At 39.5% G+C, this 288,358-nt stretch overlaps 2 protein-coding genes across 4 annotated transcripts; both read left to right on the top strand.

Moving 5' to 3' along the window:
* The first annotated feature begins 53,798 nt into the window (after positions 1-53,798).
* Positions 53,799-209,240, top strand: LOC149237588 (mediator of RNA polymerase II transcription subunit 25-like). Of its 3 annotated transcripts, XM_089366845.1 has the most exons (10): positions 53,799-54,037; positions 54,383-54,521; positions 72,201-72,307; positions 99,031-99,084; positions 126,759-126,787; positions 183,249-183,308; positions 183,417-183,485; positions 183,584-183,668; positions 208,519-208,608; positions 208,692-209,240. In XM_089366845.1, exons 3-10 carry the CDS (start codon positions 72,287-72,289, stop codon positions 208,908-208,910), a joined length of 627 nt encoding a protein of 208 aa, XP_089222971.1. In that variant the 5' UTR covers positions 53,799-54,037; positions 54,383-54,521; positions 72,201-72,286; the 3' UTR covers positions 208,911-209,240. The 3 variants fall into 3 exon arrangements, with proteins under 3 accessions (XP_089222971.1, XP_089222969.1, XP_089222970.1); XM_089366843.1 differs by lacking the exon at positions 54,383-54,521 and having other exon boundaries at positions 53,804-54,037; XM_089366844.1 differs by lacking the exons at positions 54,383-54,521; positions 183,249-183,308 and having other exon boundaries at positions 53,808-54,037.
* LOC149237589 (uncharacterized) lies at positions 197,086-198,622 on the top strand. The gene is made up of 2 exons (XM_089366842.1): positions 197,086-197,688; positions 197,813-198,622. The coding sequence occupies exons 1-2, from the start codon at positions 197,561-197,563 to the stop codon at positions 198,297-198,299; spliced, it is 615 nt and encodes a 204-aa protein (XP_089222968.1). The 5' UTR covers positions 197,086-197,560; the 3' UTR covers positions 198,300-198,622.
* Positions 209,241-288,358: the final 79,118 nt, after the last annotated feature.

The raw sequence follows: 288,358 nt of genomic DNA on the forward strand, positions 1-288,358 counted from the left end.
GATGCTTCATCATTGAGAATTGGTAATGTGTGTTGCCTTTCGTGCTGTTGTGGTTTGTTCCAATTCTCTAGGCTGGGATTGGTGTGCGCTTGTGTGGACTACAACATATGTCTATACCCATCAGGAAAGGTGGGTGCGCAAGTCGTTCCACCCCATCTGATTGGCTTTCATTCAAATCTGGGGTTTTCCAAAACATAGGTGCATCAACCTTCTGCATCCACACCAGTCTTCAAAATTTCCTTGATGTGCACCCCACCATCGTGCGGGTGTTGCATGCAGTGCCCACTTCAGCGCATCGAATCGTTGCTGCTCTGGTACTGCACTTTCGAATTTGCTCAGAAATTCATCCACCGCTGACAATCCATCATATGTCGGCAGCTCCCTTGCCTCTGTTGTTATGCAATGTAATGACCTATTCATCATGTTAGAGTTTAGTGTTGTGACTTCATGTAGCCGATTCTACCATCACTCTATCTCTTCATCTGAATCCAAAGTGCAGGAGCTTTTGCGCTCCCATGAAATCCTTCCATTTGCAGTTGGATTCACCCAATCCTCTCCTTGTGCAGTTATCTTGTAGATACAGTCGAGATCGTCATCACTATCGTCATCGCGCACTAGTTTAGTGTATCGCGCTCCTTCGGCTAGATCCAGCGGTACTACTACGCGCAGTGACTTTTTCTCAAAGATCATTTTGCGCTTATTCAAATTTATGACTCCATTCATATCGGTCGCCCAGTCTATCCCTAGTAGCATGGGATAGGGATTGATGTCATTAACAATATCTATCACTTCAAAATCTGCCTACGTGCTCATGCCTTCAATATCGACTGTCACCCCTTGCAATCTTCCCATGAGCAAAATCTTCTATTGTTTTGCCATTCGTAACTGAATAGGGGACCACTGTAACACGGGTTTTCCCATGCATTCCCATGTTTGCTTTGATAGTACATTCACGTCGGAACCTCGGTCCAAGATTATCTGATCCATTTTATACTCGCCTATTTGCATAGTCAACCTCATCTCCCTTCTTGTGCGCAATGCATGCTTTCCCAGTTTTCGAACCACGCACGGTTCTCCTGACCCCGCGCACCTAGTGATAAGTTCCTGTAGCCCTTTGATTGCCTTGTTGTTGCTTAGCAGTTTCATGCATGTCTCCAGAAAGGTAGTGAGCATGGAAGGATCCATACCTGGTTCTAGTTGATCCTTACTACCTGAAGTGGAGGCCTCCGTTAAGCTCTTCTTAGCTTCCATGAATGTCTCCTTCGCACGTTTTAAATCAAACTTGGGTTCCTTTGTAGAAGCCTTGCAAACCCACACGCTTTCTTTTGGATGCTTCCCTTTATCATCTCCCATTGTCACACCGCTCCTGAGCATCATGTTTACATTTGGGTCTTCTTCGCGCAGTTCAGACCTCATCATTTGTAAATTCTGGGTCGAAGGGGGCTGGAGTACCCCCTTTTCGTGCATTTTCGCTATCAACGAAGGGAAATGTTCTACCTCATGATCAAATTGACTATAGTACCAACATGATATCCTAGTCGGGTTCGTACAATCATGGGCATAATGCCCTGGCCCTCCGCAATTGTAACAGATTATTTGTCCGCGACCCCTTCCTGGCCCCATTCCACCTCGACCCCAATTGCGCCCCTGAAACCCAGCTGTACCATCCCTGCATTTGGGTCGAGGGCTCATGTTTCGGCCTGCAACTTGTAGGTACGATTCCGATCGATTATTAGTTCATAGCTTCAGCAGGTGCGTTCGTCATGGCCTACCAACCTACAGAAATTACAAAACAATTGCTGGGACATCTGCATATACTTCTGCAACAAATGACAATTATCCACGGTATGTTTTCCTCCTATCTGGTAGATCACACACCATAATGCAGATGCCATGCTTGGCCCCGCCTGTGCCTTCGGTCTTAATGGCATTGTCCCTCCTCCTGCCAAGTAGTTCGCGAACATTGGACAATGATCTTTGTCATGGCCCTGGCCTTTACATTTTGTGCACCATACTTCCTCGCGTGCCTCTGGCCGAGGTGCCCTATCTTGTTTCAAACTTTGCATTTCTAGACACAGATTTTGTAATTTCACGTGGATCTATTGGAATCCCAATCCAGGGTCTTGTATAGGGATCTCATGCAACCTCATTGCCATCTACAACACTTCGGCTTGGGTGGAAAGTTTTTGCTGTGATAGTGTCGTCCTTAACTGTGGCGTAAGTGAGGCCACAAACCATGCGTGATGTTATGCATCTGTTAACATCATATTGGCTTCACGGATTTTACTCTTCAGCGTTTGGTCCAGATCCCAGGGGGTATCACCTGAGAGCATCGCAATCTCTTTAAACTCAATGATTGATTGTGTCTCTGACTTTGTCCTACTAAATTCCCTGTTCAACGCAGTCTAGATCTCTACAATTCCTATGTCCAGGTGGTCATTAGAATGCTTGATATACCACGCTAATGCGCGATCTTACAGCAAGCTCACCAGCGTAGCCTTTTTAATATTATCATCCACGACGCCCTGTGCTTCCCATACTGCTCTTACCACGAACCAAAATTGGTCTGGCTCTTCATTTCCTACTCCTCTGAACACCAACAGTTTTATTGCACTTGCCATACTGAACTGTGGAGGTGGAGTGGTTGGAGATGGAGGTGAGGGGGGTGAAGCAGGTGGTGGTGTGGGTGGACGTGGTATATGTAGAATTTGTTGCCTTATCAAACTAACCGCGCTTCTCGGAGAAACCTTCGCGAGCTCATCCTCGCTCTCTCGCGAGGGTGAAATTAAGGGACTGTTTTCTAATTATTCACTATTTCTGCTTCTGTAGATCTTTCCACTCCGCGTAGTCCCAAACATTAATTTATTCACATAACCCGCTTTTCACACAATAGCATCTTAATCCAAGTGTTCAAATATTTAACGTACTTACCTCATGGTCCCTTGAGAAAACGTCGCTCTGCCTCACTGTAGCTGATGGCCGTTTCTACTGCAAACTTAGTGATAAATCCTCCTATTATCCGGTCGAGCCAGTGGTCCACAGCTCACGCTATCTTATCTTCTGAGGTTTCTAGTCTGCGCACTAGTTTCAGAGTCCACACTATTGGTTTGTCAAGCCTACACCTTCCCTGGTTGTCTACTAACTTTGTGATCCACTCATACAGCTTAGATGGAAAAGATGCAAAGAAAATTTCGTGGATTTTAGTGTACAAGTAGCGATCCAACCACTGCTCCTTAGATACTCGCGAATTTCTATTTTCTTGTGCCTCGAACTTGTGAATCTTCTTGTCCAACCTCTCTTCAATTTATTTCTTTGTAGGGTTTCAGTGGCACGACATCAGACATCCTTTATGCAAATCCTGGTCTCGGAAACGAAACCATTTGTTGGCTTAGTGGGGCCTGACCCAGGTTCAGAGGTGATTTAGCCAAGCAAATCCCGGTACTACTGCCCCTTTCGAGAATAGTCTGCAGAGCGCAGACTGAGGTCTCACCCGAAGTAGTATGGGAGGGTGCTAGAACTAGGTTTCCACACCCTGGGGATGTCTGGTGGGCTTCTAAAGGTCCGTAGTCTGACCTGTCACTACGCACACTTGTGATCCCTTTGCGACCTACGGTGCGGCCTCTGCGCAACCCTACTCGAGGTGCGACCTGTATAATACCCAAGATCCTTGTTAATTAACCGATTACTTAACTTGTGTGTGTAAGATTTATGGTGATTAAAACATATTCATCAATCATAACATTGCACGCAATACATAAATAAATACAACCATAAAGAAGATAATGCACAGCAAATACACAGGAATATGAACCAACTTCTCTTTTATTAATCTTCAATCTTGCTTACAAAATTGACACCGCCCTATGCACTCAGCTACAGGGGTCCGCGCACTCAACTACAGACTCTACTAGGCCTCTGCGCACTCAACTGTAGAGCCTCTTCCTACTACTACAACCTAAGACACTTAGAACTCTACTCTAAGCTCGGACCATTCCTTCGCTTTTCATCTATTCCTCACTCCCTAACTAACTTTACAACTTAGAGCCTCGCTCTATTTGTACAATCCCATGGTCCGCGGACCATGGGTAGGTCGAATGTACATATTTTACAATACAATGTTTAGGGCAGACAACCCTATGACTCAATTGTACACTTCACACTCCACACCCGCAATTCGTGGAGTTTTACAACATATTTGACCAAAACTTGGCCTTTGAGCCCCAAAAACCTGTTGTGGGGGGATTCCATGCCCAACAATAGTCTCCAGGCATACTACAGGAAACCCTGTAGTACCCTATATTGTAACAACAATAGTCTCCAGGCATACTACAGGAAACCCTGTAGCAGCCTATATTGTAACAACAACAATCTATAGTCTCCTCCTTTAGAATCCTTGCATAGGAAGAGTATCAGCACCCCTGCAAGCACTATGGCACCTATCCAAAGCTCAACATCAACAAAAGAGGCCAGCACCTGCACATCACAACAAAGAAGGCAACCTATCAGCAAGATAAAATCAACAAAACAAGAGAAAAAGAGACGATGTACTTGAATTAGAAGCAGCATAGTAGAGCCACCCTCTAGCATGCATCAACAAACAAGAGGAAGTCACACATATGGCACCTCATTCACACTCTCTCCTAAGTATGAATATGATAAAAATTGTAGGAATATGAAGAAGTTGGTTTTATAAGCTGAAGGTGGCCAGTTAACTTGGCCACCCTAAGTCTGAAAACAAAAAGTTAAGTTCTAGTCTGCTGGACATGTAGCAAGGTCACATCAAAGGAAATGAATAAGAAAGGTGGTCAAGTTAAGTTTTACAGGAGTGGGTGATGATTATGAGAAAGGGTTGCATGATAACTAATAGTGGGCCAACTGTCCAAAAGCAGAAATTACGTACCTAGCCAGCCAGCACATCGCTTAAAGGAATCGACCATAAATGGAAACATTCCCCAACTTTCATGCAATACATCGTTCATTTCAAGATTCTGAGAGCTGGGACCACCCGAAGCAGCCATCAAAGAATAAATCAAGTCTTCACCATCCTACAGTGAGCACCTAAAGGAAACGATGGAAAACTATAGGAAACAGTGGGAATTTTAAAAAATTCTACGAGGGGGTGCCTAGGGCCTAGCTATTCAAGTGTTCTCCTCAAGCAAGGAATTACAGTGAAAGGTAGGTAGCCCATATCCTCTATGTTTTCATTTGTAAAGAGGAAAGGAAAAGAAATTGTAATTTTTTCTAGTAATTACAGTGTTCATAGAGATAGACAGAATTGTGTGAAGGAATTGTGTGGATATAAAGGGAGAATTGTAGTCATCACCCTCCTTAAATCTAAACCCTCATTCACTTGGTAAATCTATTAAGATAAAGCCACCAAAATACATACAATTAGATTGACAAAGAGAGAAGATGACAGAAGGTTTCAACAGAAGGGATCTCACAAGAACATCTAGAATACAACTCTATCCCCTACGGTAGAGATATTTAGAAGGCATCAATGGTTGGGATTCTTCAAGATACTTAGAGGATATGATGATGATGTAGCTCAAGAATTTTCAATGTCACTCACACCTCAAGCTAGAGTTAGTGCCACTGCTATAGTGAGAGGATTGTCAGTAACAATTACCCCTGAAAGCATTAGCAGAATCACTACACTTCCTCTAGGTTTACAATGGAGAAAAGAGGATAAATCTAGTAGCACTTATGCCAAGAAGAACTTTTTCTTGGAAGATGAGGAACCAATTGAGGACAAAAATGGGATTAGAAGGGAGAGAATTCCATATCCTTGGGATGAAGTAAGCTATCACATTCTCAAGTATATTTCTTGTGAGGGAAGGCTTAGTATAGTCTATGGTTACCAATTTAGACTCCTCCATGAGCTGAGATTTGGAGAAGAGTTACCTCTTAATAGAAGAATTAGTGTTCCCTACTTCTTGTTGCAATCAATAATAGACATGAGAATCAAGGTACAAGAAGGAAAGCATCAGTAGCTGGCACATCATGGACTAATCAAGCTCATACTAGAAGATTCTCTAAGCCAATTAAGAGTCCCTATTCTATGGTCCACATTTGGAGACATGGATAGAGAGGATGTAATTGAAGCAATTGAGTATGAAAGAGACCCAACCTCTAGTGGTGAGGAAGAGGAAGAAGAACTGGAATAAGAAAAGGAAGAAGAAGGAAGAAGATCCTGAAGAAGAGGAAGAAGAACCTGAAGAAGGAGAAGAGGAACATGAAGAAGAAAAGGATGAGCCAGAGGAATAAGAGGGGGTAGAGATAAATGAAACAAAGGAGATAATAATAGTGGGGAATAAGGAAAAAAGGATGAGACAAGCCTTGAAATACATAGAAAGGAAGGTGTTGGGAACGGGTCCCCTGGGGGTCAATTTTGGGTTAAAAATCCAAGTTTTGGGGTAGATGGCCTGAAGTTTGTATAAAGATATGTAAAGTCTACACATTTTGTGGTCATGCAGTGCGTAGATATCAAGAGTCAAAAATGGTTTTCTGCCCTTAGTCTAGATAGGCTTTGTCAGTTTTAGAGATCTGCCCTTGGCCCGTGGACCATGGGATTGTGTAAAAGGGAGGTCTTAGAGGAGTCCAAGAAGGAAGTTAGTGAAGTAGAAGTACGTGATGAGTCTGTAAAGTGCTAAGAGCGAGAGTCTTAGCATAGGAATAGGCTTTGAAGCTGAGTGCACAGAGGCCTAGGATCGAAGTCCGCAGCTGAGTGCACGAACCCCTGGAGCTATGTGCGCAGGGTAGATGGAGTCTGTATTGAGAGTCCGAATCATCAATAAAGAGAAGTATTTTGAAATTACTGTGTATTTTTCCTCTGTAGATCGCATGTGATTATGTTATGTTAAATTATGGGTTTATGTTATAATGCTAATTTGATGTGCGAATGTATAGGTTTATATATGTTATTTGAATGCAAATAATGATATATGTCTATGCGAAGATAATCTTAACTGCATAGTAAATTTGGTGAACACTTGAGATAATTCAGGAAATTATACAATAACACAGTAGCAAAGGCGTGTGAGTACCTGATCCACCAAGTAGGGTTACGTGAAGGACATTTGTACACCTTCGTGAGGGTTCTAAGAGATGGAAGAGAAAATACATCGATAAACCCTAAAAGCTTATTGATTTGTGTGAAGGAAGGGTTTTAAGGTATAAAACTGACATCATGACCCTCTTAGTGTACGAAAATTAGTTCTTGCATCCCCCATACTGCTTCGGGTGAGACTTCCATCCGCGCTCTGCGGACTTATCCTGAAAGGGCCAGTAGTGTAGGGATTTGCTTGGCTGATTAATGCTGAACCTAGGTCAGGGCCCATCAAGCCAACAAATGGTTCTAGTGCCAGGACTGGGATCTACATATGGAGATGTGTGATGTCTCATCATTGGAATCCAACTAAAAAAGAGATCGAAGACTGGTTGGTTAGAAAGATCCACGAATTCATGGCGCAAGAGAACAGGAATCTGTAATTGATGAAAGAATAGTGGTGAGACAAATAGTTGTACATAGAAATACATGAAATATTCTTCTGTTCCTTCCCAATTGAGTTATACGAGTGGATTGAGAAGTTGGCAGACGGCTAAGGGAGGTGGAGGCTTGACAAATTGATTGTCTGGACCTCAGGGTTAGTGCGGAAATTGGAAGCCTCTAAAGATAAGATCACACGTGTTTTTGAACATTGGCTCGATCACATCATAGGAGGGTTTGTGACAGAGTTTGTGGTCGATACTTCTATCAATACAATGAAGCAGAGCACTGCTTCTTCAAAGGACTGCGAGGTAAGTATTTGAAATCACTAAATACTTGGATTAAGATTCTCTTATGTGAAAAGCAGGTCATGCAGTTACCTTGATGTTTGGAGCTACACAAAGTGGAATGTCTTTGCGGACAAAGGGAGAAAAGGTCCTCAGTATAGCCCACTGATTGAGCCTCCTTTGAGTGACGATAAAGGAGCAATGCAGTCTTCTCCACTGAGCGTTATTTAGCTGATAAGACAAGGGTTCCCGTAAATACCTACACTGCCTCCATCCTCATCCCATCCATCCACACCACCTCCATCCTCACCTCTACCACTCACTCCATTGCCCACACCACCACCATCTCCACCACTGTTAAATATGGCGAACTCCGTAAAACTACCTGTATTCAAGGGAGTAGGAAATGAAGATCCAGACTAGTTTTGGTTCGTCGCGAAGGCTTTATGGGAAGCTGAGGGTATCACGAATGACCAAATAAAGAAAGCCACATTGGTTAGTGCTTTTCTAGACCGCACACTAACGTGGTACATTAAGTACAATACTGATAACCCAACGTCCGCGTTGGCAGATATCCAGACTACGCTGAATAGAGAATTTAGTAGACCTAAGTCTCAAGTGCAATCAATTGTGGGATTCAAGGAGATCATGATGAAGCCTGGGGAGACACCCTGGGATTTGGATCAAAGATTGAAGTGTACAATCCGTGAAGCCAACATGAACCTAACTGATGGGCAGCACCACGAATGGTTCATGGCCTTGCTCCTGCCCCACCTAAGGGTTGCGCTATCACAACAAAATATTGGGACCCAGGTAGAAGCTTTGGAAATCAGGATGAGACACCAATGCAAGATGCTAATCTGGGGGTTTAGCAGATTCATGCACAGTTGTAGAACCTTTGCCTCGAAATGTAGAGTCTGAAGAAATACATAACAACTCAGCCGGAGGCACGCGAAGAAGTCTGGTGTCTAAAATGCAAAGGTCAGGGGCATGACAAGGATCACTATCTCGTCTTTGTGAACTATGTTGCAATAGGGGGACCAATGCCTCTAAGGCTGAAGGCTGCGGCAAGGCCAAGTACAAGGCCTGCGCTATGGTGTGCCATATGCCAAGTAGCTGGGAAACATGTGACAGACAACTTCCATTTGTTGTTGAAATTCATACAAACACCACAACAACTCTTCTGTGATTTCTGTTAATCAATAAGCCATGATGAGCGCAATTTCCGTAGTTACGAATTAATGATGGACAAGACACCTGCATATAGGGTGCAAGCAGAAACAGAGCTTCCAGACCAAGGCATTGGGGGAGCGCGAGGTGAGTATCAGGGGCGCAGCTAAGGCCGAGGTGGAGGGGGGCCTAGTAGAGGCCAAGGGCAGCTGATTTGTTACAATTGTGGAGGACCATGACACTATGCGTGAGATTGCCCAAATTTGACGCGACTGTCATGCCGCTAATATACATAGTTTGACCATGCAACTCAGGATTGCCCTATATTGTTTGCTAATATTCGCAAAAAGGGGGTGCAGCCGATGCATAACCTCCAGATGATGAGGGCTGAGACTTGTGAGGAAGACCCTAAGAGAAACATTATGCTACAGAGCAGAATGATGACTAGGGAGGATAAAGGGAAGAAGCCTGCAGAGAGTGAATGGGTCCGCAAAGCACCAGAAAAGGAGACTTGGTTTGATTTGGAGCGTGCAAAAGAAACATTAATGGAAGAAAAGAAAAGCTTTGTTGAGGCCTCTACGTCCGAAATTCAGGAGAAATGAGTTGAAGAAATGGACCCATCCATGATTACCACGTTCTTAGAGACTTGCATGAAATTGCTCTGCGATAGTAAGGCTATGAAGGGACTGCAAGAACTAATCAAGCGGTGCACTGGCAAGGAAAACGCTACTCGTGAACCATACATAGTCAGAAAGATTGGTAAGCATAAGGCAAGGATTGGACATGAGATGAGACTCATCATGTAGATAGGGGAATATGAAATGGACCAAGTTATCTTAGATCTGGGGTCTGATGCGAATGTTTTGCCAAAATAAACATGGGAAAGAATGGGGAGACCTACAGGTCAGTGATCTTTGATCCAGTTAAGGATGGAAAATCAGCAAAAAATCATCCCAGTAGGGAGGATGCATGGTAACAGTCGACATTGAAGGCATGAGTGCACTGGTAGATTTTGAAGTAATAGAGATTTTGGATGATAACAATCCCTACCTTGTGCTCCTTGGGATCGATTGGGCCACTGACATGAATGGGGTAATCAACCTGAAGAACCAAAATATGATATTTAAAAATAAATCGCTTCGCATAATGGTACCACTAGATCCTGCAGAAGGACCGAACAATATAGAACCGGTCCGCGATTATAAAAGTGATGACAATTTAGACCAGATTTACAAGATAACGATGCGAGACCAGGATTAGGTAAATCTGAAAGCAGACGGACGTATTTCATGGGACCGCAAGAGCTCCTACACATCAGATTTGGATGAAGAACTAAAGCACTGGCAGAACTGGCTGCATGAAGTATCTACGTTGCGTTGTAATATGATGACCAAGTCATTGCGCTGTGTATCATCATAGGTAAGGAATCTACCTCACTATGATGGGCTAACTGACTTTTATCACTTTTTGGATGCATTTGAAAGAGAAGGGTCAAAGAAGCATCACTTCCAAGCCTTGGATTGGGCATTGCGTGCTACGCTCGCAAGATGGTAGGGTATGCACAAGGATAATTTCGGTGATTGGTGCAAATATAGGAGGATGATGAGAATACGTTTTGGACAACCGAAAGTACGAATGACAAACAAGTATGATGGAAGGGATGATCCACATGATCACCTAGCCAAATGGACTAAGGCTTATGGAGCGAAGCCCCAACCTAAATGGGTGCATCTATTTTGTCATACCGTGGATGTCATACTAATGAATTGGTACATGGAAACAGAGCTATTCCATGGCACTAGAGAATGGGACATCTTGCACCAGGGGTTTATAATGATGTTCAACTTTGAGGATGGGTTTGATTGTATTGATGTGGTGCTACAAGAGGTTAAAGTAGTGATCTTTAGGATACCGCAGGATCCTTTGGACCTGATTCAACCTGATTGGACTACCCAGCTGAGCCATGCGCTAGAATGCTATAACGTGACCGCTGAAGAAGAAGATAAGGATCCTAGAAAGATTAATATTCTAGAAACCGAGGGTCACCACGAGGTTGAAGGACCGCAGATAGAGGATCCAGACATAACCACGCCGCTGAAAACTAGATAGGTCAACATTGGCACAGAGGCGGAGCCGAAATTTGTGAAGATTGGGGACTATTGGGATGACATGATAGTAGATAAGGTCACTGAGCTCCTCCACAAATATCAATATTTGTTCCCTAGGAAATTTTCTTATATGAAGGGAATAATAGGAGACCAGGGTGTCATGAAGAACACCCTAAAACTAGACATGAAACCTATGAAGCAAAGACCTTACCGCCTTAATTCGAAGTATAAGGAAAGGGCCTGCACTGAGTTAGATAAGATGCTCACAACATGTATTGTTGAACTAGTGGAAGAATCTAACTGGGTAAGCCTAATAGTCATTCAGGAAAAGAAACAGAAAGAAGAAATAAGGATATGCGTAGATCTCTAGAAATTGAATGACGTTTGTGTGCATGAACCTTTCCCTACCCCGTTCACTCACGAGGTCCTAGATAATGTAGGTGGCCAAGAAGAATACTCTTTCACTGATGGGTTCTCTGGGTACCATTGTTGGCTTGAGGGGCCTTACCCAGGTTCGAAGTTAATTAACCAAACAAATCCTTACACTATTGGCCCTTTCGGCATCAACCCATGGAGCGTGGACTGAAGTCTCAGCTGAAGCAGTATGGGGGGATGCTGGAACCAAGTTTCTGCACCCTTGAGATGTTTGAGGTGTTGATTTAGTCCAACTGTGCTTACCTTCACACAGGTCACTTCGCACAATGTCTTAACCTTCAATACCTTTTCGATCTGTTATAATCGCCTTTCGTACAACCCTAACCAGGGGTTGAGATACTTTCGTGTTGCTAAGGCATCGTCCTGTGCTATTTCCCCAAATTACACCACGTATCTTACTTATCCTCTTAAATATCTTAGTTAACTTTGCATAAATAGATATTCTATCTTGCATTCAATTATTCAACACATTCATACATATTCGCGCATCATATAAGCATTAAAAGTTCAATGTATATTCAATGTAACAGATGCATAAAACATGAAATAAATATGTAGAATGTATATAAAACTTCTCTCTATTAATGCTCCAACTATTACAAACTCGACTCGCCCTGTGCACTTAGCTGCAGGGGTCCGCGCATTGTGACATAGGCAAGTTCCCTTTGCGGACAGAGGTAACCCCTCTAGCCCTAGAGTGGGTTTAGTCACTATAAAGACAATACCAAAGAAAATTTCCTTAGAAAGATGGTGTTATGAAGGCCTACCTTCAGTTCATCGTTCGATGAAGCCCTCGCTGTGTTGCTCCAGCTCTTGTTATTCTAGTCACTTATACCTAAAAATAACATGTAGAGAAACACCACAAATGCAATAGAAAACGACCAAACAATCTACTTGAAGAGTCAGGGAACCTCAAGTTATCGACATACAATTAAACATATGATATAAGAAACAATCTATTGATTTGTATTAATATAAATCAAAGTAAAAATTACAACCAAGCCTTGACATTGTAAGTCTCCTCGAAGGGTCCCGTTGGCATGTCTCCATAAGCATTCACTTATGAACTGTCTCCCAAGGGAACAAATGACTCTCTCTTTAGTTCAAAATATTGATGCTAGAAATTTCTCAAACCAACTCTACTCAAACATCTCTCAACCCAAAATGAATGTGAGGCTACTTCCACACCCCAATAACACTCTCTACCTCTACTTCTTTCTTAGAAACCTGAAGCTACCAAATTACATCTAGCTATCATCAAGTTACATCCAAGCTAGCTAATCTCATTCATGGAGGAGACATTTATAGGAGGGAGAGGTTCCATAAGGGATGGGAGGAAGATTTTATCTCTTAGGGAGGTCGTACAAAAGGTGGAACAACTATCCCAAAGGAGAGAGGCGAGCTCATCTGACCCAACAACTAGCCCTAAGACCGCCCATGAAGAAGTTTCATCTTGAAGCTTCGACGAGTTGTTAAAAAACTTTCCAAAAGTAGATCGTTGTGGGTGAAACAAAGGGACAGAGTAATGACTTAGCTAGGGCTAGTGCAAACTTGACCATCATCACAGGTGGGGCAACTATTGATTCACGATGACCTAGAAACCTAGGTAAAAAAGGGTCTACTTCAGGGATAATGAACTGAGACATTCTTCCTGAGATTACAAGGAAGGTATTGACACATAATTGGCAACATGACACATAATATATGTAGGTAATATGGACCGGTAGTATCCAGTATTAGGGAATGTGGGGTTGGTGACAAATTACTGTGTAACACACACTCAGCTGCAGACTACTAGGCAACTGCGCACTCAGCTACCGAGCCTTCTCCTACTCTATGACCCAAAACTAGACTTTACACTTCAGATATGACTCAACTCTTCATCCTTATCATTATTCTTCCTCGATCTTCTTATTTATTAGCTAGTTAGAGCCTCGCTCTATTTATACAATCCCATGATTCGTGGACCATAGGTAGATCTCTACAGTCGACATTACATTACAAGATTGAGGGCAGACCACCCTATGACTCTTTTATAAACTACGTGCTCCACCCCAACAAAATGCAGAGTCTTTACATCGGGGTTACAACTTTTGACTAAAATCTGGGCTCTAAGACCCAAAACTTCCATTGGGGGATCCTCCGGCCAATAGACCCCCAACACAAACATTGTGACTCGCCCTCGAGTCACTTTGTTAGTGCAGAGATCTTTACGCGAAGACCTCCCAACTTTATTTGGATCGTTGCAAGATCGGCAGTGCAACGGAACCATTTGTTGGCTTGAGGGGGCCTGAACCAGGTTCGAAGTTAATTATCCAAACAAATCCCTACACTATTGAACCTTTCGACATCAGCCCATGAAGCGCAGACTGAAGTCTCACCCGAAGCAGTATGGGGGGATGCTACAACCATTTTTCCGCACCCTTGAGATGTCTAAGGTGCCAATTTAGTCCAACTGTGCCTACCTTTGTGCAGGTCACTTCACGCACTATCCTGACATTCAATACCTTCATGATCTGTTATAATCACCTTTCGCGCAGCCCTAACTAGGGGTTGAGATGCTTTTGCGCTGCTAAGGCAGCGTCCTGCACTATTTCCCTAAATTACACTCCGTATCTTACTTATCTTCTTAAATATCTTAGTTAACTTTGTGTAAATAGATATTCTATTTTGCATTCACTTATTCAACACATTCATACATATTTGCACATCACATAAGCATTAAAAGTGCAATGTATATTCAATGTAACAGATGCATAAAACAGGAAATAAATACGTAGAGTGGATATAAAACTTCTCTTTATTAGTGCTCCAACTATTACAGACTCGACTCACCCTACGCACTTAGTTGCAGGGGTCTGCGCACTCAGCTGCTGACTACTAGTCCTCTGTGCACTCAGCTTCAAAGCCTTTTCCTACCCTACGACCCAAAAATAGACATTAAACTTCAGATATGACTCAACTCTTCATACTTATCATTATTCTTCCTTGATATTCTTATTTATTAGCTACTTAGAGCCTCGCTCTGTTTATATAATCCCATGGTCTATAGACAATAGGCAAATCTCTATAGCCGACATTACATTGCAAGATTGAGGGTGAACAACCCTATGACTCTTTTACAAACTATGCGCTCTGCGCCCACAAAATGTGGAGTCTTTACATTGGGGTTACAACTTTTGACAAAAATTTGGGCTCTAAGCCCCAAAACTTCCCTTGGGGGATCCCACGCCCAACAGGTCCCCAACACAAACATCATGACTTGCCCTCAAGTAACTCTCTCGATGTGGAGATCTTTGCACGAAGACCTTCCAACTCGGCATGGATTGCTGCAAGATCAACAGCGCACTGAGTGACTACCTACTATACTTCCTGGATGCATTGTTCAGAGATCGCTGTAGCTGAACTACTTCCCTGATCTTGTTCCTATGTTCCTTGCATCTTCATGAGATTTCCTTCAATAGAGGCAGTAATGATGTACGCTCATCAATCCATGGTTGTAGCCGTGCCTTCAAAACTGTTTCCTTATGTCGAGCAGCATCCACCTGCTCCTTGAGTGCTTTCACTTGCTGCATTTGCGCGAGCCTCTATGTAAGGGAAACCATCTGCATGGTCCCTTTTACTTCATCATATTTCTCTTGTAGCCCATGCACCTTGGTTGCTAGGCACTATATGTTTGATTCCTCCTGTAGAGTGGCGAGAACCTCGAACGACTCCTCGAACATCTTTGTGCAGTATTTTACTCCAATATTGACCTCCGCTATTGCCACTGTAATCATGTTGGCATGGTGTTCCTTAACCTCTGGCAGAGTTGAAGGCTGCACCTTCAATTTGAGTTCAGCTATCTGAAGGTTTAGCTCCAACTGAACCTTAGCCATCTCTTCCTTTTCCTCGCACACCCCTGCTGCTAGTTTTGGGATGCACGCCTCCACTAGTTCCTCTACTTGGATGGCTAGCTCCGGGACCATCTGGCAGGGTTCCTTGACCACCTACATTAGTTGTTAGTTCTGTGCCACTACCTCATCGCGCTGCAGGCTCAACTGTTCAATGTTGATGTGCTACTCGCTCATGACCTAGAGCGCACGACCCTCCCTAGCTCACAGTTTTGTAGTAACTCTGTCCTGCAAAACGTAGAGCATCTCCTGAGGGAGTGCAACCACATTTATCCCAATCCCCTTTAGCCCACTTACCATAGGCCTGTTGGCCTCATTTTCTGTAACGAGTGCTCCCTCTGGCAACACTATAGTGTTGGTCATTTTGGTGTGCAACATTTCCTCAGCCGCAGACGTGCCTACTGCGAGGCTGGTTGACACAGTGCCAGCCTGTGGAGTGTGCACCTGCATCTCTTGTATCTATGCCCGGAGGTCCCCCAACACCATCTGGTTTTCCTCCGCTGTGACGTCCCTCACCGTCTCCTAAATTTCATGCAGATCCCCCTTAGTGAGGGTGATCGGGTCGAAAGAAGTTTTCGAAGCCTTCAACTTCTTTCGCGGCCCTACCTGCTAGACTCTTGGTCATTGTCATTTCAGCTATGTGGATGTTGTCTATGGGTCCATGCTACCTTGGTCTATATCTATTTCTTGTTCATGCGAAGGCGACTTCTGGCCTTCGCACTCCACCTCTTTTGCCTTCTACTGCTCTTTTGCTGCCTTCACAACGTCACGCACCTCTTGGGCCTTGGCTGTCGCTGCTTCGTTCCTTCGCTTCTCTACGAACTGCGCCATATGTAGTTTTGCCTCATCCTTTTTCCTCTACGCAATGGACTTCTCGGCTTCCACAGTGGAGTTGGCGAGAGCATGCCACTCCGGTGACCATGACTCAAGGATGATGAATATGACATCGTCCGTCGCTAGATAAGGGAGCTCGTCCCAAGTCTTTGCGGGGTCCTTCCTCGCCCTGATGTACACGTGGTGGAAATCTTCTTTTAACTTTGTGAAGCTCTACAGACTGTTATAGACCGTGGGTGATAACCATGGCTTGCGATTAATCCCCATTCTGATGTTCATCTCCATGAACACCCAAAATATCTTACTGTCCCTAATTCTCTGCGCATCTCTAGTTTCCCATAGCGAAGCGTACTTTGCTGCATCCGGAAGGTCCTTCGCAATTGTCAGGAACCGGCTATCCTCAGGCAATTCCCATGCCACCAGCACGATGGAAAACAACAACTAGGCATAATTAAAAGTCTTCCCTTGCTCTTGTGCCTCTTGGCAATTCTCAAGGAACTCTCTGCACAAGTAGTCCACCCAATTAAACATGACCCCTTCTACGCATTGCATGACAAGTGCAACCACTGGTGTAAGCACCTGATTCATGCAACACTCCCTCATAACCTTTCCAGCCAATATCTGTGTCACAACTTTAACCACAACGTTGTTTATAGTGGAAATCACGTATCCTCTCTTCTTCTTCTCCAGCTTGAACTTCTTCTTCATGGCCTCCGCGATGGCCAAATCATCACTTTTACCCTTCGAGATGTTCGTTGGGTCCTCCCCTTTGCAAGGGATCCGGGTAATTCTGTGAATTAAGTGGTCCGTGATGGGGATGGGCTCCTCCAGCCACAAGCACCCATCATGCACCAGGCAGAGCAGCTGCTTGATGACGAATAATAGTCACTAAGGTGTGATGGTAATGCGGCACCCAGAGAAAGTTTAACAATCTTGCCTTTTCTACACCTCTCAACCACTTACACAGTGCCAACTCTATAACTCCCATCAGCACGTCTTTCTTCTATCAGATTAGTTGCGCGGTTGCCAAATGTGGGAACTTCTCATTTACGAGATCCTAGTCTTCAAATGTAAGCATAGGCACTCACCCCAAGTGTGCTCCATCGAAAATGATGTCGTCTGGGAGAAGCGGAGTCTACAGAGAGATTTTGTTCTTGTCTAGATCTTTGGGCACCCTTGCTTTTCCCTTCCGTGGAGGAACATATGCGGGCAGCCTGGTGAGAGGGTCCGCACTTTGGGTTTCTACCTCCATCTCTTCTACATCATCCTCCTCCTCTACCAGGATTTATTCAAATTATTCCTCCTCATCGGCTTCCAAATTGATCGCCTTCCCATTTTCTTCCATGGTAAGCCTAGTCCTTAACAAATTCGTAGGGGACATGCGCACCAGTACCATAGGCTACTTGTCTTTCTTGGGTCTCAGTGTGCGTGGCGATTTAGGGATTTTTGCGACTATCCCGACACTTTTTGGGGTTTCTCCTACCATCATGGCCTGCGCAGCCTCCTCAGTGGTCATTGCTCCGGTATCCATGGCTTCCTCAGGTGTGGCCATAGTGTTATTCCACAATTCTCTCAATGGTTCGGGTAAGTTCTCAAACAACGAATTCGCCTTCAACAGATCGAACAAATCTAGGTTCATGAATGTTTGGGTGTGCAACAACTCAGTTCTCAAATTGCCAAGTGTTGTTTGTTGGGAAACCCCTTGTAATTTATAGCGCCTTTTGAATTTGAATTCGACCATTCCCCCCATATTCGGTCCATTAATACTCACTTGGCAATAGATTTTCAAGAATCTAGCCCATAAAGTTTGCCTTAAATGCCTGCCACCCACTCCATTTGATCTCAAACCAAGCATCAGATCGTGAATAGTGACTATAACAGTAATTTTCTAGCCAACCTGCGTGGCAGTGCAGCTACCCTCGTGTTGTCGTGGACCTTGCGACACTTCACTACTGCGCGTAGTCCTAACATTACGCAGTTCCTGGGCATAGTAGTTTATAGTCCCACGCCTCCTTTCGGCTGCCTGGAGCGCTAATAATGTGCTTTTGTCAGCTAGTCAGATGGTTGAACCACCTATGTACGCTTTCAAACGACTGCCATTGACTTTTCCTAGGAAGAGTTCTCCATTTAACTTTACCAACTGTACCGCGCCACCATTTGTGATCTCCTTAATAACATATGGTCCCAACCAATGCATTCTGAGCTTCCCTAGGAATTTATCGAACTTACTATCATACAACAACACCAAATCATTCGCCTTGAAGGTGCGCAACTTAATATGTCAATCGTGCCAAGCCTTTTCGCATTGCTTTTGGACCTGCTAGTGAAATCCAGCCAAAAATCGTTCTTCTTCGAGCTCCTCCAACTGTGCGAGCCTCTCCTCCAAGGCTTCGCGGTTCATCATACCTGTGAGCACCGCTATGCGCAGACTAGGGATGATGTATTCCATAGGCATTACAGCTTCCACTCCATAGACAAGCCTAAAAGGTGTTTGTCCTGTCAGTTTTTTGCATGTCATCCTGTAAGCCCATAATATTGTGGGTACACACAAGTCCCAATCACTTCATTGCGCATTGCATACCTTGTTCGGCACGTTTGATACCTTGTTGAATGCTTCCGTGTGGATAACCTTCTGTGAGATTATTCTTCCTATGTAATGTCTCCCCAACATTAAGAGCCATTTGCACATTTGTCCCCCCAACACATGTTTATTGATCATACCTTTCAGTGCAAAGTTCATGTGCATCCGCATAGGTTGTTTTCAATATGCTTATGTCCACATGGATAGACTCATGCGCGAATCATCCCGTCCATTGTATTGGCCTATCAACCATACCCTAGGCTTCCCAAATTATGTGCACAGCATTCTCCTACATTCACGCCGGACGTCAAAGCTCCCTTTGTATGTACCCCACCACCTCATGGGCGTAGCGTGCAATACCCAATCCAAGGCCTCGAAGCATTGCTTTTACGGCACCTCCCTTTCAAATTTATTCAAGAAGGTATCTACCTCACTTAGACAATCATAAGTAGGTAGGTCTCTTACTTCTGTCGATACACAGTGCAATGACCTTGTCATCATATTACAATTTAGTGTAGTTACCTCATGTAACTGATTCTTCCATCGCTCTATCTCCTCATCCAAATCTGAAGTACAAGAGCTTTTGCGCTCCCATGCAATTCGCCCATCCATGGTGGGATTCACCCAGTCCTGGTTCCACACTGTTATCTTATAAATGTAGTCCAAATCATCATCACTTTCATAGTCGCGCACTGCCTTCGTATAGCGTGATCCTTCAGCAGGGTCTAGGGGTATAATTACACATAGTGACTTCTTTTCAAAAATCATTTTCCACTCTTTCAGATTAATCACCTCGTTCATGTTAGTGGCCTAATCAATTCCAAAGAGTGCAGGGTAGGGACTATTGTCATCAACAATCTCTATCACTTCAAAGTCTGATAGCGCCCTCACTCCCTCAATGTCCACGGTTATTCCCTGCAATCGCCCCATGGGTATTATTTTATGTTGGTTCGACATTCACAGTTGAATAGGAGATCACTATAGCGTAGGTCTCCCCATTCACTGCCATGTCTGCTTCAGCAGAACATTTGCATCCAATCCTAAATCCAAGGTGACTTTATCCATCTCATATTCTCCAATCTGCGCATTAAGTCTCATCTCTCTTCCCATTCTTGTCTTATGTTTTCCGATCTTCTGGACTACACGTGGTTCTCCTAGCGCAGTCCCAGCACATCTGTTAATGAGTTCCTGTAACCCTTTTACCACCTTACTGTCACATAGTAACTTCATACATGTTTCCAAGAACGTTGTGAGCAAGGATGGGTCCATCTCCAGCTCCACTCTATCTTTTCTTCCTGAAGTGGAGGCATCAGTGAAGCTCTTCTTAACTTCCATGAAGGTTTCCTAAGTGCGCTCCAAATCAATCTGTACTTCTTTCACTGGAGCTTTGTGAACCCAAGTACCATCTTCCAGTTGTTTTCCTTTGTCATCTACCATCACGATTCCAATTCGGAGCACAATGTTTACATTCGAATCTTCCTTGCGTGGCTCAGACCTCATCATCTACAGGTCCTGAGTCGGGGGAGGTGGTAGCACTCCTTTTTCACGTATCCTAGCTATCAGTGTAGGACAATCCTCTATCTCATGATCAAACAAGTTGCAATACAAACACGATAGGTGCGTTGGATTTATGCAATCGGGGCATAATGTCCTGGCCCTCTGTAATTGTAGCATATCAACTATCCGTGACCTCTTCCAGGTCATCCTCCACCTTGGCCTCGTCTGCACCCCTGAAATCCTATTGGCACCATTCCTATATTCTGGTCAAGGGGCTGTGTTTTGGCCTGAACTCTATAGGCGGGATTTCTATCCATCATTAGCTCATAGCTTCTACAAATGCGCTCATCGTGTCCCGCAGACCTACAAAAGTTGCAGAACAACTATTGCAAATTTTGTGTGTACTTCTGTAACAAGTGACAGTTGTCCGTGGCATGTTTTCCAACTATTTGACAAATCACACACCACAAAGCAGGCACCGCTCTAGGTCCTGCTTGTGCTTCTGGCCTTAATGGCATCAGCCCTCCTCCTGTGAGGTAATTTGCAAAAACTGGGCAGTGATCCTTATCATGACCCTAACCTTTTAATTTTACGCACCATACCTCTTCCTACACTTCTGGTTGAGCTGTCCTGTCCTGTTTCAAACTCTGCATCTCAAGGCATAAATTCTTCAGCTGCGCGTGGATCTGTTGAACTCCCAAGTTAGGATCCTACATCGGGGTCTCATGCAGCCTCATCGTAATCTCTAAGGCCTCTTCCTAAGTCATTAATTTCTTCTGTGATAGCGCACTTCTTAGATGTGGCATTAGCAATGCTACAAACCATTCAGGATGTTGTCCATTTGTCAGATTCATATTAGCTTCGCGAATTGTACATTTCAGCCTCTGATCTAGCTCCTAAGGAGCCTCACCTAGTGGCATTGTGATCTCGTTGAATCCAATGATCGACTATGCTTTAGACTTTGGTCTGCTAAATTCTATGTTTAGCGTTGCTTGGATATCCGTGATTCCCGCATTTGGATTATCATTAGAATGCTTAATATACCAGGTTAGCACGTGATCTTGTGGGGCGCTAACTAGTGTCACTTTCTTTATATTGTCATTTGTAACTCCTTGCGCTTCCCATACATCCCTTACCATGAACTAGAATTGGTCTGAATCCTCATTTCCCAAACCCTTGAACACAGGAAAATTCATTGTGCTTTCCATATTGAATTGCGGTGGTGGTGGAGGTGGTATAGATGAAGATGGAGGTGATGGCGGTGAAGCTGGTGGCAGTGTGGGTGGGGGTGGTATTCATGGAATTCTTTGCCTTGTTAGATGGATCACACTTCCCGGCGAGACATTCATGAGCTCTTTCTCGTCCCCTCGTGGAGGTGAAATCAAGGGGCTAGTTTCGGGTCCCTTACTTCCTTTGTTCCTGTAAGCTTTTCCACTTTGCGTAGCCCTAAACATCAAGGTAACTGCATAACCCTCTTTTTGTACAATAGAATTTTAATCCAAGTATTCAAAGACTTTACGTACTTACCTCACGGTCCCTTGAGAAAGCATCGCTCTGCCTCGCTATAGCTGATTGAGGTGTCGACCACGAACTCAGTAATGAATCCTCCTATAATTCAATCAAGCCAATGATCAATGGCATGTGTGATCTTATCCTCTGTTGCTTCCCACATTCACACTAACTCTGGGGTCCACACAATATGATTGTCGAGTTTGCACCTTCCTTGGCTATCTGCTAGCTTCGCAATCCACTCATACAGCTCAGTAGGGAAAGACACAAAGAAGATTTCATTGAACTCTATGTATACATAGCAGTCTAACCACTCTTCTTTTGTCAATCACGGATTCTTATTCTCATGTGCTACTAAGTCGTGAATTATTTTGTCCAACCAGCCTTCAATTTCCTTCTTAGTTGGATTCCAATGATACGACATCATACATCTCTATGCAGATTCCAGTCCCAGCAACATAAACATTTGTTGGCTTGAGGGGTCCTGACCCAGGTTCAGAGTTAATTAGCTAAAAAAATCCCTACACTACTGGCCCTTTCGGCATCAGCCCGTGGAGTGCACGCTGAAGTCTCACTCGAAGCAGTATGGGGGGATGCTAGAACCAAGTTTCCACACCCTTGAGATGTCTGAGGTGTCGATTTAGTCCAATTGTGCCTACCTTCGCGCAGGTCACTTCGTGCACTATCCTGACCTTCAATACCTTCATGATCTGTTATAATCGTCTTTCGCGCAGCCCTAACCAGGGGCTAAGATGCTTTCGCATTGCTATGGCAGCGTCCTATGCTATTTCCCCAAATTACACCACGTATCTTACTTATCTTCTTAAAGATATTAGTTAACTTCACGTAAACAAATATTCTATCTTGCATTCACTTATTCAACACATTCATACATATTCACGCATCATATAATCATTAAAAGTGAAATGTATATTCAATGTAAGAGATACATAAAACAGGAAATAAATAAGCATAATGGATATAAAAATTCTCTTTATTAATGCTCTGTTGATGCCTCTAAAATCTTAGCACCAACATTGGGGATAACCACTCGGTCCGAACCTTAGTGCAACTCCTTTTCTGTTTGGTGTGGTGGCTCCGACTGGATATTATGGGACCAATTTCCAATATAATGAATGGTTTGATGGATGATTGTTTTATAATGTATAATAAGGATGATAATTGCTTTAACCTATAACTCAAAAATATACAAATATAATTATCTAACTCGGGTAATGTATTAACAATGTGATTTCTAATTATTTCTAACAGACAAGCAATCATATAGATGAATTACTTATCGATAGAAAGATGCATTCATAGATAATGATTACTTTGTTTAAGAAATTAAACAAAGTAATTATAAATAAAACATATCGCATTCATAATAATGTATATTGATGACATATATATTTGAAGTATAACAATTCTAAATCTTCAGAAATGACATGATAAAGAATTATTTTGAAGAGCATACATACATCAACAATAGCAACTTTTAAAAGGAATGCTTCATCACATAAGGAAACAAGACAAAAGAACAGTGATAGAAATACCACATGCATTTGAGTCTTTCCAATGCAAATAACACTCCAATTCCACTTTCTTATTTGAGATAACTTCCAGGAGATACAAAAGTGCAGGTCTTGAAAAAGTTTCTTCACAAAAATGTAGAACCTTGATCCACTACTGATAAAAAATATATTCAGAAGTACAAAAGTGTAACTTCTCAAGTCAAGTTTTTATGCAAATTGAGGACCCTTTCTTAAAAGACATGAAAGGGTTTAAATAATAAAATAAAAACTAACTGTCAATGAAAATCACTTTGAGCTATTGAAACTGCAAACATGAAAATCTGGGATTTGGTTTATGAAAATAATAGTGTGATAGCCTTTTAACTAATTCATTGTATCTACTTCTTCTCTTGTACTTGTAGCTGACAAATTGAGAGCATTTGCTGAATTTCCGGAGGATGACTCAGCCTGGAATGTAGTTGAGTTGTGTACATAGCATCTGAAAGTTTGGGAACCATGAGATTGACAGCATTGGCAAGGCATTTGGTGGCCATTTGCTGGCTATGTGGCTTGACTAGGAAAAACCAAAATGCATTCCAAGTCAAGTTTTGCACTTTTCCGATTTGTTCTTCTCTGTTGCCCAGATCATGTCTCCATTAATCTTCTAGCATTTTTGATTTCGGGAGCTTTCCTGGAGAGAAATCGGAGATCAAGTTAGTTCAATATAAGCTATCATTTACCAACTCGATCACATTGTTCATTGTATCCCTAGCTCTAGAAGTAGCTCTTTCGGCTTTTATTAACTGTGATTCCCACTCCAAAAACAAGATTTCTTTGTGTGATTCTTGGATTTTTGGTAGATTAGCAGCCATGCCTTCTTCTGAACTTTGCCAAGAGAGAAATTTTGTTACCTTATCATCTGCGTTTTCAAATTCTAGCCTGGTGTCAACTGCCTATTCAATGAGTGATGCAGTGATAGTGCACAATGGGTCAACCAATGATATTTTATGGCAAAGGATATTTAGTTGCTGAGATAAGGCTTTGGTCACTTCCAGGGCTTCTTTCTTGAATTCACCAATCTTCGAATAACCTTTGAATTTCTCTACCTGTAATTGCAGTTGTGCAACTTGTTCTTCTTTAGCCTTCTTTTCCTGCTGAATTGCCACTTGAAGCTTGCTGAGTTCTTGAGACAACTTTTGTTGTTTCTGGAGAGCCTGCTGATCAATCTTTTGTTTCTCCAGATTTAATTGTTCTTTTAGTTGCTCATTCTGTTGTTTTTGCTCTGCTAGCTATTGCTCAAGCTGTCCAATCTTCTGCTATTCCATTGTTGTTTTCTCTTCAAGTTGGGTGATCCTTAGATCCTTTTCCTTGATCAGTTGGCTAACTTCGGAAGCCTTGTCCATTGTAGCAACTGTATAAGCACCTGCATATTGAGATAACTTGGTTAAATCCTCAAAAGGATTGACTTGTAAGTCTTTCCATACCACATTCATCAGTTCAACATGAGGAGTTGAGAATGGTCCCTTATCAATTTTTCTCTTTTTCCTCTATCTTTTGACCATATCCCTATGCTTTGGACTGTAAAATACATCCAGGGGTGGTATTTCCTCTACATTCAATACAATCTCTTCAAAAGGGTTTTCTGGAATTATTTCAATATCATGCTGAGTGTTAGTTGTGCCGACTGCCCCTTCAATTGGAATATTAGTAACAACAGGCTCCTATGTTGTGGGCAATTTTGGCATAATGATGTTTTGGGAGTCATTCTGGTTCTTGATCATTTGATCAAACTGCTCCCATTCCTTGCTTAAGTTGGAATTAATATGCACATCGGTATCTAGGAGCTCACTGGTCTTTTCATTTGTCTACTCATTTTGGGACTTTTCTCCTTTTCAGGACTCTTCTCAGTAGTTTTTTCTTCACTGTGGCCTTCTTGCTGCACCATAGGGGTAGTGTTCAATAAATCCAGAGGCAGTGTTTGTAACCTCTGTGTCCTGAACTGCATAAACTTATCTATCCCCCCTACTCCTAATTTGATCTTTGCTAGGTGAAAATGACTCATCCGAAGAGAACAAGTCATCATAGTCATCTTTCTCATGTTCAAATTTGGCAAGTTTCACATGAGTGGTAAAGTTGTAAGCCACTGCTTTTCGATCATACTGTTTCTTAGGAAGGACTGCTAACTTCAGAATTTTTATCTTCTCTGCTTCTTTCTCTGCATGTTTGAAATCATGCAGTGAGTAAGCACCACATCGGAGGGGAAATGAAGGCCACATTTGTTTCTTGGACTCTTTGAGGTTCCTGGACATTCTCGTTTATGTTATCTGGTAAGCTATTTCTTTGGCCAATAGCTTATTAGGAATGTACAAGGGGAGAACATCTGGATCTGTGGTGGTGCCAGAAAGTGTTACATAGGTGAACTTTTCTTCACCGAACCAACTGTCGATTGATGTTAGGTCAATGTTGGCCTCATCAGATAACCGAGGAGCAGGTTTGTTGAATATGGCCTGATGGACAGGTAAAACAAAACCATGGAAAATTCTATATATATGATCTTTATAATGGGCCTTCCACAAATACTTATGATAAATGTGAATAGGAGTTGGGTCTTGAGGAGTCCATTTCCAACCTAGAATGGGGTAGTCAAAATTGAAACAGATGGTATCCATGATGTAGGCGCTCATATAGAATAGTGGTAGTATCGGGGTAGTTACAAACCTATTTCTTCTATAATCAAGGATTTGGTTGGCCATTTTATCTGATAAAATGGTTTCCCAATCCATGATATAAGAGTTAATTGTTGCTTCCATTAAAGGCACCATTTCTATGGAAAACCTAGCTGAATCAGAGAATCCAAAGAGTCTACATATCATAGCACCAACATAGTAATAGGGAGATGCTAGGGAGTCTACGGAGTACATACTAGAGGATTCATTCTTACACTTGTTTGGGAAATGTCTCCATTGCTTGATAGGGTCCGACTCTACATCGTTCTCCTTGGCGAAAGCTTCCAAAAATGCATTGTTGTAATGTTTCTGGGGGTCCAGCAAATGACAGAGAGATGGATGTAGATAGTGATAGAGTAAGAGGGAGGGAAGAGAGAGAGAGAGAGGGAGGGAGAGAGGTGGGGGAGAAAGGGAGAGAGAGGAAGGAAGAGAGAGGGAGGGAGAGAGGTGGGGGAGAAAGGGAGAGAGAGGAAGGAAGAGAGAGAGAAGGAGAGGGGGAGGTAAGAATAAAGACATAGTGAGAGAAAGGTGGAGAGAGAGAAAGGGAGTGATAAGGAGATGGAGGGAGAGGGAGAGAGGAGAGGAGGGAAGAGATATATAACGGGAGAGAGAGGGAGAGAAGGGAAAGAGGGAGGGAGAAATTTATAGCTATTGAGAAAAAGTGTCTATGTTTTTGGGGTGATATAGATAGACAAAGGAGAGATAGAGGGAGATAGAGATATAGATTGAAGGTGAAGAGAGGGAAGAAGAGAAATATAGAGGGAAGGAGGGATGAAAGGAGAGATAGATAGACATGAAGAGAGAGAGTGTGTGTATTTAGGGGGGTGAGATAGAGAGGAAAAGAAGGAGAGATGCAGGGAGATATAGATATAGATGGAGGGGGGAGAGAGGGACAAAGGTTTATTGCACTCGATGCATTGATTTTAGTGGTTATGGTGATTTCTAGTCCTATTGGATTGCTTGCACTAGATGCATTGGTTTTAGTGTAGATGTTGATTTCTACTTATATTTGATTGCTTGCACTAGATGCATGGATTTTGGCATAGATGTTAATTACTATTCTTATCTGATTGCTTGCACTAGATGCATTGACTTCAATGTAAATGCTTTCTAATTCTATTTGATTGAATGCACTAAATGCAGTGATTTTAGCGTAAATGTTGATTTCTATTTATATTTGATTGCTTGCACTAGATGCATTGATTTTAGTGTAGATTTTGATTTCTAATCCTATTTGATTACTTGCATTAGATAGATTGATTTTAGTGTAGATGTTTTCTAATCCTGTTTGATTGCTTGCATTAGATGCATTGATTACAATGTAGATGTTGATTTCTAATTTGATGTAATTGAATGTTAATTTAGCCTATTAATATGGGAGAGAAAGAGAGACAAGGTATGATGTTTACTACAATAGTTCGAGTTAAGGATTTGAATGGTTTATGATTTCAACTTCCCATTTTATATAATCGATATGAAAAGATGGAAAAACTAAGAGGGGTGACAATAATAATAGTAGAAGAAATTAGTTTGATAATGATCACAATGAAGACTATTTGTAATTTTCTACATTCTTATCACTCACATTTTCTATCATTCAACACTATTACATTGTCGATTTGCATTCAACATTTGTATTCCATTATTTTTCATTATTAAAGTTATTAACAATATCATCATCTCAACAAACTAAGGTAAATAAGAAAATTTAAAATTAAAACTACTCTTCAAGATATATATAATAATACATACAGGGACATTATTAAGAATTAATTAGCTGTCAAAAGCTGTGATACCTAAAATGAAACGAAATAGTTGTGCAATATCAATCCTCCTGCAAACTATTGACAAGATTGTCTCCCTTCTTCGTCACTAACTAATTACTAACAAACAATTACATACACATACGTAAATATAACACAACAATTGTAACATTTGCAAACATTACCAACCAAATACAAACACATATACACAAACCACTCAAACCATCCAAGTACAGATGTACAAACCATTCAAGGAAAGCAACATAGACTAAATTAAAGAAGAGAACGATATGGTCATGTCAAGCAAAGAAAACATAACGTAAATTTCAAAGTATGAAGTTGATCTAAAAAATATACATAATAATGATAATCTAAAAATGTGACATTGTTTCCCTCAACTGGAACTAGCCTAGATCCATCTAACTATATATCTATCATGTGCCAAGAGGGATCACATCCCTCAAGGTGCAAACCTTTCCTCAAATTCTACACTCCAAAAAGAAGATTTTCACCTTAAGGGATTTGATCCCTCTCGATGCATGATAGATCAGGAGTTAGATGGATCTAAGTTGGTATAATCATATGTTTCTTCTAAGATGCACAATGATTTTTTTTATTTTTTTTTTGTGGTTGTGGCAGTGCTTCAATTTGGTCCTGGAATACTAATATTATTGGTTCTGCATTTTTTTTTAGGATTACAATGCTTTTCTTTGAGAATTTTATTTTATTAAATGAGTGATTTTGGATATTTTTCATGTAATACGTGAGTCATTTTATAATTCTTAAGAAGTGTAGTAAGCGTTTTGAGTGGTTTCACACTTACCACAATTTATTTTGGTCTTACTACTTTTGCTAACGCAACCATGTAAATTAAATGGCTAGTAAATGCCTAGGCATCATTCCATAATAAGAATCAGAACACTTACTTTATCATACATCTAAAGTTGTTAAGGTTATAAGAATTAACTAAATTGTAAGTTTATTTAAAACAATCATTATTATTAAGATAAAAATAATTAACATATAAGTTAAACTTATATACATTTAAAAAAAACATGTAGCAAAATTCTTAACCATGGAGATTCACCTCTAGTATTATTATGGCTATTCCTAACCTGTAAATAGGCTTTGTTAAAATGCCATTGGCCAATACCATGGCTTATCAATACCACATACCCAAAAAACCATAGCTTGTTCATATGACACTTGTTCAGATGACATTATTGTTTAATTAATGAATTTAATTAACAGGAAAAAAAACATAACTACTTTGGAAATAAATCTCAGTGTTTGATTTGTGTATACTATTAAGAATATTCTATAGTAATATATGAAGGTTAAATTTCTACTAGTTTAAAATTCTAGAAGCCTTATTTCAAAATAGACATGTCTATATGCATAATTAGATTATAAAACTCAACATCTCAACAATAATTTCTATAAAGTTTTATAATAAAAAAAATTGGTAAGTTGGCAACAGTGAGGTTACATCATGGTCATGTCCAAGAATAACACTCGAATAGGACAAAGAATTGAATCAGTGACTTAACATCAAGGAATGCCTTAACAATGCACCCAATCATCGTCTATCCAAGACACTATGAACATAAAGTTTTAGAATATTATTCTCTTATTTATTTCTAATTTGTTTTTTGAGGAAAAAATCACAATTTTCATTAATAGATTATGAAAATTACATTCTGCATATGCACTATAGTGCATTAAAAAACGGGTTGATAAAATTAACCAAAAAATATCAAAGGAATAGGCCTCTAAAGAGAGCCCTTTCTGTGTTTATAAAGTAATGTCTATCAACATTTATAAGCCTACATCATAAAATAACAAAAATATATACAATATCCTCCTAGTCACTTGGGAATTTTTTCTCAAAGAGAAAACAAATGTAAAAAATGATCAACCTAGTAATATGTTCATCTATAGGTCCTCTATAAAAGGCCTATGATAATACTCATAAGTGGTTTCGTTTAGCTGCTTTAGGATCTTCTAAGTGCTTAGATTCTTTTCAACACCTATTTTAGAGAGAGTGTCTACATTGGAGTCCCTTTCCCAATAAACATGGCAACATGAAATTTGATCAAAAGCAATATTTAATTGTAAAATCTCTTGGGTAGCCATTTTTAACTTGGCTACAACTCTTTATTATGATGTAAAAGAAATATTTATATTTCAATCCAAAAAATATATTTTATATGCTTTAAAAGTCAAACTAATATATGAATACATGTTTATGTTATGAACCACGCAATTATATATTATTTCTCGACTAATATATGAATACATTGTTCATAACACAGACACTAATATATGAATACATGACTCCCACGTATTCATATATCAATTTACTTCTAATTCAGAGAAATTTGAGGTTTAAAATAGGCTTCCTAAGTAAACCAATAAAATAAGAGTTTAAAATAGGCTTCCTAAGTAAACCAATAAAATAAGAGTTATGAATTTTCAAAAGGAAAGAAAGAAAACTAATTGTTTTCATTGTATTTTTTACTTATCTTTTTACATATTTACTCACATTCTCATTGGATCTATAATTAAATTCCACGTATAACAAGTACCCACTATGCATACTTTTGATAGACATGTGGTGGGATAAATTGACAATACATGAAAAAATGTGTTTCTTGGGAAAAAAAAATGTATTTTTATGTATTGCCAGTTTATCTCACTATGGGTCTATGAAAAGTCTTTAGAATGGGTACACATCAGACGTGGAATTTAATTATGCACCCAATGGGTGCATACTCTTGAAATTTGAATAAATATATAAGGAGATCAGTTGAAAATATGCCTAAAGAAATCATTTTCTTCCTTTCCCTTAAAAAACATTTATTCTCAAGGTTGACAACATCATATTGAATCCTATTGGTTTTTTTTTAACTAATTTTGATATATATGTTTTGTTTTAGGACCCATATATTGATATGTGCTTTAAACTATATGAAAAAGTGGGAACCATGTATTTATATATTAGTTAAACTAATATATGAATACATGACTCCCATGTATATATGAATACATGGGAATCGTTTTAACTCATATATGAATACAAGATTCATAACATTGATACATATTCATATATTAGTTTGAATTTGTGATATAATTTTATGTTATGAATTATGTATTTGTTTTTTATTAGCCACACTTTACATTTATAAATTCAAAAACTAAATATATGGTTATGATCCAAATTGGATCATTATATTATTTGTCATCTATCTCAATGCTTTTAGAGTAGAAAAAATTAGAGGATTCAACTTGTAGGGTCATTTTAATGGTGGGTCCCAATTTGGAGAATTGGTGTCTAAAACATTCTTGAGTCATTTTAAGGTATCATATGACATTTTTTGGGGTCAAAACTTCCCTACTTTAATGTGGATTTAGGGACATTGATTTGTATTGAGAGACCTTTCCAATGGTGTAAGAATCATGTCAATCAAAGTTCATATGCAAAAGTTATGTCTTCCATAAGTTAACATGCCATGTTGACCATAGAAGTACAAAAGGATGTCACGTAAACCTCCATTAGTCATGTAAATGAGGCTATCCACATATGGATTTTCAAGAAGACTCTAGAAGGTCCAAAACCATATTTTTAATTAAATGTTGAGGGAGTCAAACCTTACCTCTGGTGGGATAGCAAGCTATGACGTTAAATATTGAGCCACAAGAAGGAGTAGGGATTCCATTCCATGTTATTGTATTTTGTTCCATAGTTGACTAGAGCAATTGAAAATGGGAAGTTAGAGAGAACAATAGAAGGGGTTACAATTTTCTAGTAGCCTTATAAACCGTATTTAGCATATTACTCCATAGAGAGTACTTCTTCCTTTATACTTGCAAATTTCCATATAGAGAGAGCAACCTCACCTTCTAGTTGGGTTTTCTCTGATAAGGGCTTCCCATGGTAAAAATTGTGTCTATTGTGGATGGTACATGTAAGCATTTTTTTTTCGTTATTTATTTCTCACATTTCAGCTATTTTATTCATTTAAGCATAAAATCAATTAGTAAATAATATGAGCTCTAAAGGAAAATTAAATTTCATAGTATAGATTATAGTTATTTTATCAGATCTATTGTGATGAATTATTTTAGTGGAATGTCCTTGATAATTTATAGAGCAGTTCATAATATGGATTATATTAAAAAAAAAAAAAAACATATTATTTATTATATGAATATTACTCTTTTTCCGTGGAAAATTTTCACATTTTCACTATCAAAAATTGAAAGAAATTACCTTCCTTAGGTGCCCAAGGCACTTTATAAGAGTTAATTTTTTATTGTCTATATCTTTATAAAAAATCTTAACCTTCATAATTCTATGAGTTATATCCACACCAAATCTCCAAGTATTTGTACCCTTAGAAGAACATAATTTGAGCTAATATATCAAAGTTACTAATATTGAAATCCATAGTCCAAAATCCTATTTTTATAATCATCTATGTAATGAAAATTTAACCCATTCATCTACTCAAAAAAATCTAAAAGTTTAGACAAATGTCATAGAAAATCAACTTTGGACATGTACTTCTCAGTAGTACCCTCTCGAAAGTATGTATATACCATAATGCCAAATTGGAGAACACTTTCTTTGAATAGTCGATCAACTAGTGGGTTTAACTCCAATATGATATGACAAATCCAAAAATTGTTAAAAGTACCTGTTATTTCTTTGAGGCATGATCCAATTTTCTAAAAATCTACATTACTCAGGGTGATAGATTATTGCATCCAATTTATAGTAAGCATTGAGTCATCATAGACTTGAATATCCTTGACAACCTCATCCTAAGCCAATTTCAATATGAAATGTAAAGCTAGGAGCTCAACCAAGTTGTTTGTGCCTTTCACACAATTAGCTTTGAATGTGATATAATGGTCATTTGAAAAATATAAAACACTTCCTGATCTCACAAGTTTGCTCCTCACCTTAGTAGGTGTTATAAAATAAGCTTCGCCAATAAGATTTATCCATCTACATGAATATTACTTTATGAGTATTGCATTTCTAATTAAAAATAATTCACATGTCTAAAAGTGTTTTTTTTTAGTCATATTAATAGAGATTATTTTTATTAACTTTATTTCTAAACATGTTTTTAATTTAACTTAACCACAATGACATAGAGTGTAGTGTAAGAAGTGAGTTGTAAATATACCTTTCGGTCACGTGGATAGCTTATAATTTTTTACTATATCTCTATGGATGTCCATTTTAGATCTCAAAATTTTCCCTAATAAAGCTATATTCAAATTTTAACACATTTTATATGCTCTATAATGTTGAAATAAATATAAATTATGTAATAAATAATAAAATAGTGTAAACATTAAATAAATAGTCGCTCTCCAATGTTAAATGTTTAACGATATATTAGAATGCATATTATACTTACCTCACTATGAATCAATCATGTGTAGCTTAGGTGGCTGCGAGAAATGTTGTTATCCTTTCTGCTCGAGTTCAACTCTCGCATGCAACATGTTGAGCTCATAAAGAGTATATCCTTGTAATGGCTTCTAGCCTTGTTGCCCAAGAATCCCTTGATGACTGAAACATGTTAAAACATAGATTTCGAATGTTATTAATTTATTATTAATGTTTTAGGATTTTATCTAATTAATATATAATTACTAGTTTGAAATTTCTCATATCTTATGAATTTACAAAACTAAATCTATACGTGACTTTTTTCCACAATGAAATCAATTAGTAGATTAGATATGAAATGAGGTTACCCAAAAATTAAGAGGATTTATACATATGTACATGACAACATCTAAAAAATTAAATCAGCGTAAATCAATCTTAAACCTAAATATCTAATAAATAAATAAATAAAAGCAAACAAACAAACAAACTACTATAATATGTTGATGTTTTTACTCTAAATCTCAAAATATGAAAAATCTTTATATTTATATTTTACTTTTTGGATAGATATTTTGTATTGTGTGAAAATAAGAAGTAAATATTATGTCATAAAGTTCTGGGTTGGTGTGTCACTGGGAAAATTGAACTAGACCTAGAATCTCAACCTTTTCAAAAGAACAATAGACATATTTCTTCTAGTTGATATAAAAACTAAAAACTGGGCCACACAGGTCAATTATAGACTAAGAGATAGATACAAAGAGCGTGCAGGAATACTATAGAAAGAGACTAGTTAAGGAGATTTGCCTTGCTTAGCAATTGGTATAGCATTATTGCTTGAGGGGGAGAGTCTTCAAAGGATTTCCATGAGGAGGAGATCTACGAAGCTGATGAGATGCATCCCTGATTGGCTAACTTATCTGCAATTTTATTTCTAGTTCTTTTGATGTGAATAAGGATGATCACCATAATGGAAGGAAAGAGGGAGGCTACTAGTATGAGTAGGTTTTCAAGTCTCCGACTACAAAGATATTTTGTTGATCTAGGTTCCATGTAGGATCTCGTGGACCATGTTTATGTTAATTTTGAGGGCTAGATTGTTCTCTATCGTAGATTATTGCATTTATATAAAATTTCAATATTTTTACATTACATTCACCCTATAACATCATATCATCGTTAGCACTTATGTAGAGAGAACAATAACATCAACAATGCAGTAGAATAGTAAATAACAATAGAAGAAAAGTGTGCACAATAGAGACACTAAGATTTAGGTCAAAGACCAAGACAAAACCCCAGAAGGGGGAAAACCCAGCCAAATTATTCCTCTATTAGATATTCATCAAATGTTTAACTGAGATACATTGTACAAATGAGAATGAGATACATCAATCACATCAAGCCTCCTAGGGCCAACCCAAGTTATTTCACAACTACGTTTGTGAACTGAACGATTTGATCTCTGATAATCAAACAAGTCCAAGAGAGTTGTTATCATATCACTACCTCAAGTGGCATCATCCATGTCAATGTAATAAGTGTTAAAAATATCACGAGTCTTTGTCATCAAGGAGCATATCATCATTACTATCATGTATCATAAGAGCAAGGGCACTTGCATCATAAGAGCATGGTCATTGCCATCATATATCTCACTGTCATCATATATCATAGTAGCAAGGTCACTATCATCATGAGAGCATGGTCACTGTCATAATATATCTCACTACCATGTCTAGCTCACTGTCATATCTAGATCACTGCCATTTCTAGGTCACTGTCATATCAAAATCATTATTACAAGAACTAGTAGCTCTTCCATGTATTATGTCCAATCATCATAAATATTACTGTTGTGTATAACTGTCACAAGAGTAAGGCTATCAATGTCATCAAGATATATCATTGAAGGTCATTATGCTATCATAGGTCATTGTCATGATGTATCATAAATACATATTCCAGTCACTAGAATCTCCATTATCACAAAGATTATAAACCCATCGTAAGACATTCACATCATAGGGTTCTTCTCATCATAGATATCACAACCTCTACATCACAAAGATTAAATATTATGCGTCACATGTATCATAGCCTCCACGTCACATAGATTGCATCCTTCACATCATAGGGTTTTAGACTTCACATTACATAGGTTTGTGAATTGCACATCACATATATTATATATTTCCTATTACAGAGGATATGCATTACAACATTGTATACTTTTATCAACACAAATATAAGAATACAAGCCACGCACCATAAAAGAATGAAAGCCAACCATAGTAAATACTATACGAGCCATAGATAAATATGTGTGCCATACTTGATACATTGTGAAACACAATGATTAAACTTACAAAGACCGTGGTCACCTTTTCATTATAAGGATTGATATTGCATCACAAAGATCATAGTCTTCTTTACAGAAAAATGTGAGCCAATATCATAGAGGAATGTGAGCTACAAAGTACAGAGAAATGCGAGCTACAAACCACAAAAGATCCAATCACAGAGATGTGAATTACAGATAATACTAATGTGAGCCTCCATAGAGATTCACCATAGTAAGTATGCGGACCAATGAGCCATTATAACGAACCACTGAGATAACAAGAAATGTGAGCCACTGAGCCACAAAAGACTTGCATCGAATTACCTATTTCAAATGAAGGAACGTTGATAGGTATTTATAGTTGTTTCCACTTATCAAGGGTCATGACCCTTAGGCAGGTCAACATGTTTCCGACTTAAACTTTGGAGGGAAAAACATAAATTTGAATTTGCTCACCATAATATTTAAATATATTTCTTAATGATTGCTTACTCAAGTTGTGCCACATTAATAACAATTTTTTCCTTTTTCCAAATTAATTCTTTTTTGGGGGGCAATATAGATTTTCCTTGGGGCAATAGTGTTTCTCATGGGAAATTTGTCCCATAGATGCCTAAATTTCAATAGTTTATAACAGGTTGAGAATATCCCTCCAACATAAGTTTGGTGTAGCTTTGAGTTTGGGAAATCAATAGTCCCTCTTCCAGAGCTTTCAATTTTGTTGTGTTGTTACTGTTATATCCCATAAAACTTGAATAAATGTAGATATGGGATCCCAAATGATCCCTAAATATACCTCCATATCCTTCCTTGCCTCAATTACCTTTTGAAACACCATCAAAATTGAGCTTTAGAAAATTAGGGGGAGGAGGCTGGTGAGCTCCAGTATTGTAGCAATAATGCTACAACTCCTGGGGCTTCCTGTCTCTTAATTTTATCAACCCGGTAGTTCGTACAAACTTGGAAGCGACGGTGTTGTATGCACAAGTACTAGCTCTTGCCGCAGCTGTCACTTGGTCAGCTGGCACAAGTCCGCTAGGGCTCAAGCCAACTTCTATAGGCTCTCAGAAGAAGCTTGTTAAATGATGGACGAAAGCTAGCTCAAAGAAGACTAATCTACTTGGCAAAACTGAACTGAAAGCAAATCAAAACATGGAAACCCTAGGAAACCCTAATTTAACTAGTCTAACCTCTATGATGCAAAGAATGTGAAGGAAACTTCTACCAATGATGCCATTACTTCTAATAAGTGAAAATGCATGAATCTAATCTACTTGCATCTTGAAGGACATGTTTTTGTATTTTTTCTTTAAGTGGTTGGACTTATTGTGATGATGCTTTTAATTAGGGTTTGGTTGTGCAGGAGCGGTTGGAATGGGAGGAAAGCATGGGCAAGGTCAGAATGGCTATGGGAGGTCCCAATAGATCCTTAGCATCAGTCCACAGAGGTTCTTCACGTTCAGAAGCTCAGCAACCGAGTGAATGGCCTCCTACAGGATGTCTGCAGGGGATTCTACAGGAAACTCACGGGTTTCTACAGGAAGGCTGTGCAATTCTACAGGATGATTGGCCGTGGAGGTTTTGGGAGATGATGGAGTGTTGGAGTGGTGTGGGAGGCTAAGTGAGATGGAGATGGACCTGATGATGGCTCAGGAGCTGGAAAATCAGATGAAGGAAGAGTGTATGCAATGGTTTGATGATTGGAAGGATGGAACCAACGAAAGTTGAAGGAGATGGAGCTATGTGGGAAATGAGAGAGTTGGAGGGTACATGAGTGAGACAGAGGTTAAATAGAACTTGAGGAGATGATGAAGGTGCCCTGCATATTGTTTACAACTGAACCAACAAGGACATGCAAGAAAACAAAGATCTAGTTATGAAACCTATGACCTAGTTACTTTACTCTAATCTGACCTAACAGCAAAGGAAATGAACAGAAGTTTATTTGCAGTGAAATCATGTGAAACAATTATGAAACTAAGTGATTATAAACCTAAACATGCATCCAAACTGATATCAAGTTCTGCAAATGAGATTCAAACACTAATGATTGCATGGTGAAGCAAAGAAAGTGTTTTTGTTGGCAGCAAGGTTACATTGGTCCCAGCTCATGATTCCACTGAAGGGGAGGTGAGATCCAAAGTACTTGGTAGCCTTTTTCTGAATATATTCCCTGTGATTAACCTATCAAGCAAATCTGAACATTAAAAACCTTTTCTAATCATCAAAAGCAACCTAAACAATCAACACAATATTTAAATCCAAATAGAAGATTTTATTATGAGAATGCAGCAAAGACACATAAATATAAACAAGGGAGGTACTGGGCGCTTGAGATGGGCCCAACCCCAAGAACTACAGCCTCCCAAGAGAGATTTAGAGCTGGTGCAAAGCTGGATCCATCTTTATTAATCAAGAAATGAAAAGTTACATCAAAACTGTCCACAAGGAGAGCTTGAGAATGAGCTGAAAGCAAAGCTAATCCATGGCCTAGAAATCGAACTACAAGCTAGCTAACTAATGGCTAAAACAAAATGACTAACTAGCTACCAAAAATGACTACCAACTAGCTAACCAAAATGAGGCCCCAAGCCTTCTTATTTATACAATTTTGAGGACCCAACAGTCCTCCTAAAAGTTAGGGACTTGGCTGCCCAAGACTTGTAGTTAACAGCAGTCCAACTTGACTTGCTTGGCTGCCCTTGAGCTGATTGATTCGGTGGCCCTTGAACTCCGAGCTGATGGTGGAGAATTCGAGGTAAGGGCCCATAAATGAGGGGGACACCTTCCTACAAATCCTCTAGCTTGTTCTCCCACGAATTTGGCTGCCAAGTGCTCATTAAGACCTTCAAATTTGTCTCCAAGTTGACCAACAAGGCTACACAAAGCACCCATTAGACTTGTTGGCATAATGACTAACCAAATTCACTCTATTAACATAAAAATAATCAAAAACATGCAATAAACAAATGAGAATGGTGGATTAAGCCAAATTAGGAAGTTGAATGAGCCCAAATAATTGTACATTGTTGGGGCTCATCATCACCCCCCTACTGAAAGTGTTGCTCATCCTCTGAGCAACCAAATCTCTCCCCTTGTCTTTGATGGCCCTGGTGGCTTCCTTGGCTAGCATCTCGGCCGATTTCTCCTTTGGCTTCCCGCTTTCCAAACTTTCCTGTAGAAACTGTTCTGTCTTCCTGTAGAAACAGACTCTGTCTTCCTGTAGAAACAGACTCTGTATTCCTGTAGAAATCGTTTCAACTGTTTTGGTCTGCTTGGTTGGGGGTTCCTTCTCCTTGAACTGTGTTGTGGCAGCCTTCATCTTCTCCTCCTTTCTGCTCTTCTCCCTCACGGCCTGCTGCTTTTCCTGTTGAATTCTCAGCCTTGTTATGAGTGTGCAAGTACATGCAATCATATGGAAGAAATGGTGGCCTTGGCATTTCCTAAAACCTGCAACGTGAGGGCACTCGTATGTTTTGCACCAAGGAAGTTGGTTAAATTCACAAAATAAGCCATGGTCATGTTTCCAAGCAACAGGAATATGATAAAGGTGTTTTCTATGGCTTTTTTCAATAGCAATCGCTACTACATTACCTTCCACAAAAAGAGTAATAGGAAGCAATAACAGCGCAGCAATTGGTGCCATGCACATGAGCAAATTCATAGAGTGAAGCTTCTCTGCCTCAGAGGTAAGCAGGAGCCCCTGAACAACTGATTTCAATGCTCTGGCAGCCGTTGATCCTAGGCAAACCAAAAAGCCAAAAAGGTGGAATAATGGCTCACTGTTGCTTGCAATAACAATGCCAAATACCACAGGCACCAAGGCCATATAAACCACAGAAGACTCCCTCTTACATGTTTTTATAAATGCAAAATATTGCTGTGAAGAAGGGAGTTGTTGCCCCAATAGCTTGATTGAAGGAGACTGACAAATAGCGTAGAGAAATATTGCCACAAACAACCGAGAAGGAGGAAATGAAGCTCAGTGCCAATATCTCAAGAAACTGTCTCCTGAAGATGATGAACTGCATTGGTACAATCTCTAACCATGAAATTGCCAGAAAACCATAGAATGAATAGGCACACATGTGCAACATTGTGAGGAATATTGGGTATCTGCATCCAAAAAACTAAGTAGGCATTTGTTAAGCAATAGCACACCAATATTGGAAGAGTACCAAGCTGCAATAACGAGAGCTGTTGTAATAGTCTGGGACGCAGGAAATGCACCATATTGTCCTTCTCCTGTTCTCGATTTAGACATCTCCAAACTAGCTTGGATCTGTGACATAATCCCTTTACAATCCTGGATCATTTGCATAAAATTCTGATATGATACCTTACTCTGTTTTAACAATTATGTTCATGCATGCAAAAGACCCTAACCACGTTTTTTCTTCTATTCTCTTTTTTTTTTCTCTTTGGCCGAAAGAGATCTGAAGGACATTAAGAATTCTTCAGCTATCTGGTTATGAGAGGAAGAGTTTGCTTCTACAGAGAGAGGACAGAGACCAAGTTTTCTTCTCAGGGCAAATTCAGATATGAAAATTTTAAAAGTTACATCCATAGGCTGGCTCTCACAGCTGCATATGCCTTCTTTATAAGAGAATTTTAGACCAGAAACGTGGAGAGATGCAAAAAACTGAGAAATTCCATGCAACACACAATCACACTGCTATTTTTGACTTACAGGCAAACTGGTCTCTAATTCTCCTGCTCCGTATAGTCAATTCACCACCTTTCAAAATATATATCATGCGTGGAAGAGTGCTTCCGAGCCTACCCTTCTCGGAACTCCAAATCTGATGAGGGAAAGCTCAGGTTCCTTTGTTCCAAAACGCTGTGTCATACTTCCTGTAGAAGACCCACCCGTTTCCTGTAGAACGTGATTGCATAGGTGGGTTAAGAAAATGTGGCCGAGAAAGCTTGGTGGAGGATGACAAGTTAATAGATGGTGCAGACTTCAGTTGACGATGTGGCAAGTGCAGATGAACAACAGCCTTTGAATTTCAGCTGAGCGCTCAGATTACATGCGTGATTTTTGGGGTGAGGTGGCACATACGTGTGCTAGCCCATGCAATTGTTGTGCCATCATGAACTGTAGTTGTCGACTGTGTGTTCTCTGCCTGTGATCTCATCCACCCGTTGCACTGGAGTTTAAACAACCAACACTGTCCGTTTTTTCCTTCACGTGCATGGCTGAGCGCACGTGTCTCATTCACCCACCAAGTGCTGTTGAACTAGATGTGGGTGGCTAGTTAGCTGGCCACCGATTTTTTCAATCCTAACCATCTCATTCATTCATGCAATGTTCAGATTAGATTCATGCAAACAGAGGAATCGGTTTTGTCACGTACCTGCAAGTCGTGCGTGGTTGCTTTGCTGCATGCCTGTGTTGATCTTCATTTGCTGCATGCATGTGTTAATGTAGTTGCATGGTGGCTTGATTGATGATTCATGGTTGTTTTTTTCTTGTGCAGGCATCCTCTGGCCGGATCCAAGCTCCAGACAATTGTTTCCACGTTCAAATCTACACGTCCAAGCTATTGTTGCTGCATCTTCACTGAACCAGAACTTGTTTTTGACATTTCTCCCAAACGCCAAAGCGGACCGAGCTGAAACTTGTTGAGCATGTTTCTATCATCATTATGCATCTCCCATAGCAAATTCGTGATCAATGGATGCACAGATTTCGAGAAAAATGGAAAATGGCTGAAGATTTCAGAGGTCGATTTCTCGGAAACCATGCATCGGAATCGGCTGAAACTGCTTGGGTAGGCTACTATCATCCATGTGCATCTCCCCATGAAACAGGTTTTGAAACGGATGCACGGTTATGGAGAAAATGCAAAAATGGCTGATGGTGATGGAGGCTGATTTCTTGGAAACCGTGCATCGGAATTGCATGAAACTGCTCAGGCATGTTTCCATCAACCTTGTACAATTCCCCATGAAACGGTTTGTCAAATGGATGCATGGTTTTCAAGTTATGGCAAAAACAAATTCTGCTCTATGTGTTTTTGCTTCAAGGCACTTTGCATTTTGGTTGCATGGTATGACAAAATGAATTTTGGCTGTGATGCAGGTATGGAGATGATGGAGGAGGAGTTGGAAGATTGCATGAGGGCTTCTGAACCCTTGAGGAAGCTAGCATGTTCGCCAAACCACTTTTTGAAATGTATGCCTAGTTTCCCACAATTTCTACAGGAAGTTCCTGTAGAAGCACAATGAGAAGCAAATGAGGTGGACAAATGATGGATAAAGGCAAGGGATGGACACACAAGTGCTTGCAGGCCTGACCAATAGACTCCCACCATCAGGTTCACTTTTGAAATTGGATTTGGCTCGTCCCAAGGTTCTACAGGATGTTTCCTGTAGAAAAACAGAGCTTTCCTGTAGAAGACACAGTTTGGAGGAAAGAAGCTTAATGACATGAAAAAAATGATGGAAAATGGGTGAGGAATGGAAACATGGATGTGGGTAGGCCTCATGGACATATTCCAAGCCTTCAGGTCCTCCTCGGAGATCAATTTGGCTTTTTTGTAAGCTTCCTGTAGAAGATACGAAACTTCCTGTAGAAGGCACAAAAACTCCTTTGTCTTTGATTTGAGTGCTCCTCCTGTCATGAAACGTCCCTCTTGCAACCTGCATTTAGCCAATGGAGATTAGTTTTATTTTTCTTTTTCTTTTTCTCTTTTTTTTTTGAACAACAACTAGGGCGCCTCATGGAGGTTTTCACCCTAATTGCCTGCCCTGGGCGCCTCCAAGGAAGGTTTTCACCCAGGGATCTTATTCCATTTCTCTTTTTTTTTCAACCCATTGACCGCCTCATGGAGGTTTTCAATCAATGAGCCAATCTAAGGCGCCTCCGAGGAGGTTTTCACCTTAGATTTCTATTTTCCTCTTTTTTTCATTTTTTTTTTCTTTTTTTCTCTTTTTTTTTTTTTTTTTTTTTTTTTTGTTTTCCTACCCTACCCTACTTGAAAAACAAAATCATTTTTAAGTATAAGAATACTTCCAATGGAGCCATGTGCACATCGAGATTAGAGAAAAAATGATGTGAAGGCTCGAAATGCATGCTTTGACAACGATCCAGATTTCAGAGACAAGATGATCTGACTTTGAATGGATCAAACATAGATGAGGAAGAGAGTACTGCTGCAACTTAGTGACTGTTTGGAACCATGTCTCAATATAGCTTTGATATCCTTGGTTCTTTTGCTGATCTGGATCATTCTTCATGTCACCTTCTAACATGACTTTCTCATCTTCCTCTTTTTGCTGATCTTTCTCTTGAATACATGGAAGATCTGATGGTAACCATGAAGGAACTCTCTCGATCTCTGATTCTGATCCCTTCTCTTCATCAAGTGCAGCCCATGGTTCTTTGATCTCCTCTTTGGAATCTTCTTTTGCTTTTGGTCCTTCAATGTTGTCAATAGATTCTCTCTTTTGCAACACTCTTCCTGAGCTCTGGTGAAGATCATTGGGCTCAAGAGGAGTTGTTTGGATATGTTGTGCCTAAGATTTGCAATGGGGTTGAGCTACTCCATTGCATGGCTTTGGAAATGGTACGGGTAGTTGAGTGGAGGTGTGAAATTGAGATGGAGATGGATGGCATTGTGATTGGGTAGGCATTTGGGGTTGCTTTGGTGGAGGAGGAGGTGATGGTTGTGGATGAGTAGGTGGTGGAGGAAAATGAGCGGGATGAGAGTTGTACTGGGGCCTCCACTCCTGATAAGGTGCATTCCACTGAGGCTGTGGCTGAGCATAAGAGTGAAATGAATGAGCAACTGGTTGGGCATAATATGGATCTGTGAAGGAACAAGGAGGATATGACCAAGGAGGAGGTGTAGACCAGAAAGGATGAGCAGGGGGATCCCAAGAAGGCATGAAAGTGGCTTGATAAGGGTCATAATAGGTCTCGGGTATCCCTTGCATCTCCTGCTGGTAAGATCTAGGTCCATGTGGCCTCCTTTGGTTCATATAATAGAGTGATTCAGTGGCTCCCTTGGCTCTTTGATATGCAGCTTTGATTCTGGGCAAGGAAGGGCACTGATCTGTAGGATGGTATTCTTCACATACAAAACACACTTCTAGGGAGTGCATTGGACATTCGTTCCTGGGATGCTTTTTAAGGCACCTAGGACAAAAAATGACCAAAGCCCTCTTGGCTTCTTCTTGCTTCTTTTGGATCCGCAAGGTATCCAGTTGCATGGCAAGAAACTGCCTCATATCTCTCTTGAAATCTTTGATCTGATTTTCAAATTCATCCTTGGACAAGATGTTGCTCTCAACATTTCTGCTTGTAGCCATTTGCTTCAGAGGAATGTTTCTTCTTCTTCTCCCCTAGAGGTTCTTCAGATATGTCTTGATGTCCACCCAGGGGTCCTTTCATCACAGCCATCGAAGGAGAACGTTGGCTGTGTGAAGCAGTGGGGGTGTTGTGCAATCATTTTTCTAACTTATCTCTACTCCTACAAGGCATGAAATAGATTGAACGGCAACTAACTATCTTGCGAAATTGAAATGAAAGCAGGAAAGGACTACTCTATTTTGCTCAAATGAAATTGCAAGAATGAAATGCTAGTCTACGCTTGCGGAATTGAAATGCTAATCTACGCTTGCAGAAAGGAAATTGCGGAATTGAAAGGCTATTCTAGGAAAGCAGGAAATGCTAATCTATGAAAGCAGGAAATACTAATCTATGAAAGCAGGAAATGCTAATCTAGGAAAGCAAGAAAGGCTAATCTACTTTTGCATAAATGAAATTGCATAATGGAAATGAAATAAACTACTTAGAAGAAGGTTGTAGTAGAAAATAGAAGAATAGCAACAATCACCAATACTCTGCCGCTTCCCCGGCAACGGCGCCAAAAAGATGGTGAGCTCCAGTATTGTAGCAATAATGCTACAACTCCTGGGGCTTCCTGTCTCTTAATTTTATCAACCCGGTAGTTCGTACAAACTTGGAAGCGACGGTGCTGTATGCACAAGTACTAGCTCTTGTCGCAGCTGTCACTTGGTCAGCTGGCACAAGTCCGCTAGGGCTCAAGCCAACTTCTATAGGCTCTCAGAAGAAGCTTGTTAAATGATGGACGAAAGCTAGCTCAAAGAAGACTAATCTACTTGGCAAAACTGAACTGAAAGCAAATCAAAACATGGAAACCCTAGGAAACCCTAATTGAACTAGTCTAACCTCTATGATGCAAAGAATGTGAAGGAAACTTCTACCAATGATGCCATTACTTCTAATAAGTGAAAATGCATGAGTCTAATCTACTTGCATCTTGAAGGACATGTTTTTGTATTTTTTCTTTAAGTGGTTGGACTTATTGTGATGATGCTTTTAATTAGGGTTTGGTTGTGCAGGAGCGGTTGGAATGGGAGGAAAGCATGGGCAAGGTCAGAATGGCTATGGGAGGTCCCAATGGATCCTTAGCATCAGTCCACAGAGGTTCTTCACGTTCAGAAGCTCAGCAACCGAGTGAATGGCCTCCTACAGGATGTCTGCAGGGGATTCTACAGGAAGGCTGTGCAATTCTACAGGATGATTGGCCATGGAGGTTTTGGGAGATGATGGAGTGTTGGAGTGGTGTGGGAGGCTAAGTGAGATGGAGATGGACCTGATGATGGCTCAGGAGCTGGAAAATCAGATGAAGGAAGAGTGTATGCAATGGTTTGATGATTGGAAGGATGGAACCAACGAAAGTTGAAGGAGATGGAGCTATGTGGGAAATGAGAGAGTTGGAGGGTACATGAGTGAGACAGAGGTTAAATAAAACTTGACGAGATGATGAAGGTGCCCAGCATATTGTTTACAACTGAACCAACAAGGACATGCAAGAAAACAAAGATCTAGTTATGAAACCTATGACCTAGTTACTTTACTCTAATCTGACCTAACAGCAAAGGAAATGAACAGAAGTTTATTTGCAATGAAATCATGTGAAACAATTATGAAACTAAGTGATTATAAACCTAAACATGTATCCAAACTGATATCAAGTTCTGCAAATGAGATTCAAACACTAATGATTGCATGGTGAAGCAAAGAAAGTGTTTTTGTTGGCAGCAAGGTTACATTGGTCCCAGCTCATGATTCCACTGAAGGGGAGGTGAGATCCAAAGTACTTGGTAGCCTTTTTCTGAATATATTCCCTGTGATTAACCTATCAAGCAAATCTGAACATTAAAAACCTTTTCTAATCATCAAAAGCAACCCAAACAATCAACACAATATTTAAATCCAAGTAGAAGATTTTATTATGAGAATGCAGCAAAGACACATAAATATAAACAAGGGAGGTACTGGGCGCTTGAGATGGGCCCAACCCCAAGAACTACAGCCTCCCAAGAGAGATTTAGAGCTGGTGCAAAGCTGGATCCATCTTTATTAATCAAGAAATGAAAAGTTACATCAAAACTGTCCACAAGGAGAGCTTGAGAATGAGCTGAAAGCAAAGCTAATCCATGGCCTAGAAATCGAACTACAAGCTAGCTAACTAATGGCTAAAACAAAATGACTAACTAGCTACCAAAAATGACTACCAACTAGCTAACCAAAATGAGGCCCCAAGCCTTCTTATTTATACAATTTTGAGGACCCATCAGTCCTCCTAAAAGTTAGGGACTTGGCTGCCCAAGACTTGTAGTTAACAGCAGTCCAACTTGACTTGCTTGGCTGCCCTTGAGCTGATTGATTCGGTGGCCCTTGAACTTCGAGCTGATGGTGGAGAATTCGAGGTAAGGGCCCATAAATGAGGGGGACACCTTCCTACAAATCCTCTAGCTTGTTCTCCCACGAATTTGGTTGCCAAGTGCTCATTAAGACCTTCAAATTTGTCTCCAAGTTGACCAACAAGGCTACACAAAGCACCCATTAGACTTGTTGGCATAATGACTATCCAAATTCACTCTATTAACATAAAAATAATCAAAAACATGCAATAAACAAATGAGAATGGTGGATTAAGCCAAATTAGGAAGTTGAATGAGCCCAAATAATTGTACATTGTTGGGGCTCATCAGAGGCCTGCAGGAGAAGGGAATAAGCATTGTAGCAGGGTGAATAAAGAGGGAAATTATGACTCTTAGAGTAAGGAACCAACTTTGAAGCAATGGGGCTTCCTCTCCCGAGACTTACTGGTCTTGATCTGACTACGACTGCATGGCAATTGATTCATTTAAATTCTTTTGAACAATGGTCCAAAGAGAGTTGTGAGGGAGTGAGTGATTCTTGAATATGCAATGATTCCTCTCTTTCCAAATAACCCAAAGGAGTAGGCCTGGAAGGAGAATCCATATGTGGTTCAAGATAGAATAATTGAAAGCTTGAGCCCTCTAATTGTTAATGGTGTGAGGGATATTGGATGGATCACGGTCTAATCTCTTCATGCTAGCTTATAGATCACTACATAGATGATTGGAATGGGGGAAACTATTGAAGAGGTGCTCCACATTTTTAGCTTCTTCAAGGTACAAAAAACAACAAGATGGGCCCTCATACTTGTGTTTCTAAATGTCGCCTTAGGTTAGGTTTTCCCTTGAACTAGGATCTATAGGTAGATGGAAACTTTCAGCCATAGATTTATTTACTAGATGCAACTCCAAATGGAATCTTTTGGCAATTCTTTGAAACCCGCTTCTAGACTATAGGCATCATAGATGGAAAAGGAACTTCTTGGTCCATAATCCCATCATAATTTATAAGCTAAGTTGGATACCAGGATGAGTATTTATTGAAGCTTCCACCAAGTTTTTGACCAAGTCTCCTCCTTGCGCTTAGGGTTCCATTTCCTCAGAATTAACCATTGTCTCCATCTTTGTTCCATGTTAGAGACATCCCAATAGTCTTTGACTTTGATAAGTACTTGGGAAGTCATGTGGAGGTGCAAAGCCCTTAAGTCATTTTGGTCTTGGAATTTTCAGAGTTGTTGCCATGAGTCTTACCAACACAGGATTGTCTATCCATCACAAATTTCCTAGAAGAAATATTGTTGTATCAAATGCATCCATGTTTTGCAAGATTCCAAATGGAGGAGCTTTCTTGGGAGAAGGGAATTATCATGAGTACCCTTGTAGAAATTTGCTTTGCATATTTTCTCATCCATATACATTTCCAAAAGGCTTTACCTCCTTGGAGCTAATGCCACTAAAATCTAGCTTCCATAAATGTAGCTAAATTTGAAGGATCTCTTAGCCCCAAACTTGCCTTCAGTTTGGGTCTACAGATCTTATCCCAAGTTACAAGTGCCCATTTTTTTTCCAATTTTTATCCTCCCCATGGGAAAGACCACTGCAGAGTCTTTATTGAGTTAAGGATGGAGGAGGGAGTCATCAGATCATAGCATAAATATATGGACAAACCCTGTAGAATTGACTTGAGGAGGACTACTCTTCCCATCAAGTTTAGTGATCAGAAGGTTAGGCTAGTTAACTTACTATTGAATTCACTAATGAGATCCGCCTATAAACAAAGTTTGAGGGAAATATGCACAAATGGTGCTCCCAAGTATTTTGCTCCTAATTTGTTGATTTGGAAACCAAGTGTCTTTGCAATATTTTTTTCACAACCAAAAAAATATTAAAGAAAAAAATATGAGATTTAACTCTATTTATTTCCATACTTGAGGCAAGAGAGAAGCCCTCCAAAATTTGAGGAAATCCTTTGTCTTATCGAATGGTTGGAACATCAATGCCCAAGGTATCATCCACAAATTGCTGGTGCAATAGAGGGAGATCACCACCAAATAAATGTATTCCTTTGATATTTTTCTCCTCAATTACCGCTTTGTATGCTTGACCAATACCCTCTACTGCTATAATAAAGAAAAAAGGCGACATTCGATCTCCTTGGCGGATACAATAAGAGGCTGAAAAGGGTGCACTAGGGAATTCGTTTAGCAAAATAGAGAAGAAGGTTAAAGACATAAGGCTCTTGATCCAACATATTTGGTTAGGGTTGAAGTCAAAGGCACAAAGAATGTTGAAGAGATAACTCCAATTGAGTTTATCAAATGCCTTAGAGAGATCAAGTTTTAGAAGCATGTTAGGTTTCTTGGAGGATTTTAAAGAGTGAATGGTTTCATATGTAGCCACTATACCATCCATAATTCGATGCCCCTCCATATAACCGATTTGTTCCATTGAAATGAGCTCAAGCAGGATGGGTTTGAGGTGATTGGCTATTATTTTGGTGATCACTTTGTAGATTACATTACATAGAGCAATGGGATGAAAAGCCACTAAGGTCCTCAATTTTGTGCTTTTTGGGAACTAAAGTGAAGAAGGTAGCATCAAGAGCTTTCCTGGTGGTTTTTGATCTCCTTGATTCCTTCACTACTTGCGAAATATCATTTTTTATAGTTGACTAATAGCCTTGAAAAAAGTTAGCAGTGAAGCTGCCTGGTTTAGGGGCCTTGTTCGAGGGGATATATTTTACGACCTCTTAAACTTATTCAATAGAGATCTCTCTTAAGAGAGCATTGTTATGCTCTTTGGTAGCCAAAGGTGGAAAGTGTTGAACTATTTTGTGTATAACCTTCCAGTGGTATGGCTTGGGGTTAGATAGTAGCTATTTATAATATTGAACCAACACATTAGCCATGTCCTCGTGACCTTGAACCTTGAAAGCTACCTAGTTTTTTAAGGAAGAAATATCACTGTGGTGCTAATGCTAACGCATCAAATTGTGGAAGAAAGCATTTTTTTTGCTCTCCTTCCTTTAGCCATATATGTAATGCCTCCTCCCATATTTACCCACTTTAATCGACCTGTTGAGGTAAACATGAGATGAGGGCTACTATGACATGATTCAACCTCCTAGATAAACTTAAGGAAATGGAGTCAACAAAACAAGACCTTATTGACTTCCCTCAGGTGCTACAAGACCACCGGGAGCTAACTAACCACTCCAGGTGCCCAACCCCTGAGTTAACTTTCTTTTTCAATGAACTGGAACCCGAGTCGCTCCCATGACAAGGCCTCCATGTGACTGGACCCCTCCAATCGCTCTCACAAGCTTGCTTCCTAGTGACTGCAATCTTTTTCACTCAGTTCTGTGCCAGGGACCCCGAGATCTGAGCCACTTTTTCAAGGCTAGGATCCAAATCTCTGCCCAAAACATAATGAAACTCCCAGAAATGATAAATAACATAGAGACAAAGCCTCTAACACAAAACCTAAACAAGGACTTGACCTAGTCAGTCTAACCATGATAGTCATTTCGTCAAACACATTGAAAACATGAGATATACATGTCATGAATGCATATATGAACATAGGGAATTGAAACTTATTTGAGGTTTACGAAGAAGGACTAATGCCTTCTTACAATAGTTGCAATAACATATATTATGTCATGCATTAATTAACCATTCATTTAGCAATCAAACATGATAAGAGCCATAAATTGAATCTGTCATAGAACCATGCTTATAACCAGATAAATAACAATGATAGAACAACCATTAAAGCTGCATAATAGCAAATATAAATACTCATGAAATACAAGAGGAACTTAGCTCTTATTGGCATATGCAAAAGCCAACCAAGTCAGGGACTTCCACGCACCACCCGACCATAGATTGGGCTAAACCAAATCTTTCTTTCAACTAATTACCCCCATGCCATATTCCAAACATCAATGTGGGATCTCATGGGATAAACCAATCCATAAACAACCAAGGGAATCCATAGGTTAAATCACCTCCACCCTCACACTACCGTGATCTCACCTAAACCAGTCCCAAGATCACAAAACCAAACTGATCTTGGATGCCTCATAATTCCTTCACCATCCCATGAGGAATTTTCATCTCTCCACCCACCTATTAAGGGATTCTCGAAGAAAATCATCTCCACCCCCAACCCTTGGTATTTTCATGAGACCACCTCATCCAGATCCAAAACATCCCGGCAATCCAAAGCTCAACCAAGAGTGAATCCCATCACACCATGGCTATCCAGAAATGGAAAAGCAAGGTGAAAACCACTGTCGAAACCTGACAAAATCCATGCCAATGATAACAAATGAACCAAATACACACATGCATATACCATGCATAACAAAACTAGCTAGGAAATCATACATGCAACTTGTTACCTGCAAATATTCCTGTTGAAGCTACCTGATCCAACCTTTCCTTGCTTGATACTTGCTTTTCTTTGCTTTCCTATGCTTTCCTTGTCCTTCCTTTGCTTGCTTGCCTTTTCCTATTGGTGCTCTTCTCCCCTCTGAGACTAATTCCAATACAAAACTAGCTAAAGGCCCCAAACTGATGCTTTGATGTCTTTTTATTATTGATGCCTCTAATTACTTCATTTTCCCTCTATTTTCCTTCAATTTCCTCCTCACATGCAACCTATGACCTTTCACCTTCATTTTCTCCTATTTTCCTTTATTTTCATAAATACCAATAAATTGCCACTTTGCTTTTCCAAAGCCTCTGCCAATTTCCTTAGCCATAACAAACAACAAGTGATGCCCATCATGATATTTTGCCCAACATTTAGCTTGGAATACGTGTCCCATGACCTTGGTCTTATTTTGCCTTTGTTAAATTTATTACATGAACTTTTAACCCAAGGTTGTTACAATATAATTCTATAATTTTGTTGCCAAAGTATTTCTTCCCATTTCGTTCTCTCTTCAAGCAGAGTGAGAGTACATTCTTACTCCTTTATGAGGTCCTCTAATCTTCCCCGGGGAATGGCTTCCTATTGGATACGCTCCATTTGGGCTTCCAAGTTTTATTTGTCTCGTGATGTTCCCAAAATTTTCCTTATTCCAAGTTTTGAGTTGATATTTAATGTGCTTCAGCTTCATTTGTAGGCTTAACATGGCTCATCCTTCCAAGTTGGCTAGTTTGTCCCACCAATCCTTGATGATGGATTGGAAGTCAAGATGTTGAAGCTAGAACGCTCTAGGTGAAAAAGCCTATTTATGGGGCAAGACTTGATTTCGATGTCTAATTTGATAAGCTAGTGATCCAAGCCATGGCTAGGGAGGATGGAAGCCTCCATGAAAATGTCCCTAGACATGATATTTTTATATATGAGATACCTATCCAGCTTTGAAGTTATTTGCAGGGAGCCACCTTTGCGGTTGTTCCAATTACAAGTGTCATTGGTGGTGCTGAGGTTGACCAAAGGAGAAGAAGCCGTGACATCTTGAAAGAGGATGTATTTCGATTCTAGCTTTCTAACACCACCATTTTTTTATTCTAAATATTTTATCAAATTGAAATCCACCCAAGATCCAAGATGTTAGGGAGATGAGAAGACTAAGTTGCTTAATGGAGTTAATAAAATGTGGCTTATCTTTGGGCAACAAAGGGTTGTAGATGTTTGAAAGAAAACAAGTTTATGACGATCCTATGAGTTGAAATAGTATAGTGAGAATTTATAAAGAAGAGAACATGTTAAGGATGGATGCCTATGATAGCAAGACCTCTAGATTGACCTTAGGCATCAAGAGCTATTTTTTGGCATCCTCAACTCCTTTTGTCTGTCAACTTGCAATCATAGGAAGTTTTATTTCCTAAATTATTAATAAGGTTGGAGGTTCTGTGAACCACCTGTCTTTGAGAAGCCTTTGCTCACCCTTGCAATTGAGGCCTCTAATATTCGAAGAGTTTATCTTCACGGGGGAGATGAGTTGGCGGAGCGATAAACCTCTGAGATCAACTTTATTCTACTTGATTTGGCAATAATGTTTCCTAGTTCATCTTGAATTTGTTGATTACTTTTTACAACATTTTTTTTCTCATTCCTGTGTTGCTCTGTAGTCTCTTTCATAGGCTGGACATAAACCCCTAAAGGATTGGAACTGGCCTATCCCATTAATGCCTTTTGGGTTTGTTTCCTTGATTTGAAAATGGCTTAGCTTAGTATTTTGACTTGATGCTCTGGGAGTGAGTTTGGGTCTTTATCTTTCCATGTTTGGGAGGTCAAGAGAAACCAAATCCATTTCTTTGGTGCCATCATTCTTGTGCAGCAACTTAAAATCTTTCCTTGAGGGTTCATGAGGATTTGAATTAAGGGGTTCTGAGGAGGTAATAAGAAAAACCTTCTAGAATTCTCTGGGGTTGTTAGTATCAGACATGCCTATCTTTGAGGGGGAGGGGTTTAGAGGAGTGGTTGGGGATTCGATATTTGCAAGTGGTTCAAAGTTATTGCTGGTAACAAGAGTTTTGCAAAAGTGTATCTAAGGGAGTGGCGACTTGGGTCCATGACGACAATTAATAGATTTAGAGAAGCCATCATGATCTGCAACTTGACCTTGATCTTGAGTGGCCTCAGGAACTAGCATGGGGCAATTTCTATAGAGATGCCTATATTCGTGACATATACAACAATGGAACATAATGTCTTCACCCCAAAATTTTATAGAAAAGGAGTACATGTAGATCCAAACTGGGGGCTACTATAAAATCCTTTTTGTTTGGAACAAATTTCTTCGCCCAAGATCTAAGATATAATCCTGTAGAGTTGAAGAAGTATGTACCATTTTCAAAAACCCTCATGTGATCTTCCATATTGGCAAAGATAATGGTGAAAAAACCTTTTGCCCCAACTTCATTTTGATCTGTCCCTTTGGCTTGCGCTTGTGCTAAATCCAGTAGGTGAGGGATTTTTATGTGGGCCAACTCCCCGAGAATTTTCCGATTAAAACATGAACTCTCATGTATTGAATGTACTCCCAAATTTGATTGGAATGCACCTCAAACTTTGGATCTATTGCTGCTTTTGGAAGGCAACTCCCTGGAGGTCTTCGACTAGTTGAAGCTTGCCTTAAGGATCTTTGTTGCTGATTTGAGCTTGGAATTTTTACAATATCATCAAGGTGAAGATTAGCTAATTGACTAAGACGATGGTTCCTTAAAGTAACTTTGTTATAGGAAGGATCCCTCCTATAGTGTTGGGGACAAAAATTGCAAAGATAACATGAGTGGCAAAAAAGCCAATCATAAAGTAAAATAAAGTTTTTTCCATTTCACTTAATCTTATAATTACTGTAAACTATTTTATTTAATTTTAATAAATAAAAATAAATTATTAATCATCATATATATATATATTTAATTCTTTACTCCAAAGGAAAGTTTTTTTTTTTTTTAAATTCTTTACTCCCACGAAAAAGAAGAATAAGAAAAAGAAAAGAACAACAAAAACCAACCATTTAAAAATTATTTCTATTAAATGTTTTATTTCTTACGTAATCCATCACGAACCTCACCTGCCGAGGATCCCATCTCCCCTATAATTGAATCATTGAAAACCCCATCTTCCCTCTTAAGCTGCCCCAGGGATCGGGTCAAACCATATTCCTCTTGAAGACCGGCCGAGGATCGAACAAGAACTCTTCTTCGGATCGCCACGGAACAGGCACCTGAGGTGAGGAACGGGCACATCGGGACAGGATTCATCGATAAGGGATGGACGGGAAGCGAGGGCACGAGTGTACTTCCGGTAACTTGGTTTCTTTGGATTGAATTTTCCGTTTTGATCCTATTCTTGTAATTGATAGGCACGGAAACGACCATTTAGGGCCAAATATCTCCTTTCAGGTAAGCTTTCGCTCATCGGATGAGTTCCAGCGCTCCGGGACAGGCTTTCGAGTAAGCCCTGACCGACCTGGTTCTCACCTTGATGGATCGAAATCCTTGCCTATTGTCTAAACCTGAAAACCTCTTCATGCTACAAATATGAAAAGGGGTTTCCATACGCATAGTTGTATCCTCGTTTTCTCGTAAGTTTTCTTAGCAGAGGCAGAGCTATTCTCCTCAGAGACGATTCTGTTACTACGTATTACAGTTTCGATTACAGAGGTGAGGATGACAACTGTGCAAGTAGGTTCAAATGATCGACAATTGGTGTTAGTTATCGAAGGAACCGCAGCTCTCGGCCCATCCTGGCCTCTCCTACGATCCGAATACATCGACAAAATCTTGAGGTAACTTAATTTTGCGACCTTCACTTTTTCTGTCGTTCGTCTAGGGTTTTCAAATTTCATTTTATCATGGCAGAGAATTATGATTCACATTTTAACTGCTACCTCATTTCATTTTATCTAAACCTGATTCCTAGTCAGTTGCTACCTCTTCGTCACTGACACTGACCTTGTATCCAAGATCCCCTTGGATACACCCATAAGTTGTCTCAACAACTTGTATGACTTCCCCTGTCTGATGACAAGCACTACAACTTCATCTAAGGTCTCTCCCTCTGAAGATAGAAGCACCTATCCATCTTAGAACAAAACTCTGTATCCATCATTCTCCAAGGCTGATACTGAGAGGACATATACCATCAGCCTTAGAACAAACATCTCTGTCACCTCCATAAATCCTTCTCACTCTAGTCGAAATCTAACACATCCAACCTCCTTCACTGCATGCATGGTATTAGTCCCACTAAACACATTGCAGTCTGAGCTTGTCTCTGAAACACTGTGGAACACTGACCTCATCCCTGTCATGTGACTGGATGGTCAGTTGTCCACTAGCCATAACCCACTGTTCTCATGCACAACAGTACTACTATCAGAAACACAGGAAACTAGAGAAAATTCTTTCTAAATTTCTCTGTAAAGTCATGAATCTTAGTTGATGTTGATGTAACCACTTGATCCTACTCCTTGTATAGACACTAGCTCACATATTGACCAATGTTGTGACGTGCAAAGCACTTTGCTTTGCTCATGTCCCCAACAGAAGCAGATCCCCCACTTCCCTTGACTTTACTCTTGCCCTTTGTAGCAAGAGAAAAATTCTCGTCATCCCCACCATCATGTTGGCCTGCAGTTTTGGAATGTCTCCTTGTCTCTTCCTGTATGAAATCATCCCACAATCTATTCCAATTGGGCAGATTCTACCGTGCAACAATCCCATTAACAAAGAAATCCCATTTTGGAGGAAAGCCACTCAAGGATGATTTGGCCAACCCTTCACTTTCAATAATTCCCCCCACGATTGCCAAATCATCTCTAATTTGAGTTGTTTTGATTAGGTATGATGCAACTGTGTCAATTTCAGACATCCTGATGTTTCTCAGTTTGTCTTTCAACGCCATCTTTTTGTTTTGGTTTCTATTCTGGTATAACTTGGTTAAGGATGCCCACATCTCAAAGGCATACTTTTTCCCCATCACATGAGGTATAATATGGTATTTAATGGAGTCCAGGATTATTCTCTTGGCTATCACATTTTTCTTATTAAACTTAGCCAATTGGGTAGGATCTCTAGGAATTGGGACGACCTTCTCCACGATGTCCTGCAACTCTTGCTTCTCAAATAATATAACAATCCACTCCTTCCATGGGCTAAGATTTCATGCCCCATCCAACCTGTCCTCCTAACGCAACCTAGTAGTCATCCTTGTCAAACTCACGAACAATTAAATATCTCGTTGCACTCAATCTCCACTACATTCCCCGGATTGTGACCTCATGCGATTAGTGTCTTAATGCTATTGCACAGCCTGGTTGTTGTTTGACGACAATCTTACCGCCTCTTCTCTATCAACCTGCAACACTCCTTCTTGATGTTCACGCGGTTGATCTATCTTGCCTCTCTGTCTACCTCGACCTAGCCTTGACTCTTCTGTCCCTGTGCAAGCTTGAGTTTGTTCGTGCCCACCACATTAACAGTTGTAGGGCTACACTAGCTCTGGCGACTACAACTCTTTTCTCCTGATGTTCGGCTCGCATGTGGCACTAGCTCTAGTGGCTTAACTGCAGTCCCAAGTTGTTTTGTCTTCCTACTGTTGTGCCAATTGTGTTGGTTGGTCGGCCCGACAGGCCAGGAGTTGCACTTGCATCCACAAACGATGATGACATGACCTGTGACGTGTTCAACCTGATCACGTGTTCGCCCTCTACCTCGACCAATGTCCTTTGTGGGCGGCTGAATTGCTATGCGGCGTCAATATCCTTTGTCGAGTGCCAGATACAGTCACTGCCCTATTCGTTTGTGTTTGGTGTCGTTTCCTTTTTGTTTCACCCAAGGATGCATCTCACCTATTCTTAGCCTCGATCGTCGTGTTGGTGCCATTGCTGCAACTTGTCGATCGGTTGCCCTGGCGGCCACTGGTTAGCTCGACTGTCGGCCACCACTTTTGGACCAACCATTGTCTGCCCCCTTTTTTTTTTAAATTAAAAAAAAGATTGTGCCTAATCAAAAGATTATCTCGTTTGAAATAAAAAAGATTTCGTCGCCTTAATACAAATTTCTTATTTGTATGATCCCAACTGACATGGCTCCCGATGATTCGACATGAACTCGACACATGTAATTACAAGATTGATTCAGAGTTGAGGCTTTGATGCCATGTTAAAATTTACCCAACCCAACATCTAGTATTCAATTTAAAACAATTATTAACTAAATGAATACACAACCAGATTCCTAACATAAAAAATATAGCTGTAGCAAAAATTTGATTTGAATCACATACACAAACTATTTTATGCCCAATCAACAGTTCTTCGTTAATAAATTAATCACATAACTTACTTGGGCTCTCATCCTCGGATAATGGCCCAACTAAGAAAATACAGATTACAAAAACTGATCTCTAGCCCCTTTGCACTCTCTTGGACCCAACGTGCTCTCCGAGGAGCCTTTTTCAATCTTGTGTTATCGTTCTGTGTTCTCCTCAACACTTGGGTTCAATTTATAACTTCCTTAAGCTAAGATTGACAACTAAAATTAGCTCATCAAGTTAATTGTACATAAGTAACTTAACTTTAATTAACTTTCCTATCTTTAGCTTTTGTTACTGTAACTCAAATGCAATTCATAAATTTAGCTTGCTTTACATGCACATCTCATGCATGTCACATGTAAGACATCCGCATGCGTGCAAGTCACTTGCACACTCGACATGTCACATGCAAGTTCCTAAAGAGGCAAAACAAGGTTCTTCTAGTCAAGACACATGGCTAGAAGACCTTTAGCAGGTGCAAAAGTACTTGCGTTCCCGAGCTACAAACTTCAAGAAATGGAAGCATAACTTATATGGTTGGAAAGCTTATTCCGAGACCTTTCCACTGGTATAAGGCGCTCCCTCTAACTCCTTGTGGTTGAGGAGAAATGATTTTTCATATATTCACTATACATTCTGGTAGTTGCACAAGCCAGTGCAGCCAATGGACAAGTCGACACAGTCTAGACCTTGAATGCACTATAAATAGACACGAGAAGGAGCATTTAAAGTCATTCACTCAAGCCAGTTCAGATCTATTTAGGGAAGTGATGAAAAGGAGGAGATTTTGTTGAATTTTAGTAGTTGCTTTGATGTTTAGGTCAACACTTAAAGGAAAATAAAAAAAGGAGGGAATTGAAAATTTAAATTTGAATTTATTTTACCTTCAAAAGTAAGGTTAGCTCCAACTATTCAAGTCGGCCCAACCCAAGAGACACACCTTTTGGGGTACCCCTAAACTACTATATATATGCACTCGACCTCCTCATTTGAAGTGGAATTCAGATCATCACATCATCCAATCTTCTGTTCACACGTGTGAAGGAAGGCAAAAGTCTTTTGAGGTGAAGTCGAGCTTGTGGATATCTATTTTACCAGGTTTGACCAAAATTTCTAAAGCCTTCTGAGGTAGGTTGACCAAATTTCTGTGAAGCTTTAGGAGGCTGGAATTCGACCTGTTCGTGTGCAGTTTGAACACAGGTTGACTAAAATTATTCTTGGCAGTTGGGCTAAAATTATTCTAGGCAATTTGGCCAGGTTTGACTTGCGTTAGATTTGTGATCCAGTTTGACCGAGTTTAACTTGTAAAATCAGATTGTAAATTTGTTGAATTGATCAATTTATCCTAAGAAAGGATTGATGGGTTTTTCCCTAGTTAGGGTTTTCCTTGGGTAAAATTTTGTGGCTCGTGTTTGGTTGTCTATTCATGATCCTATTGTCATTATTGCATTATAGTTGAGATTTTCTATATATAATTTCTTAATGATGAATGTGACATAAGATGAATTAATTAAGATATCACTGGAACGTAATTATCATATTAGAAGATCTTGAGAAATCGACAGTTTTGAGGTTCATACTTGTTAAAATTGGCAACTAGGGCCAAACTCCATGTGGGTCATCTTATATATGGTAGTTGATATTTTTCTTGGACCCGTCTCATCGAGAGGTGTAGGATTGATCTAAAAATCAACCGATTTTGATAAGTATTCATGGAGTTATGAATTTATTTGTGTTAATAGACAATTCGTCAAGGTTGGCCAACAACCAAATAAACCCCACATGTGCTCAACGTTTTAGTATAAAAGGAGATGACTTGAGAGTCATTTTACACACACACTTCACTCTTGATTTCTCTCCACTTGTTCTGGGTTTTAGTGGAAGAGAAATCTAAGAGAGGAAGCCCTAAAACACAGAAGGTAAAGGAGCCCTAGTATGAAGCCCTAGATGCAGTCTCTACAAGCCCTAACGCAGTCCTAAGGAGGATGCCCTAACACAGTCCTAAGAAGGAGGATCTACGCAACTATGGAGGAGGTCTTAGTAGCCCTAGCCGCAGTCCTAGCAAGCCCTAGCCTATGACAACTCTACGCATCCATTTGTGGAGGAAGAGAGCTCGTTGAAGGAGGATAATTCCCTGTGGTAGCCACAACAAGAAGAGGCAGGGACAACGTGTAAAAGGAGGATTGTTTTGGGTCTATTCCAAGGGTCCGAAGTGCTGGAGAAGGGGCCGAGTTCCCTTGCTGGAAGAGCCGCAACCATAGGACAGTTTTGAGGGCACTTTGGAGGGGTGCAAATCCATGGAAAGGCAGCCGCAACCCTACACAGTCTTGTTGTAGGGTGCCGCAGTAAATTACAGGTAGGCCGAAGGGTAGACAAGGGCTAGGGTAGCCCAGAATTGAAGCAGCCACCCTCGGCCCCTCAAAGAAGGGAAACCACATTTCTTGGGAGTGTTTTTGGGCACAAAAAGAAGGTTGGTTAAGGACTGTTGTGTGCCCTAACCAGGCCTAGTTTGTTGTAACCAAACAAACCTCAAAACTGTGAGCTAGTACATGCTTATTGGAGCAACGTTTGTATGGTGTGTTGACAGCTAGATACATGGGACAGCAAGGTTGAAGAAATTTCAACCCCCACTCCAGTTATCAATTTTCCTTATCACTCCATGCATTTAATTTTAAATCCAAGCATGATAAAAATTCTAAAATCTGGAAATGACAATAATTTTTTGAAAACACAAATTTAGAGATTTCGCAACTGCTGAAATTGCAAAAATAAAACATAGCAAAATTATGACAGCGACACACAGAAAATAACACAGTGATTTTTGGTCAATGTGACCTTGGAAAAACCCTCTACAACTCTTGGGGAAAACCAGTTTGAGAGCTCTTTTTTATTTCTGAAAATGCTTTTACAGAGAAACTGAAATACACAGTAAAAATTCCAGCAACCACAAATTACAACTTATCTCGATTTTCATGCTTGAACTCCACCTCGAAAATCGTGCCAATCAGCAAACAGCCAAAACATAATTTTTTACAGCAATAAAACAACATTAAATGTTGTACGACCAGCCTCGAAAAATGTGCCCAAAACTTGCTGTCCCTCTTCCTCGATTTCTATGCCTTTCTCCTGTTGTACGGTTTTTCCTTGGGATGTGTGCCAATAAATGCTGCTGCCCAGATTTGCTGAAATGTCTTTTTAATGCTCTTCTTCACTTCCTCATTGCTTAGAAATTTTCTCCTTGCTCTCTCTTCTCTTTCTCTCAAATGCTCATGAAAGAATGAATTGATCTTTTCCTCTTCTCTTCTCCTTTTATTCTCTAAATGACCTTTTGGGTTACCCTAAGATCTAATGGCTGAGATTCATTTAGATCTAGGGATGAGAATAAATGTGCATTTAATTCTCACTTTCTATTTTTTAACTCACCCACTTAAATAAAGACCCACTTAGCCTTTTATTTCCATAGTCACTTTTTTACTTTCTAATTCTTAATTGAATTTAATAAAGTCACCTTTAAATTAGAATGTAACTTTACCACTTATAAAGTCACTTTTAAATTAGAATGTAACTTTACCACTTATAAAGTCACTTTTAAATTAAATTTACTTTACCACTTATAAAGTCACTTTAGGAGAAAAGTACAAATAAATTTGGACACTTTTCCCTAGGCCAAAGATCGAAGCCTTAAGGAACCACTTGTTCTCTGGTACCCAAATTTTAACACTCCCTCTTACCAAGGAAAGTGTTCCTCACCACTCCCATCTTGTCTCTGAAGTAGACATGCTTGCCCCGTGGTAAGGCTTTGGTGAAAATGTCCGCTACCTGCTCATTTGTGGAAATGTACTCAAGCTTGACAACTCCCTTTTGGACATAGTCTCTAATGAAGTGATATTTGATCTCAATATGCTTTGACCTGTCATAAAAAACTGGATTCTCCGTTAGTTTTATGCAACTCTGATTATCACAATAAATCACTGAAGGTCTCAATGCCTGACCAAATAGACCAAACAACATCTTGCGAAGCTATATGGCCCTCACAACTAGCCAAACTAGCAGCCATATACTCTGCTTCCGTTGAGCTCAATGCAACTGACTGTTGTTTCCGGCTGATCCACGACACAACTGCTGAACCCAACCCAAAACAACACCTAGAAGTACTCTTCCTATCTGAAGCACAACCTGTCCAGTTTGAATCCGTGTACCCTGCCAGTCTCACTCCATCACCCTGTCTATAATCCAGACCAAAATCCACAGTCCCCTGCAAGTAACAAATAATGTGTTTTGTAGCCACCTAGTGCACTCTCCTGGGCTCACACATGAACTGACTCATAGTGTTAATTGCAAAACATATATCTGGTCGAGTGTTGACCAAATACATCAAACAACCAATCAATTGTCTATATAGAGTAGGATCCACCAACTCAGAATCAGAAGCGTGAAGCTTCTTCCAGTTAGTGATCATAGGTGTAGACATGGGTTTGTAGTCCTCCATGTGAAATCTGCTAAGAATATCCACAATGTACTTCCCTTGTCCCAGGAAGAAATGCCCCTCCTCTTGCCACACCTCCAATCCCAGAAAATAATGCATCAAGCTGATATTCTTCATCTCAAACTCTGAAGCAAAATCTCTCTTGCAGCCCTCAATGAGTCTCTCTGCACCAGTGATGATCAAGTCATCAACATACAACACCAAAATGAGAGGCTCTTCACCCACCACAATGAAGTATAGGTTCGGATCAGCCTCACTCTTTGTGAAACCCAACTGCTGCAAGTATGTATCAATCCTAGAGTACTAAGCTCTAGGAGCTTGCTTCAGGCCATAGAGTGCCTTTTTCAATCTGCATACATGGGACTCCTTCCCATGCACCTCAAAGCCTTGCGGCTGCTCAATATAAACCTCCTCCTGAATGAAGCCATTGAGAAATGCGGTCTTCACATCCATCTGGTGGATCTTCCAACCCATCTCTGCTGCAATCGATATAATGGAGCGAATAGATGTATACCGAGCTACAGGAGTGAAGGTCTCCTCATAGTCAACTCCCTCTACCTGTGAGAACCCTCTCGCCACAAATCGAGCCTTGAACTTCTCAATGCTGCCATCTGCAGCATGCTTTATCTTGTAGATCCATCTGGAAGTAACAACTGATTTACCTTCAGGCCTCGGCACTACCTCCCAAACATCATTCTTCATAATAGAAGAATACTCCTCCATCATGGCCTCTCTCCAGACCTGCTCGCTGGCGGCCTCCTCATAACTAGAAGGCTCAGAGTCAACAATGCTTGTTACCAATTTCATGTAACTACAGAACCGCTTAGGTGGTTTACTCTCTCTAACATGTCTCTTTGGCCCAGCAATTGATGTGGCCTCGCGCAAGGTATCTTGAAGCCACTTGGGCTTCCTCTTCCCTGAGCATACTTCTCCCACTGGAGTGAAAGAATCCCCATCATCATCAGAAGCCTGAACTCTTGAAGGCCTGCCCACTGACCTCATGCTTGAATCTGTGCCTGTAGATGCTAAAATACCGTGCGAATTGTCTGTTAATGGAGTACCCTGTGAACTGCTCTGTGGATTGCCCTGCATGCTGCCGGAAGAACCACCCACCTGGCTCTGAGAGCCACTGCTCATTGATGGACCTAACACTGTAATCGATGTACCTCTTGATCCCTGACCACTAGATTCTTGTGACTGACTCAGCTGCTTCTGAGGGTCTGGTGACTCTGGATACTCTAACTCCCGTGACCTCGTGAAAGCTCTCTCCTCCTCAAACTTGACATCCCGCTTTACAACCACTTTCCTCTATGCAAGAATATAAATCCGATAAGCTTTCGAGGTCTCGCTATAACCCACAAAGATGCCCTTGTCTGCAGTGGGCTCTAGCGTGTTCCTGTTCTCCTTGGGGACATAGGAATATGCAAGGCACCCAAAGATACGAAAGTGCCCAACATCAGGCTTCTTCCCAGAAAAAGCCTCCTCTGGAGTCACATTCCCCAAGGCACGATGTGGACTCCTGTTTTGCAAGTACACAATAGTGTTGCAGGCCTCTGCCCACAAAAATAAAGGTAACCCTTGATCATGAAGCATGGCTTTGGCAGCCCCTGCAATGGATCTGTTCTTCCTTTTTGCAACCCCATTCTGTTGGGGGTTGTAAGGAACTGTGAACTCCCTTCTAATGCTTGCTTCAGCACAAAAATCAACAAACTCACCAAGGGTATACTTCCCTCCATTGTCGCACCTAAGGACCTTGATTTTCCTATCTGTCTGGGTCTCCACAAGAGCTTTGAACTCTTGAAACCGCTTGAAGACCTCAGTCTTGGTCTTCAAGAAATAAATCCAGGTCTTCTTGGAGTGGTCATCAATGAATAAAATATAGTACTCATAGCCACTCAAGGATACATGAGACATTTGACCACTCACATCGGTATTTATCAAGTCAAGGATCCCAGTGGCTCTGTTATCACTGCTGGGAAAAAGGGATCTGGAAAACTTCCCCATAGCACATCCTCTGCATACATCAATGTGATCAGAATTGAAATCTGGCACACCAGTGGTGTTCTACCGCAATGTACTCAAGGCCCCTTGATACATGTGCCCCATCCTGCGGTGCCAAATCTCACACAACTCTGAACTGCTAGATTTGCTGTCGGTCTTGTCTCGGGTGCTGCTACTCAATGCCATCAGGGGTTGGAATGAGAACTTGTACACCTTGGCATGGCGCACACCAATCTCTCTAGTTGAAGAAGCTGGAGTTCCCCTAGGATATATAAGCACCTACCCTTACCTGAACAACACATCATACCCTCTATCCTCAAGTGTTGAGACGGATATCAGGTTCATCATTTCAGGCACATATAGAACATCTGACACTTTCAAAGGAGGTTTGGGTCCCTTATCAAATGTTAATGTCCCCACACCGACTGCTCTAACACTGCTGTCATCACCAAGTACTACCTCCATATCAGTATCACCCTCTGAAAGCTCTGAGAAGTACTCTCTGACTCCTGTCATGTGGTGGGAAGCACCACTGTCAACATGCCAAATGCTAGAAGATGCTCTGCTAGTAGCGAGGAATGCTCACTCCCTCTGAACCTGTATGGCAGGCGATCCTGCTCTAGTGGCCTCACAAGCTATGAACCCAAACTCCCGATCAAATCTCTCTGAGAAGCTCTCTATGTCTGCAGAAGCTGCCATGGGTTTGTCTTTCCCTTTCTTGTTCTTCTTCTTCGGACACACAACAACATATTCCTAACTTTTGACAATTCCAACATTTGACTTTGGAATAGTCCTTCTCCTTGTTTTGCTGCTTGCCTTTACCTTTGCCTTTGCCTCCATTGTTGGAAGCTTGCTTCTTTGCTTTGCTTTTCTTGCCTCTTGCTAACAATGCCACATTGTCATCCTTCTCCACCTGTTTGGCTGCCCCAAGATGGTTCTTTCTGATCTCATTATGAATGCAATCATCCCACAACCTCTTCCAATCGGGAAGGTTTTCCCGTGCAACAATGCCATCCACAAAATTCTCCCAAGTCTTGGGAAGATCATTCAAAGTAATTCCCACCAACTCAGTGGGTGCAATGATCTCACTTACGGCTGCGAAATCATCTCTCACTAAAGTGATCTTTGTGAGGTATGTTGTAGCACTGTTAGTCTTAGCCATTTTAATGGCCTTCAGTTTCTCCTTTAGGACCATTTTTCTGTTTTCATTTGAGCTCTAGTAAACACTGGTCAAGGCTGTCCACATCTCATGTGCAGAAGTCTTTCCTCTCACATGAGGAATGACGTGGTCTTTGATTCCTTCCAGAATCAATCCTTTTGCCTTAGCATTCTTTTTGTTAAACTCTTCTAACTGTACAGGGTCAGTAGGTACTACTACTACGTTATGTGTGGTATTTACCATAATGCCCCAGACTACTGCTTCCTCAAAGATGCTCTGGATTCTCTCCTTCCATGCACTGTAGTTGTTCTGCCCATCCAACTTGTTTTCAACTTTCAAACCCAAAGACATGTTTCACTGCCCTACCAAACTGAAATTTTCAAATCTGTGGTAAACGTTTCTGTTTTTTGTGTAAAAGTCAGCGTGCTGTAATTTTCACTTTGCTGTCCCAAACTGCACTTTTTAGCCAACCAAGCTCTGATACCATGAAGAAATTTGAACCCCCACTCCGGTTATTAGTTTTCCTTATCACTCCATGCATTTAGTTTTAAATCCAAGCATGATAAAAATTCTAAAATCTGGAAGTGACAATAATTTTCTGAAAACACAAATTTAGAGATTTCACAACTGTTGAAATTGCAGAAATAAAACACAGCAAAATTATGACAGCCACACACAGAAAATAACATAGTGATTTTTGGTCAATGTGATTTGGAAAAACCCCCTACAACTCTTGGGGAAAACCAGTTTGAGAGCTCTTCTTTATTTCTGAAAATGTTATAGAGAAATTGAAATACACAGTAAAAATTCTAGCAACCACAAATTACAACTCATCTCGTTTTTTGTGCTTGAACTCCACCTCGAAAATCGTGCCAATCAGCAAACAACCAAAACAGAATTTTTTACAGCAATAAAACAACATTAAATGCTGTACGACCAGCCTCGAAAAATGTGCCCAGAACTTGCTGTCCCTCTTCCTTGATTTCTGTGCCTTTCTCTTGTGGTATGGTTTTTCCTCCGGAGGCGTGCCAATAAATGCTGCTACCCAGATTTGCTAAAATGTTTTCTTGCTACTTTCCTTCACTTCCTCACTGCTCAGAAATTTTCTCCTTACTCTTTCTTCTCTTTCTCTCAAATGCTCATGAAAGAATAAATTGATCTTTTCCTCTTCTCTTCTCCTTTTATTCTCTAAATGACTTTTTGGGTTACCCTAAGATCTAATGGCTGAGATTCATTTAGATCTAGGGATGAGAATAAATGTGCATTTAATTCTCACTTTCTATTTTTTAACTCACTCACTTAAATAAAAACCCACTCAACCTTTTATTTCCATAGTCACTTTTTCACTTTCTAATTCTTCATTGAGTCTAATAAAGTCACCTTTAAATTAAAATGTAACTTTACCACTTATAAAGTCACTTTTAAATTAGAATGTAACTTTACCACTTATATAGTCACTTTTAAATTAAATTGACTTTACCACTTATAAAGTCACTTTAGGAGGAAAGTACAAATAAATTTAGACACTTTTCCCTAGGCCAAAGATCAATCCCTTAGGGAACCACTTGTCTTTTGGTACCCAAATTTTAACAAAGGTCACTTGGTGGAGCATAGCAAATAGGACAACAAGCAATGGCATGGTACAACAAGGCTACAATAGGACAACAGCAAGCATGGTGCTGCAAACTCATTAGGACAGCAACAAGGTACAACATGCCAAATAGGACAGCTAGGCAAGTGTGCTTAGTACAACATGGTAAATGAGACAGCTAGGCAATGGTGCTTGGTGCAGCAAGCAAATGGGACAACAATGCGATGATGTTTGTTGGAGCATAGAAAATGGGACAAAAGTATGCCAAACATGGAATGGCAATGTCACTAACAGTGGGACAACAACAATGGCACATGGAACAGTTGTGGTAGCATGGTGCAACAATGGCACATGGGACAACAGTGGCATCATAAGGTGCAACAGTGTGATGTGTGTAGCATGGTCATGAGGTCCCGCATAGTGATGATGGGTGCAACATGGTGCAACACGGTGATGTGCAACGTGATGACGAGATGCAACACAATGATAGGTGAAGGAGTCACCTTGGAGAATCAGTTGAAGCAGCATGTCTTCAACTGAGTTCAGCCATCTCATGTATCATCTTCTTAGAGATGATCTATGTTCTTATTTAGATAATCAAAGTGTTGACTTTTGTTGTATATGTACTATCTCTCTCTCTTTGCTGAACTATTGAAGAGCATATAAGAAGAATTGATCAAGGGTTTCCCCACATTGGAGTTTGTCCTTGGCTCGCGCCACATCTTGTGTCCTCTTGTCTTGGCTTGTCTTCTGCGATTTATGTTTATGTTCTATCTGCAGTTTACTTTAATGCTGATGTGATTGCTAATCTGGAAAATTTATTGAGCTAACTGTGAAAATTGAAATAAATTGCTCTAAGCATAGAACATACCTAAAATTAACAATACCTTATGAAGCAAAGATGAAGAGGTGATTTGGAGAGACTTTCTAGGATGGGTTTTTGGCACATTTTTGAAGTGTTATGGCTTATTTTGGAAGGGTTGTTGGCTTATTGTGGAAGGATTTTGGCACGCATTTTGAAGTCTTCTAGTCCTAGTTAGAAGGTTGATTGCAAACTTGTTCTTGAGGGCCGGATTCTATTCCCTTTGAAGGTCAAATTTCAGTACTGAAGTGCTAGTACAAAGAAGGCTGAGCTCAAGCCTGTTTTGAGGGCTAAATCTTAGTGTGTTTAAAGGCAAGTTTCAAGGCCTTTTTTTAGAGATCTAACACTGTTTTCTATTGAGGAGGCCAAACCTTGTGGAGGAGGGAGACCTCTAGAAGCCGAGTTCTGATTGCTTGAGGGTTGAGTTTAGGTGTATTAAAGTCCAAGTTTCAATCCCGGTCTGGGGTTTGTTGACGTCGAGTTCTGCTGATAAGGACGTTGAGTTCAAGGATTTTTTAGTGAGGGGAATTCTGTTGGTAAGAAGGTCATGGTTGGGAAATCGAGTGCTTGTGTGAAGGACATAGCAGTAGCTGCCAGGAGGGAAAACTTTCTTCGACTAATATTGACTCTTCTACAAGCTTTGGTGCTGATAAATCAGGGAGTTGGTGCTTCCTTTCAGTTGGTAATCAATGAATGAATTGAATCGATTTTCATGAGCAAAATGAAGCTCAATAAGTAATACAAAGATATTTACAAAAATAGAAACATCAAGTTTCTATTAGAAAATAGAAACAACCAGTTTCTTCTAAGAAACTGCTAAAAAGATAAAAATAGAAACAGCTAATAAGAATGAGCATTAAACACTAAATAGCATTATTCTAATACCCTTCCTTAATGCTCAATCTATTTACAACACCGATAGACTCTCTGAATTTTACAAACTTATCAGGACCAAGAGGCTTAGTGAAGATGTCGGCGGGCTGCTCCGTTGTGGGAACATATCGCAACTGAACGGATATGTCTTCAACAAGCTGGTGAATGTAGTGACAATGGGTTTCTACATGCTTTGTTCGTTCATGAAAGACTGGATTCTTGGCAAGTTTGAGCACTCCCTGATTATCACAAAACAAGGGAGTAGGACCTGTCTGGAAAACATGCATATCCGCAAGCATACGCCGAAGCCAAACTGCCTCACAAGATGCCTTAACTGCTCCCCGATACTTTGCTTTTGTTGAGGAGAGAGCCACTGCCTGCTGCTTCTTACTAGTCCAGGTGACAGCACCGGATCCTAGATTAAACACATACCCAGCTGTAGATTTACGATCATCAACCGAACTAGCCCAGTCAGAATCTGTGTAACCACTGAGTATAGGATCGGAACTTTGAGTGTACAAAAGTCCATAATCAGGAGTGCCACGCACATAACGCAACACACGCTTCGCTGCTATCCAATGATCAGCCTTAGGAGCTGACATGAAGCGGGAAATGTAGCTCACTGCAAAACTGATGTCAGGTCTAGTGGCAGTAAGGTAGATGAGGTTGCCCACTAATTGCTTGAATAAAGTTTCATCCACAAGGGGTGAGGATGACTGAGCTGAAAGTTTGAGCCCTGGTTCCATAGGAGTCGTGGCAGGTTTGCAATCCTGCATTCTGAATCTGTCCACAAGATTTCTGGCATACTTGGACTGAGAGAGAAAGATGTTGTTCTTAGTCTGCCAGACTTCAACCCCCAAACAATGATGAAGAAGTCCTAAATCTATCATATCAAAGGTGTTGCACAAATCCTGTTTGATCCCATGGATCAAATGTGTTGAATTGCCAGTAATGATAAGGTCATCCACATAGACAGCTACAAATAGAATATCATCACCAGTATGCTTGATATACATGTTTGCATCAGATGGACTCCGCTGAAAACCATGATCTGTGAGGTACTAATCAATTTTCATGTACCAAGCCCGAAGAGCTTGTTTCAGACCATAGAATGCTTTGATTAATCTACAGACTTTCTGTTCTTGACCTGCAACCTTGAATCCTGGAGGCTACATCATGTAGACTTCTTCCTGTAAGTCACCATTCAGAAAAGCACTCTTTACATCCATGTGATGGACTTTCCAATTGAACTGAGCTGCAAAGGCAAGGACAAGTCGTATGGTACTCATCTTGGCTGTAGGAGCAAAGGTCTCCTCATAGTCAATGCCTTCCTTCTGTGAGAACCCTCAAGCAACAAGGCGAGCTTTATACTTGTCTAGGGTTCCGTTTGCTTTGTATTTCACTTTATACACCAATTTGCAGCTAATGGGCTTTTTCCTTGCAGGAAGATCAGAAAGGGTCCAAGTCTGATTCTTCTGAAGACTCTGGAATTCAGCGTCCATAGCTTGTTCCCACTCAGGTGTACCCTTAGCCTCTGAATAGGTTTGAGGCTCAAAAATACTGTGCAGATTAGCCATAAGAGCAAAATTTACTGTAGACTGTTGTTTGCTCTTATGTCTAGAAGTTCTACCTTCAAGAAGCTCATTATCTCAGAGATCACCAATGGTTTTATCCCACCATTTAGGTTGGAGAGTAGAGGAACCAATATCAGGAGGAGATGGAGAAAGCTCAGGAACAATAGGAGCAGCAAGAGGAGGGTTATTTTTCGGAGGAAGCTCAGGTAGTGCATTATCAAATACTGATGCTGTATCATCCCTCCCATCAGGTGGACCTATCAGAAGAAGAACACTGTGAGGCTAATCCTCAGAACACTGCTCAGAAGGAGGGGACTAAAAGAATCATTTGTCTTCATCAAATACTACATCACGATTGAAGCTAAGACAACCGGTGGCTATATCGATCAACTTATAGGCCTTGTGATGATCACTGTACCCTGTCATCATGAGTTTCTGGCTTTTGGAATCCAACTTATAGCGCTTAGCAGCTGGAATCCAAACATATGCAACTGAGCCAAATACATTGAGATGACTGATCTTAGGCTTACGGTCAGACCAAACCTCTTCGGGAGTCTTGGGGTGACGCAGTGAAGGCTAAAGGGTCTCTGGGGTGTCAGAATTTCTCCTAGCTGAGCAGGAAAACTATCTCAGGTGTTTTCTTGAAGATTTCTCTATGTACTGCAAAATCATTCCTTGTAAAGAGATTGTTGCTGAAGAATAATAAATAAACCCTCATCTGCTGCACTGGTTTTCCAGCATTGGGTTTTTTTCGGGGACAATTGTCCAAAAATAACTATGTTGATCTGATTGATCCTTGTGCTTGTATATCACTATTATTTTTTCTCTATGCTATTATGTGATAATTGCAGTAGAATTTATTTTAATGTTTACTGAAGGGTTTTGTAAACAACTTATTGTGAGAAATAAGTAGGAGAAATAAATTGGTTAATGCAGTAGAATTTCGTGTTAGAAATTTTCACAAGATAGTAATTGTAAATTGTATATTGTATAAAGAATTGATGTAGGATGATACAAATGAGAATGAGGGTCCTGTATATATAGCCAGGTAAGTACCCTTTCACTAACGGTTATGTCCTTAGGGACATACCTTTTCATTAATTGCTAACTAATTAATCATTAATCTTATTTGTTGTCTTTTACATTATTTGTGTTTATTTTTATATAAATTTAGTTTGTTACATTGCCTTCCCCTTCAAAAAGCTTTGTCCTCAAAGCTTACTGATGAAGGATCGGTTCTCTTCTGTTGATCGACATATCTTCTTATTTATGAGCTTTCATCTTTGTTGATACAAGACGATATGATGTTTTGAGCGATAGACAAAATTGTTGTATTGAAAACGGATCAAACCATCCTAGATTAATCTTTTGGGAAATCTTCTGACCCTTGGAACTGTGTGGTGAATAGTTATCGTATGACTGGATTGATCTCACTTCAGTATTCTTCGGAACATAAGTTTGTTGTTTATGTTCTGTGTGATATAGACTTGTAGATTGATTAAGGTGTCTATTCTTGTGATTCAGATGTAGATAAGGAATTTTTCTTGTTTGAACTTCCTTTAACGTTTTTATGGCAGTTTCCTAATTTCCATCAGGCATTGTTGTTGTTGACTTAACTACTGAATCCTTATTTGGGGTGTCCTTTGTTTGAACAACAACCTCTGAGTATGTTTTTTCTTCAATAGGGTTTGGATTTGCCTGAACTGCGAGATTAGTGGTATTGATGTTTGTTTCTTCAGTTTGGACTGCTACATATGGAGAATTTGATGCTTCCTTTGCGACAAGTTCTTTGAATCTATTCGTCAATGATTTCTTTTTGTTCTTAAATTTTTTAATTTGTTTGAGCAGATCTTGATTATGATTTTTGAGACGTAAGCATTCTTCATTCTCTGAGTCAACTTTATTTTTTCCTTCACGCTTCTTGTTTTTTAAACACTTGATTTGTTCTACTAATGATTGGTTAAGGCTCTTTAAACGTAAATTTTCTTCTTCTTGTTTTAATAAATGCTCCTTGCGTTCCTTCTTTGATGCTTTAGCTTTCTTGACTTGTTCGAGTAGTTTTTCTTGGTGATCTTTGAGGCACGAAATTTCTGTCTTTGCTGCAGATGACTTCTTGAAGCTCTTTTTGCTTCTTTGATATGGTTTTTTCGTTATCTTGAAACATAAAGTCTGAGATATCCTTAAGGTCTTTTAATGAAGATTTTATTGATTTTGATTTACTTGTTATGTCTCGAAACATGACCATATTCCCTTTATAAGGAAACATCAAAACTTGTTTCTCTATGTTTAACATGAATGTACCCAAATCCTTAAACCAGGGTTGACCGAGTATGATGTCTGTCTTTTTATCCGTCCTTACAACATGAAATCGAGATATGTACTCATAATGACCTATTGTCACTTGTAGATCACTAATTTTATACTCTTTTTGGTCAAAAATATTTTTCTTTACACCAATGCTTAGATTTGGAATTGATAGTTGATTTGCCAAGTTGATGTTGATATGATTTTTATCGTTGCTTGCGCTGATAGCGACATTTTCTTCTCGTCCTTGGATACTTCCTTTTAATGTAATTACTCCGTGATCTGTTTGGTTTACCAGGACTAGGAGCAGGTAACTGTGCTTCAGGTAATCTTCAGCTGCCACCAACTACCACTGTTGCTCAGCAGCCAGCAGCAACTCAGGCAATGTACACAAAAGTGTGGGATGTAAGGCACTGTTCAATCTCAAAATTTTACCAGCTTAAAGTTCTGTACTTTTAAGTTTTAGGTCCTCTGATTTTAGTTACCTTGATACTTCACATGCACATCATTAGCATAAAGACTGTAGTTACCATAATTCCAGAAAGTTTAAGATAAGGATCCTAATTTTTAGCAGACCAGCGTGGATGTTCAGGGAAGATTTTTTTTTTAGCATTAATGCTGAAATTTAAATGTTTCCAGAATTGGTGTTTTATGCCATAAAAATTACATGTTTCATTGTGCATATGTTTTATCCTTTAGGTTTATAATGCTAGTGATGCAATAATCAAAGATTCTAGTAATACAGAAATTGGCTTGACCAATATGACTTTGGTCTGAACATTGATGTACACTTGTAAAGTACTGAAGTTCTAGATCTCTTGTTGAAGTTAGGGTACAAAAAAGCATGAAAGCAGGTCCTTTGTATGTATACGTACGCATTAGAAGAAAGATTACCAGGGTCCAGGGGTGCTCTTGGGTTTGAAAATTTTCATTACATCATTTTAAACGAGCAGGTTGACAAGCTTTGTGGTGGTGAAAAATTGACATGTAGAAAAAATATCTGACATACAAGAAATATTTCCAGGGTCCAGGGGTGCTATTGGGTTTGAAAATTTTGTTACATCATTTTAAATGAGCAGGTTGACTAGCTTTGTGGTGGTGAAAAATTGACATGTAGAAAATAAAAAATTATTTGACAGCATATAGAATGTCAAGATACAAACTTAAGTACAAATTATTCGATATTGAAAAAATTAATCAGTAAAAATCCTGTCAATTGAGCACAGAAGCTTCAGTCATTCATCAAGATTCAGTATTCAATAATAATCCAAAATCAATCACACACACACGCACCTGAATGCAAAGTTCCAAATTAAATTCAAAGAAATACATTGTTGATAGTGCATGTCTGTAGTTCGGACTTAGGATCCCTTGACACATTGATCAAACAAAAACTGTGGAAATTGCTGTCAATAATCTCAAATAAAAGGCTTTAGGTGCTTTTTGGTGCCAACTTTCAAGTTCTTACTCACTGATAGGGATCTCTAACTGGATGTATGTAATAGATGCCAATACTGTAACTAGCACAGACATATAAATTAAATGGCTGGTAAATGCTTATAGGCATCAAAATACTTATCTCGTGATACATCCCACATTGCAAAGATTAAAAAAAATCATAAAAACTAGCCAAATTCAACTTTATTTAAATTATTATTACCATTAAAAATTAATATATGAAGTAAATATATATGCATCTAAAAAAACATGTAACAGGATTTTTAACCATGCACATTCACCCTAAACCATGGAGATTCTTAACATGTAAATAGGCTTTGTTGCAATACCATGGGCCAATACGATGGCTTATCCATACCTCATGCCCAGAAATTTGACCACCATAACTCATTTCACAGTCAAAATGTTTTATAAATATTTTATAACATTTTTTTATTAGATTGAAAAGTAAAAAGGGCAGAACTACCTTTGAGATAAATCTCAACCCTCTATCTTGACTACTATTAAAAATATTCCATGAATATTCTTTAGAGGTTAAATGGCTACCATCCATCTATTAATTATTGATAATTAATTTAAAATTCTGGAAGTCCAATTTCAAAATAGACATGCCTATCAGCGTAATTAATATATTAACAATGTTATTTAGTATTATATCTCTTTGACGGGTTACAACCTCTCCACCAAGTATATATGTAAGTTGTACATTTCATATGGTAAATCATCACTCATATCTTACCTTTTATGTATTCATTGTATTAATTGTGTTGTGCATATATATGTTGAGATGACATAATACTTTGTGGATACAAGTAGTGGGCTTGTTCCAAGTGGTATGGGAGCAACTTTTTTGATTCATCTTTTTCTATTGCTCTATCCCTCTTTGCACATTATATTCTATCAGTGTTAACATTATTCACTTTCCTTTAATTTTTTGATTCCTCTCTTATTCATTTTCAGGGTTGTTTTCTTCCTCCAAATGTTTTGCAATCTAGGGTATATTGTCCTTGGGCAGGATAGATACTGATATCTCATACTTTGTTCTTCCAATGATGTTTCTTCGCATGCCCTTTCCAGGTGTAGGCCATGGTTCGTTCTTTGAGGCTACTTTTTACTCTAGTACATTGGCATTTCTTTAGAGTGTCTCCTTCAATTAAGATATTCTTTTGATGCACCCATTCATTTGTTCCTCACTAAAGAAAACATTAACAAGCCTATTAGGGATGATAACCGTTGGACGTACACTTAGAGGAGTGGGATCTTCTTTGCTAAGGTTATTGGCTCGTAGATAGCCATTTAGGAGCACTTTATGCAACTGTAGGATGATCTCATTGTTTCTCCAAACTACATTCGATGCTATTGGCTACACACCCTCATGATGTTACCTGGTTAGTTGTGGGTTTGCTCTCACCATCTATGGATTGAGGAAAACCACCACATCCCACCATAAGAGAGGATTTGTTAGCTGTGCTATCTCTAGGGGATCGAGTTTGATGAGCACTTTGCCTATAGATGTCCCATATACTATAAGATTTAGGGGAGATTGCATTGGTTATTCTAAGACATAAGGGGTTCCCTTGTGATTTTTTTTCACTACTGCAATTAGAGATGCTCACCCTCATACAAATGAGAGTGGGTGTATAAATACCCAATTCAATACAGGGTCGGTTATCACTAGAAATGAATATTACACCCCTATTTTGAACATCACTGCTTAATCTTAATGTGAAGACACTATACCATAGGATTCATGTCCCTCCTTAATGTTGAATAGGGGCTACATAGGGAAGACATTACATATTACCCCACTTATACAACATATCTTCCACGACAATACGTTTCTACCCCAAATCAACAAGTGATACTTATGATTGTGTTGTCAGTGCCACTTGAGGCAGAGATCTATGGTCTCTACAGTGATTGACTTATGAGGATCATGTATGATCCAGGTTTGGCCCTAGGTGGCCTAATGTGTTGTAAGACTTATGTCTCATGATATTTGTACTTTGTATCTCAACTGAACATTTGATGAATATCTATGAAGAAGTTGGTTGGGTTTTCCCCCTTGTGGGGTTTTGCCTTGGTCTCTGACCTAAATCTTGGTGTCTCTATGGTGTATGATTTTCTTTTGTTGTTCCTTATTGTTCGACTGCATTGTTGATGTTATTGTTCTCTCCACATAATTGCTAATGATGGTACGATGTTATGGGGTGAATGTAATGTGAAAATGTTAATAATAAAGAATTTTACAAATGCAATTAGTTACAACAGAGAACAATCTAGCCCTAAAAATTAACAAACAAATTATCGGGGAGAAGAGTGTAGGAGTAGAAACCAGAAGAAGGAAAAAAGCACAAACATTGGTGCATGGGCATCTATCTCTGTTGTCCACAATTGAACCAAGTAACTTTGAGGAAGTTAGAATTGATGAACATTGGATCAAGGACATGGAAGAACTAAATTAGATTGAGAAGTAAGAGAAATGGGAACTTGTTCCGAGACCCAAGAACAAAAATGTTATTGGTATAAAATGGGTTTTCAAAACCAAAGTAAATGAAGATGGAAAATTGACCAGAAACAAAGCAAGGCTAGTGTGCAAAGGATATGTCCAAGTTGAAGGGATAGACTTTGAAGAAACTTTTGCTCCAATAGCCAGAATGGAAGCAATCATAATGCTCTTGGCCTATGCATGCTCCAAAAGAATCAAAGTGTATTAGATGGATGTAAAATCAACCTTTCTTAATGGGGAGCTAGAAGAATAAGTCTACATAGAACAACCAGAAGGATTCCTATTATCAAAAGATGAAGACTATGTTTGTAGATTGAAGAAAGCCTTGTATGGACTTAAGCAAGCCCCTAGAGCTTGGTACTTAAAACTGGACAAATATTTGCAACAACAAGGATTCAGAAGGGGAAATGCAAACAATGTTCTCTACACAATGGAAGAACAAGACAATATGATCATCATTGAAGTATATGTTGATGACATCATCTTTGGAAGTGATGATGATAGATCAAGTCAAAACTTTGCAAAAGATATGCAAAATGAATTTGAAATGTCTTTCCTTGGGGAGTTGGCTTTCCTTTTGGGACTCCAGATATCTTAGCTAGGTGGAGGCATTGACATTTCTCAAACCAAGTACATCAAAGAAATGTCGAAGAAGTTCAAATTGGAAGACTGGAAACATGTTAGCACTCTTATGGTCATGAGATGGAAGTTGAGCAAAGAAGATGAATCCAAAAAAGTGGATCAAAGACTATGTAGATCATTGATTGGTAGCCTACTCTATGTGACAATTTCAAGACTAGATGTAATGTAATTGGACAAGTTGCAAGATTTCAAGTAGCATCGAAGGAAACTCATGTTCTAGTAGTGAAAAGGATCTTCAGATATCTCAAAGGAACAATGAATTTTGAGTTGTGGTATTTGAAAGGAAGGGAATTGACACTAGAACATTACACAGATTCAGATTGGGCAAGAAGTATAGATGACAAAAGAAGTACAAGTGGAGAAGCCTTCTACTTGGGAGACTGTTTAGTATTCTGGTTGAGCAAGAAGCAATCTTTAGTATCCTTGTCTATAACATAAACAAAATAAATTGCAGCAACAAGAAGTTGTTTGCAAGTCCTCTCGATGAAGCAAACCTTGCAAGACATACAAGTAAAATATGATGAGCCTATTTCGATACTTTGTGACAACACCAGTGCAATAAACATCTCCAAGAAAGTCACAAGGAAGATTATCAAGCTAGAGTATGTTGAGACGAAGGAACAAATTGCAAACATCTTCACCAAACCACTTCCCAGAGAGACATTTGAGTATTTCAGACTTAAACTGGGAGTAATTTTTGCTCCAAATTGATTTGCATGATCTTTAGCAAAGTAAGACAATGGGAGAGATAGTGTTAGGGGCAGTTACCCTTTGCCATCTTTAGCAAAGTAAGACAATGGGAGAGACAGTGTCAGGGGCAGTTACCCTTTGCCAATGATGTCAAAGGGGGAGAGAAAGATCAAGAAACACAAGGACAAGGGGAGTATGATGGTTGCCATCAATGGCAAAGGGTGATATTGTTGAAAGAAGTTGTCATTGATGTCAAATCTTGTCTAAATGAAATAAAAAGTTAAATATTCAAATAACATATTTTGAAATATTGTTTTTGGATTTCCCATTTGGGTACCTTATATTTGAATGCATTTCTACTCAATTTACCTAGTTGAAATGGTGTTAGAATTTACCAAACCCAACACCCAGTGTTCAATTCCAATTAATTATTAATTGAAGGAATATAGGACTAGATTCTAACACAAAAAAGATAGTGGATTCAAAAATTCGATTTGAATCACATACACATAAATGGATTTTAGCCCAATCAATAGTTCTTCATTAATAAATTAATCAAAGAACATACTTGGGCTCCCATCTGGGGGTAATGGCCTGACTAAGAAAATACATATTACAAAAATTGATTTCAAGCCCCTCTGCACTCTTTCGGACCCAATACATGTTCACTGAGAAGCCTCTCTCAATCTTGTGCTGTTGTTGTGTCTTCTCCTCAACGCTTAGGCTCAATTTATAACTTTCCTAAGTTAACTTTGATGACCAAAATTAGCTCGTCAAGTTAACTGAAGATAAGTGACATAACTTTAGTTAATTTTCCTATCTTTAGTTTTTGTTATTTTAACTCAAGTACAAGTCATAAATTTAGCTTGCTTTACATGCACATCTCATTCATGTCACATGCAACACTTCCGCATGCGTGCAACTCACTTGCACACTCTGCATGTCAAATGTAAGCTCCTAAACAGGCAAAACAAGGTTCTTCTGGTCAAGGCACATGGCTATAAGACCTTCAGATGGTACATAAGTACCTACACGAGCTAGAAACTCCAACACTCCTTTGTGAGGGAGGTACTTCTGGAAGAACCTCCTCCACCTGGATCTATCTCTAAGCCCATCTCACTATTTTTAGCTGCTCCCTCTGATTTTGAAACCTATCATGCCGCCTGACTTGAAACCTGAGTTGAGAAATTGCCACATCCAACTATGTTTTGAGGATCCTTCTCCTTAGCATCCATCAATGTCATATCATACCGAGTCTCATGGCCATACCTAAAGAATCACTCTTCCTAGTCAGCTGCTACCTCTTTGTCACTGACACTGACCTTGTATCCAAGATCCCCTTGGATACACCCATACGCTGTCTCAACAACTTGTATGACTTCCCCTGTCTGATGACAAGCACTACAACTGCATCTAAGGTCTCTCCCTCTGAAGATAGAAGCACCTATCCATCTCAGAACAAAACTCTGTATCCATCATTCTCCAAGGTTGATACTGAGAGGATATATACCATCAGCCTTAGAACAAACATCTCTGTCACCTCCATAAATCCTTCTGACTCTAGCCGAAATCTAACACATCCAACCTCCTTCACTGCATGAATGGTACTAGTCCCACTAAACACATTGCAGTCTGAGCTTGTCTCTGAAACACTGACCTCATCCCTGTCATGTGACTGGATGTTCAATTGTCCACTAGCCATAACCCACTGTCCTCATGCACAACAATACTACTATTAGAAACACAGGAAACTAGAGAAAATTCTTTCTAAATTTCTCTGTAAAGTCATGAATCTTAGTTGATGTTGATGTAACCACTTGATCCTCCTCCTTGTATAGACATTAGCTCACATATTGACCAATGTTGTGACATGCAAAGCACTTTGCTTTGCTCATGTCCTTCACAGAAGTAGATCCCCCACTTCCCTTGACTTTACTCTTGCCCTTTTGTAGCAAGAGAAAAATTCTCATCATCCCCACCATCATGTTGGCCTGCAGTTTTGGAATGTCTCCTTGTCTCTTCCTGTATGAAATCATCCCACAATCTATTCCAATTGGGCAGATTCTACCATGCAACAATCCCATTAACAAAGAGATCCCATTTCGGAGGAAAGCCACTCAAGGATGATTTGGCCAACCCTTCACTTTCAATAATTCCCCCCACTACTGCCAAATCATCTCTAATCTTAGTTGTTTTGATTAGGTATGATGCAACTGTGTCAATTTCAGACATCCCGATGTTTCTCAGTTTGTCTTTCAACGCCATCTTTTTGTTTTGGTTTCTATTCTGGTATAACTTGGTTAAGGATGCCCACATCTCAAAGGCATACTTCTTCCCCATCACATGAGGTATAATATGGTATTTAATGGAGTCCAGGATTATTCTCTTGGCTATCACATTTTTCTTATTAAACTTAGCCAATTGGGTAGGATCTCTAGGAATTGGGACGACCTTCTCCACGATGTCCTGCAACTCTTGCTTCTCAGCAATAGAATTTTTTACAGCAATAAAACAACATTAAATGTTGTACGACTAGCCTCGAAAAATGTGCCCAAAACTTGCTGCCCCTCTTCCTCGATGTCTGTGCCTTTCTCCTGCTGTACAGTTTTCCTTGGGATGCGTGGCAATAAATGCTGCTGCCTAGATTTGTTGAAATGTCTTCTTACTGCTCTCCTTCACTTTCTCATTGCTCAAAAAGTTTCTCCTTGCTCTCTCTTCTCTTTCTCTCAAATGCTCATGAAAGAATGAATTGATCTTTTCCTCTTCTCTTCTCCTTTTATTCTCTAAATGACCTTTTGGGTTACCCTAAGATCTAATGGCTGAGATTCATTTAGATCTAGGGATGAGAATAAATGTGCATATAATTCTCACTTCCTATTTTTTAACTCACCCACTTAAATAAAGACCCACTTAGCCTTTTATTTCCATAGTCACTTTTTTTACTTTCTAATTCTTCATTGAATTTAATAAAGTCACCTTTAAATGAGAATGTAACTTTACCACTTATAAAGTCACTTCTAAATTAGGATGTACTACTTATAAAGTCACTTTTAAATTAGAATGTAACTTTACCACTTATAAAGTCACTTTTAAATTAAATTGACTTTACCACTTATAAAGTCACTTTAGGAGAAAAGTACAAATAAATTTGGACACTTTTCCCTAGGCCAAAGATCAAAGCCTTAAGGAACCACTTGTTCTCTGGTACCCAAATTTTAACACTCCCTCTTACCGAGGAAAGTGTTCCTCACCACTCCCATCTTGTCTCTGAAGTAGACATGCTTGCCCCGTGGTAAGGCTTTGGTGAAAATGTCCGCTACTTGCTCATTTGTGGAAATGTACTCAAGCTTGACAGCGCCCTTTTGGACATAGTCTCTAATGAAGTGATACTTGATCTCAATATGCTTTGACCTGTCATGAAAAACTGGATTCTCCGTGAGTTTTATGCAACTCTGATTATCACAATAAATTACTGAAGGTCTCAATGCCTGACCAAATAGACCAAACAACATCTTGCGAAGCCATATGGCCTCACAACTAGTCAAACTAGCAACCATATACTCTACCTCAGCTGAGCTCAATGCAATTGACTATTGTTTCCGGCTGATCCACGACACAACTGCTGAACCCAACCCAAAACAACACGGGGAAGTACTCTTCCTATTTGAAGCACAACCTGCCCAATCTGAATTCGTGTACCCTGCCAGTGTCACTCCATCATCCTGTCTATAATCTAGACCAAAATCCATAGTCCCCTGCAAGTAACAAAGAATGTGTTTTGTAGCCACCTAGTGCACTCTCCTGGGCTCACACATGAATTGACTCATAGTGTTAACTGCAAAACATATATCTGGTCGATTGTTGACCAAATACATCAAACAACCAATAATCCCATGATTATTGGTGATGGAGCATGAAGCTTCTTCCAGTTAGTGATCATAGATGTAGACATGGGTTTGCAGTTCTCCATGTGAAATCTGCTAAGAATATCCACAATGTACTTCCCTTGTCCTAGGAAGAAATGCCCCTCCTCCTGCCACACCTCCAATCCCAGAAAATAATGCATCAAGCTGATATCCTTCATCTCAAACTCTGAAGCAAGATCTCTCTTGCAGCCCTTAATGAGTCTCTCTGCACCAGTGATGATCAAGTCATCAACATACAACACCAGAATGAGAGGCTCCTCACCCACCACAATGAAGTATAGGTTCGGATCAGCCTCACTCTTTGTGAAACCCAACTGCTGCAAGTATGTATCAATCCTAGAGTACTAAGCTCTAGGAGCTTGCTTCAGGCCATAGAGTGCCTTTTTCAATCTGCATACATGGGACTCCTTCCCATGCACCTCAAAGCCCTGCGGCTGCTCAATATAAACCTATCCCTGAATGAAGCCATTGAGAAATGCGGTCTTCACATCTATCTGGTGGATCTTCCAACCCATCTCTGTTGTAATCGATATAATTGAGCGAATAGATGTATACCGAGCTACAGGAGCGAAGGTCTCCTCATAGTCAACTCCCTCTATCTGTGAGAACCCTCTCGCCACAAATCGAGCCTTGAACTTCTCAATGCTGCCATCTGCAGCATGCTTTATCTTGTAGAGCTATCTGGAAGTAACAACTGATTTACCTTCAGGCCTCAGTACTACCTCCCAAACATCGTTCTTCATAATAGAAGAGTACTCGTCCATCATGGCCTCTCTCCAAACCTGCTGGCTGGCTGCCTCCTCATAACTAGAAGGCTCAGAGTCAACAATGCTTGTTACCAATTCCATGTAACTATAGAATCGCTTAGGTGGTTTACTCTCTCTAACATGTCTCTTTGGCCCAGCAACTGATGTTGCCTCGTGCAAGGTATCTTGAAGCCACTTGGGCTTCCTCTTCCCTGAGCATACTTCTCCCACTGGAGTGAAAGAATCCCCATCATCATCAGAAGCTTGAACTCTTGAAGGCCTGCCAACTGACCTCATGCTTGAATCTGTGCCTGTAGATGTTGAAGTACCATGCGAACTGTCCATTAATGGAGTACCCTGTGAACTGCTCTGTGGACTGCCCTGCATGCTGCCGAAAGAACCACCCACCTGACTCTGAGAGCCACTGCTCATTGATGGACCTAACACTGTAATTGATGTACCTCTTGATCCCTGACCACTAGATCCCTGTGACTGACTCATCTGCTCCCATAGTTGCGGGGGAGCCCCCCCCCCAATCGCTCCCGCTCCCAATCCGCGCTCCGGGCGGGAGCGACTCGGGAGCGGGTCGGGAGCGCGCTCCCGAAAAAGGAGCGATTTCGGGAGCGCGCTCCCTAAAAAAAATTTCGCTCCCTGCCTTTTCGGGAGCGTTTTTGGGAGCGTTTTGGCTTTTTTGCATTTTTTTTTTGTAGTAATGTTCGAAATGCAATTTTTTTTGAAAGAAACAAATAGTTTTTGGGTGGGGCAGCTTAATGATCAAGTATAGGCCCTAGTATTGATATGCTATTCATGGTAATGTTAAATTCTTAAAGTAAAAGTGACATTTTCTTTAATTTTCATTTTCATCATTTTACTTAAATTTTTAACATTACCATGAAATGACTCAGGATGTTTGAGAGTTGTTTCGTCCTCATTGGATTTCATATGGAGAAAGTAGAATTTTAGATTTCATTCAAAATCCAGCAGACTTATCAGTTTTTCAGGATTTCAGGATTGGGGGATTGCAATGTTTCCATTGAATTTTGTCATGTATTAGGGTATGGAACTCGTATTTAATCAAGAGTACCAATCCCTCTATGTACCTTGATGTTAGTGACATTGGTTGTCGAACTCCTCTATCATGACCCTTCTAAAAATGTACGCATCACTCAAACAAAATCTTGACTTGACATGCTATGCTTTTTCTATCTTATGTTAATGCTTAGAGGGTGATATTAATGACAAAGATCCCTATACAGATACAAAGGTAATGACAAAGATACCTCTGGATATTAATGCTTGGAGGGTGATATTAATGACAAAGATCCTGATTTTGCAACAAGACTAAAAAATTAGACATTTCTCGTGGTGGCAAGAGGCCCAAGCATAAGAAATAGATAATAGATTTACTTCTCTTTTCTAGTTTCTAGTAGCTTTTATAACTATTGACTCTTTCATATTTATTATGATATTTTTTTAAACAATATATGACAATTTAAGTTTGAAGTTGGCAATTATAACTCATTAGTAATGAATTATGAATATGATGCTTCATGAAAGTTGAAAGTTGTTTCATTTCATTTCATTTTATAACATTTCATTTCATGTTAGATATTATTTGTTGTAATGGTTACACTTAGCTTACAAGTACAAATTTGGTGATCAATGATGATAAATGTTATATATTGAATTTTGAAAGCTTGAAACTTTAAGATTGATGAATCATGAGACTCAATATGTTGTATGTTACTATGTTACTAACTTGCGGACGTGGTTGATGAAGATTATAACTTCTAGATGATTGTTGTTATATGGTTCAATCTATGCTTTTTTATGTTTTTTATATCTAATTCATCATTCTACATGTTTTTGTTGACATATATGTATCAAAAATTAAAAAATATAAAAAATATATATATTTTTAAAAAATCGCTCTGGGATTCGCTCCCAAACCTGGAGCTTCTGAAAATGGTCGCTCCCGCTCCCGTTTTCGCTCCTGCTCCCCGCTCCCGCTCCCGCTCCCAAGTAACATGGTACTGCTCCTGAGGGTCTGGTGACCCTGGATACTCTAACTCCCGTGACCTCTTGAAAGCTCTCTCCTCCTCGAACTTCACATCTCGCTTGACAAACACTTTTCTCTATGCAGAAATATAAATCCGATAAGCTTTCAAGGTCTCGCTATAACCCACAAAGATGCCCTTGTCTGCAGTGGGCTCTAGCTTGGTCCTGTTCTCCTTGGGGACATAGGAATATGTAAGGCACCCAAAGATACGAAAGTGCCCAACATCAGGCTTCTTCCCAGAAAAAGCCTCCTCTGGAGTCACATTCCCCAAGGCACGATGTGGACTCCTGTTCTGCAAGTACACAACAGTGTTGCAGGTCTCTGCCCACAAAAATAAAGGTAATCCCTGATCATGAAGCATGGCTTTGGTAGCCCCTGCAATGGATTTGTTCTTCCTTTCTGCAATCCCATTCTGTTGGGGGTTGTAAGGAACTGTGAACTCCCTTCTAATTCCTGCCTTAGCACAAAAATCAACAAACTCACGAAGGGTATACTCCCCTCCATTGTTCGACTTGAGGACCTTGATCTTCCTACCTGTCTGGGTCTCCACAAGAGCTTTGAACTCTTGAAACCGCTTGAAGACCTCAGTCTTGGTCTTCAAGAAATAAATCCAGGTCTTTCTGGAGTGGTCATCAATGAATAAAACATAGTACTCATAGCCACTCAAGGATACATGAGACATCCGACCACTCACATCGGTATGTATCAAGTCAAGGATCTCGGTCGCTTTGCTATCACTGCTGGGAAAAAGGGATCTGGAAAACTTCCCCATAGCACATCCTCTGCATACATCAGTGTGATTAGAATTGAAATCTGGCACACTAGTGGTGATCTATCGCAATGTACTCAAGGCCCCATGATAGATGTGCCCCATTCTGCGGTGCCAAATCTTACAAAACTCAGAACTGCTAGATCTGCTGTCAGTCTTGTCTCGGGTGCTGCTACTCAATGCCATCAGGGGTTGGAATGAGAACTTGTACACCTTGGCATGGCGCACACCAATCTCTCTAGCTGAAGAAGTTGGAGTTTCCCTAGGATATATAAGCACCTGCCCTTACCTGAACAACACATCATACCCTCTATCCTCAAGTGCTGAGACAAATATTAGGTTCTTCATTCCAGGCACATATAGAACATCTGACATATTCAAGGGAGGTTTGGGTCCCTTATCAAATGTTAATGTCCCCACACCGACTGCTCTAACAATGCTGTCATCACCAAGTACTACCTCCATATCAGTATCACCCTCTGAAGTCTCTGAGAAGTACTCTCTGACTCCTGTCATGTGGTGGGAAGTGCCACTGTCAACATACCAAATGCTAGAAGATGCTCTGCTAGTAGCGGGGAATGCACACTCCCTCTGAACCTGTATGGTAGGCGATCCTGCTCTAGTGGCCTCACAAGCTATGAACCCAAACTCCCGATCTAATCTCTTTGAGAAGCTCTTTATGTTTACAGAAGCTGCCATGGGTTTGTCTTTCCCTTTCTTGTTCTTCTTCTTTGAATGCACAACAGCATAGTGTCCCTTTGACTTTGGAATAGTCCTTCTCCTTGTTTTGCTGCTTGCCTTTACCTTTGCCTTTGCCTCCACTGTTGGATGTTTGCTTCTTTGCTCTGCCCTTCTTGCCTCTTGCTAACAATGCCACATTGTCATCCTCCTCCACCTGTTTGGCTGCCCCAAGATGGTTCTTTCTGATCTCATTATGAATGCAATCATCCCACAACCTCTCCCAATCGGGAAGGTTTTCCCGTGCAACAATGCCGTCCAAAAAATTCTCCCAAGTCTTGGGAAGACTATTCAGAGCAATTCTTACCAACTCAGTGGGTGCAATGATCTCACCTACGGCTGCCAACTCATCTCTCACTAAAGTGATCTTTGTGAGGTATGTTGTAGCACTGTCAGTGTTAGTCATTTTAATGGCCTTCAGTTTCTCTTTTAGGACCATTTTTCTGTTTTCATTTGAGCTCTAGTAAAGACTGGTCAAGGCTGTCCACATCTCATGTGCATAAGTCTTTCCTCTCACATGAGGAATGACATGGTCTTTGATTCCTTCCAGAATCAATCTTTTTGCCTTAGCATTCTTTTTGTTAAACTCTTCCAACTGTACAGGGTCAGTAGGTACTACTACTGTGTTCTGTGTGTTATTTACCATAATGCCCCAGACTACTGCTTCCTCCAAGATGCTCTGGATTCTCTCCTTCCATGCACTATAGTTGTTCTGCCCATCCAACTTGTTTTCAACTCTCAAACCCAAAGACATGTTTCATTGTCCTACCAAACTGAAATTTTCAAATCTGTGGTAAAGGTTTCTGTTTTTTGTGTAAAAATCAGCGTGCTGTAATTTTCACTTTGCTGTCCCAAACTGCGCTTTTCAGCCAACCAAGCTCTGATACCATGAATAAATTTCAACCCCCACTCCAGTTATCAGTTTTCCTTATCACTCCATGCATTTAGTTTTAAATCCAAGCATGATAAAAATTCTAAAATCTGGAAGTGACAATAATTTTCTAAAAACACAAATTTAGAGATTTCACAACTGCTGAAATTGCAGAAATAAAACACAAAAAAATAATGACAGCCACACACAGAAAATAACATAGTGATTTTTGGTCAATGTGACTTGGAAAAACCCCTTACAACTCTTGGGGAAAACCAGTTTGAGAGCTCTTCTTTATTTCTGAAAATGTTATAGAGAAATTGAAATACACAGTAAAAATTCCAGCAACCACAAATTACAACTTATCTTGATTTTCGTGCTTGAACTCCACCTCGAAAATCGTGCCAATCAGCAACCAACCAAAACAGAAATTTTTACAGCAATAAAACAACATTAAATGCTGTACGACTAGCCTCGAAAAATGTGCCCAGAACTTGTTGTCCCTCTTCCTCGATTTTTGTGCCTTTCTTCTGCGGTATGGTTTTTCCTTGGGATGTGTGCCAATAAATGCTGCTGCCCAGATTTGCTGAAATGTCTTCTTGCTACTTTCTTTCACTTCCTCACTTCTCAGAAATTTTCTGCTTGCTCTCTCTTCTCTTTCTCTCAAATGCTCATGAAAGAATGAATTGATCTTTTCCTCTTCTCTTCTCCTTTTATTCTCTAAATGATTTTTGGGTTACCCTAAGATCTAATGGCTGAGATTCATTTAGATCTAGGGATGAGAATAAATGTGCATTTAATTTTCACTTTTTATTTTTTTAACTCACCCACTTTAGTAAAGACCCACTCAGTTTTTTATTTCCATAGTCACTTTTTCACTTTCTAATTCTTCATTGAATTTAATAAAGTCACCTTTAAATTAGAATGTAACTTTACCACTTATAAAGTCACTTTTAAATTAGAATGTAACTTTACCACTTATATAGTCACTTTTAAATTAAATTGACTTTACCACTTATAAAGTCACTTTAGGAGAAAAGTACAAATAAATTTGGACACTTTTCCCTAGGCCAAAGATAAAACCCTTAGGGAACCACTTGTCTTTTGGTACCCAAATTTTAACAAAGGTCACTTGGTGGAGCATAGCAAATAGGACAACAAGCAATGACATGGTACAACAAGGCTACAATGGGACAACAGCAAGCATGGTGCTGCAAACTCATTAGGACAGCAGCAAGGTACAACATGCCAAATAGGACAGCTAGGCAAGTGTGCTTAGTACAACATGGTAAATGGGATAGCTAGGCAATGGTGCTTGGTGCAACAAGCAAATGGGACGGCAATGCTATGATGTTTGTTGGAGCATAGCAAATGGGACAACAGTATGCCAAACATGGAATGGCAATGTCACTAACAGTGGGACAACAACAATGGTACATGGAACAGTTGTGGTAGCATGGTGCAACAATGGCACATGGGACAACAGTGGCAGCATAAGGTGCAACAGTATGATGTGTGCAGCATGGTCATGAGGTCCAGCATAGTGATGATGGGTGCAACATGGTGCAGCACGGTGAGGTGCAGCATGATGACGAGATGCAGCACAATGATAGGTGAAGGAGTCGCCTTGGAGAATCAGTTGAAGCAGCATGTCTTCAACTGAGTTCAACCATCTCATGTATCATCTTCTTAGAGATGATCTATGCTCTTATTTAGATAAGTCAAAGTGTTGACTTCTATTGTATATGTGCTATCTCTCTTTCTTTGCTGAACTATTGAAGAGCATATAAGAAGAACTGATCAAGGGTTTCCCCACATTGGGGTTTGTCTTTGGCTCGTGCCACATCTTGTGTCCTCTTGTCTTGGCTTGTCTTCTGCGATTTATGTTTATGTTCTATTTGCAGTTTACTTTAATGCTAATGTGATTGCTAATCTGGAAAAGTTATTGAGCTAACTGTGAAAATTGAAATAAATTGCTCTAAGCATAGAACATACCTAAAATTAACATTACCTTATGAACCAAAGATGAAGAGGTGATTTGGAGAGACTTTCTTGGATGGATTTTTGGCACATTTTTGAAGTGTTATGGCTTATTTTGGAAGGGTTGTTGGCTTATTGTGGAAGGATTTTGGCATGCATTTTGAAGTCTTCTAGTCCTAGTTAGAAGGTTGATTGCAAACTTGTTCTTGAGGGCCGGATTCTATCCCCTTTGAAGGTCAAATTTCAGTACTGAAGTGCTAGTACAAAGAAGGCTGAGCTCAAGCCTGTTTTGAGGGCTAAATCTTAGTGTGTTTAATGGCAAGTTTCAAAGCCTTTTTTAGAGATCTAACACTGTTTTCTATTGAGGAGGCCAAACCCTGTGGAGGAGGGAGAGTTCTAGAAGTCGAGTTCTGATTGCTTGAGGGTTGAGTTTAGGTGTATTAAAGTCCAAGTTTCAGTCCCGGTCTGGGGTGTGTCGAGGCCGAGTTCTGCTGATAAGGACGTTGAGTTCAAAGATTTTTTAGTGAGGGGAGTTCTGTTGGTAAGAAGGTCATGGTTGGGAAATCGAGTGCTTGTGTGAAGGACAGAGCAATAGCTGCCAGGAGGGAAAACTTTCTTTGACTAATATTGACTCTTCTACAAGCTTTGGTGCCGATAAATGAGGGAGTTGGTGCTTCCTTTCAGTTGGTGCTACTAAACCAGGGAGTCGCTGGTTCCTTTTAGTTGGTTTTGATAAACCAGAGAGTTGGTACTTCCTTTCAGTTGGTGCTGATAAAGTTGAATGTACACTTTATATATTAAGAAAAGTATTCCATAAAAACCTTTGTGTTCTGTGTATTTATATGCTTTGCTTTATACCTGTGGATGCATTTACAATTTTTTGAAGTTAAAAGTTGTTAATACTGATTCAAGACCCTTATTAGTATTGTTGAATATTCGAACAATGTGTCTTGGTGAAAATAGTAGGCCAATAATAACCTGCTCTTAAGATGTTATGAGTGGTTTTTATTGTATCAAAATGCCTGCCACAAAATCCTGAGTAGAATTATGAGATCAAATTGCTTTTTCATAGACCAAAGGATTCTCCCATTCAGGTTTTTCCAAACAAGTCCATCTAGAGTGAAGTAGAACTTCATGGCTTTCAACCTTAGTGCCCTCTTTTGTGATCCACTAGATTGGGTGGGGTAGTTAAAATTTTCAATTAGTAAACTTTGTGAGAATACCAATTGCCATTTTCCCATTCATTCAAGATAGCATGAACTTGATCATTTTCTGTTGGTTTAAAGGGTTTCTCATTACTTTTGGTTGACAGTTATGCCAATCCATGTCCTTTGACAATTTTCTTTGGTTTGATATCTAGGTCATATTCTTGAATTTTAGAGATCCTTGTCCGTCTTGATCGTAAACAGTCTTGTTGGGTTGGGACATCTCTGATAGTGGGATAGGGAACATAGGCCATCATCCTTATTATATCCTACATAGGATTTGAAGTGCTTAAGAAATTTGACAAGGAATAAGCCTGGTTTTTAGTAATTGCATATCTCAACTCAACCTCACGTAGGGATCGACCAACACTGTGGCAGTCATGATTTTTTCCTTGATTTCTTACTCTTTTCATGCCATACAAAGGAAACATTCCTTTTCAATAAAAGTCCTCACGGGATTGACTATTTCAGCAAATTTTGGGACAAACTTTCTTACGAAATTAATTTTTCCAAAGAATGACCTTGGAGCTTTCTTGTCCTTTCGAAGATGAATAGATTTGATAGATTCGATCCTTTTAGGGTCTATGCAGAATCCAGATGCCCTCTTTAGACACTATATGCCACAAAAGTTTTCCTTGTTCCTGTTGAGAAATCCACTAGGGCAGCATTAGGAAAACCTATTTTTGATTTCTCTGACTTGACATTTACTTGTGATATTATATTTTTCCTTTTGTTGATTATATTCATGTTCTTATCATCAAATAAATTCCAAAATACAAAATGAACACCAGATATAGGCACTTAGCCATGGCAAAACCCCTAGGTAAGGGAAAACCCAGTCAAGAACTCCTCCTTCAATAGTTTATAATGAGACAACCAAGACACTCTAGACCAAGGCATAAAATCCTGTCACCAAGTCAGCTCCTTTTTCATTAAGACAACATGATTCTGTTTCTTCAAAATTTTTGCTCTGTGTTTGTATTTCTGAAAGTGATCTCGGCCCTTGTAGTTGTATTAGGAACAGAGTCTTCTATTTACCATGGATCCTTTTCTGTGTTCATTCCTTCTTATGACAGAGAGCTTCTTTATATCCCTTCGTACTTTCTTTTTACTATGTGAATTGCAGAGATGCTTTCTTCTTGCCATATGAATTGCAGAGATACTTCTTTTGCTATATGAATTGCAGAGATACTTCCTTTACAATACGAATTTCAGATATACTTCCTGTGCTATACAAATTTCAGAGGCACTTTGCTATACGAATTTCAGAGACTTCCTTTGCTATACGAATTTCAGAGACCCTTTTCTATACGAATTTCAGAGACTTTCTTCACCAATTAGGTAGAGTATTGCTATTTATAGTAATTTGAGCGTCCAATAGAAAGCCAACATGTAAACTGATGAGGAGGCCGACATAATTAGACCGAGGTTGACTTGAGAGGACTGACTTGGTGAAGGATAGACAAAAAATAAATTTTCTTTCTTGACTGAAGGAGGCTAAGAAGGGTCTCTTATACAAATGATTTTTGACTTTGACTCATCAGAAGTCCTAGAGCATTCAAAGGGTGCTATGACCTATTGACTATTAACCCAAGCATGAAACCCATGCTTTAATAAGTCAATTTAATAATAATAAAAATTTCTTTTGACAACTATATATTACATCATGACTTCAAGTACAATACCGAACCTAGTTACATTCTTCAATAGTTCCACCCTAAAAATAGAATTCTTAGGATTCAATGAGATCCCATATTTCCTAAATTAATCAAAAATCATCCAGAAATGCTGAATGTGGTCACTTCTTCCTTTAGATACCCGGTCATGTCATCCTAGTGTATTTCTTCTATTTTCCCAATTAAATATCTTAATGCATAATCCATGGCTCTTTGAAAGGTAGACCTATCATTCTAAAGACCAAAAGGCATCCTTAAACACTTGCATATTTTCAAGGGAGTAGTGAAGGAAGTTTTCAATTGGTCTTCTTATTTGACTAGGAATATGTCTTTTCTGTGGTGACCCCAGTGGGGTATATATAGTGGTCTGTGTGTAGGTACGCCGACTTGTATTCATGACTAGACATGTCACTTTCACTGAGCCGACATGACTGTTCTTCAATATACATTTTGAGGCCGACTTAATTGTTTTCTTCATTTCTCTGCTGGTAAACTTCTTCGTGCTTGTCTTGGAGGGCTGTTCTTGACTAGTATACATTTTACATATATGCTCAAGAAGAGCTTTTTACACGACTTTGATTCTTTGACTTTCCAAGACCTATGGAATGAGCAAGAAACTCATTTGAATAATTTACAAAATGATATTTCTTTTTCTTGACAAGTACAAAGATCAAAATTATATTTACAAATACCAAACCTAGTTACACTTTTCTTCAACAGATCATAGTTGCACTAGTGACTCTTTGTAATAGATTTTCGATGTTAAGTAAAGGGTAGTTATCCTTTAGGAAAGATTGGTTTAAATCCTTGAAACCAAGACAGTCTAATATCACCGGTCTTTTTATGAACAGTGAAGGGGTTAGATAGTCAGGATAAATGCCTAATAGGAGCTATGTTTTTAGCTTCCAACATCTTTTGTAGCTCCTTTTGGACAATGGGGGCTAATGTTGGATTGATATCTCAAAGCTTTTTCCCTACTGGCTGAACTTCTTCTTTCAAAGGGGTGGTTTGCTGAATATCTTCGGTGTAGGCTTTATGATCTTGGTAATCCTAGGCAAGGACATCTTTGTCTTCATGGAATAGTTTTTTGAATTCAGCTCTTTATTCCTTGGTAGTGTTCTTTTCAACCTTAATAAACTGAGGATTTGACTTAGACCTAATGTTTATCTGTATAATTTGTTGGGTTTTGTTTGTCATCTGCTCTTACCTATATCCATTATTTCTATTAAAGGATTTTTCAAGGAGTATAACTTCTTTAGGAAATGCTTTCTCAAGAATATTTATTGAACTTGGATCCTTATTTTCAAATTCCTTTGGATTTTATATGAAATGAAGGATTTGGGAGTCATCATCAAGAACTTTCGAATGATCAATGTTATCTAGGATAAGTGGTGTAAAAGTCACCTCCAAGGTGTAATGCCCTAGCAAATATATAGAAACACTTGGAGGTTGCAAGGTAGCAACAACCAAAACTATGGAATCAACTATAGAGTTTTTATCCGTAGGTACAACTTCTATGGCAAAGGCATAAAAAAACTTAATAGTTTTGCATATAACAATCCTATATCTTTGAAGCTTTTCATTTTTGGTATTGCGAATATTTTTAATTTGTGCTACAATTAAATAAAGATGCCCAATGACCTTTAGCAATCTTTTTTTTTTTGTTATTGGTTTTTATGTAGAGCAATATCTAATCCCAATGGGAGTGCTTGATATTCTTTAATGTCATTGGTACAATCAAACTCAAGTCTAAAAGAAAATAAATGGTATTGCTCAGAGGGTGATATTAGAACAATCCCACCACTAGAACATCAAAATTCATGACCTAAGCTTTGTCCAGATTTTCTTTAGAGGGACAAGTGGTTGCTAGAGCTCGCTAGTTTCCAAGTTCTGAATCTTCACATTCCTTTTCACTAGATATGGTACAATGATTTTCAACTTGAGGCCACATGATTGGCTTCCTAAGTATTAGGTCAAATGAACTTTGTCCTATTGGGGCCTCGACATAAGATAAATCCATTTGAATTGTGCCACTTGTTACCCACCAAAAGTGGGTAATCCCCAGGAGAACTTTTTTCTCCTCATTTCATAGCCAACTAGGCAGAAGTCTCATGAGTTTTCCAGCAATTGCTCTAGTTAGATCTCTCTCCCATTTGCAATTATTCTTGAAGAAAAGTGGGTCATCTATTGTTAGGTATTCTCACCATTCCTGCAATTATGTGCTTTCATTTAATGTTATGGGCATATTGATATGGATCATGGGGCAGATTGGATGTTTGTCTGATCTCGATTTTATCCTTGTTCCCACACTTTGCTTGCGGGGTTAGTCTTTGACTCTAGTCTGGTGGGACCTCCTATGAGGGTTTAGGGATTAGGAAGGGCTTTACTGTGAAGGCAATGAATGATATAGCGTGTCCGAGGTAATCCACACTAACCACTTTCCATCTCTCTCGATTATTAATCTTCATTCTTCATGTTGGTAGTCATTAGTCATTGGGATTGTCACCCTATATCCACGTCCTTGAGTCAGGGCTTGGGAACTTGGCCCTGGAGCTTGATGCAACTAAAAGAAAGTTAAAGCCATATAAAGCCACACTGAAAGAAAATTTAAAATTCAAAAGATGGGTGGGATAAAGATTGGTGCATGGGAAAAATCCTAGCATGAGCTCTACCCCCTCACTAGGCATCATCCAATACTTCAAGTATTTAATGTTTCATCTCAAATGAAGGAACTCTTGAATGTCCCAACCTCGATGAGCGAAAAACTTCTACATCTTAAAGGGGTATTGGTAAAGCATAAAGCGAGTGTGGGCTCCTAAGTTATGCACTTACATAAAGGCAAATCATAAAAGTAAAAGGAACACAAGAGGGGTGGAAAAACCAAGTTGAGGAAAGGGGTATCTCATGCCACCATGATGGCTCCCTCATTACATCATTACACTCAGGATATTGGACCCCGATTAGCTAGTCCCATGTCTATGGCATGGTTGCACCTTCCTTGACATCTCTTCCACTCCATGGCCACCATCATGACACACACCTATGGATTGATGGGCTAACCTGGGAAATGTCACTTCTCTTAAGGGTTGGAAGCATCTAATAAAGTTGTTGAGCCAATCATCCCTAATGTAAGTGAGGTAAATTGTTTACAAATCTTGATCTAGTTAGACATTTGAAGGTGAGTTTTGTGTGAGATATTTGTATGCCCCTAACTTTAGATATGGTCCACTATGATGCTTCAATGGTTTCATGTCCCTAATGAGGTTGATCTCTCTTGATCTTAAGAGTTTTTGTTGAGGTGGTTTCGCATTGTAGTAGAGATCCCTTGAGGGATAGTTCGACTCTTCTAAAGCACCTTCCAGGGGGTACTTCGCCACATTCTGAGAGATTTACTAATCTTGTGGCCGAAACGTTTTCCATCTAGAGATGAGCTTTAGGCTTTGAGCAATGTTCGCATGATATTGCACCTCCTGATTGTTGAAAAGTCTAACTAGGTTCGGTCTTCATAATGACATGTAATTGTGACTTTTGTAAATGATGTAATGAAGAAAATAAAATTATTTTTGTAAGCCTTGCTTCATGGGTTTCATGAGCAAGTGATTTTATTTTAGATGGCTCCCATTGAGAGCCTTAGGATTTGTCATTAAAAGTCAAAGAGTCAATGTCATGTATGAAGAGCCCTTCTTGGGCATGTGTCAAATGTATATGAGTCATTAGCATTGTCAAATAGCCCTCCAACAATAAGCACAAGTCCTCCTCATCATGTCGGCTTCAAAAAGGAGTAACAAACTCATGTTGGCTCACAGTTTGAAGACACAACACTTCATAAGTTCATGTCGGCTTAATATGACGGACAGACCACTATAAATAGGCACCTCGACCTATTCCACAAAACAGAATTTCGGTCACATGTCTCTGAGTTTTTCGGATGGGTAGCACAAAAGACAGGTTCGGATGAAAAGGACAACGAAGAGGTGAAGAAGGCTAATCTCAGTCAACAAAAATTTGGATCCTTTTCTGAGTTCTGATTGATACATCACAGTGACAAAGAAGAACAACAAGTTCGGATTACAGTGACAAAGGTGAAACTCTGTCTCGGTACAGCAAGGAGTAATTTCAGAGAAGACTATAGTAATCACAGTTCGGTATAAGTACAAGAAGGGTCTCTCTCTGTTTTGGTGTAATTGCAGAGATCATATTTCAAAGAAGCTTGGCAAGATTTCTGTGATATCACAGTGACATCCTCACTGTCTTGGTGCTATACCACAGTGATGATCTTGGAAGAAGATCACTAGTATGTGACAAGGTCTCGGTACTATCTCATGAAGAAGGTCTAGATATGAAGAAGATTGAAGTGGAAGAGGAGCGAAGGAGAACTTGTGTCTTGATCTTGGAGAGGCTACTAGGTCAAGGGTCTTGGTATTCGTCAATTGGAATCTCTAGAAGAAGAATTTGTGCGGGTTTTCCTCTCAAAGAGTGAGAGGTTTTGGCCCTGGCTCATAGCCTACATGCTGTGTCTCTTGTCTATTTATGTTCATGCATTGGTTACTGTTTGATGAAGAAGAACACTAAGAATTAACGTAAAGAAGATCCTAATCTATACAAGTAAAAAGCATTCACAAGCAGTCACTAATGGAAGATAAATCAACTAATACTAATGTCCTAGATTTCTCAACGTTGATGAGCCTCCAAATGCTGAAACATTGAGCCTAAAATCTTGGGCTTTGGGCTTTTTGATGATGTGCCCAGATGGACCCATGACACCTCTTGGATGTCCTATATCCCTGTTTGATGGACGGTGCCTTGTTTTGAAGCCTAGACAAGGATGGTTATCACTGACATGACTTGGGAGGGCTAGCACATCTCTCTTTGATGCCAACACTTGCCCTTGGAGATGCCATGTCACTTGCACACACTTGCAAAGTGTGACATAAGGCTTCTCTTGGATGACGTCATGGTGGAGAAGGCACTGTTTGGGGATGTACACATGCACTTTGGGACTTTCATAAAGAGAGGAGCACTCATGGAGACTTGTCTCAGTTTGTTGATGCCTTATTGCCTATTTTGAAGGGTGACGTCATTGTGGAGATCACTTTTCTCCCACACTTGTGGGTTATTTTTGGCATTTTGTTATGTTTTAGAGCTATTTCAAGGTCAACTTGTGACCTTTGACCTAGTTGAACACTCAAGTAAACATTTCTAGGGATTTTGCTTGTAAAATTAATGAAATAAGGCTTGGTTACCCTCATATAAATAGAGTGGAGCCTTATTCACTGTCATCATCATTCTTTCATTACACTTCCCTGTCTTTGGAAGTCCACACTAACTTCTTGTCTCTTTCTACTAGGTCACATTATGATTCTATGGTGCAAATTGTTCTTGGAGGTGGACTTTTGCTTGAAGTTGTTTTCTTAGGATTTGATTGAAGAGATTCTTGTGGAATTTTTTAACGTTAATTACTTATCTTCTATAGTTTGCATGTTATATTGTGCAAATTAAGGTTTCTACATCTGTCATGGAAATTGCTATATTTATCTAGAAATCTTGATGACTTATGCCATGCGTGTTATGCAACAAACTCACAAAATAGAAGAAGAGATAGATCAACGACTTCAAAATTAGCTTCTTCGACTGGGAAAGCTCCTTTACATTACATAAATGAACAATTCTTTGATGATTCAAATGACAAAACCTCCTTTCTATATATAGGAGTCTAAGGGGTTAGAATACAATCAGAGCCGACATAACAATAATACTGTAAGGGCACAAACGATAACAATAGTGGGCTTCTATGGGGCACAATAATAACAATATGGGGACAACATGGGCACAACAATAACAATAATGGCTACAATGACAATAATAATGGTGTAATACACTAGTATTATAGGGACCTAACATGCCTCTCTCCTTCAAAAGAGTGTTGTCCTCAACGCTTGAGTAGTTTTGGATGCTTCTGTATAAAATTCTCATCCTCCCATGTGGAATCTTCAGTGGGTAAGTTCTTCGACTTGATGAGATACTCTGAAATTGATCAATTTCGTAGTTGTCGAGTTCTTGTTTCTATGACTGGTTTAGTTTCCAATATGATTTTTGCTTCCTTGTCAAGTTCTGACAATATTGTTTGCACTGGGAGTTTGTCACCTATAACCTTATTTAAGCATGAAACATGGAAAACTAGGTGCACTTGGGAAGACGCAGGAAGCTTCAATTGGTATGCCATAGTACCAATCTTTTGCAACACCTTGTACAGACCATAATACTTTGGTGATAATTTATTATCTTTCTTAGCTTGCTTGAGGGACATTTGTTTGTATGGTTGTAGTCGTAGGAATACTGAGTCACCTACATCAAAATTTCTTCTGCTGCGATGTTGATCTACCTATTGTTTCAGTCTATTCTGCGCCAAAGTGAGGTTATCTTTTAAGAGTCGTAGAACTTGTTGTTGACGCTCGATGTGATCTTCCACTGTTTGAACCTTAGAATTTTCTCTAAAGATAATGTGATGGATGGTGGATGATATCCATAAAGTACCATTCAGCCAGAGGCAACCACCTGACCCTTCGTGTCTGTTTATTAGTTACAAAGCAACGAACATATCCTTCCAAACATTTGTTCACTATCTCAGTTCGTCCATTATATTGAGGATGATAAGATGAGCTATGAGCTAACTGAGTACCCAAACAAGAAAATAATTCTGTCCAAAAATTTCTAGTGAAAATGGGATCTCTGTCGCTTACAATAATCTTTCGGTTTCCGTGTAGCTTTTTTATTGTTTCCATAAATGCAGTAGCAATTGTACTCGCTTTAAATGGATAAGATAATGCACAAAAGTGTGCATACTTGCTAAGTCTATCAACTACAACCATGATGACACTCTTTCCTTCGGACTTGGGTAGACCTGTGATAAAATCCATTGAAACCTCCTCCCAACGTTGACTTGGAATGGATAAAGGTTGTAACAGACCGGGGTCTTAATTGTTTCAACTTTATTATGTTGGCAAACCCAACATTCCGCCACAAACTTTTGAATATCAAATTGAAGACCATCCCAAAAAATTCCTTCTTAACCCTGTGGTAAGTTTTTAAAAATCCTGAGTGCCCTCCTAACGGAGAGGTGTGCAATTCCAGAAGAATCTTTTGTTTGAGTTGGGAATTCTTGTAGAGGTATAAGCGATCTTTGTACCATAATGAATCATTTTTCCAACTAAATGTGTTAGATGTACTGGGATCTTGCTGCAACTTTTAAATGAGTGCCCACACTTCTTGGTCATTCTTCCATTCATGTCTTGCTTCGTTTATCCAATCTGGTTGGATAATAGAAATGGCGTTTATTGTGCATAGCTATTCTACTGTGATCTTTACTGTTTCTATTGCATTTATAGTTGGATTTTTCTGAGTGTAATTGTTTGACGATGTTCTGGGGTATGCTAAAGTAATATCATATATGATTGGAAGTAATTATCGGTTACAGAAAATTGTGCTTGTCTAATTAGCACTAGAAAACCAACAATCAAGACATAATAAACCAATGGATAATCTTAGTAACTCAAGAATTGAGAAAAACCAATTTCATGATTTCAGAATGTCAATTTTTCACACTATTTATACCATCTAGTCATTTAGGCCTAATCTTTCGTAAAGGTTCAACTATTGTTACTTATTGCTCAAATAGATTTTATTTTACATTATTTACTTTTCACTCAAGTTGGATTGACATTTATCCAAACATTTACACATATTCTAACATTTATACTAATGTTGAATTTGATATCTAGAAGCATGGGATTATTTATTTATATTTAAATGTTTAGCTTGCATTTCATAATTTGGGTATAACATCATTTGTGTTTATGCAGGGTCTCCTAGGAGGTTCAAGGCAAGGAAGGCCACTTCCTATTTGTAGACTTGAGGTGAGTTAATTGCTACATTGAGATGCGATTTACTTGATGAAATTGCAGAGTTTAATATGATTGATCTTTCAATGATAACATTACTTAACAAAGGGGTTGGAACAGTGCAATAGAAAAATGCTTATTCTTGACTTGGTAGATGTGCTGTAATGAATGCATGTGTAGAGGAGGGTGGTTTTATCAATGTTGCGATAATCGCGATCGGGATTAAATCGGCGAGGGTCCGAAGAAGGAAAAATCGTAAAAATCGGTAAAAATTGGCAAAATTAAAAAAAAAATACAATTTTAAAAAGAAATTACAAAAATTAAGATGTTTTGGGAAAATTTCGCGTGTTTTTCAAAAAAATCGCCGATTTAATCGTTTCAGGCAAAAAATCGCGATTTTTGCAACACTGGATTTTATTCATCTATTTGGAAAGACAACCATGTAGGATTCATGAGAATGATCAGCAAAACTTAAAATTCTATGTCACATTTGTCTATTTGAAGCAACAATGGATTCCCGTATGGTGCTTGAATCTTGAGAATTGAACCATTTTTTTATGGAATGCCAAATAAAATAGTCATCACAGATAAACTCAATTCCAAATTATGTATAGGTTTTAATCGTAGATGAACACTCAGACAAACAGAGAGGGGCATGTGTACATGTTTGTGTGCATTCTCTTGTATGAAGGGACACAAATGTTTATATGTATGCATGTACATATGCATGCACACATGTATATGATTCTGTCTTTGCATAAACAGATGCACAATTAATTTTTCTTTGTTTTACACTAGAATCATTTTTACAATAAACTTGCAGAATTTGGGATTAAAATGATGAGGTTGGCACAAAATTTTTGTTCCACTGCTTTCTACCCTGCTTCTTGGACTGTTGGCATATACATGGTCAACATTAACAACCGTCATGGGCTTGTTGAGCATCCTGGCAGCATTATTTTTCTGATAAGACAGAATGACTCTGGAGTTAGAGGGGCACAGTGCGGTGTTCAGCCAAATGTTCGTTCTAGTGACCATGCATAGATTAACACTAGATCCAAGGCATTTCTCAAGGATTTTGACTGCAGAAAACAAAAGTTAGGCATTGGGTTGAATGAAGGGATGGTTGAAGCCGGGAAACACCCTTTTGGGACATTTGTACTCACTTTCAAATAACCTTGTGCCCCGATGCTTTAGAGTTGTGTTTTTCTTGGTCACATGTTAATGGTTGGAGCCCTGGAGGAAACTCCTTGTTAAGATCAGGGCCCAAACCAATGGGCTAAACAACATTAGTAATAATGGTAGGTTCAGGTGAGGAATATAGCATTGTGGTGAATAAGCTTTCGTTTCCCAAGCCTTTGTGGGAACCTCCACAAAATTTGGAAGACTCTCTTGATTGAAGATAACAGCAAAGGGTTATCACTCCTGATGGAAGGTCTGCCTATACTATTTTTCTGTTACTTAACAATCCTCAGAGGTTTGGTACAAGTTTGCTTGAGGAGTTCAGGAGTAATGGCCCATCTTCAGTGATATTTTAAATAGGAAAGTTTTGGTTCAGAATGATATCGGATGAAGGACCATTTGGTGTGCTCAACAAAGATCAAATTGACCTTGATGAAGCACTGAGAAATTCAGAATTGAGCTTTGATGGTGAATTGTATGAATCTGTCCTTTGTGCTATGAGAAAAGTCAAAATGCTTCTTGTAGGGTTTGAAGTGGAATACATATCATTTATTGGAAGCCTGTGGGATATACATTGCACCTTTACTTTGATAGATTTTCAGTCCTCTAATACAGCCCTAAAGGTAGGTCCTTAGCAGTAGCAGTTTGATCAATATTATGTGCTTTAATATGATAACAAAGAAAAAGGTCTAGTGTTTTTAGAGGATCGAAGAGATATCTGATGGATTGGGTATAATTATTCCAAACCTGTGCTGTCTTAGTTAGATCGGTCTGGTAGCTGCTTTTGTCAACATTTACATTTGATTTGCAGGTACACTGGCTCATCATCAACCCAGCAGTAAATGAGATTCCAGCCTACGGACATTTGTATGCTGATTTTGCCTGTTTTGGTTGACCAAACATAGAGGAAAGGGCCATTGTATTGGATGAGGTGCTGAGATGGTTGCATTTTCTCACTGATTTCACCTAGCACTCTCGTTCTGCACATGCTACAGTAGGCTAGGAAAGGAATAACCTCCTTTGAGCATTAGAGTAGCATGAATAAGCTTTTTCGAGCATTATACTGGATTTGATGTGCCATAGGTATTCTTGGCTTGTGCCTTGCTTTGTAAAAGCCATATTCTGATGAAATGGTGGTGTTTTTCCTAGATTTGGAGGTCAAATTCACATGTACATGATGAGATTTTAAGGTTCTCATGCATTCCCAAGAAGAGCACATGTCTTCGAGTTGGAGCCAATCGTTACCACTTTACTTTGCATAGGGGTATTACTAGTGAACTTCTTCACTACCCTTTGTGATTTTTTATGAGCCTTGGATAGCTGGGTACTTGGCTTCATGGGTTATGATGGGCTAGAGGGTTCAAGTACATGATGTATAGTTTTCTCTGGGCATTGGCCTCATCCTAATCTTTTGGGCATTTTGACAGTGCCCAATGCATTTTCATATATCTGGTGTGTTGAATTTTTTGAGCAACTAGGGAGAAATTTCCCTAGAAATCACTTTATATGGTTAACCCCTTTCACCCTTGAAGCAAATTATTTCTCAAGAGAAAATTATTTCTCATAGGAGCAAAAGTTATTTCAAAAATAATTTATAAAGCAATTAGACATGTGCAAAATAAAATCACTTAAGTGATTCAATTATACATGTGCAAAATAAAATCACTTAAGTTATCTAATTCGAATGGATCACTCTAGGAGCGTCCAAAACACTTAATTCGAGGAAGGGATTTTTCCTCAAAGATTTCTATATATTCAAGAGAAGCCTTCATTTGCAATAGATCAACTTCTCTCTCTCTCTCGCTTTGGTGATCTAGCTCTCGCATTGGTGATCAAGCCCTCACATCAGTTTATCTCTCTTATTATCAGTAGCAGATCTATTGCATATTTGCAGATCTCTTATTATCATTGGCAGATCTATTATTATCAGTAGAAGATCTCTGATTATCAGTAGCAAATCTATTGCAGATTTGCAGATCTCTTATCATTAGTAGCAGATCTCTTATTATCACTAACAGATCTATTGCAGATTTGCAGATCTCTTATCATCATTGGCAGATCTCTTATTATCAGTAGCGGATCTATTGTGGATTTGCAGATCTCTTATCATCATTGGAAGATCTCTTATTATTAGTAGCAGATCTCTTATTATCATTAGCAGATCTATTGCAGATTTGTAGATCTCTTATCATCATTGGCAGATCTAGTGTTTGGGAGATCTACTGTTTGGCAGATCTATTGACAGATCTCAGAATTTTTGTTCAACTGTTGCGCCAGCAGCTTCTGCTATTTTTATTTGCTATTGTTAATGCTCTTGCTCCAGAGAAGTATTATTGCAGTTGGTATTGCTCTTACACTAGAAGTATTTAGCTCTTGTATTGATCTCGCTCCAGAGATATTCTATTCTTGATATTTCTTTCGCACTAGAGTTTGATTGCTGGTATATTGCCCTCGCTTCATTAGTATTCTGATCTTGCATTTGGAAAATATTTCTCTCAGTATTTAGCTCTCGTACTTGTGCACTTTGTTTATGCACTTGTGTCTAATGCTCTTGTTTTGGAAGCCTTTGGGGGCTTGTGGTGGTATTTTGAAGCTGTCATATTAAAAAGGGTCGTTACTACTGTTATTTGTAAAAGGGGTTTTGTACTTTGATTATGTATCTCTGTTGAACATTTGAAGACGATCTAATAGAAGAGCGTTTTAAAAGGGGTTTTCCCCCATGGTGGGGTTTTCCCCCATAGTGGGGTTTTCCCCTAGTCTTGGGCCAAATCCCGTGTCTTGCTGTTCATTGATTTTCTTCTATGGTTTATGATCTCAGAAATTAAATTTTAAATCGACAAAATTTAACATGGTATCAGAGCTGTGGTGAAGATAAGCTCAAGAACAGAAAGCTTGAGGCAATTATCTGCTAAAAGACCTTATTTACTGCTCAAAATACAACATTAGATCAATTTAGATGGTTACATCCTTCTTTGAGGACAGTAAGAAATTGACAGGGGCTTCAAATTATGCAGCTTGGAAACTCAGACTCGATGCCAACTTGGATGGAGAAGATGTTCTAGAGGATGTCCTAGGCGGTGTACCCCAACCTCCTAAAAATGCCCCTACTGTTGCTAAAGCAAAATACAAGAAAGGTGAGATCAGAGCTCGCAAAATTATCATTGATTATTTGAAATACCATCTTCTTACCCTGATCTCCGAACTAAAGTGTTAAATTTGGCAACTAGGGCCAAAATCCACCTTGGACAACTCATATGATAGAGATGATATTTTTATTGGATTCCTCTTTCTGAGAGGTGCAAGATTTATCTAAATATCATCTCATTTTGACAAGTAGAAATGGAATCATGAATATATTTCTTCTATGGACAAATTGTTAAGGTCGTCCAGAAGTCTAATGTAGGCTCATGAAGCCCAACAGATCTGTTTCTTCACCCTCAACGTTGTGTGTAAATAGATGAGGCCTTTTCCTCATTTGGGCACTATCAACACTCATCTTTCTCTCTCTCTCTCTCTCTCTTCTTATCATTGGTTCATACAACAATTAGGAGAATCTTCTTCTTCAAGCGTTGACTTGGGTTGACTGAAATTACAGGTTGAAAATTTCAGATCTGTTTTGGGCAAATTACAGGGATGTTGACCAATGTTAACCGAGGGTCAAACCTGCTCCTTTAACTGCGTTTTTAGGCTGGAAATTCAATTTCTTTACGCTGCATCTCATGGCACAGAAATCAAGGAATTTGCAACTATTTGACCAGCGTTGACTAGGTTTGATCGAGAATTTCAGCACTGTTTTGGGTTGATTCAGAGTGTCTTTGGAGGCTGAGTTGACTAGGATTGACCGAGCTTATTTGGAGGAAACTTTCTGCTAGTTTGACCAACGTTGACTTTCTAGTTAGGGCATCCTGTTGATTGCAGTTTGACTGGACTGTTTTGAGAGTGTTTGAGCAATTAAATTTTGTATGATGTACTCTCTCTCTATGCTGAACTTTTGAAGAATAATAAGAAAATTTGATCAAAGGGTTTTCCCCACGTAGGGGTTTTTCCCTGGCATCTGCCAAATATTGTGTCCTCTTGTCTTGGCTTGTCTTCTGCTTATTGTTTATGTTCTATCTGCATTTACTATCAATGTTAATGTGATTGCTAATATGGAAATTGATATTGGGCTAATAAGAAAAATTGAAGTAAATTGCTCTAATGCATAAAAAATACCATTGTTACCTAAAATCAACATGGTTTCAGAGCTGAGGTGAACACAAAGCCTAAACAAGAGTGAGAAAAGAAATCACTGAGATTTGTTGGACAAGGACAAGATTGAATGGCCTCCTCATCTTACTTCGAATCTGATGACAAGCTTAATGATAAGTCTGATTATCATGCATGGAAGATGTCTCTTGATTTGCCTTTGGAAGAGCATGATGTTATGGACTATGTGCAGGAAAGGATTGTTGAACCTCCTTCAAATGCACTGACTGCTGCTAAGACAAAATACAAGAAAGGTGAAGTCAAAGCTAAGAAGATCATCAGTGATTCTTTTCATAAGCATGTAGTTGCTTACATCTCCGATTTGGGCACATCTAAGGAGATGTCTGACAAGTAGGTTAGCATGTTTAAAGCTAGCAATGAAAATCAAGCTAGCAATGAAAATCAAGTCCTCTTTCTCAAGAACAAGTTGAAGGACATAAAGAAGGGAAGAGGAGAAGATATCCAATGCTACTTCATGAGGATCACCGAAATAAAAAATGATCTTCTATCAATTGGTGAAGCTATTGCTGACGGGGAGCTCACTCTCATTTCCCTTGGAGGTCTCCATCGTGAATGGGATGTGTTCAACACTACTATCCTTAACAATGACCGAATTCCAGGTTTTGATGGATTGTTGACTAGATGTACTCAAGAAGAAACAAGGATGATAGAGAGAGACATGCTTTCAAATAGGAATGGTGCTACTGCATTCTCCGCTCATGCTAAAAAGAAGAACAATGCAGGTTCAAAGAAGCAAGGCCAAGGAAGACAGGGATTCAAAGATGGAAGAAAGGGTAGATGCTTCATTTGTGATAGGTTTGGCCACTATGCTAGGGAGTGTCCTAATAAAAGGGATACACCTCGGGATGATGACAACAACAACTGCAACAATTTCAGGGGCAACAACAATCAAAGGAATGGTAGGTTCAACAACAAAGGAAAAAGGAATGCTCCTGCTACTCAACATGGAAATGGTTGACCTCCCAAAAGATCAAGAAACTCTAGGTATGATGAATCTAATGTTGTAGATAACAAGTAAAAAGAATTCTATTTTATATCTGCCCTCTCTACTACCTCTCCTTTGGATACCTTGGGAAATTGTTTGATTGATAGTGGTGCCTTAAGGCACTTCACTGGGTATAAGGAAGCTCTTTCAAATCTAATAGAAAATGATACACATTTAGAAATCATCCTTGGAGACAATGCCACCTATACCGTGAAAGGAGCTGGGAATGTTACTCTTCAATTGAATCAAGGTAACACCATTCATCTACAAGAAGTATTGTATGTACTCGATCTAAAGAAGAACCTAGTATCTATCTCGGCGATGGAGGACAAAGGATTCAAGGTGGCATTCATTGATGGAAAGGTTACTCTTGGATTCAGGGTTGACAACCTATATCAAGTTGGAAGAAGTCCATTGGGAGCTATGTCTTGCGACACATCTCTTCATTCTGAATTATGGCACCGAAGATTTGCTCATCTTCATTATAAAGCCCTACTTGATGCAAAGAAGATGGTGACATGTATGCCCGAATTTAAAGTAGAACATGAAGGTGTTTGTTAGGGATGTTCCGAAGGAAAACATAGAAGGGGACCATTCCCATCAAGTGATAGCAAGACTACCAACATTTTGCAATTGGTTCATTCTAATCTATCTAGTATGTTGCCCGTGACATCTTTGGGAGGATATTTATATTATGCTATCTTTGTGGATGACTTCTCTTGCAAAACTTGGATTTATTTCTTGAAGAAGAAGGACGAAGTGTTCACATGGTTCCGCTCTTTCAAAGCCTTGGTCGAAAATCAAATAGGGAAGAAGATCAAAATATTGAGGACCGATAATGGAACTGAATATGAATCAAATGAGTTCAATGACTATTGTAGAGAAGCTGGCATTAAGAGGGAGACTACTACCGCATATACTCTTGAGCAAAATGGTGTTGCTGAAAGGAAGAATCATTCTATTATAGAAGCCACTCGTGCCATGCTTCATGATCAAGGCCTTCCGAAGTTCCTATGGGGAGAAGCTGCCAACACTGTCGTGTATGTTCAAAATAGATGCTCATCAAGCATTGGACTCCAAAACTCCCGAAGAATTTTTCACCGGTAAGAAACCCGATATTTCTCATTTTGGAATTTTTGGTAGTCTCGTGTATTTTCATTTGCCGAAAGAAAAGAGAAGCAAATTGGATGCATCTGGGAAGAAAGGAACATTTGTGGGCTACAGTGAAACTTCAAAGGCATATAGAATCTATGTGCCTGGTCAAAGAGAAGTGGAAATAAGTCATGATGTCACCTTCGATGAAGATGTTGCCCTTGGGAAGATTAGGAACCTTTCTATTCCAAGGAAGGACAAAGAGGAAGATACATGAAAACAGGTAGAACCGCAGGATGAGCCGATGCTTGATGCTGAAGGAACGATGGATCCCATATATCCACCTCCCCATGAGCCCTCCTCCTAAAAAAGGAGACCCTCATGGCTTAGGGACACTCTCGAAGATGCTGAGAGACATATTGCACCAAGGGTGACATTTCGTGAAAGTAAGAAGCCGAATAGGTACCAAGGGTATTTAACTGCCATGAGCACCATTGTTCAAACTGAGCGTTGCACATTCGAAGAAGCTGTGAAGCACCAAGTTTGGAAGGATGCTACGAACGAAGAGTATGAGTCGATTATGAAGAATGATGTCTGGGATGTGGTCCCTAGACCCAAGGACAAATCTGAAATGGCTCTACAAGATCAAGCATGGAGTTGATGGAAGTGCTGAAAAGTTCAAGGCCAGGCTTGTTGCTCGAGGCTTCTCTCTAAAGGAAGGTGTGGACTATGATGAGATATTTGCACTAGTTGCTTGATATACCACCATTTGTTCGATCATTGCCCTTGCTACCTCACAAGGATGGAATTTACGTCAAATGGATGTCAAGACCGCCTTCTTGCATGGTTCACTTAAGGAGGAAGTCTATGTAAAACAACCTAAGGGGTTCGAAGTTCTAGATTGAAAGACACATCTATGTAGGTTGAAGAAAGCCCTCTATGGGTTGAAGCAAGCTCCTTCGTCTTGGTATGAGAGGATCGACAACTATTTGATGAAGCTGGGTTTTATAGGAAGAGAAGCTGATGTAGACCTTTACTTTAAGGTTGAAAATGATAGACCTCTCATCTTTGTACTTTATGTGGACGATCTCATTTTGACAGGTGTAGACCCTCTTATTTATCAATGCAAGGGGGAGTTGGCTTTCAAATTCGAGATGAAGGACCTAGGATTGATGCACTGCTTCCTAGGCTTGGAGGTCTGGCGAAAGCGAAGTGAGTTTTTCATTTCCCAAGGAAAATACATTGTGAAGCTACTTGAAAGATTTGGGATGGTGGTTTGTAAGTCTGTGACTACTTCAATGTAACTTAACTTCAAGAAATTATGTGGAAGTGCTGCTGGGCCCGATTTGGGAAATCCTTCTGAGTATCGTCAAGTCGTGGGGCCCCTGATGTTCTTGGTGAACTCCCATCCAGACATATGCTTTGCAATGAATACATTGAGTTAATTTGTGGACGAACCTCATCACATACATTGGGTCGTTGCCAAGAATCTCTTGAGATATCTCTGGGGCGCAATCATTTATGGACTGAGAGACATTGCGGGGAATTTGAGGCTCCATGGTTATTCTGATGCTGATTGGGCTAGCAGTGTGGTGGATCGTAAGAGCACATCGGGATATTGCTTCTCACTAGGTTTTGCTTCGATATCCTGGATCAACATGAAACGAAAATTGGTTGCTTTGAGCACCGCTGAGGCTGAATTTATTGTTGCTAGTATGGCCTCTTGTGAAGCTGTTTGGTTGAGGAAGCTCTTTAGCGAGATGTTTGAGCATGTGCTGGATACAACTATGATCTACTGCAACAACCGAAGTAGGATTTGTCTTTTTGAGAATCCCCTGTTTCATGACTATTCCAAGCTTATTGAATATAGGTACCACTTTATCTGGGATATGGTACAACGGGGAGCAATAAGGCTCCATCACATTGGAACTGATGAACAGGTCGCAAATATTCTTACGAAGCCCCTGGGGAAGGTCATATTCTTAACCTTCCGTGAACGACTTGGAGTCGTGGAGATACCCTCTTATGAGGGTCCCATTTGAGTTGGATATTGAGCTCTGGGAGCTCCGGGGGGCTTGGGGTACTTATTGGAGTTTTGAGCAACCATAGCGTGAGTGGTTCACCTTCCCCGAGTGGTGCACTGTGTACAGGGTGAGTGGTTCACCTTCCCCTGTGATACCCCATGATGGTTGATATATGCATAGTGAAGAAATTTCAACCCCCACTCCAGTTATCAGTTTTCCTAATCACTCCATGCATTTAGTTTTAAATCCAAGCATGATAAAAATTATAAAATCTGGAAATGACAATTTTTTCTGAAAACACAAATTTAGAGATTTCACAACTACTGAAATTGTAGAAATAAAACACAGCGAAATTATGACAGCCACACAGAAAATAACACAATGATTTTTTGGTCAATGTGACCCTAGAAAAACCCCCTACAACTGTTGGGGAAAACTAGTTTGAGAGCTCTTCTTTATTTCTAAAAATGCTTTTACAGAGAAACTGAAATACATAGTAAAAATTCCAGCAACCACAAATTACAACTTATTTCGATTTTCGTGCTTGAACTTTGCCTCGAAAATCGTGCCAATTAGCAAACAACCAAAACAAATTTTTTTCCAACAATAACATAGCATTAAATGTTGTACGACTGACTCGAAAATCTTGCCCAGATCTTGCTGTACGGATTATGCAACCCGTACATATTTCAGTAGTATGACTGCCTCGAAATTTGTGCCCTTGCCACTGTCCCTCTTCCTCGATTTTTGTTCCTTTCTCTTGCTGTACGATTTTGCCTTGGGATGCATGCCAATAAATGTTGCTGCCCAGAAATGCCTTCTTGCTGCTCTCCTTCACTTCCTCACTGCTCAGAAATTTTCTCCTTGCTCTCTATTCTCTCTCTCAAATGCTCATGAAAGAATGAATTGATCTTTTCACTTCTTTTCTCCTTTTACTCTCTAAATGACCTTTTGGGTTACCTTAAGATCTAATGGTTGAGATTCATTTAGATCTAGGGATGAGAATAAATGTGCATTTAATTCTCACTTTCTATTTTTTAGCTCACCCACTTAAATAAAGACCCACTTAGCCTTTCATTTCCATAGTCACTTTTTCACTTTTTAATTCTTCATTGACATTAATGAAGTCACCTTTAAATTAGAATGTAACTTTACCACTTATAAAGTCACTTTTAAATTAGAATGTAACTTTACCACTTATAAAGTCACTTTTAAATTAAATTGACTTTACCACTTATAAAGTCACTTTAGGAGAAGAGTACAAGTAAATTTGGACACTTTTCCCTAGGCCAAAGATCAAAGCCTTAGGGAGCCACTTGCTCTCTGGTACCCAAATTTTAACACATAGGATGAGTGGTTCACCTTCTCCTATGGCATATGAGCAGGATGAGTGGTTCACCTTCTCCTGCCATTACATCCTACCCATGTAGTCTGAGACTCATGGGAAGTACCTCTCATCTAGCCACTGAGTTGGGAAATGAGGATAGGGACCACAGTACTATCGATGGACGCATCGTGTACTACTGTATTCCCTATGCTTGGATGTTTGATATTGATCTGGGATCAATAGAGACCGACTCTGGGTCAGTGGAGAGTTGTATGATACACCTTCGATCATTTGTTCTTCATTATTTCTTCATGGTTCAACAGAGCAGAGCAAGGATGCCAGAGCAGAGCAGGGATGTCTGCGCTGTCTCGGGACTTCTGCACTGTAGCTCTCTCTGTCGCTCCATCCGCATCTGTCTCTACCCACCCAGCCAATCCTGCTACTCCTCGTCGGGGCTGTCGTAGCAAGGTCTAATCCAAGAGGCTAGGTAACTCAAGGATCCTGCCCCTCATCGTCTGTAGTTCGTTTGACTACAACTGGATGTCTCCCCACTTCCGCTTAAGTGGTGCGTGTGCACTCATGGCACAATCATCGTCTATCAAAATTTCCTTCTCTGCCCACGTTGGCACTGCCTTAGTCTTAGAAGACTCTCCCTTACTCTTCTTCCTTGGGCACTGGGTTGCATAATGACCCATCTCCTCACAGTGGAAGCACTTGATCTTTGAGAGATCTTTCTTCTTCCGCTTCTCCTGCTTTCTCTAAGATGCTAGGGCCACATCCTCCTCCTCCTGCTTGACCTTGATCCCTTTGCTGCTGCTACATGTCTTTGATTGCCGTCTGATCTCTTCCTGGCGAAGAGCTACCCGCATCTCGTCCCAAGGTAGGAGAGTCCCTCTGCTCAGGATGCTTTGGACAAACACTTCTCACTCTTCTGAGACAACATTGAGGGCTGTCCTCACCATAAGCTCCTGATTCGATGTCGCTCCTATAGCACTCAACTGACCTCAGATTTCATTTAGTCCTCCGAGGAAGGTGTCAATCGATTGACCTTTCTTCATCTGATACGACCTCATCTGGTTCTCGAGCAACATTCTTCTCTGCACAGAAGTATATTGGTATAGGTTCTTGAGAGCCTCCCACATCTCAACTGCCGTTTCCTTCTCGGCTATATGTGGTACCACATGATCCTTGACCTCGTCAAGGATAATGCAGTTGGCTCTTGCCATCACCACTTTGTACCTGTCATTATCATTGGGGTCGACTAGGACAGCTATTACCTTCAAGGGGGAGTTCTTGACACAATTCCTGTCAAGCATTGATAAGATTCTAGCCTTCCAGACTGTGAAGTTCGATGCTCCGTTCAATCTATCTTGGTCTCTTACCCCGTGTAGTGCCATGACGCTCCTCTACTTCCTTCCTAGAAGTTCTTTGTTCGACTCCTCTGAGTCTCTAATTCTCGTTTGGAAGTTCTCTTCTGGACTCCCTCTGAGTCCTGATTTCCCTCTTGGAAATCCTCCTGTGCTTGTCGAGATGCCCCTACTTTGATCGTTTTGTGCACCTGCACTGCTGATCCTGGTTTGTCGGCTAGAAACCCTCGATAACAACTCCTCTGGATTTCAAGTACTGTTTTGACTACAGTACCTCACCAGCGCCACTTTGCAATATTTCTGCAGCCTTCTAGACCCCAGCGACTGCCTCTCTGTGAACTGTGTCAGCCCCTCTCTGCCTCACGTTGGCTCTGCGTCACCCCGGATGGGTTTGCGTCAGCCCTGGGATGCCTTGCGTCAGCCCTCTGGCCCTTTGCGTCAACAACGCTAGCCTCTCTGAGGCTCTGCGCAGTTCTCGACTTCTTCTACGTGGCTCTGGCTGGCTCTATGTCACACTTCCTTGGCTTCTGCGCTGCTAGAAACAACTTTTGTCACCTCGGGACAACTATTTTCTGCTGCTATTGCTCCGCTCGGCTGATGTCTTTTAGTCCTCCTGTGATCTGCAATCACGCTCTGATACCATGTTAAAGTTTCTAATTTTACTTAGTTTAGAAACCCTTCATGCACTTTTTCTGATTTATTCCTACCTACTTGTTATTTTTCTTTTAACAAGTTTTTTACAAAGTAAATACTGAAAATAAACACCAGTGCATGCTCTACATATTACAGATCAGCAACTAAAATAAACAAGAACAAACACGCCAAATGACATCATTATTTTTGGACTAATGTCCCCGGAAAAACCCAATGTAGGAAAACTGGTGCAGCGATCTGAGGGTTTTCTTATTAAGCAATATCAGAGTACAATCTGGGTGGCGTAACAGAGAATTTCCTTGGCAGCGATACCTCCCAGTTTGAGAGAAAACCCCGGAAAACCCTTCTGGCAGCTCCTCAGCACAAAACTGCTCCTGCAAACCCAACGTTTGCCCAATCTGGACTATGTCAACCCCTCTGTCTCACGTTGGCCTTGCGTTAGCCCCAGGAGGCCCTGCGTTAGCTCTGGGAGCCTCTGCGTCAGCTTCGCTGGCCCATCCAGTGCTCTACGCAGCACTTGGATGCCTCTGCGTGGCCCTGCGTGAGCCCTTGCTAGCTCTGAGTCACCCTCCTTGGCTGCTGCGCTGCTCTCCCCGTACAATCTCTGCCTTCCTTGTTTCTCTGTACTCAATGCCCCTCAGTGGCTCTTCCGATCACTGATTCTATCTCTCTTAGCAAACCCTGCGCTAGAGAATAGAATGACTGATCATTTGGTGTACTCTCCATGTGACCCTCAAGCCTCCTCTTATACTTTTCTTGTTGACATCTCAATGGCCGAGATTAAGTCTCTAATCAACGGCTAAGATTAGATCTGGCTTGATCCATGTCTTTTGGACCATTCTAACACATATTTATATTAATACACATTAATATTTTATTCTCCTTAAGTTTAAATTTATGGACTCCATGAAAAATATTAATTATTTTAATATCTCCTGATCTGTTTAGAATCTGCCCAAACTCTTTCTGGGTATTGGATATCTCATGTGCCCCAACCCCTCCACCAAATTTTGTGGCTAGAGCACATCCGATGCTACCCCAAATCAAAAGTAAACAATCTATTATTGCACAACTATATGCTTGACTTTGGTGTCATGACAAATGTAACGCCTTTAAGAGTTATGAACTAGTTGTAAATGCAAATCACTAGGCCATATAGGAATGTGTGTGGTTTTGACTCAAATTCCATCCCTGTCTATGGTTTGATGAAGGATGTTAAAGTTTCATTGGCTGCTAATAAGGATATTTTTGTGCTCATGCATATTGTAGTCATTAATGTTCTAGATGCTTTGGGTATGCTTTTGTCTGGAAAGTGGTGTGCCTCTTTGGGTTGGCAATTACAGATGGAATTATCATATGCTACCATGTCCACCATGGAGGAAAAACCATTAATTGTTTGTAGAGAGCCCTGTTACCCACCATTTTGTGGGTGATATCCCTAGGAGAAATTTTTTCTCCAAGATGGTCCTCAACTGGCAGCTAGCAGCCCGTTGCAACCACCAACTAGCTCGTTGTGCCACTTCTCTGCCACCTGAGCTAACCATGTGGTCCCTCACCCATTTTCCATGATCATATGTTTGAAAGTGGGACTCCCGAACCTAAAGGTATGTTTTGTCATTTAGTAATTGAGTATTGTAGTTTACTTATCATGGACACTTCTAAGCTTGGATTAATGGGGGGATTCAGCAGAAAGAATGGACTAGGTCTGTGCTCTTGTCTTTTAGACCCCTTTTGGATGTTAACCTTTGGATTCTAGTCCCGTGGGATTTCTTTTACTGACCCTTTGGATTTAGGGTAATATTCCCAAGGAATCTTTACAGTAAATAACGAAGCAAACATAGACATAAAAACCATGAAAATCAAACACAAGAACCAGTCCATGAAATTGCACCAAAAACTGCTTTGCTGAGCCATTTTATTATAATATGAAGAGGGTACGATGAGGTGCTAGAAAGAGTGCACTTGGGCTTGCTCAAGGCAAGCTAGCTAAGCCCAAATGAACCATAAGAAGTCCCTCCCAAATCTGATGCGGCTCTCTGTTGGCTTTGTGTTGAAACTGCCAAGAAATATGTTGTTAGCTGTGAAGAACTGCTTCTAGGGCCTCCTCCGGTGCTCGGAAAATTTTGGTAAATTAACCTCGAGCTCTTGACCAAAAACCCATAAAAACCCACGAAGGAATTGGCCAAATGTTGACCTCGGAATTTCGGCCCAAATTTCCTCTAGCTCCTCTTGCTGCTGGCTAAGTTGGGATCCTTGTAAAAAAACCCAGGAAAACCCAGAAAGGGTTTCCCTTGGCTCCAACCTTCATAATTTGATCCTTCACAGCTTGGCCCTCCACCAAATTCGAATTCTGTTACTGTGGCTGCTCCTATCAATCTCTGCTCTCCAAACTACAACAATCCTCCTCCAATGGCCCTCCAAATGAAATCCCAACAGCTTAGCTCCTAAATCCTTCTCTCAAGCCTTCCCATAATCAACTTCACCAATGATTGTGCAGTCCTGGGACAAGCCTACGCAGGCCCAACCAAATTAATATGTCTTGCTGAGAAGGGCACTCTCAACTCCCGTAAATTCTCTTCCTTCACCTGCAATTTGGATAAGGAATTGCCGACTGATGGTATAGCCTCTAATTTCAGTACCCTCTTCACCCAAGAACTATGTGGTTCTTCTTCTGCGTCTATGCTGAAGCTAAGGCAAGTCGGACCACCTGAGACTATTCCTCTAAGTCTCAACAAAGTCGTGACAATACCTCCCTAGGGTGGCACTCGTGGTCCACCAAAGAAGAGGGTGAGATTTCCCCTTGGAAATCTCTGGTGCTAAACAAGACTTGTGACTCAGTTGAATGACTAGAGCAACAATGTGTAAATGTCAAATTATCAAAAGGTCCCCAATGTTACCTTCAACCCTCTATTTATAATTGTTGCCTCACCTTTCCTTGTGGGTCCCTCATCGAAATATTTCGAACTCCTTTCCACAAAATCAATTTTTCCTCCAAGGGGTGCATATTCCATGAGCGGTGGCCCCCATATCCCACTAATATTGAAGTTTTTGATTTCTCCTAAGTCCCATGTACCAAAAGTGTCGCCAATGCTTAGATTACAAAATTGTGCTATGCTTAGCACTTCCCCAATAAACTTAGTTAATCTTGTTAAATAAAAAAATCAAAATTGGCGATATCACATTTAGGGATGGTACTTCATGGGAAACCCTAATTTTGGTTGCGTGGTCCCGCTCTCTCATCCACATATATTGCCTCCTTTCCAATCATTATAATCCCATTCATTATTTCTCCCACCTGGGTCCACATTCCTCCCCTGGGTCCACATAGGGCTAGCTCTCCCCTTCCCCTTGGCCTCACCTTGGGTCGAGCCTGGAATGATGCCCAGGAGGTTGATGCAGCTAAAAGGAAAGGTAAAAGCATAATTGGCCACATTAAAGAGGAAATAAACCACAAAATGCAAAAGATGGCCGGGACAAACACATTTAGCACGTGGGCAAAAGCCAATACATGGGCTCCACCCCATCATCATGGCCATCACTCTGGTTCCTACAGGCTCTATGAGACTCCTTCATTATATAGGAACCCATGATTGTTCCAACCCTTGGTGGGCAATGAATTGCCCTACTTTAAAAGGGGGTATCCACTGCTATATTTTACACATCATGCTCTTACCCTTTGAGCCCCTAGTAGTTAATTAAAGATAAATACTATAAAGGAAAAAGGCATATAAAAATGGTGGAAAAATCAAAGCTGGGGCACCTCATGTACCACAATTTCTCTCTCTTATACATTATATACCCAAGTGTGGACTTCCCTTTTACTAGCTACCCTTGTACCCCAACATGTGGCCCAGGGTTGCCCCTTTTCATTCCCTACTCCATCCATCTCTTTATCACATGCCACCACCTTTTAAAGGATGTACCTTGGACATATTATCCCCTTTAGAAGTAGAAACCACCTAATGGGATACTTGGTTAACCCCATTTGGAACTTGGAGACATTAGTACCTTCGAAACCCATTATGGAAGGGCATGCCATTATGAAGTCTCCACTTGTGGTCCATGGTTTGTAAGCTCTTTTACTCAATTTCCTTGATGACTTGTTGTACTAGAAGGCTAGGGACGCATTGGATCTTATGCAGGATTGCAGGTGGTCTCCATCTTGGGTTTGGTCTCCCTATACGGGGTCCTAACCTTCCAAAGGGCTACATTGGCACATGTAGGGTGTGTGTTGAGAGCCATGGGCCTCCACAACATTAGACAACACTCCATGGATCCCCATAGATGTTCAGAGATTGCTCAAGATTCACCTATTGGACGAGGAAGATGCACCTGGTTCACCTTTGCCTAGCCTGCCCCACATCTGTACCACACACTTGGCAGATGACCCAAGACATTTATGCTGTTGTGGCATCACTTACATCATCATCTAAGCCCTTACGGATGGTCTACAAGCATCTTCAGCTTACTTGGAGATCCATGAGGTCACTTGTGTGCCCTCACAACCATTGGGAGCACCACAAGTTTATTATGTGGAGAACAAGGGGCCAACCCCTTGTCCATTACTTTTGGAAGTCCAACTCATCATTTTGGCACTTATGGACTTCATCAGGCCTCTTAGAGAGCCCAACGACATGCATTATTGATTATTTGACCTCTTGGGAGGCTTATTATTTTATTTATGAGCTAGTTTGGTGGGCTTGTCACCAATAGATAGTTATTTGCAAATTATTTTAGTTGATGGGCTAATGTAGGCTCAAATTAGGTAATTCAAAATCCTAATGAGTGTATAAATAGGAGAGACATGAATTCATTTGTATCATCACTTGGATTGGATCATTCTCTCTCTTGAGAATTTCACACTTTTTCTTGGAGGATGAATTGGAGCATGGATGAATTTTGATGTTTGGATTGGACTTTCTTATCTTGGAGCTTCTTTATTGGCAAATGTGTTGATGATTGGATATGTTCTCTTACATATAAGTACACACATTTAATGTTATTCTTGTTTTACTTTGTCATATGCATTGGAATGGATTTTCGCTATACTAGGGCTAATTGCTGCATTGCATAATTGCGAAATTGTGGAATTATTGTTTCTATATAACATCTCTTAATGTATGGGCCATGTATGTTGAATGAATTTTTTTAGGGATAATTCTACCATTGAATTTATCTTGATAAGACATCTCTTTTTGCAAAGCGAAGTATAAAGCTTTAAGGTCACTTCTTCTTGCTCTAAAGGCCAAGTGAAGTAGTCCTTGAGGCCTCCTTGACTGAGAAACGAAGTCCTTTCTCATCATTCTCCTAGACTTCATTCTCCCCAAGGGAATTGGCACTGGTCTACAAATAGGTGGTCACTCAAAGAACTAGTTTTCTTCACCTTTCCCTCTTCATTCTAGGTGTAGCCACGCTGGGCCACCTACGACATCATTTTTCGACAAAGTAGCTACACAAAAAGTTTGATCTCCTAGCCTCTTTCGTGCTGGTGTGTCCTCAAGGTCTCCTCCAAATTTGAAGAAATTTCTGACGGTCGGATTGTGAGATATCCCAAGCCCTAGCTCTAAGATCAAACATTGCCCTGGTGTTCCCTAAGCTAGTACCTCATAGGATCAATTTGACACCTTTAAGAGGAAGTTCTTATTTTGATCCTTTCCCCTTCCTTGTCTGGGTTAAGATTGTCTTTGGTTGCTAGACTCCCGCTCCTTAACCGAGGCTGGGTCCACTTGGTCTTGTGTGGTCCCATACCTTTGAAAAGTTAATTATTCAAGAACCTCTTGGGAAATCAAGTTCAATAAGGATTTTGGGGATTGGGAAAATCGTTTCCAAGGCATATTCCTCTAACCTAGCTTTTGAATCCTCACCTCCTTATCCTAGAAAGCTTTGTACCTTGCTTGAAGAGCAAGCAAGCTCCATTCTTAACCTCCTTCTAGGAAAATTATTATTAACGTCACTTGACATCCATTTGTTGACTCATCTTTCCCAAGTGAATTTCCATATACAAGGTCTCTTCCCATCGGTGAAAGTCTGTAAAGAGTAGGGAGTCTTAGCTGAGGTGACAGTGGGCTAAGTCTCCATTGTTGACCTTGACCTAGCAGTTGTTGCTTAAGGAGTCCCTTTTAGGCCCCTTGCTAGTTTGAGCGGTAACAAGCCCAACATGCCTAAGCATGTTGAAAACCCAAGGTTGATACAAATCCTAAGGATCTGCATATGAAATGTGAACACTTTGAAACAAAGGTCCTTAAAAGACCTAAATAGGTTGAGCCATCATCAAGAAATGTTATCTCAGGGTTTCAAGGCTTGGCCAGTACCTTAGGCTATTTATATGCTATTGTAAGCCCTAAATTTACATATCATAAAAACCCTAACTTATAGTAGTCTTCTTTTAAGTCATATAGGTCTTAGGCAAGTGTACTTTGAACTCTATGAAACTCTTATCTCAGTCATTCGAGGCTTGGCCAATACCCTTTCTTTAAGTTGTTAGATGTTGCATCACCCTGGGCCCTTGTCAATTGAACATCTTGTAAATGATCTTTTTAGGGAATCCTCCATTTTGGCGATAATATCAACCACGAAATAGCTACGGAGAAGCCATTGAGGTGACAATGGTGCTCAATTTCTTAGGCCGGCTAGGTTTTGCGGTAACTCATATTTGCACAGGCCTTGTTTTGCATGTTTGTCATTGTCACCTATGATTGTTTTGTGCGCGCATATACACCCACACACTCAATATATATATATATATATATATATATATATATATATATATATATATATATATATATATATATATGCTTGTCCCGTGTGCCTCCTTAAGTCTATCTATGTTGCATTACTTGTTTGTGTATGTGTGTCTATATATATATATATATATATATGCTTGTCCCATGTGCCTCCTTAAGTCTATCTTTGTTGCATTACTCGTGTGTGTGTGTGTATCTATCTATATATATATATATTGTTGATTTGGGGTAAGCATTGGATGTGCTCTAGCCATGAAATTTGGTGGAGAGGGTAAGGCACATGAGATATCCAATACCCAGAGAGGGTTTGGGCAGACTCTAAACAGTTTGGGAGATATTAAAATAATTAATACTTTTAATAAAGTTGCTAAGTCTAAACTTAGGGAAATTAAAATACAATGTTCCTCCAAGGTTCCGGGACGAGGGGGCGCGGGAGCGGCCTATGCAAAAGCTCCCTACCATTTTTTAGGAAACGTGGGGGAGCGTCAAGGTCTTAAAAATTTATAAATATAAAATATAATTTATTAATTGAGTCCACTATGACAATTTGGTTTGAATTGAAAAGCTGCAAAGCATGATCATTGATATGAATTCCTGGAGCAAGAAAGCAATGAATTTGAAAATTTACACAATCCTTCTTAGAAGAAAACTTAAACAAAGAGAGAACTGTCCTTCTTAGAAGAAAACTTAAACATAGAGAGAACTCAGAACTATAGTGGATTATGTATAATGATTTTGAGAAACTGGACTTCTAAGTTCTTGACATATTAGTTAGGCAGGCCGTAGATTTTCAACTGATAATATTAATTCTGACTTAGTTACCGGAGAATCCACAGTAAGAACCATTTTCTGCCAACGTTTCAAATCCCAACCAGGATCCATCATCAGGACCACTTGAATCCCGGTTGGGATTTGAAACGTTGGCAGAAAATGGTTCTTACCGTGGATTCTCCGGTAACTAAGTCAGAAGAAATAAACGACAGAGGTCTTAAATCCAGCATAATATTAATATATGAATAGCCTATTTGGCAATGCTTCCATAGGACTAGCATTTTTGGAACTTGGACTAAAAGGAACTTGGATGCTTTTTCGACAGGTAAAGACCATAGGCCTAATATAGTAATAGGCTGACTGTCTATTGTTAATTCAGTTCCCAGGTAACCATTGCGACAGCCATAACCTTGTGCCATAGATTTTTCCATCCGCAATCTCATGCAAAAAATGATAGACACGTAAGTGTAAGTTACTTTCTTCTTTTCATGTTGTTAGACTGCATAGTTAGTTTCCATTTTACAGATCCTGCTGGTTTCTTTCTTTGAGCAAATGTATATTTTGAACCCTTTAAGTTCTCATGGGATCAAAATTAGATGTCAGGGCAGAATTTTGAGAAATCATATAGGAAAGTAGTTGGGTGGCTGGTGGAATATTAACATTCTGTATTTTAATCAGGTCTTATTATATTAACAATATTATATTTTAGTCAGGGCTCATCAACACAATGCATGGTAGTCAAGGAGGCAGTCTTTTAAGGTTTTAGTTTTACAAGTCGGATTTTTCACCCATACTTGTGGTTAATTGGTTCCTGGAAACAAAATAGTCAGATCCAATTTTCAGAACATGTGACAGTAGGCTCTTTTCCTAAACCTACTATCACCATGAACGGGGAGAGCCCATATTGAACCGATTCAAGGTCTTGGTTTTCCTAGCTTGCACTTTCAACAAATTGTATTAATTCACTGACTTTTTTTAGGTAATTTACCTTTTGTATACAATTCCTAATACAATCAATAATGATACAGGCACTGTTTATTAAAATCCAAACAGTGAAATCCAACGTTGTGAGTGGAGTGCTCAGCGAACTTGCAAAGGCTGTGAGTGTGTTGTTCATGGTTCAGGGTGCTGTTTTTATAACATGAAACAACGATTTTCCAAAACCCTAAACGTTAATTAACTCTTAATTAAAGATTAAGTTCAATGTTTAGTTAATTAAAATGGTTTTTAATGCATTAAAGGTGTGCCACGTCCCCCCTCGTCCCCCCACGTCCCCTCTCGCCCCCCCCCCCCCCCCCCCCCCCCCCCCCCCCCCCCCCCGTCCCCTCTCGTCCCCCCACGCCCCCCCACGTCCCCCTTTTCGGAAATGCCCCCTCAGGGAAGGGAAACGTTTCCCTGGCACGTCCCCCTGAGTTTCCTCCATTTTGGGAGCGTGGGGAAACGTCCCCTACTCGTCCCCAAGTCCCCGGAGCGCGGGGGAGCGAGGAAACTAGACCCTTAGGGGGGGGAGTCCCCGTGGAACATTGTTAAAATATTAATGTGAATTAATATAAAATTGTGTTAGAATGGTTCAAAAGTCATGGATCAAGCCAGATCTAATCTTAGCTGTTGATTAGGGACTTAATCTCGGTCATTGATCTGTCAACGAGAAAAGTATAAGAGGAGGCTTGAGGGTCACTTGGAGGACACACCAAGAGATCAAGATTTCGACTTTTTAAGGCTGGGTTTGCTGAGAAAGTTGAGAGAGTGATCCGGAGTTGCAGTTGAGGGGCAGTGAATACAGAAGCAGACAGGTAGAGAGAGTGCCGGGAGGACCAGCGCAGCAGCCTTGAAAGTTGACGTAGAGGGCAGAAGCCGGAACTGCCGGGAACAGTCAGAACTGTTGGGAATTGCCGGAATTGCCGGGAAAGCTGACACAGAGGGCAGAGGCCAGAACTGTTGGGAATAGCCGGAATTGCCGGTAAAGCTGACGCAGAGGGCAAAAGCCGAAACTGCTGGGAAAGCTGACGCAGAGGGCAGAAGTCCAAACTGCCGAGAACCACCGGAACTGCATGGAAAGCTGACATAGAGGGAAGAAGAGGCTGACACAATCCCTAGAGGCTGATGCTGGGGTTTTTCGTGGGGTAGAATGGAGCTGAGGCGCTGCCGGAGTGTTTATCCGGGGTTTCAGCCGGAGCATCTGTCTCCAAAGGGGAGGTACTACTGTCGAGGCTTTTCTCTGTTGGGTGAGCCAGATTTGGCACCCAGATTGTATTTTGAAACTTCTTAATAAATCAAACCGTCAGATAGGTGCACCGATTTTCCCGCATTGGGATTTTCCTCGGACATTAGTCCAAAAATAATGGTGTCATTTGTGTGCTTGTTTTTGTTTCCTTCAGTTGATGATCTGTAATGTGTTGAGCATGTACTTGTTTTTATTTTCAATATTTACATGGTAAATAACTTGTTAATTAATCAGAACAAGTAGGAAGGAATAAATCAGAAAGTACATGGAAGGTTTCTAACTATTAGACTTAGAAGCTTCAACATGGTATCAAAGCGTGGTTGCAGATCATAGGAGAACTAAGGACATCAGCCGAGTAGAGCAGCAACAGTAGAAAACAACTGTCCCGAGTGACAGAAGCTGTTCCTAGCAGCAAAATAGCAAGGATGGGGTGATGCAGTGCCTGCCTCATCAAGTTCAGGCCAAGAAGAGGCTGCGCAGAGGTTGAGGGAGGCAAATATAGGCTCATGTAGAGCCACGTAGAGGCTAGGAGGGTTGACGCAGTTGGCTTAGGGAGCTAGTTTGTCAGTGTTGGGACTGCGCAGAACCTAGGAGCTCTCACCTTCAGGTTGCTGGGGTTTAGGAGGCTGTGGATAAGTTGCAGAGTGGAACTGGTGGGGTACTGTTGTCAGAACAATACCTAACAGGGCAAGGCCAATGAGGAGGGATTTGCTACCGAGGGTTTCTAGCCGAGAAATCTGGATCAGTGGTGCGGTTGCACAGACGATCAGAGTAGGGGGCATCTCGACATTGCCTGATAATGAGAAGTACGAGGAGGCAATGGCTAAGGCGAAATGCATCATTCTTGATGGGGTCAAGGATCATGTGGTCCAACATATTGCTGAGAAGGAGACTACAAAGGAAATGTGGGATGCCTTGAAGACATTGTACCAGCATACTTCTGTGCAGAGGAAGATGTTACTTGAGAATTAGCTACAGTCATACCAGATTCAGAAGGGGGAGCAGATAGATCACTTCCTTGGTCAGTTGAAGGAGATCCGACACCAACTGACTTCCATAGGGGCCACGCCGAATCAGGAGATGTTGGTGAGGACCACTCTAAATGCAGTCGCCGAGGAGTGGGAGACATTTGTCCAGAGCATACTGGGCAGGGCGAATCTTCTAGATTGGGAAGAATTGTGGGCGGCTCTTCGCCAAGAAGAGATCAGACGACAGTCCAAGATGGTAAGTAGCAGCAAAGGAGCCTGGATCAAGAAGGAAGAAGAAGAGCATGCAGCTCTGGCATTTGCCGGAAAGCGGGAGAAGAGGAAGAAAAAGGACCTCTCCAAGGTTAAGTGATTCAACTGTGGGGAGTTGGGTCATTATGCGACACAGTGTCCGAGGAAGAAGAGCAAGGGATAGGCTTTGGAGACTAAGGCAACGCCAGCAAGGGCAGAGAAGGAAGTGGAGATAGACGATGTCGGTGGCATGGGTGCACACACACCACTTGAGCGAGAGTGGGGAGACATCGAGTTGTAGTCAGGTGGACTACAGAAGATAAGGGGTAAGATCCTCGAGGTACCCAACCTCTTGGATTATACCTGGCTACAAGAACCCCAAAGAGGAGTAGAAGGACTGGCAGATGTCGGTAGAGACAGAGGAGGATGGAGTGGCAGAGAGAGCTACAGTGCAGGATTCCCAAGACAACGCGAGGCTAGCAGGCTGCAATAGTGCGAGAGGCACTGGAGTGTTGCACCAATGTAGGAGGGCACAGAGAGGTGTGCAACGGTGCAAGATGCAGGGAGTTGTTGCAGCAGCGCAGAGGTTAGAGAGGGAGCACTTGTCAGCGACAGAGGGAGCTTCAACATCGGGAGTGTCTCTATCCTGACAGAGATGTCAGAGTTGGGAGATCAGTTACTTACTTCTTAGTAACTGAGTTGTAGTGGCGGTGCTATGGGCAGCACGATGCAATATGATGAGAGGGGATGTAGTGCAGACGCAGCAGTGGCAGTGGTAGGGCCATGGGCAGTAGCACAGATGCAGAGGGAGCTGTCGTATAGATGCAACAATGGCAATGGCAGAGCCATAGGTGGTAGTACGAGATGCACCAGTATAGATGATGGGCAGTAGGCCTAGCATCAGGGAGTGATGTCAGATGATCAAAGTAATACTCAGTGAGGACTATTGCTAGAGCACAATCTTCGCTAAGAGGGAGTGTTGATTTGGGGTAGCATCAGATGTGCTCTAGCCACGAAATTTGGTGGAGAGGCTAAGGCACATGAGATCTCCAATACCAAGAAAAGGTTTGGGCAGATTCTAAACAGTTTGAGAGATATTAAAATAATTAATGTTTTTAATGGAGTCCCTAAGTCTAAATTTAGGGAAATTAAAATATTAATGTGAATTAATATAAAACTTTGTTAGAATGGTCCAAAAGTCATGGATCAAGCCAGATCTAATCTTAGTGTTGATTAGGGACTTAATCTCAGTCGTTGATCTGTAAACGAGAAAAGTATAAGATGAAGTGTGAGGGTCACCTGGAGGACACACCAAGAGATAAAGATTTCGACTTTTTGGGGCTGGGTTTGCTGAGAAAGTTGAGAGAGAAATTTGGAGTTGCAGTTGAGGTGCAGTGAATACAAATGCAGAGACATAGAGATAGTGCTGGGAGGATTAGCGCAGCAGTTGAGAACGCTGACGTAGAGGGCAGAAGCTGGAATTGCTGGGAACAATCGGAACTGCTGGGAAAGCTGACGAAGAGGGCAGAAGCTAGAACTGCTAGGAACAACCATAACTACTATGAAAGCTGACGCAGAGGGCAGAAGCTGGAACAACTGTGAAAGCTTACGTAGAGGGTAGAAGCCAGAACTGCCAGGAAGAGCTAGAACTGCTGGGAACTGCCGGAACTGTCGGGAAAACTGAGGAGCTATCGGAGTGTTTATCTGGGGTTTCAGCTGGAGCATCTGTCTCCGAAGGAGAGGTACTACTGCCAAGATCTCTCTCTATTGGGTGAGCCGGATTTGGCACCCAGATTGTATTTTGACACTGCTTAATAAATCAAACCCTCAGATAGCTGCACCAGTTTCCCACATTGGGTTTTTCCAGGGACATTAGTCCAAAAATAACGGTGTCATTTGTGTGCTTGTTTTTGTTTCCTTCAGTAGATGATGTGTAAGGTGTTGAGCATGTACTTGTGTTTATTTTCAGTATTTACATGGTAAATAACTTGTTAATTAATTAGAACAAGTAGGAAGGAATAAATCTACATGGAGGGTTTCCAACTGTTAGACTTAGAAACTTCGACATATATATGTATATATATCTGCGTGTCTCGTATGCCTCCCAAGTCTATCTATGTTGCATTGCTCATGTTGCCGTCAAACATGATATTTCTATTGTACCATTTGAGTAGTGTATTCTAGCCTTTCAAAAACATGAACTATGTTGATCCTTGTTGTTTAGAATCAATCTATAATTCTCACGGTTTGCTTGGACTATTCTTCAACACTCCTGAATCACAAGGATGCCGAAATGTCTCCTCTTTGCTTGTCACTATCCTGCAAACTGTTGAGAGAGTTGTGTTAGCCTACACAGGTTTTGATTGTACTAATGCATGTTCTGTTTGGACTTTCTGAGATTACTACTCATCTGCTACCCACACAACGACGATGCAACCATTTTCCAATGGTCATTTTGTGCCTATGAACTAGTTTCTCCTCTAAAAGGTCATTCATCTCGACTGTCCCTGCCCCTGCCCCTATGCGTTTGTTGTCATATTCCTCGCTACTTTTTGCTAGTCAAGCCACTAGATGGGATATCATGTTACTGTCATCATAGATTGATTGACTAGTTGTCAGAAGTTGAGTCATCAAGAGAGAGGAGTCGTCAAACACATTGAATTTTATTCTTGTGGTGGCCAAATTTCTTTGTTGTGAGTTTGCCCGCACATTCATATTCCATCATCTATATTTTTCCTTTCATTTTTTTCTATAATTTGCATGTCCAGGAGTTTTTGTTTTACAATTTTTAAGTTCTGATTTTGGTCATTTTTTATTTGGTTAATTTTAAAATATTGAATTTTTAATAAAATTTAAATGGAAGGCTTATATTTTAAATCTGTCATGCCTTTCTGTACATTTGCATGCCTAGCCTTTTCTAGTTTGATATTCTTTATGCGCTATTCCATTCTGACATGTTCCAATCCATAGCCCCCTTCAGCGTTGGCGTGCAAACACACACGGGCACACTGTCACCTCCCTCGATTTCTTTTTTGCTCTTAATTGTGCCTTTAGATGCCAAAGCTTTGTGAGTCTATGATACCATGTCAGATAATGCAGACACACGATAGCAAAGTTATATATAGAGAAGAGAGAGAAGAAGGAGAGATATTATTATTATTATTAAGTACAAATATTCATATATATAAAGATCTCATGAGAAAGACGTGTCCCGTACAACCAACTAATTGTATTCTTTAACATAACTTAGCCTAATTATTACTTACTATTATTAAGACACATGGATTTACTAATTTATGTCACTCTAACTTTATTAAACTAAACTACAAAATTATAATACTCCGATGATATAGGACCTTTATACTAAGCTATATCTAGCAAAAGAGAAGATTAAGAATGACCAGTTTTCATTGTTGACAGAAGTGCTTCTAAGTGCTTTTAATCATTCTTCCTTGAGTGAAATTCAAGAAACATTTTTTTTCAAGTACCAGCGTCTTCTCTAGTTTTCAGTTTGAATTGAAATCGTTGTCACGTTTCTGTAATTCTTTTTCTCTTATTTTATATATGTTTTAAACCTGGTAAGCCTTGTTTTAGATTCCACGCACTGATTGCTTCATATAGTCTTTTTGTGTTTCTTTTGCAATTTCAGTCCTTCAATTAGATTACATTTTCATTTCCTAATAATTTATCTTTTAGAAATACATTTTCTTTTGTCTATACTTCAATTGGGATAATTCACTATTGCTTTTATAGATAATTATATGATTGCCCAAAATCTGGGCATATATTTTTTTAGGCTACTGGTTGAAGAATCTAATGTTAGTATCTTCTTGACAGGGCTACAGGAATATGAGTTCTTCAGATACGTGAGTTCTATTCTTTTATTGTCCGATACCTTGATTTCCTATCTTATAAATATTTCAAGGAAAATGCATTCTTGTTTCAAAATATCTCTATTATTCTCATTGGAAAAGGTGGCAATAACTTCATTGATTTTTGTAGGAACTTTTCTTATGAAATGTTGCAATTTGTTTCACTTCATAATTTGTTCTTATAATGCAACAATTGCTTACTTCAAGGTGTGCAATTTGATTGATGGGGTTAGAAAGATCAATGCATCAATTTTTCCTATTGTCCTCAACTGACTGGAAGACTAAGAAATGAAAGATTAAAGCATTACCAACTAGTCTTCTTTTGTTTTGCAACCTAACTTCATACATAAATAGAAGAGATTGAAGATGCAAGCATGCTATGCAACCTAATTGCTTCTTCAATAGTTGATGGCATACACTTAATGGAATATCTTGGGTGATAGGCTAGAATGTGGCCCAATGACAGACTTCCTAGTCGTATGTAACAGTAACCCACATGCTTAATGTACATCAGTGTTCATTGCCGTTCTCTAATGTAGATGAAACTGAGACAGTCTTGGTAATTTAATATGTGGATCTGACAACTTAACAAATCTGTCATTACTCATTTGATATTGTTGACTAAAGGTGACTGTTGTAGCTCACCGTAGTAATGAATAAAATATTTGAGAGTTGTGGTGCTTCCTTGCTAATGGATAGATTCAGAGATAACATAAAAAAAATAATATTGAGTGTTATAGTCATTATCTTTCCCCAGTTATGAATAATATCTAAGAATTGTCATTCTGAGCCTTGTCAAATAATAAATAAACAATAGAGGTAGCACCAATATAGTTTGTGGGTCACCAATTCTAAGGCCAGGGCTCGAGTCGTGATAATCCATCTATGTGAATAACTATCTTTTTTGCAAAGAGAATAATTGATGCATTAATGGAAAGTAAAATCTTATGATCATAGATGTCTTGCATGGTATCATGAAGAATATCTAGTTGAAGTGATACACGATAGCATAGGATAGCCATTACCCCTACAAAGTTGTTGGTATACCTCCAAGGAAACCCCTAAACTAATTTGCATGATCTACTTGGCATTGGATGTGGAATGTATTTGCTCTGCTTTTGATTCACTAGCTTGGATATGTTACAGAGGAAACAACTTCTAATGAACCTTTCTACTATCTACACCATCTTCCTGAATGGAAATACGTTTGCAAATTGGGGGTTATCATCCTCACTCCAAGGTGTTCTAAGATATTGGAATCGTGTGCCTAGGGAAACAACTATATTATATAATCTGCTCGAGTAAATAAACAACATTCAATCTACATATAATTTTATTCTTTAATAAATGATCTCAAACTCTTGAACATGTGTAGAAAATTATCTTTTAATTCTCGTTAAATGAAGAATCCTATACAACAATATTATGAAAAACATGAAGCTTTATGAAATAAATTTTTATGTATCGACCAACTATATCTAACACCATTAAATTGAATGAAACCGTTAGAGTCAGAAATCACTGTATATATTATAAAACTGAGGGAACATAATGTGATTTGAATATTGTTTGTCCCTATCTAATTGATACTTCAATGTATATGATTTGGGATGATGAAGAAACGGAGACAAAAGAGATGATCTATCATGATTGTTGATTGTTGTAACAATTGCTAGTGTCTTTTAGGCATTTTTGTCTCTAGTTATATTCCTACAGTCATGGATTTAGTCGATCTCTATGTCCTTTCTTGATTAACCTTACTTAAAAGAGTTTAGCTACACAATACAAGATATGACGCTTAGTATGTACTAAATTTTATCACCTTGACTTAATTGTTTCTCTCAAAATACAGACTTATCTACACCAAGCTTGTTGTAGAAGATGTTTACAACCATCCTTTGAGTTGTGTATCCTATCAATGATAAGTGATGATGGGATTGGAAGTTTAGTTAATAGCAATCCTACATGTATATGCCAATGTCCCTCTCAAATGTATGTCAGACCACCAACGACTTGTTTAATCATTAATTGATTAATTCATTGAGAGTCCACTTTGGTTGAGAATTTCAGCCTACATACTGCAAATGTAGAAGTTTTCAACTCCAAAAACCTCTGTCTATACCTACACAGGAAAGTGTCTCAAATTGTAGGACATAAGCCTTTGGATCCTACCATAAGCTATAAAGACTCAAGAGTCTTATCCACCCCTTCGAATTCTAGCATGGCTGGTTGGTTATTCCTACTCTTTACAATTGCCCTGCTAATCCTCCATTCAAAATGCATTGTCATGACTAGTATTACCCTAGATAAGCCTAGATTCACTATAGGAGTTATGCATTCTTTCTCCGTCTTATTCATATCTTCTTCAACAATGCAATGTTTAAGAAAGCTTGAACTAGTAGGGAACAAAACAAAACAAACCTGTTGATCACATTGCCTACCTTCTCTTTATGAGCTTCCACTTGTTCCACCAACCCCTAGTTGAAGAAATTCTTCCTTCTCCACATTTTCAACCATGCACTTATTTGCTTCACCTTTTGAACCAAAGTGACTCCCCCATTCTTCCTTAAGTATACCTAGCATCCCCTACCTCCTATGCAATTTGCTCATTGTGACATGATAATTCTTGAACATCTTGCCCCTGTTTTCCATGTATACTAACTAATTTTTCAAGTTGAAACCAACAACCATCATCTTAATTTAGATTTGACTTTTTATCAATTTGAAGATACTTGTGTTGAATTTGTAACTATGGCCAGTCTTCATAATATATTTTTGGTCACTTGATGTAATGATATTTATCATTGTAAAGTATATTTATAAATGCATGGATCAAAGGAAAAATTTATTTGAGTCAAAGTCTTGTTACCGCTCAAACTAGTAGGGTTCCTATAGAGCAACTACTAGGTTAAGAGGCAACACTGGAGCGATAGCCCAATGTCACCTCAGCTAAGGCTCCTTGCACTTTACAGATTTTCATCGATGGGAGGATAGGGGAATCACTAGGAAGGATGGACCTATAAGTGGATAGAGAGCGATTCCCAAGGCCTATTCACAAGGGAGACTCAATTAGGTAGCTTGCTTGCTTCAAAAGCAAGGTGATGGGCTCTCTAGGAAGGGCTAGGAGGATTCTTGAGCCTAGGTTTGGAGGATGTGCCTTAACAAGGGGCTTCCTAGACCTAAGGATCCTTATGGATAAGAGGCTTCAATGTAATCCTTGTGGAATTGGAATTACAAAGTTATGGGACCACACAGAGCCAAGTGGACTCAAAACTAGGTCAAGGATATGGAGTTGATCAAACTACATAAGAGTGACCGTACCTGAATTTCCTTTGTTCGAGTGGGTCCCGCAGGGTTCAGACCCTTTGCAACTCCCGATGTTCTTCAAACCTGAAAATCGTTCAATTTGAACATACATAACACTATATAAGTAAGGCATATTCACGAAATTGACTTTATATCATATAAAAAAATGATTGATCATACATCAAAACGACATTCATATGTGAATTAAAACATAATTTAATGGATAGACATAGTTAATTTCGGAAACAAGACAGCATTTCTTTTATTGCAGTAAGCTATAAATAACATGGAGAGAATTCACCTGAGTATTTCTCTGGCTCCAAGCGTAACTGTTCGCCGGATTCGTCCTATCCCAACCTTCAACAATCTTCTTCCATCACCAACACCATGATATCTCAAGCAAAAGGAAGGATATCTGTAATCAAGGAAACAACGGTTTCCTGAAGCTTGGGGAAGTGCATGAGGCACAGGGATTCATCAGACTCATTTAAGGATAATCTCAATATGATAACTCTATCTCTTCTCCTCTCCTTAAGGCCTTCCCATAGAGGTCTATTTATATCTCTCCCAATTAGTTTTTTAGTTAGGAAATATTTGGGCCACGAGCAATAGGAGGTAATCAACAAGTAAAACCTGTGAACTCCGCCCAAAATTAAGGAAATTTAATTTTTTAAGTGTTTTAATACATATACGCGGGTTGGGTATTGACTAACCCGTGTGTACACACTTTTATTTAAGGGCAAAGTAGCGTACATGGAATAAAACACTGTTTTTTATATATTTGGACCAAGTCTGGAAAGAGGGGTTGCCTTAGGCCATAAACAAAGCATCATATATATTAAGAGTGGTAAATGGTGCTATAACACCAAGTGGGTGTGGGGGCACATGGACATCCTCAGGGGTCTCCAAGTGGATTGAAAATGCTTGTAAAGCATTTGTAAGGGCTAGGATGATGACATAAGCCCTCCCTTTGTTTCCTGCATTGAGACACATCCTCGTGTGGACCTCAAAACATCTGCCAAGTGTATGGTGCAAGTGTGGAGCTGACAGTGCATGGTGAACTAGGTGCATCATCCTCATCCAAAGGGTGGAACATGAGCAATCAATGAGTGATGTTGGGGATCCATGAAGTACTCTCTACGATGGTGGAGGCCCCTGGCTCTCAACGCTCACCCTACAAGTGCCAATGTGGCCATTTGGAGGGCTAGGACCATGTATAGGGAGACCAATCCCCAAATGGAGACCCACCTGCAATCAAGCATAAGATCCAATGCATCCCCTTGCCCTCCAATACAACAAATCATTAGAATAATCAAGTAAAAGAGCTTACAAGTCATGGAATCAATGGGGAACTTCATGATGGCATGCCCTTCCATCGCAGACTTTAGTATGTACCAATGTCTCCAAGCTCAATAAGGGGGTTAATCAAGGACCTGATTAGGTGGTTTCAAGCTTTAAAGGGGGTGACATGTCCATGGTACATCAATCAGGTGGTAGGTGGCAAATGATATAGTGATGGAACAAAGTGGGGGGGTAGGGGAATGCTCCAAGTTACATGCCATGGTACAAGGGTAGTTATGATGAGGGACATGCACACTTGGGTATATGAGTGTAGAAGGGAGCACATCGTGGTACCTGAGTTACCCCAACCTTTGTTTTTCCACCCTTTTTCATATGCCTTTGGCCTTTGATTGATTTTTCTTCATAATTGCTAGGGGCTCCAGGGGATGAGAGCATGATGTGTAGGTTGTAGCAGTAAGTACCTCTTTTTGAGGTGGGGCATTTCATTGCCCACCAGGGGTTGGGACAATCATGTTTTCGTTAATGATGGAGGGGGCTCATCTAGGGCCCATAGGAACCAGGGTTGTGGCCATGGATATGGGGTAGAGCTCATGTTTGGCTTTTGTTTATGTGCTAAATTTGTATGTCCCGACCATCTTATTAATTTTTTGGTACATTTCTTGTTGAGAGTGGCCAAATTATGTTTTTTTTTTTTTTGTTATTTCTTTCTTTTTAGCTGCATCAACTATGTTTTTTTCTTTCTTTTTAGTTGCATCAACCTCTGGGGCATCGTTGTATGCCTGACCTAAGGTGTGGACAAGGGGAGGGGAAGGCTAACCCTATGTGGACCCAGATGGGAAAAATGATGAATGGGGTTAGAATGAGCGAATGGGAGTGATGTATATGGTGTCGGGGAGCAGGACCATGCAACCAAAAACAAGATTTCCCATGGAGTGTCAACCCTGAAGCTAATGGTCAGTAAAGGAGATCCCATAGGACTAGGATACAAGGGTAACCATCAAATCAAACAGAGGAGACAAGAGTACAAACCTAGCCCACTCTTTCCACCTGATCCCCCCACCAATCTATGCCCAAAAGTGTCCATGAAATGTAAGGAAAATTACTCAACTATACCAATGAAAAGCCATACCTTTAGGGTCAAGAGGCCCACCTTCAAACAGACAATCATAACAGATGGGCGAGGGACCACATGGATGGCTCAAGTGGCAGAGATAATGTTACATTAAGCTATTTGGTGGCTGCAAGGAGCTGCTAGCGGCCAACTAAGGACCATCTAGGAGAAACAATTCTCCTATGCATACTACCCAGAGGTGGTGGGTAACAAGTCCCATTTTTGGCTCCAAAAGTGAAAAGTTGGCTTCCCTTTAAGTCAAGTCGGCTCTGGGCAAGAGAAATGTCCTTTCACCCTAGACCAATGTTGCACGAATCGTCCTCATATAAGACTCCTCTAGCTATTGACTCGACGACCTGTATAAGACTCGGGAACGACGCGTATAAGACTCGGGAACGACGCGTATAAGACTCGACAAAATACAATTTAAAAAAAATACAATCTCCAAAAAAAAAATAAGAATTTTGAGTGGGTCCACGGGTCTTATGCGGGTCCATTGCGGGTCACATGCGGTTCTTTACGGGTTCAATATGAGTAGACGAGTTCTATGTGGGTTTGGATGAGCACGGTTAGACATCGTGGGTCTTATGCAAGTGACCCGTCTCACTATAGAATCTGTCAAGACCCCCGGGTACTTGCGGGTCTTATAAGAGTCGTGCAACACTGCCCTAGACAAACTACTATATAAAGGTAGCTCGAGTTCCTCATTTGGGCAATTCACATTCTTCTCTCGAGACAACTTCTCGACAAGTGAGCAAAGGACAAGAAGGACAAAGAAGAATGAAGAAGAGGGCCAAATTCTCTTTCTCCTATCTCTCTCTAGCAACTCACACATGTGAAGGAATCTCTCTCTTTGTGAATCGTAGTTTTTGGGGCAACTGTTTCAGGGGATCAAAATTTTCTAGGTTGCTGGGGCAACTGTTGGAGGGCCGAAATTTTCTGGGTTTCTGGGCAACTGTTACAAGGCCAAAATTTTGGGGCAACTAGCTTGTGAAGGAAGGCCACAATTCTGAAGTGCAAGATCAAGAATGAAGTGCAAGATCTGAGTGGGTATCTTGACTTGGAGGAGAATACCAAGGTTTGACCATAGGTCTAGGTGTGTCTCTCATTGAACAAAAAAAATTTCTCTATTGGAAAGGTTGTTGGGTTTTTCCCCATAGTGGGTTTTCCTAGGGTAAATCTTGCCTCTCTTTTGCTCATTGTGAGCTCTACTGTTCTTTATTCTTGAATTTTTGAAGTATAATTGCTGAGTGGTATATTGGAACAAGTTAAAAAGAAAATCTACATCAAAAGTAATTATCAAAATATCGGAAATATTGTGGTAACCCTAATTGCACTAGAAAATCAACAACTTGTTAACAACTTCTTCATTTTATGGGGATGCAATAGAGTATTCACATTTACTTGGTTAGATTACCCAATAAGGAACAATTTTATATGTGTATCATTAGATTAGATCCAACTTTGCTTTGGGACATAAGCAATTGAATGAAATACTTTGAAGTGTCCTACATTTGGCGGCTTCCATTTAGTATTTCACTTGTTTTATGGGACTCCTATTCGATGAATATATCACTATGGCATTGCTTTTGTTTAGTTTGCACATGGAACTTATTTTCCCAAGAAAATATTGTTCACCATTTTTTCTTCATTTGTTTTCATTCACCAATCTTGATGGCTCGGATAGGTGCTTTTGCGTAGGCTCAATGTCTAGCATGCAAAAGATGTAAGATTGCCTCTTTATGTTCTTGCTTCAGAGGAGTAAGTGATTATTTTGATTTCTTTCTTAAGTTTGACTTAGGAAAGTACATTGATTATTTAATTAATTAATGTTGACTATTAAGCCATGTTTCTAGGGATAAATAATTAAATTTTTTAAATGACTTAGATCTAATATTAGCCATTGAACAGTTAGGAGATTAGTGTTAGGGATTTATCTCAATGAAATTATAAAATAAGCCTAAACTAGAGGTGAAAGACACTTTGTGGTTGAGAGAGTGATTTTCTCAAGGAGAGAGTTGCTCAATGGCTAAAGAGAGGAGAAAGGTGTGTAGCAAGGGTTTTCTGGAAGAGAATTTGGTGGTGGCTGAGTTCTAGGAGAGAGAGGCCGAGACTTGGGAGATAGATGCCAGTTTGTGAGAGGAGGTAGAGTTTCAAGCTAGGTCCATGTCGGGGAGGGGACTGATATTCTCCTAGTGCACAGGTCGAGTTTTTGCATTTGGATGCCAATATTTTCCAAGGCTAAGTTGTTTTCTCGAGCAACCAAATTTCGAGAGGCCTAAAATCCAGTGGGTTTTTTTCCAAGTCCAATTGTGTTGTAATCTTTTTTGTATTTCCCTGTGGGGTCAAGGCTCAAATTTTCCACATTAATAAAAGTGAAGGAAGATTTGTTGGGCATAATCTTTCTCTGTTTTTGTGGTTGATTTTCCTATTTTATTTCCATTGCAATTTATTTTTAAAAGTAAAAAATACCAATGTATTTATTTTCTAACAATTTTATTGAAGTAAAATAATTTATGGGTATGAAAGAGATGTGGAAGAAAAATAAATCAGATATGGTATTAAAAGTTAACATGGTAGAAGAGCACTAGAAACTCTGAGGGGAAGATTGATTTGCAACAAGTGTTTCCAGCAACAAACTTTTTCTTTTTCAACAATATATTTTAGGGGTTTTAAGTATTTGATTTGGAGGTTTCCAAGGATGGTTGCGATAGGTCTAAAAAATAAAGGCCGGATGAAGGGGACATCCAACTATAGTCTCTAGAAGGAGAAGATAGCATTTGTGTTAATGGAGAGATGGATTTGGGAGTTTGCGAGTAGCACTGTCACTCCTACTAATGCTATAGAACTTGTTATCTGTAACCTAAAAGATGTGAAGGCCAAGAGAATTATCTTGGATCGGTATGGATCCCTCTTCTATATGAGAATAAATTGGCTAGGGAAATGTGTTGTGCTTTGACAAAGCTATGTCAAAGCAACAATACAAACATGATAATGGTGTTGAAGGAGAAGTTGAGAAACACCTAGATTTCCAAGTCAGATACAGTTCCTACATATCTCACAAGGATCACAGATGTCCAAGACGAGTTGGTTTTCGTTGGTGAGAAAGTGTTATATGAAGAGATGGTGAGGACAACCCTGAATGGATTTTTCATGCCATGGGCATACTGTTGAATTTCCACAATTTTGGGTCTAGGACAGAATGTTAAAATCTCTGACGCTACCAAACCAAGAATCTTAATAGAACTACTTTGCACATCGGAATATAAACAACAGTAAATCACACATCATTGTTTTAAAAAATGGCCGTTTCGATACCGAAACGGCCGAGTTGATCCGAGCCAATACCCTCAGCCATGACTCGGCCTTTGAAACGGTACGTTTGGCCGAGTCAACCATGACTCGGCCAACTCGGCCGTTTTTTGTTATGACTCGGCCGAGTCACAAAAAGCCGGCCCAGAACACGTTAAACAGCGATTTAATATTTTTTTAATGGATTTTTAAGGTGATTTCTGATTGGTTTGGACTCCAAGTTGTTATATGAATTTGCTAAATGTCATTTGGGGTCCATTCCCCCTCCCAAACCCTATTTAACACACTCAAATGCTCTCTACTATTGATATGCTATTCAAATTTCATGGTAATGTTAAATTCTTAAAGTAAAAGTGACATTCTCCTTAATCTTCATTTTCATCCTTTTACTTAAATTTTTAACATTACCATGAAATGACTCAGGATGTTTGAGAGTGGTTTCGGCCTCATTGGATTTCATATGGAGAAAGTAGAATTTTAGATTTCATTCAAAATCCAGCAGACTTATCAGTTTTTCAGGATTTGAGTATTGGAGGATTGCAATGTTTCCATTGAATTTTGTCATGTATTAGGGTATGGAACTCGTATTTAATCAAGAGCACCAATCCCTCTATGTACCTTGATGTTAGTGACATTGGTTGTCGAACTCCTCTAGGATTCGCTCCCAAACCAGGAGCTTCTGAAAATGTCGCTCCTGCTCCTATTTTCGCTCGTACTCCCAAGTAACACAAAGAAGAGAAACCGTTTGGATCAAAAACGGTTAAATGATCTAGTTTATGTCCAATACAACCTCCGGCTCAGACGAAACCATTTGCTGAACAAAAGACCTGATTCAGATCCCATTGTGTTGGAAGACATTGATCCAACATCAGATTGGGTAGTGGAGAGTCGTCTAGCAGAGTTTGATCTTGATGAGGATCTTGATTTAGATTTAGATATCGAGACATCAATTGAACTTGAACATGCTGTTCAGTTGAATGCAGATCCCAATCCACCATCCTCAGTCTCACAGCCAGCAAGGACTCCAGTTGTAGGTGCTTCCTCTGCTCAGCCACGACAGAAGCGCAGCCGCATATCTACTCTATCTCAGCTTGCATCTGCTGCAGTTGCACAACCTGCTAGTGGTACCACTTCTACAGCTGCAGTTGGAGATGATGATGATGAGGAGGAGCCATGGACCCCCTGTCTGACTCTGATGATGATCCAGAGATTGATCGACATGATCTTGGCTCCTCTGGCAGTAGCTACTAGCCAGTAGCTGTAGTACTAGTACTGGAGTCTGGTCACAGTTTACTTTTGTTGTAGAGGCCATTTCTAGCCTCCTTGGTTATGTGTTTTTTGTTTTGAGTCTTTGATCATGTATGACAGTTGACTATGTATTGCCATTGGGTACCATTTTGATATAATGGATTGGTTCATGAGCCTACTTTGGTCATATGTTGTCTTCCATCTATATTATAATGCTGTGTGTTTGGAAACATGAATGAAAATCTCTAAAATTATGTTTAAAATCTTTAAAATTATGTTTTTTTATAAAAAATAAATAAAAATATTTAATGTATTTTTTACAAAGACCGAGTCATTGAAATCGAGCCGGCCGAGTCATTACCGTTTCGGAGTCGGAGTCGGGGTCGATCCTCGGCCGAGTCGGAGTCGGAGTCGGAGTTTTAAAACACTGTCACACATGCACAGAATATAGACAACTTTTTACAATTTTCAACCCAACTTCGTTATATTAAACAACAAATAATACAACAGTCTAGGGCTCTAGTGCCAGGGATAATGGCCCTCAATCATCTAGTGTTGGAATTTCTAAGTCTAACCCATTAGAAACCCTTCATGTACTTTCTGATTTATTCCTACCTATTTGTTCTGTTAATTAACAAGTTATTTACATGTAAATACTGGAAATAAATACAAGTACACGCTCAACACATTACAGATCATCCACTGAAGCAAACAAAACAAGCACACAAGTGACACCATTGTTTTTGGACCAATGCCCCTGGAAAAACCCAGTGTGGGAAAATCGGTGCAGCTATCTGAGGGTTTTATTATTATGCAGTTTCTAAATACAATCTGGTTGCTAAAACTGGTTGACCCAACATAGAATAATCTCGGCAGTAGTACCTCTCCTTCGGAGACAGATGCTCCAACTGAAACCTGAGATAAACACTCTGGCAGCGCCTCAGCTCCAATCTGCCCCACGAAAAATCCCAGCGTTAGCCTCTTTTGCTCTCTGCGTCAGCTTTCCCGGCAGTTCCGGCTTCTGCCCTCTGCATCAGCTTTCCCTGAGTTCCGGCTTCTGCCTCTGTGTTGGCTTTCCCGACATTTCTGGCAGTTCTCGGCAGTTCTTGCTGTTCCCGGTAGTTCTTGCTTCTGCCCTCTGCGTCAGCTTTCCCAGCTGTAACGACAGTTTCGACTGTTCTGACTGTTCTCGACAGTTCCTGCAGTTTCGGCTGTTCCTGACAGTTTCGGCTTCTGCCCTCTGCATCAGCGTTCCCGGCTGCTACACTGATCCTCCTGGCACTATCTCTGCCTCTATGCTTCTGTGTTCACTGCCCCTCAGCTGCAACTCCTGATCACTCTCTCAACTTTCTCAGCGAATCCAGCCCCAGAAAATCGAAATCTTGATCTCTTGGTGTGTTCTCCAAGTGACCCTCAAGCCTTCTCTTATACTTTTCTCGTTGACAAATCAACAGCCGAGATTAAGTCCCTAATCAACGACTAAGATTAGATCTGGCTTGATCCATGACTTTTGGACCATTCTAATACATTTTTATATTAATTCACATTAATATTTTAATTTCCCTAAGTTTAGACTTAGGGACTCCATTAAAAATATTAATTATTTTAATATCTCCCAAACTGTTTAGAATCTGCCCAAACCCTTTCTTGGTATTGGAGATCTCATGTGGCTTAGCCTCTCGACCAAATTTCGTGGCTAGAGGACATCCGATGCTACCCCAAATCAACACTCCTGTAGAGTCTCTCTACTTCTTGTTTGGAAGTTCTCTTCTGGACTCCCTCTGAGTCCTGATTTCTGTAAAATTTCTCATTTCCCACCCCGGTTTTCAGTTTCACCTTATTTCTCCAAAATAGTTAAATGCCCTTTCCCATATCCATACATTCAACAACTGGAAAATAAATTTTGCTGAAAACACAAATTCTGGAAAAATTACAGAATGCTGGAAAATGCAGAAATAAATATCAGCACATACAAACATCCATTTAACACATTTAAACACAGTGATTTTTGGTCAAGGTGACCCTGGAAAAACCCCCTACAACTCTTGGGGAAAATTAGTTCGAAAGCTTCTTCTTATTTCTGGAAAATGCTTTTTACAGTGCAAGAAATATTCAGCAAAAATCAGCAAGCAAATTTTTACAACTTATCTCGTTTTCCGTGCCTCACAGCCACCTGAAAAACTTGCAAACAACAAAACTGAACAGCAATAAATGTTGTACGGCCTCCTCGATTTTTGTGCCAAATTTTAGCATTAAATGCTGCTGTACGACTTGCCTAGAAAAGCGTGCAAGCTGCCATAAATGCGCTATACAGTTTCCTCGATTTCTGTGCAGAAAACACAGCAGTACAGCTGTACAGATTTGCCTTGAAATGCGTGCCAAGGTACATCCACTTGCTGTACGGATTTTTGCTCCTCGATTTCTGTGCACTTGCTGTACGGATTTCTAGAAAATCGTGCCCAATATCTGCCTTTCACTGTGTGCTCACTCAGCTGTACGGACTTGTTGAAATGCTGCCTTGGAATGTGTGCCATGCTGCTGCCTTCTTCTCCTCACTGTCCAGAAATCTCCCTTGCTCTCTTGCTCTCCTTCTCTCAATCTGCTCATGAAAGAATGAATGACCTTTTCCTCCTTTAATCTAACCCTAAGTGACTTTTGGGGAATCCCTAAATCCAATGGCTGAAATAGATTGAGATCTAGGGCTGAGATTAAATGCTCATTTAAGTATCACTTTTTATTTTTTAATTCACCCCACTTTAAGAAAGACCCACTTAGTCATTTATTTCCAAAGTCACTTTTCCTTTCTAATTTTTCATTGACTTTATTAAAGTCACTTTAAAATTAGACTTTAGTAACTTTATCACTTAAAGTCACTTTTAAATTAGATTTGACTTTATAAAAGTTATAAAGTCACTTTAGGAGAAAAATTAAATTCTTTTGGACACTTTTTCCTAGGCCAAAGATCAAAGCCTTAGGGAACCACCTATCCTCTGGTACCAAATTTCAACACTCCCTCTTACCGAGGAAGGTGTTCCTCTCCACACCCATCTTGTCTCTGAAGTAGTCATGCTTGCCTCGTGGTAGGGCTTTGGTAAGAATATCTGCAACCTGCTCATTAGTGGGAATATACTCACGCTTCACAGCGCCCTTCTGAACACAGTCTCTGATGAAATGATATTTGATCTCGATATGCTTTGACCTGTCATGAAATACTGGATTCTCCGTGAGTTTAATGCAACTCTAATTATCACAGTAAATCACTGAAGGTCTCAACGGCTGACCAAGTAAGCCAAACAACATCTTGCGAAGCCAGATGGCCTCACAACTAGCTAGATTGGCTGCCATATACTCTGCTTCCGTTGAACTCAATGCTACTGACTGCTGCTTCCGGCTGAACCATGACACTACTGCCAAACCCAACCCAAAACAGCACCCCGAAGTGCTCTTCCTATCAGAAGTACAACCTGCCCAATCAAAATCAGTATAACCTGCCAGTCTCACGCCATCCCCTTGCCTGTAGTCCAGACCATAATCCACTGTCCCCTGCAAGTACCGCAAAATGTGTTTTGCAGCCACCTAGTGAACCTTCCTAGGCTCACACATAAACTGACTCATCGTGTTGACTACAAAACAAATATCTGGTCTAGTGTTGACCAAATACATCAAGGAACCAATCAGCTGCCTGTACAATGTGGGATCCACCAACTTGGAATCTGAAGCATGAAGCTTCTTCCAGTTGGTGATCATCGGTGTCGACATGGGTTTACAATCTTCCATGTGGAATCTGCCAAGGATGTCCACAATATACTTCCCCTGCCCCAGGAAGAAATGCCCCTCCTCCTGCCACACCTCCAGAGTCCAAACCCAGAAAGTAATGCATCAAGCTGATGTCCTTCATCTCAAACTCCACCGCAAGATCTCTCTTGCAGTGCTCTATGAGTCTCTCTGCACCTGTAATGACCAAGTCATCCACATACAACACCAGAATGAGAGGCTCCTCACCTATCACAATATAGTAAAGGTTCGGATCTGCCTCACTCTTTGTGAAACCCATCCCCTGCAAGTATGCATCTATCCTGGAGTACCAAGCTCTGGGAGCTTGCTTCAGGCCATAAAGGACCTTCTTCAGTGTGCACACATGGGACTCCTTCCCATGCACCTCAAAGCCCTGTGGTTGCTCAATGTACACCTCCTCCTGTATGAAGCCATTGAGAAATGCAGTCTTCACATCCATTTGGTGGATCTTCCAACCCATCTCTACTGCTATCGATATAATGGAGCGGATCGAAGTATTTCGAGCCACGGGAGCGAAGGTCTCCTCATAATCAACTCCCTCTACCTGGGAGAACCCTCTAGCCACAAACCTCGCTTTGAATTTCTCAATGCTGCCATCTGCAGCATGCTTTACCTTGTAGAGCCATCTGGAAGTAACCACAAATTTGCCCTCAGGCCTTGGCACCACCTCCCAAACATCATTCTTCATGATAGAAGAATACTCCTCCTGCATGGCCTCTCTCCAGACCTGCTGGCTAGCTGCCTCCTCATGGCTAGAAGGCTCAGAGTCAAGGATGCTGGTAGCCATTGCCATATAGCTACAAAACCTCTCAGGTGGTCTACTCTCTTTGACCGGCCTCTTAGGCTCAGCAACAAATGTGGCATCTCTCAAGGTGTCCTGAAGCCACTTGGGCTTCCTCTTCCCTGAGTGCACTTCTCCCATAGGAGAATAAAACTCCTCCTCCTCATCATCATCAGGAGCCTGAACTCCTGACTGTCTGTCTGCTGTCCTCTTGCCTGCACCTGAACCTGTAGAAGCTGAGGTACCGTGTGAACTGTCCATCAGTGGACTCCCTAGTGAATTGCTCTGCATGTTGCCCGGAGCACCACCCCTTTGGCTCGGCGAGCCACTGCTCACTGACGGACCTGACATCCTTATAGATGTACCTCCGGATCCTCCTGATCCCTGCCCACTGGATCCCTGCGACTGACTCAATTGCTGTTGAGGGTCTGGCTAATCCAGATACTCTAACTCCCGTGACCTCTTAAAGGCCCTGTCCTCCTCGAACTTCACATCCCGCCTGACAACAACTTTCCTCTGTGCAGGAATGTAAATCTGAAAGGCCTTTGAGGTCTCACTGTAGCCCACAAAGATACCCTTCTTTGCGGTGGGCTCTAGTTTGGTCCTCTTCTCCTTGGGTATGTAGGAGTATGTAATGCACCCAAAGATACGAAGATGACCAATATCAGGCTTCTTCCCAGAAAAAGCCTCCTCCGGAGTCATGTGCCCCAAGGCACGATGCGGACTCCTGTTCTGCAAATAAACAGCTGTGTTGCAGGCCTCTGCCCACAAGAACAATGGCAACCCCTGATCATGTAACATGGCTTTGGCAGCCCCTCCGATGGATCTGTTCTTCCTCTCCGCAACCCCGTTCTGCTGGGGGTTGTAAGGAACAGTGAACTCCCTCCTAATGCCTGCCTCCGCACAATAGTCAACAAACTCTCCAAGGCTCTCCCCCATTGTCCGACGTCAGGGACTTGATCTTCTGACCTGTCTGTGTCTCCACAAGACCTCTAAACTCCTGAAACCGCTTGAAGACCTCACTCTTGGTCTTCAAGAAATAAATCCAGGTCCTCCTAGAGTGATCATCAATGAATAAAACATAGTACTCATATCCACTCAAGGAAACATGAGACATCTGACCTCTCACATCGGAATGAATCAAATCAAGTATCCCAATCGCTCTGCTGTCACTGCTAGGAATAGGGGATTTGGCAAACTTGCCCATCGCACAACCTCTGCAAGTATAGAAGTGATCAGTACTGAAATCTGGCACAGCTGTAGTGATCTCCCGCAAGGTCCTCAAGGCTCCATGATACATATGCCCCATCTTGCGGTGCCAAATCTCACACAGCTCAGAATTGCTAGCTCTACTGTCGGTACTATTGTTCAATGCCAAAAGGGGCTGGAATGCAAACTTGTACACCTTTGCATGGCGTACACCTATCACTCTAGCTGAATCAGCTGGAGTGCCCCTGGGATACATCAACACCTGTCCTCCCCTGAACAGTACCTCATATCCTCTGTCCTCCAAAGCTGAGATGAATATGAGGTTCTTCCTCATCCCTGGCACATAAAGAACATCTGACACCTTCAAGGGAGGTTTGGACTCCCTCTGAAATGTCAGTGTCCCCACACCGACTGCTCTAACAACTCTGTCATCATCGAGTACTACCTCTATATCAGTGCCACTCTCTGAAAGCTCTGAGAAGTACTCACGAACTCCTGTCATGTGACGTGAAGCCCCACTGTCCACATACTAGATACCCGAAGATGCTCCGCTAATCAAGGGAAAAACATGCTCCCTCTGAACCTGTGTGGTAGGTGATCCTGCACTAGAGGACTTACACGCAGTGAATGCAAACTCCCGGTCAAAACGATCTGCAAAGTCCTCAACCTCTGCTGAAGCTGCCATGCTCTGGTTCTTCCCCTTCTTCTTCTTCTTCTTCTCCGGACACACAACTGCATAGTGTCCCATCTTTTGACAATTCCAACACTTCACCTTGGAATAGTCCTTCTGTGTGTTACCCTGTTTACCTTTACCTTTGCCTTTGCCCCCACCATTGCTTGTGGAAGCCTGCTTCTTCCCTTTGCCTTTCTTGCCTCCTGCCACCAGTGCTACATCCTCATCCTGCTCAATTGGCTTGGCTGCCCCAAGCTAACCTTTCCTGATCTCTGTCTGAATGCAATCATCTCAAAACCTCTCCCATGTGGGAAGGGTCTCACGTGCACAAACCCCATTGGCAAAGTTCATCCATGAATGGGGGAGGCCATTCACTGCAATCCGCACCAACTCAGTGGGTGGAATGACCTCTCCAATTGCTGCCAACTCATCTCTCACATTAGTATTCTTTATGAGATATTTAGCTGCACTATCATTACCCATCTTAATGGTCTTCAGCGTCTCTTTCAGGACCATTTTCCGGTTCTCATTGGTACTCTGGTAGAGATTGGACAGTGCTGTCCACATCTCATGGGCATTTCTCTTTCCTCTCACATGAGGAATGCAATGGTCTTTGACTCCTTCTAGAATCAGTCTCTTACCCTTCTTGTTCTTTCTATTATAAGCAGCCCACTGAGTAGCATCAGTAGGCACAACAACAGGGTTCTGTGTGGTATGCACCATGATGTCCCAGACTTCTGCCTCCTCAAAGATACTCTGCATTCTCTCCTTCCAAACGCTGTAATTGCTATGCCCATCCAACCTATCCTCCACCCTCAATTCCAATGACATCCTGCTGTCCTAAAACTGAAAAGTGGCACTGCTGTAGTAAAGATAAAACTGCTGTTTGTGAAAAATCAACTTGCTGGAATTTTCTGAGTGAAAAATCAGCAGGCTGTAATTTTCCTCCTTGCTGTCCCAAACTGCACTTCAGCACTCAAGCTCTGATACCATGTAAAAATTTCTCATTTCCCACTCCGGTTTTCAGTTTCACCTTATTTCTCCAAAATAGTTAAATGCCCTTTCCCATATCCATACATTCAACAACTGGAAAATAAATTTTGCTGAAAACACAAATTCTGGAAAAATTACAGAATGCTGGAAAATGCAGAAATAAATATCAGCACATACAAATAGCCATTTAACACATTTAAACACAGTGGTTTTTGGTCAAGGTGACCCTGGAAAAACCCCCTACAACTTTTGGGGAAAACCAGTTCGAAAGCTTCTTCTTATTTCTGGAAAATGCTTTTTACAGTGCAAGAAATATTCAGCAAAAATCAGCAAAGCAAACTTTTACAACTTATCTCGTTTTCCGTGCCTCACAGCCACCTAAAAAACTTGCAAACAGCAAAACTGAATAGCAATAAATGCTCTACAGCCTCCTCAATTTTTGTGCCAAATTTCAGCTTTAAATGCTGCTGTACGGCCTGCCTAGAAAAGTGTGCAAGCTGCCATAAATACGCTGTACAGTTTCCTCTATTTTTGTGCAGAGAAACACAGTAGTACAACTGTACGGATTTGCCTTGAAATGCGTGCCAAGGTACAACCACTTGCTATACGTATTTCTGCTCCTCGATTTCTGTGCACTTGCTGTATGGATTTCTAGAAAATCGTGCCCAATTTCTGCCTTTCACTGTGTGCTCACTCAGCTGTATGGACTTGCTGAAATGCTGCTTTGGAATGTGTGCCAAGCTGTTGCCTCCTTCTCCTCACTATCCAGAAATCTCCTTTGCTCTCTTGCTCTCCTTCTCTCAATCTACTCATGAAAGAATGAATGACCTTTTCCTCCTTTAATCTAACCCTAAGTGAGTTTTGGGGAATCCCTAAATCCAATGGCTGAAATAGATTGAGATCTAGGGTTGAGATTAAATGCTCATTTAAATCTCACTTTTTATTTTTTAATTCACCCCACTTTAATAAAGACCCACTTAGTCATTTATTTCCAAAGTCACTTTTCCTTTCTAATTTTTCATTGACTTTATTAAAGTCACTTTAAAATTAGACTTTAGTAACTTTATCACTTAAAGTCATTTTTAAATTAGATTTGACTTTATAAAAATTATAAAGTCACTTTAGGAGAAAAATTAAATTCTTTTGGACACTTTTCCCTAGGCCAAAGATCAAAGCCTTAGGGAACCACCTGTCCTTCGGTACCAAATTTCAACAATTTCCCTCCTTGAAATCCTTCTGCCAACCGTCAAGTTGCCCCTCTCCGATCGTCTGTACAACTATACCACTGATCTAGATTCCTTGGCTAGAAATACGCCTCAGCAGCAACTCCCTCCCCTTGGTCTTGCCCTGTTAGATACTGTTCTGATTGCAATACCCCACCAGCGTCACTCTGCAACTTACCCACAACCTCCTAAGCCCCAACAAACTAAAGGTTAGAGATTTTAGGCTCTGCGCAATCCTGGCACTAGCAAAATTTGCACCTCCTAGCTACGGGCGTCAATCCTTCCTAACTGAGAAAGATGGCTGGGCACTGCGTAGGTCGAGTCTGCGCCCCTCTGCGACTGCGCTGATCCTCTTCCCGGCTCAAATTTGATGACGCAAGCACTACGTCACCCCTTCCTTGTTGCTTCTCTGCTAGGAACAACTTCTATCACTCGAGACAGTTGTTTTTTGCTGTTGCTGCTCTGCTCGACTGATGTCTTTAGTTTTCCTGTAATCTGCAACCACGCTGTGATACCATGTTGGAATTTCTATGTCTAACCCATTGGAGGCCCTTTATGTACTTTCTGATTTATTCCTACCTACTTGTTATGTTAATTAACAAGTTATTTACCATGTAAATACTGGAAATAAATACAAGTACATGCTCAACACATTATAGATCATCAACTGAAGGAAACAAAACAAGCACACAAGTGACACCGTTGTTTTTGGACCAATGTCCCCGGAAAAACCCGATGTGGGAAAACTGGTGCAACGATCTGAGGGTTTTATTATTATGCAGTTTCTGAATACAATCTAGGTGCGAAAACCAGCTCACCCAACAGATAATAATCTCGGCAGTAGTGCCTCTTCTTCGGAGACAGATGCTCTGGCTGAAACCCTGGATAAACACTCTGATAGCTCCTCAGATCCAATCTGTCCCACGAAAAACCCCAGCGTTAGCCTCTAGGGACTGCATCAGCCTCTTCTGCCCTTTGCGTCAGCTTTCTCGGCAGTTCTGGCAGTTCTCGTTAGTTCTGGCTTTTGCCCTCTGCATCAACTTTCTCGACAGTTCCTGCAGTTCCCGATAGTTCCGACTTTTCGTGGCAGTTACGGCTGTTCGCGACAGTTCTAGCTTTTACCCTCTGAGTCAGCTTTCCCGACTGTTCTGGCGGTTCTTGGCAGTTCCGACTGTTCTCGGTAGTTCCGGCTTCCGGGCAGTTCCGGTTGTTCTTGGCAGTTCCAGCTTCTGCTCGCTGCGTCAGCTTTCTCGGCTACTGCGCTAATCCTCCCGACACTATCTCTGCCTCTTTGTTTCTGTATTCACTGCCCCTCAGCTGCAACTCCTGATCACTCTTTCAACTTTCTCAGCAAATCCAGCCCCAGAAAGTTGAAATCTTGATCTCTTGGTGTGTTCTCCAAGTGACCCTCAAGCCTCCTCTTATACTTTTCTCGTTGACAAATCAACGACTGAGAATAAGTCCCTAATCAACGGCTAAGCTTAGATCTGGCTTGATCCATGACTTTTGGACCATTCCAACACAAATTTATATCAATTCACATTAATATTTTAATTTCCCTAAGTTTAGACTTAGGGACTCCATTAAAAATATTAATTATTTTAATATCTCCAAAACTGTTTAGAATCTGCCCAAACCCTTTCTGGGTATTGCATATCTCATGTTGCTTAGCCTCTTCACCAAATTTCGTGGCTAGAGCACATTCGATGCTACTCCAAATCAACATCCAGTAGTACAAGATACAAAACTAGGGCTTGGTGTGAGTCCATCGACAACCAATTTGCCCTCAACAGGATACTCTGACCATCTGGCTCATGTAACGAGGTCTTTCAGTCCCTCTCGGTCATACCCTGTACCTGCCTGGTCCTTTCGCTCTCGATCTGCAGCTCCTGCCTCTATTAATGCTCCAAGTCAATCTGGCCACTGAATCTCGGCTATCCAATCTACTCACTAGTTGTGCCCTCGTCCGTCAAGGCCACAACACATCGAGACTGCTGTCGAGTTGTTCACAGCTCCACTTGTGAACAACTTTCAATCTGCCCACTGTTGCTCCTCATTTACTTAGGGACTTTCGCCCACTATGGTCTTCTCATGCTACTCCGATGAAGATGAACATAGGGCACGAAGGGCTGCCACCTATCACTGTAAGATGTCCATCTCCCACAATGAACATGGGCTAGGAGGACTGCCCATCTTCTGCTGTAGATGTCCTTCTCCACACACAAGTCTCGGGCTACTCAAACTGCTCCTGGTTGATCAGACCCTTGAGCTCATTAACTGCCTCTCTCGCAACTACCTTTGTCCACCAAGGCATTGCTCACTGGGCTCCAACTTGGACACTGTCACATTGTTCTCCAGCAAACCATAAGTGCCCAATCACGTCCACGCTTGGTCCACTCTCATGTTGCCCTCCAACATACCACGAGTGACTAATCCATGCTGTAGCATCTACACCTAGCTAGGGCATCCTCACACCTAGGAGACCCTTCTATTGGCTGCCCACAGACTTCTCCACATCTTCTCTTTGCTCTGCAATAGAGTATCTATTGCACAAATCTAGGCACCAATCATGTCCTCACCTAGGACATCTATTAATCCATCATACACGGGTCCATTTGGAACACACCTTGTTACTGTGCTCTTGCCTTCCAATCTGATGTGCCTGCTATCACCTTGGTTGCTTGGTAGGCCTCCCAACAATCCACGTGGGCTCCTCCAAGCAACTCCTAAGACCTCATCAAGCTGCACAATTGGCCACATTCAACAGGAAAACGTACCACAAAATGCAAAAGATGGTTAGGACAAACACATTTAGCATGTGGGCAAAAGCCAATACCTGAGCTCTACCCCATCATCATGGCCATCACCTTGGTTCCTATAGGTTCTATGAGCCTCATTCATCATATAGGAACCCATGATTGTCCCAAATCTGGTGGGCAATGAACTTCCCTACCTTAAAAGGAGGTATACACTGCTATATGTCACACGTCATGCTCTCACCCCTTGAACCTGAGCCGTTAATCAAAGAAAAATCATAAAAAGGCAAAAGGCATATAAAGTAGGGTGGAAAAATCAAGGCCTGTGCACCTCATGTAGCACGATTGCTCGCTCCTATACATTATAAATCCAAGTATGGACTTCCCTCTTATTAGCTACCCTTGTACCCTAGAATGTGGCCTAGGGTTGCCCCTTCTCATCCCCTACTTCATTCACTTCTTTGTCACATACCGCCACCTTTTAAAGGGTGTACCTTGAGCATATTATCCCATTTGGAAGTAGAAAGCACCTAATAGGATACTTGGTTAACCCCATTTGATATTTGGGAGACATCGGCACATCTCGAAGCCCATTATGGAAGGGCAGGCTATTATGAAGTCCCCACCTGTGGTCCATGGTTGGTAAGCTCATTTACTCGATTTCCCTAATGAGTTGTTGTACTAGAAGGCTAGGGGATGCATTGGATCTTATGTAGGATTGCAGATGGTCTCCATCTTGGGTTTGTTCTCCCTATACTGGGTCCTAACCCTCCAGAGGGTTACATTGGCACACGTAGAGTGTGTGTTGAGAGCCATGGGCCTCCACAGCAGTAGACGACACTCCATGGATCCCCGAGGATGTTCAAAGATTGCTCGAGATTCACGTATTGGACGAAGAAGATACACCTAGTTCACCTGTGCCCAACTGACACCACAGATGTACCATGTAGTTGACAACTGGCCCAGGACTTGTAGGATGATGTGGCATCACCTACACCATCATTAGAGCCCTTACAGATGATCTACATTCATCTTTAACTCATTTAGAGACCCATGAGGTTATTATTGTGCCCCCATGCCCATTGAGAGCACCACAGGTTTATTGTTTGGAGAACAAGGGGCCAACCCCTTGTCCATCAGTTTAAGGGTCCTATTCTTCATTATGGTACGTATGGACCTCATCAAGCCTCTTAGAGGGCCCTACAACATGTATTATTTATCATCTGACCTCTTGAGAGACTTATTATTTCATCTGTGAGCTAGTTTGGTGGGCTTGTCACCAAAAGTTAGGTTATTAAAGCATTATTTTATTTTTGGGGCTTATGTGGGCCTAAGAGACTAATTTGAACTCCTCATTAGTGTATAAATCAGTGTCGAAAATGTCGGTATCGGCAAAATATTGGCGAGGGTCCAGAAAATATCTTTTCGGCAATATCGGCAAAAATATCAGCAAATATCGGCAAGCATAAAAAATGCATAATATATTCATTTTTTTCAAATTTTTAAACATATAAAGCAATAACAACATGAAATAAACACATTGGCACATAAATATAAAGAAAGCATTGATATATGATGTCAAATAGAAATGATACATCAAAGGCGATACCAAATCCTGCTGATCCCTGATAATTGTCCATTCAAGGACTCAAATGTGGAGAACCAATACAAAATAACATCACACATATAAAAGTATTTCATCATCATGAGTTATATGTAGCACAACAAATAAAACTAGCAGCGATCTATCTGAAATCACTACCCTCTCCCCCTTTTATGGGAAAACATGATGGGTTGTTTTCCAGGCCTGCCCTTAGTAGTAGAAGCCCTGACCCTGCCTTTGCACCTAATGTCAAATAATGAGTGCTAGGTATGGGGCTATGCTCTCATATATCTATAGCAGATGGTGTTGATGCTGATGCTCCCACAATATCCTCCTCCTCCTCCTCCTGCTCCTCCTCCGAGGGCTGCTGCTCCTCTGAGTCCTCGTCCTCTTGCTACCCCTATTCTAATGGATCATCTGCCACTTGCTCTAACCATGAAGGTGACTCTTCCAAGATGGGCTCCTTAGACTCCACCCTCCACTGAGACAATACATCAATATTGTTTAAGGAAATGGCATTTGGATCCATTGGTGATTCTTTTTGCCTCACTCGAAGTTGGATGTTGTAATACATATACTAAATCATTGAGGCGTGCGAACTCCAACCTGTAAGAGTGTCAAAAAAACTAATGAGTCTTGACTCTTGACACTTGAAGGTCATAAATTAAAAATTAAAAATTACAATAAGTGTAATTGCTCAACTGAAGGCTGGAGCTCAAAGTTATCATGTTGCACTTTTTTGCGTGTATTTTCTCAAATACACTCCAATTGCGCTCACACTCTGAAGAGCTACATGTTTGACTCAAAATTTGTATGGCCAATTTCTGCAAATTTGGTGCCCTTGCACCATAGCTTCGCCACCAAATAATTACAACAAAATAATGAAATAAAAAATTCAAAAACTTAAAACATAATTAAATTTTCAAATAAAAGTTACATAATTGAATTTAAAAAAATAGAATTATAAGTAAGGAAATTCTAAATTGAAAATTCTAATTTCTAATGAGTGATGACTTGTCACTTACGTGGCATGAAGAGGGTCCTTTCCCTAATAGCATCATCATAGCCAAATAGGCCAACACAATCCTGATAACACTGTATCTCGTGATTGATTTTGCTACGAAGCTCAGGATCAGGTACCATCCTCTGAATACAGAAATGGAGCCCTTCCATCACCTTGCCATCAAAATCAAAGCCATATTTGTATGAATATGTGGGGTTGAGGAAGAGTGCTGTTGCATGAATGGGTCGATGAAGCATCCCTGTCCATCGACTATCAATCACATCCCATAACATCATCTGCCTATCAAGGCCAACAGAACTTTTGTCTGCATAATAGAGAACAAATGGCCTCCTTGGCCCTATCCATGCCCTCATACAAATAAGCCATTGCAGGCTTCTCCCCATCTACAAATCTGAGAACCTTTACTATAGGTTCATTAACTGCGCATGCTTCTTCTACTCCACGCCAAAACGTCTCAGAGTACACCATTTTTGCAATGGCTTTCCCGTCCTGTCTCCTGCTGTATCTATAATTATGCCAATCATCAGACACAAACATTTGCTTCAACTCGAACTGACATCGAAGCAAAGACTGAAGAGTAATAAAGTTTGTGGCAAAACGTGAGATCGCAGGACGCTGCAACTCCTTGTTTTTAGTGAACCTCTTCATGAGACTAAGAACAAAAGCATGGTTATAAATAAACTTGGGGATGCTCCTAGCCATATCAACCGCCTCCTTGATGAAGGAGAGTTTCCCCATATCCTCAAGCAACAAATCGAGAAAATGTGCTGCACACGGAGTCCAGAACAATGTGAGATGCCTCTCCATAAGCATCTTTCCAGCAGACACATAATTAGTTGCATTGTCTATTATGACTTGCACCACATTCTGCACACCAATCTCCCAAATGAACCCATCTAACAACTCACATATCGTTGCTGCATCTTTGATATGTTCTGATGCATCCAACGATTTCATAAACATGGTACCTTTAGGACAATGTACCAAGAAATTTAGAAGGGTCCTACCCTTCCTATCTGTCCAACCATGAGACATCACTGTGCATCTAGTAACTTCCCATGTCTTTTTCAACTCTGCCAATCTAGAGTTGATGTCTTGCTTTTCTGCTTGAAGAATTGGCCCTCGCAACTCCTCATATGTGGCACTTTTGTACCCTAGGCCCACAACAACAATAGCATCACACATTGGCTGCCAAAATGGATTGGTTTTGGTGATGCTAAGAGGTAAGTCGCTCTAGAAAATACACCTCCCCATGACTCTATCTGCTTCTTGCTTCTCTTTTTTTTTAACAAGCGATTTTATGGCAGGTTGTGCTCCATGTCTTGTACGTGGAACAAAAAATGATGACCTAGCACTAGCAGTAGCAGGTGATGATGTGCCAGGTGTGGAGCCCCTTCCACTACCCTCACCATCAAAATCAGGAGAAGATATCCCGAAAGATCTACTTGCACGTTCAACTTTGTTTCTTTTTGCCTCTTCCTTCTTTCTGTCTTTTTCATTAATTGCTTCAAGAGCTTTTTGTATAAGCTCCGGACTAGAAACTGTACAAATCCCAACATCATGTCCACTTAGTCTAGCCAGATGGTATTTCAGTCGTGTAACCCCACCTATCATCTTGGTCCCACACAATTTGCATGTAAGATGTGCACGATTTGTCCCACCATTAGGGTTCCCATACTCCCAAAATGGGTCCAAGGCTTTTGGCATATTTGTATTTTGTAGTGGGCTAACTCAAACCTAGGGCACCAAAAAAAATAAATTGGAATTAATAACTTAATAAGTAATAACCACATCATTTTACAAAACAGTTTTTTTGCTACATTATTTGCAATTTTGCAATGTGAATTCAATGAAAAACCATAAATGACAATAAGAGGGTGTATTTGAAAGTTTAAAAAAAAGGAGTTTGCTTTCGAATATCAGAGAAATCTGTAAGGGAAACACCAAGTAGATAAGCATGGCTACATGAATAAACAGCACTATGCGCACATATCTCTGTGATATCATAACACACTGTAACTCTGTTCAGCAAATTGAAATGATAAAATTCAAAATTTGCTTGCCGATTAAAATCAAATAAAAAATATTTACATATAACAGTGGTGTGACCTTCGTTGTCCCACAAGGAGACATTTTTCTAGCGCTTCCAATACACAGAAAAGCAGTAGAGTAAAATCTGTGAAATTATTGCTTATTCCCTATCAGTCCAGTTTCAATAGTGGCTACATGCTTCAAGAAATTTGTCAATCAGAGGAGGAATACGTTTCACTTCGAAGGCATTACACAACATCCAATATTGAGCACATCATTTCATGCATAGAAATAGGCAAACCTACCTCACCTTGAGTAGTGTTAATCCCTATAATAAGCAGTAGGCCAAGACAATAGATAAACAACTATTGCATAGAGAACTTGTCTACAGGATAATTTCTATACAGGTGCTCTCTCACTGTTCACAATAAGAAACTAATTTCTAAGATGAAGAAATTTTATAGAGATGAACCCCTAATATATAATAAATAGCCTCTGCAGCTATGAACTCAAAAAAAATGGAGTTTGCTCTCCAAATATGGAGAAAAGTTAAAAACTTAAAACCCTTGCATTTGCTCATGGGCATGAAAATCTTTTCAAATGAAAAAAAAACAAGCAAAATGATTGTAGGCAAATAGGCAAGCAAGAACAATCCTAAAACTAACAAAAAATTCATTAACATAGGGGTTTATTTGAACATACCTGTTAATGGAAGAAATGAAATTGTCTCACTGTTCTTGAAGCTTAGATCAACGAAATCTTCGTTGTTGGTGGTGATAATAGCTATGCAATGCTCAAACCCTCCTTGGCAGCAAGCACATAGCTCTCCCCTTCCTTCTCCAGCAATCAGAAATGAAAATGATTGATAAAAAACCAAAATCAGAATTTTATAACCCGCGCGGATTTTTTTTACTGTCTCTCGGCGATATTTTGGATCGTGAGAATAATTTCGGCAAAATCACATAGAGAATCATTTGTCGACGCGTTTCAAACCAACTAGTGTGGTTCATCGTCAGGACAAGTTGAGGAACAAATCTGAGCGATCAGTGTCACAATCAAAGTATGGATCACAAAAGTCTAAACGCTTTGATATTTTGGATCGTCGCGCGATATTTTGCCGAAATATCGGCGATATTTCGGAAATATCGCGATATTTTTTTGGCGATATTTACAAATATCGTTGATATTTCGGCGATATTATCAACACTGGTATAAATACAAGTGAGATGATTCATTTGCTCATCATCACTTGACTTGGATCATTCTCTCTCTTGAGAACTTCACATTTTTTTCCTTGGAGTATATTTTTGGATCATGGATGAATTTTGATGTGTGGATTGGGTCTTTTTATCTTGGAGCTTCTTATATTGTAAATGTGATGATGGTTAGATATATTCTCCTACATGTAAGTACAATTTTGACACTATTTTCTTTTACTTTGCTGCATACATTGATCATGAGTTTTTCGCTATTTTAGGGCTAGTTGCTGCGTGCACTTATGACGTCAATGTGGAATTATGTCTCTATATAGCTTATCTCTATGTATGGGCCATGTTTGATGAACGAATTGTCCTAGAGGTCGAAGTTACCTTGACAAGCCTTCTCCATTTGCAACGAAGTATAAATGCTTTTAAGGTCACTTTTCTTCTCTTTCCCTTAACATTGGATGAAGTTGACTTTGAGAGCCTCCTTGAACAAGAAACAAGATCCATCTTCATAGTTCTCCTTGACTCCATATCCCCAAAAGGAATTAGGCACTAATCCATCAAAAAGTGGTCACTTTAAATCTATTTCTTGACTTTTTTCTAGGTCTAGCCAAGTTGGGTCAGCTAGGGCATCAGTTTCTCGATAAAGTAGCCCTCCCAAAAATTTGATCTCCTAGGCTCTCCTGCACTGGTGTGTCCTCAAGGCCTCCTCCATTTTTGAAGCCATTCCGATGGTGGAGTTGTGAGATAACCCAAGACTTAGCTCAGAGATCAAACTTTGCCCTAACATCCCCAAGGCTAGTGCCTCATAGGATCAATTTGACATCTTTAAGCGAAAATTCTTGCTTTGATCGTTTCCTCCTCCTTGTTTGGGTTAAGAACATTATTGATTGTTAATTTCTTGCCCCTTAACTTAGGCTGGGTCCACTTGGTCCTGTGTGGTCCCATTCCTTTGGAAATACAACTCTTCAAGAACCATCTGGGATACTAATTTTAATAAGGATTTTAGGGATTGGGAAACTCTTTGACAAGTCATATTCCCTAAACCTAACCCTCAAATCCTCCCATCCTTCTCCTAGAAGATATTGTACCTTGCTTAGAAAGCAAGCAAGCACCATTCTTGACTCTCTCCTGGAAATGGATTGTTTGGGTCGCTTTATATCCATTTGTTGATTTATCCTTCATTTGTGACTCTATATATACTGGGTCTCCTCCCATCAGTGAAAGTTCGTATATTGTAGGGGGTCTTAACTAAGGTGACATTGAGCTAAGTCTCCATTTGTTGCCCTTGGTCTAACATTTGACCCTTTAGGTCCCTTGTTAGTTTGAGCAATAACAATGCCTAACACAAATGAGGCCTCTTGTATTTATATGAGGCTCCTCAAGTTGGAAGTGGTCTAATTCGGCATAATTAAGCCCCTAATAATATTTTAATTTGCAAATAACATCTCTTTTGGTGACAAGCCCACCAAATAGCTCAATAAGTGAAAAATAAGCCATCCAAAGCTAGCCGAAATGATAGAATAATAGTCAAGAGGGCCGTTGGAAGGCTTGAATGAGTCCTCAAAGTGCCATGATGAAGAGGAGGGCTCCAAAAATGATGATAAAGGGGGTGGCCCTTTGATTTCCAAGCGAAACATTCTATGGTGCTCCCATGTGGCTGTGGGGCACAATCAATGGTCTCATTGGTCTCCAGTGGCTCAGTTACAAGTCAATGCTCCATCAGTGAGTGCTAGAAGATGATGCAGGCCCTCCCTTGTTTTTCCAGATGAGACAAAACCCCATATGGGCCATGGATCAAGTGCTAAGTGTTGGGTGCGAATGTGTGGCCGACTTGGGGAATGCGGTCCAAGTGCATCATCATGTCTGTATGGCTGGGGCATGAGCAAGCAATGTGTGGTGATGGAGAAGCCCATGGTGTGGCTATCAATGTTGTGCTATGGTGGAGGCCTATGGCTCTCAATGCTCACCTTACAAGTGTTATTATGACCTCTGGAGTGTTTGGATCCCATATAGGGAGGCCAAGTCCAAGATGACGACCCACCTGCAATCCTATATAAGATCCAATGCGATTGCTCACCTTCCAATACAACAATCCATTATTGCAATTTTGTAAATAAGATTGCTAATCAAGGGTAGAAGTGGACGACATGCCCTTCCAAGTGAGCTTCAGAAAGTACAAGTGTTTCTTTGCTCGACAAGGGAGGTTAATAAAGGACCCTATTAGGTGGTTTCAACGGCTAAGGGAGTGACAGGTCCATGGTACATCCATCAAATGGCAGGTGTCATGCGAAGTGATGATGGAACGAAGTGGGGCAATAGGGAAGGCCCCAAGCGACATGCCATGGTACAAGGGTAGCTATGATGAAGGAAGGCCACACATTGGGTGTATTTGTTGAAAATGTAACTAGTTTCGGTCTTCATAATTGTTGTTGTATTCATTTCAATATGTATCCTATGTAACAAACAAGAAAAGAAAAGAAAAAGTTATTATTATTAAAGCATGGGTTTCATGCTCTTTATTGATGGTCTTTGTTGATCACTGGAGTGCCACCTGAGGATTATCTGAAGACTCCATGCCCAAGGATCTGCCAAAGTTTGCTTCTACCATTAGAGATCATCATACCGTCAAAGTTTTTCAACTCTACTTCTTCTTCTTATCATTTTTTGTTGTACCCAGATTCCACAAGCCCTATGGGGAATCGTAATAAGTGATGCTAGTATGATGAGTTTTGAGTCATGTAACAGGCCTGGGTAGCTTGGGACCTTATCATCAAGTGAGTATTACTTTGGGAGGTTATTTTCACTTGGTTAATTATCATCACCTTACGAGGACTTAATAATTAATTGAGTTTTTTCCTCCAAATATACCCCAGAGCCGAAGTATGGCTTGATGGTGAGGCTTTGGGTGAGCGGTCAATGTATATTACCATACTAGAATACACAAAATATTTCGTGGAATTTGGTTAGGTCTGTTGGAAAATATAACTACGTTCGGTCTTAATCAATGTACTTGAGTCATCATGTAATGTACTTGTCAAAAGAATAAAGAAAATTATTATTATTATTATTATGACTTATTAAAGCATGGGTTTCATGCTTGGGTCACCATGGTTTAGGCCAAAATCTCCATTGAAGACTTCTAGGATTTAGTCTGAGTCAATAGAGTCATTGTACTTTTAAAGAGACCCTTTTTGGGCTTTTGAATCATGTAAAAAAGTTAAGTATTGAGTCAAATATGAATTATGTAACCTCCACACCATGTTGGCCTAGAAGAATATCAAGTCCGCATAAGGACCTTATTTGACCTCACATGGATCTTATAAAAGCTAGCTCATCAAATTCATTTGGAGCATCATTCTCACACACAAGTTCGATTTCTCTTGTAGCTGGGAAGAAGTGCGAAATTCTTTTGCAGCTAGGAAAGAAGTGCGAAGTTATCTTGTAGCTGGGAAAAGGTGCGAAGTGTGTTGCCGGGAAGCCGAAGTAAATGCAAGTTTGGGGAAGTCTAAGGAGAAAAGGAAAATCAAAATTTTGGTGTTTCTATTTCTCTGTTTCGTGCTCTGCATTGGGAGATCGAAGGCTTCCAAGTTTGTCTGCTAGTGGAAGCTGCTAGTTGCCGTAAGCTGCTGCCTAGTTGAAGTTGCTGGAAAGAGGTCGAAATTCTGGGAGGCTGACTTGGTGTGGAGGGAAGTTCTGGTTTTGGTCTAGGGTGAAGAGTCTCAAAGAATACTATTGCAAGGAAGAATTATCTTGACTGGGTTTTCCCCTCGAGCGGGGTTTTCCCCTGGCATGTGCCTACAACTAGTGTATATTGTTTTATGTGTTGTTGCTTTGGTAATTGCTTGATGATCTAAAAGAGAGAAGATATAAATAATTGTAATAATAAGAAACATGACAAGTAATTATCAAGAATAAGAAAATATTTCTGCGTTTTTGATTTTCTAAAATGGTATTAGAGCTTTGGTGAAAAAGGAAGTAAAAGGCAGTCTCAAGCGCTTGATCAAGGAACCATTCAAAGGGACTATCTCAAGGAAGTTGTCTAACACAATCAAGGGAGAGAACAAATGAAGGGGCCTCTAACTTCAGGGGCTGGAAGAAAATGATTGACCCAATCCTTGAAAAGAACAAGGTACTAGACTTTGTAAGAGGAAAAGTAAAGAAGCCTATAGGTGAATCTAGTGATGCCGACAAAGTGAAATACAAGGAATTAGAATTGGTGGCCATGACTCTGTTGGTAGAAGGAAAAAAGGACAATCTTGTCCCATTCATAGCTAACATCAACCATGCTCAGGAAGTGTATGAAGTCTTGTCGAAACTATTTACTATTAAGAACATTGGTCAAGTAACAAGTTTGAAGAATGAACTAAGGATGACGAAGATGAGTAAAGAAGACATTGTAGCAACCTTCTTTGTGAAGATAGCTAGAATCAGGGATGATCTCTTGGCTATTGACGAAATTGTTCTAGACAAAGAACTCGTGATCATTGCTCTATTAGGATTGCCACCTCTTGGGGTGCATTTGCTGTAGGTCTCAACAGTTGGAAGGTAGCTCCCACCTTTGAAGAATTATGGACCGCCTGCAGTCAAGAAGAACTAAGGATCTCAATGGTTACCAATCTTGAAGGAGTATCAAATGCTTACGTTGCTCAATATAAAAAAAGAAATCGAAGGGACCAAGGAAGAAAGTGGACATGTCCAAGATAGAGTTCTATCAATGTCATAAGAAAGGTCACTACAAGAGTGACTGTGTCGACAATCCAAAGAATAAGAAGAGAGTGAGGGATCAAGCCAACTTTGCTGAAGAAAGAGACTCAAAGAAAGTCAAGCCCGAAGAATCCGACAGTAGGGACTTACACTACTAAGTCCTTTGATTGTAGCTTTATATATCTTGCTTTATATGTTTTACAATTTATAGGTTTTAACCTAAGTCACATGACACGAGGACACGAGACACGGGGGACACGTAAATACGAGTATTCAATACGAAATGCAGCGACCTGGAAATAGGGCACGAGGGACACGTTTTATATATATTTAATAAAATATATCTATATATATATATATATATACCGAAATATAGTTTTTTATCCATATTAAATTGCAGGTTGCAGCTTATCTAATCAAACTAAAATATAATTACTTCTCAAAGTTCATAGTTCACTTTAAAAAAATAAATAGAATCAAAATTTACTATTTAGAAATTAGAATGTGATATGCTTGGTCTTGATTCTTGAATATTCAATGTTCATTGTTCATGTACAACTTACAAGCACATAAGAAAATAACTAAAGTCTAATCCTATTGATTTCCTCTGCCCCTCTTGCGAGAAAATGCCACAGCTTTCCCTTTCCCTCTAGATGTAGATGCTGGTGCTGGTGGAGTTTGCTATGCTCTAGAAGCTGAAGAACTAGAAGTAGGAGCTATAGGAGGTAGACCACGTCCTCTACTGGTGGCAGGGGTAGCCCGGGCAGGTGGTGTCACCTGGAAACATTACAATCTCCCAATCCTGAAATCCTGAAAAACTGATAAGTCTGCTGCATTTTGAATGAAATCTAAAATTCTACTTTCTCCATATGAAATCCAATGAGGCCGAAACCACTCTCAAACATCCTGAATCATTTCATGGTAATGCTAAAAATTTAAGTAAAAGGATGAAAATACTAGGGCCTAGACTTGATCATTAAGCTGCGCCCCTTAAAAATTATTTGTTTCTTTCAAAAAAAATTGCAGCGTATGCAGGCAACGTTTTCTACCAACGAAATACGCGTTTTCCAAATTCAGGACACGACGAAAACCGGCGAATATGTATTCCATTTTACAGGACACGATAAAAACCGTATTCGACACGTATTAGGGCCGTTTTCGTGTCCAGTACGTAAAATACGGGACACGGGACCCTGGAGGACGTGTCCTGTGACTTAGGTTTTAACATATTTTTGGAAAAGACATTTTTATTGTTTTTATAAGTTTGTAGGTATCCCTCAAGCTTTGGAGGGAGCCTCCAACAACTCCAAAAGATAAGTATTTCATCTCCTTTCAGTTTTTGGTTTCATGTACTTATCCCAGTTTTGATCATATTAATAGTAATCACCATTCTCACTCTATTGTCTTGGTTAGGAAAAGCATATAAAAGGAGTATGAAAGAGGATCTCTCAAGACAAGGTTGGTCAAGGAACAAAGGTATGTTTTAAATACATTGATATTGGAAGGTTTATTAATTTGATAATCTACTACTAACGTTGTTATGTTTAACTATATTGAATCATAATGATTCTTGTTTTTGGGTGATTCATCTCTTGATAAATCTGCCCACCCCACTCATATTCTTAACTGATTATGTAGAACCCTAGACAGGTTATGGAAAACCCTAACCTAAGGGTATGCTGTTGTGAATGTTTGAAACCCTAAACTGATTAGGGAAATTGTGAGATGCTATTTGAAGGCTGATGATGTCATGTTTGGGATTTTGGTATGATCAGGAAAAGCAAACTTGTTAAGGTTGAATGATAAGGTCTAAAACCCCAAACATTTGAAGTTTTGGTAATGTTGGGTTTGCTATGTTTCTACATTGAAACCCTAACTCATTAGGGTTTGGTGGAATGTATGAGCAAGACCCTTACAATGTCTTAAAAATGATTTCCTTGGTATGGGTGTGTTTGTTTGATCAAACCCTCATCTAATCATGTTTGTATATCTAACTCTTATTTAACATTTTTGTGATGTTGGGTTTGACTAACACATGATATGGAAAGTCTTTGCATGATGATGAAATCTAGGCATATATAGATATTTCCTTTTGGTTGAAACCCTAGCTTGGTCTAGGTCAGATGTATTAATGTTGTCGGACATATGATTTGCTTATGTATGGTTATGAATTCCTAGATATGTGTGTTGACCTAGTTATGGATGGTCACAAGTCTTAGGATTTAATGTAAGTCCTTGTTTGAGACTCTAGGATGATGATATTTGGAAATCTAGGTTTTGCGGCTAAATCCCAGTAGTAGTTAAATTGTCTAGTATGTGTGATATAGCAATTTGAGATCTATTTATGTAATGATTATTGAGATTGTGAAAATGGAATTCTAGGGTTTTGGAGTTGAACCTTAGTAGAAGTAGAAATCTCTAATGTATGATGACTATATGATAATTTGAGATTTGTGTAAGATTGTTGAAATCTGAGTTTTTGGTTGGGATTGATGGTTGATAGAAAATCTAGGGTTTGCAAATAACCCTAGTGGAAGCTGGTCATGTTAGTGACTAAGCTGTGATTGGTTTGATTGATTCCTTTGTATGAAATCTAGGATTTGTATGAAACCCTAGTGAGAAGTCTATCATATGAATTTTGAAAGGTTGTTGGATGTTTTATATTTGTTTGAATTGTTTCTAGGGTTTGCTATATGTTAAAGTAAGATATATCATACCTTTGGAAGAAACATTGAAACCCTAGTTGGAATGAAAGTTATTATGAAGCAGTCTAGGATTTATGACAAAGTCCCTAGCAAGATGTTGAAGAGTATATTTCTCTTGTGTATAAGTAAGTCTTGGTATCTGATATGTATAAAGATTGAAATGCTTCTGAGATTCTGATATGGCTAACTTCATGCTTCTATAGATTTGGTTGTACTTGCTATCTGAGTTGTGCGGGTACACAATCTTTAACTTGGTAAAGACGCTCGATGTGACAAGCATAATGAGAATAATGATAACTCTGATGAAATGGTTGGAAGCCACGAAAGATTCTCCAATGACGAAAAGAAGTTGATCTCTTGGAGGAAGCCTGCATAGAAGAGATCTCCCTAAGATTAAGAGGGAGTTCGGATGAAAAGGTGCTTCCTGGTTGAAAGGGAGGGCATAGCTTGGTTTTGATTGAAGAATGTATTTCGGAGGATATGTTGCTACATGAGAAGTAGGAAAGGAAAGTATTTGATTGAGGAATCTTTTGTCTAAGATTCGGTTGATTGTCCTGCTAAGTTGAGGAGCAACATCTAGAATGACACTAGAGGTTTGTATTTGATTATGTACATGCAAACGTATATTATTGATTGGGGTTGTGTTTGTACAGGTGGATCTCTTGAAGGTTTTGGATCCCATATAGAGAGGCCAAGTCCAAGATGATGACCCACGTGCAATCCTATATAAGATCTAATGCGATTGCTCACCTTCCAATACAACAATCCATTATTGCAATTTTGTAAATAAGATTGCTAATCAAGGGTAGAAGTGGACGCCATGCCCTTCCAAGTGAGCTTCAGAAAGTACAAGTGTTTCTTTGCTCTACAAGGGAGGTTAATAAAGGACCCTATTAGGTGGTTTCAACGGCTAAGGGAGTGACAGGTCCATGGTACATCCATCAAATGGCAGGGGTCATGCGAAGTGATGATGGAACGAAGTGGGGCAATTGGGAAGGCTCCAAGCGACATGCCATGGTACAAGGGTAGCTATGATGAAGGAAGGCCACACATTGGGTGTATTTGTTGAAAATGTAACTAGTTTTGGTCTTCATAATTGTTGTTGTACTCATTTCAATATGTATCCTATGTAACAAACAAGAAAAGAAAAGAAAAAGTTATTATTATTAAAGCATGGGTTTCATGCTCTTTATTGATGGTCTTTGTTGACCACTGGAGTGCCACCTGAGGATTATCTGAAGACTCCATGCCCAAGGATCTGCCAATGTTTGCTTCTACCATTAGAGATCATCATACCGTCAAAGTTTTTCAACTCTACTTCTTCTTCTTATCATTTTTTGTTGTACCCAGATTCCACAAGCCCTATGGGGAATCGTAATAAGTGATGCTAGTATGATAAGTTTTGAGTCGCGTAACAGGCCTGGGTAGCCTGGGACCTTATCATCAAGTGAGTATTACTTTGGGAGGTTATTTTCACTTGGTTAATTATCATCACCTTACGAGGACTTAATAATTAATTGAGTTTTTTCCTCCAAATATACCCCAAAGCCGAAGGACGGCTTGATGGTGAGGCCTTGGGTGAGCGGTCAATGTATATTACCATACTAGAATACACAAAATATTTTGTGGAATTTGGTTAGGTCTGTTGGAAAATATAACTATGTTCGGACTTAATCAATGTACTTGAGTCATCATGTAATGTACTTGTCAAAAGAATAAAGAAAATTATTATTATTATTATTATTATTATGACTTATTAAAGCATGGGTTTCATGCTTGGGTCACCATGGTTTAGATCAAAATCTCCATTGAGGACTTCTAGGATTTATTCTAAATTCTAGTAGTAGTTAAATTGTCTAGCATGTGTGATATAGCAATTTGAGATCTATTTATGTAATGATTATTGAGATTGTGAAAATGGAATTCTAGGGTTCTGGAGTTGAACCTTAGTTGAAGTAGAAATCTCTGATGTATGATGACTATATGATAATTTGAGATTTGTGTAAGATTGTTGAAATCTGAGTTTTTGGTTGGGATTGATGGTTGATCGAAAATCTAGGGTTTGCAAATAACCTTAGTGGAAGCTGGTCATGTTTGAAATTTATGTTGCTATGTTAGAGCTAAGTCATGGCTAGGCAAGGAGGAGAGTTTACTCATACTCTTTGGCTTAGCCTTTTGTAGATTATATTTTGCACATACTTTGTAATTTTATTTAACTAATACTTGGTTTGTTTTGTAGCCTTGTCTAACTTGTGTCTTGTGACAACTTGCGAGATTTGTCTTTGAAAACTATTAACAAGTGCGTTCAGGACCTTGGGCTCTCAAATCAAGATCAATTTTCTCTCTCTTGGCCGTGGGCTCAAAGAGGCTTAGCCTCTCTTCTCTTGTAAAAATATGAATTTTCTTGTGCCCTTCTTTGGCCTCAATTGCAGAAATAATTCATCAAGGAAAAGTCTATATTTTAAAGGCTTCATTGTAAAAGACTTTTCTTGAGTTTGGAGGAGGCTTCATGGTCTCTTGCCTCTTGTAAATTAATAAAATTTCTGATTTTGGGAGCGTGGGTTCTACCCATTGGCATCCCCATCTCTCCACTTTGGGAGAGGACTTGTGGTTGACTTGTTGATTCTTGTATTTCATTTCTCTTACATGCATGCTCTAATTTGCTAATTAACACAACCATACAATCCCATTTACTTTGCTAAGGTCACTACTATTTTGCTTGCATCAATTGCCACACATTACAATCTACAATTTTTATTTCATAGCAATTTATTTTCATGCAAGCAATCTCTTTAACTTGATATATTTAGCTTGAGCATTGTCTAAAGTCCACTTATGCTTCATTACTTTGGAACAAATTCACATCTTAATTTTTGATGCATCTTGTATTTGGGCAATTTCACTTTACAAGGCAGAAATTTACTTTATGTCAAACAAATCTCTCCAGCTGAAGTTTCTTTCTTTCTTTTGCAAAGCTAATTGAGTACAATCTTGAGTTTACTTTTCACATGCATTGCCATTTACTTTACATGCAAGTCAATTTTTCATTTTGCTTTGGGTATATCACAAATTTATCATAAGGCAAAGCAAATGCCTTTCACAATCTGACATGTTTATGCAATCTTGTGTTTAAAGCATCTCCATCATTCACTTAACTTTTGCAAACTTACTTGCACATCATAGTAGGCAGCTTAACTTAGTTGCAGACTTAAAATCAACCTCCAAGCATAAGCTTGGTTGATAGAAATCATAGGGAAAAAAGACTTTTTGGAAAGTTCTTCCATTTGGTACGAAGTAAGGTAAATGCGTTGTGACCCTGCAGTTATGAAGGTGGCTTGTCCCCTTGTAAAAACGAAGGTACACGCTGGCTCATAAGAATCATGGGACGAATATCGTTAATGACACGTCTGTGCTCTCGCCTCCTCTTTCTTATAGTCACCCCCATTTTTACCCTTTGGTAAAAGCTCAAGAGGAGGACTTCTCACCTAGATTAGAGATTTTAAATTAAAAATAACGAAGATAATTGCATTCAAATCTAGTATAGGTGCATTTCATTCTAATACATCTCATGGTTTTACTTGTAATTGGTCATTTTACTTGTCATTATTGAATTGAATACTTTGTTTTGGCAAACATTATTTCATGTATATTTTGCATGTAGAATACTAATTGTTTTCGTTTTGCAAGATAACCTTGTATGCTTTGATTTAGCAATTGATCATATATATTTGAAAGCATCCTTATATCTTGTATCATTGTGCTAACATTTTCTTGTTTCACTTTCAGGGTTACTTGTGCTTTTATTTCAAAGCATTTCATTTATATTAAGCAAATATCTTTCATTTTTTGAGCAATACTTTAAAAGGCATTGGTCTTTCATATGCTTATGCTTATCTCATGTGTTGATGGTTGTTAATGGTTATTTCATTTCATATTGCTTACATCATATTTGCTTGCAATCTTAAGAAAGTAATCCACTTTACTTTAACATTCTCCTAAAAACCTCACATCTTTAACTTAGTTTTCCTGTAGGGACCACCCCCCCAGCTAGCCTATGACATAACTTAAATGGAGAGAGTTGGGAATAGGTGACAACCCCTTCTCGTAGTTCCTTGCCACCAACTACACCTTGTGGGGTTAAAGGGTTTTTTCACTAACTATAGATAGGTGTAGACGACAGGGTCAATAGTCTTGTTACCCACCACTTGTGGGTGACATCCATAGGAAGAATATTTCTCCTAGATGGTTCTCAACCGACAGCGACCAACCCTTTGCAACCACTAGATAGCTCGATGTGCCACCATCGCCCTCACCTAAACTAGCCATTATGGACTCTCGCCCATCTGTTATGATTGTATGTTTGAAGGTGGGCCTTCCAACCTCGAAGGTATGGCTTTTCATTATGTAGTTGGGTATCTTCACTTGCTTGTCATGGACACTTCTGAAAATGGATTAGTGGAGGGATTTTGTGGAAAGAATGGGCTTGGTTTGTGCTCTTGTTTCCTTGTCCAATTTGGTCGTTAACCTTGTGTCCTAGTCCTATGGGATCTCCTTTATGGGCTACTAGCTTTAGGAGTGGCATTACTTGGGAAATCCCGATTTTGGTTGAGTGGTCTCGCTTCCTAACATCACATAATCACTCCCCTTTGCTCATTATAACCCCTTTTCACATATTTCCTATCCGGGTCCACATTTGTCCATTGGGTCCACATGGAGTTAACCTCCCTCTCACCTTGTCCACACTTTGGGTCAAGCTTAGAATGATGGCCCAGAAGTTGATGTAGCTAAAAGAAAGTAAAAAAGCATAATTTGACCACTCTCAACAGGAAATGTACCATAAAATACAAAAGATGGCTGGGACATACAAATTTAGCACGTGGGCAAAAGCCCAAACGTGAGTTCTACTGCCATCACTATGACCATCACCTTGGTTCCTAGGGTCCCTTGTATTGACCCTTTGCATAATTAAGGAATCCATGATTGTCCCAACCCCTGGTGGGCAATGAATTCCCTGACCTTAAAGGGGTATTCACTGCTATATCATTCACATCATGCTCTCATCACCTGGAGCCCCGAGTAGTTTTAAAAGAAAAATCAATAAAGGGCAAAAGGCATATGAGGAAGGGTGGAGAAACAATGGCTAGGGTAACTCATGTACCACGATTGCTCCCTTCTACATTCATACACCCAAGTGTGGGCTGCGCTTATCTTAGCTACCCTTGTACTATGGCATGTGGCTTGGAGTGTTCCCTTGATGCCCCAGTCTGTTTCATCATTATATCACATGACACTTGCCACTTGATGGATGTACCATGGATCTGTCACTCCCTTAGACGTTGAAACCACCTAATAGGATCCTTGGTTAACCCTTTTCTTGAACTTGAAGGCACCTAGACACTCTAAAACCCGTCATGGAAGGGCATGCCACTATGAAGTGCCCACTTGGTTCCATGGTTTGTAAGCTTATTTACTCAATTACACTGATGGTTTGTTGTATTGGAAGGTGAGGAGACGCATTGGATCTTATACAAGACTGTAGGTGTGTCTTCATATTGGGGTTTGGTCTCCCTATACATGGTCCAAGCCCTCCAGAGGGTCACATTGGCATTTGTAGGGTATGCGTTGAGAGCCTTGGGCCTCCACTATAGCTCAGAGCAGATAGCCATGCCATGGGATCCTTTAGTACCATCCATTGCTCACTTGTGTTCCACCTATTTGATGATGATGATGCACTTGGACCACCTTGCCCAGTCAGCTACATAATTGCACCACACACTTGGTAGTTGGTCTAGGGCCCAGATGGGGTTATGTATTACCATGGGAGGCAAAGGGAGGGCTTGCATCATTGTTCCAGCCCTTACAGATGGAGTACAAGTTTGTTCGATTCACTTGGAGACTCATGAGGATGTTTTTGTGCCTTAAAGCCACTTGGGAGCACCACAGGTCATTTGCTTGGAGATTAAGGGGCCACCCCCTTTATCACTATAGTTGAAGCCCCTCCATTCATTTTGGCACATGTTGGACTCCATTTGGCTATTCAATGGCCCTTCGTCCTAATGTATCTATCATTTTGACCTTCTTTAGAGGCTTATTTTTGATATTATGGAGCTATTTGGTGGATTGTCACCAAAAGTATTGTTATTTTGCACATTATTTTACTTTAGGGGCATTATTAGGCTATAATAGGTCATTCGAATCCCTTAGAGGATTGTATAAATAGAAGAGAGGCATTCTCTCTCATTCAACATCACTTGGATTTGGATCTTTATCTCTTCTTGAGAATTTCGATATAGCTATTGGAGGACGAATTCGATGATCTTTGATGCATTTTGATATTTGGAAATCTTGTCTTGGTCTTGGAGCTTCGATTTTCCTTCCTTTTGATGATTGGATATACTTGCTATACCTGTAAGTAATTCTCATGTTCTATTTCTTTACTTTATGTGCTCATGTATAATGTATAGAATTTTTGCTCATGAAATCTTAGTTTCTGCCTTAATGAAATGCAAATTTGTCAAATCTTGATTCTGTGAGGGTATTGCATATGTTACATGATTGGGTATAGTGAATGAATGTTCCTATGTGTACATTATTTTAATAATTACCTTGATAAGTTATCAAATTGTAGCAAAAGAATTATAAATTTCTTGGTAACCTAGTTGTTGCCTTTAGGGCTATATGAAGTTGCTGGGGAACTCCTTGATTGGGTAAAAGAAACTCCAAAGGTTGAAATCTCATTGACTCTATTCTCCCAATAGACTGGGCACTGGTCTAATCCTTGGTGATCACTTCAACGAAAATATTTTCACCTACCTCTCTTTCTTTTTCTGAGGCCTAATTGTAGTGTCTCCTAGGGCATCACAGAATTCTTTGCAGCCATCCATTTGGTGAGGAAGTTGGGTCACAACTATGCTGGTGTATCCTCTAGGCCCTCAAAATTTTTGAGAGAATTCCCATGGCTTGATTTCGAAATACCCCAAGCCCTAGCTCCAATTCTGTTCTTGGCCTAGGTTTCATAGGTTAGTGGCTTCATCAAAGATCATTGCATTGAAAATTCAAGCCAAATATAATCTCTTTGATCCTTTTTTCGTCCCTTACTTGGTCAAGACCTTTTGTTTGAAGTTTCACCCTAAACCCTTGACCTTGTTTGTGTTCTGTTATCACCTGCTGCCTACACCTACCTACAAGTCAGTGAGAAAAACTTTCAACCCCACAAGGCATGGTTGGTGGCAGGGAACTCAGAGAAGGGGCTGTCACACTAATCTTGACTCTCTCTGTTTGAGCTATCTCCTAGGTTAACTAAGGGGGGTGGTCCCTAATGAAAAAGTTACGTTAAAAGATGTGAGTTTCTAAGAGAGTATTATAGTGAAAATGGATTACTTTTAAGGATTTATGAGCAAATATGTTGTGAGCAACTTAAAATAATAATGCCAATCATTAACATGGGAAAAAATATAAAACCAGTGCCTTATAATGATTTTTCACAACAATTTAAAGATATATTTGCTCAAAGTAAAATGCAATGCTCTCAAAAGAAAAAACAAAGTAACCCTGAAATGTAAACAAAAGATTGTTAACACAAGATATTTCAAAATATTTTTTTTTTTTGAGATAATCGACTTTATGAATCAAAACATGTGAAACATATCTTGCCAAAACCCAACATTTAGTAATTAACTTGGAAATGTAAAAGAAAGGAAGTGCTAAAACAAGACATCAATATGCAATTAGACTTGAAGCATGAAAAGAAAGCACTTGTTTGAAAGGATTACAATACTTGCTTTTGGAATAGACTTTGTAGATGAAAAATCAAACAATCAAGAAACAAGTAAAGTAAATGTAATGGAAAGTGTTCTTGGTTAATTTTATTAATTATTTCTACAACAAGATTACAATTTAACTCTTCAATCCTCAGACCTCACCGTCGCCCAAAGATATGGATCTCATAGTGATGAATCAATAGAGGAGTAGAGGGTCCCTAAGATATCTACTTCAACCAACTTATGTTAGAGGTAAAATTTTAATGAGGCTTGGGGCCTTCCTATACTAAAATATGCCTAAATAAAGTGTAAATTTTGTTAATTCCCCAATTTAAAATAATGCTACATGCGAATGCTTCAATGAAAAATAAGATAGTTGCAAAACTTGAGAGACTAGAATGTAAATTAGCTCATATGTGTTTGCACCATTAAATAGAAAATAGGCAAGTAAAATGAATAGATTGCTTTAAACTACAATTTGTTGATTTGGGGTAGCATCTGATGTGCTCTAGCCACGAAAATTGGTGGAGAGGCTAAGGCACATGAGATCTCCAATACACAGAAAGGGTTTAGGCAAATTCTAAACAGTTTGGGAGATATTAAAATAATTAATATTTTTCATGGAGTTCCTAAGTCTAAACTTAGGGAAAATAAAATATTAATGTGAATTAATATAAAACTGTGTTAGAATGGTCCAAAAGTCATGGACCAAGCCAGATCTAATCTTAGCCATTGATTAAGGACTTAATCTCGGTTGTTGATTTGTCAACGAGAAACATATAAGAGGAGGCTTGAGGGTCACTTAGAGAGCACACCAAGAGATCAAGTTTTCGACTTTCTGGGGTTAGGTTCGCTGAGAAAGTTGAGAGAGTGATCAGAGTTGCAGCTGAGGGGCTGTGAATACAGAAGCAGAAAGGCAGAGATAGCACTGGGAGGATCAACGTAGTAGCCGGAGAGAGGGATGCAGAAACAGCCAAATGTCCACGCAGAGCCAGCCAGGAGCTGCGCAGTGCCTGAGAGAGCCAACGTGGGTGACACAGAGGGCCAGAGGATTGACGTAGAGGGCCAGAGGATTGATGCAATGTCTCCAGAGGCTGACACAACCCAAGCCAGAGTGACGCTGGGCTAGAGAGATGCTGACGCAGGTCCTAGAGGTTGACGCTGGGGTTTTGTGGGGCAGATTGGAGCTATAGAGCTGCTTGAGTGTTTATTCGGGGTTTTAGCCAGAATATCTACTTTCGAGGAGAGAGGTGTTATTTCCGAGATTTTTCTCTATTGGGTGAGCCGGATTTGGCACCCAGATTGTATTCTAAAACTACTTAATAAATCAAACCCTCAGATCGCTGCACTGGTTTTCCCGCATTGGGTTTTTCCCGGGAAATTAGTCCAAAAACAACGGTGTCACTTGTGTGCTTGTTTCTATTTCTTTCAATTGATGATCTGTAATGTATTGAGCATATACTTGTATTTATTTTTAGTACTTACATGGTAAATAACTTGTTAATTAACAGAACAAGTAGGTAGGAATAAATCAGTAAAGTGCATGAAGGGTTTCTAACGTGTCAAACTTAGAAATTCTAACAAGGTATCAGAGCGTGGTTGCAGATTACAGGAGAACTGAGGACATCAGTTGAGCAAAGCAGCAACAAGAGAAAACAGCTGTCCCGAGTGACAAAAGCTGTTCCTAGCAGAGTAGCAGCAAGGAAGGGGTGATGCAGTGCATATGTCATCAAGATTGAGCCAAGAAGAGGCTGCACAGAGGCTGAGGGAGGCAAAGACAGGCTCATGCAGAGCCATGCAGAAACCAGGAGGGTTGACACAGTTGGTTGAGGAAGCTGATTCGCTGGTGTTGGGATTGCGCAGAGCCTAGGAGCTCTAACCTTCAACTTTTTGGGGTTTAGGAGGCTGTGGGTAAGTTGCAAAGTGGAGCTGGTGGGGTACTGTAGTCAAAACAATACCTAACAGGGCAAGGCCAAGGAGGAGGGAGTTGCTACCGAGGGTTTCTAGCCGAGAAATCTGGATCAGTGGTGCAGCTGCACAAACGATCAGAGTGGGGGCATCTCGACATTGGCAGAAGGGTTTCCAAGAAGGAAATCGAGGCTCAGAGGGAGTCACACCGAGAACTTCCAGGAGGGAAGTAGAGGAGCAACAAAATGGCACTACACGGAGTAAGAGACTAGGACAGACTGGACGGAGCCTCAAACTTCGTAGTTTGGAAGGCCAGAATCTTATCCATACTTGATAGAAATCGTGTCAAGCACTTCGCCTTGAAGACGATAGCGGTCCCAGTTGACCTGACTGATAACGACAGGTACGAGGATGCAATGGCGAGGGCTAAGAGTATCATCCTTGACAGGGTCAAGGATCATATAGTACCACATATTGCTGAGAAGAACACGACATAGGAGATGTGGGAGGCCCTGACCAAGTTGTATCAGCATACTTCCATGCAGAGGAAGATGCTACTAGAAAATCAGCTGCGATCATAACAGATACAGAAGGGGGAACAGATCGACCCATTCCTCGGTCGATTGAAGAAGATCTGAGATCAATTGACTTCCATAGGGGCAACGCCGGATCCAGAATTGATGGTGAGAATAGCTCTGAATGCAGTCTCAGAAGACTGGGAGGTGTTTCGCCAAGAAGAGATTAGAAGGCTGAGCAACGTGGGAAGCAGTGGCAAGGGGATCAGAATCAAGGAGGAGGAGGTGGACGCTGCCCTAGCATCTTGAGGGAATGCAGGAGAAACGGAAGAAGAAGGACCTCTCCAAGGTCAAATGCTTCCACTGTGGGGAGCTGGGTCATTATGTGACCCTGTGTCCAAGCAAGAAGAGCAAGGGAGAGGCCTCCGAGACCAAGGTTATGCCAGGAAGGGCAGAGAAGGAAGTGGAGACAGAGGATGACTATGTCATGAGTGCACACACACCACTTGAGCAGAAGTGGGGAGACATCGAGTTGCAGTCAGGCAGATTACAGGCGATGAGGGGCAGGATCCTCGAGTTACACAGCGTCTTGGATTAGACCTTGCTACGGGAGCCCCGAAGAGGAGTAGCAGTACTAGCGATGTCAGTAGAGACGGATGCAGAGGGAGCTACAGTACAGGATTCCCAGGACAATGCGAGGCTAGCAGGCTGCAACAGTGTGAGAGGCATGAGAATGTTGCACCAGTGGAGGATGGCACAAAGAGGTGTGCAATGGTGCGAGATGCATGGAGTTGTTGCAGCAGCGCAGAGGTCAGAGAGGGAGCACTTGTCAGTGACAGAGGGAGCTTCAGCATCAGGAGTGTTTCTAGCCTGATGGAGATGTCAAAGTTGGAGATGTCATTGGTTTGCAGTGCAGCAGTTAGCAGTGGTAGTGCTATGGGCAACATGATGCAACATGATGAGAGGGGTTGCAATGCAGATGCAGCAGTGGTAGTGGCAGGGCCATGGGCAGCAGCGCGGATGCAAAGGGAGTTGCAGTACGGATGCAACAATGGAAGTGGCAGGGTCATGGGTAGCAGTATAGGATGCAACAATGCAGAGAATGTTGGGCAGCAGGCCTAGCATCAGCACAGAGACCGATGTCAGATAATCAAAGTGATGCTCAGTGAGGAGTATTACTAGAGCATAGTCCTCGCTAAGAGGGAGTGTTGATTAGGGGTAGCATTGGATGTGCTCTAGCCACGAAAATTGGTGGAAAGGCTAAGGCACATGAGATCTCCAATACCCAGAAAGGGTTTAGGCAAATTCTAAACAGTTTGGGAGATATTAAAATAATTAATATTTTTAATGGAATCCCTAAGTCTAAACTTAGGGAAAATAAAATATTAATGTGAATTAATATAAAACTGTGTTAGAATGGTCCAAAAGTCATGGATCAAGTCAAATCTAATCTTAGCTGTTGATTAGGGACTTAATCTTGGCCGTTGATTTGTCAACAAGAAAAGTATAAGAGGAGGCTTGAGGGTCACTTGGAGAACACGCCAAGAGATCAAGATTTCGACTTTCTGGGGTTGGGTTTGCTGAGAAAGTTGAGAGAGTGATTAGAGATGCAGTTGAGGGGCAGTGAATACAGAAGCAAAGAGGTAGAGATAACACCGAGAGGATCAACGCAGTAGCCGGAGAGGGACGCAGAAGCAGCTAAGGGTCCACGCAGAGGCAGCTAGGGCTCATGCAGAGGCAGCCAGGAGCTGCAGAGTGCCTCAGATGGCTAGCGTGGGTGACACAGAGGGCTAGAGAACTGACGCAGTGCCTCCAGAGGCTGACGCAGGCCAAGCCAGAGTGACGCTGGGCTAACGTTGGGCCAGAGAGAGGTTAACGCTGGGGTTTCGTGGGGCATATTGGAGCTGTAGAGCTGCCAAAGTGTTTATCCAGGGTTTCAGCCAGAATATCTGCTTCCGAGTAGAGGAGTGCTACTGCCGAGATTTTTCTCTATTGGGTGAGTCAGATTTGACACCCAGATTGTATTCTGAAGCTGCTTAATAAATCAAACCCTCAGATAGCTGCACCGGTTTTCCCGCATTGGGTTTTTCCGGGGACATTAGTCCAAAAATAACAGTGTCACTTGTGTGCTTGTTTCTATTTCCTTCAGTTGATGATCTGTAATGTGTTGAGCATGTACTTGTATTTATTTCCAGTATTTACATGGTAAATAACTTGTCAATTAACAGAACAAGTAGGTAGGAATAAATCAGTAAAGTGCATGAAGGGTTTTATAACGTGTCAGACTTAGAAATTCCAACACATTGTTTCAAATAAATGATAGTGTTCCAATAGTTTCCATGTCATATAACATAATTTGACCAAGTAGTGAAGCATATGCTTGAAGAAATTATAAAACAATTAAAACTTGCCAAAGTATGACGTGTTTACACATAAGATAAGATTTGCTCAAGTTTACAATTTGGAAGCTTATGCACATGGGAATTTAAATAAAAGATTAATAAAAAATACATGTGGAGTGAAATGTGTTAATTTTAAGCATGCACAAAATGAAATTAAATGCTAGAAAGCTAAGAAAAACTAGAAACAAAATTAGGCCACCCACAAGAATCCCCCCTCCAAATGAAGAAGGGGGGTGCCATGGGAAAAATTCCAAGCTCCCTCAAACAAGTTTTTTTAATGTTTTTATTAGAGCTGCAAGTGGATAAAAATCCCTCTAAGAGGACTGCCCACAATATGGAGAGATCTTTAGAAATATCGGAATCTAACAAAGCTAGACTCTCTCCCAAAAAATATAACGACAACAAAATTGAAGATGGAAAAAACTCTCCAAAGGAGATTCACAAGGCTCAAAAGTTCCACGACCTAGATGAGTTTGCAACTCTCTCCCAAGTGCTTATGACCTCCCTAAAAATCAGTGTTTGGATAGCGTGAGGGGGTCCTGCATACACATGAGTGAGTAGTTTCCCAAAGCTTCTCCTCAAGCTCTTTGCTGCCCAATGCTCAAGCCTATGGGCTTTAAAACACAAAACCAATTGTCAGTGTGAAATTAGGAAAAAGAAATCAAAACTAAACTACAATTTAATATACAAAATACTAGCTCAAGTAATGAGAGTGAACTTTCAAACTTGCCTAGCTTTGGAAATGACTCTTGAATATGAGATATAACTTTGAAAGAACTAGAACCAAAGAAGTATTTTAAATTTAAATGGATGATCAAGTAGTTATAGAGTAAGAAAACTCCCTTTTGCTCTTCATTGGATGGAAGACTTGGAGCGAAAAAATCGTTGAGTTTTGGATCGTTGTGATTCTAGGAGTGAGTTGATCTAATTGAGATTTCTCCCACTTCCAAATGGATTCCTTCACACAATACAAAAGATCTTTCCTACACACTTGAACAAGTATTAGTTTGCCAAGGATTAGAGCAATATAATGAATAAGATAGACCAAACATTCCTCCTAAAATGAATTGGCAAGTTTATCCCTATAATACTACTCTAAATCAATGATATGTGCAAGATAGCTTGCACACATCAATCCAAACAAGATAACAAGTATAAACTAATATTAATCGAATATGCAAAAGAAATTAAACAAAATTGCAGTAGCATGAAAGGGCATCACCTCATTACACCAAGAGAACACTAGCCAGATAGTTCTAAAGTCTTGATTATATTAAGAAAATATGCAAGTACAAAATGACAGAATTTCCTGAAGTCGAATAGCTCATAACATGATACAATATGAGAGAACATAGCCTTATTATATAGAGAGTTGGGAGCAAATCCCAAGGTAGAATGCATGTGAAAACTGAACTTGGAGCAAATCCCAAGAAAGAGCAAGTCAAGTTCCAAGTGGAGATGACAGAGACACCAAGGCAAATTGAATTCCTCATTGGCACCCAAGGAAAATCAAATTCTTTTATATGGCATAGTAAACATATCCATGAGTGAACCAAAGCAATGAGATAACTCCAGTCAAACCAAATCAAACTTGAACCAAGTGCCGCCACTTCAGATGATGATCCCAAAGATGCTTTGTGTAGATCGCTAGGAGCTGCGTGATTTCCTCAAGTGAAACTCGTAATCCTCCATGTGAAGCTTTAAGTGTAGAAGCAACTCGAGCTAACAGTGAGAGAAGGCCCCACGAAATCCTCAGTCTAAATATTCCATAAAATATTCCTTCAGTACATGAGTTCCTCTAGTAAATTCAATTTTCCACATATGCAACTACTGCTTTATCTCTGGGAAATTCGATTTTGCCAAATAATGGTGTATTTATGATGCAATGTGCTCAATCATCTTTCACATATCTGTTGACTCAACTCTTTGACTTGGGATAATTTCCAAGTCATTTCCATGTCATTCTATCACATGGAATAATTTATTTCTCTCTATTTTATTTAATTCTAGCCTAATTAAATGGCACAATTTCCACTAAACTAAGGAAATGTGGGCTTTGAAGGTTCAAAACACATTATTAGCCCCTCAAAGTGTGTCATAGTAGAAAGTTGAGGGTGAGAGGTGTAATTTTTATTATTCATACCCCATACAACTTCTCTAGACTACACTTATTACAATTTAAATGCAATGTTATTTGCAATTTTTGACGTGCGGGTAATCTAAAAAATTAAAAAATGACTACCTAGACCTAACCAAATTCCACATAATTTTTTGTGTGATCTAATATGGTAATATACATTGACTCTAGACACTAAGATGTGTTAGAGGTTGAACCTTCAAACTGTCACCCTGACTTTGGGGTAAAAAGTGAGTGAAAAAACCAATAAAATTATCCGCCTTTGAAAAAGAAGGGGCAATTAACCAAATAAAAAAATACTTCAAGGTGTACTCGCTTACTGATCGTGTCCCAACATCCTAGGCCTATTACAGAATCAAAACTCATCATTACTAGTATCACTTATTACAATTCCCCGCAGGGTGTGGAATCTGGATATAAGAATAGATGATGAAAAATAGAAGTAGAGTTAAAAAAACTCTGTTGACTGATGATATCTGATGGTACAAGTGTCCTCGGGATCATCCTTGGGCATGGAGTCTTCATATAATCATCAGATGCCACTCCAGTGGTCAACAGGTCCACTTGGATTTCTTTGTGGCCCCACATCTTTTATCACTCTAATTTCACAAGGATCATGCTTCTAGGGTTTGTTAGGTCTTAGGATTTATTGTCACGAGTCAAAGGAGTCGACATCATTATTATAATAACCTTTTGGGCAAAATGTAATTGTAAAAAGAATTATTTTTGAGACTAGAAAGTCCTGAAAACTCCAAAAGTACAAGTCAGCGTTGACAGTTACAAGTTGGCCTAAAGGAGGGAATTCGACTCCCTGGAAAGGGCTAAATAAAGGAGCAGTTCAACCTCATTTGGCACTCATTCACTCCACAAGTTCGAATCACAAGAAGAAGTTTGATATGTAGCTGGGAGAAGAAGAAAAGGTGAGCGAAGGTCTAGGAGAAGAAAGGAGGAAAAAAGGTTTTGTTTTTGGGTTCTATCTCTCTCACACGTACAAAATTCTAGGGTTTCTGGGTTGCAGAAAGAGGCCGAAGTTGCAGGTCTGAGTTGTAGTAAGATAAAGTGCAACTTCTTGTAATTGGAAGGAAGAATAGTCTATATGGACCTCGTTGACCTTAGGAGGAGTTGTCTTGTTCTAGGAAGGTCTCAGGAGGAGGCTGAATTAGGGTTTTTGACGCAGGGTTACGCCTGCTTTACCCACAATATGCATATTCCTATGCATAAACCATTTTCCCCAAGGAATTTACATGACCTTTCAGTCAAAGGTTCATTATAAATAACAATGGGTTAAGGCCCCTTGATTAAAACTCACGTGGAAACCTCTATTAAGCTGAACATAGTCTATCCCTTCAAATCCTTTCAACTATCGGAACTTAATCAATCCAAAACCTTTCTTAATCCTTATGGCCGCACATATATCCAAACCCCACTTTATAACTTTGGGTTATAATTGGAAAACCATTAAAACCCTTATAGCAACGCTTCAATCCATTATAATTCTCCTATAAGAGAATACACGTAAAAACATGCATAACATACCTTTTTCTGCCTTTTCTTAGCCTTTGCACATTTCCCAAGAATTGCCTTTATCGCAATCGCTCATCACAGTTTGCCATGGTCATACCACATATATGCTCTTATCACCCCTCCGACTTCGACTCCGATATGCGAGTATCGGAAGTGTTTAAATAACACTTAAGCCTTAAAAGACTCGGGCACAACACTTTAACAGAATACAAAGGAAATACACGAAATCCCGCTCTGAAACACATAAGCGGATCTCAAAATCTATACACCCGCATTCATATTTATCATCGAGTCCGTCTCCATCTCAAACCTTCCGCTGCGCTACTCCTGCTCCGATCTCCGATTGGTTTCATCAGCTTATCGGCGATATCGCTTGCTATCGGCACATCGCCATTCCACTGCTCACCGTTATTTGACTTTGCCGAAATGCGATCACCAATCAAATCTTGACCGCCGATGCGGATCCCGATTCGACGGTTGTTGATTCAACCGATCAACAAACTTGCTCGACAGATCCTCCGCCGTTGATCTACACTTCGTGGATCCAATGGTCCACGATGATTTCGGGTGGACAAGTAGCACGGAGAATAACCACCTTCAAAAATGGTTTTCTCTCTCCACCTGAATGCTACGTGTCAACCAATAAGTGGGATCGGGTGAACTCCTCTAAATACCACTTACCACATTTGCTCCACCTGATATACCACTTTTGTGTATAAATCCGCCGATGCGATATTCCTCTGTCTCCTTTGCGATTGGATCCTGTCTGTTGATCTGTTGGATCCAACGGTTGCTGTTCAACAATACTTCACTATTTCGTCCGCCTCTTTACATTGGTTTTTTGCTGTTTCTTCAATGTTTACCGTGGTCCTTGGGTTTTCTTCGGGTTCTGGTCCTTCGGTTGTTCCACTGCGCACTACCTTTGAGCTTTGGCTTGGATCTTTCTAATGGATTCAACGATCCATTATGATCCTCCTCGTCATGCTCCTCTCTATGTAATTGTCAAACTCTGCCTGCAACTCTGTTACACAGAATATACTAACTCACTCATCATTCGCCATTGATGCTTAACAACACACTCATACAAATTGAAATCGAATCTTTGTGCATATATATATATATATGAATAAACAATTACATGATGAGACTCTCTGTCTCTCCTCGACCTGATCTTCTAATTTAATGGCCTCTGTTCATTATCTGCCCGTAGGCTTACAAACACTATCTAAATATCTAACTCTCCCTCTCTCTCTCTCTCTGTCTCTATCTACTCCTATCTATGCCTTTTAGGCTTACATTTATACAAAAAGGAATTCTAAACCCAATTCTTGGTTTAGATCCATAAGCTTCTCAACAGAATCCTAAAATCTCTGTCATCCCTAAGGATTCTCTCAAATCCACAAAATCATGAACTAACTCCTAATCTAAGATTTACAATCAATTTTCAATTCTCTCATCACTCAACTATCCTAAATCTCTCATGTTCTCCTACATTTGAGAACATTTACAATTATGCCACACAATATTCAATTAATTCCTATTCTCATTAAAATCACTCAAAACATTAAATAATTACATTAATTCAATACTTAGGAGACTTCGATTTCCCAATCCGGACCACGAGAGAGAGAGAGAGACACACACACACACACCCCAAAAGTTCAATTTTCTTCCTCTCTTTAGACTTCCCCAAACTTGCACTTCTTTCGACCTCCCGACAACAGACTTAGCACTTCTCCAACTCTTCTTGAGATATCGAACTAGCTTGAGAGATGATGCTACAAACGACTTCGACTAGCTTGTATTTGTAGGCTTCTTGTGGGTCGAATTAGGGTCCTTTAGGCCGACTTGATGTGGAGGGTACATAAATCGTATTTCACTCAATACTAAACCTTTTTACATGATTCAAAAGCCCAAGAAGGGTCTCTTTGAATGTACAATGACTCTATAAATTCAATATCAATCTTGGGAGTCCACAATGGGGACTTTGACTAATATAATGATGACCCAAGCATGAAATCCATGCTTTAATAAGTCATTGTTAGAATAATAAAAATTCTTTTGTTTATTCTTTTGACAAGTACATTACATGATGACTCAAGTACATTAATGAAGATTGAACATAGTTACATTTTCCAACATGAATGAGACTAATCAAACTTGAATTTCTTCTAGTAGAATACCTTGCAGGATTGTTTAAAAGTGGAGTTGCCCAATGGATACAAATCAAGCTCTAATAACTAGAGCTACACATAAAACAAGGTGAAGAATAAGAGAGAAAACAAAAGTTGTATTGTGGGTCTAAAAAGATTTATCCCCGGCAATGGCATAAAAAAATGTTGCTGCCTAATCCACATGTTGGGCTAACGTGGAAGAAATCTTCAATCCACTAAGTGTCGCCTTGGGGGCAAGTCTCGAGTTGAGTTGTGGCTCAAATCTCAACTCCTCCATCTACGCGAATTCCTAGCGAAGCCAAGGGGGTAGAACTCCTAGTGGCATTTCATCTACATTTTTTGCTGAGCATTGTGAGAGCAAGTTGCCTTTTTTCCTTTTGGAACCACATGCATCGGGAAATGTGTACTCCCTTGAGAACTGTGAACAACTGAAAGACTGATACTGCCATGTTGAGAACTGGTTGATAAATACTACACCAAGGCCAAGGAGACATACAAACTCTATGATACATGACCATGTGGTAAGATGTTGGTGCGCACGACATGGGATGTACTGGCCCTTACAACTGCAATCACCCCTACATACCTGAAGACTCCCATCAAATATGTGGCCCAATGAGATCAACCCAAAGCCGTCCAATCCTATCCAAGACGAAAGGACTAGGACCTTAACCCAAAGGGACCAAGTATCGGTGACCATAGCAAGGCCTAGGACACCTCAACACAAAAACTCACATGGTCTACAAGCCTTTGACTTGTATCCTTGGGCATACAATGGTGATATGCAAAGTGATAAGTATCTGTATGTTCCCCTGCTGAAATGAAGGGTAACATGCCCCAACTGGAGTAAGGTGACCAGGCAGAGGTATAGTTCATTGTCATTGTCATGATCTGGATATTAAACCAGAATATGACTTCTTCCTAATATACATATTAAGAATAAGCATCTCCCAATAATTTTCTTAAGGGTAATAAAATATTCAATAGTTATCTGTAACATGGTGGGCAAGGCATCTGTAAAGCTGTTGTGCTGATGAGTAAAAAGGGTATACATGGTGGACATTTGTTATGTAGGATGCTATAGGCTTGTAATTATAATGTCTTAATACTTACAAAATTTCAGTGTTACATGTGACGTGCTCCCCAGCATGGGGGACATTCTCACTGTGCTTTCAGTATGGAGAAACTCAAAGATAAACATTTCTGCGTCCTCAAGCACACAAAACATCACAACATTTCCAAGCACACCTGCACATCCGAAAGGGGTGGCAATTGGTTTCAACCCCTGCTCCACCCCACCGCACAATGAAAGCAAGTAGTATCCATAAACTGTGTCCGAGACAATCCCTCATTGGAAAGTAGACTCTGATGGATGAATAACTATGCAAGGATTCTCAGTTGACAGGATAATCTAACAGACCATACTGTCTGAAATGTCTAAATCAGTATTAGCATTTCTGCTAAATAGTTTTTAAGAATTATGAAAGCTCTATACTACAATATCATATTTTTGTTCCACAATTATAGTGAAATTTCTAGCACTTAGATACAAGGCTGGCAAAAAGATAACCTAGATGGAAATCAAATAGACAACTCTTTAATGTAAATTTCATTGATCCTTCACTGAGTTGGTGACATTCAACCAATTTTTGAGTCACCAAAGCCCTTTGGTTACTATACATTACTTTTTGCAAAAAACTTTTTGTATAGTTGTGTAATTTATTTATTATCTGGTAAGTCTTTCATCATCATTGAAATAGGAGAACAAGCAATGAATGCCATATACAGCATAGCAGTGAGTACAGTAACCATTTTGAGAACCCAAAAATGTATGGTAGCTTCCATGAGAAAGGATAAAATTGTATTACTTATCGTACAACTACTCAATGTGTTTGTAGTAGATTGGGCCCCTAAACTATTTTTCGTCTTTTATTTATGATGTTTACACCCGCATGTAGACATTTCACATTGTAATATGGTTAATTGGCTATAGGTTTTTCTCTTTTACAGAATTGAAGAATTATGATAGATCTATCATAACCTATGAAACCGGATTCGTCCTAACCCCTGGACGAATCCCGAATCGGACGAATCGGACACGATTCTGTCCTGACACGTGTCATATTTCCATGACTCGTCGTGTCATATCCGGGTACGTTGTGTCATGAGCGTGTCAGAAAAATTTGGAACGTGTCACGATTTTTGGAACGATTTTTGGTTTCGGATTCGTTTTTAGGGGTTTAAGTTCGCTGTTTTCATTCGCATTCACTGCTTCTGTATAGACCAACAAGACCACTGTTTCCAAATTGGAAGCTAATACTGATATACATCAATGACTCTGAGACTGGGAGTTGTGCAAAAGCTCTCTGGCAATGACTGTTTTGCTTTATCTTCTTCCTTTTCTTTCATATCAGTCACTGTCAGGCTTCAGCAAATGTTTGTTTCTTGAGCTGATCCCTGGTGGGTTTGCAGAAGCATTGAAGTTAGGTTCTCGTGCAAGTGGGTTCTAGACTTCTAGTGGTTGAGCCTCCAGGGTTTGATCTCCTAATGTTTCCTACTTCATCATTTTGCTACAGCTGTCCTATTAGTTTCATAACAGTGAGAAAATCAAACTTAAATCAACATAAAAACCCCTCACATCTGCAATGTGCATAAATCTAATATGACAGTGGCATAACCTTATTATAATTTTCACTGTTTGTTTCAAAGTGCTCCAGTACAGCTCAGAAAGTACTGAAAATTTTCTAATTATTTGGCACACTTGGCACAGGGAAATTTCATTAGTAACTCATTTATGTGACCAGTACCAGTAACCACTGACATTTATTTGAATTTTGTATGTACTATGCATGCTAATAGCTATAGATGAAGATCTATGTTTGAAATCAATAAATTTGTATCATTAATTAAAATTTGTGTAAGAAATATGCTAATAACTAATTTTTAAGATATATATATATATATATTTTAAATATATATATATATATATATATATATATTTTAATAAAATAATATATAACGTGTCCTAACCGTGTCTTGTTCCGGGGTCAGCGTTTCCCGAATCCGACACCACGAATCCCGAATCCTACGTGTCCCGAATCCTCGTGTCAGGTGACTTAGATCATAACCTAGAAAATGCCATCTATTGTACCTTCAACATATAATTTGTAGCTCATCAATACTATCAGATTGTAATTATAGAAACATTTTGTTGTGCAGAATTGCTGCAGATTGGCCAAGTTCAATGCAAATTATCAGGCTTATTTCCCAAGATCACATAACCAGCAAGTAAGGCTTTTTAACATTATCTCCTGTTATTTTCTTTTCCTGAAAAGAATAAAGTTTTATTTCACTTTTTACTCTGCCAATGTACTTGATAATTCCAGATACTACCAAGGCAAAGCCGATTTCCTAATATTCAGGCCAATGAACTCTCATAGATTCTTGTTGCAGCTTGCTGAAAAGAAGCTTGTAAGTATTGCAAATATGCTAGTCCTGATTTCTTTTTGCTTCTAACTCAAATAAAATACATGATATGGCTTTTCTTCTTTCTTTTATCCTTTTGCTTCCCCAATATTATTTTTAATAAGTTGTCTGTCTGAATCATTTTAAGGATCAGAGATAGATCATATCCCACTGGGATAGAGTATCAAGAGACAAAATAGCAATTGGAGTCTGCTGATTAATCATTAGGTTAGGTATTTGAAGGTGTGGTGGCTTTAGCTTTCTTTTGCTTAGGTGTACACAATCTTTTATGATGCTAGATGTGCTTGCAAATTAATATTCTTTCCAAGATGAGGAGTTGTCTGTCCTAACTGTTTTGAGCCTTCAAGATTGAGTGTTGCTACTTGTTACACATGGAAGTGGGTAGCTACTAGAAGAATTGTTTTTCCTATTATGATCAGCTTGCAAGCTTGCATCCCTATGATGATCTACAGACAGCTACCTGCAAAGGTCGTCCATCCATGATCCAGTCAGTGCTTTGTGACATCCACCTTACTCATTAGATGAAATAGTGTCATCTATTGTAAGGTACACTAGCCATTTTGTAATTAAGGGCTTGCATTTAATGGTTAATGGAATTCTAGAATGAATCATAGGTTGAATTGGACAGTTGACTGCTTTTGGTTGTATTCTTGTTCCCATTGATGTTAGTGGTTATCCCCAATGTTATCAGAAATGGAATGGACCAGACCGAACTGGCTTTTTGAGGGAAAACCCATCCGAACTGGTGTCATGGACAGAAAAAGGCCAGTTTAATAACGAACCGGCCAGTTCTTGTAGAGAACCAGCTGGTTCGGTACAAACCAAACTGACCAGTTTTGTACAATACTACCAAGGACCCTTTGAACACAATTTTTTTTTAAAAGACCAATAATTTATGAGTGGGGAAGCCTAATATTTTACCATATTGCCCTGCTAATTCTATTCTATTAATGGTAATGTAAATTCTTAAAGTAAAAGTATTTTCATAAAGTAATTCTTAAAGTAAATTCTCCTTTATTTTTCATTTTCATCCTTTTACTTAAACTTTTAACTTTACCATCAATTGAATCAAGATGTTTGAGAGTGGTTTCAACCTCATTGGATTTCATATGGAGAAAGTAAAATTTTAGATCCCACTCAAAATCTAGCCGACTCAACAATTTTTTAGGATTTCAGGATTGGGGAGATTACAACGTTTCCATTGGAGTTTGTGATGTAGGAGGGTATGGAACTAGCATTCAATCAAGAGAACCAAGCCCTCTATGTACCTTAATGTTAGTGGCATTGTTTTTTGAACTCCTCTATCATGACCCTGTGGTTTTTTCACAACACTGGACTCTAGGTTAGGGTCTTAGAATCTCTGACACTACCAATCCAAATATGACAAGAAATTATTTTGAACAATGGAATATAAACAACAGTAAGTCAATTAGTGCACAAAATTGACAACTTTTTACAATTTTCAACAACCCAACTTCGTTATATTAACAAACTGTAATACCATTGTTTCGGGCTCTTGTGCCAGGGATAATGGACCTCGTACATCCACTGATATAAGAGTACAAACTAGGGCTTGTTGTCAACAACTAAGGCAACCAAACTGCACAAAACAAGATACAGTGATCGTCTAGCTGATGTAGTCAACAATCATTGCTGCCTTGATTGTACCTTGAACACAACTGCTGGTCCTTCTGCTCCCATTCTGCAGCTCTACTTATATTAGTGGTCTTGCTCCTTTAGGTCACTGAACACAACTCACAAATCTGGCCTCTAGTTGATCATTCATCCATCAATGCATTAACACATAGGGACTCTTGTTGAGTTGTTCGCAACTTTGTTTGGGAACAATTCTAGATTGCCCACTGCTGCTCCTAAGTTCCTTTGGGACTTCTTCCCTCTATGTGTTGCTCCAATGAAGACAAACTTTGGGTTGGAGGGCTGCCACCTATCACTGCAAGATGTCCTTCTCCAACAATGAACTTCGGCTGGTTAAATTTCTCCCTTTGGCCTCCTTCTTTTGTCCTTCAAAGATTAGTCACGGAGATCTTGAAACTTCACCCTCCTTACTATTTCCAATGTCCTTCTTGCCCACTGATCTAGGGCTACTTTGGGCACCTACTGGCTGCCCTCCAACAACATTAAGACACCCAACAAATCTCTATCCATACTGGTCCCAAACTTGGACCTCAACACCTAGCAACAATCAACAACATGAAGAATACATACCTTGCAAATTGTTGTGCATACCTCCTGAAGTGTCTACTCACTAGTTAGGGCACACTTACAGTCCACGTCAACCCTCCAACTATGGTCAAATCCTCTTCAAAAGCTTGCAATCTCCTTCCCTTTACAAACCTTCACCATTTGCTTCCCTAATAGACTGCTACAACCACCTGTTTAGGCCTTTTAGCCCTCCCAATTGAGACTATAGTGGCTCGACCCTATATCCTTAGGTCACAGAGCTTCTCGTCCTGTATTATGAGAGAAAACCTCCACAAATGATGCACAAAACTGCCCCTCCTTGACTCGGCTTGATCTGCTTCCTACTCGGCTTGGATAGTCATGAGAAACGAGCCCTAAAATAGATCAATCTCTCCTTTTCGCTAAGATCCAAAGGATTGCGGCCAAGACAAAAGTATTCCTCCCTATGCGAGTTGCTTTTGTGTTGCTTGGATGCAAAATTGAAGTCCCTCAATCTTTTATTTATATGAATCTTATGTGGCAACAACTAGCCCTCTCTTGGGCTGTGTTTGTCCTAAAACAAGGCCGACATGTCTTTTGTTGCACAAACCCACATTCACACATAAAAGAAAATTTCTCCACTTTGGCACATGCTCTCTTGGTGCTTTAAGGGTGCTCTTTCATCTCCAAGAGTCAAATCAACAAAAGTCATCTTGGTTTTGGCCCAACTCCTTTGGGTGCAAAACCCCCAACCATGGGTTCTTAACTCACAAGAGACTTTGTGGTGCCAATTCCTCCACAACCTCGAACCCTAGGGCTTGGAGTACCTCCCAAGCTACCAATCTCAACACACCCTATTAAAAATTTACCCATCACTTAAACAAAATCTTGACTTGAAATGCTAAGCTTTTTCTATCTTATTTTAATGCTTATAGGGTGATATTGATGACGAATATCCCAATATCAAAAGTGATTTTGATGATATGTTGGTATTTCTTGTAGATTTTTTTTTTTTGATGCTAGAGGCCATCTAGGGCTTGTTTGTTGATGTATTTTCGGTTCAGTGATGGATTGCACTTAGTGCTATTTTGGTTATGTGCAGTTTTGGTCCAATTATGTTGGAAATACCGAGAGGGGGGTGAATTAGTATTTCTTATCAATTAGTAACTTATTAATCTTTTCAGAGCACTAATTAATCTTCAACATCAAATTCAATGCATAAACCAACAATAGACAATAGACACCAAAATATTTAAGGGGAAACCCTTCTGGGAGAAAAACCACTGAACGTTTCTCTAATAATTTATGAGTACATTAATGCTTCAGCTCAAATTGAAAAAGGCTAAGTTACCAGGATTCGGATACAGATCCGCTAGTTTTTTGAAAAGCCAGGATCCGAATGGCTAGTACAAACAATATAAAATATTTTATAATTTTTAAAAATTAAATTTATATAAAAATAAAATAAAAACATATATTAATTTTTAAATATATAGTTTTTATATATAGTACCTATAAAAATATATATTAGATATATTAGATAAATAGTATCAGAATTAATATATTATTTATAAATATTAATTAAATTTGTATAAAATAAAAAAAAATTATAATTTCTGTTTAAAATTTTAAATATAAAACTTCTATATAATATCTTTAAATTAATTATTAATTTCAGATGCAAAAAATAATTATTAATTTAATATATTAAAATTAATGTATCATAATATTGAAACATTAATTACTAGTTATTATATTTAAATTAAATAAACTCACTTTATGAAACTTTTAAAATAAACATATAATTTAATAGGTATTATTAACTTCATCAAACTTTTAAAATAAACATATAATTTAATTAGAATATCCCAACATCCGTATCTTATAATCTTGAAATAAAGTTTATACTATGGTCAACCGCAGGTTTATAATCTTGAAATTAATGAACTCCCTTCTTAATTATTCCCACGGCTGATTTTTCCAATATAGCGTTATTCATCAGCTGACATTTTCTTTCTGGAATTCTACGCTGAGATATAATTTGAAAATATGTGCTGACGTCAAACCATATTACACACAGATTAATGAACTCGCGCACGGCTGATTTTTCCAATATCGGGTTATTCATCCACTGACATTTTCTTTCTAGATTCTGCGCTGAGATATAATTTGGAAATATGTGCGACGTCAAACCATATTATACACAGACAAATGTTGGGCGGGGCGGATCTTGGTGGATCCGGATCCAAATCCGTCTTTGATCCGGGGATCCGCAGATCCAGCCGCTGGGCCTGACTGATCCAGTAACATAGGAAAAAGGGAAGCCCCAACTCCCTAGTACTCTAGAAAAGTGTTCAATTTTCCAGTGCCAACTGGAAGGATGCTCCAATGCCCTGGTTTTATTAGCTGCTGCTGAAAGGATGCTCGAACAACCTTGCAAGGTCCAACTTGCCCTAACACCACCCTAATACCTTGAAGTGTTTTCAGGCTCCAACCTGAAGGTGACTTCAATCACCTGCCTAGCACCACCCAACCACCCTTAAAGTAATAATAGATCAGACCAACTATTGTGGACTCCCGTACCGAAGATAATGACCCACTTACAAGATATTTGTTGGCTCTCGTACCAAGGATAATGGTCCACTTACATGATATTCAATGAAACCCTTACAACTTCAAAACCCTTACTTTAGAAACCGAACTGCAATTTTCTTCAGATGCTCAGTAAGACAAATGAATCCCTGCTGCAATATGACCAGATTGCTGTAATTAAATGATAGTGAGGCACAACATGAATAATGACACAAACCCCTACTACAAGACTGAATGAATGCTGCTGGATGATTAGATGCCTGCCAAATATCCTGTGGATGCCATTGCCTTCTACTGCTATAGTCTTAAAACTGCCTTAAAAACCTGACTGTATGTTTCAGATTTCCTCAATATTCAATAATACCTTCTTACTTGCTACACATTAGACTAGACAGTTATGCCACTGTAGGGTACACAGTACCTCAGTCCCTTTTTAATTTAGTAACCCTTATTCATTTATGGCATCAATGATTTCAATAGTTTATTACCAAAACAAGGACTGTCCAAGCATTAAACAAGAACTGGTGCACAGGATATAGATCATCAACAACATACTTCAGATCTAAATAACTCGCATATCTGTGTTGTGTTGCTCCTTCGAATTATGCTCCTCTCTAAGACTGAATACTACCTGCAATGTCCCAAACAGAAAACACTGATCCCTAAATAAGTACTGCTACTTCAAGTCTCCAGATAACTGGCCACAATTTTATGCTGGATTTGAGCCTTGGTCTGCTCAGATCATTCCACAAAGGTCGGCTCTAATAAATGCACATTTAGTAAGTATATAAAATAACTGCCGCAGGTGTTAAGCAATTCGACCACTGCTGTTGTGCTCAAAATAGTTTCTTTGCTGGTTATGGAGAACACATACTACTGCACTTAGAAGATAAACTTCATAGGATTAAGCCACATCATTTGAAGATCAATTTCTGACTAACGAATCCTCCTTCAGAACCACAAAGACTCGGACAAGGTTTATCACTTCAAGCAGTGACCGGTCCTAGGAAATTTGTTTTGCACCTGTAACAAATAATCACACTTCTTCGTTGGTCTTAAGACAAGGAAACCACAGAGATGAACAGACTTTTAAGCCTAGGATGTCATGCTCTTCAAATTGGTTCTTTCACCAACGATGATCACAAATGATATTTCAAAAGGTTCCGAGATTACTCCTTCGGAAAAAAGGTAGCCATGGCCGCACAAGGCGGATCAGAGTCCCAGGGTTGCGGGGGAGCGTCCCCCCTCTTGCTCTCGCTCCCAATCCACACTTTGAGTGGGAGCGGCTCCAGAGCGCGCTCCCTAAAAAAAAATGCTCCCTGCCTTTTCAGGAGCATTTAGTATTTTTTGCAGTAATAATCCAAATGCAAATTTTTCTCAAAGAAACAAATAAGTTTTGAGTGGGGCAACTTAATGATCAAGCCTATGGCCCTAGTATTGGTATCCGATTCATGGTAAAAGTGACATTCTCCTTAATCTTCATTTTCATCCTTTTATTTAAATTTTTAACATTACCATGAAATGACTCAGGATGTTTGAGAGTGGTTCTGACCTCATTGGATTCATATGGAGAAAGTAGAATTTTAGATTTCATTCAAAATCTAGTAGACATATCAGTTTTTCAGGATTTCAGGATTGGGGGGATTGCAATGTTTCCATTGGATTTTGTCATGTATTAGGGTATGGGACTCGTATTTAATCAAGAGCACCAATCCCTCTATGTACCTTGATGTTAGTGACATTGGTTGTCGAACTCCTCTATCATGACCCTCCTAAAAATGTATGCATCACTCAAACAAAATATTGACTTGACATGCTATGCTTTTTCTATCTTATGTTAATGCTTAAGGGTGATATTAATGACAAAAAGCCCTATACATATCTAGAGGTAATGACAAAGATACCTCTGGATATTAATGCTTAGAGGGTGATATTAATGACAAAGATCATGATTTTACAACAAGACTAAAAATTAGACATTTCTCGTGGTGGCAAGACTCAAGAGGCCCAAGCATTAGCAATAGATGATAGATTTACTCGTCTTTTCTAGTTTCTAGTAGTTTTAATAACTATCGACTCTTTCATATTAATTATGATATTTTTTGTAAACAATATATGACAATTTTAGTTTGAAGTTGGCAATTATAACTCATTGGTAATGAATTATGAATATGATTCTTCGTGAAAGTTGAAAGTTGTTTCATTTCATTTCATGTTAGATATTATTTGTTGTAATGGTTACACTTAGCTTACAAGTACAACTTTGGTGATCAATGATGATAAATGTTATATATTGAATTTTGAAAGCTTGAAACTCTAAGATTGATGAATCATGATTCATGAGACTCAATATGTTGTATGTTATTAACTTGTGGACGTGGTTGATAAAGATTATAACTTCTAGATGATTGTTGTTATATGGTTCAATCTATGTTTTTTATTTTTATTAATATCTAATTCATCATTCTACATGTTTTTGTTGACATATATGCATCAATATATATATATATATATTAAAAAACGCTCTGGGATTTGCTCCCAAACCGGGAGCTTCTGAAAATGTCGCTCCCACTCCGGTTTTCGCTCCCGCCCCCAAGTAACCTTGGATCAGACTCTTTATTATATTGCATAGAAACCAGCCGTAGAAGATTAGATTAGGGTCGATGTAAAATATGCCTTGTAAAGTATTCCAGAAAGGAATCGTTCTTCCATTCAAGTTGCAGATATTTCAGCTTCAGTCAGTAACGAAGGTCGGATGATTGATGTATTTCACAAGATATAAAATCAGCCTGTAATAGAAACCCTTGATCCCAATCAAACCATTCAAAACCCTTTCAGATCTGGTCACTTGCTAGATTTGTCTATCTCCCACAGGGCCGAGATAATTACAGAGCTTGATCAAAAGGATGTATGTTCGATTTTCTTGCTTGAGGATTGTTAATTGAATGCCTTGAATATGTTTTCTCTTGGATCGAAAAGGTGCCTCCAATAGGTGAGCCATTGGAGGGATTTTTGAATTTGCACCAAAATAAATTCAATTTAAATTTGGCTTGGAGCCAAAAATTTTGGAACCCAAAACCCTTTTATGAATTTTGATTTTTAAAATAAATTTGAAAAACATCCAAAAATAACATTTTGCCATAAGAAGGATTATTTTAATTGATGGAGAAGAGCCTTATTACTTGACTATTTGTCTTGGCCAAAGAAGAGTTACCAAACCATCGACCATTGGGGTTTGTGCCCACAAGTTGGGGGCTTCGTATTCAAATAAGCATAACTCCCAACCCGTGAAGGTTCTTGACGTCTCATGTCATGCCACATACTATCAAAATCAACTCGACAAGGAGAATCTATCAAAGATAATCCTAACTCGAAAAACTATGATTTGCCATGTAATTTTGGTCAACAAAGGGGGGAATCTTCTTGTGCTGCTTGTTGACATCATTGACAACCACATTTTAACTATCTCCCCCTTTGTTACTGATAGCAACACACGTACTCTCCTTGCGATCACTACTCCCTTTGACTCCATAGCTTTGATTTTCCTTGCTTGTCTTTGTTGGAAATACTGAGAGGGGGGTGAATAAGTATTTCTTATCAATTAGTGTATTTTTAATTTCACAGAGCATTAATTGTTATTAGCATCAAATAAACATAAACATTCATCAACAGCATTCAACAATGCATCGCAGTGGAAACAATAGACATAGAGGTTTTTAGCTGGAAACCCCTCTGGGACAAAAACCATTGAACGCTTCTTAATATTTGTCTTCAAAAGATTTACATCAAGTTTTAAGCTCCAATTGAAAGAGGCTCCAACCCCCTGATTTACAAGCTCCAACTTGTAGGACGCTTTTGCGCCCTGTTTACCAGCTACAACCAGAAGGATGCTCCAATGCCCTAGATTTCAAGCTCCAACCTGATGGATGCTCTGACACCTTGTTTACCAACTGGTACTAGATGGACGCTCCAACGCCCTATGCATGCTACGGCCTGCCCTAGCACCACCCTGCCACTTAGAAATGTTCTCAGGCTCCAACCTGAAGGAGACTCCACTCTCTTGCCTTGCTCCAACTTGCCACCCTGAAGTGTTCTCCGGCTCCAACTTGAAGGAGACTCCACTCTCCTGCCTTGCACCACCCAACCACCCTGATCAGCTGGCGGACCACGTTTCACAATTTTCAGACTGAATCCACTTGCGCTCAATAATCAATAGAATTGAAGTGCAATAGAAACTTTGTCACATCAAATCTGTCTCTGTACAATCTCAATGCCAATTCTAATCACTGCATAATACCATTATCTCTGTCCACTCTTGTTTCACTATAGCTGCTACTTTGTAAGACCATAGGTCTGCAATGTAGCTGCTGTTAATTGTACATTTTTCTCTTCAGACCCTAGACACATCATATAGATTCAATAGTAGTATTGTCCCAAGATGCATCTGTCATAAAATCACTGTCACAAGAGATATTGTTATAACTCACTGTCACTGTCACAAGAGATATTGTTAGAACTTCACTTTCACTGTCACAAATGCTTATTACTGCCAAGTGTCAAAAATGTTTGCCATAGACAACTGTCAATACATTATCAATGTTACACTGTTTGTCAAGTTAAAACCACTGTCACTGCTGTTACACTGTTTATACAACACTGTTGCAAAACTTGTTACATACTATAGGATTGCTATCCAGGCATAAGATGACTAGTTGTTATCCAGGCATAAGATGTCTATCATATCTCAAGGTGTCTACTGTAACAAGGCCACATTGATTTCTAAGTTTCTGTTATGCTCTATCATCAAGTCATAGGTTTCACTGTCAAGTCCATCCATCCATCACTGTCATATTGTTCTGCATATCACTATCGAATTCAATGATACATCAAAGGGCAACTATCATGTCATATATCAAGGTCGTTCAGATTGTATCAGTGAAGTCCATGTAATGACACAAATCCTTACTGGTGCTAATGATAGTTTCCAACTGAATTGTGACAACACCACTGAAGAAAACAGAGAATTAATGGCGCCCTTACTCTTGCAAGATATAAGCATTGAAACCCTTGGATAAATCATAATACAAATGCTCCTTAATAATCTTCACGTGCTAGGACAGTTTCAAAATAATCCAACATACCACAAACACTGTAGCATATGTTATAGTCAACAACAGTTATTTCATACCTGAACTGAGCCTCAAATATTTTTCTCTGAGAATATAGATATCCCATCTTCTTGTATCAACGGTCTTTTTATGCAAGAACCATTCCTATGCTGATCTTAGTCCTTGTTTGTAGGTTGTTTGGGCTCAAGATTGTGACATGGAAAGGTTCAGGCAAAGACAATCTATCAACGGTGACTGCGGCTATAGGACTTTAACAATTTGCAACATACCTCAGCTCACTGTGACAAAGCTCTAACTAGCTGCCTGAAATTACAACTTGTAGATTGATTTATTGTATATTCCTTCAACGATGAACAATAGGGCTGAAAAAAGGTTCGAGTTAATTTTCAGGATCGCAGAGATGCTGTTATAACATTTTCATAATCAATCCTTCATCACTTCAGAGACTTCCAGACTATGTGATGCATGCTTCACAAATTCGGATGGCAATGGACTGAGTGATTTTGAGTCAATATTTGTAGATCAATGCTTCATAAGAACCATGCCAAATTTGCTAAGGATATATGCCTTTCAACAAAGTGTTACCAAGTTTTCCAGCGCCGCAACAGATCGCTGAATCATCAAGTTAATATGGCCTTTACACTGTCCAAGAATCTTGTGAAGTTATGGCTGCAGAGTAGTCATAGGTGCATTGATCATGTAAATTTTCAGAACTTCATTGGTGCAGCAAATAATATTATTTGACCACAGATACCTAGAACTTCGACTTGCAAAAATATCCCAAAGCCAAAACAAACATAAATATTTCCTTCAATCCTCGCATAATTTTAATCATTGTCACAGGGCTGGAGATAACATTAGGGCTTCGGAATAGATGTTGAGTTTATGCCCTAAAGAACTGCCACAGGTCCACACTTCAGATTGCTCAATGAACGCATCATAAATCTGTTGCTCAGAGATAAGCCTTTCTTTTATCCTCAAGAAGGCCGAAAACAAATTCCAAAAACCAACCAAAAGCAAAACTTTAAAAGAAATTCTCTCGTCTGATATGATCGACTCTCCGCAGCGCCAAATAGAACAATTTCAGAGCTTCAAAGATATTCATTCATGTGCATACTTTGGGAAGTAAGGTCAATGCCACTTTATAGTTTTTCTCATGCATAGGAGGGGCTCGAATAGGTGAGCCGTTGGAGGAATTCAAGGAGTCATAATCCATTCAAATTTGAATTTGATTTAAAATGAAGCCCACAACCGTTATTGGAGTTACGTTGTGATCTTTCTTAGAAGCCAAGTCCCCTTTGAATTTGATTCTTAAAAATAATTGTGAAAGCCCTCTAAAATATAACCTTTGCCATTATTTTAATGATTGAAGAAGGAGCCAAATCATTTGACCATTTGACTGGATCAATAAGAACTACCACATCATTATCCTTTTGGGGTTTTTACCAGTGTTGTTAAAATCGCGATAAAATCGCGATTTTATCGTAAAAGCGCGATTTTTTCATTTAGCCGATTCAAATCGCGATTTTTTACATAAAAATCGCCACCTTTTTTTTATAACGATTTTTATCGAAAAAATCGCGATTTTTTGAAAAAATCGCGATTTTTTCAATAAAAATCGTGGAGGGCGCGGGCAGCGGGGTTTTATATGGGAAAATCGATTTTTTTTTAATTCATTCAGCAGTCCGCGCGGAGGAGGAGGAGAAGAAGTGAGGGAGAGGGTTGCCGTCGGTTGTGGGAGCGAATCGAAGCGATTTTAGGAGGAATCCAAGCCAAGATCGCCAATTTGTCCATAAACCAGGTATGTAGATTAATTTTTTTTTGTTTTGGTTCTATAAAAACTTTGTTTTTCATTGTTTTTAAAGAATTTTTGGAAATTTTTCATTGATTTGGGATGGGTTATTTGTTATGACTATGAGAACCAATTTTTTATTTTTATTTTCTCATTTTCTTTAAACATTGTTTATTTTTTTTGATTTTTCATTGTTTTTTGGCATTTGGTTGGGTAACTTGGGTTTAGAAATTGGGATTTTGGAAATAATTAGCTTGTAATTTTGCAAATGCTAAATTGTAATTTGTATTTACTATTATCATTTATGTAATCCCAAATTCCTATTTCCTAATCCTTATTTTTCCATAGGTTTGCAAATTCAAAATTCAAAAACAAACATGCCAAGGAAATTGGATCCTTTCTGGGAATATGGTGACCCTAAAACTCCGAATGATAGACAAAACTTGTATTGCAAGTTGTGTGGAAAGGAAATATTCGGGGGGGTGTACAGGTTGAAGTTCCACCTTGCACAAATCCCTGGACGTGATGTGGGGCCCTGTCTAAAGACAAACGCTGAAATTATCCAAAAAGCCATGAGAGCATTGGGAGAATTAGAGCACACTAGAGACGCCAAAGAAGAACTCAAAAGGCAACTAAAAAGGTCAGCTGAAGGAAGTGGGCCAAGTGGCACAAGTTCTACTGCAGCGTCAGTCAATCCGGTAGCTGCATCATCATATTTTGTTCCTCGAACCACACCTGGTTCACAACCAACTATTGGTTCAATGCTAAAAAGAACTGAAAAAGAAAAAGCTGACAAGTTGATGACAAAATTTCTCCTCTGGAGTGATATTCCTTTCAGCATTATAAGGAATAATCCATTTTTCCAACCTACTGTTGATGCTATTGCCAGTGTTGGCCCGGGGTACAAACTCCCTTCTCTTCATGATTTCAGAGGCCGGCTTCTTCAAGATGAAAAGCGTGACTGCACCCAAAGATTGGAGGATTTTAGGGCATCATGGGCACAAACAGGATGCACTGTTATGTCAGATGGTTGGACTGACCAAAAGGGGAGAACCCTTATAAACTTCTTGGTTAGTTGTCCCTTGGGGACTATGTTTATCAAATCTGTTGATGCAACTCATCAAATCAAAGATGCAAAAACTTTATGTGATTTGCTGGATGTGTTTATTTTGGAGGTGGGTGCAGAAAATGTTGTCCAAGTCATAACGGACAATGCTGCAAATTATGTTGCTGCTGGTAGAATGCTTATGGACAGGCATCCTACTTTATTTTGGACACCTTGTGCTGCCCATTGTATTGATTTGATGTTAGAGGACATTGGGAAAATTCCCTTTGTCAAAGAGGTTGTTGACTCATCAAAAAACATCACAAAATTTATTTACAATCACACATCTGTGCTTAGCTTGATGAGAAAATGCACCAACAACAAAGAGTTGGTGCGCCCCGCCATTACACGGTTTGCGACGAGTTTCATATCTCTTCAATCCCTCTTGAATTCTATGTGGGATTTGAAGAGAATGTTTCTTTCAGAGGAGTGGCGTGCTTCGTCAATGAGCCGCAAACCAGAAGGAGAGGCCGTCTGCAGACTAGTTTCATACCAGGAAGACTTCTGGGCGGGAGTGCAGGAGGTGTGCGCTGTTACAGAACCTTTGGTAAAGGTTCTTCGGTTGGTTGATGCTGAGAAGTCCGCAATGGGCTATTTGTATGAAGCCATGGATAGGGCCAAAGAAGCCATTCGGTCCTACTATGATGACAAGGGAGATGATGGGTTCCAGAGACAACTCCTTCTATGGAACGTCATTGATGAGCGATGGAACAACACACTCCATCGTCCCATTCATGCTGCTGGCCTTTTCCTGAACCCTGCATTTTCTTATGCATGTGGGTTTAATTTTGATGTTGAGGTCGTGGAAGGATTATTAACCTGTGTCCAGAAGATGGTGAGAACTCCAGAAGAACGTATGGAGGTCTCTAGACAAATTGAGCAATATAAGTTGTCAGCTGGCACATTTGGCTTTGAGATGGCTGTCATTGATAGGACGGTTAAAATGCCAGGTATTTTTTAGTTTGTAGTATGTACTTTGTAACTTTGTTTCAAATTTCATTGTTTCTTCAAATTCCATTTTTTTCTTATGTTTATTTAAAATTTTCTTTGTAATTTTGTTGTAGACGCATGGTGGAAGATGTATGGTGGCAGAGTACCCCTTTTGCAAAATCTTGCCGTGCGCATCCTCAGCCAAACATGCAGCTCCTCGGGATGTGAGCGCAATTGGAGTGTATTTGAAAAAATACACAACAAGAAGCGCAATAGGTTAACACTTAAACATTTAAAATATTGCAAATTTCCAAATAAATTTTTGAATTCATTAAAGTTTTAAACAATATTTTTTTTATAATATTAATTATTAATTTATTATTTCATGAACTTTGTACAGGTTGGAGTCCCATAGACTTAATGACATGGTCTATGTCTACTACAATCTTCGATTGTGGGTGAAACAACTAGAGAAGACACCTGATACGGAAGCCATCTCATTGGATGGGATTGACACCACTGCTGAATGGAGGGTTGAGACCGAGAGGCCTCTCATGGATCCCACTGAGGATTGGTTAGTGCAGGATGAGGGGGAGGAGGAGGAGGAGGAGCAGGAGCAGGAGCAGGAGCAGGAGGAGGAGGAGTTGGAGGAGCAGGAGGAGGAGGTGACACCGCCTACCCGGGCTACCCGGGCTACCACTACCACCAGTAGAGGACGTGGTCTCCGTCCACCTCAGCCTCCTGTAGCTGCTACTACTAGTTCTTCAGCTTCTAGAGCACGTCAGACTCCATTGCTATTTCCACCACCACAGGCACCAGCTTCTACATCTAGAGGGAAAGAGAAAGTTGTGCCATTTTCTCGCAAGAGGGGCAGAGGAAATCAATAGGATTAGACTTTCATTTTATTGTATATGACATTATGACATGATGAGATACATTATCATATTTTTTGTTGATATTTTGAGGCTGAGTTGGACTTGGGACTCAGGACTTACTATTCAGGACATGATTCAATGTTATGTGTGATTTTAGCGCTAGAAATGATATTAAACATCTTATATATTAGTTTTTTTATCATATTTATGTGTCAATGTATTTATTTTATGTTGTAGATGGTTTAGATATTAAAAAAATTGAAAAAAATTGAAAAAAAATGAATATTTTTGTGCCAAACGATTTTTTCCCGCTTTTTTCCGATTTTTTCCCGATTTTAACGATTTTTTCCGCTTTTTTCCCGGCGCCGATTAAATCCTGATCGCGATGTGTGCAACACTGAGTTTTTACCCACAGTATGGGTCCTTCATCTTCTAATAGGCATAATTCAGAAACCGTGAAGAACTACATAGCGTGCCACATACAACTGGAATCAACTTGACGAGGAGAATCCAATGGCGAGGATCTCCAAGGAAAATTCAGTGATCTACTTCTTCCACAACCTCCAACAAGTGCGGGGTATGTCCATTGTCCTGGGAATCTAAACCCTAGAGCTAGAGTTTCCAACCATCCTTCCATTGGAGCTTCCTTCTTGATGCAATTTAGACAAATATTAAGAGCGCCCTTTTGACCACTAGAGTGGCACCTGATGATTATATGAAGAATCCATATCCAAGGATGATCCAAAGGACACTTGTACCATTAGATATCATCAGTCAACAAGAGTTTTTAAACTCTATTTCTATATCTCATCATCTTTCTTGTACCGAGATTCCACACCCCGCGAGGACTTGTAATAAGTGATACTAGAAATGATGAGTTTGGAGTTTGTAACAAGCCTAGGGTGTTGGGACACGATCAACAAACGAGTACACCTTGGAGTGTTTTGTTTATCTGGTTAATTATCCCTTCTTTTACAGAGGTGGATAATTTTTTGGGTTTCTTCACTCACCTTTTACCCCAAAGTCGTGGTGACGGTTTGAAGGTTGAGCCCCTAACACATCTTAGTGTCTAGAGTCAATGTATATTACCATACTAGATTACACAAAAAATTTTGTGGAATTTGGTTAGGTAAGTAGCCATTTTTTAAATTTTTAGATTTTCCGCAGTCAACATTTGGCCAATTCCTTCGTGCGTTTTTCTGGGTTTAGGCCAAGGATCAAGGAGTTGAAATCTCATAATTTTCTGAGCACGAGAAGTAGTGATTCCAACCCTTCGAAATCAACAGACAACAGTTTTCTGGGGCAACACAGTTCAGTTTGGTGCAACAATTGTAGCAACGTTCAGTTCATCATTTGCTCACCTAGGTTTTGTCATGCTTTTCCATTGAGACACGCCCAGGGGCACCATTCTATTTTACTATTGTATTTGGTTATGAAGAAGTAATAAAATGGCTCAGCAGTTCTCTATTTTCAGTGCTTCTATGGGTGCTTAATGTATATTTCGTTTTTCTGATCGCTGGATTGTTTGCATGCTTTGTATATCACTTACATTCCTATTTAGGAACATTACAGGTCCAAATCCTTCTATCCTTGGTTTTCTAGATGACTGCTTCTAATAAGATGTAACTAACTATGTAGATTCTAATCCTTCCAATGTTGTATGCTTCTTTCCATCATGCCATAATTTGCAAAATCCGGGTTTCTAAAAAAATAGTTGCACAAGCTATTCTAATTGCCATCTTCTAATAAAAGGGAAAACATATTGTAAATAAACCTGGTGGAGTGGAGATCTTCAATAGTAGAGATCTTTAGGATCTTCATTCTTCGACTTCTTTTCTGGTTCTTCATTTTCTTTGATGATGTGAGCTTCACTCCTTTCCTTGTTATTATTTTTCTTATTTTGAGGATTCTTAGGACAATCTCTTTTGAAATGTCCATATCCATTGCATCCAAAGCATTGTACTTTGGACATAGCTTGTCTTCCACATGGTTGATTGTTGTTACTTCTGTTATGCCTTTAGTGAGGTTCAGAGCTTCCAAACCTTCCAATCTTTTTCTTCGATCTAGCAATAAAAGCTTGAGACCTTGCATTGGGTTTGTTGTCATCTTTGGCCTTCAATCTTGTTTCTTCTATAACACACAAGGACCACAACTCATCAAAGCTTGGAGTGTCCTTCCTAGAATATATATTTGACACAAAATTGATCCATTCTGAAGGTAAAGCATTGAGTATACAAGTAGTCAATTTAGAATCTGAAACAACTGCTCCAGGTCCTTGTAGTTGACCCTTCGTTTGTGAAACCTTCATAAGATATGAGACCAAGTCTTCATCTTTTGATAACCTTGTCTTGTATAGTCGATTCCTTAAAGATATTTTCTAACCTAAGGTAATGACCGATTATAGTTTTACGAAATTGTCATAGATTGCTTTTGATGAATCCAAATTTGCAATAAATGGAATAAGATAACCTTTGATGGATTCAATGAGAATCATTTGAGACCTAACTTCTCCTTTAGTGGACGTGGCCCATTCCTAAGTCTTATCCTTATCTGTTTCTGTAACTGTGTTAAGAACACGGTCCTTGAATTCATTTTCTATAAGCACGAAATCTATTCTCTTCTTCCACGCTTGATAGTTTGATGACCCGTCGAGCTTGTTGCCTTCCTTGCAAAATGAATTTATTGGATTTGAAGATTGAGACATAGAAAATAATATAGTACTCACTTCTCAAAAGAATGTCCTTTTTGATGATAATGTCTTCCAATATCTTGATGCTCCTAGACCTTCCAAGTGACCTCAAAAAAAATGTTGTAGATGACTTCTAGGATGGCTGATACAATAGTAACTTCAAGTTGCTTCAAGGATGAGTGTTGATACTTTCAAGAATGTAGATGATGTTCCCAAGGATCTTGATGCTTCATCTTGCAAAGATGTCTTTTAAAATGAGTGATGATCAAAGAACTTCCAAGAGAGAGAGATTGATTAGATGATGATCTTCTTCAAAAGATGATAAGTAAACCAAGAGCCTTTAAAAGAAGAGAGAGAGATGAATAGTTGATGTAGTAGTTTTCCTTCAAGTTAATGAATCTTCTTCCTCGAGCACTTCCTTATGTCCTCCAAGGTAGTTTTGATGAAATACTTCTACTTATGCCAACAAGAGTGATCTTCAAGCCACCTTCTCCTCACTTTGGCTTTGATACCATGTTGAGAAATCACTAAGGCAGGAATTGAGGTTAATTTCTCTTTACTTTGATAATTGCTTGTGATTATATGTTGGCTTCTTATTAATTTTTTATGTTCTTTTCATCAAACAATTACCAAAACCTTAAACCATGAAGATCACAAAAGACAATGAACACAAGATATAGGCTCCAAGCATGGGCAAAAAGCCCTCCAAGGGGAAAACCTAGTAAATTCTTCTCTTCTTATAGAATCAGATCAAAGTGAGAATTCCAAGACCCAAACAACAAGACCAAGACCTCCCACAAGACCTAAGTCAACCCTCCTTTCAATCTCTTACAATAAGCCAAAGTCAACTCTAGTCAACAATAGTCAATCCCTTCAAAACTCGGTCAAACTATAGATTTTCGGCCCTTGCAACAACTTTAGAAATTCACACTTGTGAGAGAAGTAAGGTGTATTTCTTCCTCCTTTGACCTTCGCTCTCTCTCCTTTCACTTTTGCTCCTCCTTGACTTTTTCATTGGTTTTCTCTCTCTTCTTGGCACAGAAATCGAACTTGCTTGATGTGCTACAATTGAGGTCAAACTATCTTCTATTTATACACATCCAGGAGGTTGAATGGGTCACTTCTAGGGCTGACTTATCCAGGCAGGGTCGACTTGGTCTTGTGGGGACAAAATTGACAATTTTGACTCAATTGAACGGCACAACACCTAACCCTTTGACAACTTTCTGACTCGTTGCCAACCTCCATGTGCAACTTCGAGCCCCATTGAGTTAGACTCTCAAAAACTTCACGCAAACCTGTCATATGCTTCGATGCTCTACTATCCACGTACCATGTAGTCTTGTTGATGGCACCCTCAGAGAAATGAGAGACCAGAGCAAAGTCCTCCTCAAAACTTCTTGAGAAGTCATCCATCTCACTTGAAGATGCAACAACCCTAGTTGTCTCCTTCCCCTTCCTATTTTCATTTTCTCCCTTCTTCCATGGACACTTTCTCGCATAATTACCATATTTTCCACATGTATAACACTTCATCTTGCTCAAGTCCTTCTTCACCTTGCCCATCATCTTACCTACAAGAGCCACATTATCTTCAATAGACGACTTCTTCATACAAAGATCCCCGTCCCGCAGTTCTTCTTGGATGAAGTCATCCCATAACCTGTTCCAATCTGGCAACTTATCTCGAGCAACAATCCCTTTGACAAATGGCTTCCATTCCTCAGTAAAGCGCTTCAAAGGAATCCTCACTAGATCATAATCTAGAATGTTATCCCCAATGGCAATTAGCTCATCTCGAAATTGAGAAGTCCTTGTCAAATATAGAGCTACACCTTTTCCATCCAACATCTTGGTATTCTTCAACTTTGGTGCAAAAATGTTAAAACTGTGGATTCTCCGGTCAATGATTCAAAAGATTCAACTTTTCTCTCGATACCAGCAACAGGTTCTCGTTCTTATTCTGGAATAAATCCTGAAGAGCCTTCCACATCTCATGGGCATTGTTCTTCCTGGTCAGATGAGGTATCAAGTGATCTTTGACGTTGTCTAGGATGATGAGCTTAGCCTTCATATCCAACTCTTCATATACCTCCAACTCCTTAGAGTCTATTGGTTTCTTAATCTCCTTGTCAGCAAACTCGCAGATCTTGTTCACCAACATGACAAGCTTGATCCTTTACTCCCAAGGACTATAGTTGGACGAGCCATCCAATCTATTCTCATATCTCAGACCAACAACCAACTTTTCCTTTGCTATTAGTCCTTCAACAACAAGGTAGCCAACTACCTCTTGAGTTGTATGTTGTGCACACTCTGATTCAACTATCCCTTAAAAGTGGCTCTAATACCGTGCTGATTTTTTCCTTGGCAATTCAAAATCAAATCTATGTCTAAAACACAAGCACTTTGCACAACGGAAAATGTATAACAATGGATCAATGTAGTACAAAAGGGAAATTTTCACAACCCAAGACTTGTTACATTACAACATTAATACAATAAACATAAGGCTCTATTTCCAAGAATCATGGTCGTTACAATTAGCCCTGATACAAGGAAACTAAGGCTTGAAGTCAACAATGTATGACAACCAATCTACCCTTGAACAAGACACACTTGACTTATTTGCTGAAGGAGATCTCACACCAAACCTTTCAGTGCACGTACCTTGAGCACTTGGCAGGTGCTTTGCCACTTATACTTGCAGAGATCGCTGCTACTCCAATGCCTCTACCACTGTTGCTCACAAGTTCTTCTGGTGCTCTAGAATTGCTTGTACCTTACGCTGACCAATCTACCTTCTATCAATCCTCTTGTTGCTCCAAGAAGATTAAACATAGGCTACCCTCTAACAGTGCTCTCCTGCTCCAAAGGATTCTTCTCTTAGGGTCTTCAAAATCTGCCCTCTATCAGTCCTTGCTACTCCAAGATGCTTAAACTTAGGGCTTACATAAACTACCCTCACAACAACCCTTTAATTACTATGAGTGACTACCCTTAGGGCATACACAAATCAGCCCACACACAGTCCCTTAAGACACTTCAAAGTGACTGAACTAGGGAAATCAACACACTCTCCTAATCCTCCACGTAGGACAGACTTCACACACCATCAACCCAACAATTCTTCTCCTTAAAGACTCAGCCACATGCCTTCCTTGCAACCTCTACTCAACCTACAAGGAACTCGGTTCTATGTAAAGTAAACTTAGCCCTATCAGAGTTTGCATTGTCGTTCACATCTGTGCACCACCACAAATAACTCAACCCTCACATCTCCATCATCACAACAATTTCTAAACTTGGCATACAGTCACCCTAATCTCCTTCGCTCCACTCCAATTGAGCTATGCCCTTACTCAACAGGCAGTAAACCCTCTTGGCCTCATGCACAACCCTTTAAGGGAGTCTCGACCCTTTTGAATATAAGTAGATAACTCGACCTTGACCACAGATCAGATACCCAGAGAATTTCGAACCCTAATCACAAAGATTTACCTCAGCTTGGATGCATAAAAACTTGACCTTAAATTCAAAACCATGCACAGTGTCTCAACCAATCTCCCTCCTCTTGGCCTGTACCTGAACATGAGAAATGCAGACCCTAAACTCGTCCTTCTTGTCCTTCGTAGATTAGCTCCTCAGGTCAACAACTACTTTGGCTTGTCTTTGCTTGAGAAGACATGCTCTTGTGATATGTCAAATGATCTTAACCTCATCTCTATTTATAGTGTTCATGGTGGAGTCCATTAGCCACCAAGGGTAACCACTTATGCTCAAGCTAACCTAAGCAAAACTTGCTCAAACATCATTTTCTATAGAGATAAAATTATTTCATTTGACTTTTGCCCAGACCATTGAAGCCCTAGGTGCCCCTTAGCCCTTCAAGGGTGCCCCTCATGCATCCAATGACTAAACAATTATTTTTCTCTTGGGTATTTGCCCACAACTTTGGGTACAAATCTCACCACTTGGGTACACTACCCACAAAACTCCATTTTTTTGGGTCAACTCCACACAAACCCAATAACCTAGGGGTTGTGGGAGTACCTCCCAAGCTACACATTTCAACAAGGGAAGGTGACATCTCCAAGGTTAACCTTTCAATCAATAGGTATTGGTGTAAGTAAGTGGCGATGGAGGGGAAATACTTCATGGCCAAGTGCCATGGTTAGGGGACCAACTCATTACATAAATTTTGAGGTAAACAATGGGCCTCAAAACAAAAATTTACAACAACAATGAACTTTATAAGAACCAATAGGATTCAATGTGATGATGTCAACCATGAGATTCACCATTTTTGGGGTAAAAAGATAAAAAAAAAAAAAAAAACTATTTTTTCAACTTGTATTTTCAACTTATCTCCCTATGATTTTACTCAAAATTAGAGCGAGAGCACTCGTTGGAAGCAGATTTTAATTTTTCATCCAAGGAGTACCCATGTTGCATATTTTCGATGGACCTTACTACACGAACAATGTGAAATACATGAAAAAACGTGACTGCAATTATTTTTTTCATGTATTTCACATTTTTCGTGTAGTAGGGTCCATCGAAAGTATGCCACATGGGTACTCCTTGGATGAAAATTTAAACTCTGCATCCAACGAGTGCTCCCGCTCTAAATTTGAGTGAAATTGTAGGGAGAAACGCTGAAAATACGAGTTGAAAATGTAGTTTTTTCTTCTTCTTTTCCCTCCAAAACTTGGTGAGGTAATCTAATCTTATTTTCTTATTTCCTCTATTTTTTTATAATGTTTCTTAGGAGGCCCAATTTAGACCTCAAAATTTCTTTAATGAATGGGAGTCCACATCTTAATTGTATATAGGTAATGGAGGGAGCAGTCGTGGATGCATGGGTTACCCTGCTTAGCTTGATTTTTCCACCCCTTTGGTGTACCTTTTACTTCTTTTTGACACTGCTTTGTATTTTGATGCATAGCTCAAGGATCAAAGCTTGCTCTTTATGATACAATATTTAATTTACCCCTTAAGATGATGCAGTTTATCACTCATCGGGGTTGGGACATGCAAGGGTTCCTTTTAGTGAGATGGAGCATCAGATGCTCAGGAATCGGGTGATGGCTAATGAGGAGGGTAGAGCTCATGCTTGGCTTTTGCCCATGCGCTAACTTATGCCCTGACTGTATTGATTTTCTTTTTCTTTTATTGTGGTCATATTATGCTTTTCCATTCATTTAGCTGCATCAACCTACTGGACAAAGATTTCCAGCTCTACTCAAGGATGTGGATAAGAGAGTGCCAAATGCCAATGAACCAATGACAAGTTGGACCCGAAGAATGGACATGGTATCAAGGGCTTATAATGCGACATGGAAAGTATTAGGTATGGTGAAGGGAGACTGAACACACTATTTGAATCCATTTCTTCCAAGTAGTGCCTCTCCTATAACATTAAGTCTTTAATGCAGGTCCCACTAGACTAGGGCTAAAATTAACCCCCCTGGTAAGGTGAGAGAACAGATTTACAATCAGGATCGGTCAATCATCCAGATCACCCCTTCATCCATACTAGATGCCCAAAACATTAAGGCACCTGATTGCAAAATGATCAAAGTACATGTTGAGTGGTTGCCCACCTTCATCCAAGAAGAATGCCGGATGGTTAGAGGTGTAGTGACTGGGGCAGATGGTGGAGGAGCTGGCATATCATCCTCATTAAACTAATGTGTAGTGCTGCTGGCTGGCTAGCTGTCCAAATTAGGAAAAAAGTTTTCTCCTAGGGAGCTACCCATTTTGGTGGATAACACAGTACTGGAAAAATTGCCAGACATAAGCAAAAGCAATGCACAAAGTTACATTTAAAGAAGAAAATTACAAACCTGAGTTAATCTGATAATGAAAATCAGTTGAGTGCAATTTAAGGTTAGAGATTAACATGATCATAAAACATTAATGAAAATTCAACTTTTGGCGTGAATATTGGCTTGCTTCCTTGCAGTCAATGTCTTGGCTTTAGGTACTGATGTACTGGATTAATGTGTCCAATAAAATTATGGAATGTATGGGTTTCTTGGAATTTCCAGCGTATTTTGAAACCACAGTATGAATGATTTGGTCACTTTCATTGTTGTCTAATACAGCAACAGCTGTCTATGTCTTGGTATTGTTCATTCAAGAGTTAAAGCACCTTTGCAAATTTGTGTTGAATGGACTTCATGACAAAATGTCACTGTCATTAAATGGCTGATTATCTCGGGACTGTCAAAGGAAGCTAACCAAAACCATTGAAACCAACCAATAATAATTATTACATAAAACATGAAGAAAGTGCTAGCTGTACTACCTTGCAAAAGGATGGAAATTGTGAGTAGGAATGATGACCATCATATCTGTAAGCTTTCAATATGATTTAGTGTGCCGTTTACATACTAGCTACTCAACTAGGTTGTTAGAAGATCGGACCACTTTTTAATGCCATACCTGATGTCAATTGAAGCTGTCAGTATCAGTGTTGTGAACATCTTGATAACATCCTGATTTTATCTCAAAATCACGATTTTTTGGCCTAGCCGATTTTTAACGATTTTTAAAGATATTTTTATGGTATCTCAATTTTGCCGATGTTTGCTGCTTTTCACCAATATTTTCCCTATTTTTACGATTTTTTGGTTTTCCGGACCCTTGCCGATTTTATCCCGATGCCAATGTTTGCAACATTGGTCAGTATGGTTGGGGAAAGGCTATTCAAGGATCTCTGTGTGCCATTTATGTTACTTGACCTAAAGTCTTTCTGAATTGATCCGGAAGTCATTTTAAAGATTGCAAAGAAGATAGTAAAATATTTGTTCTGAAGCTTGGTGTGATTATACTATAATATCTCAACTAGTGTGGCAAATATTGCCTAATGTCAGAATCATCATGATATTCTTAACTAGGGGATTTTTCAGACGTTGAATATATTGCTGAAAAACCACAAATCAATGGAAAAATTGACCAGATCCATGATAGGTTGCCTATAAAATCTGATTGTTTTACTTTGTCAATTCATTTTGACAATAAGAAGCAAGCTATTGAGAACAAAGGAGAAATTCACTGCCTTGCATTGAGCTAAGGGGGGAATCAAATGTTCTCATCACCGTTGGCAGATTTATTGTGCAGGGGGGATTGATTGCAATCTGCTGTGGGGAATCAGTGGAAATTGACTTCATATTGACCCTCTTAGTGGTCCCCAGAAGTAAAAAAGGCCCAGAATATCCTGAATCAATGGCAGTTAAATAGGGAAGATAAAATCATAATTTCTTTTCATTATAGCATGCAGACTTGGATCAAGGAAGTGTCAAGAAGTTAATTCAAAAATGTTGTTAACTAACAGACAATTCCTTTACAGGGTTTTTCCTCATAGTACTTTGTAGTTAGTCAATTTTTGTACTTTTCTATTCGCTTTTTTGGATCAGCTCGGTTAGATATAGCAGGAACTTTTCGTATAAAGTATCATCATTGAAAAATCTGCATGCAATAATATGAAATTAAGGATGTCCTTCGAATTGATCGTGCTTGATATTCTTCTCTCAGTCTGCAGTGATCCAGCTCCCTACCCAGACATTGTTGCTATCAACCTCAGACAAGCCAGACCGAATGATTGGCATGCTTTTGCCAGGGGTGGTAAGTTGGAGCTTTAAGATACGTGGTGTGAATCTGACTCCACCTTCTAGAATCAAATTGAATCTTTTTGATTTTTCGTTCAGGATGCGGTTATTTTCAAGCCACAACTGCCAAGCCAGCCACATCTACAACAACAGCAGCAGCAGCAGCAGCAGCAACAGCCACAAGGAATGGTTTCGGCGATGGGACAAGCATTTGCCCAACTCCAACTCTCCAATGAAACCAGACCACAGCTTATGTCACAAGGCCAATTCCAAGGTCAAGGTCCTGCAAGCATGCCAGGTGCTGGCTACCTGTCTTGAGGATAGGTTATACCCTGATTATTTTCGCATTTATTTCGCGAGAACTTCAAACGTTTTAAAGTAAGTTATGGTTCCTTTCGTACTGAAATTCCTCTGCGATATGGGAGGCTGACATGGAATCAGTATTCCGTTGGCCGTATGATATCTTTTTCCTTTTCTGAATGATGAATGGAAGAGGGAATTATTATGTGGAGGGAGGAACTCTATGGTTCTTCGTTCATAAATCTCAATCGACATATTAATTTTATTTTTAAATTTGAATATGTAATGCATAATTTTGATAAAAAACAATGTAGTTTGGTATAAAATTAATATTTTTAAATTTGAATATGTCATGCATAATTTTGATAAAAACCAATGTAGTTTGGTATAAAAGAATCAAAAGATGTTTTAATGGTATTTCAAAATTCAATATGCAAGGAGGAAGGTAGCATATCAAGACCTAGCACCAGAAAGGAGGAAGGTAGCATATCAAGACCTAGCACCAGAATTGCATATGAAAAACGTAGATATTAATTATCTGATTTGTGGTCGTAAGTAATTGATATCTCTTATATGAAGCAATAAATAATAAATAAAAACGGCTAATTAAATTTAATTTAAAGAGAATATATTAATTATATTAAAAGAGGTGTGTAGTAGCATTAATCTATAGTATATATATTAAAACAATTGATACTAATATATATTAAAATACAACAATGAGTCAGCAATGAGTTATGAGCTATTTATAATGTGTAATATTCAATGTTGAAACAATTTACATAGTTGATATTATTTTATTAAAAAAATGAATAATTTTATAATATTTAAATGATAAACCATCGGATTGAGAATAACTTTTAGATCAAAACTCAAATAGTTGAAAATATAAAAATTCCAATCAATTTTTTTTGTGATTTAATTTATTGAAGTTTTTGCAAGAAATTCTTAGTTGGGATTTAATCTTCATAGGAAAAGAATTTCAAAAATTTAATTTTCAAGAATCTAAAATAGCTTTGTGTTTTTATTAAGACAACAGAAATTTGGATATGTTTGTTTTAATTCTGTGCATTTGAGTACTTAAAACAATCAATGCCATAATTGATGCATATATCTTCGACTCATATATCACCACGTTCATGAAATTGCTTGCAAGATTTCTAAGTTTCATTGCTTCACATTGTTTCATAAATTACATTTCCATCACTAATGTTCTGGTTACCAAGAGTTCAAGTGACGGTGTATGGGTTATGAAGTTGATATTATTTTGACAATGGTGTGACTTGGTCTCCTACCGAACGGGAAAAAATCTTATCCATGTGTTGACCTATGTTGCCTAGTGTTTGACATTGTTTCTTGTGCAACAATTGTTTTTATGATTTTACACAGGCCTAGCATGACATCCAAAGGAAACATTGATGATTCTTTAGGGTTGCTTTGCTTGATGTGGCAATTCTGATGCACACCATTCATTTTTCTTCTTACAAATGGTTTAGTCATCTATTCAAATTGTGGTCATATTGTAGTTGCTACAACAACCCTCCAAAATTTGGTCCTGCACCCAATTTCGGAGCCTCCCTTGAGAGTTTCACTTAATGATTGCACACACTTGGGTTCACTCTGTGAGCTCGTATGAGTCTTTGTACCCACTTTGCTTGATCATTTCACCTAAGATTATGCATGTTGAGGTCAATGTCATGCTTGCGACCATGGTCTAGTCATGCTCAAAGTCTTCGCTTCGTGTGTACATGTTGTGTTCGCTATGAAAACATCTGTCGCACTCACACACAGAGTTGCATGCACTGTCGTGTGAGCATTGTCACAGTCGACCAACGATCAATTAAGTGTTTGTCGCTCACACGGTTGGTTAGTCATGTTGAGCATGTGTGTCTGGATGGTTTGAGTCGTCTCGTCGTAAAGTCATGTAAGTGTGTATTTGCAAGATCACATATGCAACTTTCGCTCGTTCACACACTTAGTCATTTTGTTGAAGTTCTGACAACCAAACTCCTTTCTGATAGATGAACCATCACTTCGCCATCGATTCGATCGATTGTCACCTAGAACAATGCAGAAGCACTAAGCAAGACATTTCATGCTGCGATGTCCACAAACAAATCAATCAGTCTTCATGTTGGTCAACCAAAGAGTTTGACCCGGCAGCCACCCCAGAACGGATTCCCCTCAAGAATTGCGTAGAGGCTGCAGACCTTAACCGCTTCGCTCACTGAGAAAATTGAGTAGACAGATCGAACAGACACCTAGTGTCCGTCCCTATCTCCCTTAGAAGATTGCGCAATTTTTCTAGCAAGTCCTCTCGACAGTCGACCGACTGCTCACCCAGAAAATTGCGCAGTTTTCATGAGCAAGTCGTTTGTTTCCCAACAGTCCGCTCAGCTCAGAAACTGCATGGAGGTGACCAGCAAAACAACCTCCCAGCATAAGTGCAGTTTTTCTCGCCAGCAGTTCCCGACAACTGACTGTTAGTTCCCCTCAAGAATTGCATAGTTTTTGCTGCCAGTGACCCAACAACTGATTGCTAGTTCCCTCTTGGAATTGTGCAATTTTTGCTGCCAGTGACCCAGCGGTTGACTACCAGGTCCCTCCAGGAATTGTGCAGTTTTCTCTGCCAGTGACCCAGCAGCTGACTGCCAGTTCCCTCGAAAAATTGCGCAATTTTTGCTGCCAGGCTCCCGGTGCCCACTCATTCTAGAAATTGTGCAGATTTTGCTTGCCCAGCCTTCCCGCAGACCTGACTGTTCCTCCCAAAAAATGTGTAGTTTTGTCCTCCAGTGGTGCCAAACCCCACGGACAGTCACTGTTGATCCGGATTACCCATCTTCATCACCTAGTGGCTCCTGCGTAGTTTTCATACGTAGTGCCTGGAGCCTCCATCCCGCCTCGCAATCTTGTCACCTCTCGTGGTCATCTGCATCCGAAATGATCATGCATCATGGTAGACTAAGAGGTTTATGGATTTGATGTGGTTTTGTCATGAGTGACTGTAGATAAAGATACACAAACAAACATGGTGCGACAACGGATGGGATGAATGAAGGGAGCGCATGCAGAAGGACATGTTCACCAACGAATGAATAAACGATGCATGCAAAGAGATGTACTCGAGAACAAATGATCATGCAAAGATGTGTTCATGGATGGACGAACGGACGAGAAAACATGCAAGATGTATTCACGGACGGATGGACAAACGAACATGCACCTTTCACGAATGGACGAACCTATCAAGCTTGCCAACATACAAGCAAGGAGCAATGTGTGAATGCAACATCAATTGAACCAACGACCATCGAAGACTCCGCGCACTTTGCCATGCGGAGGTGAAGTTGTGACACACTAGAGGACATCCATCACCCAGCAACACTACAACTCGACCTGCACACTAGCGGCAACACGAATGTACCAGCATTGTCATGTCGAGTCATGTTGTCCACATCTCTGTAGGCCATACCGTCAATCGATGTAATGTAACATGGAAGTCCAAGAGATCCACTTGTAAAGTCGAAATGTCATGAAAGTCAAATAGTCATGAGGGTAGTCAAATAGCCACAAGGGTCAGTTTCACCTTTGGCTATAAATACCCTCTCATTTATACATGCAAAGGACTTTTCACCTTAGCTCCTCCCACATAGCCTTAAGAGTCTCTAATCTTTTCTTTGAGGAGTAAGTAGTGGCTCCAATGCGCCTCGGTTACTGATGTATGGCGTAGCGATGTGTCTTGGAACTTTTTCTTAATTTAGAAGGCTGCTAACAGTCCAACACGTTTTCACACATGTATTGTAACTGTTGTAAGACTAATCTTTAACACTTGTAATGCATGTTGCTTTAATCTGTGTTTAACACTTGAACTAATTCACTTGTTGTAATACACATATGTTAAATGAAAATGTGTTGTATATGTTGTTAACGTTGTCTCGCTCGTGTTGGCTACTCTCCCAGACATCAGACAAACCTTTCACATAAAACTTGTTATAAAAATTGTTGCACTCGCACGGACTAATACGCTAAGTGTTATATGTGTTATCTTCCCTTGTGTGTTGTGACTGCGACATCTGTGTGGATTGTTCCGCCGGAAGCTGCGCATGTTCTAATGTGTTGTGTGTTCGTAGTAGAGTTGGGACTTCTTCCAACCGACTTGGGTCTCACTCCCACCCTCTCCCTCTACAGTGAAAGAACCATTGACACAAGTGACAATCAGTCAGTCTCGGTACAAACTACACACCACAACAGCGACAAGTCTTTGACCGCTTGATCAAACAGTATCGGGATGTGTTCGCGTGGGCAGATGACGACCTGAGTACGCATGACACGTGAATAATCCAACACGGGATTCCATGTGAGGGAGGAGCCAAGCCATTGCAACAAAAGCTAGGTAAAACACATATGTCGTTTGAACTCCTTATATAGAAAGAATTGACTAAGTTGTTGGATGTTTGGATTACTTACAAAGTTCGTTACCATACATGGGTTTCTAATTTAAGTTCTACACATAAGAAATCCGGGGAAGTCCACTTATGCATTGATTTAAGAAACTTGAACCGCTCCCGGAATAAAAACAACTAACCTGTTACATCATTAGAGCCTATGTTGCATGCAGTATCTGAATCAGTAGTGTCATCTTCACTTAAAGGTCTTTCAGAATACCACCAGGTTCTGATAGCGGAACCTCATAGCCTTATACAGTTTTGTGAGAAGCTTGGCCCACACACATGCAGTCTGCAATCACTTGACGGGAGGGTTGACAACCTTTTTGTCAATGACCAAGATCTCAAGCATTAGTTCTAGTAGGCCGGGCCGTGCCCGTGCCATGTACATAATCTACTTGCTACTTGTTGTTTTCATCTTATTTGCCTTGCTTACTATCTTTGTTTTATTTTGGTTTGTTCTGCTTACTATTTTTGTTTACATTTGTTTTGTTTGCTTGATACCTTACTATTTTTGTTTTCGAAAATAAGTGTTGCCAACTACTACGTTCTAGCTTTTGAATAGAGTATGTGGCTGAGATTTGAAGAGACTTGTGACACTACAACACTTGGCCAGTCTTGCATCCGTCTTCTCTGTGCTTGGTTATAACCTTCGGCTGATGAAGTCTTGACGGAAAATATGAGCCATCTGCAAGGGAAGTTTTGGTCCAACCATGAATTTGTGTCCACACTGGGAAGCCCCATGCCTCAGCCTTCTGCTCTATGTATTCCAGCTCATCCAACTAGTAGAAATGGAGAAGGGGAAAATCTAAACGAGCAAACCTATGTCAGAGGTCTTACATGCTTCTCTGAAGGAACAACCTCTTCTGCTCTCAATAAGTCAGGATCCCTCTTCCGCCCCAAAATAAATAAGTGCTTATGCACAGTTCTCTTGAAAATACAAAGGCGAAAGAAGAGAAAGGCTTCCTGCGCAGAGAGGTGAAGCATGCAACTCTGCCGGGGTACTGTCCAGGCCTGCTGGCAATGGCGCAATGCGTGTGTTCTTGCATGACTCCGTCGGGGTATTGTCCATGCCTGCTGGCAGCGGAGCAACACCAGAGATGAAAACTTATACTCTGAAAATCCTCAACTCACGGTCTTATCTACCCTTCCTGAATTCGAAACACTGTGATCAAGCTGAACTTTTGATTGTGTTTGACTGAGTTGGCAAAAGGTGAACCATTTACGTCCATGGGGTAAGTGGAGAAGCCAAAGTAACCCGCACAGTGATTCAATACTTCCCGAAAGACCAAGGCCCTGTGCTAGCAATGAATCAAAACAAAGAAGTTGGAGTTATATCAGTGTGTTGCCAAGTATTGTAGCTGCTACAACCACTCCAAAATTTTGGTTTGCACCCAATTTCAGAGACTCCCTTGAGAGTTTCACTTGATGATTGCACACACTCGGGTTCACTCCGTGAGCTCATATGAGTCTTTGCACCCACCTTTCTTGATCATTTCACCCAAGATTTTTCATGTTGAGGTCAATGTCATGCTTGCGACCATGTTTTAGTCATGCTCAAGGTCTTCGCTTCGTCTGTACATGTTGTGTTCGCTATGAAAACATCTATCGCACTCACACACGGAGTCACATACACTGTTGCTCGAGCATCATCATGGTTGACCAACGATCAATCACAAGTGTCGTGATGGATGGTTTGTGTCGTCTCGTCGTCAAGTCATGTAAGTGTGTGTTTGCAAGATCACATATGCAACTTTCACTTGTTCACACACTTAGTCATTTTGTTGAAGTTTTGATGACCATACTCCCCTTTGACAGTTGGATCATCACCCTGCCATCAACTTGATCCACTGTCACCTAGAACAACGCAAAAGCAACAAGTAGGCCATTTCAAGTTGTGATGTCCGCGAGCAAATCAATCAACCTTCATGCTGGTCAACCAAAGATTTTGACCCGACAACCACCCCAGGACTGACTCCTCTCAAAAATTGCAAAGAGGCTGCAGACCTTACCCGCTCCGCTGACTGAGAAAATTGCGCAGACAGGTCGGACAGACACCCAATGCCCGTCCCTGTCTCCCTTAGAAAATTACGTAGTTTTTCCTGCCAGCCCTCTCGACAGTCGACTGGCTGCCCACCTAGAAAATTGCACAGATTTCATGAGCAAGTCCTATGCTGCCTAGCAGTCCGCTCAGCTCAGAAACTGCGCAGAGGTGACCAGCAGGCTAGCCTCTCAGCATCAGCGCAGTTGTGTCCACCAGCAACTCCCGACAGCTAACTGCCGGTTCCCCTCAAGAATTGCGCAGATTTTGCTGCTAGTGACCATATCGCTGGCTGACAGTTCCCTCTAAGAATTGCGCAGTTTTTGTTGCCAGTGACCCAACAGTTGATTACTAGTTCCTTCCAGGAATTGCGTAGTTTTTGCTGCCAGTGACCCAATAACTAACTGCCAGTTCCCTCTAGGAATTGCACAATTTTTGCTGCTAGGCTCCTAGTTCTCGCTCGTTCTGGAAATTGCGCAGATTTTCCCTGCCCAGCCTTCTCGCAGCCCAGACTGTTCCTCCCAAAAACTGCGCAGTTTTTTCCTCTAGCTGAGCTAAACCCCATAGACAGTCACTGTCAATCTGGATTGCCCATCTTCATCACCCAGTGACTCCTGCGCAACTTTCATCAGCAGTGCCCGAAGCCTCCATCCCGCGTCGCAACCTTGTCACCTCCCCCGGCCACCTACATCCGAAATGATCATGCATCATGGTAGGCTAGGAGGTTTATGGATTTGACGTCATCTCGTCATGAGTGACTGTAGATACAGATGCACAAACAAACATGGTGTGATGACGGATGGGATGAATGAAGAGAGCACATGCAGAAGGACATGTTCGCCAATGGATGAACAAATGATTTATGCAAAGAGATGTACTCGGAAACAGATGATCATGCAAAGATGTCTTTGTGGACGGACGGACGAGCAAACATGCAAGATGTGTTCACGGATGGATGGATGGACGAGCAAACATGCAAGATGTGTTCACGGATGGACGGACGGAAGAACATGCACCTTTCGCGAACGGATGAACCTCTCAAACTTGCCCAACATATAAGCAAGGAGCAATGTGTGAATACAACATCAAGCGAACCAACGGCCATTGAAGACTCCGCACACTTTGCCATGCAGAGGTGAAGTTGTGACACACCATGAGAACATTCATCACCTAGCAGCGCTACAACTCGTCATGCACACTAGAAAAAGCACGAATGTACCAACTTTGTCATGTCAAGTCATGTCATGAGTCATGTCATCCACATCTCTACTATAGGCCATACCGTCAATCAATGTAATGTAACGTGGAAGTCTAAGAGACCCACTTGTAAAGTCAAAATGTCATGGAAGTCAAATAGTCATGAGGGTAGTCGAATAGCCACAAGTGTCAGTTTCACCCTTGGCTATAAATACCCCATCATTTGTACATGCAAAGGACTTTTCACCTCAGCTCCTCCCACATAGCCTTGAGAGTCTGTAATCTTTTCTTTGAGGAGTAAGTAGTGGCTTCAACGCCCCTCACACGGAGTTGGTGATGTATGATGTAGCGATGTGTCTTGGAACTTTCGCTTAATTCAAAAGGCTGCTAACAGGCCAACACGTTTTCCCACATGTATTGTAACTATTGTAAGACTAATCTTTAACACTTGTAATGCATGTTTCTTTAACCTATGTTTAACACTGGAGCTAATTCACTTGTTGTAATACACATATGTTAATGAAAATGTGTTGTATATGCTATTAACGTTGTCTTGCCCGTGTTGACTACTCTCACGAACATCAGAAAGACCTTTCACATAAAACTTGCTATAACAACCATTGCACTTGCGCGGACTAATCCGCTGATTGTTATACGTGTTATCTTCCCTTGTGTGTTGTGACTGCGGCATCTGTGTGGACTATTTGGTCGGAAGTTGCGCATGTCCTCCTATGTCGTGTGTTCCTAGCATAGTTGGGACTTCTCCCAACCGACTTGGGACTCACTCCCACCCTCTCCCTCTATGGTGAAAGAACCATTGATACAAGTGACACTTACACTCACCAGGCATGCAAACCTCACTTCTTGCAAGACAAAGCAGACCACTCTCCTGTGCTGGCAAGTAAGATTTGAGGCAAATCTTTTAGATAATGGCAATCAAGCCATCATACTGGATGAGACTCCCACACCAAACGGTGTGAGGTCTAGTTGGGACTTCATACCAAAGTGATCCCCTGAATTTTGGTGGGTCCAACACCGTCAACAGGTCATTGTTAGAAACCCTCAATGTGTTATTATGTTTAATTATGGACAGTTGAAAGAGTTATCTTGTTTTATTGAGTGACTATAATTGAATGCATTGTTGGTACACTAATTTGTTTGTTGTGTTGATCATTTTCAGTTTTTGTTGTAATAATTTTGATTATAAAAGAATGTCAATAAAAAAGTTGCTAGGTAATTTCGTTATGCCTATAATATTTCTTCACTGCAATAGAAGATGGGAATGCATTGTTTCTAGTGTTCTTCTAAGGCTAGCACCAAACATGACAAATATTTTAAAGAATTTCTACATCAATTCTTCCTTTGTATTTCAAAAGATGCTATATTTTTCTATAGATGAGTGACAATGGACTATTTTTCGTGGTTCCTATGGCACTATATTACAATGCCATTATTGACAAATTTTGAGCTAAGATTTTTTTCTTTTACTTTTAGAAATTTAATAAAGTTTTTGGCTACCAAAAGATAAAAATGGTTCAAGGCCAAAATTGGTCTTGTACTACAAGCAAAGTAAAATTGGGTGATAGAGATGCACTAATAGTTATGAAACAAAACAAAAATAATGATGAATATTATGTTGTAGGAAAAAATAACAATAATAAAAGATTAATATGAATGTCATGATTACATTTGAACAATATAATTTTTAATGTAGTTTTGAAAAGAGTAATACTGTGAGCACATAGGCAAGGATGAGATATTCTTGATTGCTCATGAAGAGCCTTAACCACAATTGGCCCACAAAGAATAAACATATCAATAGTGGGATTTGAACTTAGGTGGGGATGTTATTAATGCTTCCTCTAAATTATCAAAGCTAGGCTTGATTGACATAATTATTAATAATTATGTATTATATAATTAGGTTTTATTGTATTAAATATTATACTATATGATTATTTATGTTGAATAGTTGACATTAATGCAAGGTTTCCACGTAGACTGAATCAATGAAAATTTATTGATCTTTCAACTAAAGGTTACTCTCTTTGTCCTTGGAATTGAGTTGCTTAGGGAGTACAAATATGATTGAGAACTATTATTAAGCTTTAATTGTTTTATCACAACAATGAATGGAAAGCAAAGCAATGGTGAACGTACAATAGCAACACAATAACTAGATCCTAGATCAAATGTCACTCCTTAGGCAGACACAATTTCCTTCTTCTAGGCATCTAAAACATTGGGGGAATACTTTCCCTTGTTAAGCAGGGATCTCCTTTATGTGATTCATTCCTAGTGCCTCTTCCTTTTAGTCCTTGAGTCCCCTCTCATTATTAATCCATTTTGAAAGCCCAATCTAAAAAATAGCTATAAGCAACTAACACGAATGTGTTCCCTAATGGAGTCATTGAATTTTATTGAAAATTCATTTGATTTTGATTTTTCTACTCCATATTCAAATTGTCCAAAATTTTGTAAATGGTAAGGAGCACTGCTTTAGTGTCCACTTCATTATTAGTTTTTTTTCACAAATTTTGGCTTACACTGATTAGACTTTGTTTTGAATTTCACTATGACCAAAATCTCCATCAACATTTCCAGATTAATGTAGAGATTACCATCTTTGACTAACATGTACACTTGCTTATCAAGGTTTCATGCTTATTGGGGGTTTGAACTTGGGTGATTATTGTGGAAACATTGTGTTTCAACCATTTAACCATGTCCCATTAGATGATAAATGTGAAAGGGTTAGAATTTAAATCCAATTAAGATATTTTATAGTTAGAAAATTGATAGTTAGCCAATAAAGGAGTTACCTCCCTAGGCTACTCAACCACATGATGATATGGAGTTATATGCCTTATGCTCTAATGAATTGATATCGTAGATTGTCCCATCTAAGGTTATTGAAATGGATAAAGTGCATGCAAAATAGAAATAATAGACCAACCTCTCAAAAACTACATCAAAAAGTGGTCAAGCACATTAGTATAAATAAAGTTATCATAAAAAGAAAACATCCATGACATGAGAGTGAGGTTTTATGTGAATGTCTAATTATTTTATATTTTTTATCATAGGGTTTATGAAACCATTAGGGGATTTTTGAGGTCTAAAATGGGCCTCCTAAGGAAATTATAAAATAATAGTGGAAATAATAAAGTAAGATTAGATTACATAATCAAATTTTAGAGGGAAAAAAGGCAAAACTATTTTTTCAATTCGTATTTTCAACTTATCTTCGTATGGGTTACTCAAATTTCGAGCGGAAACACTCGTTGGATGCAGAATTTGATTCCTCATCCAAGGAGTAACCATGGTGCATACTTTCAATGGACCCTACTACACGAAAAATGAGAAATACATGAAAAACGTGATTGAAATCACATTTTTCATGTATTTCTCATTTTTCGTGTAGTAGTGTCCATCGAAAGTATGAAACATGGGTACTCCTTTGATGAGAAATTAAATTTTGCATCCAATGAGTACTCCCGCTCGAAATTTGAGTAAAAACTTAGGGAGATAAGTTAAAAATACGAGTTGAAAAAGTAGTTTTATTATTTTTTAATCTTTGTACCTTTTTACTCCAAAAATGGTGAACCATCCCCCATCGTTGACATCATCATCGTGAATCCTATTGGTTCTTATAAGGTTTATTTTTCTTGTACATTTTTCTTGTACATTTTTCTTAGGAGACTCATTTTAGACCTCAAAAATACCCTATTGAAAATTTGTAAATTCAAAAATTGACTTCTGTAACACCCACCTCCCACATCTACCTAAGTAACTGGCTAAACAAGGTAAACATGCGATGAGAGACTACTATGATTAGATTCAACCTCCTATGTGACCTTAAGGAAATTGAATCAACAGAAACACAACATACATACTTTCCACATCAGCTACAGGACCCTTGAGAACCATCCCAACACTTTAGGCAACTTGACCCTGGGTCCCATTGAAGTTTTTGATCACTTGACCTCTGGACGCTCTCATGACATAGGCCTTCCAGTGTCTAGGAGGCTCTGTCTAGGAGGCTCTGAAGATCTCATGCTATAGGAATGCCGACGTCCATGGACTATTTTGTCTAGTTCCGTGCCAATGTCCCTGGGATTTAAGCCACTTTTTTCAGTTCGAGAGCCGGGGTCACTCTCCAGAATGGAATGACATCTTTAGAAAAGTAAAATAAAAGGGAAAAAATGATGTAAAAGAAATTAGTTGAACAAGCCCTTAACCAGACCCCTACTAGCCATGACAAGCATTTCATCAAACATATCACAAATGTGTAATCTACAGGTGTAAACAATCAGATTTAAACATAGGGATCTCATACTTATCTAAGAATCGCTAAGAACCATTTTTCTCTTATGTCATTTGCTGCATTATCATCTATTATGTCATAGATACATTTTCCATTCATACATTCATTCATTTAGCATGATGAGAGCCATACATAGTTGTTGCCATAAAACTTATACATAACCAACATAGTAACAACAAAATTACCATAAATACATCAACCATAATATCCACATATAAACCAATACGTTTACACGTGGAAAACAAAGGGAATAAATTTCTCATTAGTGAATATAGAAACCAACCAGGGATGGGACTACCACGTTCAACCCGACCATAGATTGGCTGAGCCAAATATCTCTTCAGCCAATCACCCCCGTGCTATATTCCAAGCATGAATGTGGGACTCATAACCAATCGAAAAGAACCAAACAAGAATGCATGCTTCCAGAGTTCCCCCCCACACCGTGAGGAATTTGAGTGCCTCCTAGCCTCTTAGGCTTTACCGTAATCCACAGTCTGATCCAGGGATCACTAGGCCCTACACCAAGACCCACTCTCTAGGCTTTACCGTACATCCCATCTTGGGACTACTAGGCGCAATGGAGAACAATCCACCTCTAGGCTTTACTGTATATCCCACCATTCACCGGCAAGGATCCTTAGGCCCACTGAGGTACACAATCCTGGCTTTACCGCAACCCACAGTCTAACTCAGGGGTTACTAGGCTAGTGGCTTTACTGTGATCCACAATTCGGTTTAGGAACCACTAGGCCATGTGTTTGTCATTTTGGAGATCCACCACACTTAGTGTCGAATCCATCCGACAATCCAGCTCAACTGAAGTATGAGAACCCATCTCATCAAGGCTAGGCTGAGAAAACACTGTCACACTTGGAAAAGTGCATGCCATGACAAGAAAAACCCACATGCAACACCATGTATGCCAAATCTAGCAAGGAAATCACACATGCAAAGAATCTTGTTGTCGCTGCTTGATTCTGCTTTCCCTGGCTTGATCTTCACTTTCTCTTACCTCCTTTTCCTTTCTTGATCCAATGCCAAAGTGCTTCAAGAAAATCTAAGTGTCCAAGAGTGAGAGAAAGAGAGAGAGAATAATGAGAGAACTCCAAAACTCAACTGCCAAAAAGTTACCCAATGATACTCAGAAGCCTTTTTATTAATGAGGTCTCTATTTTCTTCATTTTCCATTAGTTTCCTTCAATTTCCTCCTCACATGCAACTTGTGACCATTCACTTCCATTTTCTCATAATTTCCATTATTTTCATAAATAAATGTGCCAAAAATGCCATTTTGTCTTTCCAAAACCTTAGCGATTGCCTTTGCCAATTTCCTTAGCCATAATAAACCAAATAAACACCGCCTAGGATGTCTTTTCCAACATTTAGTTTGGAATAAGTGTCCCATCAACCATGGTTATTATTTTTACCTTTATTAACTTTTATTACATGGAATTTTCACAAGGGTTGTTACAGAACCCTCCCCCTTGGGGGACACTGCCATTGGTGTTAAATCACACATACACCTCAGCAAAACCGTTAGAAAGAAAACATGCTACTCATGGAACTTTATAACATAACTCGATGAAATATTTACAATGATCACCCTACTGAATGCCAACCCACATGATAACATAACAACATGATATCATAATAACATGACAACATGAAACCCATACTGCTTACTGGAGCTTTATAACATAGACGATGGAGGCATTTACATCCATATACATATGTACATATACCAAAACATCATCAAAACATGGACCAAAACATATACCAATGACATGTACCAAAACACCATACCCAAAACTACTTTGCCTCAACCAGCAAAAAAAGAAGGATAAATAGCTCATATTTGATTTGCCATCTCCCATGTAGCTTCACTGGGGCCAAAGTGCTTCCACTACACTTTAACTTGTTTGATTGCTTATTTATGGGGCATGAGCACCTTTTTCTACAATATACAATGAGGCTCCGACTGGAATTCTCCATCTGGTTCCACCTACAATACAAACCAGTTAATCACATGATCGACATCTTTAACATACTTCTTAAGCAATGACAAATGGAAATCATCATGGACTTTCACTATCGGAGGTAGTGCAAGTCGATAAACTATTGGCCCAATTCTTTCAATAATATTGAAGGGTCCACAAAACCGTGGTGCCATCTTGGGACATGATCCAATCCGCATGGAACTTTTCTTCGGTTTGATGCGCAAGTACACCTATTCCCCAACCTGGAACTCCTTAAACAACCTGTTCCAATCTGCATAGCTCTTATGCCTATCTTGTGCTGCCTTTAAATTTTTCTTGATTACCTACATTTACTGTTCCATGTCTGCCAGCATGTCTGGTCCAATCAACACCCTGTTAATTGGATCACTCTCATTGATGGAAGTATTGCAACTCCGCCCATACAATGCTTGAAAGGACTCATCTTCATGACTCCTGATAACCATTGTTGTATGTGAACTCAACTAAGGGAAGATATTCCTCCCACTTCTGTTGCTGATGCATCACATACATCCTAAACATGTCCTCCAATATCCTGTTGACCCTCTTTGTCTGTCCATCAATTTGCCAATGATAAGTTGTACTGAAGGCCAACTCTGTGCTCAAACATGCAAACAACTCCTTCCAAAACTTGGAAGTGAACTTTGTATCCCTGTCCGACACAATCTTCTTTGGAACACCATGCAATTTGACCACATCTCTAATGAATACCTATTCTACATCGCTAGCTGAGAATGTAGACTTCATTGGGATGAAGTGTGCAACCTTTGTCAACCTGCCCACACCAACCATGATGGAATCATGTTGTGTCACTATCCTCGGCAACCCTGTGATGAATTCCATGGAAATGACCTCGCATTTCCATTCTGGAATTGCAATTGACTGTAGCGGTCCAACTGGATGTTTACACTCTGCCTTCACATCAAAACACATAGCCACAAACTCTACTACATCCCTCTCTAGGTTTGACCAATAATAAAATATCTTCACTGCTGCTAGTGTCTTCTGATAACCTGGGTGACCCGAGTATGGTTTCTTTTGAGACTCTGTCATGGTGACCTTCTTGAGCTTAGGCTAATGTCTAGCACATATATCATGTCTCCAAATCAGACCAATCCATCTACTGTAAGACAACAGTCAACATCTTGTGCACCTGTAGCTGTACCTATGCCACTATTTGTACCTGTCCCTGTACCACTACATGTACCATCAACTGTACCTGTACTAGTACGAATACCCTGCTGCTACCTGTGCATAATCTCCATATATCTAAAATTCTGCTTACCTGCTTGGAAGATCCTATCCTGTAAGTTTTCCCCATAGGAGCTCATAGCTACTAAGTGATTTATCTGTATTCGCCTACTAACAACATCTACCACCTTGTTCTCTTTACCTTTGATGTATCTGATCTCGAAGTCAAACTTGATGATCATGGCCAACCACCTAGCCTGCCTGGTGTTCAAATTCGGCGTTCAAATTTGGCTGGTCAAACAAATACCTCAACCCAATGTGATCACTCATCAGTACAAACCTCCTGCCTAGAAGATAGTGCCTCTATATATTCAAGGCGTGTATGATCACTGCCAACTCCAAATCATATGGCAGGTAGTTCTGCTCGTGCTCGTTTATTTTCATGACTCATAGCATACCACCTATCCATTTTGTATAAGGAATCCACCAAGTCCTCTCTTTCAAGCCTCTGTGCACACTACAAACTTTTTGTCCGGATCTACATTCTGTAGCACTGGGGCATGTGTCAACAATTGCTTAAGATGCTCAAAACTATGCTTACATTCCTCTATCAATTCAAACTTCTTACCTTTCCTCTACAAGGATGTAATAGGATAATAAATCTGTGAGAAGTTCATGATGAACCTCCTGTAATAGTCTACCAACCCCATGAAAGATTTCACCTCATCCACATTCTTAGGAACTACTCATTCCATGATGACCCTTATTTTTTCTTGATCTACTGCAATTTTCTCATTGGAGACAACATGTCACAAGTAATGTACCTCAGTCTAAAAGAAACTACACTTGTTGAGTTTAGCATACAATTGATGCTCTCTCAACAACCTCAACACTGTTGCTAAATGCTCAGTATGCTCTTCCTCATTTTTTGAATATACTAATATATCATCAATGAACACAATAACAAACTTTTCCAAATATATAGGCAACACACTATTTGTCAAGTACATAAATGTAGCTGGAGCATTATTCAAACCGAATGAAACTACAACAAACTCATAATGCCCATACCTAGTCCGGAAAGTTGTTTTGTAAATGTCCTCCTATTTGATGCGTACCTGGTGATATCTTGACCTCAAGTAGATCTTAGAGAACACTATTGCTCCCTTTGGTTGATCAAACAAATCATCAATCCTCGGTAATGGATACCTGTTCTTAATGGTCACTTTGTTCAGCTGCCTATAATCAATGCACAATCTGAGACTACCATCTTTCTTCTTCACAAACAATATCGATGTGCCCCAAGGTGATACACTTTGCCTAATGTATCCCTTGTCCAACATTTCATTTAATTGTAACTTCAATTCAACCAACTCTAGTGTGCTCATCCTGTAAGGTGCCTTTGATGCTGGAGCTTCCCATGGCACTAAGTCAATAGAAAAGTCTACCTCCCTATGAGGTGGCAATTCAATAATGTCCCCAGGAAATACATCCTTGAATTGCTATAGAACTGGGTACCTTCTCAACACATCTGCATCCTTAACTTCCTTACCCTTGTCACTAAAAATGTGCATTCCCAATAACATACACCCTTCCCTGCGACTACACTTTACCTGCATAGCTATCACCATCCTAACAGATCTGGGTTTATTTTGACCCGGTAAGACTCTTGGTTCCCCACTGTCATCAACACACTCAATGGATTTGTCATAACTGTCCACTTTGGTCCTATGAAAGTACAACCAATCCATGCCCAACAACATATTGTATGATCCCAACGGTAATCCATTCAGATGTGCTACGGTAGGCATACCATTCAAATCAAATGCACAAGCTCTTACCCAATAATGAACTCGCTTCTTTGTACCTATAGCCAACTACACTAACCAAGATTATGCATGCAATTCCTTACTCAAACCACACTTATCCACCAAGTGAGGACTAACATAGCTATAATTAGATTCAGGGTCAATCAAAATAGAAATAACTTGATCACAAAGCTTATCGTCCATCTCAATGATAGATGCTTGGTGCTCTGCCTATCTGTTGTCCATGACTGCATAAATACGAGGAATACTCTGCCCCACATCCCCAACAGTTTGCGCCTCCTGTGCATTGTATATCTTAGGCCTACCACCTTGATTCTGCAGACAATCTCTCCTAAGGTGTTCCTCACCACATGTCCAACACTCCAACCATCTAGTACCATTACCTCTATGTTGCTGTTGTGATCCATGTCCCTATCTAGTTGCATTAAACTTCTTTTAAGGTGCCAAATTTTCTTTCTCCTTTGCATTTTGAAGCCTTTCTCTCTTAGGTTGCCATTTACCTTTACCTTTGTCTTTCCATTTCCATCCTGGCTAAGATTCATTCTTACGCTTTGATTGTTTGTAGCAATGCTTCAATTTACCAATGAGTTCCTCAAGTGACCAAGGCTCATCATACTCAATCTAATCTCTAAATATTAATGGAAAACCATTGAAAAATCGTTGAACTTTAGCCTTCTCATCTGTAAGATATGGTACATACCTCAATAGCTCCAAAAACTTAGTCATGTACTCTTCATCTATCATTGACCCCATCTTTAGCTCATAGAATTCTTTGGCCTTACTATCATAGTATTGTTCTGACAAGTATTTCTTCCTGAAAAGCCTCTTGAACTCATGCCAACTCAAGTCATCCATCGTGATGTCTCTAACCTGCTTCACGTCTTCCGACCAAATGTCCATTTTACCTTTCAAGCTGAAAATGGATATTATGGCCTTCATGTTATCTGTGTACTTATGCAACTCAAAGAATTTGTTCATCCCAAGTATCCAAGCCTCTACATCTTCAGACTTCTTCACATCTCCATCAAAAGTAGATGGCTTTGCTTTCTTAAATTCATCTAGAAAGTATCCCCTATCACTCTTCTTGTCAGGATGATAACGATGACGATCATGATGCCTATTAGAACTAGAACTAGAATAGTACATGTACTCATCACCCCTCCTATCCGAAGTGTCCAACAACCTTCCATTTGTCACTGTATCAGCTCTATCCAACCTGTGTCTACTAGGAGACCTACTGGCATATGCCCCATTAGTTCTATCCTCTTGTTTATGGCTGATCCGAAGTGGCCCTTGTCAGTGCAGTTCTGACAAACTTTGAAGGAGTATTGCATTGACCTCTGCTTGTTTCCCTTGTTCCTGTATGATCTTGTCATTGTCTTCCTTACAACTCCTTATCTCTTCCATAAAGCTAATCAATGTGTTTGCTAAATAACAAGTGTGTCCACCACATTTCTCATCCGATTCATAGGGAGAGTTGTTGATCAATGGTTGTCGTTGATGTCAACCCAAGTAGCACCAGGGGCTACCCTGATTTTGCATGGGAATTTTTAATTTAAAACTTACTCTATTCTAAATTAAGGATCTTCTATATTGATTCTACTCATCGAGATGTTTCCGCTGATATATGGCACACCATGTAATTCTTTACGGTTTGAGATATATTCGTGTTTGAAGTTAGCAACCCCAGTTAGTAGTAATTGGTTGTGGTCATTGAATAGTAAATTATTAATAATGTTCTTTTTTTTCTCTTAAAATCCCTCCAACATTCACTATATTTTCGGAGATATGATGTGAGGAAGTTAGGGGTTTTGCAAACTCCATAATTCCATGTCAAACATGTGATGTTGGGAAAATCGTCATAACTTTCTCTCTGAGAATTGGATTCAAATTTCGTAAATAGTGACATAAATAGGATAGTCTGTAGTTCGTTGGGTATCATTTTCAGGGCTGAAGGGCACAACAGAAACACATGGCACTTTCTACACGTTCGCTCTACTGAACCAGACTATAATAAGGTCATCGTGGGAGATTGGGCATAACTCTTTCTTGAAGAATCCAATCTTGATCAGACCTATGGGATTGGAAAGAGGACTCAGAGGGATACCACAGGATGAAATTTCAGACCCTGGAGATTCAAAATTACATAGATACAACAGATTCAATATCGAGCTTCTAGAAGGCAAGAAAAAGCATGCATTTAAGGATCACTGCAGTAATGATCCGGATTTAAACAAGAACGCAACAAATTACAGAGATAACCATAAACACGGAGATGCAACGGAAATAATACTTCATTTCATTAATGTGAAACACTGAAATATGCTTAGAAACCACAATGGAAATAAACTAGCTAGGGCGATGGTAGCTTATCTCTAAGAAGAGATGTGGTGGCTACATGCCTCTAAACTGTGTTACAATGAGGCTCGAAGGCCTATTTATTGTTGAGAAACAATGGAAATCCCTAAACATCCAAAAACCTAACCCTAGAAGATGAAACACCAAACTGTGGGCCCCGTTTGGGTAAATTGGTGCATCAACTTCCCGAGGTCGTAACTTTGGAATATGATCTCTGTTTGACGTGCACAATATCTCGTTAGAAAGATCTATTCGAGAACTACAACTTTGGGAAGAGCAACATCAGTCTATGATCCCATGTTGCTCCTAGTTTTCCCAAAAAATGTTGTTTAGGGCCTCAAAACGGCTGTGGAAGTTCAAGACCTGAAAAACTGCTAAAAATAGTAAACTGTGCTACAATTAAGGAAACTGAAAAGCTGAAAGAAACAATGGTGGAGTTCCAAGCGGACTTGGGAGGTGGCCACCAATATCCACCTGGATCATTCCTCCCCCCTTAGGATGCAATGGTCCCCATTACATTGAGTTCCTCCATGAGATGAGGAAACTTCTGCTGAACTTGGTCCCTGGTGAGCCATTTGCCCTGGTGAAGGAGTTGGCCTGCTTTGACAACTCGATACAGTTGGATATTCTGTTGGCGAGTGTGTTTGATCTGTGTGTCCATGATTTGATAAGTTGCAGCGTGTTCCATGCAATCTGGATTTAACTATGTGGGTGTGAGTTGTTCTACAATGTCGGATGTGTCTAGTAATGGTGGAAAGTATGGCCGAAGGTGGTCCACATTAAACACTAGGTGCAGGCCAAGGAATGGGGGAATGTTGAGCTCAAATGCATTGTCTTCCACAACCTTGGTAATGGTGTAAGAACCATATTGGAGTGGTCTGAGTTTCCGATAGGCTCTGGTAAGGCGTTCCTTTTGCAAATGCAACTAGACTTTGTCGCCCACTTGAAACTTGTGTGGCACCCGATGTTGATCATGTCGCTGCTTGTACTTGGCATTTGATTCCTCTAGAATGTCATGGACCTGCTGGCGAATATGTTGGATGTTCTCAATGAAGCTGACTGCCTTATCTGTTTCGGACTGGACATGAGCCAAATTTGTGTGAGTAGCCGCAAATGGCATGGCCACATCAATGGGACATAATGGCTGGAATCTCAAGCCCACCTGAAAAGGGTTGTGGCCAGTCGAGCTGTGAAGAGCCTGGTTGTAGCTGTGTTGAACATAGGGGAGGCTCTTGTCCGATGTGCGTAGATGCTTTGAGTTGTACATGCGCAGAATGTGTACGATCATCCTATTGACAACCTCTTTCTGGCCATCAGTTTGAGGATGGAAGGCTGTGGACTTAGTGAGTTTGGTGTCCAACATCAACCAGATACTGGACCAAAATGTACTGAGGAACCTATTGTCCTGATTTGAGATGATAGACTGTGGGATCCCAAAGTGTACCCACACTCGTTCAAAGAAGAGTTTAGCAGTGGCTTCTGCTGTGATATTCTTCTTGCAGGCCACCATAATGGCCATCTTCGAGAACCTGTCGACGAATACAAAAACACGGTCATTTCCATGCTTAGTGGAAGGAAGGCCTGACATGTAATCCATGGAAATGGATTCCCAAGGTCGACTAGGGGTAGGCAGCGGGGTATAAAGGCCTTGCTTCTTGATGGTCGGTTTGGCAATGGCGTAGGCAGTGCATGATCTGATGTACTTCCCGACATCCTGTCGAAGATTCGGCCAATAGAAATACTTCTGCAGTACTGCCACCATTTTCTCGACCCCGAAATGCCCAGCAACTCGACTGTAGTGTGCTTCCCAAATCATCTTGGCACGCTCGCTTGAAGGAACACAAAGGTGACCTAGGTGGCATAACAGGGCATCCTGGAGGTGAAAATCTGGAACATGCTGACCCTCCAAGAGTGTCTGGTATGTGTGGCCGAATTTTGGGTCGCTTTTGTAGAGAAGTGGCCAATTAGAAGTCTCGTGCCCACAAGAGTTGAACACGGTGGTTAACGCCATGATCAGTGGTCGACTAAGGCAATCTGCAACATTATTGGTGCTGCCCTTCTTATACTTGATATTCAAATGGAACTATTGCAGGTATGTGGACCACTTCTGATGGCGATCATTCTGCAATTTCCCTTGGGTCTGTATGAACTGCAAGGGTCGGTGGTCTGTGTGGATGACCGTTTCCTTCCCCAAAATGTAATGCTTCCATTGTCGGCAGGCTTGCATAATGGAATACATCTCTTTGTCATAAGTGGGATACTTCTAGACTGTGTCTGAAAGTGTCTCACTGTGATATGCCACTGGATGCCCATGTTGAGTAAGGACTGCCCCAATAGCATAGTCAGAGGCATCTGTCTTGACCTCAAATGGTTGTTGCAAGTCTGGTAATGCGAGCACTGGTGCCGTGCAGAGGTGATATTTCAACTCTGTGAATGCCTTATGTTGAGATTCAGACCAAAAGAATTTTGCTTTCGCTCCTCCCTTGGTGACTTGACTCAAGGGCCAAGTGATATGAGAAAATCCCAACACGAACCTGTGGTAGAAGTTGGCAAGACCTAGAAAGCTGCGGAGCTCTGTCAGAGTGGTTGGAGATGGCCAATCCAAAATGACTTGGATCTTGGCTGGATCCACATGCATGCCCTGTTCATCAATAATGTATCCCAGATACTAACCCTGGGTCATGCCAAAAGTGCATTTCTCCAAATTGGCACATAACTTGTGTTGCCGCAGTGTTTGGAGAACCTGTCGGATGTGGTGGAGGTTCTCTTCCCAACTCTGGCTGAAGATCAGGATGTCATCCAAGTATACCACTACAAATGAGCTGGTGAATGGCTGCAAGATGTCATCCATTAGCCTCATGAAGGTTACATGAGCATTCTTCAATCCGAAAGGCATAACCAACCATTCGAAAAGGCCCTCCTTGGCTTTGAAGGCAATCTTCCACACATCGGAGGGTTCGATTGGTACCTAATGATATCCTAACTTCAAATCGATCTTGTTGAAATATTTTCCCCCCTTCAGTTGGTCCAGGAGGTCATCAATCCGTGGGATTAGGTACCTATTACGGACATTGATCTTGTTCAACACCCGATAGTCAATAAAGAGTCTCCAAGTCCCATCCTTCTTTTGTACCAACACGATCGGGCTCCCATAGGGCGATGAACTCAGACGGATGTGACCTTTCTACAGCAGCTCCTGAATCTGCCTCTTGATTTCATCGTTCTCCAGAACGGAGTGCCAATAGATTGGTCCATTGGGTAGTGGCGCACCTGGGGTTAGATCGATGGAGTGCTTGACCTAACAGTGCAGAGGAACCCTTGCAGGGGAGGTGAAGATGTCCTCGTACTCCTCCATGACCTTGTCCATCTGTAGTTGTCGTGCAGAGGGGCCCTGTCTGGAGGTCGTGACCACCGTATTCTTCTTTCCTTGAGGGCGTATCATCAGGAAAACAAATTTCCCGATTTTGGAAATGAGCTTACTACATTGTTTTGCAGTAACCAAAGAGATGGCGGTAGGCGGTGCTACCTCTGGTATCCTGTACAACTTATTTCCCAAAGTAACAATAACAGCACGGGGCCTTGATTCATACACAGCATGTCTCTTCCACAAGTATGGTTGTCCTAATAATACATCACAAACTTCAAGGGGAGCAATGTCACACTATACCTCATCCGTGAAGGGCTTGATGTTGTATAGAAGGCGACACTATTGGCTCATGCGAAGATCCCGTTCTTGGTGTAGCCACCCTATGGTGTACGGTTGTGGATGTGCTGTGGTCGGTAAGGCCAACCGCTTCACGACCTCTGCCAAAATGAGGTTCTTTTGGCTCCCGCTGTCGACAATGAACTGTAGCGGGGAGCCCTTTATCCACATCTTGGAGTGGAAGACACGCTCCTCCTCCTCCTCTGGATCTTCGGGTTCCTTCTGTATCTTCATGGTGGCAACGGTGGCGTTGGGCTCGCATTGATAATCTGCTTCCCTTTGTCATTCCCCTTGTCGGGTTTTGACTCAGAGTCGGAACATGCATCTAATTCTGAAACCTTTAGCTCGGCCACCAGTGACTGCTTGGCCCGACACTCACTTATGTTGTGAGTGGAGCTCTTATGGAACTCACACCACTTTCCTGTGTCCATTTTCAGCTTTGCAATGTTGTTCTTTGCTTGCAGCGTTGGTGGGTTGTCTTGGGCCGCCCCGCCTTGGCTTTGTCCTTTGTTTTGTGGTTTGGGGGTACCTTTCCCTTGCTTTAGATTCGCAGATCCAAAGTCTCGCTTCTTCTGTTTAAACTTTTGCTTGACCTTGACGGCATATCGGTATGTCGTGCCAAGCGAGGGGATGTTCAGGAATTCTATTTCTTCCTGGATGTACTTGTGTAGGCAGCCGTGGTATTTGAGTACCAAATGCTGCTCCGAATCCTTGATACCCAACTTTGTGCGAAGGGTATGGAAAATATTGGTAAACTCCGGCATGTCTTGGTCCCTCCCCTGCCGCAGCGTGGTCCACTTTATGTATTGATCCTCATAGCTTCTGACATGGTAGTACTGCTCCTTGATGGCATCCCGGAATGAATCCCAAGTGGGTGCATCTGAAAATAGTAACCTGTGCTACAATTAAGGAAACTGAAACGCTGAAAGAAACAATGGTGGGGGTCCAAGTGGACTTAAGAGGTGGCCACCAATATCCAACTGGATCAAGTAAGGACCACACATCAACAGTGAAGGGTAAGTCTCCTACAACAAGGTATGCATGATTAGTGTTTACATTTGAATTTTGAGTATCATCTCTGACATATGTTTTTTTAGGACAACGTAAGTATATACAGGGTCTCAATTATATGTCTGTGTCTCTATATGTCACAGTTAATTTTGATATCACATTTCAGATGTCCTATTCTTGATACTACACATTTGATGCTACATATTCTTGATGCTACACCAAGTCTTCTAAATATATATGATGTTTTAAGTTCATGTTACTTGTCTTGTCATACTTGATAGAATGGTCTTTGTTGTTATACTTAGAACTTGGTCCATCACAAGTCTAGGGTTTGTCATCATTTTTTATTGTATATATCTTTAGGTCAATTTTGGATATAGTATTGCCTAGAGTCTAGGCTTATATCAAGAGTGGGAGTCTTTGTCTACTGCTGCAACAAGTCAACAACAAAATTGAGAAGCACACTTCAGGTACGCATTGTAATTTTAATTTGTATTTATTCATTATTATGCACTTACATGTGTTTTGTAGGCAGAGGTAAGTTGAAGGGTATTTTGTTTAGTTTTGGGATTGGTTTCACCGGGAAAATTTTTCATGCGGGTTGAAGAAGATTCAAGTACGACATCAAGCAAGAATTCTAGAGCAGAAGTATCAAATCAAAGGAAGCATTGCGGTGGGACATCCTTGAAGACATGACAGTCAACCATATATCATGAAGTATTGTTAAGGCCAAGAGTCATCATTGTAAATTTGTAAAAGAGTCATTTATAAAAGAGCCATCATTTTAAAAGAGTCATTCGTAAAAAAGTCATCATTGTAAAGATTGTAAAAGAGTCATTTGTGAAAGAGTCATTCTGCCTAGTGTCGAAGAGGCAATGTTGGGAGGTATAGGAGTCACTGTTGGGATGATGTCATGGTTGGGTTGCAGGTCATAGAGTGATTGGGTATTTGGTCAAGTACATGAAAATCATTGTACATCTTATTGTATCATGGATTGTTGTCCCTAGTTTGGGAATCAACACACTTGTCTTATTTCAGTCATTATAGGGTGGCGGGGAGGTGCTAGGCAAGTGGATGAAGTTGCCTACAGGCTGGGGCCTGTGAACACTTTAGGGTGGTAGGGTGGTGCTCGGGCGAGTTGTGGCTTGCTAGGGTGTTGGGGCATCCATTCAGTTGATCACTGAAGAAACCATTGGGGCGTCCTTCTAGTGGGAGCTGGAGAAGAATGCTTTTCTAGAATTCTAGGAAGTTGTTGCTTTCATTTTAGTTCGAGATAAAGATTAAAATAATTTATTAGAAAAGAATTCAATGTTTTTGACCTAGAGGGAGTTTAGCACCTAAAATTCTTGTGCCTACTATGTTATTTTATTTACTCTTATTACTGCATAAACATTAATAATAATTGAAGGTTAACTAATTCTCTGAAAAGATTTAAAAGTGATAATTGCTAAGGAATACTGATTCATCCCCCCTCTCAATATTTCCAACAATTGGTATCAGAGCTTGGTTCCTTCAATAATAGTCTAACAACTGGAAGGAGATCATGGAGGATACTAAGAATAGATTTCCTTTGTTCAATGGAAATAATTATGCACTTTGGAGTGGAAGAATGCAGGTTCATTTGCTGGCACAAGGATACGAAGTATGGGGAATCATTGACAAAGGTTTCACACTGACCCAGGATGAACAAGGTAAGAAAAATATGCTATATGATGCAAAGTCTAAAGATCTTATTATCAATGGGCTTATCGAATATGTTTATCTTAAGGTATCGAGTTGCAAAACTGCTAAAGAGGTATGGGGCAAGTTTGAAAATATATATGCAAGTGACTCAAAGGTGAAAGAAGTAAAGCTTCAAATTTTCTAGGAAAAATTTGAGCAACTCAAAATGAGGGAAGATGAAGATATTGCTGCATACTTTTAGCGTGTTGATGAAACAACAAATACATTGGAAGGTTTGGGAGAACCTTTTGAAACGAAAATTGTTGTCTGAAAGATCCTCAGAACCTTGCCAACAATATTTAACCCTAATGTATTTTTCTTGGAAGATAGATCGAATCTGACCAATTTGAGCATAGATGAATTGCATGGAATTCATATGGCATATGAAATGAGGATTGAAGAATAGGATAACACATCTCACTTAGAAACAACATTTTCTGCATCTAAGAAGGATAGTAAGGACAAGCAGATTCCAAAAGAAAAAACTTGCAATTTTAAGGATGAGGAAAAAGAAGAAGATGAAGAAGAATACTCAAATAAAGAATTGTCCTACTCCACACAGAAAATGAGAACATGTATAGGAAAATTCCAAGGTAAACTTCCATTAATGTGTTTTGATTGTGGTGAGGTTGGGCATTTTGCAGCCAAATTTCCTCGCAAAAATGAAGCTATTAGGAAAGGAAAGAAAAGTTATAGGAAGTTCAACAAGCAAGACAAGAAGAAATGGTTTAGGAAAAGTTTCTTCTCGAAAGAAGATAGCTCCTCATCCGAAGAAGATACTGATAAAAAAGAAGAATTCAACGGAAGAGTATTGTTTATGTCCAAGTACAATAAACAAGAGGTAGTTGACGAAGAAGGAGATGAAGAAGAAGAAACGATTGAAGTCGAATTTCAAAACGAAGTAATCAGGGTTATCAAAGAAATTAAGGCCGAAAAGAAGCATGTTAACACTCTTGAAGACAAATTGAAGACAAAAAGGGAACATGTCCTCAATCTTAAAATCAAGGTTGAAGAATAGAAGTGAATTGAAGAATCTCTTAGGAAATAATTAAAGGAAAACACCAAGGATAGAGAAGCTTTGGAACCTAAAATAGTTTCTCCACGAAAGGAAGTAAAAAATGGAATTTTTTTTCAAAACTATGCCAATAGTTCAAAGACTTTGGATAAACTCATCAACAACCAATGATCATACAACGACAAGACTGGTCTTGGTTACAAAGAAAAATTCGAAAAGAAGTCGAGTCCTTCTATGACAATTAAAGAAGATGGATATGCAAAATCTAAAAAGCAGATAGATCTCTCAGCTAAATCAAGAGATCGAGACTCACAAGAAGAACCTTGGAAGACAATTCCTCAAAGAAGATTTCCTCCTAGGTACCAACCTATATTTTATGGTCATTGTTATTCATGTGGAAGGTTTGGACATAGAGCTGCAGAATGTCGCATGTATGTTTGGAATGAATATAATTCTAGGAGATCCTTCAGAAATGGATATTCCAGAACTCAGCATAATATCAACAAATTTGATCATTTGATAGATGATGTCGAATATTAAAAATGTAACAATTTTGGACATATGGCTATGGATTGTGAAGTTCTAGACATGTACAACTATTATCGGCAAAACCCTAGAATAAAATTTGCACGATCAAGAGATAGACACCAAACAAAATCTTCTATGAATAACATCAAATGTTACAAATGCCATAACTTTGGACACATAGCTCGTAAATGTAGGTAGAAGATGGAATCAACCATGAATGAAAAGCTTGACGACGAGAATAAGAAGGTTTGGAAAGGAAGACAAGTACAAGATGAACAAGTACAAGATTAGAAAGAAAAGCAAGAAGGTAACACGGTCCCAACAATTATGCTTTCACGATTCGTAACAGATTGTGAGGAATCAACAACTGCTTCGGTTAATGACTCGATTGAAGACGGTCTGTTAAATGACACATTATTAAGAACAATTCAGCTTATCGACTCCTAGAAATTTGAAGATGAGGAGTTTATGCAAAAGTATATGACACAAGTCTACGACTGATAGATAGGTAGTTTGAATAAGATGGCAGTTTCATTACATGTTCAGGGGGAGTAGAACAATTGAAGTATTACAGATTCAAGAAAGGAAGCGCTGACAAGCAATCTCTATGTGAAAATGGATCAAGACAATCTAACGATTATCGAGATATATTAGTAGGATAAAGGAATATTCATATATCAAATCAAGTACATCAAGGAAATGCTCAAGAAATTCAAGATGGAAGATTGCAAGCCTATCCTTACCCCCATGGTAACAGGTTACAAGAAGATTTGTCAATGGATGTGGACCAAAGGTTGTATAGATCCATGATTAGTAGTCTCCTATATGTGACAATCTCCCTGCCAAATGTGATGCAGGAAGTTGGACAAGTAGCACGATTCCAATCAGCACCAAAATAATCTCATATTATTGGTGTCAAAATAATTCTTCGATACCTTAAGGGTACAACAAAATATGGTCTATGGTATCCCAAAGGAAATGATCTGGTTATCCAAGATTATACAGATGTAGATTGGACAAGAAGTGTTGATGATCATAAGAGTACCAGTGGAACAACATTCTATCTAGGTGGTTGCCTTGTCTCATGGTTAAGTAAAATGAAATCTTCAATCTTGTTATCCACAACAGAAGCAGAATACATCACGACAACAACTTGTTGTAGTCAAGTTCTTTGGATGAAAAAAAACCTTGCAAGACCTTCAAGTTAATTTTGATGAGCATATTTCCATCTTCTATGATAACACCAGTTCCATCAGTATCTCCAAAAAATCCTGTGATGCATTCCAAAACATAGCACATTCGATCAAATATCATTTCATTAGAGAGCAGGTCATCGAAAATAATAGCAAGCTTGAATATGCTGGCACAAATGAACAAATTGCTGGCATCTTTACCAAACCATTACCTCTTGAAGCATTTGATTATCTTTGCCAAAAGCTTGGGATTCTCCCAAGTTCTCATTAGAATCTTTCTCTTATATAACTAAGTAGAAATGGGGAGTGGAGGTGTGTACTGGTTTGCAGGATGATAGTTTGTCAGGGGGAGTTACCCTTTGCCATTGATGACAAAGGGGGAGAGAAGGCAGTAGGAAGAGGTGTCATGATCGCAGGGGGAGTACTTGTGTTGCCATCAATGCCAAAGGGGGAGATTGTTGATTAGTGGTTGTCATTGATGTCAACCCAAGCAACACCAAGGGCTACCCCAATCTTGTATGAGAATTTTGAATTGACAGCTTACTCTATTATGAGTCAAGGATCTACTAGATGTATTCTAGTCGTCGAGATGTTTTTGTTGATATATGGCATGCCATGTAATTCTTCATGGTTTGAGAGATATTCATGTTTGAAGTTAGTAACCCTAGTTAGTGGGCTAAAATCCTATTGGGTTGTGACATGGCACTCATAATTGGTTGTGGTCATTGAATAGTCAATAATTAATAATGTTTTATTTTTCTCCTAAAATCCCTCCAACGTTCACTTGTTGAGGACCCTCTTAACTCAAGACATTCATATAAATAGTGACCCTCATATCCTTGTCTAGTAGGGATTTTGTGGCTTCAAATAGATCATCGTGGAATTTTTGCTATAACATTTTTTATGCGAAGCTTCAGAGGCCAAACTTAAACCCTGTTTGATCCAACATTTTGATGAATGTTTTGACCGAATTTCAAATCTTGGTTCGCTATATTTTCAAAGATATGGTATGAGGAAGTTAGGGTTTTTGCAGGCTCGAGAATTCCATGTCAAACAAGTGACGTTGGGAATATCGTCCTAAATTTCTCTCTGAGCATTGCATTCAAATTTCATAAACAGTGATAGAAAGAGGACGAGATGTTGTTTGTTGGGTATTGTTTTCAGGGCCAAAGGTCGCAAGAGTGACACGTGGAACTTCATATAAGTTCACTCTACTGAACTAGCCTATAATCAGGCCATCGTGGGAGATTAGGCATAACTCTTTCTTGAAGAATCCAATATTGATCAGACCTATGGGGTTGGAAAGAGGACTTAGAGGGCTACCATAGGACGAAATTTCAGACCCTTGAGATATGAAATTACATAGATAAAATAGATTCAATATCGAGCTCCTAGAAGGCAAGAAAAATCATGCATTCAAGGATCACTGAAGTAAGGACCACACATCAACAGTCAAGGGTAAGTCTCCTACAACGAGGTATGTATGATTAGTGTTTACATTTGAATTTTGAGTATCATCTCTGACATATGTTTCTTTATGACAACGTAAGTATATGCAGGGTCTTAGTTATATCTGTATGTCTCTATATGTCACCGTTAGTTTTGATATCACATTTCGGATGTCCTATTCTTGATACTACACATTTGATGCTACATATTCTTGATGCTACACCAAGTTTGCTAAATCTATATGATGTTGTAAGTTCATGTTACTTGTCTTGTCATAGTTTATAGAATGGTTTCTATTGTTGTACTTAGAACTTGGTCCATCACAAGTCTAGGGTCTGTCATTAGTTTTTATTGTATATATCTTTTGGTCAGTTTTGATATACTCTTGCATAGAGTCCAGGCCTATATCAAGATTGGGAGCCTTTGTCTTCTGCTGCAACAAGTCAACAATGAAAGTGACATGCACAATTGAGGTACACATTGTAATTTTAATTTTAATTTATTCATTATTATGCACTTACATGTGTTTTGCAGGTAGAGGTAAGTTGAAGGGTATTTTGTTTTGTTTTGGGATTGGTTTCGCCGGGAAAATTTTGCATGTAGGTAGAAGAAGATTCAATTACAACATCAAGCAAGAATTCAAGAGTAGAAGTATCAAATCAAAGGAATCATTGCAGCGGGACATCCTTGAAGACATGAAAGCCATCCAAATATCGTGAAGTATTGTTAAGGCCAAGAGTCATAATTGTAAAGTTATAAAAGAGTCATTTACAGAAAAGTCATCATTGTAAAAGAGTCATTTGTAAAAGAGTCATCATTGTAAAGTTTTAAAAGAGTCATCATTGTAAATATTGTAAAAGAGTCATTTGTGAAAGAGTCATTCTGCCTAGAGTCGAAGAGGCAGTGTTGGGAGGTATATGAGTCACTGTTGGGATGATGTCATAGTTGGGTTGTAGCTCATAAAGTGATTGGGTATTTGGTCAAGTACACAAAAATCATTGCACATCTTATTGTATCGTGGATTATTGTCCTTGGTTTGGGAATCCAAAGTCTTGTCTTATTTCAGTCATTATAGGGTGGCAGGGAGGTGCTAGCCAGGTGTATGAAGTCTCCTAAAAGTTGGGGCTTGTGAACACTTTAGGGTGGTAGGGTGGTGCTAGGGCAAGTTGTGGCTCCCTAGGGTGTTGGGCCATCCATTCAGTTTATTACTAAAGAAATGAGGGCATTGGGGCGTCCTTACAGTGGGAGCTGGAGAAGAATTATTTTCTAGAATTCTAGGAAGTTGTTGCTTTCATTTCAGTTGGGCATGAATATTAAATAATTTATTAGAAAAGAATTCAGTGGTTTTTGACTTGGAGGGGGTTTTCCACCTAAAATTCTTGTGCTTACTGTGTTCTTTTATTTACTGCTATTATTGCATAAACATTAATAATAATTCAAGATTAACTAATACTATGAAAACATTTAAAAGTGCTAATTGCTAAGGAACACTGATTCACCCCCCTCTCAGTATTTCCAACAAGAGTCTTTGTAGTCTACTATCTTGCTAGTCATTTGATCTATTTCTTGTAGGACATCCTATGTCAGATAAACCAAATAATAATAAACCAACATACCTTAGTATAATTTTGGGAGGATACCTCATTTGCAAGATCATCCAAATGAGTGTGATACATTTATAACATAATCATACGAACATATAGACATATACAAATAAGTGCATCAACATATAAACATCATTCTAGCTACAATCCAGTCATCAATGCATGACCATATCGACTATGCATACCACGACCTCATGCATGACGACAACCATTACATCACTGTACACTTGACCACATGAAAAGATGAACATGCATAAGCAACACATAACCAACCACACACATGGATAAACACATATGATCAAGCATGAACGAATGACACTTGAAACCGAACTTACAAGAATGATACATGCAACCTAGCATACAAGAATGCAACCAAACACACAAGAATATAACCAAGCGTACAATAATGATACATGTAGGCAACATATAACAATATGTAATCAACCATACACTCACGACAATGCATCCCACAATAACAACATCAAATTTCACGTGGTGACATCACTGCAACAATGATCGACATTATCCAAATGCAACAAGCACATGGAATGAAAGTGTAAGAGACACACATGCAGCTGACATACATGCATGAACAACATAGCCCATCTAGTCTGAGGGGTGAACCATGATCTGACACCACTCTCTAACACCCGCCTCCCACATCTACCCAAGTAACCGGCCAACCAGGGTAAACATGCGACCAGAGCATACTATGATTAGATTCAAGCTCCTATGTGACCTTAAGGAAATGGAATTGATGGAAACACAACATACAAACTTTCCACATCAGCTACAAGACCCCTGAGAACCATCCCAACACTTCAAGAAGCTTGCCCCTGGGTCCCACTGAAGTTTTTGATCACTTGACCTCTGGACGCTCTCATGACATAGGCCTGCCAACATCCAGGAGGCTCTGGATGCTCTCATGCTATAGGCATGCCAACATCCAGGGACTATTTTTTCTAGTTCTATGCCAACGTCCTTGGGATTTAAGCCATTTTTCAGGCCTAGAACCCAGGTCACTACCCAGAATGGAATGACATCTTCAGAATAGTAAAATAACAGGGAAACAATGATGGCAAAACAATTAGTTGAACAAGCCCTTAACGAGACCCCTACTAGCCATGCCAGGCATTTCGTCAAACATATCACAAATGTGTAATCTACAAGTGTAAACAATCTGATTTAAGCATAGGGATCTCATACTTATCTGAGAATAGCTAAGAACCATTGTTCCCTCATGTCATTTGCTGCATTACCATCTATTAGGTCATAGATACATTGTCCATTCATTTACAAGTAAAAACATGATGAGAGCCATACATACTTGCTGTCATAAAACATATACATAACCAACATAGTAACAATAAAAATACCATAAAATACATCAACCATAGAATCCACATATAAACCAATACATTTACACATGAAAAACAAATGGAATGAATTTATCATTGGTGAATATAGGAATCAAGCAGGAATGGGACTACCACGTTCCACCCGACCATAGATTGGCTAAGCCAAATATCTCTTCAGCCAATCACCTGTTGAGCCCCAAACTTGCATCTTCCCTATACACCTTTCTAGCCTTTTTCCATTTACCTGGACCTCCTAAGCTGTCAAATCATTGCATATTAGTTTAAAAAGAGCATATAAAGTGGTTTCCTAACTATGTCTTGTGTCTGCTATTTGAATTAGATTTTTGCTCATTCAGCTGCGGAATCTTGTCACTTTCCGCAGCCAGTTCAACTTTCCGCAGCCTTTTTGTTAAAGTCTATGTTACAGGTGTCTTCAGGCGAATCCAGCCACATGGGCAAGTTGCAAATGACGTGGACATGGACCGTGTCCTATTGGTTCAGCCGAATCCATCAAAGAAGGCCGTGGTCAAAGATAGTCAAGCGGTGGTCAACCTAAGAGTCCTACGGTGATAAAACTCTATTTTTCACCACGTGAAGACTTGCGTGGCTGTTCCTAAATCTCAGGAGACGTGTTAACACCTGTGGACTGCTCCATGAACCGAATCCAACAACCACCCTCCTTAGATTTAATCTTCACGGCTGCCATAATGCTAGATTCCTGGACGTGGTTGTTCACGTGTCTTTTATCAGCGCAGATTTTAGGAAAGTAGTTATGTCATCCTCTGTTATAAATAAAGCGTTCTCATATGCATAGTAGCTAGTTTTTGGAATGTAATTTTGACTGTTAACGAGCCCACTGTGCCGTAACTTTATTTCTGTGTTTTAATACATGAGAAGATTCTGTTTATAAGCTCAATTCGTGGTTGATTGCTGATTGCTGAGGTGGTGCAGAGGGCCCCTGTACACACCAAGGTTTTGTTAATTGCTGTATAGTTTCATGCTTTATTTCTTTACGTTCCTTATGCCATAATCATTTACTTGTATATATTGCACTGCTTATGATATTCACATTGATTGCTGTCCATAGTTTTTATGCTTTCTAATGCTGTTAACTGATCAGTGTCTTTGTTTCAGATTACGATAGGCAGCCCGGGTAATTGCACATAACTTTAGAATGACTAATGACATGGAATTATTTTTGTCCTTCTGCTGATTTATTTTTCTTAGTTCTTAGTTCCAGCACTGTTTTATTTATTTCAGTTTTGCTCATTTACTCTTCTGCAAGATAGATATTAAATTACTCATGTCATTTTCAGTTACCTTCGAAAGCCAGAGTGAGACGAATGGTGAGGGATTGAAGTATGAGTGCGTAGTTTGATATTAGTTTACTTTTCTGCAAGTTAGTTATTGAATTGCTCATGTCATTTTTAGTTACCTCCTAAAGCCAGAGCGAGACGAATGGTGAGGGATTGAAGTATGAGTGTGTAGTTTAATATTAGTTTTATTTTCTGCAAATTAGATATCAGATTGCTCAAGTTGTTTATAATTACCTCCGAAAGCCAGAGCGAGACAAATGGTGAGGGGTCAGAATATGGGTTGATGTAATTTGACTTTAGTTTCCTTTGCTTGCAATTTTTGGATTTCTTTGAGTTCAGTTTCTTTTATATTTACACAGCAGCAAGGATACTGGGTTTCATAATCAATAGTTCACTGTTTGTTTATTTGGAATAGTGTCATATTTTCATTCTCTTTTAGGAATTAATTTCATCATTGCAAGTTTTAAAACCTTTTTGCAAGTTTGAAGTTTGGAAATCATTTTAAAGGACATCATTTCCTTGAACATTTTTATCCATACTTGACTTTTAGAATTGCTATCTCACAATAGGGAATAAATGAAGATAAACCCAAAAGCAAACTAAAAAACCAGAAACGACAAAAAGTAAGAAATCGATTATCTTGCATATATAGTGCACCTCACTTCAGCAGTTTACGACTCCTGGATTGACAATTAATATAGCAATTTAGGACACTCTAAATTGACCAAACATTTTGGCGCCGTTGCCGGGGAAGTGAAACTAGGTAGCCAATTTCTTAAAAAAAAAATAGAAAAATTTCAAGGAAGGTAAAAATTGATAACTTCTCAAAGTATGCTCTCCTTTTGCACCTAGCGTGATCTGCAGGATCAGAAAAGAGAGTTATTGGTTCAATAATTTCTTGAGTATGCTCTCTTCTTGCACCTAGTGTGATCTGGAAGATCAGAAAGAGAATTATTAGCCCAACTTGAAGAAAAAGATTAAAAAAAATGACATGCATAGAGCAAGAGATTCTAGGGGAAGGTTTATAGCTAGGGCCAAGAGTTCGATTTTTACAACTCTATCTACTTCAAGGCATAGAAAAGATACACCTCCATCATCTCCAACTCACACTCCCAGCTTTAGGATTCCTGGAATTCAAGGGGCAGCAGCTGAATTAGGAGACTCTCCCACACTATCCACCAAATCTGACTTAGGGAAAGAACTTTTCTTCACTTCTACAGGAGAACAAATTGTAATCAAAGAAGTAGAATCACCTGAAGAAGAAGAGAGAGAAATTCCTCTTCGTTCGCCATTAGTAGAAGAACCAGAGGACTCTGAAATCTCTGAGGAAACTATCATGACAGAGGAAGTAGTAAATGGATTAGGAGGTGGAGGTAGAGGTAGAGATAGAGGAGGAGGAAACAAGGGAGGAGGTAGAGGTAACAATGGGGGAAATAGGGATGGAAATAACTCATTTGGATTTCCTATAGTTGATGAAGAATCTCATACAACAATGAAAAAAAATCTCACCATCTGTCCTCCAAAACTTTTATGGGTTGCGAAGTGAGGATCCTGAAACGTTTCTATTTGAGTTTGAAGTCGTGTGCCGAACTTATGACTATATGGAAGACTCTCAAAAACTCAAATTGTTTCCTTCAACATTGAAGGGAGCTGCTTTGAAATGGTTCATGGGATTAGTCACTCAATCTATTAAGACTTGGAATGATATGAAACAAACATTTTTGGATAGATACCTGGACTATTGCATGCCCACCAACCATAAGGATGAGGTATTCAAAATGATGCAAAAAGAAGATGAAAACTTGGAGGATTTACTTGAAAGATTTCAATACAACCTGAAAAGAGAAAAAATGAATAACTTAGATGAGGAGACCTTGAAAGCCCTCCTATTAAAATCCATTAGAGATGAATGGACAGATATTTTAAACATGATGGGAAACAGAGATATTTCTCAACTTCCACTTCATGATATAGCAGAACTATGTGTCCATCTCTCAAGGGGAAAATCTAAAAACGGAAAAGGGCCTAGAGATCCTTTTCTCATTAAATCTGCGACTGGATCAGTAAGTAGGGCTGAGATTGGCAATAAGCTTGATGAGTTCAAAACTAACATTTTAGGGAGCCTTAGTGGGCAACTAGACACCCTTAAAATACAAAACAAGCAGAAAGTGGAAGTTGAAGCTTTGGCCATCTTTTGTCCAAAATGTAGGAAGAAACATGCTCTAAGGGAATGCCCCTTGGATGCAAAAGTTGTAGAAACATGTATGATTTGCTCGGAAAGCCATGAGACCAAGGATTGTCCTTCAATTCCTGGGCTCAAAGCTGTCTTTCAAGAAGATCCAAATTCAGTGGAATCTCTCTGCTTTATTTCAAGGAGACCTTGGCAGGGGCAACAAAATCAAGGGTTTAACAACTCCGTGAACTTTCAACCCCCACCAAATTGGAATCCTTGGAAACAACCTTGGTCCCAACCACAAAATCCATATCAATCATGGGTACAAGGTATGCAAAATCCTTATGGGAGATTTGCTCAATTTTATCAATATCCTCCATTTTTTCAAAATCAACAAGCTCCACAACTTCCAAATCAAAATCCACAACTTTCATTGCCATTTACACAACAACAACAACCTTTTCAACAAAATCCAAATTCTTAACTCTTGCTTCCATTCCAACAAAAGACAAATCAACTACCATCCCAGCCATTGCCAAATCCCAATAATAAAAATTCTCAGAATGCTTACATGGTAGAAGGACAACAATTTCCTACCTATATGATTGTTCCTCTCAATGATGTACAACTCAAATCTGGTAGAGTCCTAGAAAAACCTTCGATAGATGCTCAAAAGCAAAGTATTTCTGAAGAAGATTCTCTTGAAGCCAATTAAGGTTCTGAAGCATCTCTTCAAAACCCAAACACTCAAAACGAAAAAGAAAAAGAGTCAACCCCCATAACTCCTATAGTTGAGCAACCTGCATCTTCATCCACACCTCATTTCCCTGAAAGATTACAAATTGACAAAGGGGTGGAAAAAAAAATCTTGTTGCCTGACTATGATTTCCTAGATGAATTAAAGAATGTCTGTATCAAGATTCCCTTGCTACAAGCCATTAGAGAGATTCTTATTCTAGCAAAAACAATAAAGGAGTTGAATCTCAAAAGACCAAGAAGAAAACCAAGAGATACAAGAAGAATCCACCTGGCAGGAAAAATTGCAGATATCATGATGGGAAAAATTACCATGCAGAAGTATGTAGATCCCGGTAGTCCAATTGTCAAAACACATATAAGTGGGGTAGAAATTCCAAATACTTTGATTGACTTAGGGGCTGCTATCAACATTATGAGTAGACAGACTATGGAACAGCTAAAACTTCCTAATCTTCTTTTTACACCTACTCTACTGCAACTTGCAGATCGATCAATTATCAAACCAGATGGTGTATTAGAAGATATTTCAGTCTCCCTAGACTCTTGGGAATATCCAGTAGATTTCATGATTTTGACTCCCAAGAGTAATCTAGGAGGGCACCCACTCATCTTAGGAAGACCTTGGCTAGCCACAGCTGATGCTTTCATTAGTTGTAGATCTGGAGATATGTACATTTCTGATGGTAGTTCGACAAAGAAATTCAATTTGTATCCTCCAGCAAAAGCAATTACAGAAGTAGGAGATAATGAATGGGTCAATGATGAGGACACTATACAACCTGTCTTTACCATTTCTGAAATCAGTGAAGATAGTCAAATTCTGAACACATTAGAAAATTTTGAAACATCTTCAGAATATGACCACACACAATTTCAGTTAGATTCTGACATTGAGTATCTATCATCTAGACAAATGTCTCTTTATTCCATGGAAGAGTTTGGTAGTTCTACCATTGAGATTTTTCCAGAAAAAACATTGAATATCAACAAAAACTTGGAAAAGTCACAACAGGAAGAGCTAACCAAAATCTTGCAAAAACATTCTACTGCGTTTGCATGGGAGTCTACTGATATGAAAGGTATTGACCCTAAGACTTGCATTCATCACATCTACATTGAGGAAAACAGTAGACCAATCAGACAACCTCAAAGAAGGATGAATCCAAACCTTAGGGAGATAGTGAAAGAAGAGCTCCAAAAACTACTCAATGTAAACTTCATTTATCCAATTTCAGATAGCCGATGGGTTTCTCCTTTGGTTATAGTACCTAAAAAAAATGGTAAATGGAGAGTATGCATTGATTACAGGGAATTGAACAAAGCAAATTTGAAGGATCACTTTCCTTTGCCTTTTATCGATCAAGTATTAGATACATTAGCAGGCAAAAAGTACTTTTCATTTTTGGATGGTTTTAGTGGCTATAATCAAATTCAGGTAGCACCTGAAGATCAAAACAAGACCACATTTACCTGTCCATGGGAAACTTTTGATTACCGAGTGCTTCCTTTTGGATTATGTAATGCACCTGCAACATTCCAAAGGGCAGTACTAGGAATATTTTCTAATCTAATCCATGATTGTGTAGAGGTTTATATGGGTGATTTTACAGTTTATGGTAATTCATTTGAAGAGGCATTAGAGAGTTTGGAAAAAGTCCTTATAAGATGTAAAGAAACAAACCTTTCATTGAGTCATGAAAAATGCTTTATGATGTTTACTGAAGGTATTGTTTTGGGACATCACATTTCAGGGGATGGGATTAAAGTTGATAGATCAAAAGTTGAAGTCATCTCCAAGTTGCCTATTCCAAATTGTCAAAAAGATGTTAGAAGTTTTCTGGGATTTACTGGGTCCTATGGAAGATTTATAGAGAACTTCACTAAAATAGCATCTCCACTCTTCAAATTGCTTACAAAAGACTGTGAATTCAAATGGGATCCTGATTGTCAATCAGCATTTGAAACTTTGAAAATAAGAATATTTGAAGCACCCATCTTGAGAGGGCCAAATTGGAAACTTCCTTTCCATATTTTTACAGATGCTTCAGATACAGCTCTAGGAGCTGTGTTGGGTCAAAAGGATTTAGTTCCTTATGCCATTTACTATACCAGTAAAAATTTGATTCCCACTGAGTTGAACTATACTGTGACGGAAAAAGAGTTCTTAGCTGTTGTTCATGCAATCAATAAGTTTAGACATTATATAACAGGCTATGAAACTTTTGTCCATACTGATCATTCTGCTATTAGATATCTAATGAACAAACCTGTTACTAATGACAGAGTTACAAGGTGGCTTTTACTTTTACAGGAATTCAATATTACTGTGTTGAATAGACCAGGGAAACAAAATATAGTAGTTGATTTCTTGTCCAGGATCCAAAATATTAAAGAAGATTCTCCTGTAGAGGATAAGTTTTCAGATGAATATTTATTTGTAGTAACTACTAAGATTCCTTGGTATGCAGATATTGCTAACTATTTGGTTACAGAGAAACTACCTCCACATCTATTTCCTAGTGAAAGGAGAAAGATTATTCAGGAGAGTTCAAAATATTCATGGATTGTTAACGAATTGTTTAAAACAGGGCCAGATTTTGTGATCAGAAGATGTGTTAGGGAAGATGAAATGCCTGATATCCTTAAGGCATGTCATGATGAACCATGCAGCGGACACTTTGTTGACAAAAGGACGGCCTATAAAATCCTTTCTTTAGGATATCATTGGTCTTCCCTCTTCAAAGATACAAAAGAATATGTCAAAAGGTGTGACAACTGCCAAAGAGTAGGGAAACCGACTCTTTTAAATGAAATGCCATTACAACCACAAGTACTCATCAAACCCTTTGAAAAATGGGCTTTAGATTTCATTGGACCTATTAATCCACCATCTAAACAAAAGAAGTATATATTGGTATGTACTGATTATGTCACTAAATGGGTAGAAGCCAAAGCATTACTTTCTGCTACTGAAAATTCAGTTGTTAGTTTTCTTTATGAGGATATTTTTACTCGCTTTGGTGTCCGAGGAGAAATTGTGACAGATCAGGGAAGTCAATTCACATCCAACATGATGGAGAAGCTGATGGAAGAATACAAAATCAAGCACAGAAAATCTACTCCTTACCATCCGCAAGCAAATGGCCAAGTGGAGTCTACAAACAAAGTTATTGAAAGCATCATCACCAAAACTGTTCATCTACACAGAAGAGATTGGGCAAAAAGGCTTCCTGAAGCCTTATGGGCCTACAGAACTACATGGAGGAATACAACAGGACATTCTCCCTATGAACTTGTTTATGGAAAAGAAGTCTTGCTCCCCATTGAGTTTCAAGTCAAAACTTTCAAGATGGCAGTTTAGTTGGGGATGGATCTATCAGAAGCCCAAAAACATAGAATGGAGCAGCTGAATGAGCTAGATGAGATCAGACAAGAAGCAATCCTAAGAACTGATCTAGTTTAGTATCAAAGAGCTAAGTGGCATGACAAGTACATCAAAGAGAAAAAGTTTCAAGAGGGAGATTGGGCACTGCTTTTTGATTCCAAGTTTAAAGACTTCAAAGGTAAATTTCAGACTCATTGGCTTGGGCCATATGAGATTGACAAAGTCTTTAGCAATGGAGTGGTAAGAATCAAGACCATTGATGAATTTCAAACTCCTCTTATTGTGAATGGCCATAGATTAAAAGTCTATCATAAGCCACTCTCAAAAGAGGAATTTGTCAAAATGTTTCAAGAGAATTCTGCAATAAGGCTGGTGAAGAAGAATCCTTCTTCTCCACCAGCCTAGCCTTTGTTCCTTTCTGTTAAAAAAATAAAAATAAAAAAAATAAAATAAAATAAAATAAAAATTTGTATAAGCCTGAAAACCAATCACTGATTGGCAGTCTTATACAGAAAATATAGAGTGAAAATCAGGAACACCTAACACCCTATATTTTCCAAAACAAAAATTCTCTCTCTCATTTCACAAGTTTTGTGACATTCCACTTCACCTCATTTTCATTTCACTCCATTTCATCCATTTCATTTCATTTCATCAATAAAATTTTCTTTCATGACCATTTTCACTCAGTCTGTTATCATCTATCCATCTTTTTTCAGTCAAGTGGTTGCTGTGTCAGTTTCCGCAGTTGGAATCAGTTTCCGCAGCCAGAAGCAGTTTCCGCAGCAACCACTCTGTTTTTCAAATTGACAATCAAGATGTTAGCTCAATAATCATGAAAGAAAATGCAGGTATAACCGAGGACATATTGAAGACATGGAGCACCTAAAGGCATCAATAAGGAGCAGTTGATCATGGACAAACAAATGGCAAAATTCCAAGGTATGAGTAAAAGTTTATTTCAAATAGAAACTAAAGCACATTTTGCATAGTTATTAAACCATAAGCTCCACTATATGCAATGATTGCTATAATAACTCCATAACCATTCCACGACATCCCTCCACGAACCATGCATTAAATTTTCCAAATGATCTCATGATTAATCTTCAGGTTTTATTTGTATTTAACTGCACTTTCACACTCCACCTATAATCATGAGACGTGACCGATTCAATTACGGCTCCTCTCCACCACATAATTTTTGCAGCCATTTCATAAACGTGTTAACATTTCCTCTGCAGCCGTTTAGTTTAAAAATCTTGTCGGGTTCACTTCACTCCCTTACTGTTCTATTGAAGCCACGGCTACATTACCACCTCGTTCACATACGTCTCCACTCCATTTCGTGAATTCACCTCGGCTGCCTGTCCTCTGTTTTCTGCATACAGTTCCTGAACACTCCCGCTACCTATTCTCTAGTTTCCAATTTCAACCACTGTGTTCTTCTCTATAAACCCCGTAACCTAGCCGTCTTACCTCTGCTAAAACCTTACATGCAGACGAATTCAAACAGAAGAAAGGATGGGTCGGTTATTAAGGGCAAAACCGGAAGGGCCCAAGTTTTTAGAAGGATACCCTCAAGTAAAAGACTTACTGAAGAAGGCAAAATGGCTATGTTTCATTCAAAAATTTAAGGGCCACAATAAGGAAATTACAAAAGCTTTTGCAAGGTCTTTTAACGGCTAGGTGGTGGAAATTGGGGACCTTAAGCTTACAATCACCGAGGCATCCATAGCAGCTGCTACAGACCTGCCCCAGGAAGGTGAACGCTGGTTCAAGAACAAGAGCTTGGACGAGCAGGCTTGGAGAGTCATGCTACGTAACCCAGGTATGGACGTAACTGTATTCACAAGAGGAATTCTTGTTCATGCATTAAAAGAGGAATGGGCCAGCTTACTGTTAATCATTCAAAAGTTCATTACTTGTGAAGGCCGTTTTGGGGCAATATATATGTATCATACTCGTCTATTAATGAACCTTTTAGAGAACCAAACCCTCAACCTTCCTTACTTTTTATTGCTGAGCTTGAAATGTGCACAACAGTCCAAAAGAACATAAAAGACATAGAACCTCATTTGTATCATCATGGGCTTGTGAAAATTCTAATTGAGGACCAATTGAAGAAAAATAGGGATACCTTGGAACGGTTTTTAGTGAGAAACTACTTTCAAGAACCATCCGAGGCACCCGAAAGCAGTACACCAAGAAGGAGTAGGAGAAAGGAGAAAAGTGCAATAATTCAAGACCCTCCTATTAGCAAAACCAAATAAGTTGATAAAAAAGATAGGGAGGAAAGAACTAAGGATAGAAAACACAGAAAACTGAAAGGGAAAAGAAACATAGAGGATGTCTACCAATCACCAGAACCTTCTCTAGATGAAGACCATCAAGTATTATCTGAAAGACAAGTGCATCTTCGAGAACAAGTGGCCACAGCCAAGAAGAAAGAAAAAGGAAAACAGAGTATCGAAGAAGAGAGCACTAGCCCACAACAGTTAAGAAGAAGCAACAGGCTTAGAGGAAAGGGGAGGAAAGCACAAATAAAAGGACCCCACTTTATTGACTTGGGTGGGGAAACACCGGAGAAACCTCTAGCTGGCCGTAGCCCACCTCATTTTCAACCGAATATTGAAACCAGTCCTCCGAATGTTGCCATAAGTCCTTCTCGGCCAGACTTTGAAATCAACTCTCCTCAACAAGACTTTGGGGACAGCCCAAAGAAAATCTCACCCGAGATAGACCCAAATCAGCAGGAGATGTATGATTACATAGAATCTTTAGAGAAGACAGTTGCAGGCCCAAGCACGTCATCCACTCTGCCTCACACAACACAAGAAGCACAAGTCCAATCATTGAAACAAGAAGTGTTTGAATTGGAGGTCTTAAACAGGCACATTAAACAAGAAAATGAAGCACTAAAGGAACAAAGTAGATTGGACAAGATCATACATGACAACACTATGTTACATCTGGGACTGTGGCAAAAAAAGAACAGGAAGTTAAAGAAAAAGTGCAGGAAGTTGAGTAGAGAATTGATCAATCTCAAATTCAAATGCTTGATGAGGAAGCCTAAGATGGTAGTAGTACCAAAGAAGAGGAGAAGAGGACTGGATGTACTGGCAGAAGCTTCAGAGCACATGGACTAAAGGGAGGATGATCAAAATTTTGGTTGCATGAGGACATGCAACACCTTCATAGTGGGGGTATGTTGAGCTCCAAACTTGCATCTTTCCTATACACCTTTCTAGCCTTTTTCCATTTACTTGGACCTCCTAAGCTGTCAAATCATTGCATATTAGTTTAAAAAGAACATATAAAGTGGTTTCCTAACTATGTCTTGTGTCTGTTGTTTGAATTAGATTTTTGCTCATTCAGCTGCGAAATCTTGTCACTTTCCGTAGCCAGTTCAACTTTCCACATCCTTTTTGTTAAAGTCTATGTTATAGGTGTCTTCAGGCAAATCCAGCCACATGGGCAAGTTGCAAATGACGTGGACATGGACCGTGTCCTATTGGTTTAGCCAAATCCATCAAAGAAGGCCATGGTCAAAGATAGTCAAGCGGTGGTCAACCTAAGAGTCCTACAGTGATAAAACTCTGTTTTTCACCACGTGAAGACTTGCGTGGCCGTTCCTTAATCTCAGGAGACATGTTAACACCTGTGGACTGCTCCATGAACCGAATCCAATAACCACCTTAGATTTAATCTTCACAGCTGCCATAATGCTAGATTCCTGGACGTGGTTGTTCACGTGTCTTTTATCAGCGCAAATTTTAGGAAAGTAGTTATGTCATCCTCTGTTATAAATAAAGCGTTCTCATACGCATAGTAGCTAGTTTTTGGAATGTAATTTTGACTGTTAACGAGCCCACTGTGCCATAACTTTATTTCTGTGTTTTGATACATGAGAAGACTCTGTTTATAAGCTCAATTCGTGGTTGATTGCTGATTGCTGAGGTGGTGCAGAGGGCCCCTGTACACACCAAGGTTTTGTTAATTGCTGTATAGTTTCATGCTTTATTTCTTTACGTTCCTTATGCCATAATCATTTACTTGTATATATTGCACTGCTTATGGTATTCACATTGATTGCTGTCCATAGTTTTTATGCTTTATAATGTTGTTAACTGATCAGTGTCTTTGTTTCAGATTACGATAGGCAGCCCGGGCAATTGCACATAAATTTAGAATGACTAATGACATGGAATTATTCTTGTCCTTCTGCTGATTTATTTTTCTTAGTTCTTAGTTCTAGCACTGTTTTATTTATTTTAGTTTTGCTCATTTACTCTTCTGCAAGATAGATATTAAATTACTCATGTCATTTTCAGTTACCTCCCAAAGCCAAAGCGAGACGAATGGTGAGGGATTGAAGTATGAGTGCGTAGTTTGATATTAGTTTACTTTTCTGCAAGTTAGTTATTGAATTGCTCATGTCATTTTCAGTTACCTCCTAAAGCCAGAGCGAGACGAATGGTGAGGGATTGAAGTATGAGTGTGTAGTTTAATATTAGTTTTATTTTCTGCAAATTATATATCAGATTGCTCAAGTTGTTTATGATTACCTCCGAAAGCCAGAGTGAGACGAATGGTGAGGGGTCAGAATATGAGTTGATGTAATTTGACTTTAGTTTACTTTGCTTTCAATTTTTGGATTTCTTTGAGTTCAGTTTCTTTTATATTTACACAGCAGCAAGGATACTGGGTTTCATAATCAATAGTTCACTGTTTGTTTATTTGGAATAGTGTCATATTTTCATTCTCTTTTAGGAATTAATTTCATCATTGCAAGTTTTAAAACCTTTTTGCAAGTCTGAAGTTTGGAAATCATTTTAAAGGACATCATTGCCTTGAACATTTTTATCCATATTTGACTTTTAGAATTGCTATCTCACAATAGGGAATCAACGAAGATAAACCCAAAAACAAACTAAAAAACCAGAAACGATAAAAAGTAAGAAATCGTTTATCTTGCATATATAGTGCGCCTCACTTCAGTAGTTTACGACTCCCAGATTGACAATTAATATAGCAATTTAGGACACTCTAAATTGACCAAACATCACCCCCGTGTCATATTCCAAGCATGAATGTGGGACTCAAAACCAACTGAAAAGAACCAAACAAGCATGGATTCTACCAGAGTTATCCACCTACACTGTGAGGAATTTGAGTTCCTCCTAGTCTCTCAGGCTTTACTGTAATCCACAGTCTGATCCAAGGATCACTAGGCCCTACACCGAGACCCACTCTCCAAGATTTATCGTACATCCTATCCTGGGAATACTAGGCACAACAAAGAGAAATTCACCTCTTGGATTTACCGTATATCCTGCCATTCACCGACAAGGATTCCTAGGCCCATCGAGGCACACAATGCTGGCTTTACCACAACCCATAGTCTGGCTTAGGGGTTACTAGGATAGTGGCTTTACCATGATCCACAGTCTCGTTCAAGGACCACTAGGCCATGTGTTTTTCATTTTGGAGATCCACCCCACTCAACCTCGAATCCATTTGAAAATCCAGCTCAACCGAAGTATGAGAACCCATCTCATCAAGGATATTAGGAAATGGTAAGGCTAGGCTGAGAAAACACTATCACACTTGGAAATTCCCATGCCATGACAGAAAAAAAAAACCACATGCAACGTGACCATATATTCAAAATCTAGCAAAGAAATCACAGATACAAATCAATACATGCAAAGAATCCTATTGTCGTTGCTTGATCCTACTTTCCCTGGCTCGATCTTCACTTCGTTTTGCCTCCTTTTCCTTTCTTGATCCAATGCCAAAGTGATCCAAGAAACTCTAAGTGTCCAAGAGTGAGAGAGAGAGAGAGAGAATAATGAGAGATCTCCAAAACTCAACTGCCAAAATGTTACCAACTAATCCTTAGAAGCCTTTTTATTAATGAGGCCTATATTTTCTTCATTTTCCATTATTTTCCTTCATTTTCCTCCTCACATGAAACTAGTGACCTTTCACCTCCCTTTTCTCCTAATTTCCATTACTTTCATAAATAAATGTGCCAAAAATTTCATTTTTCCTTTCCAAAGCCTTAGCCATTGCCTTTGCCAATTTCCTTAACCATAATAAACCAAATGAACACCCCCTAAGATGTCTTGCCCAACATTCAACTTGGAATAAGGGTCCCGTCAACTGTGGTTATTATTTTTTCCTTTTTTAACTTTTATTACATGGAATTTTCACAAGGGCTGTTACAACTTCCCTGACATAAGTGATTAATTACTAGTCATTGTTTATTACATGTAACCTCTTATCACACCCTCCCACATGTAAGGAGGGAGTAAGATATTAGTCATGGATCATGAAGAACCTTGATAAAAAATTAGCTCATAAAGAGCAATTTTTTCACAACCATGAATAAAATCCAAGTGAAAGTATAATAATATATTTTTTCAACCACCCAAAGTAGATCTATTTGATAATAACTAACCTCTATTTACTATAATTTTCTTTTCACAAACATGTTCCTCAAGATAAGGAATTACAAGATTTTTTTTAACGCAATATTAAAAAATTAAATAAAAAGAAGGTTGAATTCTAAAGATAATGTATGTTGGATTATATATATTAAGAAATAAATAAATTGTTTATGGATAGAAGATTACCATGATATATTAGTGATCTATGTTGCTCCGAGAGGCTAAAAAATTGAAGTCTTTGGATTTCATCGAAACTAGGGCTAGAACAAAGAGTTCATCATCTTGATTCCAGTGGCACAGACGACACTCAAATCTGATTTCCTATGTGCAAGTTATTAGTAGTCAAAGTTCAAGTCAAAAGGAGCAGGACTTTTATTGCCAGCTAAATTTGGTAGCCCAACTAAATTTGACAAAATCCACTAAATTTGTGACAAATTAGCACTAGATAGTGGACAAAAATGACCAAATCGTCACCTGTTTAATTTTGTCGGTGACCCAAACATTTTTATATTGTTGTTTAAAAATAATAGTTTTGTATTTTTAGGTGGCGGGCCACCAGACTGGCGTACCCATTTACCCATTCTCAATGGTCCAAACTAAAATAGTTGGCGGGTGGTCAAACCCCGCCAACCCACCACATATATTATATATATAATATAAAACGACAGTGGTAGGAGTTGAACCCACATTGGCCACTTGCTTGCCTGCCAATGACGCTCCCAAATATGATATAAAACAAAATTGTATGTTTAAAATGGTGTGGTAGGTATGAAACCTGGGACCACCCAAAGCAAATACTATGCCGCCAACCAGAATGCCATCTAGGTTGGCTTTCAGATATTAATGAAAAAAAATGATATCTACACTCATTCACCATTCAAACCATGACATCGGAGGAACCACAAGCGGAGGGCCAAGCAGAACTATGCTAGAGGTGGAACCATGATTTGGAGGAATCTTTTGGATTCCCTAGGGGTCAAATTTTGATGGTGTCATAAATATGTCAACTTTATACTCAAATTGCTCAGAATTTCGCCAAGAATCTAATGGTGCATACGGTTTTATGATCTAAGTAGATGATTTTCTAGAGGCAGAACGTTGAGTGGAACCTTGACACAAGAATCTACAAGGAATATTTTAGATTCCCTCGAGGCCTAGATTTGATAGTTTCATAATGGGGTCAACTTTATACTCAAATTTCGTGTTTTTCACAAGAACCACAATGGCGTAGTGTGTTTCTTCACTTGAGTAGCCAATTTTTAGGCCATTCCCAAACTTGGAGGTATAAGTTGTATTTTTCCATGTAATCATTTGATTTTTGTTGAGATTATGATTTGAATCTGATCAACGGATTCAAGCGGTCCATTTTATGCCACTTTTTTGTGAGGTCCATTTATGCCACCTTGTGTGAGAGGACCATTTTATGCCACTTTATGTGAGAGATTATTCCTTTGTTATGTTGAAGGAGAACATCTTGTGAGTGAGAGTTCTTTGTAGGAGAACGTCTCTTTGGAGAGACATGTTGCTTTAGATAAGAGTTTCATCCTTGTGTTGATAGAGACTTTTCCATGTACTCATCATCTTTTGTAGAGACTAATGAAGTGGCCACCCAACTCTTGACCTAGGGCCTAGAGATGTAGTCCACATTAGATGAACTCCATTATCATATCATATGTTATGATTTACTCTTGATTATGGTTGATGGATTGCTGAAGTATTGTTTAGAGAATGTCTTTCTCATGATTCACATGTAAATATAAGTGTCAGTAAAAGGTCCTACATAAAGAATATTTTTGTTAAGTAAATGTTCAAATTTTTTTTTGGATCAAGTGGTATCAGAGTGGTTTGACCATTTTTCCAGGGATTGTGAATGTCATCATGGGCAAAGGATTGAAGTGAGCAAGACTTCAAGAGTTGGAAGAGATTAACCATTGCATTCAATATGAGAATGTAGAGCTTCAAGTCCTCTACACGATGCAGAGGAAGAGAAGCAGAAATTGAAGCTCATGTTAGAGAAGGTTGTCGAAGAACAAATGGGAGAATGTTCCACTAAAAAAGGAGAGATGGCCAAAGAAGATGACCTAGCATCACCAACGGAATTGAAGGTAAACACAAATCTTTCTTCTAATGATGTTATTTCTATTGGAATCATTGAGATACCTATTCTAGGTATGGACATGAGACTCCTCACCAGGATGGGGTATAAGGAGGAGGACTTGGTATTAATGGCCTAGGAATTACTCAACCATTGGAGGTTGTATGAAGACCTCGACTTGCAGGATTGAGGTACATTGAAGGAGAATGTTCGAAGGCAGCATAAGCAAGGGATTCCTCAAACAAAGAACCCAAGCCATTGTTGAAACCATCAAGGAAAGAGGATGTTGAGAACACATCACAATCTTCCCGTGATAGTGAGCATTGCAGAGGAAGAGCTAAGGCAAGAAATTTTTGCCAGGATTGTGCTAGATACAATCAAGCAAAGCATAAAAAGTCTCAGTATTCTAATGTTCCTTTTGGTTACAAGTAGATTGATAATGGTGAATGAAATTTATCGCATATAATGGTTTGTATAACCATGTTGTTTCCAAGTGTTGGAAAAGAATAGCAATGAGGAAGAGAAGAAGACATGAAGACCCTTCTCCACATAAGAATATGAAGAAGATTAGGAAATTTTGGAGGAATATGAATTTTTGCAACCATTGCAACAAGGGTGGACATCAGAGAGCCACATGTTGGAAGCTCCATCCAGAGCGACGACTAAACAAGGACATGAAGCATGTAAAAACACATGTGAAGGAAACAGTTAGTGAAGCAATTCAATGAGCGAATCATCTACAAGAAGAAGACCCATTCACCTGGTTGGGTGAGAGATGGGGGAATCAAAACATTTTTTTAGCATGGCCACCTTGTAAATCACATGTTTCAAAATGTTTGTAAAAGTGATGAAGTGTTTTCCATCACTTATGAATGCAACATGGTGATATTTTTTGCCTTTTAGTTGATAGCTTGGGAAATGGTTTTTGATGTAAACTTGACCATGAGTATGTTATAAAATCTTGGCAAGTATGGGGTTTTCTTGGGTCATGTTTGGTCTTGTAATTGAACATGTATTAGAAATTATGAGTTTGCATATGATATAGGTGTCAGTTTCATCATTCTGAGTTCCGAAGTACAAAGGTGAAGGAAAGGGAAGGTGGCCTATCATAGGCATCTATTTTGTAGATCAAGATTGTAGTCATGTTTATACTTTTGGAGGACCAAAAGATCTTTAGTGGGGAGGAATGATCCAGGTGGCTCTGGAGAGGCTAAAAAATTGAAGTCTTTGGATTTCGTCGAAACTAGGACCAAAATGAAGATCTCGTCATACTAATTCCAATGGTGCAGATGGCACTCAAATCTGACTTTGTATGTGGAAATTATTAGCATTCAAAGTTAAAGTCAAAAGAAGCAGGACTATTGTTGCTAGCTAAATTTGGAGCATAACTAAATTTGATATCTTAGCTAAATCTGGAAGAATCCACTAAATTTGGTGGAAGCTAATTGTGCGATAAATTGACACTGGATAGTGGACAAAAATGACCAAATTGTTGCCTGTTTAAGTTTGTCGGTGACCCCAACAGAATTCGATAGGATGGTTTTATATTGTTGCTTAAAAATAATAAAAATATATTTTCTTTTGGGTGGCAGGCCACCATAATGGTGTACCCACCGACCCGTTCTCAACGGTCCAAACTAAAATGGTTGGTAGGTGGGAAAACCCCGCCAACCCACCACATATATTATATAGTCTAATAAGTTTCCACCTTTGTTGGCTTATTTTCTTCTAACTAGGTCATTATATATTTTTTTGCCTTTATTTTTCATATTTTCTATATTTCTCTAGATAAGGGACATTGTAATCATAGCTATTTTAATTTTTTTTTATTGATCATCGATTTGTAATTGCATAATGATGGTGGCGACATAAAATAATATTTTTCTTTTCATTTGATGAGATATTATGTATGTAATGGGACCCTAAGCATTTCCGTGGAGGCTTAACTACATATGTTTTGTTAAAAAGATAGAAAGGAATAGAAATAGATAAAATACATTTAAGACAAACTTCATGTTAACATTGAAGCACTAACATATATATGGACATGTAAATGGCATTAAAGTTTGTCAAATTTATTACATGTTTTTCAACAATAAACCCATAAAACCCAAAAATAATAAATAAGGGAAGTACATAATACTCATGAGTCATTATATATTTATGCATAATGATTAAATATGAATACATGTGGCTATGTTTCCCATTGAAGGTGAAAAGGTAAAAATATCTGCAACTTCGTGCACACTCGCCGAACTCTCCAATACAAGTGTAAAACCTCGAGTGTGCTCACCAATATTTCCAAAAGAAGTGATACATATTGAAAACAAATTACCTCAAGTCATTTTTTTATCATATTTATACATTTTCACACTTATGTTGGTTCACATATGGTGGCAAACTAATGGATACAATATCAATAAAGGGGACATGAATGCCACATCAATAACTAATGACCCACTAAAGAAACATACATGAAATAACATACTCCACCAAACCATCATAAATTGTTAAGTCAATAAGACGAATCAACTAGATAATGACCCATATAAATTTCATCCAAATGCATAGTAAACCATGTGCCATATTGAACTAGAAGCAAGGGACAACTTCACATGATAAATAAAAAACCATGCACCAACATGAACCAAGCATGGCCAAAGCATGAATCATTGTGTACCCTTTGAGCACAAACCTATTGCACCAGCCAAATTGCACCAAACCATTACAAATCCTCTGCAAACTTGGGTGACCACAAACTCCCCTAGGGTCGACTCACCCATGAATCAACTTAAATATGAATTTTGACATATGTAATCAAGTTCACCAACTTGTATCAATTATTATTGTAAACTCTAGGTTCCAATGTCGTCCCTTAGTTACACAACCATAAGAGACCTACTCAAAATTGCTGTCCCTAACATCTACCAATAGAATGATACATGTCATCATCTTGCATCATCATCAATGTCCAAAAACACATATAGTCACGATGCCACTGCTTCAACATCATCCCAACTACTGAACATGCCAAATCTCCTAAGAAAGTAGCACATACACCAGTATGATTAGCAATGGTATATAAACATAAGATTTTGTCCCTTTAAAATAATTGTCTTTGTATCAATATTCACAATTTGAAACTCACACTTCTAAATCATTTCAATCATACCACCAACAACTAAGACAAACTATGATAGAGAAGTTAAAGGACACCATTACCAGATATGCTTAACTAAACCCACACTGCTACATTTTAGAAGATTTAAATCCAAAAGTTACTGCATAAATTGCCATAAAATCAAATAGTTTAAAATTGAATTCCTTCATTTTTTTCACTTATTTCCCTTTGGATTACAATTAGGGATGATAATATTGTTTTTATTTGTATCCCAACTTACATATACAAAAATTGTTGCTTTAATGACTACATTAATGTCAATTTCATCATTATTAGAACTAATTACATATAAATTGAAGGTGAAAGTAAAATCCAACATAAATTCATCCTTAAAGACATCATTAACATCAAATTTAAAGTTCATAAAAATGTGAAATATAAAAGAAAACTAACATCAACTATAATATTAGCTATAACATTGTACTAATATGTTAATAGCATGAATTATAGTAACATAGAGCTCATAATAACATCAATTTAAGGATGTATTAATAATTACCATTACATTAACTATATCGTTAATTTAATTTATACAAATGTGTCTCTCTTGCATTGAATACTCAACCATTGTAATTCTTTTATGGATGGTAAGTTGAGACATTACTCTAAACCTATTTGCAACAAAAAAGAAAATACTTCTATCCATTATATATATATTTGCTTTTCGAAGGAAGGAAAATTCCTCCTCCTATATTTATTTGCTTATTAAATTTATTTCAATTTATTTGTATAAGGTTTTGGAGTGAAAATATATGATCCAAATGCATTTTATGATTATTTATTAATATTCCTCAATAAATAATTTGTGTGATATTAAATATATGATTTAAATGTATTTTATGACTATTTATTAATATTTCAATAATTATTATTTAACAAAAATGAGTAAGGATTTTGTTAAAATATGTGCACAGACGCAATAATTACAATGGAAATCAAGTACATTGCTTTTTTTTTTCAGAGGATCTTTTAAGGAGGTACTGACTATTGTAACAAAAAGACTATTTAGAAATCAAATTACTACAATAATCTAACATACATAGACTTTGCATAATTGACCAAGTAGAAGGACATATTTACAATAATGAAACATCAGTAAAGAGGAGAGAAAGCTTCGTCTGGAGGCTTGTTGCAATCTAACTGCAATTTCCCCATGGGTTAGCTAAATGCAATGCTAGTTATATTATGGTTTTTGTTTGCTTTGATCTACTGCTTCAAGTCCTTACTCTACCACTGAAGTGTGTCAATTTCATCACCTTGACAAGTTATCTTGTCTTTCAAGGACTAAATCTCATCCACGAGAGAGATAGAGGATGTAATATGATGGTGAAGTTTCCAATTAATGTCCATGTTCTCTAGTTGTAGGGATTCAATTTGTTGTGAGCATACTTTACACATGTTGTTGTCCCCAAGAAAAACTAAATTCCTTTCCTAATCAACATAGTTGGAGTGCTAGGGAAAAAGGTGTCAAGTGTCAAAGAATACAAGGGTTAGAGGGTTCAAAGGGAAAATCACATAAGTTTTTAATGATCTCAGAGCAAGAAAAAGTCAAACAAGAGTAGGAGCACTATCGTGAGAAACCAATCTCTTCTAATGGGGAGGATGAAGGCTTCTTCGTAAATTCACAATATTGAGAGCATACAATTCAAAGAGGACCAAGAGTAGGATAAAATTCCAAATAAAGGAGAAAGGAAACCAAGAGCAACTAACAACAAAAACAACATGAGAATTCACACATAGGAACAAGAGATGCCTACAAATTAAAGGGCCCAGATGAGTAAGGAAAACTTGCTAAACGAAACACCCACAAGCTTGGAACTCATAGCCACTAAAGAAAACTGGGACCTGATAGAATATGCTTACCCAAGAAGCCTATGAGACCTCACAAGTGTTAGAGATAAGGTGTCTAATTTTCCCATTTGGCACTATGCAGACTCAACCCTTTTCCATGATTGTGTAAGATTAAGTCACATATCCAATTATCACCAATAAATTAAGAAACTGTAGCCTGTTTAGAATTAGCATGTGCAGTACGTCATTAGGAGCAATTGAGCAACAACTCCCACTGAATATGCAGTTGGGAACTATGGCATAAAAGTCAGGCATAGGGAATGGATTTAATTTTAAATCCATACATCCCATGCACAATATTAGTATACCACCATTAATTTTCATTTTGGCCAACCTTCTTGATTCGATCACTGAACTAGGTGCAAAGTCATATTGAGGTTGGTTGTGTTGTATGATCTCAATTACTAGATAATTTAGAGTTACTAGTAAGAATTCCCATGCATGAGTCGTGCTCACTCCTGGAACCATGAAGCCCATTTTGATATTCCCCTTCGTTGGATTATAAAGTATAATGTTTCTGCTCATATTTCTACTAGAACTATAGTGATGCAACCTTAGCATAGGAGACCATTGCATTTTCATTGAACCTAAGGTATATTTCTCCATCCAGGGGAGTCATTTATCTTCGTTTGACCCACTTTTAGAAGGCAGGCTAGATTATCCTATCTATCTGCTTCCATGTTTTGACCTTTGAGTATATGAAAAAAGGACTTCAAGAGGAAGTGTTCTAGTGCACATGCAATTATTTGGAGTTTGAGGTGGTTCTCTTTAGGAGATGAGCCTTTGTGCAAGTGTTGAATAGTGAGGAGAGAGTCTCCTAAGATTATGATCTCAGAGATTCCCATATCTTTGGCCAATATTAATCCAAACAAGAGGTCATACATTTTAACTTGATTATTGGTCTTCTTTTTGAACCCTAAGAGTATTCAATAACTAATTTTCCTTAAAAATTAAATATAACCCCTCCCCCTTCTACCACCCTATAATTATTAATAAACATTAATATTTTAACAAAGTAATAATTTATTTTCAATATTAAATATTATAATATTATTTATTTTATATTATTATAACCATTATTTTTCAACTTTTATTTATAGTAATATATTTCCCTTATTTAAAATTTTATTTTCTACATAATTTTTTTTATATATATAAACAACGTAATCACATATTATAATATAATAAATTATATGTAAAAAACCACATCCACACACACATATATATATATTTGGTATTCAATGGTTTTGTAAATAAATGCAAAACATTATTCATATCAAAACTTTTATCTTTAAATATATATATGAAAAGTTTAAATCAAAATGTATTATTAAAACTTAATATGTTTACCAGTCTTAAAAACTATATATTAATACCCAATTATGACATTGAAAAAATAATGGTAATTTTTTAACCATATAATTGGAGAAAAGTCGCTGGTGTATGCTTTTTCTTTTTTTTTTTCCGTTATTTTTAATGGAGTTGTCTAACGAGGCGAAGGAATTGCCCGGACGGCTAAAAGTGGTCGGAATCCAGGGAAAGAAATTTCAATAAATCTTGTAGAGGCAGTGTTTGAATCGTGTTTTTATGGTGGAAATGGATTCAATACCATCAAAAACGTCTAGGACACCTAAAGTTTTGAAGTTTAACAACTATAACTTGGATTTACAAAAATCATTGCCGGATTTTCTCTAAATATAACCTGAATTTCCATAATTTTCCGGGAAACTCCTCTGCCTCATTAGACTACGCGATTTTTAATTTGAATTGAAAAAATAAACAAAAAAATCCAAATACTCTATTGAAGGAAAAATCCACAATAATCTATCTTCCATTAAAGGTGTGTAAGATTGATAATATTAGTATGGTTTCTCAAGTGAAATCTTTTAATAAAATTTATGTTTCCCATGTAATAGAAGAAAAAAATAAATTAGAGTAGTATAAATTATAAAAAAAATTAAAATAGAATGTAAAATAATAAAATTAAGTTTTTTTTCAATTTTTTTTTTTTGAGTTAATGTTAAAATAGACAAAACATTGTTAAGAATAAGTTTTTAGTAAAAGCTATTAAAAATGTCATTTTAAAATTTTTTTATTGGGGGGTTTTTGTAAAGGTGGTAGGTAGTTTTTTAATAAAAATTAGATATTGATACATAGATTTGGCGTAACGACATCATTGCACTAATATAGTGGCATATTGATTTTTCATGATTCATGCATATTAAAGGGATAATAATCCAAAAAAGACATTGACGTCCAATTTTTGTCTTCGCATATTGCTGATCCCATTTGTATTTGACACCAACACAATTATGTGCACTAAAGAGGAAATGACCCAAAAAAGATACTTGTGTGCCACATTGGTGTTGGATTATTAATGCTTCTTTTTCCCGTAATTCTTAGTGTAGTTCCACAACCCATGCAAACTAGAGTAGAAACAAGCCAAAAATAGATATTGGTGCCTAAATTTGGTCATAATGCATCGATGTTCCACATTGGTCTTGAAACACTAGTGCTCCATAACTCACACACACAAGAGGAGAAACAACCATTTCAAAAGACACCACTACTCGACTCTAGTAGTGGTGCATCAATAATCAACTTTGATAAAGGATCACAATCCTTCATGGAAAATGTGCGTTAGAGTGGAAATGCACTAAAAAAGACAGTGATGTTCCACTTTGGTCTTGGACCACTAACACTCCACTTTAGACTAGGTGCATTATTCTGGGCCAAATAACTATATTTCTCATACTTTTACATGTATCTAAGATGTATGGAGCTTTGGTTTGGTTTGGTGTATTAGTCCTCCACTCTGGTTGAGGTGCATAATGCATTAAATGAAAATACCATTTTTTTAACTTATTAAAAGTAATAAAAGGATAGAAGACAACATTTAAAATCAAGGACGACTTCTAATAACTAGAAGTGGTTCCTAAGAAAAAACCTTACCCTACCTTGTCATCAACTTCCTGACTACTCAATTTGTCTTTGTAATTCCTGCCACCATGGAAAACATTGTAGGAGAGAGCAAATATCCACCCTATAACAAAGTTACTATAGGGGATCATCGACTTGGTTAATCATCTAGTCCTCACCCTAATGAGGTTGCAAAAAACCTAGGCTCAAATCAACAACAAGGATCCTCAAGGTAGGCTTCAACTAGTCATAGACCTCAAGGAAGATTCCTTCCAAAAGTAGCCACAGATCTAAAGTTTGAGTTTCATTCCAATCGAATTGGGGAGTACATTCAATACATGAGAGATCATGCTTTAATTGGCAAATTTATGGGCATTTGGCCCTCAAAAAAATACGCCATCTACCAGGTTCACCACAAGTGGAAGCCAAAGGGATAGATCAAATTGGAGTTGGGAGTAAGATGAATTTTCACCATTATCTTTACCAATGTGGAAGATTGCATGATTGTTATCGAAAATAACCCATACTTCTTCAACTCTCCAGGATTATATCTTAGGTTGTGGATGGAGATATTTCTTCTAGATAAAGAGGATTTTATGGCAACCCCAATTTATATTCACATGTACTCCTTGTATATAAAATTATAGGATGAATAAATATTAACAGGCATTAGAAATTATCAAGGTCATTTTTTTCACAGTATCTGAAACGACTAAATAATAAAGATACATATCTAATGTTCGCATATCTGTCTATATGAATATCTCAGAGCCCCTTCCCAATTCAATTGATATATATTATCAAGATGAACTCTAGAAGCAAACCTTAGACTATGACCACATTCCATCTCGTTGCCATAAATGTCACAAATATAGGCATCTTTAAAGAATTTTCCCCATGTAGTTCTTGAGACTATGATAGATCAAGGCAAAGTTGCATATTAGGATGGCTTCTCTGGATGGACTAGTTGTTTCCATGGATCAAAGCCTCCACTCCTATAGAAACACCTTGGAAAAACCCTTGTTACTAATAACAACTTTGAACTACTTGAAAATCTTGAATCCCTGGCCCCTCCTCTAAACCCCTCCCCCAAAGAGATAAATATGCTTGATACTAGCAACCCTAAAGAATCCTCTGAGGTTCATCATGTTCCCTCCTCACAATGCCCAAATTTAGATCCTTAAGAGCTATTAAAAAAATGTTCTAAGCTACTACATAATTATGAAGGCATTGAATAAATAGATTTAGATGCCCTTGACCTCCCAATCATTGCTAAAGAATGGAAACATAAAGACCCAAACTCGCTTCCAGAGCATCATGTAAAAATACTAAGTAGATCCACTCTTATATCAAGGAAGCAAGCCGAAAAAGCGTCAATAGGAAAAAATAGTGCCAATCCTTTATGGGTTCATGTCCAACCTATGAATGAGACTACAAAGTAGTATAAGAATGAGAAGAAAAAAGACCATAAGATAAATCAACAAATTATGGAAGACCTAGGTGACATTCTTGTCAACTCAAGTAGAATAAGGTTGATCTCAAAGGTTTATCCCTCCACCAACTCATCTCCCCCATGAAGATAATCTCCTGGAACATTAGAAGCCTCAATTTCAAGGGAGATAAAAGGCTTATGAAATAAAAGTGGTTCACAGAATATCAAACCTTCTTAATGATTTGAGAAACTAAAATTTCCTGTGAAGTTGACATAAAATTGGGGTTTAGGATTAAATTAAGTAGCCCTTGACGCCCAAGGTTAATCAAGATGCCTTGTTATCTCTTGGAACTCTCAAGAGGTATTCATCCTTAATATGTTTTCTTCTTTCATAATTCTCACTATAAAATTTGATCTCATAGGATTGTCAAAAACTTATTTTCTTTTAAACATATATGGCCCTTCACTGCCAAGAGACAATTTACATTTTCTTAAATCCATCAAATAGTTTAGTATTCTCATCTCCTCGACATCTTGGATCCTTGGGGGGAGGATGTTGGAAAATCAAGGATTTGTATTGTTATGTTGATTCTCCTTTAGTTGATAATTACTTGTGGTGTTTGTTGGCTCTTTATTATTTAATTTTATTTATTCATAAAACAATTTCCAAAACATGAAGATCACAAAGACATAAAGAAAACAAGATATAGGCTCCAAGCCAGAGAAAAGTCCCACAACTAGGGAAAAACCCAAACAATCCTCTTCTTATAGAATCATATCAAAATGATACCTTCAAGCCCCAAATACCAAGACAACTACCTCCATAAGATCCCCAAATCAGTGCTCCATTCTTTGTTATGATTCATCTTCAATAAGATAATCAATCTATCATAAGATTCCTTCTCCATCGCCCTTCATATAACTTTCATTTTACAAACCTTGTAGTCCTTCTTCAATTTGCAGATCAAAATCATTAAAGTCCTTTATCAACTCATATTACAGTCCTTCATCAACTAGTATCTCATCACAAAAAAAATTCTAGTAGCTTGCATATCTCCTTAAGAATTCACATATTTCCAAGACTTCTAATCTCATAAAACTTACATTCTCTTTAGGTCATCAACTTACATCTTATACCAAAAAAGATTTGTTTTTTCTATCATAGAGACTATCACAGAAGATCCACAATTTTTTCTTTCCAAAATGAATGAGAACAAGTGCCAATATATACTATCCAAGATGCTTATCCAATCCACCATTCTCCTTATCCATGTCTATGTTCTTGACTTAGGATATCAATCCTAATCCATCACAGTAGCTGACACAAGGAAAATCATGCTTATTCAATCCATTCTCCCTATCCGTGATGCATGTGCTAGACTTATGGTGGTTATCCCTAGTCTAGTACATGACAGAGGGAGAACCAGTTTCCCACCTTACTCCCTCTGAATCTGAGAAGAGAAACCCATGCTCACTCCCTTTGAAACAAGGATAATTCATTAATAAGGCTCAACTTGTGTCAAAAGTACTCATACTTCCCTTACACCAACTACATGTTATAGTTGTAGCTTCTTCAACCAACCCTCTTATCACTCATCTTACAACTTCTTGAACTAGGGCTGCAAATATTCCTCTTAACAATTCATGATTCTGTACTCAAGGTCTTCACCAGTTGCATCTTGAACTATGTCCAACATTACTTCCTGCACTGCTTCCTACCTTGAAGATAGTACATCACACAATTCCTTCAACTGAACAAGGTTACCCAATCTATTGTTTAGTCAATCTTGAACACAACTTGGCTACCTTTCCAATCATTCTCAATCAGTTAACAGAGTTCTATAGACTCAAACAATTCTTCCCTCTAGCTACTACTCTCATATTTCTCAAAATATTCAACTCTTAGGGACTTTACCAAACCACCTTTTCGTAGTGAGAAGGCTACTTCAACATCATTTCTCTTAGGGTTTTCATACTCATCCCTCTTATCACTGATCAAATCGATGAAATAGGGCTTCAAGAATCTGCCTACTGACCATCTCCTTGTTGTTCATAGGATGACAAAAGTTAGGGCTACTTGAATAACCTCCGACATTCAATGTTCTAAAGGATTCCACAAATCAACCCACCTATTAATGAACTCACTGAAATATGACATCACCAAATATTCCCACTTGCTATCTCTTGGAGCAACCTCACAGACTTAGGGATGCTCCAAGAATGGTAGGCGTAGGGCTTATATAAACTTCCCTCACAACGTTATTCTTGATTTACCAATATGATAATACTTGGGGCTTACTATTCCAACCCACTCAATAGTGACTTGTTACAAAAATCACAATAACTAGGGCACACTTGACAACCCACACGATAATGATTTTATGAAATCATAGTTTCCAAGGCATCTACACTTGTTATCCAAAACCCTTATGATCATCCTTCCACATTTAGATATTCAAAAAGCATAAGAACACAAACTTACCTCCTTTTGGAACTCATCAAAGCTCCTAAGGATCCACGATTCAAGTCATAGTCCTCTGCAACACGACAATTCATATCTCCTGTGGCCACCTCAGTTAAAAATATCATAGTTGACACCTTCCTGGTTGGCACAAGGTTTTCTATAAATAAATTTGGCCCCTTGTTTATGCCTTACCATCGACCTTGTAGCCTCATGCCCAAAATTATACAGGGTGTCAGTGCTCCTAAATATTTAGAAAATGTCACAACCAGATGCATAGAGATCATCCACAATTCACATGCCCAAAACTTCATGAAAACCTTACTCAATATCGAATATGAGAAACGATATCTCCCTCCTAACTAAATCAACTCCTTAAGGTCTGCAACTTCTTTTTGCTTAAACTCTTGATGAAATGTGTTTGAGGATTGTCTTCTTCTTGTAGCCTAAATAGGCCTACTTGGCCTCCATAAGGACTCTATTTTCATGAAATTATTTGATCAATATGATTGCTTTCTCAAGGTTGTTTTAAGAACAAGCCCTCCATGAGTATGCCTAAGTTACAAAACTCAATTTACTCCTTGAAAATTTGGTCCTTTTTGAAAAAAGTATTTTGAAAAAGATGCAATGGAATGGAGGTAATGGCACTATAGATGTGTTGATGCTCCATATATTGGATCATTGTAATAATCCACTATAACATGTCACGACAAATGTACTATAGAGATTGAGCCACTGGAATATATCTTCAAGGGATGTGAACCACATATGAGAGATATAAATCATAGAATTCCTAGTCATAGAGTCATGCAAACCTCAAGTGATCATTGTCTCATTCTTTCATAAAAAATCATAGTATATGAGCCATAGGAACCCCATTTAACAAACCATAGATGAAAACCACAAGAGTTTAGTTACAAGGAATGTGAACTTCAGATCATAAATGAATCCTTAAAAAAAGAAGCATGAGCCCATAGAGATGCTATTTGAATCAATTTAATATGTAGCGAGTCATTGTAAACCATCCTCAAAGATATGTGAACCGATATGAAAACTGTCACATAGTATAAGCCATGTTGTTTTATCATTTGTGAGCTGAAAACATGGTCTTTTTCATGTTTATACTATTGTAGCTATAGGAGGTCAATTCACAAATAATCATCAAAGGTCATAATCTATAGGCGAGAGTGAGTCACTTTAAAATGATGCCACTATATTGTTAAGATTATGGTTTATATATCAAGGTTTCTTTTCACACACAGTGATTTATGAAAGTTTCCCCAGTCACTATTCATCACAAGAAAGACAAAAGAGCCAATGGACTAGAACCAACAGAATGTGATCTCCAAAACTTCCTCTAATGACCTTAGCTCTGATTCCATTTTGGAAAATCAGTGATTTGTAGTATTATGTTGGTTCTCCTTTAGTTGATAATTACTTGTGATGTATGTTGGATCTTTATTATTTTATTTTATTTCTTCATCAAGCAATTACCAAAATATGAAGATAACAAAGACACAAAGAAAAAAATATATAGGATCCAAGCCAGGGAAAACCCCACAACTGGGGAAAAACCTGAACAATCATATTCTTTTAAGAATCATATCAAAATGAGACCTTCAAGACCCAAAGACCAAGACAAATTCCTCCATAATAAACCCAAGTTAGTCCTCCATTCTCTGTTATGATTCATCTTTAATAAAAGAATTAATCTGTAGCAATATACCATGTCCATCGCCTTTCCTATAGCTTTCATTTTACATATCTTGCAGTCCTCCTTCAACTCGCAAGTCACAATCATTAAAGTCATTTATCAACTCACATTACAACCCTTCACAACTAGTATGTCATCACATAATGATCCAGGTGGATATTGGTGGCCACCTGCCAAGTCCACCTGGACCCCCACCATTGTCCTTCTCAGCATTTTCAGTTTCCTTAATTGTAGCACAGTTTACTATTTTTAGCAGTTTTTCGGGTCCTGAACTTCCGGAGCCGTTTTGAGGCCCTAAACGACGTTTTTTGGGAAATCTGGGGGCAACATGGGTCTATATACCGATGTTGCCCTTCCCAAAGTGGTAGTTCTCGGATAGATCTTTCTAACGAGCTATCGTATGCGTCAAACGGAGATCGTATGCCAAAGTTACGACCCCGGGAAATTGATGTACCAATTTACCCAAATGGGGCCCACAATTTGGCGTTTCATCTTCTAGGGTTAGGTTTCGGGATGTGAAGGGTTTTCCATTGTTTCTCAACAATAAATAGGCCTTCGAGCCTCATTGTAACACAGTTCAGAGGCATGTAGCCATCACATCTCTTCTCAGAGATAAGCTACCATCGCCCTTGCTAGTTTATTTCCATTTCTGTTTGTAAGCATATTTCAGTATTTTTCATTAATGAAATGAAGTATTATTTCCGCTGCATCTTTGTGTATATGGTTATCTCTGTAATTTGTTGCGTTCCTGTTTAAATCCGGATCAGTGGTATCAGAGCGGTCTGCTTTTTCTCTGTTTTTCTTTGCATGTCCCCAACAAGGTCGGGATATAAGGAGTTAGGGCTTGAACTGGTTGAACCTTTGCAAGACCAGCCTCGCAAATCCCGACGGCCTCCCATGGCGGACGAGAAGAAAGACGAGGGGGCAGGAGATCCCATCAAAATCTTGCTCGAAGAAGCGCTCGAGCGACAACGGAACGCGATGATGGACAGCTTTGCGCAGATCCTTCAGCGGCTACCCAGAAGCGGCGCATCGGCTTCCAGCAGCTCCTCTGGAAACGCCACACCCTTTAAGGTACAAGTTAATTTTGAAATCCCCATATTCGAGGGTCAGATAGACGCCGATGCCGTAGATAAATGGTTAAATCTGCTAGAGGGTTATTTTTCTGTTCATGAATTTTCGAGTCGGGAAAAGATTGTTTTTGCTCTTCTCAAAGCAGCCCCCCACGTCAAGGACTGGTGGGAAACCTACTGCGAGCAGAAGGATGAAAGTACTGGCTCACTATTTTCAGCCGCACCCACCTGGGATTCGTTCCGGGATGCCATCAAGGAGCAGTACTACCCTGTCGGAAGCTATGAGGATGAATACATAAAGTGGACCACGCTGCGGCAGGGAAGGGACCAAGACGTGCCGGAGTTCACCAATCTTTTCCATACCCTTCGCACAAAGTTGGGTATCAAGGATTCGGAGCAACATTTGATACTCAAATACCGTGGCTGCCTGCACAAGTACATCCAGGAAGAAATACAGTTCCTAAACATCCCCTCGCTCGGCGCAGCATACCGGTATGCCGTCAAGGTCGAGCAGAAGTTTAAACAAAAGAAGCGAGACTTTGGATCTGCGAATCCAAAGCAGGGGAAAGGTGCCCCTAAACCACAGAACAAAGGACAAAGCCAAGGCGGGACAGCCCAAGACAACCAGCCGAAGCTGCAAGCAAAGAGCAACGCCGCGAAGCCGAGAAAGGACACTGGAAAATGGTGCGAGTTCCATAAGAGCTCCACTCACAACACAAGTGAGTGTCGGGCCAAGCAGTCACTGGTGGCTGAGCTAAAGGTTTCAGAATCAGATGCATGTTCCGACTCTGAGTCAGAACCCGATAAGGGGTATGAAAAAGGGAAGCAGATCATTGATGCGGATCCCAGCGCCACTGTTGCTACCGCAAAGATCCAGAAAAATGAACCCGAAGATCCAGAGGAGGAGGAGCGTCTCTTCCACTCCCAGATGTGGGTAAAGGGCTCCCCGATACAGTTCATTGTTGATAGCGGGAGTCAAAAGAACCTCATTTCGGCAGAGGTCGTGAAGCGGTTGGGCTTACCGACCACAGCACATCCACAACCATACACCATTGGGTGGCTTCACCAAGGGCGAGATCTTCGCGTGAGCCAGCAGTGTCGCCTTCCATACAACATCAAGCCCTTCACGGATGAGGTATTGTGTGACATTGCTCCCCTTGAAGTTTGTGATGTATTACTAGGACAACCATACTTGTGGAAGCGACATGCTGTGTATGAATCAAGGCCCCGTGCTGTTATTATTACATTGGGAAATAAGTTGTTCAGGATACCAGAGGTAGCACCACCTGCCGCCATCTCTTTGATTACTGCAAAACAATGCAGTAAGATCATTTCCAAAACCAGGAAATTTGTTTTCCTGATGATACGCCCTCAAGGGAAGAAGAAGACAGTGGCCGCGGCCTCCAAACGGGGTTCCTCTGCACGGCAGCTACAGATGGACAAGATTGTGGAGGAGTACGAAGACATCTTCACCTCCCCGGCAGGGGTTCCTCTGCACTGTCAAGTCAAGCACTCCATCGATCTGACCCCAGGTGCGCCGCTACCCAATGGACCAATTTATCGGCGCTCCGTTCTGGAGAACAATGAAATCAAGAGGCAGATTCAGGAGCTCCTGCAGAAAGGTCACATCCGTCCGAGTTCTTCGCCCTGTGGGAGCCCGATAGTGTTGGTACAGAAGAAGGATGGGACGTGGAGACTCTGTATTGACTATCGGGCGCTGAACAAGATCACTGTCCGTAATAGGTACCCGATCCCGCGGATTGATGACCTCCTAGACCAACTAAAGGGGGCGAAATATTTCAGCAAGATCGATCTGAAGTCAGGATATCACCAGGTACCAATTGAACCCTCAGATGTGTGGAAGACTGCCTTCAAATCCAAGGAGGGCCTCTTCGAATGGTTGGTCATGCCTTTCGGATTGACGAATGCTCCTGCAACCTTTATGAGGCTAATGGATGACATCTTGCGGCCATTCACCAACTCCTTTGTAGTAGTATACTTGGATGACATTCTGATCTTCAGCCAGAGTTGGGAAGAGCACCTCCACCACATCCGACAGGTTCTCCAAACACTGCGGCAACACAAGCTATGTGCCAATTTGGAGAAATGCACTTTTGGCATGACTGAGGTTCAGTATCTGGGATACATCATTGATGAACAGGGGGTGCATGTCGATCCAGCCAAGGTCCAAGTCATTCGGGATTGGCCCTCTCCAACCACTCTAACAGAGCTCCGCAGCTTTCTAGGTCTTGCCAACTTCTACCGCAGGTTTGTGTTGGGATTTTCTCATATTTCTTGGCCCTTGAGTCAAGTCACCAAGGGCGGGGCGAAAGCAAAATTCTTTTGGTCTGAATCTCAACAGAAGGCATTCAGGGAGTTGAAGGATCGCCTCTGCACGGCACCAGTGCTCGCGTTACCAGATTTACAACAACCATTTGAGGTCGAGACAGATGCCTCTGACTATGCTATTGGGGCAGTCCTTACTCAACATGGACATCCAGTGGCATATCACAGTGAAACACTTTCAGACACAGTCCGGAAGTACCCCACTTATGATAAAGAGATGTATTCCATTGTACAGGCCTGCCGACAATGGAAGCATTACATTTTGGGGAAGGAAACGGTCATCCACACAGACCACCGACCTCTGCAGTTCATACAGACCCAAGGGAAATTGCAGAATGATCGCCATCAGAAGTGGTCTACATACCTGCAACAGTTTCACTTGAATATCAAGTATAAAAAGGGCAGCACCAATAATGTTGCAGATTGCCTCAGTCGACCACCGATCATGGCGCTAACCACCGTGCTCAACTCTTGCGGGCACGAGACTTCTGATTGGCCACTTCTCTACAAAAGCGACCCAGAATTCGGCCACACATACCAGACACTCTTGGAGGGTCGGCAGGTTGCAGATTTTCACCTCCAGGATGCCCTATTATGCCACCTCGGTCACCTTTGTGTTCCTTCAAGCGAGCGTGCCAAGATGATTTGGGAAGCACACTACAGTCGGGCTGCTGGGCATTTCGGGGTCGAGAAAACAGTGGCAGTACTGCAAAACTATTTCTATTGGCCGAATCTTCGACAGGATGTTGGGAAGTACATCCGATCATGTACTGCTTGTGCCATTGCCAAACCGACCATTAAGAAGCAAGGCCTCTATACCCCGTTGCCTACCCCTAGTCGACCTTGGGAATCCATCTCCATGGATTACATGTCAGGCCTTCCTTCCACTAAGCATGGAAATGACTGTGTTTTTGTGGTCGTCGACAGGTTCTCAAAGATGGCCATTATGATGGCCTGCAAGAAGAATATCACAGCAGAAGCCACTGCTAAACTCTTCTTTGAACGAGTGTGGGTGCACTTTGGGATCCCACAGTCTATCATCTCAGATCGGGACAGTCGGTTTCTCAGCACCTTTTGGTCCAGTCTCTGGTCAATGCTGGACACCAAACTCACGAAGTCCACAGCCTTCCATCCTCAAACTGATGGCCAGACAGAGGTTGTCAATAGGATGATTGTGCACATTCTGCGCATGTATAACTCAAAGCATCCTCGCACATGGGACGAGAGCCTCCCCTACGTTCAGCACAGCTACAACCGAGCTCTTCACAGCTCCACTGGCCATAGCCCTTTTCAGGTGGGTTTGGGATTCCAGCCGCTATGCCCCATTGATGTGGCCATGCCACTTGCAGCTACTCACATGAATTCAGCTCATGTCCAGTCCGAAACAGATAAGGCCACCAGCTTCATTGAGCGCATCCAACATATTCGCCAGCAGGTCCATGACATCTTGAGAAATCAAATGCCAAGTACAAGCAGCGACATGATCAACATCGGGTGCCACACAAGTTTCAGGTGGGCGACAAAGTCTGGTTGCATTTGCAAAAGGAACGCCTTACTGGAGCCTATCGGAAATTGAGACCACTCCGATATGGTCCTTACACCATTACTAAGGCTATGGGAGACAATGCATTTGAGCTCAGCATTCCCCCATTCCTTGGCCTGCACCCAGTGTTCAATGTGGACCGCCTTCGGCCATACTTTCCACCATTGCTAGACACATCTGACATTGCAGAACAGCTCAAACCCACAGAATTAAATCCAGATTGCATGGAACAAGCTGCAACTGATCGGATCATGGACACACAGATCAAGAACACTCGCCAACAGAATATCCAACTGTATCGAGTTGTCAAAGCAGGCCAACTCCTTCAGCAGGGCAAGTGGCTCACCAGGGAACAAGTTCAGCAGAAGTTTCCTCATCTCATGGAGGAGCTCAACGCAATGGGGACCATTGCTTCCTAAGGGGGGAGGAATGATCCAGGTGGATATTGGTGGCCACCTGCCAAGTCCACCTGGACCCCCACCATTGTCCTTCTCAGCATTTTCAGTTTCCTTAATTGTAGCACAGTTTACTATTTTTAGCAGTTTTTCGGGTCCTGAACTTCCGGAGCCGTTTTGAGGCCCTAAACGACGTTTTTTGGGAAATCTGGGGGCAACATGGGTCTATAGACCGATGTTGCCCTTCCCAAAGTGGTAGTTCTCGGATAGATCTTTCTAACGAGCTATCGTATGCGTCAAACGGAGATCGTATGCCAAAGTTACGACCCCGGGAAATTGATGTACCAATTTACCCAAACGGGGCCCACAATTTGGCGTTTCATCTTCTAGGGTTAGGTTTCGGGATGTGAAGGGTTTTCCATTGTTTCTCAACAATAAATAGGCCTTCGAGCCTCATTGTAACACAGTTCAGAGGCATGTAGCCATCACATCTCTTCTCAGAGATAAGCTACCATCGCCCTAGCTAGTTTATTTCCATTTCTGTTTGTAAGCATATTTCAGTATTTTTCATTAATGAAATGAAGTATTATTTCCGCTGCATCTTTGTGTACATGGTTATCTCTGTAATTTGTTGCGTTCCTGTTTAAATCCGGATCACATAAATAGTTCTAGTATCTCACATATCTATTTAAGAATTTGCATTTGTTCAAGACTTCTAATCTCAGAAAACTCGCATTCTCTTCAAGTCTTCAACTTAGGAAACTCACATATTATACCATAGAAAATTTTCTTTTCTACCATAGAGAATATCATAGAAGATCCACAAATTTTTCTTTCCAAAATGAACAAGAATAGGTTCCAGTATATAATGGTTCGTCACTATGAAGGGTCATGTCTATTCAACAGGTTGACCTATCCATTTGGAGGGTTGACATGGTATTTATGGAGGAAATTTCGATCCTTTGTAACAATTTTTTATTTATTTTTTTTATAAAGAGTCCAAATGTAATTTGACTCAAATTCAATTATTTGACTTCAACAAAACCTAGAAGCATGAAGAACATTCTTGACTAAATAAATAATATTATAAATTCATTTCTATTCTTTTACATAAAATATAAATTGATACAAGTACAAAGATAAATATGAAGAACAAACCTAGTTACTTCTCCAAAAGGGGATATAGCATCTTCCAAGATGTCATGACTTCTTCTCATTTGGTCGATCTAAACACCATAAATGACACTTGTACTTGGAATAACCACAGAGGTGGCTCCTAGAAAACAAATTGAAAGATGAATAGGTATCTCATCTCTAAAAATATCATGTCTAGGGACATTTTCATGGAGGCTTCCATCCTCCCTAGCCATGGCTCAGATTTGTGATTAACAAAATTAGACATCAAAATCAAGTTCCTCCCTAGAAATAGGCCTTCTTTCCTAGAGCGTTTCTCACTCCAACACCTTGAATTCCAACACATTATCAAGGATTGGTGGGATGAACTAACTGAATTGGAAGGATTGGCCATGTTTTCCAAATAAAGGAAGCTAAAGCACATTAAATATCAATTCAAAACCTAAAATAAGGAAAGATTCGAGAGCATCATTTGGGACAAATAGAATCTGGAAGCCAAAATGGAGCACATCCAGTAGGAATACATTCACCAAGGAAGATCAAAATACCTCATAGAGGAGGAAGTGTACACTCCCACTTAGCTTGGAGAAAGAATGCAATAAGAAATAAATAATTTGGCAATAAAAATATAGAATTAGATGGTTGAAAGAAGGAGATAGAAATATTTATTTTTTCCACAATTCAATGTTCAACATCAATTCCAAAATCATATTTCCTTGTTAAAAGACTAGGTAGGTTTCAAGGTTCGGGATCTTGAGCACATGGTTAATGTGCTAGTTCAATATTATAAAGAGCTACTATTCGACCCCTATCTAGACTACTAAGAGGCCATACATAAAATAGTTGAAAACATTCCACTAGTTACCAAAGAGAAAAACGAGGCTCTCTTATGAGAGAACTATAAAATAAGTGGAAGTGGTAATAAAATCTATGCCTTAGAACAAGGCCCTTAGACTAAACGACTTAATTACTAAATTTTTTAGTCCTACTAGTCTATAATCATACTTGATATCTTGCCAAAAATCGAGGAATCAAGGAGATCAAAAGCCATCTTGAAATATCTTGATACTACTTTGTCCACTTTAGTTTCCCAAAGAAACAATTTGAGGACCTTAGCGACTTCCATGTGCTTTCATCCCATTTCTTTGTGTAATGTAATCTACAAAGTGATCACCAAAATAATATCCAATCACCTCAATCCTAGCTATCCTCAACTCATTTTAGTGGAACAAACTAGTTATTTGGAAAGGTGTCAAATTTTAGATGGTATACTGAATGAACATGAAACTCTTCACTCTTTAAAACCTTCAAAGAAACCTGGCATGCTTTTAAAAATTGATCCCTCTAAGGTGTTTGATAAAATAAATTGGAGAGCTACCTCTTCAACATTCCCCATGCCTTTCGCTCAACCCTGTCTGTGTTTCAGATCAAGATCCTTATCTCCTTATAATTCTTCTCTATTTTTCTAAATGGATCACGTATTGCACTCTCTTCAGGCTCTTATCGTATCTGGCAAGGAGATAGGATGCCACCTTTTCTCTTTATTATAAAAGTGAAGGGTCTTTCTCAGACATTCAAAGTGGCAATTAAGGAGAAAAAATCAAATGATTGTGTCTATTTGTTGATGATCTCCCTCTATCATAGAAATAATTTGTGGATGATACGTTGGGTATGGACATTCCAACTATTTAAGAAGTGAAATGATTTTCTCAAATTTTGGAGGACTTCTCTATTGCCTTAGGTATGGAAATAAATAAAGTTAAATTTCATAATTTTTTCCTTAATACACCATTGGTCGTGCAAAAACATATTGGAAAGATGTTTGGTTTCAAAATCAACAAATTGTGATCAAAATACCTAGGAGCACTACTTGGGGATAGTTCCCACAAACTTAATTTATGGGAGGATCTCATCAACAAATTCAACAAGAAGTTTACCAGTTGGATCTTCTCATCACTAAACTTGGTAGGAAGACTAGTCCTCTTCAAGCTGATTTTACACGCTTTTCTCATATATAATAACTCCCTCCTCCACCCTTAACTCAATTAAGAGCATACAATGGACTTTCCTATGGGGAGGAGAAAAAATGGAAAAAAAAATGGGTGCTTATAGCCTAGGACAAGATCTGTAGACCCAACTTAAAGGGAGATATGGGGCTAAGAGATCCTTCAAATTTAGTTACATTTATGGGAGCCAAGATATGGTGGAAATGGATGCAAGGAGGTCAATACATTTGGAAATGTATGTGGATAATGAAATAAACAAAACATATTCCTATTAGGAAGCTCGTAAGAATTCCCTTCTCCCAAACAGTGTCCTCCCTTAGCAACTTGCAAAAACAGGAATGCATTTGATACAACAACACCACTTCTGGGAAATCAGTGATGGATAGACAACCATGTTTTGGTAGGACTCATGGCAACGACTCCCGAAATTCTAATACCAAAACTACTTAAGGGATTTTCATCTACACATGACCTCCCAATGCCTTCACAATGTCAAATACTATTGGGATGCTTCTGCTGGGTCAGGAAAAAGTTATGTTTTCTCTTCATAAATAGCTTTATTTAGCATTTATCATCACATGATTATCTTTGTTTATGGATCAAAGTAAAGGAAATAACAGCTAAAGTTGGGTAAAAGCACTTGGTAACAAATTATATAAATATAGCACGAGAAACTGACTTTTGCTATCTTTATATACAAAAGACGTGGATTGAAACAAAAGTTGTTCAATCGACAGAGTAACATCGGGCCGTAAAAGGAAAAAGACAACGTCTTAGGCAGACAAGGCAGTGAGAGACCAAGCAGACTGATGTTATTTCATGACAAGATCAGATTATGTATAGCGAAATCCTCAGGATCCCCTGATCCTAAGGATTCGCTTTTATCTATTTATTTTCTAAATGTAATATATAAGGCCGAAAGGCAAAACTGCACAGAGTTCAGAATTTCATAACTTGTAATTATTCTTTTGAGACATATAATACTGTTACCTCAGTGATGTTGTAACCATGTTGCTTATTTTAATGAAGAAAGATTGTGTTTGATCCATACCTATATTCTGAGTATTTCCTAGCAGAGACTTCTGGCGACTCTGGGCCCAGTCAAGAGAAGTTCTACTGCTTTCTTGTGTTATAATCTTTCTATTTAGTCGTTACTGATTGTTAATTCTAAGTTAATATCATTTCGCTTATTTGTGAAGATTGATGATTCCGATTCATATTGTTGTTCATTTAGATTCAGACTTAGCTGTGTGATATATCTAAGTAATGCTTTGATTGGATTGGTTATATTGGTTATAGTAGTAGATTGTTGTTCATTCTGAGTTATGTTATCATAGATCTTAGAGATAGCATTAATCGATTTCCATAATTTTCTTATATAAATCATTTGTTGTTTAGATATCATTTATCATTATATGCTCGCTTGCTGTTCAATTATTAGTTGTCGTTCAATTGAGATTTGTTGTTCAATTAGGATTTGTCGTTCAATTAGGATTTGCTATTCAATTCGGATTTGCTATAGATTACCATTGTTGTTCAGTTGTTATAGTTCTCTTTCTTGATTAAGTGAGTTAGTCTTAATTCTATTTGAAGATTGTTGAGCGTGATTCTTTGCACTTACATTCAGATTCATTTGATTTTGGAATAAGTTAAATAGAGTTGCAGAGTGTGTTAAGAGTTCTTTCAAGAGTTATTTCCTCCATAGTTATTTCTTTCAGAATTGTTTGGAGTGAGTTGAAGAAATAGTTATTAGTGATTGCAACGATTTATCATTAGATAACCTCTGAATTCACTGCACATGTTATGAAACCAGCTCACAAAAACATAGAAAAGATAGATCAATGCCTTAGAAATAAGCCTCTTCGAGGGGGAAACCCCCTTTACATTACACAAATGAACAATTCTTAGATGATACAAATGACAAGGCCTCCTTTCTATATATAGGAGTCTAAGGGGTCATAATATAATCAGAGCCGACATAACAATAATAATGTAAGGGCACAATAATAACAATAGTGGGCTTCTATGGGGCACAATAACAACAATATGGGGACTACATGGGAACAACAATATAATAAGGGGGTTGTACTAATAAAAATAAGGGGCTACACTTGTAGTATAGGGACCTAACATGTCCCTCTCCTTCAAATAGTGTTGTCCTCAACGCTTGAGTAGTTCTTGATGCTTTTGTATAAATTCTTGTCCTCCCATGTGGAATATTCAATGGGTAAGTTCTTCCACTTGTTGAGATACTCTGAAATTGATCTATTTTGTAGCTATCAATTTCTCGGTTCTGTGGCTACTTTAGGTTCCAATATGATTTTTCCTTCCTTGTCAAGTTCTTGCAATACTATTTGAACTGGGATCTTATGCAACTTTTGAATGAGTTCCCACTCCTTGGGCATATGGATATTTGTAAGGCTTAATGTTTGGAGGAACACTTCCTGGAATCAAATGAATAGCATGATCATGATTATGAATAGGTGGGAGGCCTTTGGGAGTCTCAAATACCTTGGAATGATTATCCAAAACGTTTTGGAGATCTGGAGAAATACATGATTTCGATGTGGGATTCTCTACTGAACATAATTGTGCAATTACACCCCATTGTTCTTTATTTATAAGCTTTGTCATGATGTTAGCGTTGATTATCTTTCTCGGTTTCCCTTCGATATCCCTCAATTCAAATTCCTTTCCTTCCCAATAAAATTTGAAGAAAAGTTCTTGAAAATTAAAAGCTATCGTACCCAAATATTGTAGCCATTGGACTCATAGTAAAACATCAGCACCACCCATTGGAATGGAAAGCATTGGGCTAATCAATACATATTCTCCCGTGGATAGCTTGATATTATGGCACTTTCTAGAGAAATTTATGGTTCCTCCACTTGCAACCATCACTTGACACCCTAGTGCTGGATATAGGAAGAAATTCAATTCCTTGGTTATCTTACAATGAATAAAATTATGGGTACTGCCCGAATCAATCAACGCTAATACCTTTTTCTTCTTGATATGTCCTGCTATCTTGATAGTTTGAGGAGTGGTAATTCCAGCCAATGCATTACAAGATATGGTCGGATTCATTTCTTGATGCTCGATGTGATATTTCACTTCTTGAACTTTTTTCTTCTTGATATGCCCTTCTATATTGATAGTTTGAGGAGTGGTAATTCCAGCCAATGCATTACAAGATATGGTCAGATTCATTTCTGCTTTCTCGATGTGATATTTCACCTCTTGAACCTTTTTATTCTTGATATGTCCTTCTATCTTGAGAGTTTGAGTGGTAATTCTTTCCAATGCTTTACAAGATATGGTCGGATTCATTTCTTCTTTCTTTGGGGTGCGTTCCTGGGTTGAATGAAGGGATGGTTGAAGCCGGGAAACACCCTTTTGGGACATTTGTACTCACTTTCAAATAACCTTGTGCCCCGATGCTTTAGAGTTGTGTTTTTCTTGGTCACATGTTAATGGTTGGAGCCCCGGAGGAAACTCCTTGTTAAGATCAGGGCCCAAACCAATGGGCTAAACAACATTAGTAATAACGGTAGGTTCAGGCGAGGAATATAGCATTGTGGTGAATAAGATTTCATTTCCCAAGCCTTTGTGGGAACCTCCACAAAATTTGGAAGACTCTCTTGATTGAAGATAACAACAAAGGGTTATCACTCCTGATGGAAGGTCTGCCTATACTATTTTTCTGTTACTTAACAATCGTCAGAGGTTTGGTACAAGTTTTCTTGAGGAGTTCAGGAGTAGTGGCCCATCTTCAGTGATATTTTAAATAGGAAAGTTTTGGTTCAGAATGATATCGGATGAAGGACCATTTGGTGTGCTCAACAAAGATCAAATTGACCTTGATGAAGCACTGAGAAATTCAGAATTGAGATTTGATGGTGAATTGTATGAATCTGTCCTTTGTGCTATGAGAAAAGTCAAAATGCTTCTTGTAGGGTTTGAAGTGGAATACATATCATTTATTGGAAGCCTGTGGGATATACATTGCACCTTTACTATGATAGATTTTCAATCCTCTAATACAGCCCTAAAGGTAGGTCCTTAGCAGTAGCAGTTTGATTAATATTATGTGCTTTAATATGATAGCAAAGAAAAAGGTCTAGTGTTTTTAGAAGATCGAAGAGATATCTGATGGATTGGGTATAATTATTCCAAACCTGTGCTGTCTTAGTTAGATCGGTCTGGTAGCTGCTTTTGTCAACATTTACATTTGATTTGCAGGTACACTGGCTCATCATCAACCCAGTAGTAAATGAGATTCCAGCCTACGGACATTTATATGCTGATTTTCCCTGTTTTGGTTGACCAAACATAGAGGAAAGGGTCATTGTATTGGATGAAGTGCCAAGGTGGTTGCATTTTCTCACTGATTTCACCTAGCACTCTCATTCTGCACATGCTACAGTAGGCTAGGAAAGCAATAACCTCCTTTGAGCATTAGAGTAGCATGAATAAGCTTTTTAGAGCATTATACTGGATTTGATGTGCCATAGGTATTCTTGGCTTGTGCCTTGCTTTGTAAAAGCCATATTCTGATGAAATGGTGGTGTTTTTCCTAGATTTGGAGGTCAAATTCACATGTGCATGATGAGATTTTAAGGTTCTCATGCATTCCCAAGAAGAGCACATGTCTTCGAGTTGGAGCCAATCGTTACCACTTTACTTTGCATAGGGGTATTACTAGTGAACTTCTTCACTACCCTTTGTGATTTTTTATGAGCCTTGGATAGCTGGGTACTTAGCTTCATGGGTTATGATGGGCTAGAGGGTTCAAGTACATGATGTATAGTTTTCTTTGGGCATTGGCCTCATCCTAATCTTTTGGGCATTTTGACAATGCCCAATGCATTTTCATATATCTGGTGTGTTGAATTTTTTGAGCAACTAGGGAGAAATTTCCTAGAAATCACTTTATATGGTTAACCCCTTTCACCCTTGAAGAAAATTATTTCTCAAGAGAAAATTATTTCTCATAAGAGAAAAAGTTATTTCAAAATTAATTTATAAAGCAATTAGACATGTGCAAAATAAAATCACTTAAGTGATTCAATTATACATGTGCAAAATAAAATCACTTAAGTTATCTAATTCGAATGGATCACTCTAGGAGCTTCCAAAACACTTAATTCAGGGAAGGGATTTTTCCTCAAAGATTTCTATATATTCAAGAGAAGCCTTCATTTGCAATAGATCAACTTCTCTCTCTCTCGCTTTGGTGATCTAGCTCTCGCATTGGTGATCAAGCCCTCACTTCAGTTTATCTCTATTATTATCAATAGCAGATCTATTGCATCTTTGCAGATCTCTTATTATCATTGGTAGATCTATTATTATCAGTAGAAGATCTCTGATTATCAGTAGCAAATCTATTGCAGATTTACAGATCTCTTATCATCAGTAGCAGATCTCTTATTATCACTAACATATATATTGCAGATTTGCAGATCTCTTATCATCATTGGCAGATCTCTTATTATCAGTAGCGGATCTATTATGGATTTGCAGATCTCTTATCATCATTGGAAGATCTCTTATTATTAGTAGCAGATCTCTTATTATCATTAGCAGATCTATTGCAGATTTGTAGATCTCTTATCATCATTGGCAGATCTAGTGTTTGGGAGATCTACTATTTGGTAGATCTATTGACAGATCTCAAAACTTTTGTTCAACTATTGCGCCAGCAGCTTCTGCTCTTTTTATTTGCTATTGTTAATGCTCTTGCTCCAGAGAAGTATCATTGCAGTTGGTATTTCTCTTACACTAGAAGTATTTAGCTCTTGTATTGATCTCGCTCCAGAGATATTCTATTCTTGATATTTCTTTCGCACTAGATTTTGATTGCTGGTATATTGCCCTTGCTTCAGTAGCATTCTGATCTTGCATTTGGAAAATATTTCTCTCAGTATTTAGCTCTCGTACTTGTGCACTTTGTTTACGCACTTGTGTCTAATGCTCTTGTTTTGGAAGCCTTTGGAGGCTTGTGGTGGTATTTTGAAGCTGTCATATTAAAAAGGGTCGTTACTACTGTTATTTGTAAAAGGGGTTTTGTACTTTGATTATGTATCTATGTTGAACATTTGAAGACGATCTAATAGAAGAGCGTTTTAAAATGGGTTTTCCCCCATAGTGGGGTTTTCCCCTAGTCTTGGGCCAAATCCCTTGTCTTGCCCTTCATTGATTTTCTTCTATGGTTTATGATCTTAGAAATTAAATTTTAAATCGACAAAATTTAACATGGTATCAGAGTTGTGGTGAAGATAAGCTCAAGAACAGAAAGCTTGAGGCAATTATCTGCTGAAAGACCTTATTTACTGCTCAAAATACAACATTAGATCAATTTAGATGGCTACATCCTTCTTTGAGGACAGTAAGAAATTGACAGGGGCTTCAAATTATGCAGCTTGGAAACTCAGACTCGATGCCAACTTGGATGGAGAAGATGTTCTAGAGGATGTCCTAGGAGGTGTACCCCAACCTCCTAAAAATTCCCCTACTGTTGCTAAAGCAAAATGCAAGAAAGGTGAGATCAGAGCTCGCAAAATTATCATTGATTCTTTGAAAGACCATCTTCTTACCTTGATCTCCAAACTAAAGTGTTAAATTTGGCAACTAGGGCCAAAATCCACCTTGGACAACTCATATGATAGAGATGATATTTTTATTGGATTCCTCTTTCTGAGAGGTGCAAGATTTATCTAAATATCATCTCATTCTGACAAGTAGAAGTGGAATCATGAATATATTTCTTCTATGGACAAATTGTTAAGGTCGTCCAGAAGTCTAATGTAGGCTCATGAAGCCCAACAGACCTGTCTCTTCACCCTCAACATTGTGTGTAAATAGATGAGGCCTTTTCCTCATTTGGGCACTATCAACACTCATCTTTCTCTCTCTCTCTCTCTTCTTATCATTGGTTCATACAACAATCAGAAGCATCTTCTTCTTCATGCGTTGACTTGGGTTGACTGAAATTACAGGTCGAAAATTTCAGATCTGTTTTGGGCAAATTATAGGGATGTTGACCAACGTTAACTGAGGGTCAAACCTCCTCCTTTAACTGCATTTTTAGGCAAGAAATTCAATTTCTTTAGGCTGCATCTCATGGCACAGAAATCAAGGAATTTGCAGCTATTTGACCAGTGTTGACTCTGCGTTGACTAGGTTTGATCGACAATTTCAGCACTGTTTTGGGTTGATTCAGAGTGTCTTTGGAGGTTGAGTTGACTAGGTTTGACCGAGCTTATTTGGAGGAAACTTTCTGCTGGTTTGACCAATGTTGACTTTCTAGTTAGGGCATCCTATTGATTGCAGTTTGACTGGACTGTTTTGAGAGTGTTTGGGAAAAGAAATTTTGTATGACGTACTCTCTCTCTGTGCTGAACTTTTGAAGAATAATAAGAATAATAAGAAAATTTGATCAAAGGGTTTTCCCCACGTTGGGGTTTTTCCCTGGCATCTGCCAAATATTGTTTCCTCTTGTCATGGCTTGTCTTCTGCTTATTGTTTATGTTCTATCTGTATTTACTATCAATGTTAATGTGATTGCTAATATGGAAATTGATATTGGGCTAATAAGAAAAATTGAAGTAAATTGCTCTAATGCATAAAAGATACCATTGTTACCTAAAATCAACATGGTTTCAGAGCTGAGGTGAACACAAAGCCCAAACAAGAGTGAGAAAAGAAATCACTGAGATTTGTTGGACAAGGACAAGATTGAATGGCCTCCTCATCTTACTTCGAATCTGATGACAAGCTTAATGATAAGTCAGATTATCATGCATGGAAGATGTCTCTTGATTTGCCTTTGGGAGAGCATGATGTTATGGACTATGTGTAGGAAAGGATTGTTGAACCTCCTTCAAATGCACCGGCTGCTGCTAAGACAAAATACAAGAAAGGTGAAGTCAAAGCTAAGAAGATCATCAGTGATTCTATTCATAAGCATGTAGTTGCTTACATCTCCAATTTGGGCACATCTAAGGAGATGTCTGACAAGTAGGTTAGCATGTTTAAAGCTAGCAATGAAAATCAAGTCCTCTTTCTCAAGAACAAGTTGAAGGACATAAAGAAGGGAAGAGGAGAAGATATCCAGTGCTACTTCATGAGGATCACCGAAATAAAAAATGATCTTCTATCAATTAGTGAAGCTATTGTTGACAGGGAGCTCACTCTCATTTCCCTTGGAGGTCTCCATCGTGAATGGGATGTGTTC

The sequence above is a fragment of the Pinus tabuliformis genome, chromosome 8, assembly GCF_031772625.1.
Source record: "Pinus tabuliformis cultivar Carrire ecotype Pingquan chromosome 8, CPIR1, whole genome shotgun sequence".
NCBI lineage: Eukaryota > Viridiplantae > Streptophyta > Pinopsida > Pinales > Pinaceae > Pinus > Pinus tabuliformis.

Bases quoted from the DNA above. Each gene is read 5' to 3' on its own strand.
- LOC149237589 (XM_089366842.1), top strand. From the start codon at position 197,561: ATGTATGGTGGCAGAGTACCCCTTTTGCAAAATCTTGCCGTGCGCATC. The intron at 197,689-197,812 runs GTTAACACTTAA...AACTTTGTACAG, and splicing joins CACAACAAGAAGCGCAATAG to GTTGGAGTCCCATAGACTTA.
- LOC149237588 (XM_089366843.1), top strand. From the start codon at position 54,004: ATGGACGGGAAGCGAGGGCACGAGTGTACTTCCG. The intron at 99,085-126,758 runs GTGAGTTAATTG...TCTTCTTGACAG, and splicing joins TTCCTATTTGTAGACTTGAG to GGCTACAGGAATATGAGTTC. The intron at 208,609-208,691 runs GTAAGTTGGAGC...TTTTTCGTTCAG, and splicing joins GCATGCTTTTGCCAGGGGTG to GATGCGGTTATTTTCAAGCC.